The sequence below is a fragment of the Phocoena phocoena genome, chromosome 20 (assembly GCF_963924675.1).
Source record: "Phocoena phocoena chromosome 20, mPhoPho1.1, whole genome shotgun sequence".
Classification (NCBI taxonomy): Eukaryota; Metazoa; Chordata; class Mammalia; order Artiodactyla; family Phocoenidae; genus Phocoena; species Phocoena phocoena.
The window spans coordinates 40,168,353-40,427,436 of NC_089238.1; the positions used below are offsets into that span (position 1 = coordinate 40,168,353).

Sequence of the window (259,084 nt, forward strand, 5' to 3'; positions counted from 1 at the left end):
TTTGACTGCCTCTGTAGGATAAATTAGAAGAAGTAGAATTAGTGGGTCAAAGATCTGTCCATTGGGCAGCCTCAAATTACACTCCCACCTGCCAAGATAGCAATGCCCACTCACCAACATTAGGTATTAATCATGTTTTAATGTTTGTCAGGTTGACTGAAAAAAATCAGTATCTCATTTTAATTCACATTTGCTTGGTTTTGAGTGAGACAGAGTACTTTTACATATTTTCTTGGAAAATGACAGCTGAGCTGCTGCTTTCCCTTTCTCAGGGCAGAGATAAGTCCTTTTCCTTCATTTTTGTTCTAATAAGACCTTGTGACAAGGAAGCCTTGGGAGACTGGATAGGGTTCTTGGGCTAGCCATCATGTATAGGGAAACTAAGCTGGTTATACCCTTTAAACAAAAGTTCCAGTGCACACAAAATCCTCAAGGGTGCATTTTTACTTTGGAAGTGGTGTGTGTGTGGTAACTTAGAAACTCAGTGGTTTCAGACAGCAGAGTGATGTAATATTCTCAGGAAAGTGTGGTGAGGGCAGCCATCTGTGTGTCCCCTGCAGTTGGCCCAGGGCCTGACATATCGTAGGCACCTATAAGCTGTGCTGCCTCTGTGCTGAAGGACAACCTTCTGTAACCCCAAGTGGACTATCTATACAAAATAATAATAATTGTACCCATTTATTCAGAATCCCTTGGAGTTATTTTTAGTTTAAGTATGAAACAGCCATCTTAATACCCAGGAAGAGAGATATTGCAAATTCTTACTTACTGGTAGAACTTCCGGAAAGGGCCAAGGGTGAGTGGCGGTATGAATATCATATCAGAGGCAAGTCTGACAGGAGCTGTTTTATGGCAGCCATGTCCTTGGATCCAGGTGGGCTGGCCAGGCTCCCCAGGTAAGCCAGTGTGTCTTCCTTCCAGAAGACCACCTTTTCAGGGCTCTAAGTGGCCTTTTCTGGTCGTCTCCTATTTTTCTCTGCCTCCAGGGAAGACTGCACTTGATTTATCAGAGATAATAGGTGAGTTCTAGTAAAGCAATTTCAGCAGGCCATAACTGGAATTCCACAATGGAAGGGACTGAGGAAATATCTGGTGTCCTGGTTCTCAGCCTTTCTCAACGTACCAACCACTAACTATTGTGGTAACCATCAGTGGCCATGCCAATGTAATTGTCAGTTCAAGGCCCAGTGGTTGGTGGGGAGCCAATGAAGTCTTTACAGCAGCAATTTGAGCTGTAGAAGGGTCACCTACCTGATCTGTAGAAGCAGAGCAACTAGGGCTAAGTTGAAGTCACAGGTGGGGAGACCAGATGAGAAGGTTGCAGTGGAGTGGGAGGGTAGCTGGAGGCAAATAGTTGGATTGGAGAGATATTTAGGAGGTGAGATGAACAGGATTAGATAACAGACAGGAGACGGGTGGGGGTGAGGGAAGAGGAGTCAAAATGACTCCCAGGCTTGGGGCTTGGGTCTCTGAGCAGATGATGGGGCCGTTACTGGGTTAGGGGAGGAGAGGAAGAGCAGGTCTGGCGAAAGATGAGTTCCAGACAAGCTATGTTTAAGGTGTACATAGGGCCTCCAGAGGGAGGCGTCCAAGTGGATATAGAAGGGTGTGGCGCCTGGGAGAGGGGTCTGAACTGGTCAGCACAGAAATGGAGAGGAAGCCGTGAGGTATTATTAACAACAGTGAGGAATGGGAGAGGTTGCTCGGTTTGGGGTGCGCAGAACGCGGAGGGGGGGTGTCACGCGGTGGGGGTGCTCAGCCACAAGACAGCCTGGTCCCGAAGCCCGGCGCCGAGCCTACCCAAGGTCAGAGCCTGAGGGGGGTGTGGGTAAAGGTTGGGTAGGATGGGCGGGGGAGGGGGAGGAACCAGATTGGGCCCCTCTGGATCCCGCCCTCTCTCCCTCCTCAGCCATTGGGCAATTACGCTGTCCGTCAGGTGCCCGCCTCCACGGATGAACCAATAAAGGGTGGCGAGAGGATGCTTCCTTCTCTAGCTGGATCAGCACAAGAGGTCCCTTCAGGGAGGTGAGTCCGGGGTGGGGGCAGCTGCGGCACCGTAGGCTGGCGCAGAATTGACTGGCGGACCCGGCGGCTTTGGCGCAAGCGGGTGAGAGGAGGACCAGGGTGCGATGTAGGGAAGGGGGTGAGCGCGGGATGTGAAAACCTCTAACCTCGCCTGGTCCGCTCCGGCCCGCAGCATCGGCTCACGTGATGGGGTGGAGAGTGGAGGTGAGGTGAGGGGGCGGGCCCGCGGCGGACGGGGAAGGGCCTTGGTCACAGCTACGGTCACCCGTCTCGCGCGCACGCGCCACGTGGGTTCGCGGCCTTGCTCAGGGCCTTTGGCTGTGTACCCGGACTTCCGCAGTAGCTGTTTTAGCCCTCGGAGTACCCTCTGTGAGCTCAGCATCTCAACTGAATTCTCCTTTTTTATAGACCCGGAAGCTGGGGCTCAGGGACGTGGCCGCTCCAGGGTTTGAGGGAGATAGGGCTTGTTGGACTTAGGAGGCAGCGCTCTTTCTTATCTGTGAGGCTTGACTTTGGGATCTGTTTTCTTTAGATACGCGAAATTGTCTGGGTCCGGTCTGCGGCAGACCGCCTTGCGTCGGGCATCGCCGCTTGGCTTCTCTGCAAGGCTGGGGGTGGGGTTGGGGGGCGCGGGGAGGCGCCCTCTGCGCGCCCTGCCCGACCGCACCAGTTCGTAGTTCGGCGGGGTGGGCTGGGGAGAGGGGGCGGTCCTCAAGTGTGGGCGCTCTCCACACCCCAACAGACAAACTTGAGGAGGGCAGAATTCATAAACGAAATCTGAAAACACGTGGAAACTCTCCTCCCGGGTCACCAGAGAAAATAGAAAATAGAGCAGCTTTTTTTTTTGTCTAAGGAAAAATACCACCAGAGGCTGTTGAAAGTGCTAGGAAACTGCTTCCTTCATGCCCTTGTGGAGGCAGATGTGAACCATTTGGAACTCGGTTTGGCAATATGAGTCTACACCCTTTGACCTACTGATGCCAGCCTTGGGAAATAAGTAGGTTAAAACCTAAGTAGGGGGGCTTCCCTGGTGGCGCAGTGGTTGAGAGTCCGCCTTCCGATTCAGGGGACGCGGGTTCGTGCCCCGGTCTGGGAAGATCCCACATGCCGCGGAGCGGCTGGGCCCGTGAGCCATGGCCGCTGAGCCTGCGCGTCTGGAGCCTGTGCTCTGCAACGGGAGAGGCCACAACAGTGAGAGGCCCGCGTATCACAAAAGAAAAAAAATAAACAAAAAACAACCCTAAGTAGGGGAAAGGTTGAGGCGTTAGGCGTTGCAGTTTGGTATTTTATAAGTAGAGACACAGTGGAAACAACCTCTAATCCCCAATGATACACCTAATGATAAAAGTAATAATACCTTTTTCGGAGCCGAAGGGTTATATTTCTTTAAACCGTCACAAAACCGTATGAAACTAATATTCCCATTCCACGGATGGACAACTGGAACTCAGGCAAGTGAAGTAGTGTGTCTGCTGCTAGACAGCTAGTATCATACCTAATGTGCTTTTGGGCCTCTGAAATGGCCATGTTTAGCCACTGTTTGAGGCATTCATTTACATACATGTAGAACAAGCTCTGGCCAGTTTTATTAAAGAAACTTTGCATGATTTACTTTTCACCAGTTTCTTCTGGCTTGTTTCTAATCATCACCTGGATCAGTGTACATACTCTGTAGTATTTTCCTCATGCTGTGCCCAATTCAATATTATTGCCGCTGTAGTGACGGGACACCAGTTTTGGCCAACATGGTGTAGTACTCTAGTTCAGATTTCCTCAAGGCTGGGCCGTTGTCGGCGAGGAGGACCAGGTTCACTTTGCCTTGTCTGATCATCTTCAGACATCTTGTACCCCAGCACATACTTTCCACTTACCATAACCAGCTGGAGCCTAGAATTGATCTGTCTCCGGCGACTTTTCCATCTTCTTTGCTGCCACCATCTTCCTGGTTTAGGTGCTGGATGGCGTCCAACAGAAAGCAGCCACCAAGATAGCTGGGGAGCAAGAAAGAGCTTATATTTAAATGAACACTTAAAGCCTACTGGGGAGAGTGAACGTGGGAGCTGAGCACAGGGCCCTGGCAAGGGAAAGGATTTGGGAAGGAGGAAAAGGTGGCCTCTGGGGTAGCCCTCAGTGACTCTTTAAGATCAGAGAGTGTTTAAAAACCCATTTTCTGAAATGTGATTATATATTATAATGGGAGGTGTGGAGACTTGCTTAAGTATTTTGAGATTTAGTGTTTTCAGAAGTCATTATTTTTAAAAAATTAAATTTAAAACTTTCTTAAACTCTCAAATTTTCAGGTTTAAAAAAAACCCTTTTTGCTGAAGGAACACATTCGCTCATACAGTTTCAGAATGTCAAGTACTGTGTCCTACTGGATTTTCAATTCTGCAAGAAACAGCATTGCCACATTACAAGGGGGACAACGTTTATATTCAAGATATGCCTCAAACAGGATTAAATCAAAATGGAGGCTCTTTCCCCAGGGGCCAGTCACCCTAAAAAACAATGCCTCATGTGGTGGCATTGCTCTGCAGAAAGCCTATAGACACACATCAACAGAGGAAGATGATTTCCACTTGCCACTCAGCCCTGAGCAGGTAAATGAAGTGCTGCGAGCCGGTGAGTCGGCCCACAAGATTCTTGACCTTGTCAGTGGAGTCCCAAGTTCGGTGTTGCGGTTTGAGAGCAACCAGCTGGCTGCCAATTTCCCAGTGGAGGACCGGGGAGGTGTAGCCGCCTGCCTGCAGACCAATGGGCTGATGTTTGGTGTCTTCGATGGACATGGGGGCCACGCATGTGCTCAAGCGGTAAGCGAGAGGCTCTTCTACTATGTGGCAGTGTCACTGATGTCCCAGCAGACACTGGAGCAGATGGAGGGGGCGATGGAAAGCATGAAGCCCCTGCTGCCCATTCTGCAGTGGCTCAAGCGCCCAGGGGACAGTATCTACAAGGATGTCACGTCAGTGCACCTTGATCACCTCCGTGTCTACTGGCAGGAGCTGCTGAACCTGCACATGGAAATGGGGCTGAACATTGAGGAAGCATTAATGTACTCCTTCCAGAGGCTGGATTCTGACATCTCGCTAGAGATCCAGGCCGCCCTGGAAGATGAGATGACCAGGAACCTTTCACTCCAGGTTGCTTTCTCAGGGGCAACAGCTTGCATGGCCCATGTCAATGGAGTTCACTTGCATGTGGCAAACGCTGGTGACTGCCGGGCCATCCTTGGTGTCCAGGAGGACAATGGCATGTGGTCTTGTCTGCCCCTCACCCGGGACCACAATGCCTGGAACCCAACCGAGCTGTCACGGCTAAAGAGGGAGCATCCTGAGTCAGAGCACAGGACAATCATCATGGACAACAGGCTGCTGGGTGTCCTCATGCCCTGCAGGGCCTTCGGGGACGTCCAGCTGAAGTGGAGTAAAGAGCTGCAGCGCGGTGTCCTGGAGCGGGGCTTTGACACCGAGGCCCTCAACATTTACCAGTTCACCCCCACACACTACTACACTCCACCTTACCTGACGGCCAGGCCTGAGGTCACATACCACAGGCTGAGGCCCCAGGATAAGTTCCTTGTGCTGGCCTCTGACGGCCTGTGGGATGTGCTGGGCAATGAGGATGTGGTGAGGCTGGTGGTGGAGCACCTGGCTGAAGTGTGTCGGCACAAGCCAGACCTGGCCCAGAGACCCGCCAACCTGGGACTCATGCAGAGCCTGCTGCTGCAGAGGAAAGCCCAGGGGCTCCACGCCACCGACCAAAACGCAGCCACACGTCTGATCAGATACGCCATAGGCAGCAACGAGTACGGGGAGATGGAGCCTGAGCGGCTGTCGGCGATGCTGACATTGCCGGAGGACTTGGCAAGGATGTACAGGGATGATATCTCTGTCACTGTGGTATATTTTAACTCAGACTCGATTGGTGCATCTTACAAGGGGAGTTAAGAGTCTCCCATCCTGTTGCCAAGGTTAACTTAAATGCTTTTCTAAGACATTTTCACTTACTCTTAAACTGGCTATTTAGACCTTGTTGTTAAAGGGCAGGCAGATGTAGCTTGCTTAATAATAGACTAACGTGAGAGAAAAAACAGCCTAGGATTAAAAACAATAGTAGTGATTTTATGTCCCTGCATGTTTTGGTCACCTCTTCTACGCAGAAAGGGTGGAACACAGAGACCGTAGACTTGGCTGGGGCTCGTGTAACCCAAGTCCTTTTATAAATACACTGTTGTTAAACTGTGTCAGCCTGAGCCTGCGAAGTATAAAATTAATCATGATTCTAAGGATATGAAGAAGTTCAGGATCTTATGAGGTCTTGATACGAAAATCTGCAAAGTTGGTAATTCTCAATTCGTAATCATGGCCTTCTAGACTATGAAGGGAGGTTTTGTTTGTTTTTTATTTTGAAGTTCCTAAAGACCTAGGTTTATAAAGCATATCACAGGACACTTTTCTATGCAATATTCTAACTTTTTTGTGTGTATGATTTTACTTGTGAAAACATTTTGTAATGCTGCATTCTAGTTCCGATTTAGTTTATTTTAAAATTGAGTCCTCAAACTTGCAAACAGGCCTGCTCTAAGCGAGCATGCTTGGAATGAGTTTTCTTGGTTTTCAGCTGAGGGTGAAGGTGGCCAGGCCTCTGAACCGGCTGAATTTATTTGTGCAGCTTTCGGACCTTACCACTGAGTCCCACCCCCTGAACCTTTGAGCCATGGTAGGAGGTTACTTCTGTCTGAGCCTTAACTCCTTTCCTGCATTAATAAAATTTCCTCCGGGGTTTAGTAAATCTCTGCAGATTTACTCATAGCACTTAACCTTTCTGATTATACCTCTCAGACATTCTTCTAATTCCACCTAATGTTCCTTCCCCCTCTGCTATGCTGAACTCCCTCACCCTGCTGCTGACTGTGCAATCCTGTCTAGAAAGAATGCTCCCAATTCACATGGTTGAAGGGAAGGAGAAAATTCAAGATTGCATGTGGTAATTGTGACAGACAGTTTAGGCAGGACAGCTTATACAGTGGATTGTAGACTTAAAACTCAGCCTGAATCTGGAGACGTAAAAACATGAAGGACCTGAGAACGGTCACTTAGTCTCCCTAGCTGCATGCATCCCGAGGGGCAGTGGGGAAGAGGGAGGAGTGAGATTTTTCAGATGGGACACTTGCCCATAGATTGTGGGATAAATGGCCATTGCTACTCCTCAGGAACTAGGCCTTATTTAGTATAGGAGTTGGGGCAAAAACAAATGTAACCTGTACTGGCTTCTGTGGGCTGTACAGTCTGTGTTTATTAGAAAATTAAACCATGTGGATCCTTTCTGGGGGGATGAATTTCATGTTCTGAATTGCTGTAGCATTTAAACAGGAAATGTGTCCCTAAGTGGAAACACAAATATAATCCCACAAAAACTGACACTTTTTATGTTCCTGCACTGTCTTCATTGATCGCTCTCCTCACCCCCTTTCGCACTGAAAGGAAAGCAAACAGCTAGGTTTGACTTCCACATTTTTGTCCACATTCAGGACATTCAAGTGTTGAGAAACTTCTAGCCTGCGGCTACTGCCCTGTGCATTTACTGATATGGCTTCATCTAAGAAATTCTCCTTTGAGTGCTTAAGCCTTGGTCCTTTTATTCTGAAACTATTCATCTTCCTTCTGATCTCCTAGATCTTAACTCAGAAATAAAACGTGAAGCCCTGTCATTCAGCTTGCATGACGGTTTGTTACTAGAGCCGAAGACTGCTTGTCTGATACCCTTGTTCTTTATGCGAGCTAAACCCTGGTGCACGCTCTCATTTACCGGGATTACGGGGTCTGAATCCTGTTTTGGAGCCTAGCTTGGGTCATAAATACATCTGATTAAGTAACCTGTGTGACAGTTGAGAGAATACAGACTTCCCACCTGTTCCTTCAAGGGTATCTCTGTTTTTTCTCAGCCTAATAGATTTCCTGCTTTCTAATTGGTATATTGAGAGAGAGGAAAGCCTGGTTTCTTGTCTGCCTTTTGCCATTGTGAACTCTGTCTGCTCTTGCCATGAATGCTCCACGGAGCACCTTCTGGTTAAACCCCAGCATGTCTGATTCCCTGACCACAGTTCTGCTGTCACTGGCCTTCCTGAGGCACGTGGACTACCACTTGAGGGCACTGGGATTTGAGAGGGGGTTGGTGGTACTTTGTCAGGTCTTCGGAAACATTTATCATTCCTTTTATGTAAAGATTCTGATATTGAGACTTCTGAAATGAACTAAAAAAATGAGATTGAATCTTTAATGTTTAGGATGTCACTTTTGAATAAAGTATGCTTTGGTGCTTTAAACAGCATATTTACTGTTTTAGGTAAGAAATGGTAATATTGGCCTGTTTTAGATGTTGTTTTATATGTAAATAATACAGTTGTGCTGATTGGGGATTGGTCAAAATGGATAGAGAAGTTCTAAATTCAAGTTAGCGCGCTAGGTCAAGTTACTTATTCAGTTTGCTGAGACGTTATTTGTGACCTTAAAGCTAATTTATTATAATGAAAGTGTAAACTTTGAGGTATGTTAATATATAAACATATTTTTCCCAGAAGTACGATTGGCCTAAAAGATCGAGTGGGTTAAGACTTAGTTTAGACACAACTGAGCTGACACCTTTTATATGAGGGAAATAGAAACAGCTCAAGCTTGAATTAAAGAATGGAATAATTAATTGTATAGAACACGACAGTGTATTCGGAATGAGTCTAGCTTGACTCTTCCATCCATCAGCCCCTAGTGACCTATTTTTCGTTTGACAATCTTGGGGAAACCTTAACTTCCCAGGTTAAATCAGGATATCCTGGAACTGAGCTATCCTAGTTTCATTGTTAGTGGTTCATTTGTCGCTGAACATGACTCCCATAGCAGAGAATGCCCTGGTGTGGCTTTGAGGCTGGGGAATAAAGGCTGGTGGTACCGCTTTTTCCTGTGAGCTGCCACGTGTGTTACCAAGTGGAAAACACACATGGACTGCAGTGCGACTGTCTACTGAGCAGGCTGAGGCTCTGTTCCCGATGCCTTGGGCACCTGACGTTTAGTTTAACTGGCCTCCTTGAAAATATTTCTTATCAAACATTTACTTGGAAAAATTATTAACCATGTTCTTTAATATTTACTGACATTTGTATTGTAAAGTGTATACCAATGTTTTTTTGACATTGATTTTCTAACCATGAGAGAGATTTAAATGAAATTTGTAAATAAGAGGAAAAATGAGATTTGGTTTCTTTTGTTTTTGAATATTCATATTTTTAAGGTCCTTAGGGTACTAGATTAGGCCAGCCTTTGTCTCACCACCTTTATCTGGTCTATTCAATAGTCCACCCAAAAGAGACATTTTCTTTGCAAATTTTCGATGACTGCTGAGCACACAGGAAGTCCTTGCTTAATGTTAACAGTGTGTGGGAAGCTGAAAAGAATGAAAAGGAAGTGTGAAGGCTTTTGTTGTGAGGGTCTCCACACACTCAGGGCCAAGGCCTGCTGGGATTTCACATTATTTAACTGGCCTTGTAAAACCAGCTTCTTTGTTAATCTTAAATTCAGAGCCAGCTTTGGGGAAGATGTCTAGTTAGCTACCTAGATAGAGTTGAAGACCCCACTCCATCCCACCCCCACTGACTGAGTTTTATCTCATTGCCTCTGAGTGATACAGCTCATAAGGACAGCTCCAATGGGTGCTTCTTAAAATGCAAATACAACTATTAAGTTGTTAAATTTAGTATGGGCTAGGGTGGTTAAACTGGGCCTTGAGGAGGAGCAGATTTGGGGGAGAGAAAGATAGAAAAGGGAATGTCTGAGGTCTGCTAAGGGTGATGGAGGAGCTGTTTCCTTCTTTATAACATGATGAAAACAGGCCCAGAGGCTTGAAAACTTGCCCCTGACACTGTGGTAGGGCAGGAATTTGAACCAAGTCCACCGTGCTGTGCACGTGTCCCAGTACTGGGCTTTCAGAAAGGGATAATAATGCAGGAAAAATCTCATGGCCCACTTTTGGCACAGGGTGGGTGGGTGGAGAAGTAGGGCTTGGTGACAAGAAGCTAGATGAATAACCCATGCATTCCAATATCCCATCATTTGGAACTTGATAAACATAGAGGGAAAACAGGGAGAATTAAATTTTAAACATTGCGCTCTTTAACTAGAGGGGAAAGTCAATTTATACTGTTCTTTTCACCTCTAGAGTTTTTGTTTCCATTTTATTTGATGCTACTAAATGGCCTTAAATAGTTCCCAGGCTAGTGACCCTCTGTATCGTGGGTAGCTGGCACTCCAAGCAACTCCCTCTACTGGACCTCCATGGGCCATAGTGTGTTTGTTCCATTGAGCCCTGACCTTACCTGTTCCTGGCTGGGAGGAGCAAGTGGGGATTAAGGGGGCCAGAGTTCCCCTTCCGACTTTCACTGGCAATGGAATAAGTGAAACCGAACAGGACCCTGTGGGGCCCCCTGGATACAAAAGCTGCCCCCCTCCTCCCGTCTCCTGTTTTTTATTTGTAGAAAAGGCCCTGGTCTCCTAGGCTTTCCCAGAGTTCCAAAGAGCGGCACAAGAGTTACTAATTAGGGAAGTGAGGGAATTCAGAAACAAAGGAAAACCAGTTAAACAACAAAAGTAATGACAATAGCTCATGGATAAAACAGTTCCTCCTCAAGGTGAATACGTAGCAATCTGACACTTAGCTTTGAGTTGTTCTGAAGGAACTAAACCCCACCCCACCACCCCAGGTGGAGGATGGTGACTGCGGGCTCACCACAAGCACTGTGGACCTCAGACTGGTTGGAACCAGAAGGCGGATGATTGAGATTACCAAGACATCACCCTGGAAACCCCTGCCCTTTCCCCAAAATAGTTGGAATAATCCTCCCACTTATTAGCCTATGAAATTACCCAGCCCATAAAAACTAACCACCTAGGGACTTCCCTGGTGGTACAGTGGTTAAGAATCTGCCCGCCAATGCAGGGGACATGAGTTCAAACCCTGGTCCCGGAGGATCCCACATGCCGTGGAGCAACTAAGCCTGTGCGCCACAACTACTGAGCCTGCGCTCTAGAGCCCACGAGCCACGACTACTGAGCTCGCATGCCGCAACTACTGAAGCCCACGCGCCTAGAGCCTGTGCTCCACAACAAGAGAAGCCACCGCAATGAGAAGCCCGCGCACCGCAGTGAAGAGAAGCCCCTGCTCATGGCAACTAGAGGAAGCCGGCGCGCAGCAACGAAGACCCAACGCAGCCAAAAATAAATAATAAATAAAATAAAATTAAAAAAACCCCAAACCAGAAAACTAACCACCCTGTATTTCAGGGCCCCCTCACCTTCTGCCTATGGAAATGTGTATCTCTGCTTTCACTTTACTATGGCTCGCTAGCTCTTGAATTCTCCCCTGCATGAAGCCAGGGACCCTCGCTTGGCAGCCCGTCCCAGGAACTCGACAGAGACCTGGGACGTGACCATCCTCTCAGGCCCCATTTTCCTGCAGCCTCTTTACAAAGGCTATTAATAAATTTACTTCTTACCTGTCACTTTGCCTCTTGCTGAATTACTTCTGTGCCGAGACACAAAGAACCTGAGTTTCATTAAGTCCTGAGACGAGTTGTGGTTTTCAGTTGGAATATTGTGGGTTCGAGTCCCATCTGAGGTGTGTGGCTTCACAGCACCGTCTCCGTGCAGCAGATGAATAGAAGGAATGTCTGCCATGAGCTACTGCTCTGTCCAGTCCACCTGCAAACACCTTGTGTGGCCCCGGGGCCCGGCATGCAGAGCTGTCCAGGGATTGGCTCATGACACTGGGCACAATGGGGATGGGGAAGGGCCAGCCCGGGGGTCTGGGACGGGCTCTGGGGATATTGTGGAAGTAGGGGCAAAAGTTGTAGCGAAGGTTGAGGGGGAGCTGGCCAAAAGTGGCTGAGTGGGCAAGCAGGAGCCCCTCAGGTGATCTCTGGGGATGGGGAAGTGGACAAGGCCACGCAGCGACCTCAGAGAGGACATGGCTTGCTCTTCATCAGCGCAGAGTGGGGTGGGGCAACGCAGAAAGCCTCACCTCAATCCCCCCACTTGCCCTGCGGTGTTGCCACCAGGTGCTGCTGGGCATTTGTCCTTGTTTATCTCCTCCCCACCCTCATCCCTGTCATGTCAGGCTTAGCCCCCTGTCCTACTGATTGTACAATGAATAAGGAGGGATGGGGGGCAGATGGGTGGATGGATGGATGGATGGATGGATGGATGGATGGATGGTTGATCGAGGGAGGAGCAGATAGAGAGGAACCAGCAAAAGAGAGATCAGAGAAGTAGGGGGAAAACTATGAGTGGGTGGCATGGAAGTGAGGAGAGGCGGGTGAGGAGTGTCCAGACCCAGAAAAGACTGTGGGCGTGGATGGATGAAAATGAACAATTAGCTAAAAAGATCACTAAGGAAAGATGAGGGCCATTGGGTATTCTCACGTGGGACTCAGGACACAGGATGGGCCTAGACAGTGAGGTAGAGATGAGAAGTTGGCTTTGTGAGAGCTGAGCTGCTGGGATGACCCTTCCTCTGAAACAAAGCAGAGCAGTGGGTGGGGGGATGGGGGAATGTCGTCAATAAGCCAAGATGCTCCTTGGTTGTGGAAGGGGAGGGTGTCCACAGGCTGACTTGGGGTTCCAGGGGCCCTGCTGACCACACACTGGGCTTTGGCAGGGAAGGGTGGAGGAGCTGGACCTCTTCAGAGCTCTGCCTGGTGGCTTGGTCTCTAAATCTGAGGATGGCATGACAGGAGCACCAACGTGGAGCCCTGGTGGCACAGGCCTTTGCCGTGGGATGCTGTGGTCAAGCAACATGAGGCGGGTGGCTGCCTCTAGATGTCAGCATCGAGCCACGTTGGCGCCCGCTGCAGCAGGAGTGGGAGGAAAGCGTTCCAGAGAAAACGAGGCCCTGAGCCTCACGCCCAGGTGGAGCAGGGTCTCCGGGGACTGCAGCCTGGAACCCCCTTCCGGAAGCCTCACCTGGCCCTGGATGTCCTTGGGGCTTGAACGAGTGGGTGGTAGGAGGGGAAGGACCCTGTCCTGCGGTCACGCAGCCCTGCCTTGTGGGGAAGGGGCTGTTGGGATCCTAAGAGAGGCGAGGGGGTGGCTGTCACCTTTTCTGGTCTCCCCCAGTGTGGGTGTTCCTTTCTGGGGACTGCCCCACATCTCTGAACCCTTCCCACCTCCACACTCTGCTCCCTGCAGCCAGTCCCACAGCCCCCACCAGCAGCTTTGGGGTTCACTGCCTCCTGCCCACCACCTGTCCCAGCCCCAAGAATGGTCCAAACCACCTTTACCCTCCTCCACCCCCAAACAATAGATGCCCTCTCTGGTCAACTCCTCCCAGCATACAGCTATCAGAGCCGTCTTGGTCAGACTCAAATCTGGCCGTGTCACTCCTCTGCTCCAAGGGAAAGCTCAGAATCCTCCTCCCCAGGTGTGCGGGCACAACAGTCACACATAGAGGAAGGAGTGAGAAAAGAGAAAGCGGTCTTTGTCTTACCCCACAAGCTGGAGTCACCTCTTGTAAGGGTCAGGCCAGCGCCCTGTCACCTCTGGGATATAGCCTAGAACCCTCCACCTCTTATTCCTGGTTGTGGTTTAAGGTAAGGGTTTTAAGGTCCACATCTGTGAGGGTGTTTCCAGAACAGATTAGCATTTTAATCAGTAGACTGAGTAAAGAAGTGGGTAGGCATCATCTAATCCATTGAGGGCTGGGATAGAACAAAAAAGTGGAAGGAAGAGGAAAGTTGCTCTCTGTTGAGCTGGGACATCCATCTTCTGACCTCGGATACCTCAGACCTTTGGACTCTGACTGGGACTTATATCCTTGGCTCCTCTGGTTCGTAGGCCTTTGGATTTGGACTGGAACCACACCACTGGCTTTCCTGAGCCTCCAGCTTGCACAGCAGATGGTGGGACTTAACCTCCATAATCACAAGAGCCAATCCCTTGTCCTCGCAACCATATGAAGCAAGTATTATGAACCCATTTTACAGATGATGAAACTGAACCTGGAGGGGTAAAATTATGTGCCCAAGGTCATAAAACTAGTAAATGCAGAGCTGAGTTTCAAACCCTGGTGCTTGTCTCCAAAGCTTCCTTGTAGCTTTCGTGCAATTGCTAAGAGATCATGCAATTCTGTTGAATATCTACTCATCTGATTTTTTAAAAAATGCCCTGTCTGCTCCCCAAAAGCCTGGCAGGATGGAGTAAGCTCTTGGTCCGTGGAAGCATTCTAGCAGAAGCTGCGGGGAATACTTGGCAAGACGAGAACTGGATGGACTGTGGGGTCCTCTTGTGCCTGGGGTGGGACTATGTGAATACAACACAGGACAGACCTCGTATATGGCCTTTCCCTGCGTCCCCAGTCGGTCTGGCCTGTGGAGTTGGGGAGGCAAGAGCAGGTGGAAGCTAGGGGTGGAGGCTGGCCTTGAGCAGCAGGAGGGACCAGCAGACCACAGCCTGCCCTGTTCCCCTGACCCCGTGGCCCTGGATTGGTCTTGGATCCCCTCCCTGCCCTGGGCCTGGCACCTCTGGCTTAGGGGAGGGCTCAGAACTCATCAGTCATACAGTGAAGCCTGTTCTCTCACCCAGCACCTGTTAGAATTTATCCGAAAGAGACAGACAGACAGACAGAGAGGGAGGGAGGGAGGGAGGGAGGGAGGATCAGGCAACGGTACAAAGGGGTTTGAACAAAAATGGTCATAGCACTGGTATTTGTAAGAAAGAGAAACTGGACACTGCTGACATGTCCTTCCTCTACATACTGGACAAATAGATTCTAGCACAACCATCCTGGTGGACTTTAAAAGTGATAGTGAAAAAATAAAGTGATGATGGAAGATCTTTATTATTGGACAGGAAAACTACTAAATGTAAATCCTGTAAATGAGGGGATAGGAAATCGGATTGCAAAACAGAATGTACAGTACAACCCCAAGCTGAAATCCCTCCCCCCAGAACTCCCCCACACACACACTCACACGCACACGCACACGCATGCGTGCACGCGCGCAGGCGCGCGCGGTCCGCCCCTCCACCAGCTCCCTCGTGACTAACTGCATTGGCCAGGGGCTGGTTCATGGGGGAGGGGACTGCGACTATATTGGGAAGGGGATGAGATCACCCAAAGACTGGCTGATTTAGAACTGGGTAACTTTTTCCACCCTTGTGGCTCTCAGCGTCTTTTGTGCTGGATCATAAACCTTGGCGCCAGCCTACAGGGTGGAGGGGGACCGTGTTCCCCGTCCCGAGGGGCAGAGCGGTGGCCGAAGCTGGATACGGCACAGGTGGTGGGCTGAAGTTGCGATAAAATGGCAGAATGGGTCTAGGGGTCCATGAGGCCCAGCTGGGACCCTATAAGAGCTTTGCTCCCAGCAGATCAGAGTGTCCTGTCACTCCACAGGGACCTTTGTGGGCGGAAAGTGCATACTGTGGGTGCAGGAATATCCTAGAGGGTGGAATACCCCTTGTGGTGAGCTGAGCTGCGTCCCCTTAGGCCCAGCTCTAATGCCCTGTTATGTCTTGAGATTCCTACTTGCCAGTCTGGCCTTCCCCTGAGAGGACTCTCTCCGTTTCTCGACAAACCCAGGGAAAACCCTCATGCAGGTAGCTGTGGAGGGGAGAGGCCTGGACTGGGAAGGGGACTGGGGTCCAGTTCCAGCTCAATAAATAAATGAGTTCAGTTCAGCTCCCACCTGGACCTCAATGCCCACCCGACTCCCTCAAACCCGTTCTCCTTCACGGAAACATCCCAGTAAGTCTTAACCCTCTGAGCCTCTGCCCAGGCAGCTGTCCCAAACTAGCTACACTTCCCCACTCCAGCTGCCTGGGTCACCTCCACCCATGAGCTGGGTCAGGTGCCATCTGTCCCCCAGGTCAGTGTCCATCGTATTGGCTTGTCCGTGTTCATCGGGGGTGACCCCGAGGTCAGGGGTTGGCTCCATGGAAAATGCTAAGACATGTTGGATGAAGGAAAGGGAGGACCCCAGGAAGGGGTGGGGGGTCAGGAGAGGACCAGTTGTGTGCCCAGCACTCTTCTGTGTCAGGGCTCCAAGGGGGACCTCAGAACCTCGGGTCCCTCACACTCCAGAGAAAACAGCAAGAGAATACAGTGTGGGACACCCTGATCTGGGCTTTGCAGGCGAGGAGCAGGAAGTGGGCAGAACTGGAATGAGCCAGAGCATCCCCTCCTTAGCCTGAGCCCTGGGCAGCAGGGCCAGAAATGGAATTCTCCACCTAGATGGAGTTGTTCCTGGAAAATCCCCACTGGCCCTTCCAGAAATGTGCTTTTGTGCCTGACTCTGGTTCCTTCGGATTGGCGGGGCAGGGGCGTTTTGGTGGCGGAGCTACACAGGCAAGGCCCTTGTCTTCTCTGGATTCTTTTTTTTTAGCCACGCCACACAGCATGTGGGATCTTAGTTCCCCAACCAGGGATCAAACTCATGCCCCTGCAGTAGAAGTGCAGAGTCCTAACCACCGGACTGCCAGGGAAGTCCCGTCTCTGGATTCTAGGACAGCTGAAGTGGAGATTCATGCATTTGTTGAGCACCATCTGTCAGCTTCACATGGTTCTCTCAACCACCCTGAGAAGCAGGGATCAAGGTCCCCATCGTTTGACAAGGAGGCCGATGCTGGGAGATACCAAGTGGCTTGCCCAAGGTCACATGGCCAAGTCAGAATTCTATCTAAGCCCACCTACTGAGGGTCGGCCTGCTTATGGCTCCAGTCCCCCCACCCCATTCAGGATTCCCAACATGGCAGGGACAGCCTGCAGGTTCAGGATGCGACTTCCAGCTCAGTCCCACTTGACCGAGCCTGGGCTGGCCCTGTGCCTGCCACCCTCAGAATAACCTTGGTGGTTCTGGGCATGGATCACTGACCATCACCTGGGATCTATTTTTGTCCTTCGGGTAACAAGGAAGTCTCACCTTGTACAGTAACCCCTTGGGGTGAGGGTAAAACGTATGACTCCCCAGTCCCAGCTGACCTGCTGGGAACTGACCCCAGTGGGGAAGGCGGAGGCCTGGCTCAGCCACGCTCCCTTTCTTGCCCTGCCCAGCCACGTTCCAGAATCTGGCTCCCTACCCCCATCCCTTCTTCCCGGCAGCCCACACTCTCCCCCAACCCCGACAAAGACTAGGAAACTGACAAATGAATCATTTGTCCTCATGGTCCTTTGCTTAATCTTATGCACCTGAACAGCCAGAAAATTCTTTCTCACATCTATCTGTGGAAGCAAGCCCCATTTCCTTAGGTGGTAGCCAGAGAGTTCTAGAATCCAGGTGCAGGAGCCATCTGGGAAGCCAGCTCCTAAACTCAACTTTCAGATTCTGGAGCCCTGGAATCCTATGGAGCAGTGGTTGATGACATTTGAGGAGATGACAGAAGCTGTGGGCATACCATAGACACTCTGGAAGGTCAAGTACAGTCTTAGGGGTCATGGACCCCAAAGGCTATTTATAGAGGGGTGATCCCTGGGAGTGGGGCCCAGAGATGCAGAGAGAGGTACCCCAGCAGACTTAGGGGCTCCTTTCTGCTGAAATCAAGTGTGTGGAGGGGGGAGGAGTTTTGTGACCTGAACTCAGTGACATAAGATAAATGCACAGAAAAAAAGACTAGAAGGAAACCTGATAAAAATGTTACTGTAACAACTAAACCAAGAATGACTGTAGCTGTGATGACAATAATAATCCTAGCTATTCCCATTTTTTGAGGGCCAATTATGTGTCAGCCCCTGTGCTAAGTTAGGGTTTTGCTTGTGTTATCTCAGTTAATCCCTACAACGTGCTCTTCTCTCGGAGGCCATGGCCAGTGACCTATGGGGTAAGCGCCATAAATGAGGATGGTTTTTGCCAGGTCTGCAGCTTCCCTGGAGGTGGACTACTGAGCCCTCAGGCCCAATACACAGGGGATGCTGTGTTCTCCTTGCCAGCAGCGCTGGGCCTGAGAGGGCATGGCTGGCCCCCTCGGGGATGCCTTCGGGGAGCCAGCCAGACCCACTGAGCTGACCCCAGCCCTCACTTGGCCCTACTCCTTCAGGCGTTGGGGCTCAAAATAGCGGCCGCTCGAGAGCTGACAAAGGGCGGCTAAAAAAAGTCCCCTCAGTCTGGGCTCTGTCGCATACGGCTCGTAGGGACTATTTTGGGGAGAGGGTGCCGACGTGCCAATGGAAAATCCACGGGGCGGGAGTCTCCAAGGTGGGGAACCCACGTGTCTCCCTCTCCCCATCCTGGCCGTGTGCAGAGACACACACGTATTTGCAGCCCTCAGTCCACCTTCCTGACTGTTGGACTTTGTCATTCCTACAACAGCCCCGGAAATGGCAAGGAAACAGAAGTTCAGAGGAAGGGAAGTGACTTACCCAAGGTCACACAGCTAGAAAGCGGGCAGGACAGCGGTCAGCCTGGGCCCCTGTGGCTCACAGGACAGTGCTCTCCCTGTAAATGTGGCCCCTGCCTACAGCCTCGCTGGGGAAGCCAACACCTTACCTTCTCGGGCATTGAAAGCTCAGAGGTGGTCCATTCTGGGGTGGACTGGGTAGGAAGCTAAGGATGACTTGAGGGTGTTAATGACCACATGGGCAGAAATTCCACTGGAAACCCCTGGCCAATTCTGATGGGAGCTTGCCTAGCTGTAGGAGAGACAGCTGAGCTGGCACAGGGCCTTGTTCCGAGTGAGCCCATCCCCCCACCCTGTCCCTGTGACTGCCTCACCCGCCCTGTCCAGGCTCCCAGAGCCTGGCAGCCCCTGCCAAGTTTCCAGGGAACGTGTCCGATAAGGGACTGGTGCTCATGACTCGCTCCCACCTAGCCACTATCTCTGACCCTGCTGCCACCACCAAGTGGGTAAGAATAGCAACAGCCCTGCTGAGTGGGCATGTACACAGGGACAGCACAACGACAGCTTCAGGCAGGCAGCTCTGGCCCTCAGACTGAGGATAAGTCTCCATGTCCCTCTTCCCATCAGACTCATTCGCCACCTCCCACCCATTGTCCTTGAGTCCCACCACACCTTATGATAAAGCACCAAGCCTCATCCTCTTCCCCTGCTGCCTCAGTGGAAGGGACATGGAAGGGAGCACACTGCCCTGTGGATCCTGGCCTGGGGCCTGAGCCCTGCCCTCCACTGACGAGCTGTGTGACCTGGAGCCAGACACTGGGCCGATAAGCAGGGTAAGGTAGCACAGCAGCTCCCTGAAGCATGGAAAATGGCCAGCAAGGCCTCTCCACATGCTAGGGGCCCTTGTGGTCCTGGTACCTGCTGCCTGGCGTCTCCTGAGTGCCCGTGTGAACTCTGACCCTTTGACTTCCCGGTCAGTGGGGATGTGGATGGGGTAAGGGTATGGGAGTCCCTGGGATATGGCACATGTTGTGGCTGAGTCCCCTCTATGAGTCTCCCTGTGACACTCCTGTGTGTGCTCCACTGCGTCACATGGGTGTGCAAGGGTGGCTGCATCACTCTGAGGGAAGAGGCTGTTGTCATGGAACCCAGGATGAGCGTCACCACGCTATCTGAGGCAGGGACATCTAAGGAGGCTTGCATCCAAGTTCCTGAGTCACTGTGACACCTGGGGGTAATTAAGGGAGATGAGGCTGAGTTCTGCAGTCCCCAGATCGGTGGCCCCTGAAGCTCTCACAGCCTGACTCACTGCATGGCTCAGACCTGGACCCAGCTCCTCCCGCAGCCTCCTCACCCCTCGCAGCACGCTTGCTCTCCTCATCTTCCCTGTTCTCTTCTCCTTGACCCTCAAGCCTACCTCCTGCCTGCCCCCCCATGTCCCCCACTGACCCAAGGAGTCCCAGGGGGAAGGGGCCAGGTATGCTAGGGAGGGGGAAGAAGGAAGGGGCTGGGATGGGTTCCTCGCACGCTTACACCATGCAGACTAGAGTTTAACGCACACTTACACACCCATAGACACATGCGTGTGCACACAGGCACACACGCACACCTGATGGAGTGACAGGGCTGCCATGGTGTCTCCAGGCTCAGTCTCTTAGCACTAGCTCTCAGGTAGGCCCCCCAAACCCCTCAACCCCTTGGGTCCTCACATGTCCCTGAGACCCCCTCATTAGAGACACATTACCCCGCAGCAGCAGGACGTCTGGAGGTGAGATCAGAGGAAGAACTCCTGCCCTGAGGCCCAAGCTAGAGTCTTAGGATGGGTATTGGTGGATGTGAGTGGGGTGGGGGGTCTCTGAGGTCCCAAGACTGTTTCTTCCTTTGTGAGCAAGGGCCAGACTGACCTCTGGGCCTCTTGCTTCAAGAGCCCTAATCTCTGGAGCTGGAAAAAGTTTAAAAATATCCTCATGTTTACATTCTTTCCAAGCCCGCCTCCCAATCCTCAGTGCTGGGTCCCTTTGATCTGGCCCTGTGCCTCTGGAAGGAGCCTGGGAGAGGGAGACCATGAGCTCCCCAACGGGGGTAGCCTCCAGACCAGTCTGAACCCCATGAGAACCCTCAGCGTCACCCAGAGAGAGCCTTGGAGCTGGCAAGGAGCCAAGGCTGGAGGCAGATGTCTTTCCAGGGCCGTGTGAGAGCTGGAGTTGGGGCCCCTCTCCACACTCCGCCCCGCAAAAGCCTGGGCCCATGGGGCCCATGGGGAGTTTGTGAGAGTCTGTGGCTATACGCATCTGAGGTAAGTCCTCCCCACACTCCATGGACCAGGGAAAGCCATGTTGATTGAGCTCCTGCTGTGTGCCCGGCACTATGCTACACATTTTGGGGGGATTATCTCGCGTAGTCCTCTCAACAGCTCCATCTGAGCCAGCCCATTTTATCAACAAGTAAACCGAGGCTCAGAGAGGTAATGAGACTCACCTGGGAACACACAGCAGGGATGAGGCAGAGCATGAATCACGTGTTCTTCTGCCCACACTGAGCCACCAGTTATCCCCCACTTGGCCCTCGCAGGGTCCAGGCCCCGCTGCCTGCAGAGTAAGGCCCGCTCACTAGCGCAAATCTGCACAAGCCCACAAACAAGCACCAGCTTCTTGTTTCTCTCCCTCTGAGACCCGGGAGAAGCCACGCCCCTCTATGACCCTCACTTTACTCTATAGAAGGGGCTGAGGATTGCAGGAGAGGCTTATGTCCACAAATGCTCAGGAAAACTGGGGATTGTGGACCCTGTTGTCAGCCCCACAAGCAGAAAGTATTTTGAGGTCTGGAGGCTTAAGAAAGGAACCCTCAAATTGGGGCAGATGCCTTAATATGCCCTGGTATCCTGTCATCCATCCTTTCCTTGGCTGGGGTTCCACCTACCTGCTTACCAACCCATACATCCATCCATTTACCCCCACCACCACCACCTATCCATCCATCTACCCATCTACCCATCCATCATCCACCAACCCACCCATCCATCCATGCATCTACTCACCCACCTATCAGCCTATCTATCTATCCAGAACAAGGACCCAGAAAGCAGGGATTCCAGGGTTCCAGCTCAGGTGCTGCATCCCACTGGCTGGATGAACTTGGGAAGGTCTCCCCACCTCTTTGTGATTTACTTTTCCAACTTGATTAGAAGTTGCTGGCCTCAGTGCTCTCTAAGGCTCTTCTGGGGGATCTCATGGGGGCAGAGCCCAGCTGAAGGCTGTGGACACTGCTGGAGAGGTAAGATAAACCTTGACCAGACAGTCTCACCTTGTGCCCTGCTTCTAAGACTCCCAGCAGCAGCCCTTAATCTCCCTGACCTTCAAGATCCTTCACTGGAAAATGGGGCCGATAAGCCTGCCCTCGTAGGTTGACGGAAAGATTAGATGAGATCTGCTTTCGAAGAACTTTGCACCCTGAAGACTTCTGAGTGGGTACAGGCCAAGCAGAGGATCCTAGGAGAGGGACGGGAAGCTCTGCTTGGACCACAGTAGTCAGCAGAGCCTCCCGTGGAGGATGGGGGTGTGGGTGGGGAGAGGGGACCTGGGCCCAGAGTGGCTGGGATCAGCCTCAGGGTCTCTCCCTGGGCTGGGGATCCAGGCTGAGTTTCCCACGCTCCCCCAGGCCAGCCAGGATGCCTGCCCCATCTCTCTTGGCTGGGCTTGGCCTCCATCCCACAGAATCTGCCAGGAGTGAAGAGATTATCTCCTAAAAATAGGGCCTGGGCCCCAATGAGGTTGTTTTTCTCCCTTCCCCGTGATTTACCATCATCAGCTCAGGGTGCCTGGGACAACAAGTCCCACCCCGGCTCCCCAGAGACCGTTGGGATGAAGGCATGGGGGATCAGCATGTGTCTGGGGTCAGTCAAAGGTCAGGGATTAGAAGTCAGTCTGGAGATGTGGTCAGGGCTTAGCACCAGGGCCGTGGCTTAATCTTCGGCCAGGGGAAGGGGTTCACCTGAGGCAGGGGCAGGGTGAACCACAAGGGTTCCTATTCCACCCCAGTGGTGTCCATCTGAATAATTCCCCCTTCTCTTTTTGCAGACTGGACACGAGTATGCTCACACATGAGTACAGGACATGGACTCACAAGGTGCACCCCCCCAGAGCAAAGATGATATCCAGGCAAACACAGAAATAACACTCTCAGGGACACCCTCCTCAACCGTCACCTGGACAGTTAACCCATGCAGGGCCTGCAGCCAGTGTTCTCCGAATGCCCACAGAAATGACCCACCTTGCTCTAGCCTCAGGATCTCACCAAGAGCCCATATGATGCCCCTGTGTCTTTCCCCGCTGGGGACCCCAGGCTCATCCCTCAAGCCCCCACACCCTTTCTGTGCAGCTGGAGATGGGGAAGGGATGAAAGGGCAGGTGGACATGGATAATGCACACACGCACATGGACACCTGGACATGGGCCCACAGTCCTCTAGGACCCACGCCCAGTTCTCCGAGGCTTTATTATTGGACAAACATGAGCCATATGAAGTGCTCCCATGGGCAGCCCGTTTAGTCCGTGTGCAGGCTCTGCAGATACGTCTGGTGATGTTGCCTCCACCCTAGGGCAGGTGAAGGGGCTTCTGCCCTGTCCTGGCCCTCGTGGATCTGGAGTGCTGGGCCATCTCCCAGTGGATTCAGATGGAGCCAGAGGCCAAGTTCCCATCAGGGGCTGCCTGGACCATTTAAACCGCCGCCTTCAGGGGCACACTGTCTACTGGCTGGTCTAGGTCCTTCTTCCTCGCCAGGGTCAAGTGGGTGAAGACGAGGATGAGGAAGATGCCTGAGGGGCCGGAGAGGGATGGATCAGCCCTCTGAAAGGGCCATAGAACTTGTCTATCACTAGGGACTCCTTGCTGTTGGTATTGATTTAATAAGGCAGCAAAGTTCCCTAGACAGCATCCCCAAGGCTGGGCTGGGTATGACTCTGTGGTTCCGGTGCCTGAAGGAGCCTGACTGCTTGGCCTGCTCAGCCCTCACCAGGGCCAGAACACCCCAGCCTCCAAGACCCCTTTCTCTGGGGAACAGTTTGGGTGGGGATCATCTGGGAGCCAGTGAGTTGTTCCCACGGACCTCTGAGAGAAAGGCACACTGTAGTAATGTGCTAGAACCAGCAAAGAAAACCAGCCAGGAACAAAATTTAAGGGGCTAAAGAAACAAAGGGGATAGAGAGGGAGGCTTGGACTGAGTTAGGCTGGAAAGAGCTGGGCTCTGCCATACCCTGGCTGTGTAACCTCAGACAAATCACTTAACCTCTCTGAGCATCAGTGACCTCATCTGGAAAATGGGGAAATGCCAGCGCCACAGGGTTGTAGGGGGGATTTGACGCAATAATCCTATGCTTGGCATAAGGCCTGATACACAGTTAATGTATAGCAGTAACAGTAAATGCTGTTATCAATGAGGATGATCTTGACTATGATAACAGGAGGCAACAGCATCATGACTAGAAGAGTTGGGGGGCTCCTTCTCCATCCCTGTGGGGACACCATGGGACGGGGGGCACTGTTTATCCAGAGGCTGTGGCTCCAGCCACCATTGCCCTCCCCCACACAGGAACCCAACCTCCATTACCTATTGCTATCAGGGTGCCCACGAGGATGCCCACCGCTGACAGCTTCGTGGGCATGCCCTTCATGCGGCCCACCTTGCGCATGCACTGCCCCTCCACATTGCAGCGACACACGATCACTGGGGAGAGGCAGGGGAGGAAGGTAAGGGCAGTGGAGGCGGGCTCCCCAGCTCCTCAGAGCCCTCAGCCCAGCCCAGCTGGTCAGTATGTGGGTTTTGGTGCATACGCTGTGTTCATGTGTGTGGCAGGGGGATGCAAGCTCCTCTGTGCACGTGCATGTGTGCACTGCAGTCTGTGCGCCCAGCCACACATATGCAGGTGTACTCAGGCATATGCTGTCCTTATGAGCCCGTAGATGTGTTGCCCAGCTCCTCCCCCTGCATCTCAGGGGTTCCCTCAGGAACCACAGGCCCCTGACCTTGGCTGCACCCCAGCCCGGCCTCACCTCGGACCTGGATCTGCCACACCCGGTCATGGTGGCTGACAACTATGGGGACTACGTGTTCGCGTGGCTCCACCCAATGCAGGCCCAGGGTGAGGTAGGCATGGGACCCTGTTGGGACCATAAGCAGCGATCAGAGTCACTAGCCCGCTCCCCGAGGCCCAGCCCCATGGCATCTCACTTCCAAGCGCCATCCACTCCCCACCTTGGCCACAGCCTCCCTGCTTCCCCCACTACACACCATTGAGAGCCCGGAGGCGCCAATCCCGCTGCGCCGTGGGGTTGGGACCAAGGGCAAAGCTGTAGGGACCGTGTCCGCCGGCCAGGTCAGGGTCCCCTCTGGGTCCACCGACAACCACGCCACGGTCCTGGCGGGGTGTGCAGAGGTGTCTGGAGGGCTCAGGAGCCAGAGTCGGGGTTGGGGCAGAAGGGGCCTTCAGGAAGTGGACCACGAGGGTCGCAGAGGTGCTCAGCGTTGGCTCATCTGCAGAGGAGGTCGTGCTGAGCTGGCCTGGGCCCTTCTGGGGGTGGGGTGCATTCAGAGTCCCTGGCCTGGTCCCCTTCCCCACAGCCCATCAGTCTCACCCTGTGAGTCCCCTTCCACGCCCCCTCCCTCCCCTTGACCCCCTCCTCTCCATCCCCTCTCTCTTCCTCACAATGCACTTTACCCCTTCACTATCTAAACAGCTGCCAGGCCTTTCTGTGCCCTTCTGGACGCCAAGCTCGTTCTCACTGTCCCCCCACCCCACCCTGGCCCCTGGTGCCAGGGCCCAACAATGTGGAAATGCCCTGACTATAGATGAGCTCACCCCTGTCACAGGACAGCCCAGCTCAGAGCTGAAACCTGCCTTCCTGACGGACCCACCCTTGGGCCAGCTCTTCAGCCTGTCAAAATGGCATTCAGAGTCCTCCCCACCTGACCTCAGCGTCCCATCCAGGCTCACTTCCTGGCACGCCTGCCCCAGGAGAGCCCCTGGCCCTCCCTCCCCACGCCCCAGTCCCACCCCCTCTGCTCCCAGCCTGTGTCTGAAACTGACACCCTGAGAGGCCCTCCAGGGCTGAGGTTGGGGGGTGGCAGGTGTGTCTGGAGGGAAGGGTGGTCTGAGAGGGGAGGCAGAGGCCAGGCCTTCTCAGAGAAGTATACTGGCCGCAGCCCCTTGCCCATGCCTCCTGCCTGGAGCAGAGCGGGTGCCAGCAAGGGCGCTGGGGAGGAAGCTTCGCCCTGCCTGTCTGTCTTAGGTTTTCTCACCTTCCCAGAGGCCCCAACCACAGCCTGGCCATACCTGCATCCTGGGCCTCCACGAGCACTGTGTACATGTCCCCAGGCTGTGCACCCTGCAGGGCCCGGGCTATGTGCACCTCCCCGGAGACCTCCTCTATGCAGAGCCAGCCCTCTGAGTCATTGACCAGGGAGAACCTGAGGGTCAAAGAAGATGGGGCAGGGAGGCAGGGACCACATATGATGTCTTGCCCAGAGACCTTCTGGGTCATGTGATCTGCCCAAGTTCCACATGCCCTTTGTGACTTGAGGGCAGCAGCAGTGCCCGTGATCTCGCTCCAGCTTAAGGGACTTGTTGGGGGGCAGGGCTTAAACCACAGATACTGTGGCTGAGGGAGGGGACTCTCAGAGCCTGGGGGGCCTGACTCATTTCCACTATTCCCAGGTCAGCCCACAAAGGGGCCAGATAGAGCGAGAGCCTGGGAACAGCACCCGGTGCTGCAGTCTGGGTGGGCGGCTGGAAGAGGGCCTGGTCCAGGACAGTATGGGGAAGCAACATCTGAGCCCTCATGGGGTCCAAACACCCCTCTCCATCCAGCCCTGATCCCCACCAGGAGCCACAACCGTCACATTAACCATGGTTTGAGGAACATTGCAGGCTGTAGATAATGTGAGCTCCCTCTGAGGCCCTGGGATCATCCGAGGAAGCAGGGGTGGTCCAGCCCAGCTAAGGGGCTGGTCTTCTGGCTCACCTGAGGGGATTGCTCATGGGGTCTGAGGGCCGGATGGTCAGCAGGAGGGAGCCAGCAGGGGTGCTGACTGGGACACTGGCCTCGTAGCTCTCCTGGTCCAACTGAGGGGGTGGCACCACCCTTTCCACCAGCACAGTCACGGTGACTGTGGCTCCAGGGCCTGGGTCTGGCCCCACCGGCTCTGCCACGCTCCGCACCACCACCACCAACTTGTGACTTGGAGCTGCCTCATAGCTGAGGTTCTGGAACCAGTGGGGCCCGGGTCACTGTGTGGGCCACGGCGTGGCACCCTGTGCATGAATGTGTGTATGCGTGCGCCACTCCCCCACCCCTAGCCCCTTACCTTGAGGAGTCGCAGCTGGACACGACCAGAGTCTGGCTCCCAATCCAGGCCGAAGGTTCCCTCCACATCCCCTGCCTCAATGGCAAAGTCCATGAGGCGGAAGGCAGGCTCAAGGTCGGCGTCAGTGGCCATGAGTGTGGTCACCAGAGTCCCAGGCTCTGTGTCCTCGGGGAGGCTTAGGGGCTCAATCTGGAGAGATGGGGAGGGGCTGTGAGCCCCCCCGTTAGCACCTTCCCAAGGTGTCCTCCCCTGCTCCTGCTTACCTGGGAAGTGGTGAACTCAGGGGCATGGTCATTGATATCCGCGATCGTGACTGCAATCTCACAGGTGCTGCTGAGGCCTGAGGCAGGGGAGGGCATGTTGGGGAGGCCAGGGTGGGAACAGAGGGGTCAGGGATCCCTGGTCACCTTCAGGGCACTTACCGCCCTCTGCTCCTCCCAGGTCAATGACCAGCACCTGAAGCAAGATGTCCTGGCCAGCTTGGAGGGGGGCATCCCCCAGTGTCACACTGCCCGAGGTGGAGTCCAGCTCGAGAGCCCTCCCCATTGCCCCCTCCTCAGGCTCAGGGCTCAGCAGCCGATACACAATGTGGGAGTTGGGGGAACCAGGGGCATCTGCGTCCTCTACCGAAAGCTTAGCCACCTTGGTGCCTGCGAAGACATCACCCACATGGATGGGACCACAGCCAGGCCTCGAGGCCTTTCCTCACCCACTCTTCTTGTGTGTGTGTGCGTGTGTGTGTATGTGTTGGGGGTGAGACATTGATATAGGGACCTGGGGCTTGTCTCATCCCAGAGGAGAGCAAGATGGGATAGCTCACAGGGACTTCACCCCTCCCCCACCCCCTGACAAGGCTCATAGCCCACCTGGGGGGCTGAGCTCAGGAATGCTGATTGCGGGGCCTCGTGGGGGGCAGACAGGCATGTTGTCATTCTCATCCATCACCACCACAGGCAGCTCCAGAGGTTCGGCCGCGTAGTCCTCGCCACGGGTATTCTGAGCCCGCACCCGGAGCAGGTACTATAGCGGGCAGTGGAGGGCTTCAGATGAAGACCAGGGGCAGCTCCAGCCTGGCCTGGGTCTGGGTTCCCTTCTGGTGGCCAGCTCCAGCTCTTCTGCCTCAGTGCCCGTGGGGGATGTGACACCCCCGGAAGCCCACTGGACGGGGACCAAGCACCCCTCAGCCTGTCCTCCTGGCTTCCCCCTCACCTCACCTCAGCCTGGGCTTCTCGGTCCAGCTCCCTGGTCACGTAGAGTTTCCCCTCCTTGTCCACATCAAAGGGTCCAAGGGGCTGGCTTTCCAGGTGATAATGTACATCCCCCCCACTCCAATGTACCTGGGAGGGGGACACAGAATGAGGGCCCCCAGGACAAGGGGCAGGAATAGCCCATGTCAGCCCTTATATTCCAACTGTTCCTGGGTAGGGAGCCTGGGCCCCAACTGTTTTGTGACCCCAGGCAAGTTGCTGCCCTGTCTGGGGTCCAGGTAGGGTCCTTTTCTTTCAGGGCACTTGTGACAGCTCCACGGTGGCCTTGCCCTGGTCCAAGCCTGGATCTTGCCCAAAGTGCCTGGATGACCAGGCTGTTTTGTTCTCTGCCCTCTCAGGCTGGGCCTGACCCCAGGGCATTCCTCGAGGAGCCTGAGACATTCCTGGCCCGGGTGACAATCCCCATGGCAGCAAGGAGGTGGCAGCTGTTCTGCTGAGGAAGCCTGGGGTCAGCTCAGGAGGTCAGAGCACAGAGCCACGCCCGCCAGAGGATAGCAGGTGAGGAGCAAAGGGCCTGGTCCCAGGGCCTGATACGCTCACTCCATCTTGAGAACTGATGGGGACAGTGGAGGGAGGAGCATAGGTAGGGGAGGAACAGGGGGTCAAGTTGAGCCCCAGACCCACCCCCCCAAATCTCCACGAGACTCAGGCCCAGCTACACCATCCATGGGGTTATTTCAGCTGCTAACACCCACTTACTCACCTGGGCAATGTGGTGTGGGTACGGAACTTGGAGATTCTCTGCCAGGTGGACAGGATCTAGGGGCACCCAGGTGTTTTCTACTACGGAGACATCGACGGTGGCTGTGGCCTGGTGGCCCGAGGCCTGGTCACCCATGTCCTTGACCTGTACCAACAGCTGGTATGGCCCCTCCAGAGCCTGATCTAGGCTGGTGCTCCCTAGAAGGGGCAGGGTGGTCAGCTGAACAGGGGGCCAGTGCATCCTGGTACCAAACACAAAGCCAAGCATATGTCAGGTGTTCAGGATACTCTCTTGGCCAATGGATGAGAGGGACCCTTAGCACCATTGTGAGCATCTGACCAGGACTTGACGGTTTGCAAAATCACTTCTACATCTGTCCACACAATGAATGGTTGATAGACTGGGTAGGTGGATGACCAGGATGGGGGGTGGTAAACGGGTGGATAGGTAGATGAGTGAATGACCGGTTGGATAAATGGACAGTTGACTAGGTGGATGGATGGGGGTTTGAGAGGGTAGAAAGATGGGGATTTGGGCATGTGGATGGACGGTTGGATAGATGGACTGTATGTACGTTTGCGTGGTAGATGGATGAATGGGTGGCTGGCTGAGTGGGTGTGTGACTGGCTTTTCTTTCCTTCCCCGACCTGTGCCTCTGGTCTGAACTCCCAGGTCCAGGTCTCTCCTGCCATCACTCCCAAGGTCTCCCAGCAGTGTCCTGGGCCATAACCCCTCAGGTCTCTCATATCCTTGTCTCTTAGGCCCAAGTCTGCAGAATGTAGGGTTGAGGCACTTCCATCCACACCATTCCTTAACTCTCCATGCATCGTCCTGCCTCCCCCCATGTTTTTGCCTTGCTGCTCTCTCCAGCTGGAATACTTTTCCCGCCTGCTTTATCTCTCAAGCTCCAACCCATCCTGCAGCTCACATGCAACCTTCCCCAGCTCTTCCCAACCCTCCCGCCTCTTCACACCCAGCTCAGGCTCACCCTCGGGGCTGAGAGCCAGAGCCCCCAGCTGAGGCTCCAGCTGGAACATATCTGCAGAAGGCTGGGATGGGGCCTGGTTCAGGATGTGGAATCGAAGATCCGAGTTGGCTGTGCCTGGTGCATCCCCGTCCGAAGCCTCAAGGAAGAAGAAGGGGACACCTGGTATGTGTGGAGAGGGTTCACCATTAGGGGTGAAGGGGTGGGGAGAGTCTCCCAAGCTTCCTTTATCTCTCCCTGGGTCTTCCTTCTGTATTCATCATCATATCAGGATCCTGAAGGTGAGCCATGGCTCTTCACCCCACTTCATAGATGAGCAAACTGAGGCCAAGAGTAGATGGAACTCACCTGTGGACCCTCAGTGCGGTAGGGAGGGTGCAGGATGGGACAGAAATGGGAGGGGGCGACTTGGACCCTGACTGCCTTGTCCCTATGCCAATTCTATGGCCATCTCTTTACTCTCTGTTCTCCCATCAGTGGCCACCTGACCTTGCTGTGAGCTGGCTGCTTTGGGCACTCACCAGGCCTGGTGCCCTGGCTCAGCTGAACTTTGTAGATGGCCTGGGAGAAATGGGGCACCTGGTCATTCTCATCCTTCACGCGCACAAGTACATGTTGCGGGCCCCACAAGACGCGTCCATCCTCCGTCTCCAGGGTGACCTGGCAGGGAAGGGTAGTCAGTGCCCCACCTTGCCTTGCTGGCTTTCTCCTACCCCTGGCCCAGTCACACCTGTAGCTGGTACTCTGCCTGTTCCTCCCGGTCCAGGGCCCTGGTCACCAGCAGGAAGCCAGACTGTGGATCCACAGCAAAGGGGCCGTCAGCTGCCACGCCTGAGTCTCCTGACAGAACAATCTGACCCTCAGTCTCCTTACGGGGCAGTGGTAGCTGGCGAGGAGAGAACAGAGGTAAAGAGAGTGGGGGCCGGGCCTGGAGGATGCCCGCTCCATCTTATGGCCCCATTTTATATGTGGGGAGACTGAGGCTTAGAGAGCGTTGGCACTTGCCTGAGGTCACAAAGCCAGTAAGGAACAGGGCGGAAATTCAAAGCCAGGGCTCCTTCCTCTGTGCCTGATGCTCTCTATACTCTGTGACCTACTTTCTAAAGCTTGAAACCCCCCCTCCGTCACTTCATCCTTAAACTTAAAGCTCTACTTTCTTCTGGGATTAAAATCTTATTAGTCATTCACGCTATACCACATACTGTCTCGAAAGCAGGGTAGAAAGAAAGCCAGAGCAAGAAAGAGAAAGGAGTGCTGGAGGTAGGGGAAGCAGGACTTGGGGGGAGGGCAGCCCACGCATATCTCAGGCTCACCTTGGTCAAGTACAAAGGGAAATTTCCACCGTAGTTTTCCGGGACGTCCACATACACCTCTGCAGGCTGGGCCCCAGGAAAAGCCTGTGGGAGGATTCTCACCACGTCAGCAAGCTGTACCTTCCTGCCGTGGGGGCCGGGACCTGACAGGGAAGGGGAATTCTGCCCCTTCCCTGGGCCTGGCCATACCTTAGCCCATCCACCCCCTGGCCTTTGACCTCCTGACCCCACAACAGGCCTGTAGCCAGCCCTCATCACCATCCCCCAAACACTACCATCCATAGTCAGTGCAACTGGTCCAGGTAGAGTAGCGGGCGAGGGTACCAACCAAAGCTAGGATCTGAGGGTGAGGAGCAGGGCCCAGCTCACCTGGGGGATGAAGAGGCAAAGCAGACACAGCCAGGCAGGAACCATGGTCAGGATGGGCCTGAGGGACATGGCAGTAAGGATCCAGCCCAGATCGGTGGGCAAGATGGTTCCTCTCTCTAGGAAGTCTTCCTCCCCTCATCCCCCCTCAGCCCCGGGGCCATGGCTTCCCCAGGCCCCATGGGGTACAACGGTCCCTCCTTTTTCAGCTGGACCAGCAACTCTCAGAGCTGCCCCTCCCCCTCCCACCCACTTGGACACTGCCCCCACCCTTGTCCCCTGCCTGAGCCCACTGCATACACATAGCCAGAGGGCCCTCAGGACAGACTGGCCTCCTCTTCCTCCCCTTTTAAGGGCCTGCCACTCCCCATTGCCTGCAGGGTAGTGTCCAGCTCCTTGGCCAGGCCCATCAAGACCCCCAGGCCCAGCTGCCCTGCATTTCTTCATTCTTGTGCCCACAAGGGTCTCCATGGGAGTTTCACCTCCAGACCTTTGTCTCCTTCCCCCCATGGCCTCCCCAGCTCGTAGATCCCAAAGTGGTCATTTCCCAGAAGCACCCCAAGTCACAAAAGTTTGAAGCTCGAAAGACCCTGACGACTCTGAGGGCCACTTCCTGTGGTCTCCTCACGTTGCCGGCAAGGCCTGAAGGGCAGAGCCTGACCAAGGTCACGGAAGACTTGACCACAGGAGAACTCCTCCTGGAACAGAGGACTCAGGGTTCAGGGTCTACAGGACTGTTCTACCGCCCACTGCCATCCTTCAGCCATGGGGGAGTCCCCGCGGGGCAGGAGCCCTGCCTTCGTCTCAGCATTTTCCAGCACTTAGCGCGGAGCTGGGCGCACAGAGCACAGACAGCTCCGCCAACCAGTCCCGGGAACTCTTCCCTGGACGACAGGGCAGTGTTTCTCCTTCCCCCACCACCAACACCAGCCTCAGCCCTGCCCACCCTCCACTCCCAGACCCTCACCCGCCGGTGCCTGAGGTTGGCTTCCTTGGTCCAGCCTCCAGGTGAGAGAACTCTTTCTACGGGGAGTGCTGGCCAGGCCGGACCGGGTGGAACAGGGCAGGGCGGACACTTGAGCAGGTAGGCGGGCCAGCCATGCTCGCTCAGGAGTGGAAAACACCACTGGGCCCACAGCAGCAGGCCTGGCCCTGCCCAGCCCCCCAAGTTATTCATTGACTTTGGAAAGCTGGGGGCTGCTCAGCATCCATGACCGCCGGCCCCAGGGGGTGGGGAGATCATCGACCTGGCGCTTGTCCCACCCCTACACGGCCCAGTGGATACTTCTCAGCCCTCTGGGTTTGGACCTATTGTTTCCGTGACTCCAGACTCGCTCCCCCTTCTCCCCGCTGCGTACCAGCATGTGCAGCTGTGCCTTGGCCCACTCTGTTCCTTTTGTCTGGAATGCCCTTCCCACCCCTTCATCTGTCTGCTAAGCACTTGCTCCGGCTTCAGTACTCAGCTCAAATATTCCCCTCTCCCGGGAACTCTTCCCTGGACTCCCAAGCTTGTTCAGAGTTCTCCTGTGGGAATATCTGGCCCCCACCCACGCCCCCATGACAAGTGCTATCTCTATCAACACAGAGAGGACACCAGGTTGTCATTGGCTGTCTCTTCCATCAGACTGGGAAGCCCTCCAGAGCAAAAATCAGGGACCCAGTAATGATCTGGCCCTTGCCCGGCCCTGGCAGCTCCCAGGTGGCTTGTGGAACTAAGATAAGGAGCTAGAGGTGGCACGTGCAGGATAGGGGAGCAGTGCATTACCTGAACTGGATACTTAGGGCTCCACACCACCCACCAGTGGGACCAGGGGGTGGGGTGGGGGGACAGCAGCCTGTGAGATCCCCTGAGCCTCCCTAAGTGCTCACACTAGCCCCTGGACACCGACCGGGCTGGGAAAATGTAGTCTTGTGCCTCTGAGAAGGAGAGAAAAGACTGAGCCAGCTCAGGTGACCTTGAGGGAATTGCAGGGCTGACCAGGGGCCCTGCCCCCAATGAGGGGGCAAATGGGACCCAATGAAACTTATAAGCTTTTGCAAAGCAAAGGAAACTATAAATGAGATGAAAAGACAACCCTCAGAATGGGAGAAAATATTTGCAAGCGAATAAACAAAGGATTACTCTCCAAAATATATAAACAGCTCATGCAGCTCAATATTAAAAAAACAAACAACCCAATCAAAAAACGGGCAGAAGACCTAAATAGACAGTTGTCCAAAGAAGACATACAGATGGCCAAGAGGCACATGAAAAGATGCTCAATATCACTAATCATTAGAGAAATGCAAATCAAAACTACAATGAGGTATCACCTCACATACGTTAGAATGGGCATCATCAAAAAATCTACAAACAGCAAATGCTGGAGAGGCTGTGGAGAAAAGGAACCCTCTTGCACTGTTGGTGGGAATGTAGATTGATACAGCCACTATGGAGAACAGTATGGAGGTTCCTTAGAAAACTAAAAATAGAATTACCGTATGACCCAGCAATCCCACTACTGGGCATATACCCAGAGGAAACCATAATTCAAAAAGACACATGTACCCCAATGTTCATTACAGCACTATTTACAATAGCCAGGTCATGGAAACAACCTAAATGCCCATCGACAGATGAACGGATAAAGAAGATGTGGTACATAGATACAATGGAATATTACTCAGCCATAAAAAGGAACGAAACTGGGTCATTTGTAGAGATGTGGATGGATCTAGAGACTGTCATACAGAGTGAAGTAAGTCAGAAAGAGAAAAACAAATATCATATATTAACGCATATATATGGAATCTAGAAAAATGGTACAGATGAACCCGTTTGCAAGGCAGAAATAGAGACCCAGATGTAGAGAACAAATGTATGGACACCAATGGGGGAAGCAGGGGTGGGGAAGGTGTTGGGATGAGTTGGGAGATTGGGATTGACATATATACACTAATATGTATAAAAATAGATAGCTAATAAGAAACTGCTGTATTAAAATAAATTTTTAAAAAAATGTATGGACCCTGGCCTGGAACCTTCTCAGAAACTGTCCCCAGCCTTGCCCCAGGCTGCTTCTGGTCTCCCAAGGTGGGTAGACATATACCAGTCCCCACTCAGCCACTTCTGCCCGTGTGGCCTCGGGCAAGTGCTTCTGTCCCCTGTCTGCCATTGCTGAATGGGGATGCTCCCTCCTGAAATGATGCGGGCAAACTCCTAGCAGGCACCAATGCCCAGAAGGCTCCTCTTCCCAGGTGTGGGTGGTGGGGAGATGCACACCTCCATTATGCGCAAATGCAAGGACTCTCCTTCCAGGAAAGGAGGGCTCCAGGGACCTGCTCCCACATTAGCCAATGCGGAGCATGGGATGCTCTGGCCTGGCCACTCACAGCGGAGAGAACAGTGAACCCTCCCTGTCCTCCGCCCCCAACTCCCTTCCTAGTAGGCCAGCCTCAGCCGGGAGGTGGGGAGACATGTGGACTCAAGTCTGCCTGAGTGCGCCTTCCTCATCCCAGCCTTAACAAACCAGCGGCCTCCTTCTCCAGCCAGGGAGTCTCAGAAGTCTTCCACAGCCACTCCACCTCAGCAGATTTCCAGTCCCTCAGTGGGGAGCAGGGCAGAGACACCCGCCCAGGAGCCGGACCCAGGGTTCTTGTTTGGCTATGACACCTGGGGCAGGACATGGTCCCTTGGGCAGCCTCCATTTCCCTTACATATAGTGGGGTAACTGAGCCTTTTATCAGCTAGGCAATGCCAGGCTCCAGCTCAGAAGAATCTGGATAACGGGCTGGCTGGGATTCATGTCTCTTCCTGCTGCTTAGACTCCCCAGCCAGGTCCCCACCCACACCTGCCCCTCTGACCCAGCTGGCTATATCTGGGCCCAAACATTAGAATAGTCAAGGCCACACACTAGGGTGGGGCGGCTTCAGGAACCAGCCTCGTATGTTCCTCAACTTCAGGAAACCTTCCTGCTCCTGCAGCCCCCAATCAAAGGAAACACAGAGTCAACAGCCCTGACCTATCAGGAAATAGTCTTTATTACAAAAATCTGCATGTAAACAAATAGCCACGGCACTGAACAGCCTCCCTCCAGGGCATGCACACCACGGGTGCAGAGAAAGGCAGAGTCCTCTCCCCACTCATAGGCCTGCTCCACAGGCTGGGCTCAGGCTGCTGCGTGGATGCACAGGGGCCTGCACAGGCATCTCTGTGGGCCCAGCCCTTGACGGCCACTGGGAGCCACCTCCTTGGGCAGCACTGTCTCTCTGTCCATGACCATGAGGTGGGGGATACCCAGAGTCTGAGCCAGCCCTGGGGCACCTCGGGCAGTTGGCTGGGCCAGCCCACCAGTCTGCCCATCTGTCTGCACAACACGGTGAGTGCCCCAGGACCTAGAGCACGGAGAGGTCGTGGCAGGACTTGGACTTGGCACGCAAGGCCATATTGCGGCTGTTTCGAGCGACGATGCGGCCCAGGAAGCGCTTCGCCTTCTTGCCAAGGCTCTCTCGCCGCCGAGTACCCGCTTGCCGACGTGCGTTGGCCTCTTTGCTGTCCCTGCGCAGGCGTATCTGGCGCACGACACCCTCAAACAGCGCCTGGACATTGTGGTGCAGCGCAGCCGACGTCTCAATAAACTTGCAGTCGAAGACCACGGCACAGGCCCGGCCCTCTGGCGTGGGCGCGGACAGGCACAAGTCAATAAACAAAGGGTGGGGCGGGGGTGAGCAGCCCACTCAAACCCTGGCCACCCCATGGCAGCTACCACATCCCTGGGTCTTCCCCAGAAACACAAAGACACCAGCTCCTGTACAGAGGGGCCCAGGCATCACTGGGTCACCCAACTGGCAGAGCGTGCCCACGTTTAAGGAGCTCACAGAGGCCCACAAAAGGAGACTCATTTATTGAAATAATTTGAAGTTTGATATTTAAATGGAAGTGCTGTAGTAGTCAACAACAGCTTAGTGTTTTATGGCTTGATGTTATATCATGATGAATGATGGGGAGAATAGGGGGGACATCACCAAGTCACGGTTGGTTCCTCTGCGGGGCTCAGGTCTGGGGGCCACAGAGGATGATGCGGAGTCCAAGAGGGGGCTGCTCCCCAAGGGCAAGACTACGCTGAGACTGGCCCTGGCCTGGAATCCAGGCTCTGAACTCCTGGCCTGATTCCCTGCACTCTCCTCACCCCTCATATGCCAGGCCAGGGACAAAGAAGACAGAAAAGGAGGGCTCTGAGGTGGCCCAGCCCAGCGTCCAGCAGCCTTCACCTCCCCTAGCTCATTTGGTCCTTTCCCCAGCACTCAGGTCTTTGGGAGTCCTGTGGGAGGGCAGAAGCTCTCCCCCATCTCCCTGAGTTTTCTTCCTAAACATTTTTAGCCACTGATGATCCCCAGGGACTCGAGCTGAGTCAAGACTGAGTGGACCACAGCCCAGCCAGGATCTCCCTCCCTTTCTGACCCACTCCCTGCTCACCATCCAAGGAGACCTCACGAGAGCGCACCAGGTCGCTCTTGTTGCCCACTAGGATGATGGGCACGTCGTCTGTCTGCCGCGCCCTCCGCAGCTGGACCCGAAGCTCTGAGGCCTTCTCAAAGCTGTCCTTGTCCGTCACTGAATACACAATGACATATGCATCTCCCATGGCCATGCAGTGGCCAGGTAGCCAGCGGCCCCCATCCTAGGGAACACAGACACATATTTACCCAATAGTCCTCACGCCCCAGCTACAAGGCTGTCACTCCCAGCAGGTCCCTACCCCCAGCTCACCCCTCCCACCCTGTCCTGGTCTCAGCCTGCATCTTACCTGCTCCCAAATGTCATAGACCATGAGCGCTGCCTCTTCTCCATCCACCATGATGGAGCGATCATACGTGTGCCCTAGGCAGGAGACCAGTAGTCAGGTTACCTGCTGGCTGCCAAGAGCCACCCTCCTCCAATACACCAGGTTTCCTGTTCTGGCCACACCCTTCAACTCCTCCCCAGAGCCCTCCTAACCTTCTCCTCCACTGATGGCTGCTATGTAGCAACAGAAGTGACAGGGCTGAGAAATGGGGGGTTGGAGGGCACGGTGTGCCTGGCCTCCACCTAGGCACCCCTTCCCCAAGCTAGCAATGTCCTGGGTAGCCACTCCTGTGCTCCCTGCCCTCCTGTAGCCTGAGACCCAGGGTGGTTCTGACCACAGTGGCCTAAGTTAGAACAGACATCCCCTGGGGACCTTGGTTACCTGGGACTCCTCTCCTAGAAACTCCCTCTGGCTGGGTTCTTGCCCATCCTGGCAGGGAGGGATATCCTGTCCCCAGACTACAGAGTAATTAATCGTATGCCCTTCTACTACTCTAAGCACTTCTTTCCCTACTAAGGGCTGGGGTACCTTCTCCCTTAGTTTCCCCATCTGTGAAAGGGGTAGGTAGAGGCAGATTCTCAAAGTGTCTTCAGAATCCCGTTGTTATCTGCTGCTTTTAATCCTGGTCCCCAGTCCTGTAGCTCCCAGTCCTAACCCTGTGCTCGCCCCTCCCTTGAACAGTCCCTCCCAGCCCCTCACCTGCGGCCTCTGCTTCAGGCCCGTCCTCTATACCGCCGAAGATGCGCGCCAGAGCACTCTTGCCGACGCCAGGCGCCCCCAGCAGCAGCACCTTGTAAATGCTCTCGTCTGAATCGCTGCCTCCTGAGCTGAGCGAGTCGGAGGAGCCCTCGGGCCAGTCCAGCCTCGGACCCTGGGCCCCAGTCCCAGCCTCAGCCGTTGTCAGAGCTCCCGGAGCCAGCGCCGCCTGCAGGTCGCGCTCGTCCACAGGCATGCTCCGGCGGTGCAGCGGGGGCGCCGGACCCCAGGGTGTGCTGCCCCGACGGCGCTCGCGCTCGCGGCCCCCACCGCGGCTCCCGCCCGCTCCGCTGCCGCCGCCGTTCAGAGTCATCGCGTCGGACGCCGTCTGGGGAACGGGAATCCAGATGGCCGCGTGAGCCGCGGTGGAGATGGAGTGGGAAGCTGGACCCGGGACGCGCCTGCCCGACCACGGGTCAAGAAAGATGCTCGGGGCCCAGGACATGCCGCAGAAGGTCCTTGCACCCTGACTTGTGACCCATCGTCCTGACTCGTTCATCCTAGACGGTGAGACCACCCCCACCCCGCTCTGCCAGGACACTTACCCAGTCACACACGGACGCGGTCAGGACTAGTTAGGTCCCGGGCTCGGATACAGTCCACTCGCAGACCCAGGCTCGGACACTCGACGCTGTCGCAGCCGCTGCCTTCTCGGTCCGCACTGGGTCCGGGCTCCAGAGCCGCCTATTTAAGCCTCTGCCCGCCCCCGCCGCCACCCCCGCGCTCGCCCAGGGCTGCGCTGTCCGGGGGCTGACGTGTCCGTCCCCCTCTCCCGAGGGGAATTCCCCGCCCTCCTCCTAGAACCTCACACCCACCCAGCCCCCGCCTCACCCGCCAGGGCGGGGCAGGGGCAGACAACAGCCCGGTCTGAGTGTGTGTGTGTGTGTGTGTGTGTGTGTGTGTGTGTGTGTGTGGCGGGGGGGGGGGGCGAGCGGGGGAGGGGGGCAGGTAAGGAGGGAAAAGGGAGCACGTGAATGGTGCGGAGGAGGGCGATGGAGGTGGAGGGTGCCACCACGGGTGGGGGCCAGGGGGAAAGCCCCGACCAGCCGAGTGCGCCAAGTCCCCACTAGGGAAGAATTGAGGTCTGGCCCTTTAAAAGTGATTTCTCCTTTCCCTCTCTCCCAGTCCTGGCCTGTCACCCAAGCAAGCAGACCAGTTACAGGTCGGACAGACTTCACCCTTCACTGCCCATGTCACCCATTCCCCACCCGCTGGTATCTGAGCTAGAATTTAGGGGCCCTAAATCCAGGCTTCTAGCCTCAGCACCAGGTCCTTCCCCACTCTCATCCCTGCCCTTGGCAGTTGAAGATTCCACCTGATGAGCCTGCCCTTCAGGATGAGGGTTAGTGACACCTGAGCCCCTGGGGGCCCTTGGAGAGCTGTTTGGGGGAGGGGGCAAGGAAGGGAGGCCCGCTGGCAGTGTGGTGCAGGTAGAGGGGCAGCTTGAACCTTGGGGAGGGAATACAGGCCCAGAGAAGGAAAAGGATGAAGTCAGCACCACCTCCCCCTCAGCGCCCTCCAGGCAGCTGCCTGTAACTCTGCTAAAAATACCTGGCCCTGGTCATTCTGCTCCTGGCCTGGAGGTTGCCCAAAGTTGGGGAAATCCTGGCAGACAGGTGTCAGATGCCAGCAGGAGCGGATAGGGGTGAGACTAGACCAGGGTCAGGTCCAGCTCCAGCCACTCTAAGAGTCTGCAATGTCTCCTTCCTTCCCTTTAGTCTCAGACTGCGCCTGCAGTTCAGGGCACACACAGGGCCTGGAGGTTCAGACTCCCATTCAGAAGGGGCATAGTTGTAGAGTAGGGATGGGGTCAGCGGGGTAGGGGTTTAGCCACCACTTGGTGCTACCACTACCCAGAGATCAGCCCCTCCTCAACCCAGGGAGGGTGCTGGGGCACAGAGGGGAGGAGATGTAATGGGGAGGCTTGGGCTCTAGTCCTGAATCTGCCTCCAGGCTCCTGGGTCTTGCCTCCCTCCCAGCCTCAGGGTGGCCAGCTATAAACTGCCTTACTCATGTTTGGGGTGTGTGGAGACTGGGAACAGGCACGCTGTGAGGTACTTTGTGACAGGGACTCGCTATTAGAGTGACGTATGATTGTGATGAGTGTGGTGGGGGTGGGGGCACCCATTCAGGGCTCAGGTGACATCACGGAGGGATGGATCCTAGTGGGCTGCTGTAGGTTGTCATGGAGACCAGGGTCAGGTCTGTCTGACGGCTGCATCAGTTTCCTTGGCAACATCTGAGAGGGCCTTGGAATGAGGAGGGCCTGCTTAAGAGGGTTCATGCAGGCCCGTCTGGTACTTGAGGTCCTCAAAGTTAGACAAGGCCTGGACTGAGGCCTATCTATTTGTGTTCTTCACATGGCCTGGGGGGTCTTGGAGGCCTGGGCAATCCCATGTTGGCTCTAGCTTCCTGGATGAGATCCAGAGGGAAGAGGGAGTCATGGGTTAAGTCTTCTGTGAAAGAACGAAAGTCTTGGGACTTCCCTGGCAGTCCAGTGGTTAAGACCTTGCGCTTCCTGTGCAGGGGGCATGGGTTCGATCCCCAACTGGGGAACTAAGATCCCACATGCCGTGTGGCATGGCCAAAAAATTAAAAAACAACAAAGCAAAACAAAAGGAACAAAAGTCTTAAGAGCCAGCAAACTACTTCCCATCAGGAACGCTGCTGGGCTGCTTATGGCCCCTCCTAACCACCTTACACATGACCTTGCTGCTGACAAGAGCCCCTGGATGTCCAACAGAGGGTGGGTGTGGGGGGTAGCTGTGGTCCTTCCAAGCAGGGAGCCATGCAAGGAATTAGGGCTGGGTTTCCCCTCTGATAATCTAAGCTCTTGACCTCAGCAATGTTTCCTCATTGCCAAGGGAACTGCATCCACATTGGGCCACTCAGGGCCCAAGCATTCTGCAACAGGCCAGACCCATCACAAGTATTGGTATGGCCAGGGGCCCGGGGAACCATGCCAGGACATGACCTTGAAACACCCCCATTCCCACCTCCTGGTCCTCTCAGTTCTCTGGGCTGAGCTTGGCTGCCCAGAAGGAGCAAACTGAGGCTTGAATACCCCTAGGATAGCCCAGCCTTCAAATCCCAGCTCTGCACCTTACTAGCTGTTTCACCTCTGCCCATTTAGCTTGGGTGAGCCTCAGTTCCCGCTTGTGTAGAACAGGGATAATGTCTTCATGGGGTTTGTTATAAGATATAAATAACACAATATGCAGAGGTAAGGTGGTTGGCACATGTCTGGCCTATAGTAATATCTTGATATGAACACTTTTATTATCACCCTTAGTTGGACAGGACAGGTTGAGTGAATCCCTGGGCCCTCTCCTGCTTCTTCTTTCCTGCTTCTGCTCCATTCTCTCCAGAATGGTGGTCTGCCCAGGAGAGGGGCAGATGCAGATACCTCTCCCCTCTCCCCCATACCCACCTTTTCTCTGTGGGACCCCATGCCCTTCCCCTTCCCTTGGGTAGCAAAATGCTGCAAAGGCAACTTGGCTGATTTCAGTATTCCCGGCCCTCCTTACACCACAGCTCCCACACCCCAGTTCTTCCGTTCTAAGTCTCAATTCATTCATTCCACTGACCTGTACTAAGTACCTACTACTGTGTGCCAGGCCCTTGTGCTTTGGGAATGATGATGAGCAAAAATGGACATAGCTGGGCCTGTTCGTACATGTCATCTAATCTCTGGGTCCGTCTCACTCAGCTATGATTTGTTGTTCCCATTTTGTAGACATGGTAACCGAGGCTTGAGAAGTCACAGGCCAGAAACAGCACAGCCACACACCCCTGGTGGAGGGCTTCAGGGACCTAAAACTTCCTTACTCATGTTTGGGGTGTGTGGAGACTGGGAACCCCCATGTTCTCAGACAGCAGCTGGGATTCCAGAAAGTTCCCTGGGCACTAGCCCAGGATTCACAAATGGTGTCCCTGCAGGCAGCCGTGGGCCACGCACAGATGAGTCAAGACTGACAAGGGGACAATCTGATATGCCAGCTGGATACGAGCAGCTTGATGATCCTCGTCCACCGTGGCCTGGCTGCCAGGAGAGCCAGCTGAATGACTCAGTGACACCTGCCTCCCCGTGACCTCCCACTCCCAGGTGAACACAGACACCACAGACACCTAGACACAGCGGGCTGTCAGTGCAGAAGTACACACGTCATAAAGCCTACAGCTGGGTATTGGTGGTTGGGGAGGCTCCCTGGGGCCTGCGGGGCCCTGGGTGGCCTCCTGCCTCTCTGGAGCACTGAGTGGGAGGTACTCTGCCTGGAAGATCACCTGAAATGGTCCCAGATCCATTTTAAATCTCCTGAGCAGTCCTAAGCTATTGTGTCTCCCCACATGACACATGAAGAAACTGGGTGACGTGGGTCGATGGCTTAACCCCTCTGAGCAGCCAGATCTTGGTCACTAGGTGGCGAAGCTACTCCCGCCTGCAAGTGGGGGTTGGAGGTGGGCGTAGGCCCCTCTAGCTAGGCAACAGCACCCCCTGCCAGCTGAGCAGTACCTGAGGTTACAGACCAGCTGAGGTTCCTCTACTCCCTAACTCGAGGTCTTGGGGAGTCAGTTACTTATTCTAGATTCTTCTTTCCTCATCTGCAAAACAGAGATGATAAAGAACAGCAACTGCCACACAGGGCTGGCTTGAGGACTGACTGACTGGATAGTATATATAAAACCTTCGGCCAATGCCCACTCTCAGGACAGGTCCAATGTTGTCAGGAGGCCCCCAAGAACAGATTTGCCAAGCGGCCAGGGTCCCTGCTGAGGCCTCTGCCCACCAGGTGGGCAAGTCTTCTTAATATCCGCATTTTTCCTCAGAGAAGGAAATGCAGGCAGGGGATTGTGACATTAGGACTCCTGACTGGCTGATCCGAAGTCTAAGCCCCACGGTCTATCCTGGTGACCAACTGTGCTCAGCGAGGCAGAGGCCCCATACCTGAGCACCTGGGGTGCCACACGTTTCCCAGGCTGCTGGTGGAGACAGTGCTTCAGATGGCTTTCAGCAGAGAGATCTGCTGGCACTGCCCTGACCAGGGGACCAAACTGATCATCACCAACAGTGGGGACAAGCTGGTATCACACAGCTACTGATGGATGCTAAGGATACATACAACACTCCTGGGCAAGGTTCTCACTAGTCAACTCAAACCTGAACTCAACCAACTTCTAGTTTATAGGAAACACAGCAGACAAAACAACAAATCAGACTGTGGGACTTCTCCAGGACAACTCACCTGGGCTTTTCAAAATAGTCAGTGTCAAGAAAGATTAAAAGGTAGGGAGGCAGGGAGGCAGTTCTAGAAGAGGCTAAAGAGAGATGACAACCAAATGCAATACACGAAACTTGACTGGAGCCTGACTTAAAAAACAACTATGAATGACATTTTGGGAGAAATTCATACATGCCTGGATATTAGATATTAGTGTCAGAGAATTGTTCATTTAGGGGCCAAATAACAGTACTGTGGTTACAGGCTTATTCTTAGGAGACACAGGATGAAGTACCGAGAAGTGAAGGGTCATGTGTCTGCAGCTTACTTTCAAGTATATTTATATTCTACACACACATAAATAGAACCAAAGCTGCAACATGTTAACAACTGTTAAATCTAGGTGGTGGGTATACAAAAGTGTTCACTACAATATTCTTTCAATTTTTTGGCATACTTGCAACTTTTCCCAATCAAACCATTGGCAGAAATTTAAAAAATGAACCAAACCTCATTGACCCAGCCTGTATAGGCACTCACTACCAACCCTACCCCAAACCCGGAGTGACCCCCACTGAGATGAAAGACTCTCAGGCATGCTGGGAAATGAATATAAATTAAGGGTTTATTACAAAATGCAAAATGTTAGTTTCTTATTGTCAGTGGTTCAAGAAAACAAGGCCATGAGCCCTGCGTGGGGCTGGGAGCAAAAATTCAGGCTCAGGAGCGGGCTGATAGGCACTGGTTCACAACCTCCAGCAGGTGGGTGTTCTCTAGGGCGGCTGCCACCCGCTCTTTATCCGCAAGCTGCTTGTTCACTGGGTGGAAAGAAGAGAGTGGTGAAATATATTTATACCCCCACCAACAAAGCCCTCCTGTCGCCGCCTTCCCAGGATCCCAAACCTTGGTCAGGCTACCCCAACCACCTGAGCCCACACCTACCCCACCTTCTTGTGACCCCTTCCCACCTGGCCACTCATGTCTGCTTCCTATACTATAAAGCCTGACAACCCTGGTCCTGTGTACTTAGGAGAGGGAGAGGGCAGGAGTGGGAGAACATGGTAAACACAGGACACTCAAGTCAGGCCAGCTTAGGTCTAGGCTGCCACCTCCACTGGGGAGTCACCCACCTAGTGCCAAACCCCCAACCATCCCCCTAATCTTGCCCTACAGACCACCATGGCAAGCGGGGAGACTCCGGGCTAATGCCTCAACACCAGCCCATACTTACCTGCATGCTCCGAGGCATGGGTCCCTGGTGTAATGTGCACGTCCAGCTGGGAGGGAGATAGGTGGGGCCTGAGCACTCACACACCTGGCTACCCCCTTTTCCCCTCTCCCCACTCACCACCTCCATTTGATCCTTCTTCCTAATCATGCCTCTGGACTCCGGCCCTTCCATTACACCCCAAACCCACTCACAGCCATTCCATCTCTACCCAAAGGACTGGCCAACTGCTACTGACTTAAAGGCCCACCTGCGCCCCATCCCTGCTCCAAACTTACCTACAGCTCCCTACTGCCCTTCCTGCCACACTCCTCACTACTTTTCTGCACTTTCCAGCTTGGGTCTTTATTCTTGTCCCATCCAACTGGAAAGCCTCCTCCCAGTTTCATCTCTGCTAGCTGGGATCCTTCCAGATCTCACTCTGATGTTCAAGTTCATGCTCTCCATGTCCTCCTCAGTAGCAGACACTCATGCCTGCCCCACCCCCAGGGCTCAGTTCCACCTTACCTTGAAACGCTGGGGAAGGGATCGCAGAAGCTTGACTTTGATGGACAGGCCAATAAGTGTGGCCATACTGCAGTGCGGAATGGTGGGTGTGAAGGCCACGGCCACTGTGCTTTCGGGGTCGCTCACCTGGTTGGAGAGGTGGGATGTTAGGAGGTGGGATGTTAGGAATCATGGCCTGTCCAGCCCATTGACCCTCTTCTTAGTTTGTTGCTTCAGGGAAGTCATCTAATCAGTATGCGTCTCAGTCTCTTCATCCATAAAATGGGCACACACACACACACACACACACACACACACACACACACACCATTCCAAAGATCCCCTGAGGAGTCCGTGAGCTGAGAGAACGCCAGGCCCCTGGTGCACAGCTGAGCCCTTCTGACTCTCCCGAACAAGTCGCTCCCCTGGACGCTGCGAGTGACTCACCTGAACCCGGACTTGCTCTACTACGTTCAATTCTTCCAGCGTCAGTGGATGCTCCGGGTCATTGATGGAGCGAATCAGATGTGGCAAGTGAAGGAAAGGGGACTCTGCGCCTCTGCCCACTCAGAACCACCCCCCCCCGGGATTGCCCGGCCCTACTACAGCTCCACCGACTACTGGACATCACTTCATCCCACCACCTCCCAGGCCCCCGCGAACCCGCCCGCGCCCGGCAGCGGCGGATATCGAAGATCTCGCGCGCGTCGATGCTGTCTGGAACCTGCTCGTCCTCCTCGCCCGCGGTCACTGGCCGCTCCCCAGAGCGCTCGTAGATGAGGGGGTTAGCGTTCTCGAGGAGGCCGCCCCCCATCCCGCCGCCGCCCACCATCGCGGAACTGCTGCCGGCAACTGCAGGCGGGCGCTTCCGCTCCTATGGTGCATTTCCGGGGAACGGGAAGGGGGCGTGGCGTGGCGTGGCGACGGGGTAACGCGAGGGACACCCGGCCCTGCTGGTATGCCGCCTGCGGTCTGGGTGGGGCGGCTGCCTCCGCGCGCTCTCTACGCGGATCCGAGAAAATGCCGAGCGCTCCAACAAAGACACAGAAAAGGGACCACGGTGTGCGAACCGGGAGGGTTCCTGGCGGCGCAGGCCAAGGCTGGGGCACTAAAGACCCGTCTTGAGATTGAGCCAGGCGTACCGTCAGGCATCACTTCCTCCGAGAGGCCTGCCCCTTAGGCTGGGCGGGCGCCCAGAGTTGCCTCTGTCCTGGCACGGTTCACTGCGTTTCGGAACTTCCCAGTGACGCACCTGCAGCCCCCGCTGCACCTTGGGCCTGGGAGTGCTCTCCCGGTTCCCAGCGTGCGGCCCTGAAGACGTTCTTCAAATGTTTGTCCAATGGATAAAGGACCGTGACCTCGATTTTGACGGGAGGTGGGGACAGGGAAAGACACGGGGTGGGGTTGAGGGTGTCCTTAAGATGAGTGCCACAATCAGGTGTGCATTTCAGAAGGCCGGCCTTTGCCGAGTAGGGAGGAGGGGCCACAGAGACCCTCAGACCAGGGACAATAGGGGGATGAAGGCGGACCCAGGAAATCGATCCCCGAAAGCAAGGAGGAGTTTTTGGAATGAAGGGCCGTCAGACTTCCCTGCCTTTACTTGGGCAGTTCCTTTCACTCTGAACGAAGGTCGTTTTTATTCATCTGTCTATGGGAATCCTGATCGTGCACCTCGTCAAGGAAGCTCTCCTCGTTTCCCCAATCACAGATTATTGCTCCCTCTCTCTCCCCCTCGGAACACACTTGTCGGGCCTGTGACTATAAGGACACTGAACACAGGTTTGTGGAGAGGGTTCTTGGTATTGCGGAGGGGCTGCAGAAGCCTCAAGGTCCCTGCGGAGGAGGCCCAAGAGGACAGAGGGGAAGTGGCTGTGCTAGCCCCTACCTGCCACTGGCCTTTACCCGTTCTGTCCTGCTTTCCTGCCAAACCCGTCTTTCCCCGCCTACTCCCTTCCCAGTACAAAGTCCAGGCCTGGGCGAGACACTCAATCGTCGACGGCTGGATGCGTCCCTGCGCAGCCTCTTGGTGAAAAGCAGCATGTCCGTCGATAGTGCAGAAAAGACCTGTGAGCCCACGATGCAGCTGGACCGACTTCGCAAGCGGCTGAGATCCGTGGCCTTCGGGGTCCTGCTTCTCCTTGTCCCGGGCCAGGGTGAGGCTCCGACGCGGGGCGGCAGGTACCGGGGTAGGATTTGCCAAATTCTGCAGAGGCAGGACCTGAGGCTGCGGGAGGAAAGGCGTCCGGGAGGTGGGAGCCGGTGGAGAGTTCCAGCACCAGAACCGTGTGAGGGATACGACGCCATCTCTGCGCCCCCTGAGGCGCAGAGAGAGTTTGGGCTGCCCCAAGTCGCACTACCCCAAGGCGCAAGCAGGCCCTAGGGGCTCTGAGCATCGCCGGGGCTGGGGAGTTATTTGGGACATTTCCCTGCGACTGTTTGTGGTGGAGCTGGTGCTGACGGGGGTAATAACAGCAATAATTATACCTTCCCGCCGCCATTTGGCTCGGCCCTTGGCCAGAGGGGTGTCCTGACACCCACTGATCCCCTCTCCACAGGAGCCCTGGGCAAGGTTACTGGCTAAGCTTACAGAAGCCCCCATCCCCAGCCACCACATCCTACTATCAGACTTCCACGTGCTTCTCTTCACCCCATGCACCCACCCCGAATGAGGGCAGGTCTTGACCTCCAGGGCAAAGGTGATCTCTCTTTGTGCCAGCCCTTACTGGTAGCCTTTATAGGTTACACTATGTGGGCACGGCACCTGGGCACAGCTCCAGCTCCTGTGCCCCCTCTTTTAAAAAAATTTTTTTTTATTTATTTGGCTGCGCCAGGTCTTAGTTGCAGCACGCTGGATCTTCATTGCCGCGTGCAGGATCTTCCTTGCAGCATGCGGGATCTTTAGTTGCAGCACGTGGGATCTTTTAGTTGCAGCATGTGGGATCTAGTTCCCTGACCAGGGATCGAACCCACACCCCCCGCCTTGGGAGTGTGGAGTCTTAACCACTGGGCCACTAGGGAAGTCCCCTGCGCTCCTCTTGAAGGGCGTGATCCTCTAATCCAAACGGGCTCTGCCTGTGGGACCTGATTATCCTCTCCCTTCCCAGTCGAATCTGCCTGGGTAGCGTCCACACTCAGGACTACCCCGAGGCCCAACCCATCGTGCTTCTGCCCTTACCCCTTGCTCACCAGGCTCTAAGAGGTCACTGGAACCTTCCAGCATCACGATCTGCGAGGCCTCGCTGATGCCTCTTTCTAAAAATGTTGCTATGTTGGATGGGACCCACTTTCAGAAAAGAAGAACTGGCAAGCACAGATGATGGGTCTGACCCTCTCCTTTCCCACCCAGTCCTGGCTTATAGGCAGGGACCATCTAGGTCCCCAGGGCCTTCCACACACTAACCAGGAGTTTACCCAAGAATGGATGTGTGCATGCATCCTTGGTTTTCACCCAAATGGTCACACATTGTCTCCCTTTTTGGTCCCTGGCTTTTCCACTTCCTGACACAGGGAGTGACCTCTCCACATGCCCACATGGTAGAACTTATTCTTACTGTTTAATGAAAGGGCTTCTCTTCAAGGAGGAAGCATCCTTGATGTAACTAGCCTCTGCTCAGGAACATTTTAGCAGGTTTTGTCTTTTGCTACAACAAACATCAAGCATTAAAGGTCGGTGGAGGCAGTGAATTACATGGGCAGACGTTACATCCCACAAAGGACTTATGTAGACAGCGTGTTCCTCGGGAGAAGGATGAATCTTCTGACTTGGAAAGGCATTGTTCAGTTGCCCTCTGTGGAGCATGTGAATAGCTGCTAACTTCGGCCTCACCCACACCAGGTGTCGTCAGGTGCATTCATCCACGTCAATCTAATGGGTGTAGGGTAATATAGTTCCATAAGGATGTTTTTTTTTTTTTCTTTCTTTTTTTTTTACTTTTTATTATGAAACCAGGCTCAAATCTGCCAAATTCTGCAGAAGCAGAGCCTGAGCCTGCAGGAGGAAAGGCGCCAGGGAGGTGGGAGCCAGTGGAGATAACACCAGGGGAATTGGGAGCCTGACTGGATACCTCCCTGTGCCCTGAGGCACAGAGAGGGTCAGGACTGCCCGAGGTCACACAGCACCTCAGGGCTCCTCATCTGAGGTAGCGAGAATAATATAACAAACTCAGTGTACCATGATCTACCTTTAACGTTATCAAGACCCGGGCAACTTAGTTTTGTCTGGATTATCACCTCTCCTTTGCACCATTATTTGAAGCAAATCCCAGACATCATATCACCTGTAATTTTTTTTTTTTTTTTTGCGGTATGCGGGCCTCTCACTGTTGTGGCCTCTCCCGTTGCAGAGCACAGGCTCCGGACCACAGGCTCAGCGGCCATGGCTCACGGGCCCAGCCGCTCCGCGGCATGTGGGATCTTCCCGGACCGGGGCACGAACCTGTGTCCCCTGCATCGGCAGGCGGACTCTCAACCACTGTGCCACCAGGGAAGCCCCTCACCTGTAATTTTTTTTATCATGTCCTACTAAAAGAAGAAATATATGTCTCATAATTTCTTAATGTAATCAAACATCTAGTCAAATATTCTTATTTCATATTATCTCATGATATTTATGACTTTTTTAAAACCATGATTTAAACAAAGTTCTTTAAACATTAGTAGATGTGCTTTTTTTAATAACAGATTTGAGATATAATTCACATGGCATAACTTTTACCCATTTAAAGTGGTTTTTAGTATAGTCACAGAGTTTACCACATCAATTCCTCTTTCCCCAACATTTCTGTCTCTATGAATACACCAATTCTGGAAGTATAAATGAAATAATCCAATATGTGGCCCTTTGTGACTGGCTTTTTTCACCTAGCGTATTTTCAAGTTTCATCCGTATTGTAGCATGTTTGGTACTTCTTTTTATTGCTGAATAATATTCCATTGTATAGATATGGTACATCTTATCAATCCATTTATCAGTTGATGGACATTTGGATTGTTTCCACTTTTTGGCTATTATAAATAATCCTGCTATGAACACTCATACACAAGTTTTTTTGTGGACATATGTTTTCAATTCTCTTGGGTTTATACCTAGGAGTGGGATTGCTGGGTCCTGTGGTAACTCTATATTTAACCTTTTTAAAAAATAATTAATTAATTAATTTTTGGCTGTGTTGGGTCTTCGTTGCTGTGCGCAAGCTTTGTCTAGTTGTGGCGAACAGGGGCTACTCTTTGTTGCGGTGCAGTGGCTTCTCTTGTTGCGGAGCACGGGCTCTAGGTGCGCGGGCTTCAGTAGTTGTGGCATACGGGCTTAGTAGTTGTGGTGCACGGGCTTAGTTGCTCTGTGGCATGTGGGATCTTCCCGGACCAGGGCTCGAACCCGTGTCCCCTGCGTTGGGAGGCAGATTCTTAACCACTGCGCCACCAGGGAAGTCCTATGTTTAACCTTTTGAAAAACTGCCAGGGTGTTTTCCAAAGCACCTGCACCATTCTCCCTTCCCACCGGCAATATACAAAGGTTCCAGTTTTTCCACGTCCTTTCCAATATTTATTATTATCTATCTTTTTGAAGTATTTCATGAGTCTCTTTCAATCTTCAGATTCCTCCTCTGCCTCTCTTTTATTTTTCTTGTAATTTTGTTGCTGTGTTGAAGAAACCAGTTTGTTCTGGAGAGTATCCCAGAGTTTGAGGGTTTTTGTGTTTTTGTTTTTCCTGAAGTATAGTTGATTTATAATGTTGTGTTAGTTTCAGGCGTACAGTAAAGTGGTTCAGTTATATATATTATATATTCAGAATGTTTTCCCTTATAGATTATTACAAGATATTGAGTATAACTCCCTGTGCTATACAATAGGTCCTTGTTGGTTATTTTATATATAGTACTGTGTTTGTGTTAATCCCCAAATCCTAATTTATCCCTCCCCGCTTTGTCGCTTTGGTAACCATAAGTTTGTTTTCTATGTCTGTGAGTCACTGTTTTGTAAATAAGTTCATCTGTATCATTTTTTTAGATTACACATATAACAGAGTTTGGGTCTTGCTGATTACATCCCTAGGGTGTCTTTTAACTGTTTCTCTGTCCCCTGTATGCCTGTAAACTTGTATTTATGTTCCAGAGGCTTGATCAGATTCAGATTTTAGGTTTTGCTTTGTTTTGTTTGGGGACAAGACTACTTCATATGTGGTGCAGTGGACTTCCAACAGAAAACATAGAATGTCTGATTGTCTTGCTTTCTGTGACAAAATAAGTTGTTGACATCACAGTCAGATTTCAATGTGCATTTCTCTTAGCATGAGTGAGATGAACATCTCCTCATTGTGTAAGAGCCATTTACTGATATTCCTTATTCTGTCTGAAAATATTCTTTCACCAAATATGCGTGGCTGGCATATTTCTTATTCATTTATAGAAATTCTTTATCTATTAAGAATATCAGCTCTGGGCTTCCCTGGTGGCGCAGTGGTTAAGAATCCACCTGGCAGTGCAGGGGACACGGGTTCGACCCCTGGTCCGGGAAGATCCCACATGCCATAGAGCAAGTAAGCCCGTGTGCCACAACTACTGAGCCTGCACTCTAGAGCCCGCGAGCCACAACTACTGAAGCCCGTGCACCCAGAGCCCGTGCTCTGCAACAAGAGAAGCCACCGCAATGAGAAGCCTGTGCACCGCAATGAAGAGTAGCCCCCGCTCGCCGCAACTAGAGAAAGCCCGCGCACAACAGCAAAGACTCAACACAGCAAAAAATAAATAAATAAATTTAAAAAACAAAAATAATAATATCAGCTTTTTCTCTGTTAGGGGACTTTCAATCTCTTTCTGCCTCCCTGATCCCCATAGCAGGGCGGGCTGTGCTTTTTATGTTCTAGACACAGCTGCCCTTCTCTTTGTAGTTCTCCTCATACTATCACTCTTTGTTTGGAGGATACTTTCTTTATGTCATTCTTGCCACCTAGAGTGTGAGATCCTTAAGGACAGGAATCTTGTCTGTCCGATTCCCACAGTTCTCCTACTGCCTCCTAGGACCTGGCACACAGTGAGTAGAAAGGACACTCTCACTCCATCAAGCTCATTTGTGACTATTTGTTTGAGGCTAAACTATGGGGCTAAACCATGGTGCCGAGCCCCAAGGAGCCTCAGTGAGCATGGTGGAAAAGGCTGGGGCAGTGAAGGCAGTTGGGGGTGGGGGGCGCAGAGTTACAGGCAGGAAATCTGTAAAGCAAGTGTTGGTAGATCAGTGTCCCTTGAGCTGAGCTGAGGACAGGAAGGAGGTGGCGACATCAGCAGTCTGGGAGGGCGGCTAAATGGGGAGACCCAACCCTGATGTCCATCTCTCTGCCCACAGGCCAGGACTCTTCCAGCCCCGTGCGGACCACGCACATGGGCCAGGTGCGGGGGAGCCTCGTCCATGTGAAGAACACTGATGTGGGGATCCACACCTTCTTGGGAATTCCCTTCGCCAAGCCACCTCTAGGGCTGTTGCGGTTTGCGCCCCCGGAGCCCCCGGAATCTTGGAGTGGTGTAAAGGATGGGACCTCCCACCCAGCCAAGTAAGCAGGGGGTCCAGGGAACTCTAAGCCCTGGGATAGAGGGTACTCTGAGCTCTGGGCCAGGCTGCAGTTGTCATTTCATGTCATTTCAAAACAGCCAGTTTTCCCTCTGAGTTTGGTGGATTTTCACATGCATTTTTCTGATAAGCATGCAGGGGCTTGAAAGGGTGAAGTAACTTTCCCAGACTGAGGGCTTAGCACTCAAAGAGCATTAGCTCCACAAGCTGAAGGGACAAGCAGAGACACACAACTCCCTAGGTTCTAGTTGTGACAGGTGATCTCTGCCACCAGAGGAGGTATCTCTGGGAGAGGTTTGAACCTCGTAGGAGCTCCTGACTCTAGCAGCAGACACTAGATCCCTGAGGAGCAGAAGACCCCGCTCTGCACAGTCACTGTGCCAACCGACAGGGCCAGATGCCGTTGACCAAGGGGTGTGTATATGTTCTTGAAACTGGAAACTGTGAGAGTGATGAGGTTCCCTGAGAGTCTGACTTGGGATGAGGGATGTCCCACTGCCCTTCTCATGAGAAATTAATCCATTCCTTTTGGCAGCACATGTATACAGGCTACTCCCCTGTTCCAGGTCTGCCTGAGTACAGTGATATGGTGGTGAATGTCAACACATGCAACCAATCGTTCTCATAGAGACCCTCCAGAGTCAAGATTTCTCAACCTCAGGAGGATTGATATCCAAGGCCCTCATAAGCTTGAGGCCTCCTGGAAGACTAGGCTCCATCCCAGCTTCCCCAGAGTCTGTGGCCTGTAGCTTGGTGCAAAGGGGCTTTAGGGAGGGATCACATGTGCGTGAGGTATCAGAGGAAGTGGGACTAAGGGTAGTTGGGGGCATATCTGGGCCCAGGATCTGGTTATGGCCACTGCATGGCCCCAGGACTGACTGCCTGCCACGGTCACCAGGTGTCTGCAGGACTTCGCTAGCATGAAAGGACTGACTCTGAAACTACTGAATGTGACCCTGCCTTCTACCTCCATGTCTGAAGACTGCCTGTACCTCAACATCTACACACCTGCCCATTCCCATGAGGGCTCTAAGCTGCCTGTGAGTGCCAGGCCACAGCTGGCTAAGGGGTGGGAGGACATTTCTTCCGCAGAAGATTGAAAAGAACAAGATCAGCCTGGGCCCCACTGCAGTGTGGACCCTGTTAAGAAGCTTCTTCCTATCAGATCCAAGAGAGTATTTCTTACCCAGCATGGGTGGCTGATACCTGGGCACAGGGTCACAGAACCCTGGCTGCTCCCAGACGTCAGAAACTGTGGCCCTGGTAGGGACCCAGGACCTATACCCAACCAACTCATACCCAGGACCCACTCAGGTGCTGAGGGATGCACTTTGCGGTGGCCGGAGACCCCAGCCATGGATTATCTGTTGGGCCAATGAGAATAGAGCACACTTGTAATTAATGTGCGTGCATGTGGGGTGATCAGAGAGACATCCCTTTTCTTTCCATGTCAGAGAGGGTTCTGGGAGAAATGGAGCCGGGCTTCGGTATGTGGGACGGGCCCCAAAGTGTGGGAGGCCCGGTTTTCCTGATAGAACTTGGGTTGCCTTCAGCCTAGGTCGTGAAGACACCACTTTGTCTTGCTGGAGTTCTGTCCGTGTGGCTAGGAGGACAGAGCCAAAGTGGTTACTTTAGGTAGCAGCACTGATGGGGTTTGGGCTTGGTGGGAGCCATATGGTGTCTGTGCCTTGGATTCGCCAGGTGATGGTGTGGATCCACGGTGGTGGGTTTGTCATGGGCATGGCTTCCACGTATGACGGCTCTGCTCTGGCGGCCTTCGAGGACGTGGTGGTGGTCGTTATCCAGTACCGCCTGGGTTTGCTGGGCTTCTTCAGGTGAGACTGGGGCTGGGCTCGGCAACACAGGCTGATGGAGCCAGGACAGTCCCATGACCCTCATCCCTGCCACCTCTCAGCACTGGAGACAAACACGCAACTGGCAACTGGGGCTACCTGGATCAAGTGGCCGCACTACGCTGGGTCCAGCAGAATATCATCTACTTTGGAGGCGACCCTGACCATGTCACCATTTTTGGCGCGTCTGCGGGTGGCATGAGCGTGTCTTTGCATGTTGTGTCCCCCATGTCCAAAGGACTCTTCCACTGTGCCATCATGGAGAGTGGCGTGGCCCTGCTGCCCAGCTTCACCGCCAACTCATCTGACGTGGTCTCCACAGTGAGTGCCCCCAACCGTGGGAAGCCCAGACCTGCTGCCCCATCTCTTACCTCTCAGCCTCCATTACTCTGTCTGTTAAATGGGGATAACAAGGACTCCCCTGCCATCAGAGGACCTTGGAAACAGCCACCTATGTGGGGATTGTTCAAGGGTCAGAATTCACAGACCTCTGTCAGTGCAGAGGCTGAGTACATTCTGTGGCCCACAAGACTGCTGCACTGGGAGCCCCCATCATAGGCAGGACCATATAGGCAGGTGGGATGGCCCCCCTGGCAGAGTCCTCTGAGCATCAGGGAAGTTGGAACAATTTCAAAACTGTAGGAATCCATTCACAATACTCTGTGAGATTTGGGGTACACCTGCCTCCAGTTGGGGCACTGGGCAAACCTCTCTCCCCTACCTGGAAGCATGAGCCAGCCGCTGCCTGGTCTCTTTACAGGTGGTGGCCAACCTGTCTGCCTGTGGCCAGGTTGACTCAGAGGCCCTGGTGGACTGCCTGCGGCACAAGAGTGAAGAGGAGATTCTGGCCATCAACAAGGTTTGACTGATGGACATGGCTGTGGAGGGAAGGGTCCAGTAGGTGTGGGGCAGGCAAGCCTGGGTGCCCTTCATCCTCCCTGGGCAAGTTACTGTAGTTCCTCACCTTGGTGTCCTCACAGCCCTGGATGGGAAATCGAGGCCAGGCCATGCTGAGGCAGGTATAGGACCTGCTGGGGTGGGTGTGAGCATTCTGGGACGAGCCAAGAAGGGGTGGAAGATGTCTGCGGCATCAGAGATTGTCTGCAACCTGACCTTGAGTGTCCCTTAGCCCTTCAGCATCATCCCTGGCCTGGTGGACGGGATCTTCCTGCCCAAGCACCCCCAGGAGCTGCTGGCCTCTGCCGACTTGCACCCTGTCCCCAGCATCATTGGTGTAAACAACGATGAATACAGTTGGATCATCCCCTCGGTGAGGCCCACTCCCAAGCCTCCAGGTGCGGGGGAGCCCATCCAGTGGGAAGGCCTCAGGGCTTCGTAGCTCCAGGCCCATCGTATCTCCAACTCGATACTCCCCCACCACCCAGTTCATGAACAATTCTGACGCCCAGAAGGAAATGGACAGAGAGACCATAAAGGATGGCTTGCAGAAAATATCAAAAATGATGGTGAGGTTCCTGGGGACCTGCCCACATGGGGAGGGGGCTCCTTTCCTCTCCCAAGGCACGGGAAACCCAGCCCCCAGATATCCTGTGCATGCAGCACCCCTCGCCCAGAGCTTGGCCCCTTTCCCCGATTCCCTATCCCATCCCAGGATCCGTCTCCCGGTCCTGCCTCTGCTGCGTCCCGGCCCTGCCAGCCTGCCTAACCTGCCTCTTCCTGATCCCGTGGCGCAGATGATGCCGCCTGAGTTTGGTGACCTGTTGATGGAGGAGTACATAGGGGACAGTGAGGACCCCCAGACCCTCCGAATCCAGTTCCATGAGATCCTGGGGGACTGCATCTTCGTGATCCCTGCACTCCAAGTAGCAAAGTTGCAGTGTGAGTACATCTGCACTAAGGGCAGACTGGCTAGGGGGCCACTCAGAGCTGCAGGTGCCAGATGAGGTCTACTGGTATCCAAATAGACCATGTCTGTTTATTGGTGCCTGGCACTTGATATCCTTCATCGTGGTAAATCCTCATGGCTAGTCTAAGAGACAGACATTTACCCCATTTTACGGAGGAGGAAACAGGTTCAGTGACCTTCAGTGACTTGTCTAAAACCATAGCCTAGGAAGTTCCAAGACCACAATTTGAACCCAGGCCCTTCCCACTGCCCTTGCTCCAGCCTGGGGCTCCTCCACCCCATTGTCCAGATTCCAACCAGCTTTGGACTTAGCTATGTCATCACCATGGGTGATGCAAGAAAGCCCCAGGTGAGGGGCCGCCAGGTCACGGCCCGTCTTCCGCACCTCCCCAGGTTCCTACGCCCCTGTCTACTTCTACGAGTTCCAGCATCAGCCGAGCTTCTTCAGGGATTTCAGGCCGAGCTATGTGAGGGCAGACCATGGAGATGAGGTTCACTTCATCTTCAGAAGTCCTTTGGGGAGCAGCCACAGTGAGTCTTCCTAGGTGGGGGTCTCTCTGAGACTCCTCATTCCCAGGATGTGGGATGGGACATTGGCTAAGACCCTGAGTGAGGGTGATTGCCCTCACTGTACAGACGAGGAAACTGAGGCTCAGCGGGAGGAGGGGATCAGGTGTCCAAGATGTGACAGCTAGAAAGATTGAGCTTGAATTGGAGTGTAATATTCTTCAGACTGGAACCCGTGCTCCCTCCACCTCTCCCCACCCTGACCTTGGGTTTCTGGCATGGGTGCAGAGGGGGTGTTTGAAAGGCCTTTCTTTCTTCCTTCCTTCCTTCCTTCCTTCCTTCCTTCCTTCCTTCCTTCCTTCCTTCCTTCCTCCCTCCCTCCCTCCCTCTCTCTCTCTTTCTCTTTCTTTCTTCCTTTTTTTCTTTCTTTTCTTTCCTCCCTCCCTCCTTTCTTTCTTTCTTCCTTCCTTTCTCTCTCTCTTTCTTTCCCTCCCTTCCTTCATTCCTTGCTTTCTTTCTTTTTCATATTTCTTTCTTTCTTTCTTTCTTTCTTTTTTTGCGGTACGCGGGCCTCTCACTGTTGTGGCCTCTCCTGTTGCGGAGCACAGGCTCCAGACGCACAGGCTCAGCAGCCATGGCTCACGGGCCCAGCCGCTCCGCGACATGTGGGATCTTCCCGGACCGGGGCACGAACCGGTGTCCCCTGCATCGGCAGGCGGACTCTCAACCACTGCGCCACCAGGGAAGCCCCATATTTATTTCTTAAATGGCCTTCTGCTGTCAGAAGATGGGAGCCTTCTGGGTCAGGGATGAGCCCAGTGTTGGGTCAGCCAGAGGCCGGGATGAATATATGGGGTTTGGGCAAGGAGAGGGCCTGGGGAGCGGGCAGAGAGCCAGGCCTTGGGATGGCAGGGAGGAGCCTGGGATGGGGTGAGGGGGAATGACCCACATGCCGGACGGAGTTGCCCTGACCTGGACGCTTGTCCTCTTGCTCTGTAGTCCAACTCACTGAGGAGGAGGAGCTGCTGAGCAGGAAGATGATGAAGTATTGGGCCAACTTTGCTCGAAATGGGTGAGATGTCACACTCCTACTTTAACCTCCACGGTGGGGAGGGCAGGGCTTGAGCCCATCCTGGGCTCCCCTTGTCTGTGGTGACTTCATTAGCGGATGTGTCCTTAATTGCATGGCAGCCCCCTCCCCAGCTCCAGGACCCTCCTGGACAGAAAGGGGCCTTATGGGTGCTGGACACTCATTCCATCTTGGGGTGACCTGGATGGGGGGTGACAGTGCTGTTATCTGCAGAGCCTCCCTCTATCAGGAAGGGACAGAGGCCGCCCTGTCCCCTGCGGAGCTGACGCTCTGGTGGGAGGTAGTTTCTTTCCTCCTTCTGGAACCCCACCCCCATTCCCCAAGCTTGTTTGGCTGCCTTGCCTGATTCCAGTCACGGTGCTCTGTCTGGGCTGGGTAGGGCCCACAGTGACCTTTACACTGCCCCACGGGAGGGCATGTCTACAGGAACCCCAACGGCGAGGGTCTGCCCCACTGGCCTGTGTTCAACCAGGAGGAGCAGTACATGCAGCTGAACACGCAGCCTGCAGTGGGCCGAGCCCTGAAGGCCCACAGGCTGCAGTTCTGGACGAAGACCCTACCCCAGAAGATACGGGAGCTAATGGAGGCCAAGGAGAAGCACACAGAACTGTAACTGCCTGCGTCTGGGGGGAGGGGGGTGGAGGGGTGGGCTTGAGTGTAGGTGGGGGTCTGCTGGATGTGCCCACACACACCCAGTGAGGAGCCAGTAGTTTTTTCCTTCATTCACATAGCCATTCATTCATTCATTCATTCATTCGTCTACCCATCCATCCATCCAGCAAACATTGAAGAACCTACTGCATGTTAGCTCCCAAGCCTGCCATGGGTCGTCTCTTGTTAGACACAATCCATAAACCCTCCCAGGAAGCTGGATGAGCAAACCCCAATGGAAGTTTACCTTCCTCAACACCCCACTGGGCCCTGGGCCCCATCCTCCCTTCCTCACCTCCACTCCCGCCCCACCCTCTTTCTCCTCTCCCTCTGAAGGAAGGTGCTTTGGGGCATGTCGCCCACACTTGGCTCTCAGCAAGGCCCCCATGCTTTCCATCTGTAAATGGCCAATAGGAAGCCTGGATACCAGGAGCCTGGGAGCTCTGAGATCTCAGCCCCACTGAGGCTCCCAACTACGAAGAATATAAGTGTCCCTGTCCCCACTCATTGTCCCCTAGATTGAGTGTTGTCTATCATTGACATTTAAACAACCTACTCATTCACTTATCAGTGTCCCACGGAGGTAACTGACCCCATTTTTTGTAGGAACTCAGAGTGGGCTTGTCCATGGGTCCCTGGAGCCTGGACCAGCTGCCCACTGGCCAGGAGAAGCAGGCAGGTTCCTCAGTCACTGCCTCCGGAAGTTTGTCTTCATTCTCAGTGGTTCTGCAGACACTGTAGGGCCCAAGCTTTACATGACTGTAGCACATCCATGAAGATGTTTATCTGTGGGATGTTTCCTGGAAGTAGGATTGAGGGGTCAGAAGATCCAGGCATATCTAGGGGAAGAGACTCCTGTCGGCTGGCTCCCAAGGGCCTCTTCATCCAGGGAGGTCTCCTCTTGCCTTTTAGAATTCCCCTTGCTACCCTGCCCCCCTCCCCCACCCCCTCTGCTGAGCATTGCCCAACTCACCAATTCAATGTGGGTATCCACGTGATTAGTTTTCCTACTTATCTCATTGTTTTCCCCAAACTTTTATTCCCCCTGCACCATCTCCAGCCCACAAAAAAACCCTATCTTACATTTTATCTCAACATGCAGAGGTACCAATTATGTTCACTCTGCCTGTTTGTGCAACCAAAGCACTTTCTCTCTATTATTAAGAAGCTGTATCCCTCTTCTCATAGATCCAGGACTCCCTATCTCTGACCCTCTGGGCACCAGGTTTCCCAGGAGGAAGGTCCCCCTTCTTTCTGCCCCACCATAGAGCCTCCTGAAGTTGGGCTTGAAGGCTGGAGATTCCTGCATTGCCAACTATGGCCACCAGATGGCAGACAAGCATAACCTTAAGCTTGAGATGACCAACTCTGGAGCCGGAAGGAGCTTTCCTTCTAAAGAACTCTGCCTGGTGCTAATGCTTCCGCCACCCCCGCATCCTCAAAGCATTTGTTGAGCACCTATGGCATGCATGCCTCTGTTTTTCAGTCCTGCATATGCACAGTATACTTCCCAAAAGTGGATTCCCAGAACTAGTTTTTAGGACTAGTTTTAGTTAATCTTTTTTTTTTAACAGCTTTATTGTGGAATAATTTACATACAATCAAATTCACCCATTTTAGGTGTACAGTTTGATAAATTGGGATAAATGTATAAGACATACAACCACCATCACATCAAGTTTTAGGATGCATCCACTGCTCAGAAAAGTTCCTTTAGGGACTTCCCTAGTGGTCCAGTTGTTAGGACTTCACCTTCTAATGCGAGGGGTGTGGGTTTGATCCCTGGTCGGGGAGCTGGGATCCCACATGCTTCGTGGCCAAAAAGCCAAAGCATAAAATAGAGGCAATATTGTAACAAATTCAATAAAGACTTTAAAAATGATCCACATCAAAAAAAAATCTTAAAAAAAAAAAAAAGTTCCTTTACGCCACTTTGCACTGCCCTGACCCTGGTCCCTCACAACCACTAAATCGCTTTCTGTTGCTATAGTTTGCCTTTTCTAAAATGTCATAGAAGTGAAATCATTCTTTTACCAGCTTCTGTCTCTTAGCATAATGTTTTTGAGATTCAACTAGTAGTTCTCTTTTCTTGCTGAATAGTATTCCATATATGACATGCCACCTTTTATCCGTTCATCCATTGATGGACATCTGAGTGATTTCTATTTTTCGGCTATTTTCAGTAAAGTTGCTATGAACGTTTTCAGATAAGTCCTTGTGTGGACGTATGCTTTCATTTTGTAAGTAGTGAATAGCTAAGGGTGGAATTGCAGGGTCATGTGGAGAGTGTGTGCTTAACTTTTAAAGAAGGTGCCCAACTGCCTTCCAATTGACTGCCCCATTTCTGCATGCCCACCGGCCCTATAGGTGGGGTCCGATTGTTCCAGACCCTTGCCAACACTTGGTCTTATCAGTCTTTTACATTTGATTAATTTAATGGGTATGTAGTGGCATCTCATTGTGGTTGGTTACCTGCCTCTCTTTCTCAGTCTCTCTCTTTCTCATGAGGCCCTGAATGTACCTATGTGTCAAGGTTATGGGAGAGGGAACAGCCCCACCAGGGAGCCTTCCAACCAAAGAGGATTCAGGAAGCTGCACTGGTTATTTCTGGCAGAAGTTTGATCCTCCGGCTCTCCAACTCGAGGTGCCAGCTGGAACCCCAGGAGAGGATCTGGCACCTAGTCCAGGCATGACCCTCACCCTGTCCCTCATTGAATCAGCACATCCAACCGTTTGAATCAGCAAGTATTTGCCAGTGCCTCATACTCTCCACCCATCCCCCCACCTCCCACTCCCAGCCAGCCATGTTCCTGACACTGAGGCCCAGAGGTAAGTCCTGCCCCGCCTTGGAGTGGGAGTCTCCCAAGCCAGCAGAGAGACAGACACCCTGAGAGACCCTGTCCTGACACAAGAACAGGCTCCCATTGGCTCTGGTTTCTCACCTCGTGTTTTCACAATGTAACCTCACTTTAACCCTATGAGGTTGGTTCCTGTTATCATCACTGTTTTATAGATGACAAAACTAGGCCCAGAGCTGTGAAGTAACTTGTATTAGGTCACACAGCTGCCACTTGGGAGAGCCAGGATTTGAGTGCAGGAGGTCTGGCTCTTAAGTCACATCTTCCCTACATTTGGAATGGGATTCGAGTTGTTAATAGCAGTCTTCCTGCCCCCTTTCCTCCATCATCCCTACCCCGGGTCTCAGGGCCACTGGAGGGTAGTGCCCTGCTTCTGCCCTGTCATTTGAGGGTCCTCCAAGAGAGCAGGCCTACCTGAGAGTCACCCCCAACATACACCCTGGGTATCCTCAGTCCTCGGGCCCCTTGGCAGAGCTGCTCAGGCCCAAGGTGCTGAGGCTCTATAACGGCATCATCCAACCACTGTGGAAAAGAGCTTGTTTGTTTTTCAGAACATTAAACACAGAATTACCATATGACCAGCAATTCCATTCCTAGCTATACAGCCAAGAGAAATGAAAGCATAGGACCACAGAGAAATGTATAAATAAATGTTTATAGCAGTATTATTCATAATAGTCAAAAGGTAGAAACAACCCAAATGCCCTTCAATGAATGAATGGATAAAAAAATTGTGGTACAGCCACAGTGAAATATTATTCGGCCATGAAAAAGGAATGAAGTACTGATACGTGCTGCAACTTAGATGAACCTCAAAAACATGGTGCTAAGTGAAAGAAGCCAGACACAAAAGGTCACATATCGTATGATTGCTTTTATGTGATACATCCAGGATAGGTAAATCCATAGAGGCAGAGAGCAGATTAATGGTTATCAGGTCATCAGGGGATGGGGGTATTGTTGTGTGAGGTGAGGGGGGTAGGGGTGGGAATGGAGAGTGACTACTTAATGGGTACAGGGTGTATTGCTGGGGAAGTGAAAGAGTTTTGTAACTAGAGAAATACAGTAGTTACACAAAATTGCAAGCACACTAAATGCCACTGAATTGTATACTTTATAATGGTTTATTGTATGTTATGTGAATTTCCATAAACTGTACATTTTTCAGCCAACTAGCTGTTTACTAAATATCCATGGTGAAAGCTTTAGCCATGGAAAGTAACTCATATACCTTATGGAGACCTCTCCATTTCTTACATGTCATCATTGGCGTAACACTTTCTGAAACTGCTCTGCCGATTTAAACTGCCACCAGCAAAGTCTACAGGTGTCTTGCTTTGATCCTGCACGGCTTGCAGGATCTTAGTTCCCCAGCCGGGGATCAAACCGATGCCCCTTGCAGTGGAAGCGTGGAGTCCTAACCACTGGACCGCCAGGGAAGTCCCTGGAGTCTACAAGTTTCTTTGCAACTTTACCAGCATTTGCAGACCACAATTTTTAAATGTCAACTTTTTAAAAAAATATAAATTTATTTATTTTTGGCTGCGTTGGGTCTTCGTGGCTGTGTGCGGGCTTTCTCTAGCTGCGGCGAGCAGGGGCCACTCTTAGTTGCGGTGCGCAGGCCTCTCAATGCAGTGGCCTCTCTTGTTGCGGAGCACGGGCTCCAGGCGTGGGGGGCTTCAGCACCCGCGGCTCGCAGACTCCAGAGCGCAGGCTCAGCAGTTGTGGCGCACGGGCCCAGTTGCTCCGCGGCATGTGGGATCGTCCCGGACCAGGGATCGAACCCGTGTCCCCTGCATTGGCAGGCAGACTCTTAACCACTGCACCACCAGGGAAGCCCAAATCTCAACTTTTTTTTAAAATGTAATTTACATACCATAACATTTACCCCTTTAAAGTGTACAGTTCAGTGGTTTTTAGTATATTCACAAAGTTGTGCCACCATCACCACTATCTTAGTCCAGAACGTTTGCATCAGCATCACCCAAAAACAAGCCGGTGCCCATTAGCAGTCACTTCCCACCCCTCCCCGCACCACCACCCCCAGCCCCTGACAATCACGCATCTCCTTTCTGTCAAATCGATGGATTTGCCTATTCTGGACATTTCATAGAATAGAATCATACAATATATGGGTTTTGGGGTTTTTTTTGGGGGGGTCGTTTGGTTTTTAAATATTGTTTATTTATTTTGGCTGTGCCAGGTCTTAGTTGCGGCATGCGGGATCTTTTAGTTGTGGCATGCAAACTCTTAGTTGTGGCACGCATGTAGAATCTAGTTCCCCAAGCAGGGATGGAACTGGGGACCCCTGCATTGGGGGCTCGGAGTCTCACCCACTGGACCACCAGGGAAATCCCAGTATATGGTTTTTTGTGTATGACTTCTTTCATCTAATATAATGTTTTCAAGGTTCATGTATATTGTAACAGATATCAGTACTTCATTCCTTTCTGTGGCTGAATAGTCTACTGTATGGATATACCACATTTTGTTTATTCATCCATCACTTGATAGACAGTTGGGTTGTTTCCACATTTTTGGCTCTTATGGATTCCCCTACTAAGAACATTTATGTACCAGTTTTTGTGCAAACATATGACTTAATTTCTCTTGGTTATATACTTAGGAATGGAAACTCTGGGTCATATAGCAACTCTTTGTTTCATCATTTCAGGAACTGCTGAACTGTTTTCCAAAGTAGCTGCACCATTTTACGTTCCCACCAGCAGTGTGTGAGGATTTCAATCACTCCACATCCTTGCCAATGCTTGTTAATATCTTTTGTTTTGATTGTAGTCATCCCAGTGGGTGTGAAGTGGTACCTCATTGTGGTTTTGAGTTGCACTTCCCTAGTGACTAAAATAGTGAACATCTTTTCATGTGCTTATTGGCCCTTTTTATATCTCCTTTGGAGAAATGTCTTCTGAAATCTTTTGACCATTTGGATTATTTGCCTTTTTATTGTTGAGTGGTAAAGATTTACGTATATTCTAGATACAAGTCTCTTATCCAATATATGATTTGCAACTATTTTTCCCATTCTGTGGATTGTCTTTTCACTTTGCTGACAGTAACCTTTGCAACACAAAAATTCTTTATTTTGATGAGGTTTAATTTATTTTTTCTTTTGTTGCTTGGCCTTTTTGTGTCATATCTAAAAAATGATTGCTTAATCCAAGGTCATAAAGATTTACCTCTATGATTTCTTCTAAGAATTTTATAGTTTTAACTGCTACATGAATGAATTACATTCATCTGAAGTTAATTTTTGTATATGGTATGAATTAGGGATTCTTTTGCATGTGGTTATCCAGCTGTCCCTGCATCGTTTGTTGAAAAAAACCTATTCTTTACTTATTGAACTGTCTTGGTGCCCTTACTGAAAATCAATCGGTCATGAATGAAGGAGCTTGTTTCTGGGCTTTCAGTTCTACTCTGTTAATTTTTATGTCTATCCTTATGCTACTACCACACTATCTTGATTACTGTAGTTTTGTAGTAAGTTTTGAAATTGGGAAGTGTGAATTCCCCAGCTTTGTTCTTCTTTTTCAGGGTTGCTGTATTATTTTGCCAGAGTTGCCATAACAAAGGACCACAGTCTGGGTGACTTAAACAAGAGAAGTTAATTGTCTCACAATCCTAGAGGCTACAAGTCTGAAATCAAGGTGTTAGCAGGGTTGGTTCCTTCTGAGTGCTGTGTGAGAGAATCCATGCCTCTTTCCTAGTTTCTGGTAGCCTCACACATTCCTTGGCTTATAGATGGCATTCTCCCTCTGGCTTCACATTGTCTTCCCTCTGACGCATCTGTCTCTGTGCCCAAATTTCCCCCTTTTACAAGGACACCAGGCATATTAGACTAGGGCCCACCTCTGTAATCATCTTAATTTGACTAACGGCCTTATCTTTAAATAAGGTCACATTCTGAGGTACTGGGGGTTATGACTCCACATATATTTTACGTGGAGACACATATCAATCCATAATAATTGTTTGGCTATTCTGGGTCCCTTGCATTTCCAAGTGAATTATGATCGGCTGGTTCATTTCTGGAAAAAAAAAAAGCAGCTGAGATTCTCATAGGGATCACACTGAATGTATAGATCAGTTTGGGAAGTATTACCATTTTAACAATATTAAGTTTTCTAACCCATGAACATGGAACATATTTCCATTTAGTTAGGTCTTCTTTAATTTCTCTCAATTATGTTTTCTAGTTTTTAATGTACAGTATTGAACTTCCCTTATTAAATTTATTCCTAAGTATTCTATTCTTTTTGATGCTATTGTAAATGGAATGGTTTTCTTAATATCATCTTCAGATTGTTCATTGCTAGTGTATAGAAACACAATTGGTTTTTTTGTTTGTTTGTTTGTTTTGCGGTACGCAGGCATCTCACTGTTGTGGCCTCTCCCGTTGCGGAGCGCAGGCTCCGGACGCGCAGGCTCAAAGACCATGGCTCATGGGCCCAGCCGCTCTGCGGCATGTGGGATCTTCTCGGACTGGGGCACGAACCCATGTCCCCTGCATCGGCAGGCAGACCCTCAACCACTGCGCCACCAGGGAAGCCCTAGACTGCCCCTTAATGAGCACATACTCTCTGCCAGGAACTGTGTTGTGCTGAGCACTGGGACAGGCATTCATCTCCTTTGATCCTCATTACAACCCTGTGAAGTAGGGACTTTCATTATCCTCATTTTACAGATGAGGAAACTGAGGCTCCAGGTCTCATGATGGGTAAAGGGCAGAGGCAGAGCTTGAGTCAGTTGTCTGATCCCAGAGCTTCAGCTATTAAGATTGCATTGTCAGATGTGAAACCAGGTGGACCTGGGGTCAAATCCCAACCCTAGCTACTTGTCCACAGTTATCCTCACCCTTCTGAGCCCATTTCTTCACCTGTAAATGGGGATGATACATCCCACCCATGTGAGCTGTTTAAGAAGGATACTGGATGCTGCATTTGAAGAGTCTACCAAGGAGCTGGTATTCAGGAGGTGCTCAATCTATGTTCATTTCCCTTCTTTGAGACCCCCCAGAGCCCTCCTCATTCACACAACCTCATCACTGCTCTCTGGAGCCATGGGGAGTGCCCATGATTTGTTCTCTCACTAACTTCCTGGTTAACTTCAACTGAGCACGTGCTCCAGGCCAGAATGCTGTACTTCACATAGGCTGCCAAACAACCTTCCAGGGAGGAGCTACCTTTCAGAGAGGCTCAGCAACCTGTCTGAGGTCACACAGCCAAGCAGTGATTGCAGAGCTAGCATTTTACTCCAGATCTGACCTTATCCCTCCCAGACACCATCTAGAACCCCCAAGGACAGCAAGTGGCTAGCTCCTGGCACATGAGCCCTGGGACATGAGACAGGCCAGGCAGGAGGGTGTGGAGCTTCTTGGGAGGGTCTGCTGTGGCTGTGGGACCTGAGCAGGCCTCTTGCCCCAGGATGTGCCCACTGAGGTGATGCCACCATTATAGATGAATACCTACACAGCAGCTCAGATGGACAAGCCAAATGAGAAGCCTTCCAGGAATTGATAAGCAATGTTGTCATGAACATTGAATTTTTCCAGAAACCTCCAAGGTAAGCCTATCCCTGTCTACCTGTCCCACCTTTCCCACCTGGGCCCAGGAGCTGAGTTATCACAAGTGACATGGTGCCACGCTCCACTGCTACCCCCACTCTCCACTTCATCTCAGGGATGCAGTGTCACAGCAATGAGAGGCGACTCTGGCAGGGCACTCTGCAGAGGAGAAAACCAAGGCACAGAGAGGTGCAGTGACTTGCCAAAGGTCACCCAGCAGGACTTATCACCAATTCTCAGGGATTCAATTGACTCATGAGTGATTTCTTCTGCTTTCAGCCCTTCTCCTGGGAGAAAAGTTTTGCTTCCTCCAAACCTCATGGCTAATCTCTAACATAGTCCTAGAACAGCTCCAGGTTCCTGTCTTTGTGACCTCTGGCAGATACCTAACCCTTCTGTGCCTCAGTCTCCTCATTTGTAAAATGGCAATAATAATACATAATGAACTAATCCATAGGTCTTTATGAGGATAAAATGAACAATGACACATAAAGTACATGGAATGGTGCTCAACACCTAGCAAGCACTCAGTAAAGGCTTGCTGTTCATCATTTTGTCATCATCATTATTATTACTTGTATTGGTGTTATGATGAGCCTGGCTTACCAAAGATAGGACCTGATCAGGCTGTGGGTATCTACTTCTCATCCAGCCATCTCTCCACAGATTCTGGGGTCTCCATCTTTTTCTATGAGTTCCAGCATCGACCCAGTTCTTTTGCGAAGATCAAGCCGGCCTGGGTGCGGGCTGATCATGGGGCTGAGAAGACCTTCATCTTCGGGGGTCCTTTCCTCATGGATGAGAGCTCCATGCCGGGTGAGGATGAACGGACACAAGATCCTTAGGCTGCCGGCTCCACCAGGGTAGGGCGGGGCATGCAGGAACAGAGGTCTCAGGTCATCAGAGGGGACCCTTGAGTCTCCTCCAGGACCCACGTGACCTTGATCCAGGTCTGTCCCTCTCATAACCTTTCCAGAAGCCACAGGGGAGGAGCAGGAGCTGAGCCTCACCATGATGGCCCAGTGGACCCACTTCTCCTGGACAGGGTGAGTAAGCAAAGAGGCATGCCTGGCTTTCGGCCTGGACTACTCAGATCTGCCTCCCAGGGAGCAATACAGGAGACCTTTGTCTTCATTCATTCCTCCCAGCCAGGGTTCCCAATGGCAAGGGGCTGCCTCCTTGGCCCCCATTCAACTGTTCAGAGCAATACCTGGAAATCAGCCTGGTGCCACGGGTCAGCCAGAAGCTAAGGAAGGCCCGACAGCAGTTCTGGGCAGAGACACTTCCCACCAAGATCTGGCAGTGGCAGCAGAAGCAGAAGGGCAGGAAGGCCCAGGGGGAGCTCGGAGGCAGGTCCTGGGTCTTCTGGGCTGGGGGCCAACCTGAGGGGTGGCCACGTCCCAACAAGGCAGCCTCCTTCACCCCTGCTAAGAGACTTTAACCCAAACCAGGCTGATGGGTGGTCATGTCCCTTAAAGCATCAGCCCCTCCATGACTCCTTTGACATATCACCTACTGCCCATCTAGCGGGCCTTTGCCCAAACTTCTCCCTCTTCCCACTTGCTTCATGGCGAGTTCCAGCTCATACCTCAAGCTCCCCAGAGGACCCTCCTCCTCTAGGAAGTCTTCCCTGCCTTCTCTGGTCCTGGCCCTATCTGTGTCCATTACAGCATAGCCCACTCTAAGCTAGCATTGTCAGTGTCAGTGTTTCTGTCCTGCTCTGAGAAGCTCTCTGAGTGTGGAAATCAGCCCGACCGCACTCTGCATCTCCCATAGTTGGATCAGTCAGGACTTGGAATCAGAGGATGCTTGGTGAGTGAGTGAAAGACTGAGAAAGTGTGAGAACGGTGACTGCTGGACTTGAACCCAGGCCCTTTAGGCACCACAGCTCCGCTTAGTTCTGCACAGGTGTTGTCCTCCCTGACCAGAAGAGTGGGCGGACTCTGACGGCAGAGACCTGGAGTCAGAGGAGTCCTGAGGCATAAGGGGATCCAGCCAAGAACAGATCTCAGGCCCCAGAGGCCTCTGACTAGGGCTGAGGGAAGTCCCTTTGTCCGTGCTGCCCAGTCTTGGCCCTTGTACAAGGCAGAGCAGAGTCCAGGAGGGCCAGAGCCCTGACCCTTGGACGTGAGATGCAAGCTTCCCAGCGCCAGCACCTCACCCCTTTATGGCCTGCCTGGGCTCTTTCCTCCCGCTCCAGCTAGGGAAGATCACCTTCTGGGCTGCTTGGCACAGGTCGCGGAGCACCCACCGGGACACAGGAGAACAGGTTGGGGGAGGCATCTGGACTAGTGCATCAGTCAGGCTGTTGTCACAAGGTAGACGAGGTCTACCCACTCAGGCTACAACAGGTAAAAAGCAGCCAGAGGTTTTTGAGTAGGGAGGCACACATTTCTTTTTTTGAGGATCAATGCACCGTTCCCTTGAGAAATCTGGATTTTAATACATATCACAATGACTTCCCCTGCCCCCGCTGAATCCCATCCTGCCAACTCTGGTCCCACACATACCCTTCCTCAGTCTGACTAAGTTCCTGGCTGCTGACGGTTACATGAAAAACACTTGCAGGTGAGACCAGTTGTGTCTGGGAAAAGTTTATTTGGGGCAGAAAAGAGAGTCATAAACCAGAGGGGTTCTGAGTCGTGCCATTCCTCTGCTCAAAAGCTCCCTGTCACCCCCGGGGCAAGTTCAAGTTCTTTATACCGGCCTTGAAGGCCTCCTGTTCTTCTCCCCTCTTTCCACCCGGAAACTTGCCCCCACAAGCTGATAAGAGAGCCTGACAGGTTAAACAGGCCCCATTCCCAGTGTGTCACCGGGGACGCAAAGGGGGCTATAGGCGTGAGGAGGCATAGACCGGCTGTGACTTGGGACAGGGGAGGGGGGACATCTAAACTGAGACCTGAAGGACAAGCAGAAGTTGCACTGGCCAGAAGAGTAGCCTCGAGGGATGGGAACAAAGAGGAAGGGTGTTCCTGGTAGAGGGAACGGCAGGAACAAGGGCCTGGAGGTTGAGATGTGCTGAGAAAACACAGTTCTGTACATCTGGAGAGGCCAACAAAGACCAGACTGTGAGGGCCCTTGTGGGCTGGACTGGTAACCCGGGGATGACATGAACAGGTTGGAGGTTGTGGGTGAGAGCGCGGACAGGGAGAGCAGGGAGGGGGTCAGTGGGGGCTTCTGGGTAGGTGGAAGGCACTGGTGGGCTCTAGATTTAGAAGCAACAGGCAGACCTGGTATCCAGGGGGACACAAAGGTGGGAGAAGGAAGACTTCCCGGGGCTGCATGGAGGCGGGCAGGACTGGGCTGGGAATCAAGCACTCGGTTTTGACCATGCTGGATGTACAAACAGGCCTCTTCCTGCGGGCTTGAGGGTGCAGCACACCTGGCAGCCACGGGGAGGCAGGGGTTGTTGGGCGGGGGACGTCACCAGCTTTGGTGTGACCATTGCCAAAGGGCTCTGAGGGGTTGGGCAAGCCTGCCGGTGAGGCCTCAGACCCTGTCTCACTGCCAACTTTCCCTGCCTCTCCTCCTCCTCCCCCCAGCTTCTAGGATTTTCTCCTCACGGGGAGGGAGGGGAATGGCCTGGCACGGCCCCAGTGGCTTGGAGGAGTGCTCAGACAAGGGGTGCTCCTGGGATTCCAGTCTTCTTGCCTCTTTATTCTCCTTTCCCTGGGCCACTACTCACGGAACTCCCCTCCCCTGCCGGCCAGGGCATCCTCCATCCACCGATGGCCCTGCCCCAGGACCCAGAGCCACAGAGCTGAGGGGAGCAAGCCAGGGGCACCCACAAACTCAGACGGAACAGGCCCTGCAGGGCAGGCACTGGTAGACCCAGGGAGCCTCTCCGTGGCAGGGTGACAGGAAGGGTCCTGCGAGCACTGTGAGTGTGTGAGCACCAGGGCGTACGGCAGGATCAGACGTGCACACCTGGACCCAGCCACCAGGCAAGGGACTGGTAGATGCTCCCAGTAGACACAGGCAAGCATGTACATACCCAGCGCCAGACATAGATACTCACACACAGAGGGACAGGCCAACAGCTCAACCTCTTCTGGGGGCAGCAGGGCAGGGACGTTTAGACGTCTGGGAGGATGGGTGGTAGAGAGCTGGGAGTGTGGACATTTATATTTACATTTTTATTAAATGTATCTTATAATTTACATAATTTTATATGTTTATAATTTATGATTGTATATTTATATTCTTTATAAAATTAATATTATATAAAATTCGTATTATATTAGTATATATATATTAGTGTATGTGTGTGTGTAAAACCGTCATGTAACCACCAACCAGATCAAGATCTAGAACATTTCCAGCACCTGACATGCCCCTTCCCAGTCAATACCCTCAAAGTAACCACTGTTCTGACCTCTATCATAAATAAGTTTTGCCCATATTAATGCATTTTAAAAAATGGCCACGTCACGCAGCATGCATGATCTTAGTTCCCCGACCAGGGATCGAACCTGTGCCCCCTGCAGTGGAACCGGAGTTTTAACTGCTGAACCACCAGGGAAGTCCCTGCATTAAAAAATTTTTTAACTTGAGAGAAACTTCGCTAAAACCGCTTTTAGCATTTTGGCACATTTTCTCTCAGTTTTTTTATTGCATATTTGTATATAGCTGTGATATTAGCATGCATACAATTTTATACTCTGCTTTTATTCACTTAAAATCATACCATAAACAGTTTATAACTTAAGTTTATAGTTATATTTATGTTGCCTGGTCCCCAGATACAAATAATTCTTCCCGTACTCACGATAGCATATATGACTATGGTTCATAAAAGTCTTTCTTTTAATGCATTTCTGACTATTTTCATAAGGGTGGGACCCCTTATGAAAATAGTCAGAAAACTATGTGAACATTTTATGGCTCTTATACATTTGCCAAATTATTTTCCTGCGGTGGTGTATCAATTTATCCTACACTAACAGTATATGTGAATGTCCTTTTCATTGTATCTTTACCACAATTGGGTGCCATCATTTGTAATTTATTAGGTGGAAATTGTGACTCCTGGTTTTAATTAACATTTTATGACTACTAAAAATGTGGAATATTGTTTTCATAAGTGCTTACATATTGCCTCTGGATAGCAGAGCTGGGATGGAAACCACTCCACCTCAGCTCCTGTTCAGGGGTGTAGAGCACTCTGTCACGTGCTTAGGTGCCCCCAGTGGCTGGGGTGAGGACAGTAAAACACTACTGTTGGGCTTCCCTGGTGGCGCAGTGGTTGAGAGTCCGCCTGCCGATGCAGGGGACGCGGGTTCGTGCCCCCGTCCGGGAAGATCCCACATGCCGCGGAGCGGCTGGGCCCGTGAGCCATGGCCACTGAGCCTGTGCGTCCGGAGCCTGTGCTCCGCAACGGGAGAGGCCACAAGAGTAAGAGGCCCACGTACCACAAAAACAAAAAATACTACTCTTTAGAGCAGAACTCTGATGTGAGCCATTCTGTGTCACTTTGGGCAAGTTATATAACCCTTTGAACTTCCATCCACGTTTGTGTAGTGGGAACATAGTAACAGTTACCTTATACATGTTTTAGGAGGATGAGGTAAAATGGCACATAAGTGTTTGGCACAGCACCAAGCTATAATCAAGGCCCAGTCAATCACAGTCGTCGGCTATTCAATAAGTGGACCCAGAATTCAGGGCAAATCTGGGTAATATGATAGACCTTGGCCTCCTGGCTCTGTCCTATGAGACCTCAGGCTGGTCACTGATCATCTCTGGGCCTCCAAGCCTCACCCCACTCCTCCCAGGGCAAATGAGAAGCCTATGTGAGAGGACCATGTGAAAGGGCTTTGTAAATTGCAAAGGGCTACATACACAGAGGAGATTTGAGATGGCCCCTTGCTGCCACTGACCTGCCTCCATGCCTGAAGGGCCACCACTACAGCCAGTTCTTTGGGCCTGGATGTTGCTTATGTAAGACCAGGAGAGACCTGGGGATGTGGGCAGAGAGGTATTTTTGGCCACCTGCAGCTGGGGTGTGAGGGCGTGTTCTTACCACACCAATACCAAATGATGTTCCAAAAAGCAGTTGCATCAAAGTCTCCTAGAGAGGGTTGTAAATCTAATTTCCTGATGCAACCTGAGATTCCCTTTCAGAGGGTGTAGGGGGTACCTAAGAGTCTGAATTTCCCAATGATTCCCCCAGGTGATTCTCATGCACAATCAAGTTCAATAAAATTTGGATCAGATTTGCCTTCTGTCACTTTGCAGAGTGAGCCTCCAGGGGACCAGGGCACAGAAAAATTCAGGTGTTTTTTTTTTTTTTTTTTTTTTTGCCATGTGGCTTGTGAGATCTTAGTTCCCTGACCAGGGATTGAACCCGGGCCCTCAGCAGTGAGAGTGCAGAGTCCTAACCACTGGACCACCAGCGAATTCCCAAAAAATTCAGTTTTGATAAATGGGGAGGAGGAGAAAGAAAGGACAGGGGTGCTTCAGGAAGGGGCAACAAATGTGAGGTCTCAGCGACCCTCAGCAACAGGAGCGAGGCAGGGTGAGGGCGTAGAACAAGAGGTGTCCATTGGCAGAGTCTAAATTCAACTTGGTGTAGTTTGTATCCATTGCAAGAGATAGCTATGGTGTAGGTATGCTTGTAGTGTACAGATGTGAATGTATGCTACATATGGATACATTGTAACCTATATATAACTATACTTATATGCATGTGGGCACACATTTTTTAAAGATTAATAATTAATTTTTAACTTTATTTTTGGCTGTGTTGGGCCTTCGTTGCTGCGCGTGGGCTTTCTCTAGTTGCGGTGAGTGGGGGCTACCCTTCGTTGAGGTGTGCAGGCTTCCCATTGTCGTGACTTCTCTTGTTGTGGAGCATGGGCTCTAGGCGCTCGGGCTTCAGTGGTTGTGGAGCCAGGCATGCTCCACGGCATGTGGGATCTTCCCGGGCCAGGGCTCGAACCCATGTCTCTTGCATTGGCAGATGGATTCTTAACACTGCACCACCAGGGAAGCCCTGGGCATGCATTTAACTCTTGTGTTTCCCCATGTTTTTTTTTTTTGTAAATGAGCTGTGCTCATATATACCCATGTGTGTATAAATTTGCGTGTACATGTAAATATTAATGTGAGTGTGGATATATGTGTGAGAATGCATATATGTGTGTGACTTCTTCCCAGAAAAATGCCAGGCAGATGTTAGCAACAAGAAAGATATATAGTCATACCAATATCAGACAAACAGAAATCAAAATAAATGACACATTTATTGACATTAAATGATACATTAAATGACCAACAGAAAAGTATTCATATAACAGACATGAACTTTTACGCATCTACCAACATAACTTTGAAATCTTAAATCAAATAACGATAGAGAAAAATACTAAGAGGAACACAGAAAAAGAAGACAAATACACAATTGTGAAAAGCTTCAAGCTGGTGCTGGTGCCCGTGGCAGATGGGCCAAGGTGTTTTCGGTGTCCAGGGTGACCCTTCTTCTCTCTTCCTAGGTGCCTTGCATACCAAGGAGCCTCTAGTGGTTACCAAATATGGGACCCTCCAAGAAAGCAGGTACACGTGGGGAAGACACCCATCAATGCCTTCCTAGGAGTTCCCTTCTACAGACCTCCTGTGGGTGCCTGCAGGTTCACTGCCCCAGAACCCCCAGAGTCCTGGGAAGGACTCAGAGATGCTACCACCTATGCCCCAATGTAAGAGCCAGAGGACTGTCAGCTGGGAGGTGGGCAGACCCTGAGGAAGGCGGTGAACCTATGCCTGCCTCTGGGCCGGGGTTTGTACAACCCACTGAAAAGGGTGCTCTGTGTGGCCACAGGCAGTCCTGGCAACCATTCTGGGCCTCAGTTTCCAAACCTATATAATGAAGTGGCTGGTCCAGATGGTGTTTAAGGCACTGTTAATGCTGTTCTTGATTCTCTCATGCGAGAGCTCCAGGCAAGGAGGAGGTGCATACTGACTGTGCCCCCAGGACCTGCTGGGGAGCTGAGTTTCCCTAAATGTGTGTGAGGAGCAGTACGCGCACACACACACACACACACACACACACACACACAGAGTGAACCCTGAGCTCTTCCCTCTTCCTTGGTGCTTGAACCTAAGAACAAGCCCACGTGGCACCACCAGCCCTTCCCTGCAGAAGGAGGCCAAAATGGGGAGGGCATGGGCTCAGTTTCAGTTTTAATGTCCCAGGGTCTCAGTGCAACCTCTAGCTGGGCTCAAGCCCTGAATCACATGAGCATGTTGGGACAATGGCTGCCCTTTGACGCACTGGGCTTGGCAGTTTACCAAGAACAAGTGTATTTACTGTTTACATAGACCATTGAGTAACCCACTGTCCAGAACATTCTGTGGTGAGCATTAACAGTGTTCAGCATCAGTTGGATAAAGTATTGGCTTTAGAAAAATGTCTACTGTGAGAACCTGGGTGTCAGGTGATATAGAAAACTACAACCACCACACTGGATGTCTAGTTGTTAAAAACACGGTGTCCACTGTTATTTTTTTATTATTTTTTTTTATTTTTGCGGTACGTGGGCCTCTCACTGTTGTGGCCTCTCCCGTTGCGGAGCACAGGCTCCAGACGCGCAGGCTCAGCGGCCATGGCTCACGGGCCCAGCCGCTCCGCGGCATGTGGGATCTTCCCGGACCGGGGCACGAACCCCCGTCCCCTGCATCGGCAGGGGGACTCTCAACCACTGCGCCACCAGGGAAGCCCAAAAACACGGTGTCCACTGTTAGAACATGATTGACTGTTACTAGAACACTGGCATGTTGGTTGTTAAAACACTGGCCATCACTAAGAGAAACCAAGGTATTCTGAACATTGTGTGACTGTTATTTGGAACTCCACGGATCAGGTAACAGAACATGGAATAACCATTGTTAGAACCCTGAGGATCAGGGGTTTAGAGATTGGGGTGTCCCTTGCATAGGAGTCTGGGTGTCAGTTGTTGGAACATTGGCCATGAGCTGTCAGACACTGGCTGTTTGGAACACAGAGTGTTAGGTGTAAGAATGTGTGGATGGCTTAGAACAGACTGTGGGGTGGCAATTAAGTGGGGAACAGGGAGAGAGGAAGCTGTTACAGAGATGGTGGCTTCCACCAGAGTAGTTACAGTGGAGGTGGTGGGAGTGGTCAGGCTCCAGATTTATTTTGAAGGTAAAATTGACAGGATTTGCTAGAGAATTGGATGTGAGCCACGAGGGAAGAATAATCATCAAGGATAATAACTGGTTTCAGGGCAGAGCAGCAAGGGGAATAGAGGTACAATTTACTGAAATGGAGAAGACTAGATCAAGAGCAGTTTTGGGCAAAACAAGAGTTCATTTGGGGGCATGTTAAGTTTGACATACCTAACAGTTATCCATGTAGAGATGTGGGGTAGGTAGTCTGGATAAATGGGGCTGGAAGGAGACTGGGCATCAGCAGGTTAACAGTGTGGAGCCCTAGGCCTGAAGGACAGCAGCTCAGGAAAGAATAATCAGCATGAAAAGAGAAATGAGGGTTGAGGCCTGGGGCGCTCTCCAGCTTAGGCCAGGAAGAAGAGGAGGTGTGAGGTGGCAGAAAAATCAGGAGAGTGGGATTACAGAAGCCCAGAGAAGGGAAGCTGTTCAAGAAGGAGAGTGTGGTCAACCATATAGAGGGGCTACCAGGGCAAGTAAGATGATGAGAGAGATTCAGCAAGATGGAAGTCACTGGTGACCTGGACGAAAATGTCTTTGGTGGCGGGTTGGGGACAGATGCCTCAAATGCTTATAACCCCTGTTCTAGGCTGTAAGAGACCTGGCTTTCCTGCTGGGATGCTGCATGTGATTTATCGGACAACATCCTAACGACACTAGCTGCTGCCAAGAGGTCAAGCAAGGAAGGCCGAAGACAATCTGTAGAGACAGAGACAAGCTGCCTGCTGGTGACCTTGGAGCGGCTGGTGGGGGCGGAGGGAAGGACAACTTGTTGAAACATTTGGCCTTGAGGGGAAGAGAGAGATAGCATAGTTGTTGGAGAAGGTGGCTGGTAGAGGATAGGTTTGGACCAAGGTATGTTGAAGTGCTGTTGGGAAGACTGAAAGGGAGCAGGTGATGCTCTAGGGTTAGGGAGGTGAGAGTGGATTACACCTACGTTCACACACACATACACACACTGAAGACAGGCTGGGACAAGAGAAAGGAACAGAGGAATAGGTAGACACGGATTCCTGCATTCAGTCAAATGGGCCCAGCCCCAGCTGTTATAAGAATAGCCACCCTCAGGGCTGGGCCAGCAGGGAGAAAAGGCAAGGTGGACCAATAGCCTAAGCTCCATAAGTATACCAGATGTCCACACAGTGCAAGGCACAGGGCCAAGTGCCAGGAATCAGATGAATACACCTACATCCCTGCCCTTTGGGAGTAAAAACAACCAATCAAAATAACTCCAACCCAGTATTGTAGTCAATGGTGGATAGAGCTTTGGGAAGCACAGAGGGGAAAGTGCCCAGCAGAGGGGGCACCACTTAAGCTGGACCTTAAATGTGAGTAGGAGTTTGCTGGGCAGAGGAGAAGGCATTTGGTAGACAGAACAGAAGTACAAGGGCTTGCAGGTGAGAGGCAAGGGGTCATGTGTATTTGGAACAAAGAATGGCTGGGAAGGAGATGACTAGATGGCAAGGAGGGCCTAGGTCAGTGTGGGTGCATGAGGGCAGGAGGAGCCAGGGAAGGTAATGAGGAGGGGAATGACGTGGTCAGATTTGTGTTGTCTATCAATCTCTCTGGCCAGCATGTGGAGGATGAGTTGCAGGGGAGATGAAGAGGCAGGGGCAGAGTCCTGGCCAGAGTGGTGGTGGCCTTCACAGGGCAGCAGCCCTGAGATGGACAGAGGGGGCCTATTCAAAGGTTGTTTGTGAGGCAGAACAGAGACTGAGCGGAGGACAGGGCATGAAGGAAAGGAGGTGCCCAGGGCACCCAGGTTTATGGCTTGACAGCACCAATGTGTCTCCAGCAGGAGCAGGGAACCGCTCCCCAGGCAGACCCATAAGGCAAGGCACAGGCAGGGGGTGCCAACCTGCCTCCCATCCCTGGACCTAACGTTAGTGAAGGCTGCTAGGACACGGATACACACACGCACACACATACACACATATTGCCTGGATTTTGCTTTGGGTTCTGGCCCCTCACTGCAGAACCTGGGTTGAAACCACTCTCCCCACTATTCTCGCAGCGCTGGGCCCCAACTCACATCGTGCCCACAGGTGCCTTCAGGAGTCCTGGGGGCAGATCACCTCCATGTACTTCAACACACACAAAAAATACAAGTGGCTGCATTTCAGTGAGGACTGTCTGTACCTGAATGTGTGCGCGCCAGTAGGAGCGCTCGGGGACCCTCTGCTGCCTGTGAGTACTCAGCCTTCAACCACGCACCATCCCACTCAAGCACCCCACTGTCCCGCTCAGGCCTCAGCCCTTCTCGCCCAGGTGATGGTCTGGTTCCCAGGACACGCCTTCCTCGTGGGCTCCGCTTCCACGTATGATGGCTCCAAACTGGCGGCCCGGGAGAAAGTGGTGCTAGTGCTTCTGCACCACAGCCTCGGTGTCCTGGGCTTCCTTAGGTGGGCGGGGCCGGGAACCCGAGGCGGGGACCAGGGGCGGGGCCTCCTCTGGACTTGGGCTCAGGGAGGGGGGAAGAGAGGATTGGGCGGAAGGAAAGGGGCACGCCCTATGGGGCGTGTCCGCGTGAGGGGCGTGACAGGGGCATGGTCTAATGCTTGTTGGAGCAGACAGGTGCTTGCTACCGCCTCAATGGGGCGGTGCCCAATTATAAGGAAGGAGATGCGGTGGTAAGACCCAGTCTCTGAGGGACACAGGGGGCGAGGCGGGGGCCCCCAGTACCCAAGCGTCGGGGCTCCGGACCCTGATCGTGAGCCCCGCGCGCTCAGCACAGGCGATAGCCAGGCCCGCGGGAACTGGGCGCCGCGGGACCAGGTTGCAGCTCTGCGCTGGGTGCCGAAGAACATCGCAGCCTTTCGGCGGAGACCCAGGTTGGGTGACCTTGTTTGGCCTGTCATCAGGGGCCATGTGCATCTCGGGACTGGTGAGTGCAGTACTCAGATAGACCAAAGCAGGGACGCAGGCCCGCATGGCCTACGGTTTCTGCACAGATACGTGTGAAGATTTGCATGTGCAAGAACATTCCGGTCCACAGACCTGCCCTCACCCCTGCCATGGGTACGCCCCGCACAGCCAAGGATGTCCATTACATTCAGGGAGCACTGATGAGAAAACCAAGCCAGCCCAGGAAGGGCAATGCTAACACTATGGATGTGGTGGGCCATGAAGATCACCCAGCACCTCCTGCCCCTCCACGTTCCCCCAGAGCTCTATGCCTGAAACAGAGCCCCCCATCTGCCCTCTGGGCAGGGTTGGGGCCACCGACCAGGCCTGGGAGTCAGGCCTGGGTTAGAGACTGGGCTTTGCCCCTGACTCCTGGGGTACCACTGACCTGGAGTGTTCCTGTACTGTGGGTGTAAGGTCAGGTGCCCTGTGAGGGACATGTGGCTGGGCAGTGAGCAGGGACCACATCACACAAGGCCTTGTGGGCCACAATAACAATGCTCAAACACTGGAGCACATTCCATGTGCCGGTCACTCTTCTAAGCACCTTAGGTGTATTCATTTGTTAATAAGCTCAACAATCCAAAAAGAAGAGTATTCCCTTTCTTCCCTCTGCAAAAAGAGAAGTCTTCTCCACTCTACAGATGAAGAAAGTGAGGCCCAGAGAACTTAAGCAACTTTATTGAAAATGCACTAGAGAGCAGGGAAAGATTTTTTTTTAAAGGTCAGGTCTTTATTTATTTTTGGCTGCATTGGGTCTTTGTTGCTGCGTGTGGGGGCTACTCTTCATTTCAGTGCGTGGGCTTCTCATTGTGGTGGCTTCTCTTTCTGTGGAGCACGGGCTCTAGGTGCGCAGGCTTCAGTAGCTGTGGCACGCGGGTTCTAGAGCGCAGGCTCAGTAGTTTTGGCGCACGGGCTTAGTTGCTCCGCGGCATGTGGGATCTTCCCAGACCAGGGCTCGAACCCGTGTCCCCTGCATTGGCAGGCGGATTCTTAATCACTGCGCCACCAGGGAAGTCCCAAGCACGGGGAGATTTTAAGCAGGGGAGTGACACAATCAGATGTGCATTTAGAGTTGGCTCAGTCTGCTGGAACTGGGTTAAAAAGAAGCACAAGCAGAGGCTTGGAGACCAGCTTGGGGTGGGGGGTGGCATATCTAATGGGGGCTGTTTCTGAAATAGAGGTAGAAAGGATGGACAGTAGAGGATGGCTGCAGAGTGATGCAGGAGGCCAAGTGGACAGGACAGGGGCAGCTGCAGCATACGGATGACCAGAGGATAGAGGGAAGGCCCCTGGGGCTAGGTGGATGCTATGGGTAAGGGACAACACCCAGATAGGGTGTGGCTGGAGGAAGTTTTGGGCACATGAAGTCTGAGGTGCCCAAGGGACAGGATGGGGGTCTCAGATATGGTTGTTCCCCCCAACTTGGGCAGCAGAGAAAGGCTAAGAGCTATCAGTGCAGATAATTGGGGCCCTGGGAAGCATATGGCCCCCTCTCCCACACTGCTAGCCCAGCAGCAGAGGGAGGCCCTTTCTGGTTGTTACACCAGCAGAACCACTATAACAACACTAGATCCCCTCTGGGACCCCTGGGGCCCGTTGAACAGACCAGGACAAGGATGCCCAGAGACAGGACGGCACTGGCTCTAGGTCTAGGACTCCAGCCCAGAATTCCTGACTCCCTCCCAGCTTCTGCCCTCTCTGAGTGCCTTCAGGCTGCCCAGCCATGGCCAGTGGTCCCCACTTTTGCATCTCATGGGTGCAATTCTCCCCACCCCTGCAGGTGACATCACCCCTAGCCTGGGGTCTCTTCCATCAGGCCATTTCCCAGAGTAGCACCGCAGTGCTCAGAGTCTTCATCATTTCATCACCTGGCTGAGGTTTAGCTGGGCTTGATTCACCCCAGTGCCTACAGGGGACATTCTGCCCTGAGGATGCAGGCTGGTCCAGACCTGCTTCTGAGGGTCCCTCAGTTCTCCCCTCCTCAGGCTTTCTCACACAGGTCTGGGGAAGGGAGTTTCTCCAAACAGCCACCCAGAAGCTATTCTTCCCCAAATTAGAGGGAGAGCAGCTGAGCGGAAGCCAGTCAGGCTGCAGCAGCTGCGAGGATCATAAAGGACTTTGGGAAACTCTAGGACCTTCTCTAGGAATTCAAGCAAGAACTCCGGTAGGCAGCCTGGATGGTGAGCTGGGCCCCTGCCTCCCATCGTCCCTGCCTCATACCCTCCCCATCCGCCCCGGAGGGTACCTCTCTTCCTGTCTGCTCCTCGCGGATGGCACTCCTGGATGAAGGGGTTGGAGAGGGCTACCCACTGCCCTGTCTCCACCCTGTCTTCATGCCTTCGCTGGGATCCCCCGATGGCCACCCAGAGTCCTTCCTAAATCCCCTGCCAGACCCTACCAGGCAGGGAGCGGTTCTCAGAAATGATTAGATCTTGGTGAAGACCCCAGGACAATTCTGTGGCTTTTCTCCAAGTTTACCTCGGCTCGCCCGGGCCACTCTGAGCACGGAGGCGCACCGCTGCAAAGCTGGCCTAGGAACCGGGCGCGCACACGCGTCTCCTGCGGGCCTCTGCGGCTCAGCTCTCCCCTTCCGCTCAGCTCTCCCCTTCCTCTCCTCCAACACCCCGAGATCCCCACCCACTGAAGCAGCAATTACCGGCCGTGGCGCCTGGGGAAGGGCCAATTAGTGCGGGAGACGCAGCCCCTCGGCTGTGCCCGCGCTGACCGCAGCCCCGCAGCGCCGCCGCCTTCCCTGCCCGGCAGACAGCGCCAGCCGCCTGGGAGCCCCGGGGGACGCGCCGTCCGGCCTCCAGCCAACTGCAGTGATGGATCCAGGCGCCTGGCGTGGGGCCAGAGCCCGGGCGGACGCGAGGGCGCCGGGAGCTGCAACTCGCCACCGCTGGGTGGTGGGGGTGAGCGGAACGGGGCCTCCCTCCCTGTGAGGGCTCCTGCACCCCCGACGGCCTGCGCCCCAGCGCCTGCCTTCTTCAATAGCCAGGCAGGCGGGCTGCAGCGGCGCAGCGACGGGCGGGTGGGGGTGGGGGAGGGTGGGGGAGGCCCTCTTACAGCCTCAAGGTCCTTTGACTTCGGGACCTCCGAAGCTCTGGCCTAGGCTGGCTGAGCCCAGAGCAGTTCCCTTTTGGAAGCCTTAGCAGGACCTGGCTTTAGTAAGCCTCGGCTTGTGCTTGATTAACGCTCCCGTGCAAGAGGAGGTGGACAGAAGGGTGGGTGGGCAGTGCCGGGCCACAGGTCTCTTTCACCGTTGCATGAATGCATGGACTTCCTCCGCTGGGTCCCTGCCCTGCACAACCTGCCTCACCCACCTGTAGGCTTTGGGAGACCCAAGAGGCATCAGTCTTGCCCTCCAGGAGCCCTCAGGCTGTGGGCAGAAGCTCCAGGGGCTTGGCTGGGATCCCAAGCTAATGGAAACTCTGCGGTCCAGGGAGACTTCAGGTGAAGGAAAGGGGCAGGCACTACCACTTCAGGGCTTCCCCTTCCCCCAACTGACTCCTTTTCGGCCCAAGCTGGACACACTTGAGCCCTGTACTGAGGGACAAGGTGGGCCTAAGCCCAGGACACACTCTGGATGAGGCTGAGGAAGGGAAGAAGCAGTGGGGAAGGGTTTGGCAGGAAGGTTCACAAATGGGGTTCACCAAAGAGATCTACTGCAGGATACTTCTGTTTCCCCCACCTGTGCCACAAGGGGCTGGGTTAGAGGTGCTGAGTCCCTTGACCAGTCCTGGATGCAGTAGTGTGGGGTTCAGGGTGGCTTTTTCCCTGTGACCCCCCCCGCCCCACTCAGGTCTGGCCTTGGTAGGGAAGGGCTGGGGGCCTGCCTTGTGCCCTAGAACCTCACTCAGGCCCTGGTGGGCCAGACTTGCTGTGAGGGAGAAGGGATCACTTCTAAGGGAGTGAGAATTCCCCTTTCTCCGTACCAAGCTCATTAGCTGTGTGTGTGGCAGGGGGGAAAACTGAGAAATTGGGGCATGGGGACTGAGTGAGGAAGGGAGACAATGACACAGATAGCACCTTGGGTCCTTTGTGGAATGAGATGACAGCGCATTGAATTAAAGCATGAGAAAAGGTACGGAGACAGGTGAAAGAGGCTGTGGAACGATCTGCCGAGAAAGCCAGGGAGTGGAGGAAAGAAACAGAAGCAGGTGGGCACACGCCCAGACAAGCAAATGGACAGAGAGCCAGGGCAGTGCCGGGGGCTGTCCAGGCTGGAGAAGGGCAGTACCTGGGCACTCAGAAGGGGGCAGTGGGCCCTGTTTCTCATCTCAGTTGTCTGACTGCCAAGGCCCTTGGGGGCATGATAGAAAGGGTCATCTGGAAAGGCTGTGGGAGCACAGGGATGACCTATCTTGGGTTGGGTTGGGGTGTCAGGAGGGCTTCCAGGAGGAGCACCTGAAAGGACCAGTAGGAAAGACTGGAGGGGATGGAGGTGGAGAGGGAGGGGGAGCTGCATCAGAGGCACAGCAGAAAGACAGGCCTGGAGGCAGGAATTAGCCTGTTCCATCCCAACAGTTCTGCGTCATTTTGGCCCACACAGGACGGCTAAAAGAGGAACCAGGCCCAGAGCTGGAGGACCAGTCCTGTAAGCCTGGGAGAGAGCACGGCCTCTACCCTGAGGTACTGGGGAGCCATGGGAAGGACATGTCCTGGTCAGGCTTATCTTCCAGGAGGTTACAGAGTACAGAGCAACTGGAGGAGGAGAGGGAAGAAGTGGGGAGGCCGGGGGAGGGTGGTGCAGAACTGGACAGTGAGTTCTGGACATGGAACAGAGCAAACAATTTCATAAAGCAGATGAGCGAGGTCAACTCTGAACACCCCCTCTCCCCCATCCACAGGTGGGCCCCTGGCTCAGAGCTCTCCCACCCAGCCCAGCCTGGGAACTCATGTGAACCCTCCGCAGGGCCTGGGGTATCTCTGCCCCAACCAAGTGGGACTAGGAAAAGCCCCAAGAGGGAGTCCAGTCCAAGGTGAGGGCACAGGCAGGGCCAGGTGTTGCTGAGGAAGCTCCCCCCTCCACGCCCCCTCCCCCTGCATAAGCTAATCAAGATAGTACTACAGCCTCCTGCCACTGACCCTCTATCATTGCAGCAATAGCTCCATGGCCACAGGGGGTTGAGTCTGGGCCTATTTGTCTGTGGAGCAAATCAGAAGGGGAGGAAGGTCCACGTGAGCCCTGAAAGAACTCAGAGGCTGAGAGCAGGTGGCCTCACGGAGCAGAGGTCAACATATCTCTTTTAGGCAGAGTTTGGGAGCTGTGTGTTCCTGTCTAGGCTTGTTCCTCTGTGTGTGTCCTCAAGCGAGCCACTTGCCTATCGAGGTCTGGTTTCCACTCTTCAGTGCACTGGGAGCAATCTCTGGGGTAGGACACTGCTCCAGCCCCGGGCCCTTCCAGCTATGGTCCAGGACTCCTGTCTACTCCCAGCCTGTGCAGCCGTACGTGCTATGGAGAAGCATGCCTGTGGCTTCACCAAGGAGTCACTGGGTGACCATTACGTATCTTCTACCGTGAAGGAGCCAGGACCATTTTGAAGGGGAGCCTGAAGGTGGAAGAAAAGGCTTTCAGGAAATTAGCACTAGTGGCGGGAAAATTCATCAAAAGCTGACAGAGGCTCCTGGTGCTGATACATGTCTCTTGCCTAAGGAGCAGCTCTTCTGGCCTGAGGGAAGGACTAGTAGCTTCCAGGGCCTTCCAAAGACCCCAGACCCAAGACTCCAAAACGCTGGCCCTGTTGCTGGGGCTCTCATTATCTGGTGGGGACACCACCATGAGTTTTTTGCTCCTGAATCATGGGATTCTACAGTGCTAGGAAAGGCTGCTGATGGACAGGGGACTTGGGATTGAATACAACTGTTCCTTCTGCTCTGTGATCTCAGACACTCGGTGGGCCTCTCTGATCCTCTCTGCCAGGAGGAATTCTGACCTTGGCTGCCTTCTAGGTGACCAATACATCTATAATACTCAGCATATCTGGGAAAAGAATAACTTTTCAAAGAGGGAGGATGGAACCATATCCAAACAACTCTTGGTAGTGGGACCAAGGCAACAGGGAAACAGGCTGGATGTGGACCTCATTCTGGTGGCACAGACCTCCCTCCCACTTCCAGGTATTATGGAAGCCAGAAGAGCTGTTGCAAGACACACCTCCAGGGAGCATCATTTACCTGGTTTACAGTATGAATGAGCCCCAGGATGTTACCTAAGCTCCATGCCCTACCTCCTCTGAACTTGCCACCTACACGCACAAGTACAATACCCATGCCTCAGAGAAGGCTCTGATGGGATCTCTTGGTTACCACCTAACGCAAAGCATCCACACTGGACAGTCTTTGCAGCTCCGTCCTCCCCTCCAGCCTGTCCATGTTTACCTTCAGCTCCCAGAACTGGTCCAGCCACCAGGCCAGCCAGATTATGTGAAGCAGAATCCTTTGAAGGGGCTATGGATGTAGCAGACCCCAGAGCCACAGGGAATCCCTTCCAGGGCCATTCTGACCCTGGCACTGCCACTGTCTCTGGCTCAGCTACAAAAGGAGGCACACCACAGGCAGCTATCCTCTGCTGTAGGAGATCATTAACTCCCCAGCCTTGTTAGGCCAGCTTCCTTTTTCAGGCCCTTCTTAGTTCATTTTATGGTTTTTTTTTTTTTTGAGGGGGTTTCTTTTGGCCACAGTGTGAGGCATGTGGGATCTTAGCTCCCTGACCCGGGATCGAACCGACGCCCCCTGCAGTGGAAGCATGGAGTCTTAACCACTGCATGGCCAAGGAAGCCGCCTCATTTTATGATATTTTGACTGGACCTTGTATGGACTCAAGTTGTTATCCAGTTCTTCCCTTGATGGCCAACATTTACAGCTGGATTTTTATCAAAGTATGAAGTTGTACAAATCCTAGAATTTCATAGCTAGAAAGGACCTTAAAGATTGTCATAGCCACCATGCTTTGAGAGTTTATAACTTTGTGTCAGACACTTTGTACAGATGTTTTTGGCTGCCCAGTATATCCTTTCCTTTTCCTATGACATCACCCTGTCCACAGAGATTCACAGTGTCCACACTTCAGGGATGAGCACGTAACCCAAATTTGGCCTATTAAAGTCAATCCCAAGATTTTTGTGGGAATATCAGGAAAGAGTAGTCCTTACCTCTTGAAGGTGAGTCAGCATGTGAATGAAGCTAAAACATAACAAAGAGACCGAGAGAAAGAGAGACAGACAGACAGACAGAGACAGAAAGAGAGACAGAGACAGATTTCTGGTTTCAGTGCTTGAACACCTGGATCTAGCCATGCCTGAACCAAGAATTTTCAATTAAATGAACTGATACATTCCCTTTTTTTTGTGGAAGTTAGTTTTAATTGGGTTTTTGTCACTTGAAGCCAAAACAGCCTTGACAAGTATGAGTAGATGTCTCTGTCCTCAATTTTTTTATTAGAAATCTGAGGAACCAGCTAGCTCTGGGTTCTCAGGCAAGTCACTAAAGATCTCTGACATCAGGTTGCTCTGACAAAGATTGAAAGGACTGAATTTCTTCAACTTCAGGACTCCTTTGCTCTCCTGGGATCTCTGGAGCTACCTGGCCACATGCCCTTAAAAGAATCAATCACTTGTTGTGAGTCTCAATTTTCTGAGCTACAAAATAGGACAGTCATTCCTTCCCTCCTTACCTTGGGAGAGTCCAGTGAGAAAGTGTTTGGAAAATTGCTTGTACTAAAGCAAATGTTATGTAGTGTGCATATTATACAAAGGAGGAATCTCAGCTCGTACCAGACAACCATTGTCCCAAAATGGCTCATATCTCTTCCAAAACAGTTTTTTAACACTTTTAAAAATAAAACCTAAGACATTAAAACATATTTATAAAGAAGGCTTACCCACAGCATCTCATTGGGCAGGATCTAGCTCAGGACAGGCCCAGGTAAAGTAAGGGATATGGCACTGAGTGAAGCTTGCTTGGGAATCACTCTTTGTCACTGCTGAGCTCTCTAGGAAGCTTTACCTTCAGGCTGTTTTTTGTTTTGTTTTGTTTTAATAAATTTATTTATTTTTTGAGGCTGCGTTGGGTCTTCGTTGCTGCACGTGGGCTTTTCCTAGTGGTAAGTGGGGGCTACTCTTCGTTGTGGTGCGTGGGCTTCTCATTGTGGTGGCTTCTCTTGTGGCGGAGCACGGGCTCTAGGCATGCAGGCTTCAGTAGTTGTGGCACACGGGCTCAGTAGTTGTGGCTCGTGGGCTCTAGAGTGCAATAGTTGTGGCACACAGGCTTAGTTGCTCTGCGGCACATGGGATCCTCCCGGACCAGGGCTCAAACCTGTGTCCCCTGCATTGGAAGGCAGATTCTTAACCACTGCGCCACGAGGGAAGTGCCACAGGCTGTTTTTTAAGGAGTGCCCTTGGGATCAGAACCTGTTGATGGGAGAGGAAGGAAGCAGAACTGGGTGGAGGGAGAAGCCAAGCTCCACTGCAGGCCCAACAACAGCTTCAGCTGACTCCACGGGGAGCTTTAGAGCTATTATGACCCATCAGCATTGCCCTGCTGGGCCTTTACAATCCCATCTTGATCAGTCATTGGATGTGAGCTGCCCAGGAAGCAAGAGTGACCTGCAGGTAGCTCTCTGCAGCTCAGGAAATCCCTGAGGGGGATAAGAGCATCCCAGCTGCTGGGGTAACAAGTCATTCACTGAAGAGGGATCTGGGTAGTGCATCTCTGTGTCCATGTTAATCACCAACACTACTCAAGCTGCAAGGCATGCTGGGAGCTCCCCTTGGGCAGGAGGGAGCAAGATGAAGTTAGCATAAGGTGGGGCTGGGGAAGCTACCAAGACTGTGAGGTGTCCTTGAGGAGGTTGCATTTAGCCTCCAGGGCAGGCATTGGTGAGGGGATGCTATGGGGCAGTCATTCTGCCCAGCAAAGTTGAGAAAGATTTCTCAGAGGCCTCTGAACCCACATTTAATGAAAGAGTATGAATTTGCTTGGCTGAGAAGGGGAAAGAAGCAAGCTAAACAGAGGAAGTTAGGCAGGGCTGGAACAGTCTGAAGCTGAACTCCTTGACCATTCACTCAGAAGTGTCATCTAGAGGAAGAGGGCTATTGTCTGCTTTATTAATTATTCCTCACGTTCCTAGAGGGAAAGCAGGCCGGTGAGGTGGACGTTGGCTAGTAATTCTGTCTGCCAATTTATAAGGCAATGTTACAGCATGATGGGAAGCCCTGCCTGCAAGGATGGTTTAGAGCTTGTCAAATTTGGGAAAGAATCCAAGAACAGAGCAAGGTGTCAAGGTATCAGCAGAGAGACAAAAGGAGAGGTGGTAAAAGAGGATGCATTTGGACTCAAGAGTTGATGAATGAGCCAGAACTGGGTGTTGAATTATTCAACCTGCCTTATTGATCCATTGATCTCTCTCTGCAGGTCTTGGTTTATTCTTGGTTGGCATTTCCTGTGCCTGAGACAGTGAGAAGAGAAATGGAGGGAGGAGGGAACAGATTTTTAAGACTCAAGAAGAGAGAAGAGGCAGTGCCAAAGAGAAATTTGGCTACAGGTATCAGGAAGCTTAAAATGCCTGTGTCTTTTGACATAGTGGATCTATTTCTGGAAACTGACCCTAAAAACACTATCCAAAACTTTTAAGAAAAAGCCTTAAGCACCACGATGTTCACAGAAGCCTTACTTTATAACAGTGAATAATGGGAAACAACCTAAATAGTTGTCCGACAACAGGGGATCAGCTAAGATGCCATTAGGAGTTTTATATGATTACGTGGGAAAATACTTATGCCATAGGGTTAGGTCATAATGGAACATTCAAAACTGTACATATAGAATGTCATAGCTGGGTGAAGAAATGTGGATAGAAAGAGGCCAAAGAAAATATACTGAAATGTTAGCAGTGATTGTTTTGAAGTGGTGGACTCTCTTCTTTTCCTATATTTCCTAAATTTTCTACAATAAATACACACAAGTTTTAAATAATTAAAACGAAATGTAAGGGTGGAGTGAGAGACACTCACATGAAGCCTGCACAGAAGTAAAATAAACACAAATTAGTGGGGAGCCAACTCCTTCCAGAACCGGGGGTACTGCTGTGTCCTAGGTGTGCTGACCATCTCCCTGGCATATTGAATGGACACAACGGAGAGAATGAGGTGACACTGTGGTGCAGTCACTCTGCAGAGGACAATCAAAGGCCCCTGAACTCATATTTAAAGAAAAAGTATGAGTTTTCCTAGCAGAGAAGAGGGAGGAAGTCATGCTCGGTAGAGGGAACAGTTAGAGCAAAGGCACTGAGGCATGTGGGAAACGCAGGCAGGCCAGTGTGGCTGGATTACAGGGTGCCATGGGGAGAAATGATGGGAGATGGGATTAGGAAGGAAAGTCATGACTGTCAGGGGATCACGAATGCTGGGCTGAGGGACTTTGCCTCTCAGCCATAGGCAGACCGGAGACTTGGGGGAGGGGTTTAAGCAGGAGGGCGCTGTGGTTAGAGCACCGCATTCTCCACTTCCCTAGTGTAGTCTTGTTTCCCATCACCCTCCAGAAACTTGGAGAGTAGGGGAGGGGAAGGGGAGCAGTCCAGCAGCCCTCACAGATGGTCAGCCAGGCCTCCTGACACCAGCCTGGCCCTCTTCCCACCACACCAGGTTCAGTCCCCAACCCCAGCCATCCAGACAAACTCCTCCACCTCCCATGACAAAGAGGCTCATTTGGAGCCTGGGCAAGATTTGCAAACGTCAAACTTGTAATTACAAGGATGAAATCATCTGGTTCCTTTTAAGCAAACGGGTTTATTGATCCCAACACTGAAGAAATGCTCTTCTGGGGAAACTTGCTCCTCTCTGCTTTCCTCTCCCTCTGGGATGGCTGAGCTGATGGAGGGAGTGTGGCAGGGCAGTTAAGAAGCGGGAAAACCTCCTGGAGGGGAAATTCTTAAGGGCCTAAGGGTGAATTGTATGGTATGTAAATTATATCTCCAAAAAATTATTTAGGGCTCAGGAAACTGCCTCATTTAGGCAGATGATAGCCTCATCCTGGACTTAAGCTCATCTCCATCCAAAAACTAGAAGCTGGGGAGAGCCAGGCTTTAGTGGCTCTGTGCCAGCCCCTAATTCTCCTTCTCTCCCACCCCCCTCAACATTCATTTGTGGCTCCAGATCCTATTTCAGCTTCAAGATGGTACACTATTTCCTCACTAACTGACGGGAAACTTTCTTCAGGAAATAGTGCACCAGTGGCTCAGGGACCTGGAAGGACTTCACCCTCACTTTGAGGAGAGGCAGGTGTGGGTGGCAGCTAACACCAGATCTGTATAAAGCCATCCTTTCTGCTGGACCTGGGAGGCAGGACGTCTAGGCCTTGACCTTCCAAGCCAAGGAGGGACAAACAGCTGGGCTCAGTGGGCAGGAATGTGCAACCATCAAGGGCAAGAGCCACGTCCTGCCTCAAGGCCCACAGTAGGACCCCCTTCATTCAACCCGTTGGGGCCCCTTTGGGAGCATGGTAGGGTGCTTCAGGAGGAATGACCCCAGCCACAGCTCTCCACAAGCTCGCAGTTCAGTTAAGGAGACAAGCAGGACTTTTGGCATCTCTACCAGTACAGGCCTTGGAATGGAATGGTTAAGGGCACCAGCCCCTCTGAACCCCAGTTTTCTCATCTGTAGAACAGGGTCAATAACGACAAACTTGCAGGCTTATGCTGAGGAGTGGACAAAGAGGATACACCCCAAAGGCTTAGCCATTTCATTACCTCTCATGGATCAGGGTCTTGTCCATATCCTGTGGTCACTTATTTACCTTTTCAGAGCCTCTATTTCCTTATCTGTCAGACAGGGACAAGGAGGACTGTCTTAGAAGGTGGTTGTGGGAATTAACTGACATAAGGGGCATAAAAGCACCCAGTTCAGAGCTTCACAGTTGGGCCAGACAATTAAGGGTTCCCTCAATACCCTACTCAGGGGTATCGTGCTTTCTCTGCCCACCATCCAAGATCAGTGGGAGCAGCTGCCCACTGGGAAAGCAGGAGAGAGGAGACCCTGGGCTGACGGAATCCTTAGGAGAGGAAGGCTCCGAGCAGCAGGGCTTCAGAGAATTCAGCCAGGTTTGTGGGGTTGGGAGGGTGTTTCTAGGCAATGGACAGACACCCTCAGGCTTCGATCTGTGGGCCCTGCTAGAGCTGGCTCTTAGCAAACTCCTTCACTGGGTGGTGCCTGGACCAATCCATACTCATCTGGACAGAAGCACAAAGCTAAATATACCTGATGTAGGTGAAATTTTCCTTTATTAATTTCCTTTAATCCAGTTTTTAAAATAAGTGAAAAAAATTTAACAACAACCAAAAAAGGCATACAGAGGTCAGTCGAGGAGATGGCCTCCTTCAGCCTGCGGCTCGTTTCCCGGTCATCCTGGCCGGTTGGACGCCAGACAATGGCGAGTGTGGGTTACCCTGTGGCCTGGAGTTGCCAAAGGCTGTCTGTGGTGCTGCTGTTCTGGGTCCGCCTGGCAGACTTTCCCATCCCTTTCCTTCAGGCCGTCATCCCCCCCAACCCCCACCCTCATGAGGCTGACTCTTAGAGTGCTCTGTCCTGCTCTGAACTCCCACTGCTCCGAGTCCTGCCCCCTTAAGCCTAGAAGGGATTTGTCTTGACCATGACCTTTTCCTTGTCAAAAAAGTTCATGGGGGCTTTCTGGCTCTGCTGCTGCCAAGGCCCCTGTGAAAAAGCTTGTGGTGAAGGGGGGCAAAAAAAGAAGCTAGTACTGAAGTTTACCCTTGACTGCATCCACCCTGCAAAAGATGGAATCATGGATGCTGCCAATTTTGAGCAGTTTCTTTAGGAGAGAATCAAAGTGAACGGAAAAGCTGGGAATCTTGGTGGAGAGGTTGTAACAATCAAGAGAAGCAAGAGCAGGATGACTGCAATGTCTGCGGTGCCTTCTCCCAAAAGGTATTTGAAATATCTCACCAAAAAATATTTGAAGAAGAATAATCTACATGATTGGTTATGCGTAGTTGCTAACAGCAAAGAGAGTTACGAATTGCATTTCTTCCAGATTAATCAAGATGAAGAAGTGGGGGAAGATGAGGATTAAAATTCAACTATCTGGAATATTTTGTATGAGTTCTTGAATAAAACTTGGGAACAACAACAAGAAGTTCATGTCTGTCTGAGCATCTAGGCCACTCCAGTGAGATTTCAACTTTTATTTATTCCACATTTCCCAGGGCAGAAACGATTATTGCTAGAATCCAAACACCAAGGTCAGCTGCAGGTCCGTGAGCCCTACCTAGACCCACTGTGGAGTAAGAGTGCTTCCCTGTGAATCATCTTTTGGAGACAGAAATGAAAGGTTTTACACAAATGTCTGCCTGAACAGAAAGTGGTGGTGTTGCATGGTATCACATGGGATATCCTTTTTCCCTGCTATTGAAGTCAACAGCAGAAACTCTGTTCCCCAGACCACAGTCCATATTGACTGAGAGCAAACTCATCATCTTCCTCTCATTTAAACAATGGCTGTGTTGTCCTAGTGTCCAAAGGTCTTCTTAGTTGAACTGGAAAGACTTAAGGGAGAAGCAGCAGATGGATGAAAACTTCTATTCCTTGTGAGTGACTTAGTTCTGCCTTGGTAACTTAGGGTAGAGGCTGCCTCACTTACCTTCCAACATAAAGTGCAGATGTTTTAAGGCTGGTTGTATCCACGCTTTGTGCTGATGTGGTTTCCCCCTTCAGTTTCACCAGAATCTTTAGGCAGTGAAACTAAAATGGCACCTTTTGCCAGATGTAGCTGATACAAACTGTTCAGTGGGCCCACCATGTACTACTCTGACTCCCTCCTTTTGGGAAAACTGCTATTCCCTTCTTTGAACCATCAGCTTCTCTCTGAAGCTGCCAATCTCAGGCCCCCAATCTGCAATGGGAGAGCATGTGACTTAAGATGGCCAGTGTCATCACATCTGCCTGGAAATGGTGATTTTGGCAGAGGGGAGAGTATGTGACCCAGACTGGGCCAATCTGGGAGATGGAGACTTTGGAGATGGAGAAGTGGCTGCTCCCATCCTTTGTCAGGAAATGAATGCCATAGAAGAGATGCTGAGAGAATTAGCAGTGAGAAGCAATGGAGAAACGAAGAGTCCCTCTCTGTGATTTGTTTACTTAAAGCAAAACTGACAACTTTTTAGCTTTAAGTTTTTTTGAATTGGTTTTCAGTCACTTGCAATTGAAAGACACCTGAGGGAAAGATTCTGGGATAGCTGGAGGCCCAACAACAGTGGTTGGTGACATCCGTAACTATGTATACCCTTTCTGTTTGTGTACAGACATACATTCACACTGGCTAGGTGTAGGCCAGGGAGCATGCCCTTAGAAGGAGTTGATTCTATGTTTGCTATTCAGAAAGAGTGTGTTTGTTAAAACTACCAGCCTACAGGTTTGCTTTTGCTGAAAACTCTCTCCCTGACCTCGGGCAATCAGTCACTAACTGGACCTCAGGGTGAACAACCAATCCAGTTTGCCAGGGACTGAGTGGTTTCCTGGGACATGGGACTTTCACTGCTAAAACCAGGATACTCCATCATCCTAGCTGAGTTCCATATCCGTAAAAAACGAGATTGGATTGGACTAGAAAGGGGTGGGAAAGTCTGCCAAATCCTGCATTCAGGCAGACATTGCCAACTGCCCTTGGCACTAATTCCTGTGAACTTAAGTGTATCCTCAAAATCCTTTACAATAAGGCCAGCTACTGTCAATCAGAGTTGGCACCTATTTGCCATACTTGGACTGAGTTTTTGACAAGCTGAGATTTTAAGGATCAGAAGTTATTGAAGACCAACTTTGAGTCAAGCTCTGCCATAAATCCCATATCAGGCTCTCTCCAGCTTGGGCTAAATGACTTCCCTAGAACTTGTGGATCATGTTGCACATTTGTGTAAATATATGAACTGGTATTGGGTTATATAAGTCAGCTTGTTCTTTAGAAACTTAAATTTATTGAGTGCTCATCATGTGCTAGAATTACGTAAAGGCTCTCATGCTAACACTGCGAGCTTGTGACAGCCTTCATTTTGGAAAAAAGCAAACTGAGGCTTAGCGCGGTCCAGTGCCTATCTAAGGGCCTCAGCCAGCAGGCAGGGGAGTTGAGTAAGATCCCACTTGAGGCCCTTCTGACTCCAACAGCTCCGACCTTTCCACCATTATGCGGATTCAGATGGATTCTTTGGTCTCTTTCCACCTTTAGTCTTTGATATGCACAGCCTACACCCCTCCCGGTCGGTTCTCGGACGCAAAGTCTCCAAGGACTTAAGTTTCCTCGCGTTCACGTGACATTTTGGGGTTACTCCGCGCTGCTGTGGAGCCCAAAAGTTCCAGTGGAAAGGAAGAACCCGCATGGGCCGCTCCCTGTCTCCAAGAACCGGGCAGATCCCCACCGGACGATTCCACACCAAGTGGCCCGCGGGCGGTCCAGAGGAACAGGGCCACGCCGCGGGAGGAGCTCCGCTTCGCTGCAGCCCAGGGCGGACGGGCAGCGCATGCGCGGCGCGGAGTTGTGAATGGTGCGTTTTGTTTGCTGGAGTTTGGGGCGGGCGGGCGCGCGAGGAGGAGGGGTGGGGCCGACGGGGGCGGGGCGGGCGGGCTAGCGAGGTGGGCGGTGAGAGGAAGTGGCGGCGGCGGCGGCGGCGGCGGCGGCCGGAGGCGGCGAGTGCTGGGTCCGCGCGGGCGGTAGGCAACTGCTGAGGCGGCGGCGGCGGCGGCGGCGGCGTGGGCTGGGCTCGAGCGGGCGGCGGCACCTCAGACTCCCGGCGCGGGAGCCCACGCGGGCGGGCGCCTGAAACAAAGAGAAGCGAGAGTCAGGGCGCCGCGGGTGCGCGGTCAGTCGGTCAGCGCAGAGCCGGCCAGCGGGTGCCCGCGGAAGCCCGGAGCCCGGCCGGCCGGCGCAGCCTCAGGGCGGGAAGATGCCGCGCGTCGTGCCCGACCAGAGAAGCAAGTTCGAGAACGAGGAGTTCTTCAGGAAGCTGAGCCGCGAATGTGAGGTGAGGCAGGCGGGCGGCGGGGAGGCCGCGGCGCGCCCCGAGCGGGCCCGGGCGGAGAAAAGTTTGGGCGGCGCGGCTCCCGGGAACCCCGCGCCGGCGCGCCTGCGGAGGGGCAGTCTCGGCCGGGCAGCCATCTGCCCGCAGACTCTGGTTGCCCTTATCGGTGCCGCGCGGGGCGGGCGGCATCGCGGATTTGGCTTCTGAATTCGGGCCGTCTCTGCCTTGCAGATTAAGTACACGGGCTTCAGGGACCGGCCCCACGAGGAGCGCCAGGCGCGCTTCCAGAACGCCTGCCGTGACGGCCGCTCGGAAATCGTAAGTCGGCGGGGCCGGGGGCACAGGGGAGGAAGCCGCGCGCGGGTCACTTGTTGCGCGGGGGCCGCCGCGGCCCAGGCCGGTTCCGGACGGCGCCGCGGACGCCGCGGCTCCCGGAACTGAGCGGGCGCCGTCTCACTTCCTACTCGGGATTCAAAATGCGAAACCAGACACTGGCGGGCCGCGTCCTCGCGGGGAGACTCTTCCCAGTGGTTCTCGGCGGGTGGATTATGTTTCCCAGACACGACTCGGCAAACACTTCGCCGCGAGTGGAACTCAAACCGGAGCCCAACTAAACAAGGAAAGGTCGTTGTATAGGCTGTGACACTGATTAAAGAAAGGGTCGGTTATTAGTAGGAAGAAAACACCCTTACGGAAAAAATAGGGCTTCGTTCAAGGTTCTGATTCTTGGGCGATAGTTTGTGTCTTAGACGCTAGATTTTTCGTAAACCTATATGTGAAACTGTCTTATTTTCAGTATAGCTGAGAATAAATCTGAGAGTAAATCCAGTTATCTGTTGTCCTAATAGAGGGGGGGGGGAAGCCCTCAAGAACGTGCCATCTTCTTTTCTTAGAATGTTAAGCTTAAGGAGAATCAGAAAGAAACCATTTGGTGTTTTTTTGTTTTTGTTTTTTCCCCAAACCTAAAAAACATATCCCGTTTAGGCCTGAAGTTACTAAAGAATTGCATGGATCTGCAAAACCCACTGTTGATCCCAGGCCCTGTTTTAGGTGGTGGATTTGGTGCCTTACCTCCATGAAACCTAATGTTGAAAAAACTTCAAGTGTCCTAGTTCCCCTCATCTCCTTTTGGTTTGTCCTACTGGAGGTGCTAATGAAGAGAGAATGATGAAGCCAAAAAGTGCATAGGAAAAAACTAAAGAGAAGAGGTTGATTATTAATTTTTAAAAAAGTTGTAGCACTGTATAATGGAATCTGATTATCTGCTCCATGACTTGGACCATTGCATCTGCACACACTTGAAGGTATGGAAGCAGTTTGAATTTAGGTTAACAATAGGAAGACATATTGAAACATTTGCTTCTCCCATTCCTTGTACAGTAGAGAATCTATTTATTGGTATTGAGACATAATTCACATATCATAAAATTCTGCCTTTTCATCACTGAAATCGTTTATTTTTTTAAAATATTTTGATGCTTAAAATGAAGGCTTTTTAGAATTGTATTACAGATCATGAGAAGATACTGGCCAAATTTATTAGGAACTCTAGAATATTTGGTCATTATTGCACATTATAAAAGAAAGTGTCTAGATTTTAGCCCACTTTTTTGAGTGTTTGTAATAGTTATATGTTTCAAATGTATAGGACAAATACTTTCTGGTTTTGGCACTGAGTGGTAGAAGAATTATTCATTACTTGGCTCAGTGATTATATCATCCTTTGTCTGAATTTCCTTTTGGAATAGGTGGATGGTATACCCAACCCATGGATGTTTTGGAAGTAACTTTATTTTTGGAAGGAATTTCACATTTCCCTCTCTTTCTAGTTTCCCCCCCTTTAATTCAATGTTAGCCATATTTAAATTGAGAGATTTTTAGCTTCTAGAGGATGGAGACCACATTAATTCCGTATATGCCCCCTCTGTATGGGTTTTGCACAGTGTCTTTTGCATCATAAGTACTTGATTATTTGAATTTAGAGGTTACTTCGCTTAATGCCCAAAATATATCTTATGACTTATAAACAGGCTGTGGTTTTTACTTACTTGGTGGTGGAAAATAGGTGTGGAAAAGGCATTTTTTTGCTTCTATTTTGACAGCAGCCATGTATGATAAAAATATGCATAGTTCCCAAAACTATATCCAACACTTTCTCCCCTCTCTTTTATTCTTTTTATTATGAACATCTCCTTAACTTTATCAGTGAGGTTAATGAAGGGTTTATTTTGTATTTAGATGCGAAACAGTGTAAGGCTGTGATGCTCATCTCTTCTTAGTCATAAAACTTATCCAGACTCCATATCATAGCATGAAATAAAAGTGATTATGGGTGAGGGGTAGAATTTATTTGGTAAAACCTGATTTATTCCTTATATAAGCTCTTGTAGTAGGAGCGTTAGAGATATCTTCAACACTAATGATTAATAAAAGAAAAAAATACTTATGAGAGGTATGGTGACTACTGTGAAAGCAGTAAAAACTATGTATTTTTAATCCTGAAGATGGAAGAATAAAAGGTATGTTGGACTGGCACAGGTGTGCTATTTTACAGTTTAATGAAACCTGTAAAGTATAGTCAGGACATTCTAGAAATCCTCCATACAGACACTTTTACCAGTGTGACATCTTTGTGTTTTCAAACAGAATTTTCCCAACTCCTAGGTATATGTAGGTGTTCCAGTAAAATAAAATAAAATAAAGAGTTCTGTGGTCAGATAAATTTGGGAAATGGTATTTTAGAGTGATCTGTTTTTACCACTTCTGTCTCAGAGAGGGATGTTGTTGAGATAATGGACATGAAGTGATGAAGCAGGAAATCTCTTCTGAGGTTGGCCTTCAGGCAGGAGGTGAGGTAATAAGAGCTGCAGAATGTCTTCACCTAACACAGAGCTGATTTGGGGTACACTGGTGGCAGAAGGATTTGTAACTAGGTGAATACTGAAGAAACATGGCTGTGGGATTTTGACGGAGGGTATTCATTCATGGGCAGAATCTCTTATCTGCCCTGAGAATTTCATTATCTGAGACTGACAAGGTTGGCTGTCTTCTTCAGCTCAAAATTACTTCTCATTGTATTTAGCAAATACATGTAGCATTTACTTGGTACTGTTCTAAGCACTTTACAAATACTGGAAACTGAGGTTCAGAGTTAGGTAATTTGCCTCAGGTCACACAGCCTAGGCAGTTTGCCACCTAGTGTCTGTTTTCATTTGAACTATTATTAGTTCATTTCAGTTCGATAGTTGTTTTTTAAACTTATGCTAATAGTGGGCAATTTTTTTTTAAGATTAATATTGTAATATTGATGTTTGTTCAGCCTCTGTTCATATAAAACATTTACCACAAGAAAAGGTATCCCAGTGATTAGGGAAATGCCATTAAAGATGTCTGTAGAGGTTTAGCAGTTAGGTTGACAGTTGTACCTACGAGTACCAATCATAGGAAGTACTGTAATTTTTATCTCTAAAGAATCTAAGCCCTTAATCATCAGGGGAACTAGTGGATAGCTGAATCAACTAATGCTTTAAACAAATTGCCCAAAAATGTGAACCCCTTGCTTTCAGATGAAGACTATGCTTGGAAACAAATTATGCTTAAGAACTTTAGTTAGTAAAATAAAACAAACAAAAAGTTCTCTGATTTCAACAAAGAAGAGTTAACATTTAGATGATGAAAAAAAATTTTTTTCAAATGTTTTTTACTTATTTCTTTCATATTTTCCCTGGGGAAGAGGGACATGGCTATTTCCATTTTTTACTTGGGGGAAATATAGAGTAAATTGCTCAGGGGCTACACAGAATGAGACTGTATTGAAATGGTTTTAGATTGTTCTGTCTATTGAGCTGTGCCATCCAAATCTTTTATAAATATTAGATGAATACTCTTTTGTTATTGTCAGAATCAGTTCTCCTAAAGTTGGGTTTTAGAAAATGCATATTTTTTTAATCATCCAAGGTTTTAGAGAGATGAGAAGTAGTTACATCACATGCTAGCGTATGGTTTATCAGAGGAGAGACAGTCCCAGGTGCATTTTTTTTTTCAGTAGGAAGGTATTAACATTTATTTGTATTCACTGTGCAAGTGACTGGAATTTGGGAAACTGGATAAAATAGACACCTACGGGGATGAAAAGGTCTGTATTTTTTAAGCTGAGCCTTTCCTGAAACTAGAATTTTTGTCTCTGAGAGAGAATTCTGCTAAAAACCATAATGGAGGATATTGTCTTCATCTTATAAATTTTGGTTATTAAAAAGCACTTGAAGTGATATTTGGTTAGTTTATTCATGATAATGAGCTCCTCCCAATGTGATATATTGTGGAGATATTTTCACTTCCAGTCATCTCCAAGTGCATTTTTAACATGGGTTTTGGAGCATAGTGTTTCTTTGAGCAAGAGAAATCAGGAAAAATTAAAATGTCTCATTTGTACAACTTTAAATTGTGGTATGCTTTAAAATTCAAAATATTCAGCTCTTCAGTGATTTTCACATTTAAAAATACAGGTTTTTAAATACAGTGATGGTGGCTTCTGGTTAGCCATTAGCAGTGCACTATACTAACGTCAGCAAAAAATGACCTGAAAGAAAGTATTGATTCCATGTCTGATTTTATATTTAAGCAGCCAATGGCAAATGTCCTCAAAATGGAATCAGATGTTTGTAACTTAATACTTAAGAAAAATGATGAGTGCATGTTTTTTTACTTTTAAGTAATCTTGGTGCTGCCTGGCTTAAGACAAGAAACTGATGTAAAAATAAATGACTGCCTGCATAATTTATGTAATGTCCTGCTCCTGATCCTGTTTGTATTGATTTTTCTAAAAGGCTTTTGTGGCCACAGGAACCAATCTGTCTCTCCAGTTTTTTCCGGCCAGCTGGCAGGGAGAACAGCGACAAACACCTAGCCGAGAGTATGTCGACTTAGAAAGAGAAGCAGGCAAGGTAGGAAACATTTCTTTGCAATTTGAAATACTGTGGATGGTTTTATTACTAGAGATTATCTGATGATTTACATTTTAATAAATAGATCACAGGTTTGATTATTCAGGCATATGATCAGATTTGTTTTCATTCCGTATTATAAAGATATAATACAATTTTTAAAAATCAAATTTTTATATAATTTTATTGCTAATTTCATGTTTATATCATTTGCCATAGAAAGTTCTAGCCCTTAAGAGTAGTGTGCTTTCTTACATGTAACATTTGAAACTTAATTCCTTTGAAGTGTTGACAAGAAATTTTTTGTTCTACTAAAATGTGTGTGACTATAGTGTTGTAAAAAAAAATGAAATTTAGAGAAAAATGGGAAAAGCCTCTGTAGGCTTAAAATTTAATAATATTTGGAAATAGTTTATGGTTAGCTTTCTACTTCTGTTAATATAGCAAATTTAATTTTGAGAAAAACAATGTGAAGTTGTTAACTTGGAAATAATTTTTTTGTTTTGAGGAAAAGCTTCTGGGAAACATAAATGTCTTAAAATTATTATGTTGGAAGTTTAGGTTGAATATATGGAAAATGTAGTTGGAAATGTTTAAGCTGAGAGCCATATTAAAATCTAAGTTAAATGTGTTTATGATTTTGATGAAATGTTAATGAATAATATCTTGGATTGGTTCATCTTTTAATGTGGAAATTGACTTCTTGAAATAAAATATTTAAAGAAAATTTTTTGACCTCATTTGGTACTCAGTATTTCTCCTGTTTCCTTTGCAGTGTATTTCTATACCTATTTTTATTAACTTGCTAAATTACTTTTCTACGTGTCATCGTGAATAGTATAACCTATCACTTTATTTGCAAAACGTAAGAAACATCTAAATAGTCCTTTGAGGAACTTAAAAGATTTTTGTATTGGACTGTATTAGGAAAAGGATTTTCTTTTTATTTATTGATTGAATTTTTGAATTTTATTTTTTATACAGCAGGTTCTTTTTGTTATCTATTTTATACATATTAGTGTATATATGTCAATCCCAATCTCCCAATTCATCCCACCACCACCACCCCTCCGAAAAGGATTTTCTTATTTTGTATATATACAACGAAGAAGGGTTTTTTGTTTTCTTTAATTTTATTTATTTATTATTTTTAAAAATAAATTTTATTGATTGATTTTGGCTGTGTTGGGTCTTCGTTGCTGCACATGGGCTTTCTCTAGTTGTGGCGAGCGGGAGCTACTCTTTGTTGCGGTGCGCAGGCTTCTCTTGTTGTGGAGCATGGGCTCTAGGCACACGGGCTTCAGTAGCTGTGGCACGTGAGCTCAGTAGTTGTGGCACATGGGCCCTAGAGCATAGGCTCAGTAGTTGTGGCACACGAGCTTAGTTGCTCTGCGGCATGTGGGATCTTCCCGGACCAGGGCTTCAACCTGTGTCCCCTGCATTGGCAGGAGGATTCTTAACCACTGCGCCACCAAGGAAGTACAAGACCACATTATCTTTGGACTTAAGCCATTGAGATGTTTTCAGTTATATGATCAACAAGAACAAAAACGTTAGATGGCTTATTCTAGAATTTAGAGGTTTTGTTTTCAAATATATCAGGAAGAGTGCTAGAACTGATGTAAGAAACTTATATTTTAATACTTGTTTTATAATTTTTTTTCTGTAAAGGGCCAGAGAGAAAATATTTTCAGTTTTGCAGGCGTATGTTCTCTGTTGCAACTACTCAGGTTCGCTGTTACAGTGTGAAAGGAGCCATAGACAATACGTAAACAAATGAACGTGGCTGTGTTCCAAGGATGGTAACGCTGGCAGAAATCTGTATCTTTCCCTCAGATTTAAATCTGTAAATGTTTGTGCATAGATGATATATTTCTCAAATATAATTTTACCAACACTTGTACTACGCCAGTAGAATCTAGGGGAAAAATTTTAATGAAAAAAAACCCTGCTAGTATATCACTCTATACCACTGGGATAAATAAGTACTCCAGTGAATTTAAAGAAAAGATAACCCGTGTTTTCTCATCCATAGAGCTCAGGCTACAGGGTCTCTTATTTCTCGTCCTCCTTTTTTATGATGTCTTTCTGATAACCATTAACGTTTATTTCTGTGCCCATAGGACTAGAAGCAAAGCAAATTGAAGGAATTTCCCTAAATGTTAATTATTTGCCTCTGCTCCTTATATTGGATCCAAAATCAGTGTCTCTTCTTCCACATACTCTTGACCTTGTTACATCCTAAGGCAGCTTAGTTCTCTTCCCATTCAAACCCAGCTTTGAGAAGATGAGTGGTTAAGCCTTTCAAGTTAGGTATAATTAAGTCCTGGCTTCATACACTACTTCATTTATTACTCTATAACTTTGGACTAGTTACTTTATCTTTATGGTCCTCAATTATAACGTGAGTTTAATACATAGCTCCCAGGGTGGCCGTAGTGATTAAATGAAATAGTGTATATAAAGTGCTTAGCTCAGTACCTGACACAGTTACTCAAAAATTCATTCAGAAGTTCTTTGTTGAACACCTGTTATGTATGCTGAGTGAACACTGTCCTGGGCACTTGAGATGCATCAGTGAACAAAACAAAGATCCTGTCCTGGAGGTTGTTTTATGGAAGGAATGGAGTAGTAGGCAATATGCATAGTACATAAGGTATGTAATATGTTACAGAGTGGTAAGTGCTCTGGAAAAAAAGGAAAATTAGAGTAAAATAAGGGTTATCAATGAACAGGAATGTCTGTAATTTTAAATAGGAGAGTCTGGGTAGAGAAGGTCATATTTGAGCAGAGGCCCGAAGGAGGTTAGGGAATGATGAGCCATGCAGATATCTGAAGGAAAGATGTTCCAGACAGAGGACACAGCCTTGTAAAGGCCCTAGAGTGGGAGCTTGCACAGTGTGTTTATTAAACAACAAGCGGGCCGGTATGGCTGGAGTAGACTGAGTGAGGAGGAGAGGAGTAGAAGAGATGAGGGAGATGTCAAGGAGCCGGTTTATGTGACTGTGGGAGACCATGCAACAACGTGGACTTTATTCTGAGTGGAGTGGGGAGTAGTTTCTGCTTTTTGAGCACATGAGTGATATGATCTGCCTTAAGTTTTGAAAGGATCACTCTAGCTGCTGGGTTAATAGGTTTAGGGGGCAAGAGTGAAGCAGGGGGACCAGTTGGGCTATTGCTTTAGTCTCGGTGAGAGACTAGGCTGGTAGCAATGGAAGTGGTGAGAAGTAGTCATAGTCTGGATATATTTTGAGGTACAGCCAACAGGATTTGCTTATGGATTGGATGTAAGGTGTGAGAGTCAAGAATGACTCCAGGGGCTTCCCTGGTGGCGCAGTGGTTAAGAATCCGCCTGCTAATGTGGGAGACACGGGTTTGAGCCCTGGTCCAGGAAGATCCCACGTGGCATAGAGCAGCTAAGCCTGTGTGCCACAACTACTGAGCCTGTGCTCTAGAGCCTACAAGCCACAACTACTGAGCTCACGAGCCACAACTACTGAAGCCCGTGCTCCTAGAGCCCATGCTCCGCAACAAGAGAAGCCATTGCAATGAGAATCCCGTGCACCACGACGAAGAGTAGCCCCTACTTGCCACAACTAGAGAAAGCCCACGGGCAGCAACGAAGACCCAGCTCAGCCAAAAATAAAATAAATAAATAAATAATTAAAAAAAAAAAATCTTTAAAAAAACGAATGACTCTGGGCTTTCCTGGTGGCACAGTGGTTAAGAATCCGCCTGCCGGGCTTCCCTGGTGGCGCAGTGGTTGAGAGTCCACCTGCCGATACAGGGGACACGGGTTCGTGCCCCGGTCCGGGAAGATCCCACATGCCACGGAGCGGCTGGGCCCGTGAGCCATGGCCGCTGAGCCTGCACGTCCGGAGCCTGTGCTCTGCAACAGGAGAGGCCACAAGAGTGAAAGGCCCACATACCGCAAAAAAAAAAAAAAAAAAAAAAAAGAATCCGCCTGCCAATGCAGGGGACGCGGGTTTGAGCCCTGGTCTGGGAAGATCCCACATGCCACGTAGCAGCTAAGCTCGTGTGCCATAACTACTGAGCCTGCGTGCTGCAACTACTGAAGCCCACGAACCTAGAGCCTGTGCTCCACAACAAGAGAAGCCACCGCAATGAGAAGCCTGGGCACTGCAACAAAGAGTAGCCCCTGCTTGCCGCAACCAGAGAAAGCCTGCGCGCAGCAGCAAAGACCCAACACAGCCAAAAATAAATAAATTAAAAAAAAAAAGAATGACTCTTAACTTTCTGGTTAGAGCAGCTGGGAGTATGGGATTACTGTCATCTGAGATGAGAAAAGCTGTGGGTGGAGCAGTTTTGAGGAGCAGTTTAGTATATGTGAGTTTGTGGTGGTAGCTTGTTGCAGCTTCTGTTTTCTCACCACCCACCCTTAACTTCTTAAGTTATGGCAACTGCTTTTTCATAAGTGACCCTTTGCTTATCTCAAGAGTTCAGTGGCTTTTTTTTAAATCAACTTTATTGAAGTATAGTTTACTTACCAAAAAATGCACCCACTTTAAGTGTATAATTTGAGTTTTAACAAATGTACACACCCATGTAAACACCACCCACAATCCAGATAATGTTTCAGTCTCCTCCTGCCCTTTTACAGGAATCTGGGAGTGGCTTGGCTGGGTGGTTCTGGCTTAGGGTCTCCTAGGAGATTGCAGTCAAGCTCTTGGGGCTGCGCAGTCTCTGAGGGCTTGGCTGGAGCTAAAGGATCCCCTTCCAAGCTCACTCATCACTTTTGGTCAGTGGCTTCAGTTCCTAGTCACATGTTCCTCTCCATAGAGAGAAAAAGAATGAGGTCACCCTGCTTTTTATGACCTATTCTCTGATCACTTGTGTCTTCTGTTCATTAGAAGTGAGTCACTAAGTCTAGCCCACACTCAACAGGAAGGGGGGTGGTTTATTCACAAACATGAGAGGAGGCTGGGGTCATTGGGGCCATCTTGGAGGCTGGCTACCACAATGTTCACTTAAATTTGATGAATTCAGAAAAAAATTAGAATGCTAATAGGAAACAGAAGCTCCATAGTCTCTTTGATTTGAAATATGGCTTTATGATCTAAGAAAGTGGTCATAGCAAAACCAGTCCTTTTATTCATTCTTTCTACCTTTGTGTTTGTAGGAATATTTTCAAACCAAGGGTCTTCAGTAAGGAAGGTCTGTTAATGGATAACTGACCATCAAGTCAGAGCACACAATTTTATAGTCTGTCTTTCAAATATATTTGACTTTTGCACCCAGGTATCTAGTGAGTTGTCTACATTGACTCTTAATAAGGGTCTTTGTTAGAAGAGGTTTAAAATAATACAGTGTAGTGGAAAGAGCTCTGGATATAAGTCAAAAGACAATCATAACTGGTTTCCTTACCTGTAATTGGGAATCAGAATGTCTTCCCTATGTGAGGATTAAATGATGTACCAGAATATGTGAAAATGCCTTTTAAATTGTAAAGCCCTATCCAAAGTTAGGCTATTTGATGGGTTTGTAGGGTGAGATTATAGATAATCAAGGAGTTTTAGTGCTGTAGAGTGCCTTAGGTCAGCTTCACTTCAGGTAGCTCGACTATGTTGGGAGGCTGCATCTTTCCCAAGTGGTCCATCCTGGTATTTTATAAACCTAAACAGCCAAAATGTTTATAATTCTTCCTTAACTTAAACTGCTTTCCTCTAATTTAGCTGTCAGAAGACAAGGGATGCAACAGATAGAATTGAAATCATTCTTATGTTAAATTTTTGTAGACCAAGCAACACCCAATTCATTTGATCTTTCCTCTTAGAATCTATTTCCAATTGATTTTTATTTCAAACAAATGCAGATAATTATGGTTGACCATAAGTTATTAGTCTTGAGTGGTCAGAGTAATGGTTTTTGCATGCATTGTGTTTTTGAAAGCCTCCTTAGGTTTTTAAATTAATGATTGTTTATGCTTACTACATGATCCTAGTTTGTGAGCATGAAGGGTATGAAAACACTTTATAAACTGAACAAATGAACTTTATAGTGCTATTTACCATTTTTTCTATGGAAATTGAATATACTATCTAGTTTTATCTAGATATATCTAGAATACTATCTGGTCCCAGAAAAAGCAGTTAAACTTTATATGGTTGTTGCATTGCTATTTATACCTTATGATTTTAATTGATAGTCAGGTAATGTTAATAGCAGACATTGGGAGTAATTATAATGTGTATGGTGTTAGAGTAGGTACTTTTAAACATTTTTGATAAGTTATGTGTTTTACTTTTTTTGTCCTTTCTGAACATTTATACTTAAAATGAAAATCTTTTATCATTCATTTTCATCAGCATAAAATAACAAAGCAATATTTAACAGCATTTGATTTAATGCATGAGGACAAACTCTTGTTTTAAATGTCTTCAAAGGTCTGTGACGGCTGCTTCTGGAGTGTTTTGCTTACTTACTTGCAGGATCTTTGTCCCAAAATAAATATTGTGTCTGTTTATATACCATCCACAATTTGGCAGAGTTTAGAGGACTCCTTAATGTTAGCTTTGAGAAATCCGTATTCAGGCTCAGCAGCAAGTTCCCTCTCCTCCTTATACAGCCCAGTCACTCCAAATAAAAGATATCTGTGGTAACGCTTCGGAATGTGGTTTCCCCAAGAGAAATTGAGGCAACTTTACAACTAACTTGTCAGATCAAGACTTTAAGTATTTCAATTCAACTAAAACATGAAGTATATTTTCCAGCACTTAGTTATCAACAGTTCAGTGCATTGAAATAAGTAATCTGGGCTTTTAGAAAAGTTTTATTTCAATAATTTTTAAAAATAAATTTATTTTATTTATTTTTGGCTGCATTGGGTCTTCGTTGCTGTGCATGGGCTTTCTCTAGTTGTGGAGAGGGGGCTACTCTTTGTAGCGGTGCACGGGCTTCTCATTGCAGTGGCTTCTCTTGTTGTGGAGCACGGGCTCTAGATGCGTGGGCTTCAGTAGTTGTGGCACACGGGCTCAGTAGTTGTGGCACACGGGCTCAGTAGTTGTGGCACACGGGCTCAGTAGTTGTGGCTTGCGGGCTCTAGAGCGCAGGCTCTGTAGTTGTGGCACACGGGCTTAGTTTCTCCGCGGCATGTGGGATCTTCCCGGACCAGGGCTCAAACCCGTGTCCCCTGCATTGGCAGGCGGATTCTTAACACTGAGCCACCAGGGAAGCCCTATTTCAACAACTTTTAAATCCAAGAAGAGTTGACTGACTTCATGAAGAAATAATAATGTTTAAAAATGAGAATATCATAGTACCTTCCAGTTAGAGTTACATTAATTTTCATATATGATAAATGTACCTCTGAAGTATTTGAAGATGATGTACTCTTTTTTTTTTTCCTCTCTTTTTTCTCCCAGGTTTTTTGAGATATAATTGATATACAGCACTGATCTTTTCCCCTTTTCTTGAATTGCATTATTTGCCTAGATTTACCTTTTAATGTAAAGATAACATTTTAGTCTTGGCCATATCTCAATTATATATTTCAAGTTAGAGATGTCAGAAAATATGTCTGAGAGAAACATCCTTAATTCTTTCCCTTTTTGCTTCTGTTTCCTACCCCAGTATTTTTGAATGATTAATTCAGACACTTCAAGGATAAAGACTATTGAAATGTTCAACTAAAGAAATCAGTTTTTGAGAAGGGCTGCTATATCCCAGCTTTACTGCTTCCCATTTTCTTTTGTAATTTTTTTTCAATTGTCATTATTGAGATATAATTTATATACAACAGAATTCACCTATTTAAGGTATATAATTCAGTGACAAATGTGTACAGTCGTTGGTGTGATTACTACCACAATAAAGATACAGAATATTTCCATAACCTCAGAAAGTTCCCTCATGCCCCTTTGCAGGCAGTGTCATTTCAGGTAACCACTATCTCCTTTCTATTACATACTATTTTGTCTTTTCTGGAATTTCATATAAATGGAATCATACAGTATGTAGTCTTTTGTACTTAGCAACTTGCTCTTGAAATTCATCTTTATTGTGTGTATAGTAGTCCATTCCTTTTTATTACTGAGTAGTATTCCACTGTTTGGACTTGTAACACTTTCTTTATCCATTTACCAGTTGATGGCCATTTGAGTTATTTCCCCTTGTTTTGGCTACTCTGCTGCTTTGAACATTTATATACAAGTCTTTTATGTAGACATTTGTTTTCATTTCTCTTAGGTAGATATATAGGACTGAAATTACTGGGTTGTTTCATGAGTATAACTTTTAAGGAACTGTCAAACTGCTCTCCAAAGTGGCTGTACAGTTTCACATTCCAACTAGCCATGTACGAAAGTTTCAGTTACTTCACGTCTTTACTAACACTTTGTGCTGTCGGTCTTTTTAATTTTAGATATTTTAGTGAGTTTGTAGTGGTATCTCATTTTGGTTTTAATTTGCATCTCCCTAGTGACTAATGATGTTGAGCATGTTTTATGTGCTCGTGTGCCATTTGTGTATCTTTGGCAGTGTCTGTTCAAAACTTTTGCCCATTTTTTGATATCAAGTTATTATTGAGATGTAAGCATTTTTTATGTATTAAATACAAGTTCTTTATCGATATTTTTGCAATTGAAGTTTTATTATAAGTCTGTTTTAAAGTAGAGATAGCCTTGACTGCATATAAAACATTGTATTGGGGACTTCGATGGTGGTCCAGTGGTTAAGACTCTGTGCTCCCAATGCAGTGGGCCCCGGTTTGATCCCTGACCAGGGAACTAGATCCCGCATGCTGCAACTAAGACCCGGCACAGCCAAATAAATAAATATTTTTTAAAATAAAAAATAAAATATTTATTTTAAAAAACATTGTATTAGGAAATATAAATACAGATTCTGTCAAAACTGCTATAATGTAAGTGTAATTTTGGCTTCTGTTGTGCCTCTCTTAACTTTCTCTGATTTGTAAACTTTAATGCTGCCTGGCTCATAATGTTGATAATCTTGAAATTAATGGTAGTTCCTTCAAGAGCTTGATGTATTTTTTTTTAAGTCTTTATTGATTGATTGATTGCCGCGTTGCGTGGCACGTAGGCTCTTAGTTCCCCAGCCAGGGATCGAACCCATGCCTTCTGCATTGGAAGCAGAGTCTTAACCACTGGACCTCCATGTTTGGGTTTGTTTGTTTGGTTGGTTGGTTTTTTTGAGCTTGTGTTTTTATTTTGTTTATTATGGTAAAATATACATCACAAAAAATTTACCATTTTAACGGTTTTTAACTGTACAGTTCAGTATCGTTAAGTATATTAAAACTGTTGTGTAACTGTCACCACCATCCATCTCCAGAGCTTTTGTCATCTTCTTCAAACTGAAACTCTGTACCCATTAACCATAATTCTCCGTTCTCCTTTCCCATGCCCCCAGCCCCTGGCAACTGCCATTCTACTTCTGTCTTTGTGAATTTGATTCCTTTAGGTACCTCTTATAAGTGGAATCATATGGTATTTGTCCTGTTGTGACTGACTTATTCCCCTCAGCATAATGTCTTTAAGGTTCATCTGTGTTGTTTCAATGTAGTGAGGGTTTTTTTATATATATAAATTTATTTATTTTATTTTTGGCTGTGTTGGGTCTTTGTTGCTGCGCGCGGGCTTTCTCTAGTTGCGGCAAGCAAGGGCTACTCTTTATTGTGGTGCGCCGGCTTCTCTTTGCGGTGGCTTCTCTTGTTGTGGAGCACCGGCTCTAGGTGCGCGGGCTTCGGTAGTTGTGGCACGTGGGCTCAGTAGTTGTGGTTCATGGGCTTAGTTGCTCCGCGGCATGTGGGATCTTCCCGGACCAGGGATAGAACCCGTGTCCCCTGCATTGGCATTCTTAACCACTGCACCACCAGGGAAGTCCCTCAATGTAGTGTTTTAAAATAACCTTTTTCCTGACAAAAGAAATAAGAAAAATTTGGAAAATACACTTTTAGAAAAGATATAAAAATCATCCATAACCTACCTCTTAGAAAACCATTGTTAATGTTTTGTTATATTGCTGTTCTTATTTTTTTCTGTGTATATTTAAATTTTAAAGTAAAAATTATTCTATTTGATATAGCATTTACTTTTTATCTTTGAATTTTCTGCACATCTTATTAATTGTAGGATACTTTTTTATCTGACATTAAAATATCCATATCTTTCTGATCTTACTGTTATTAACTATCAAAGAATAGAAAAATCAGAAATAGATACCTTTGTATAAGAAAGAAGCAACAAAATGATTATCAGTGTTAATTTTTAGAATAAAAAGATGAGAAATATGGACATCAATGTACCTAACGAGCACACATGAGTCTTCATCCATCTAGGAAATCTTTGCAAATGTAGGAAACAGTAGTCAGTCAATACTGTACACATGGCAATCATATGAAAAATCTTTTTCTCTCCTACAGAAAATTTTGGGCATTCTAGTAAAGGTGTTTTGGTGGGCAGAAAACATTTATTAACTACGTCTGAATATATGGGACTCCCTTTGCTCCTGTGTACTCTAATTTCCTCATTTAAGAATTAGAATAATAATAGCAAACAGTTCTGTAGCACTGGCTATGTGCCAGGTGCTGTTTTAATTGCTACATAGATAACATAGATTGATACTTTTATGATCTCCTTTTTACTGAGAAGAAAGCATTTGTAAATTTTAATGCTATTTAGCTTGAGCAGACTTAGAGACTTTATTTATTTGATATCACTTCTTTGATACTTAGTTTTCTACAGAATATTAGAAGCCACAGACTAGCTAACTGTGTTCTTCATGTTATAGACAGTGATTTGGTGGGGAGTTTAATTACTGTTACCTTCTTTTATGAAAGTATACAATGTAAATAGTTGGAAACTATTATCTACTATGAGCTTTTCAATTTAGACTGGGCCTTCTCAAATTGATGTGTATTTAGGAACCAAGAATTTAAAATAACACTTAAAATGTGCCTTTTGGCAGTGTAACTGTGCTTTTAGGACTCTGATACTTTGCTGTGCTGTACTGTGTGTCCTCAGCAGGAAAGGGTCAAGTCTGGGAATGGTTGGCAGGTTGTTTTTACAGGGGAAAACCTTTCTTCCATGTATACAGTCAATACTAAGCCCTTCTGTGTTTTAAAACTTTAGATATGAAGGCAGATTAATCTTCAGATTAAAACAAAAGGGTAGGGCTTCCCTGGTGGCGCAGTGGTTGAGAGTCCGCCTGCCGATGCAGGGGACGCGGGTTCATGCCTCGGTCCGGGAGGATCCCACATGCTGCAGAGCAGCTGGGCCAGTGAGCCATGGCCGCTGAGCCTGTGCGTCCAGAGCCTGTGCTCTGCAACGGGAGAGGCCACAGCAGTGAGAGGCCCGCGTACTTCAAAAAAAAAAAAAAGGTAGGGCTTCCCTGGTGGCGCAGTGGTTAAGAATCCGCCTGCCAATGCTGGGGACACGGGTTTGAGCCCTGGTCTGGGAAGATCCCACATGCCACGGAGCAGCTACGCCTGTGCGCCACAACTACTGAGCCTGCCCTCTAGAGCCCGTGTGCCACAGCTAATGAGCCCGCAGGCCACATCTCCTGAAGCCCACGCACCTAGAGCCCGTGCTCTGCAACAAGAGAAGCCACTGCAATGGGAAGCCCTCGCACCGCAAGGAAGAGCAGCCCCAGCTCACCACAGCTAGGAAGAGCCTGTGCGCAGCAATGAAGACCCAACACAGCCCCAAAAAAACAAAAACAAAAAAAACAAAAGGGTAGCCTAGGAACATGTGACTGCAGCGTTTCCATTAGGAGAATTTAGATGTTTTCAAATAAATAAAATATTATGCCCATATTAAATGATATATATATATATATTTTTTTTTTTTTTTTTTTTTGCGGTACGCGGGCCTCTCACTGTTGTGGCCTCTCCCGTTGCAGAGCACAGGCTCCGGATGCGCAGGCTTAGCGGCCATGGCTCACGGGCCCAGCCGCTCCACAGCCTGTGGGATCTTCCTGGACCAGGGCACGAACCCGTGTCCCCTGCATCGGCAGGTGGACTCTCAACCACTGCACCACCAGGGAAGCCCAAATGATAATTTTTAATAAGTGTCTGGCCTCACTTGCAGAGTATTGTTTTAAATAATGGCCCTTTGGGAAAACCCTTCTAAATTTTTTGAGGGTGTTGCTTATTCCAGCTTTTCAGTCCTGGCTTGCCATCCCTTTGCTATCCAGAACATTGCTGCTGGGCCATTTTTTCTTTTTTTAATTGCAGTAAAATTCATGTAACATAGAATTTACCATCTCATCCATCTGTACAATTCAGTGGTTTTTAATATATTCACAATGTGCATCACCACTATCAAATTCAGAACGTTTTCAGAACTCGACCATTTAAAATACATTTTGACAATCTACAAACTAGCTTTTATGGTGATCACCACCACTAGTACTAGATGATATATACATTCCTACTTCTCTTAATCCTGCGCTATAGTGAAGTCTTTTATTTGATATTGGAACACATTTAATGATAACTTGACTTTACAGCTGAGGAAACTGGGGCCTAGAGAGGCTAAATAAATCTTTAGTAGTCATGTAATCTGTTTCCTAGGTAGAGCCAGGATCGAGACCCAGGTCTTTTACCCAAGAGTCTGTGTTGTTTGCAGTTTACCACACTGCTGCTAATAATCATTAGGTAAGTTGCTAGAAACTCCACGTACCACTTTCCAAAGTTATTGAATATTTTGGCCCACCAAGTTATTCTTTCTTTTAAAGTGAATATTTTAATATGGTCATTTTTGACCTCATTTGATGACTTCAGAACAACCTTTAACTTCCATCTTTTTCCTTTCAACCTTTAACTTTTCTTGAATTGTTTTTCTAACAGAGTGCAAATGATATTTGTGATGATAAGCTGCTGGAAAACTACACATAATCAATTTTTTGTGTTAATAATTTGGTAAAGTCAGCTGTAATACTTTTAGAAATAATTCTTAACAGAGTTGTCTCAGAATGGATTACAATAAATAGCATCTGCCTCTTTTATTTCATTACCTTTTTTTGGTCTTAGTTAAGGAACAAAGAATTTTATAACTTAATTTTGTATGTTTTTCACTTGAAATTGTACCTCTTGGGTCAGAACATTTTAGGACTCTCTTAAAAATGCCTTCCAATGCAGGGGACGTGGGTTCAATCCCTGGTCAGGGACCTAAGATCCCACATGCTGGGGCAACTAAGCCTGCACGCTCTAGAGCCTGCACGCTCTAGAGCCCGTGCACCACAACTAGAGAACCTGTGTGCCACAACTAAGACCCAGTGCAGCCAAGTAAATAAATAAACGTATTTTTTAAAACGCATTGTTTACTTTGAATCACAGAATGAAGATGGCAGAACTAGTAAACTGTCTATTTTGGGTTGGGGGTGGGATATTCATATAATATATTCTGAAGTCATGTGAAGAGTTCATGTCATTTATTGTTCTAGATGGTTAAGGATTTAACCATGAAATTGACTGTCCAGTCTCTATTTATTTTTAGGGAAATAGTCTATTTTTACGTGTACTGAAATACTTAGGAAACATTAATAATGCAGTCCATTAATGCACCTGTGGTTTGGGTGAATGTATAGAGTTATGAGTTTTGGGTGTTAGCTTGTACCACTTACTGGCTCTGTGACCTTCTGCAAGTGAATTATTTAATCTCTGTTTTAATTTCTTCTTTTAAACTTTTTCTTCTTATTGGATGGTTGTAAACGTCAGATAGGACTTGGAAAAGTTTTGAGAGCTGTAAAGAATTTATATAAACCTAAAGTGGTAATGCTTGTTAAACCTGAGTGAAAAAGTACCGATAAGAGAGAGTTAAGAAATGAAGGGAGCTGGGCTTCCCTGGTGGCGCAGTGGTTGAGAGTCCGCCTGCCGCTGCAGGGGACGTGGGTTCGTGCCCCGGTCCGGGAAGATTCCACATGCCACGGAGTGGCTGGGCCCGTGAGCCATGGCCGCTGAGCCTACGCGTCCAGAACCTGTGCTCCACAATGGGAGAGGCCACAACAATGAGAGGCCCGCGTACTGCAAAAAAAAAAAAAAAGAAAGAAAGAAATGAAGGGAGCTATATGGAGCTGTTTTGGGGTGGGATAGGGACTTCTTTAAGCAAAGTGAGTTCCAAGTAGAGGCTTGGAGTTGCAGAGAGTCCAGAAATAGCATTCAGGGCCTCACAGTGTTAAAGTTGATGGTGGTTTGTGATGCTTATGCTAACATTACTTTTGTATACAGTGAGAAAGCCAGCAGGAATTTTTGTTGTTGTTGTTATTATTTATTTATTTATTTTGGCTGCACCAAGTCTTAGTTGCAGTGGCCCTAGTTGCGGCATGTGGGAACTTCATTGTGGCATGCGAGATTTTTAGTTGTGGCATGCGGACTTCTTAGTTGTGACCTGCAGACTCTTAGTTGCGGCATTCGGACTTCTTAGCTGTGGCGTGCAGACTCCCAGTCGTGGCATGTGGAGCTTTCAGTTGCGGCATGCAGACTCCTAGTTGCGCATGCATGTGGGATCTAGCTCCCCGACCAGGGATTGAACCCAGGCCCCCTGCATTTGGAACACAGAGCCCTACCCACTGGACCACCAGGGAATTCCCAGGAATTTTAAATATACCTCTGTGAAGGACAGTTTTGTGTAAGAATATAAATCATATTACAGATTACCAAAGTTTAGACTAGACTAAAAATGTAAGGTTTTTTCTACTTAACAAAGCCATGTATATCTCAGAGTATGAATGTTGTTGGTGCGTGAACATCTTCTCAGATGGCTCACAGAAGGAATGGCTCTTCCAGACGATGGACCATCAATGTGTCTAGGTGGAGCATTCTTCTGAAAAATGATGTTTAGTGAAAATTTGCAACACGTGACATTAACTCTGTGGGACTGTACAATAAAACCAGTATAATATTTCAGCATACTTTTTGTGTTGTAAAATTTAATACAGTGATTTTTATTGTCACTTAAAATACCTTATAAAATGTCCCAAATTAGGTGGGCTATTTCTGCATATTTTACTTTTTAAATGTTTGTTATTTAACGCATTTTCCCCTTAAAAGCTAGTCATGTTTTCATTTGTTAAGTGATCTTATGAAAGAGTAGATAAAAACGTATGTATGGGGACTTCCCTGGTGGAGCAGTGGTTGAGAATCCACCTGCCAGTGCAGGGGACATGAGTTTGAGCCCTAGTCTGGGAAGATCCCACATGCCGTGGAGCAACTAAACCCGTGCGCCACAACTACTGAGCCTGTGCTCTAGAGCCCGTAAGCCACAACTACTGAGCCCGCATGCCACAACTACTGAAGCCCGCACGCCTAGATCCCGTGCTCCGCAACAAGAGAAGCTACCGCAGTGAGAAGCCCGCACACCGCAATGATGAGTAGCCCGCGCGCAGTAAGGAAGACCCAGTGCAGCCAAAAATAAATTAATTAATTAATTTTTTAAAAACATATGTATGGTTTTAGGAATAATAATAAAAGGAACATCCATGTGATGTGTAGTAGGTAGCCACTAGCCACATGTGGCTTTTTTTTAAGCAATATTATTTATTTTTTTAAACATTTATTTATTTGGTTGCACCAAGTCTTAGTTTGCAGCAGGTGGGCTCCTTAGTTGCAGCTCACTGATTCCTTAGTTGTAGCACATGGGCTCTTTTAGTTGTGGCAGGTGGACTCCTTAGTTTTGGCATGAATGTGGGATCTAGTTCCCTGGCCAGGGATCAAACTCGGGGCCCCTGCATTGGGAGCGCGGAGTATTAACCACTCCACCACCAGGGAAGTCCCCACATGTGACTATTGAGCACTTAAAACGTGGCTAGTCTAGTTGACACGTGCTGTATGTGGAAAAGTACACAGTGAATTTTGAAAACTTGGTACAAAAAAAAGAAGCATGTAAGATATCTCAATAATTTTTATATTGATTACACGTTGAAATAATATTTTAGATATATTTGATTAAGTAATATTACTGGGATTAATTTTACCTGTTTCTTTTTAGTGTTTTAAACATGGCTGCTAGAAAATTTACATTTATATATGTGAGTTGCATTTATGGTTCCCGTTATATTTATGTTGGATAGTGATGCCTTAAAAAACTTCACAGTCCTTATTCCCCCCTCCACAAAAACTTCTCACTACCTTGATTAATATATTTATTTCCTTGCTTTTCTTTATCATCTTGTTCCTGTGGATGTATTTCTAAACAGTGATTTGTTTAATTTTGAAAAACTGAATATAGCAAGCACAAACTTCATGGCAATGTAAATAAAGGACTATAATGTCAGTTCAACATGAAAGTTGCTAGGAGATAAGCTGAACAAAATCTCAGTGTTACTTCTGGATTCAGCTTCCTGGCGAATTTTAAAAGCCTCTAGGGAAGTTTGTGAGCCGAGTCATGAGTAGGTTATGGAAAACCTAGGGCTCATTCTGGATTTGGGGCATCTGGCACAATGTGAGCCATTGTTCACAGTATGCTGGAGGTCTGGAGGAAATAATGATCAGAGGAAGTGGGCTGCTCTATATTTTCTGATTCTAGGTTCACCATGAACTGCTTCCTTTTTACATGAGTTTTCCCATAACTCTTTATTTTATAAAACAAACTCTATACCCATTAAACAGTAACTCCCCATTCCTCGACTCCCCCTTCCCCTTTGTCCCTGGCAGCCACCATTCTTCTTTCTCTGTGATTTTGACTACTCTAAGTACCTCTTATAAGTGGAATCATACAGTATTTGTCTTTTTATGACTGTCATATTTCATTTAGTATAATGTCTGGAAGATTCATCCATATTGTAGCATATTGCAGAACTTCCTTCTTTAAAAGGCTGAGGGCTTCCCTGGTGGCGCAGTGGTTGGGAGTCCGCCTGCTGATGCAGGGGACACGGGTTCATGCCCCAGTCCGGGAGGATCCCACATGCCGCGGAGTGGCTGGGTCCGTGAGCCATGGCTGCTGAGCCTGCGCATCCGGAGCCTGTGCTCCGCAACGGGAGAGGCCACAACAGTGAGAGGCCCGCGTACCACAAAAAAAAAAAAAAAAAACGAAAAACAAAGGCTGAATAATAATATTCTATTGTATATATAGACCACATTTTGCTTATCTATTCATTCATCAGTGGACATGTGGGTTGTTTCCATGTTTTAGCTATTGTAAATACTGCTGTTACGGACATGGGTGTGCAAATATGTCTTAGAGACCCTGCTTTCAGTTCTTTTAGGTATATACCCAGAAGTGGAATTGCTGGATCATATGGTAATTCTGTTCTTAATTTTTTGAGGAATTGCCACATGTTGTCCCCAGAAGCTATATTCTTTTTTTTTTTCTTTTAAGTCTTATATCATGTAACTTTTCTTTTTTTTTTTAGAATTTTATTTTTTTATACAACAGGTTCTTATTAGTTATCCATTTTATACACATTAGTGTATATATGTCAATTCCAATCTCCCAATTCATTACACCACCACCACCACCCCACCACCACTTTCCCCCCTTGGTGTCCATACATTTGTTCTCTACATCTATGTCTCTATTTCTGCCCTGCAAACCAGTTCATCTGTACCATTTTTCTAGGTTCCACATATATACGTTAACATATGATATTTGTTTTTCTCTTTCTGACTTACTTCACTCTGTATGACAGTGTCTAGGTCCATCCACGTCTCTACAAATGACCCAATTTCGTTCCTTTTTATGGCTGAGTAATATTCCATTGTATATATGTACCACATCTTCTTTATCCATTCATCTGTCGATGGACATTTAGGTTGCTTCCATGACCTAGCTATTGTAAATAGTACTGCAGTGAACATTGGGGTGCATGTGTCCTTTTTTAAAAAAATTGTATGTATGTATGTATTTATTTATTTATGGCTGCGTTGGGTCTTTGTTGCCGTGTGCGGGCTTTCTCTAGTTGCGGTGAGCAGGGTCTACTCTTCATTGTGGCGTGTGCGCTTCTCATTGTGGTGGCTTCTCTTGTTGCAGAGCATGGGCTCTAAGTGCCCGGGCTTCAGGAGTTGTGGCTTGCGGGATCTGGAGTGCAGGCTCAGTAGTTGTGGTGCACGGGCTTAGCTGCTCCGCGGCATGTGGGATCTTCCCAGACCAGGGCTCAAACACATGTCCCCCGTTCCCCAGGGAAGCCCCGATAGTGTCTTTTGATGTACAAATTTTTTAAATTTTAATAAAGTCCAGTTTGTCTATTTTTGTTGTTGTTACCTGTTTCTTTGGTGTCATCCCCAAGAAATCATTGTTAAATCCAGTGTCATGAAGATTTTATCATTGCTTCTAAGAGTTTTATAGTTTTAGGTCTTACATTAAGGTCTTTGGTACATTTTGAAGTAATTTTTGTAGATAGTGTTAGGTAAGGGTTCAACTTTATTCTTCCCCATTGAAGAGAAATGCAAATCAAAACTACAATCAGGGCTTCCCTGGTGGCACAGTGGTTGAGAGTCCGCCTGCCGATGCAGGGGACACGGGTTCGTGCCGCGGTCCGAGAAAATCCCACATGCTGCAGAGCGGCTGGGCCCATGAGCCATGGCTGCTGAGCCTGCGTGTCCGGAGCTTGTGCTCCGCAACGGGAGAGGCCACAACAGTGAGAGGCCCGCGTACAGCAAAAAAAAAAAAAAAAAAAAACTACAATCAGATATCGCCTCACACCATTGAATGTCCTTTCCCCATTGAATGGTCTGGGCACCCTTGTCAAAAATCATTTGACCACCTATGTGAGGATTTATTTCTGGGTGTTTTACTCTAGTCCATTGGTCTATATGTCTTTATGCCAATACTATGCTGTTTTTTTTTATACTGTTTGGATTAATGAATCTTTACAGTAAGTTTTGAAATTGGGAAGTGTGAATCCTCCAGTTTTGTTCTTTTAAGATTGTTTTGGCTATTCAGGTCCCTATGCCTTTTTTTTTTCTTTACTTTTACATATTTTAATTCATTTTCCATATGCCTTTTAGGATGGGTTTGGTTAACACATCCATTTATTGAGTGTGCGTCTGTCTGCATGTGTGCATGCACGCGCCTGCACACGTTTGCTTGCTTAATCTTTTAAGTTCCAGGCACATACTGTGTTAATCCATGTTACGATTTCTGCAAGAAGTACTGTTTTCTGTTTTGAACTGTAAGAAGTAGATTGGTAAATTACATTAAATCACTATAGAAGAAGCTATTTTTTACACTTAACATGCAACCCAGTTATGATTCAGAGGCAAGTGAGATTGAATGACTGTCTGTAATGATTATCCAACAGGCAAGCAGCTGACTATGCATTTCTAAATGAGGAGGAACATGTGACTAAAGGAGAATGAGTCAGAACCAAGTATCTTCTAAAGGAATCTGTTAAATAGACTACAGAAATGATTACAACTAAAAGGCAGGGTGCATACTTCCTTTGTGGAATATCTTGTTTTCCTGGGTGCCTGTGGCCATCCCAGTATTATTGCTTATCTGCTGATTCATTGGTGTGATCAACTGTTCATTGTCTCAAAAAAAATGGCTTCTTTCCCTTGGAGAGAAATCACTGTGTAAAACTTTGGTGGAAGTATTGTGTGTAAGCATTCAGTTTCTATGGTGCTCTGTATGTTTCATAAGTGTATGTACATTGGCTTAACTAATTTTTACTATCAGCTATGAAAGAGGTGTTATTTAGCCTTGATTTTACATGTGAGGAATCTGAGGCTTATTAGCAATCTTAAACGATTTGTCTCAAATACACTGTTAGAACCAGGATTTAAATCCAGGTTTTATCTGATTCTAAAGTACATTTAGTTTTTACTCTTCCCATGCTGTCTTGGGGTTAAGCATAGTGATAATATTCCTTTCCTTTAAAAAATAATTATGGTTGATTCTCCTAATTTATGGTAGTTATCTTCTATAAAGTCCCTGCAGATGTGGAATTAATGAACACCGAACAACTTCTTCCACGGAAAATACAGAGTTAGGTTCCTGCAAGCCTCTGGTCACAACATCCTCCTCAGCCAGTTAATACATAATCTTTTTTATGTATGTTTCTGTTTAAAGACACCTTGTTTAATACAGATTATTGATTCAACATTAAACAACAAGATGTTGAGCATCTAGGTTATTTGTAACCTTTTGCCGTTATTAAAAAACCCTTAAGAGTGAACAGCCTTGTAATCAAATACTCTGTGTACATCTTTGATTAAATTTTAGGATACGTTCATAGGCATGACATTGCTGGGTCAAAGGAAATTTCACACTTTAAAAAACTTCTTTATTTTTATATTGGAGCATAGTTGATTAACAATGTTGTGTTAGTTTCAGGTGTACAGCAAAGTGATTCAGTTTTACATATACGTGTATCTATTCTTTTTCAAATTCTTTTCCTGTTTAGGTTATTACAGAATATTGAGCAGAGTTCCCTGTGCTATATACTAGGTCCTTGCTGGTTATCTGTAGTAGATATAGTAGTGTGTACATGTCAATCCCAAACTCCCAATCTATCCCTCCCCACCATGCTTCTCCCCTGGTAACCATAAGTTTGTTCTCTAAAGCTGTGAGCCTGTTTTGCAAATAAGTTCATTTGTATCACTTTTTTTTTAGATTGTGCATATATAAGTGATATCATATGATATTTGTCTTTCTCTGACTTCACTTAGTATGATAATCTCCAGGTCCATCCATGTTGCTGCAAATGGCATTATTTCATTCTTTTCAATGGCTGAGTAATATTACATTGTATATATTGTACCACGTCTTCTTTATCCATTCATCCGTTGATGGACCTTTAGGTTGTTTCCATGTCTTGGCTATTGTAAACAGTGCTACAATGAACATTGGGGTGCATGTATCCTTTTGAACCCTGTTTTTCTCCAGATATATGTCCAGGAGTGGGATATGCTGGATCATATGGTAGTTTTTTAAGGAACCTCCATACTGTTCTCCATAGTGCCTGTACCAATGTACCCTTTTCTCCACACCCTCTCCAGCATTTATTGTTTGTAGACACTTTTTAATGATGGCCATTCTGACTGGTGTGAGGCGATATCTGATTGTAATTTTGATTTGCATTTCTCTAATAATAAGCAATGTTGAGCATCTTTTCATGTGTCTCTTGGCCATCTGTATGTCTTCTGCCCATTTTTTTATTGGGTTGTTTGTTGTTTTTGATATCAAGCCCCACGAGCTGTTTGTAAGAGGAAAATTCACACTGTTGCCAAAAAATGCCTTCCCGGAATTGTTAGCCAGTTCACGCTCCCTCTGACAATGTGGTAGAACCTGGTATCTCTTCTCATACACATTATTAAGATTTTTAATTTAAAATTTTTTTTTAAAAATATTTATGTATGTACGTTACGCCGGGTCTTAGTTGCGGCACATGGGAGCTTCGTCGCGGCATGCGGACGCTTAGTTGCCACAAGCACGCAGGATCTAGTTTCCTGACCAGGGATCAAACTTGGGCCCCCTGCATTGGGAGCGCAGAGTCTTACCCAGTCAACCACCAGGGAAGTTCCTAATTTTTAAAATGTTTACCTTTAGTTTAGAAATAGTTACCTTGTTTTATTTTAATACTTTAGCCATTTTATTTTTTTTCAAACTTTTTTTTTTTAATGGTAGTCAGTTTTCCCATCTCCACTGGTTAAGTAAAATACCCTTTTACCATTGATTTGAAATGTTACCCTTTTCATTTATTAAGTACTTGTATATGTGGTTTTGTTTTTTAATTTTTTTGTTTATTCCATCAAGTTGTTTCTGGCTGCCACAGCACTACTGCATATGTACTGCTTGCGTTGTCACAGGTCTTAATAGCTGAAAGAGCAGAAAAATACTTTCTTTTATTCTCTTGGATAGTCTGATTCTTTTGTATAAATTATAGACTGACTTTGTAAATTCCAGAAAACGTTATTTTGAGATTTTACTGGAATTTCGTTAAAATAAGGATTACTTTGGGATAAATTGGCATTTGTAGTCTTACCATTAGAGAACATAACATCTCACTAGTTTTTCAAGTCTCTTTCTGTGTTTCAAAAATTAGGTATTTTCTTCTTATTAGAGCCTACCTGTTTCGTATTAAATTTATTCTTAGTAGATACTTTTAATGCTATTTTTTAAAATATAAATTTATTTATTTATTTATTTTTGGCTGCGTTGGGTCTTGCTGCATGCAGTTTTTCTCTAGTTGCGGCGAGCAGGGGCTACTCTTCATTACGATGTGCGGGCTTCTCATCGTGGTGGCTTCTCTTGTTGCGGAGCACGGGCTCTAGGTGCGCGGGCTTCAGTAGCTGTGGCACACAGGCCCAGTAGTTGTGGCTTGCGGGCTCTAGAGCGTAGGCTCAGTAGTTGTGACGCACAGGCTTAGTTGCTCCGCGGCATGTGGGATCTTCCTGGACCAGGGCTCGAACCCGTGTCCCCTGCATTAGCAGGCGGATTCTTTTTTTTTTTTTTAAATAATTAATTTATTTATTTTTGACTGCATTGGGTCTTCATCTCTACACGAGGGCTTTCTCTAGTTGTGGCTAGCGGGGGCTACTCTTCGTTGCGGTGCGAGGGTTTCTCACTGCGGTGGCTTCTCTTGTTGCAGAGCACGGGCTCTAGGTGTGCGAGCTTCAGTAGTTGTGGCACGCGGGCTCAGTTGCTCCGCGGCATGTGGGATCTTCCCAGACCAGGGCTTGAACCCATATCCCCTGCATTGGCAGGTGGACTCCCAACCACTGTGCCACTAGGGAAGCCCCGCAGGCGGATTCTTAACCACTGCGCCACCAGGGAAATCCCAATGCTATTTTAAAATAAGGTTTGTTTTTTTAATTTTTCATTTTATTTTCTAAGTAGTTACTGTTGTAATACAGGAAAGTTGTTGGTTTTTTTTTTTTTATAACCAGCCACTTTATTTTTTTTTTTTTTTAATTATTTATTTGGTTGCTCCAGGTCTTAGTTGCAGCAGGCGGGCATTGCGGCATGCGAACTCTTAGTTGCTGCATGTGGGATCTAGTTTCCTGACCAGGGATGGAACCCAAGCCCCCTGCATTGGGAGCACAGAGTCTTATCCACTGCGCCATCAGGGAAGTCCCACCAGCCACTTTATTGAACTCATTAATTCACTTGGTTTTTCAGTTGAATATTTTAGATTTTTCAGGTAGATAATCTTCAGATATTATATCCTGGTCATGTTTATATGCAACTTTGTTAGAACTGTGGTCTTTAAAAAGAGGTTGCAAAGCTGCTGGATCCAGCTCCTTACAATTTTTATTACTGTCAATGGAACATTCCATTAACCTTAGGAGTTAAGTGAGTCCTACTTAAATGTAACGGGTGAATTCAGTTTTAATTCTTACAGTTCTTTTTGTATGCATTCCGCTCTTATTAAAGACTTTAATTGGTGTTGGAATCTTTTTTGGGGTGGTGGGATACAATTTTTTTTAAAATCATCATGTATTCCCCTCTGCCCTTATGATAATACCACGTACAAAATGACAGGTAATATACATTTGTTGAGTAGGTGAATCCTTTCAAATTGAAATTATAGGAAAGCTACAAGAAAAACATTTCTAAATTCCAGGTGTATTTCTGTTCTTCTATTAATCATTATTCAGGTATGTCCTGAGGGCCTAAGGGGTACTGATCATTTCCTCTACTGTTTTCCCTAATATCTAAGTTTATTGGCTAGAGTCACAATTATTTGAGCTCTGATAGTTTACTATAAGGAAATGAAATATTCTTTCCAATTGAAATGGGTTTTTTGAGGGTGAGATATCTGCTTCTTGCTTTTATCAATAGCTTTGACACTTGGTTTCTGTGTATCTTGATGTTATGGCTCAGTACCAGTGTGCATGGGAGTCTTTGCAAATTTACAATTATTCTGTTTTAATTATCTTGAAATTATCTTCTTCAGAACCACTCAATAAAGGGAACTCTTGCTGCTATCCCTTTGTACGCTCAATTTCTATTCTCAGTCCAGCTACCTAGGAGCTAGAAACACTGAACATCCATTATAGTATTGTAGAAGAAAGGGCAATTGAAAATGCCACTGTTTATTCCAAATTTATATCCTCTCAGAATAAGAGACTCCAGACTCAGAGATAGAACTCTTTTGTACAGGTTGATAAATAGGAAACTAACTAAGTTCTCTCTTATCCTTCCTCTGGCACATTTCAAAACCCAGGGTAACTAATGTTTAGCTGCTTAAACAGTTTGGTCCCTTTACTAAATGAAGGGTATTTATCATCTCTCAAGCTTGGTGATACAAAGACCTTGGTGTCTATGAGGGGAAAGGGAAGAATTGCATTTTTACTGTCATAGTTGAATCCTTTTCCCCTTGTACACCCTTTTGAGAATTTGGTGAAAGCATTGGACTTGCTTAGAAAAATGCACATGGACACGAACATACATTTTTACACAGAATTTTGGGAGGTTTCTGGTCTTCTTGAAACTTATCCATAAACCCAAACTCATGTGGGTTTTCTGAACTCCAGACTAAGAACTCCTGCCTTATATAAGAACATTGCTAAAAGTTATGAGTGACCTAAGATACTGTAACGTAATACTTCAAAATCTTATGCAGCCAACAAAGGGGAAATTTTTACTTGGGGGCCTTTTAACTTAACCTTTAGCCACTAGGCTCTTTGCATGTTTTCCTGTTTCTTCACTGGCAGTTCATAGGCTGCTCTGCTGGATTATTCTCTTCTGAGAGAATACATCTGAAAGTTGAATTTCCTTAGGGTTCTTCATGGGTCCCCCTCTTTTCTCCTTCTACTTACTGCTTGAGTAATCTCTTCCTTTCCCCTGGATTTAAATAAATACCACTGTGTTGTTGATGGCTGCCAGATTTATATCATCGCCCATATCTCTTCACAGAGTGCTAGAATCCTATATGCAACTGCCTGCTCAAAAATCTCCATATACATATCTTATAGATGTCACCTATGTAACAGATAAAACTTATTGCAAATATTTTTTATAATAGCTCTATTGAGATAAAATTCATAGACCATAAAATTCATCCTTCACTAAATTAACTAAAAATCCAGGGATTTTTAGTATATTCACAGAATTGTGCAGCTGTCACCACTCTGTCATTCCAAAACATTTTCATCACCCTAAAAAGAAATCCTGTACTTATTAACAGTCACTCCTCATTCCCCCCTCCCCTCAGCCCCTGGGAACCACTGATATCCTTTCTGTCTCTATATTTACCTATTCTGGATGTTTCATATAAATGGAATCATATAGTATGTGGACTTTTTCTGCTTTCTTTCACTTAGCATAATGTTTTCAAGGTTCATCCATGTTGTAGCGTGTATCACTACTTTATTCCTTTTTATGGCTGAATGGTATCCCATTATATGGATAATGCCACAGTTGGTGCGTACGTGTTTTTGCTGAAGCTCTGCTGCTACAGTGATGTGGAATTTAAAGCTACAAATGTGAAAGAAAAGTGATTGTGTAATTTGGATTGAAATAACATCACAAATGCTGATACTTAGAGATTGAGCTGATTAAAAAATTGTGCGATACTTTTACCTTATTTCCAAAAGAACACAAAATGTAAGGCTGCAGTCACTTTTAACTTTCTGTGAAGTCTTAAACACATCCTCTGATATTTTACTTTTGGAAAGATAAGCAAGCTATTTTGTTATTTTTGTGTGTGATTAGCTGAATATTTACCCATTTTAAAGGCTTTATAGAATTCATTTTATATAAAACATTTAATTGTTCTAGGACAGTGGGTTTAAACCCTAGGTCATATTCTAATACATTTTCTTTTCACAGTATGAAATAAACCATCATTATTTTCAGTGAAAAATGTCTGAATGTTTAAATGACATTATTAAATTACATTACAAAATGCCAAAGTAAGAGAGTTTTTCTTTGTACTTCAAGGTTTGGTATTCATGAATGTACGAAAGTGCCAAGCATTTACTTTGAAGGTCTACACATAAAACTCTATTTATTTAAATGTGAACAATCTAAATAAATCACAGGATCATCTAAATATTTTAAATTACAGTTCCAGGCACTAGCCTTGATTATGAACTGTAGCCATTTTCTGAACCCATTTAGGAATTTTCCAAAGCAGATCAGTGGTTTTCTTAGTCATGAGAAAACTTTTATAAAGAAGTGATAAATCAGCTGTTTACGAGCTTGGTAGTTTCGTAAGGAAAATATTTTTTGACTATGGAAGGTAATATGAATAAGCTAGATTATGGAATCTTTGAATCTAAAAGATGTAAGTCATTGATGAAGAATATAGAATCTGATCATGAAGTTGACCTTTCTCTGCTATTAGATGAGGATTATCTCTTTGTTTAGTGTGAGAATTTAAAATAATGAGATAGATTGATAAGTGAGATGCTGTGCTCCTGATTGTGTAGCACCCACTCCTCTGTTGGAAAGAGTAAGTGGGAATCTTGATTGGTAGATGTGGTAAGTCAAGTTATATTAGTAGGCAATTCAGAGGGTTATTTTAGGTTTAGTGAGGTATCGAATATGAGGTCGTCACAGTTACTTGTTCAACTTAGGTGCATACCAGTGGAGTTTTAAATTCACAGTGTGGAAAGGAATGAGCACTTATCAGAACAGAAGGAAATGTGTGGTTAAACGGTTTCAGCTATAACTGTAGACTGTTTCCCTTGGTCCAAATGGGAGGAGAAATGGAACCTTATGTTTTTGGCTTTTTTTCCAATATCAGTAGAAATTGATTCAGCATGGTTTATTGGGACCCTTAACAGGAAAAACAGTTGTGTTTACTAGTGGAGGGGAATGGCTTAAATATGCACTAAGAAGGCATAAGTCCTCTAGGCTTTTGTTTTTTGTTTTTTGTTTTTGGTACGCGGGCCTCTCACTGTCGTGGCCTCTCCTGTTGCGGAGCACAGGCTCCGGACGCGCAGGCTTAGCGGCCATGGCTCACGGGCCCAGCCGCTCTGCGGCGTGTGGGATCTTCCCGGACCGGGGCACGAACCTGTGTCCCCTGCATTGGCAGGCGGACTCTCAACCACTGCTCCACCAAGGAAGCCCAGTCCTCTAGGTTTTATTTTACAGGTGTCTCAGTAGTCATTTTTGTTGCATATTTTTAATTACTGACATAATTAATAATTTAATAAGTTATTTTTATTAAACCTCTGTACAACAAGAATGCCTTATGATTTTTTTTGTTGAAGAAACTGCTGAATTGAGTAAAGAAAAAGTTGATGCTTCCAGCTTTTTCCTCAAAATGAGAAACTGCCTTACTGACTATATAATTATAGGTAATAAATAATGCTAATTTTAGCTCACAAAAGCACTGAGATTATCCGAAGAAAATATATTTGATGTAAGCAGATGAAGAACCTTATTTATAAAGATATATTGGATAACTTGGAATTTTTAAAACTCATTGAAGTCCTGCATCCTCTGCATTTAAAAGATCTTGTTAAGGCAGTAAATGATAAAAAAAAAAAAATCTATGCTGATTTTTATTCAGAAGCCTGTGTTAAATGAGGTAGAGAAGACCTAAAATAACAATGTTGGGTTTTTTTTTTTGAAGTACTTATTAGAATAAAATGTTGTTATGATGAGGGAGATTGTAAGAACTAACAAATTTCTCTTTTCTTCTCTTTTATATTTTCTTACTATATCACAGTAAAATACTCACCTCAAGATGATAGCATTAGCACCTTTCCTTTCTTGATGGATCCTTAATTGCTCTTGAGAACAAATATGTTTACAGGCAATATGAAAATTAATTTGGTGATCAAAAATGAAAGTGATTTAAATTTGGAAATCATACCTAAAGTGACTTTTGCTCGAGGGTTATATACTTGAAACAGAAGAACTCTCTTATGTTTAGTATGCATAAATAAATGTTGTATCAGTTAAGGTTCTTTGGCTAAAAGTGGTAGAAATCAACTCTGGCTAACTTAAGTAAAAAAAGAAAAAGAAAGAAAAACAGCATTACTTACCAGGAATCTATGATGTAGCTTATAAAACGGAAAGGAAATATGAAGAACCTGACCTTGGGTGGCTCCAGGTATCCAAACAGGGAGAAACAGTGCGTGCTCTCTTCAGGGCCTAGTGAATTCCAGTTGATTTACATCTTTATGTCTTCCTACTCAAGATTCAAAAATTAAAGCAAAGTACCTGATTGTCCTAGCTTCAGCTGCAAAAGAAACAATGTCACTTTAAGTATCACCTTACTACAGTTTTTACAAAATCTGTAAAACTTCCTTTTAAAAATAATCTGGGGCTTCCCTGATGGCGCAGTGGTTGAGAGTCCGCCTGCCGATGCAGGGGACGCGGGTTTGTGCCCCGGTCCGGAAAGATCCCACACGCCGCGGAGCGGCTGGGCCCGTGAGCCATGACCGCTGAGCCTGCGCGTCCGGAGCCTGTGCTCCGCAACGGGAGAGGCCACGACAGTGAGAGGCCCACGTACTACAAAAAAAAAATAAAAATAAAAAAATAATCTGGAGGGACTTCCCCAGTGATGCAGTGGATAAGAATCCTCCTGCCAGTGTAGGGGACACGGGTTCGAGCCCTGGTCCAGGGAGATCCCACATGCCGCGGAGCAACTAAGCCCATGCACCACAACTACTGAGCCTGTGCTCTAGAGCCCACGAGCCACAACTACCAGAGCCCGCGTGCCACAACTACTAAAGCCCACACACCTAGAGCCTGTGCTCAACAACAAGAGAAGCCACCACAACGAGAAGCCCAACTGGGCAAAGCCCACGCGCAGCAATGAAGACCCAACACAGCGAAAAATGAAAATAAAATTAAATCTTTAAAAAAATAAATAATCTGGAAAAATTGTGACTAGAAATAAAATCCTGGTAAACCAGATTAACTTAATTTATAGAATATGGTCAGAGGCTATGCTTTGTATACTTTCCTACAATTCTTAATTTTATAATTTATTTTTTCCCCCCCAAAAAAAACAGTTTTCATAAGTAAGTTTATCCTTTGCTTTTTATGTGTCTGATGGCTTATCATTGGTTTTCATCCTTCTCTCTGTGTCTTAGGTATATTTGAAGGCTCCCATGATTCTGAATGGAGTCTGTGTTATCTGGAAAGGTTGGATTGATCTCCAGAGACTGGATGGTATGGGCTGCCTGGAGTTTGATGAGGAGCGAGCCCAGGTAGGGTGGCTTCAGGCTTTACTGACTGTGGTCCCTTTATTTACCCCTAATCTTGCCTTTGTCTGGAGATCTATTTTACCCAGTCTTTAAGAGTAAGTATACAGTGCTGCCCTGGGAGTCTCAGCTGGTCCCGGCCTTGCAGCTTGCGGGGGAGGCTGCCCGGAGGAGGCGGCGACAGTGGTGGCGGTGGTGTGTCCCTGGGCCCCTGGACCGCAGCTTCTTTACTGCCAAGTCTATCCATCTGTTCATCCATCCGTGGGGGTCCACAATGGCCACCTTCAGCCGCCAGGAATTTTTCCAGCAGCTCCTACAGGGCTGTCTCCTGCCTACTGCCCAGCAGGGCCTTGACCAGATCTGGCTGCTCCTTGCCATCTGCCTCGCCTGCCGCCTCCTCGGGAGGCTTGGGTTGCCATCCTACCTGAAGCATGCAAGCACCGTGGCAGGTGGGTTCTTCAGCCTCTACCACTTCTTCCAGCTGCACATGGTTTGGGTCATGCTGCTCTGCCTTCTGTGCTACCTCGTGCTGTTCCTCTGCCGACATTCCTCCCATCGTGGCGTCTTCCTCTCCGTCACCATCCTCATCTACCTACTCATGGGTGAGATGCACATGGTGGACACTGTGACATGGCACAAGATGCGAGGGGCCCAGATGATTGTGGCCATGAAGGCAGTGTCTCTGGGCTTCGATCTGGACCGGGGCGAGGTGGGTGTGGTGCCCTCACCCGTGGAGTTCATGGGCTACCTCTACTTTGTGGGCACCATCGTCTTTGGGCCCTGGATATCCTTCCACAGCTACCTACAGGCTGTCCAAGGCCTCCCGCTGAGCCGCCAGTGGCTGCAGAAGGTGGCCCAGAGCCTGGTGCTGGCCCTGCTGTGCCTTGTGCTGTCCACCTGTGTGGGCCCCTACCTCTTCCCCTACTTCATTCCCCTTGATGGTGACCACCTCCTTCACAAGTGGCTGCGAGCCTACGAGAGTGCTGTCTCCTTCCACTTCAGCAACTATTTTGTGGGCTTTCTATCTGAGGCCACAGCCACATTGGCGGGGGCTGGCTTCACCGAGGAGAAGGGTCACCTGGAATGGGACCTGACGGTCTCTAAGCCACTGAATGTGGAGCTGCCCCGGTCCATGGTGGAAGTTGTCACAAGCTGGAACCTGCCCATGTCTTGTTGGCTAAATAACTATGTTTTCAAGAATGCTCTCCACCTCGGGACCTTTTCAGCCGTGCTGGTCACCTATGCAACCAGTGCCCTCCTGCACGGCTTTAGCTTCCACCTGGCTGCGGTGCTGCTGTCCCTGGCATTTATCACTTATGTGGAGCACATCCTCCGAAAGCGTCTGGCTCGGATCCTCAGTGCCTGTGTCTTGTCGAAAAGGTGCCCACCAGACTGTTCACACCAGCATCGTTTGGGCTTGGGGGTGCGAGCCTTAAATCTGCTCTTTGGGGCCCTGGCCATCTTCCATCTGACCTACCTGGGCTCCCTGTTTGACGTTGATGTGGACGATACCACAGAGGAGCAGGGCTACAGCATGGCATACACTGTCCACAAGTGGTCAGAGCTCAGCTGGGCCAGTCACTGGGTCACTTTTGGATGCTGGATCTTCTACCATCTCATAGGCTGAGGCACGTCTGTGGACCCTCACAGCTCCCTCAAGAACCCTCCCCTGGGTGCCAGCTCTGATGGGGGATGAGGGAAGGCCCTTTCTCTAATTTTTTTTTTTTCCCCTGCGGTATGCAGGCCTCTCACTGTTGTGGCCTCTCCCGTTGCGGAGCACAGGCTCCAGACGCGCAGGCTCAGCGGCCATGGCTCACGGGCCCAGCCGCTCTGCGGCATGTGGGATCTTCCCGGACCGGGGCACGAACCCGTGTCCCCTGCATCGGTAGGCGGACTCTCAACCAGTGCGCCACCAGGGAAGCCCTAATTTTTGACCCTCTTTTTTGACCCTCTCTCCATTCTTGACCCCCCCGCCCAGTACACACACACACACACACACACACACACACACACACACACTTCCATCCATGGGCCTCCCCGCCTTCCTTGTCTCTTTTTATATACAGTTTGTTGTTATCAACCACAGTTAGGAAGTATTTTTTAAAAAGAGTAAGTAAAGAAAGTCTCATGTTCTCATAATATTGATGAATTCTGAAGAGATTGAGACCCAAATATTGGTCCTGGTTTGGGGAAGGTTTTTCCTTCAGTGGTTCTAAATTGCACTGGATTACCACTGTGCGCTTAGTGGGGCACTTCGAAGTGTAGTAGATGGTTCTGTTTAATATTTGTTCTGGATCCATAGCACATTATGGTGGGGGGACCCAGTTTAAAATAAAATGTAGGAGCAGCACTTTTGAAATGGCTGAGTGAGGAGCTTGGCAGATTCTCTCTCCAAAAAGCAGTGATTAAACTTAACAAAATTGTAAACAAACAGACAAAAACCCATTTAAGGTCTCTGGAAATTAACCAAAGGACATATATTGAGAGGCATTTATTCAAACAAAGCTAGTGAATTTCAGTAAGAACAGTGAGAGTCTGGCATTTTTGTCGGGAGCTGCTCCCATCTCCCTTAGCTCTGTGGTTCCTCAAGTCCTACCCTGGGCAGGATAGAGCCATGAGGACTGGCAGCTCTGCTGTCCTCTCAGAGGGAGCTGACTTTATTTAGAGTAGCACTTGGAAAAATACATATCCAGGGCTGTTATTGAAAACAATAGCAGTCTCTGTGGCAAACAACTGGAGAAAACTAATGTTTCAGGAAGCAACAAAATGGCAGACTAGCCAGAAATTTATCAGGGAAATCTAGGGAAAGAGATAGCTAAAGTAAGCCTTATTGAGATCACACTTAACCTCTCATGGTCCAAAAGGCTATGTACATGTGCAAGGCTACACCTGTTCAAGAGAGGACAGAGAGAGCCCTTGAAAGCTGCTAGTCCCTGGCTGAATACAGGGTAGACTGATAAACTACCTGCACTTTGAAAGTAAGCCACACACAGATCCCATGGCAAAGGATTAGAAGCCTTCTGACTCAAGGTGTTTAAGCACAACCTCTGACCAATCATTGGCTGACCCCTAGGTTATGCTGACCCAGGGGCAACCCCCTAGAAAGCAAGGCTTAAAAAGAAAAAAAACTAAGCAGTGACATCAGAGACTGCACACTGCTGGGGAAACAGACTCCACACAACTAGGCAAGTCACTAAGTAGACAAACAGAAAACAGCAACAACAGGCTGGAGGCAGGGGTCAGAATTCAGAGTTGCTACAGTATATTATCTAAAATACCCAGTTTTTAACAGGAAATTATAAGACATGCAAATAAGCACAAAAGTGTGACTGATACTCAGGGGAAAAAGCAGGCAGTAGATACTCTGCCTCAAATGATGGTTCTTAGTGACAAAAGACTTAAAAGCAGTTCTTTTTCAGTGTGTTCAAAGAGCTAAAGGAAAATTTCTTCCTTTAAAGAATTGAAGGACAATTATGACAGTGACTCATGAAAGACAGAATATTAATAAAGAGATCTAAATTTTTAAAAAGAATCAAGTAGAAATTCTAGAATTGAAAACTACAATAACTGAAATGAAAAATTCACAGACTCAACAGATTTAAGCTGGCAGAAGAATTAGTGAACTTGAACATAGATTAATAGAGATTTTCCAGTCTCAAGAACAGAAAGAACAAAGAAAAATGAACAGTATCAGAGATTGTAGGACACCAGCACACAGACCAACATATATGTAATGAAAGTCCCAGGCGATAAGGAGAGAAAGAAAGGGGCAGAAAATATGTTTTAAGAAATAATGGCTGAAAACTTCTAAATTTGATGAAAAATATTCATCTCCATGTCCAAGAAGTTTAATGAACTCCAAGTAGGGTAAGCAGAAATAAATCCACAACTAGGTACATCATAGCCAAACTGTTGAAAAACAAAGAGAATCTTAAAAGCAGCAAGAAATAGGCCTCATTACATACAAGGGAGCCACAATAAGATTAAGAGCTGACTTGTCTTTTGAAATTATGCAGGCCAGAAGATAGTGTGATGACATATTCAAAATGCTGAAAGAACATGTCAGAGTATCTGATTATTAGCGGGTGTTAATTTTTTCAGTTGTTTAATATTAATCCTCTTAATAAAGTTAAAATAATGGCAAGAATAAAAAGGAGCTCTCTTTTTGTTATTTCTGTTATTCCCATTTTGCTCACCATATATAGAAATGTAGGAATTTTCTTCTTAAGAGATCAAAAAACTAAACCTTCCTAGTAAAAAATTCAGGTTCAAAGTTAAAATTCTTAAGAAAGAATCTCTGCTACCTTGATTTCCACAGGGATAAGGAATACCTAATTCCTTCAGAAAAATAGTAAATAATTGGCAGTTTAGAAGGCTGTTTCTGTAAGGAGTGATACAGCAGATTGAATTTATGTAAGGGTGAATTTCAGATTGAGTTGACTTCTAAAACTGAAATATTTTATTAAAGTGATAGGTAAAAATTTAAAGTTTAGCCCACAGTATTTTCCATACTGAAAATTTCCCTGCTTTGTTGCCCTGGTCCACAAATAGGGCTTTATCACTTACTTATCAAAGTAAGTACTTTGATAAGTACCATCTGTTGTCATAGTAAACTAATATAATAATAGGTCTTACATAATATAAAAATTTTAAAGCAGGGGATACCAACCATTCAGTCAACAGTCAGCACTTCTCTGGAGCTTTCCCCATCCCCCAGTCTTCTGGAAGATAGTAAATGTAAAGAGGCAATGAAGTATAGAAGTTAGGAGTAGGTGCTTCATGGTCATGTAATTGTGATTCCTGGCCCCACCACTTACCAGCTATTGTGGACGGCATGTTTGTGTTCCCCCAAAATTCATATTTTGAACTCCCAACTTCCAATATGACTGTATTTGGAGATAGGACCTTTATGGGGTCTGTTAAGGTTAAATGAGTCCTAAGAGTGGGGCCCTGATATGATAGGATTAGTGTCCTGATAAGACATGCACAAGGGAGCTAAGCTTGCTCAATCTCTCTCTCTGCCATGTGAGAACAAAACTCTCCAATAGATGCTCAGGTACCTGGTAGGCTAAGAGATAAACAGAGGGTAGTCACAATTACATTTTTAAAAATTAAATTGTATAAGTATTTCAACTGAAATATTTTCACAGGTATTGTCTTTTTGCCTTTGTTCAGAGTACCTTTGACAAACGTTGGCAAGGATGCGGAACAACAGTTGGTGTGGTGTTTGATTACATAAAGTTGACACAATATTTGGCAATAAATACTAAAACTGCACATGTGTATACCTATGATCCAGCAGTTCTGTCCTGAGGCATGGTATGCAATGGGAATGAATACATATATTCATCAAAAGATAGGTACTAGGACATTGTAGAGGCATTATTGGTTAATAGCCAGAAACTATAAACTGCCCAAATGCCCACTAACAGTCAAATGGATAAATTGCATGTTCATACAGAGAAATACAATGAAAATGAAAAACTACAACTAGCATACCAATATGGGTGAATTTCACAAATACATTGAGTGTATTAGAAAAGCACATGCTATATGAATACATTTATATAAAAGTACAAAAATAGGTAAAACTAATAATACATGTTGTTAAAAGGAAGGATAGTGGTTTATCCTTGGGAGAGGAGGGTAGTTCCTGGAATGGAGGAGAAGACAACCTCTGAGATGCTGGTGCTGTTCTGTCTCTTCATATGGCTTTTAGTTACATGGAAAGTTCAGTTTCTGAAGATTCATCAAGGTATCTTTTAGGACAGTGCTGTCCAGTAGAATTCAAATGTGAGCCACATTATGTAAATTAAAATTTTTTAAAAGCCACATTTAAAAAGGTTTGAAAATTATTGATTTTTATATTTTATTTATCCCAGTATATCCAAAATATTATCATTTGAACATAAAATCAATATAAATATTTATTGGGATATTTACCTGTTTTGGTAACAAGTATTTGAAATCCAGTGTGTATTTTCCACTTACAGACTCAAATTAGCAACATTTCAAGTATGCAGTAGTCACACGTGGCTAGTGGCTACAGTATTGGACAACACAGCCTTAAGATATGTGTACTTTTTTGTATGTGTAAATAGTTCAATAAAATGTTTTAAAAGTTTCCCACAAATGAAGATATTTCTGAGTATAATTGTATAAACTCAAAATTGAATCATGTTTGCTGATATACTTTCATTTCTTTATTTTCTGTAATTTGTAGGATAAATTTCAGTGTTGTCTTTATGTTTGATTTTCAATAATTGCAATTCTCTAAAAGCTTGGAAAACTGAAAAATTTGATGCTTCACCATTGAATACTTTAATCAGAGATTTCCAACTAATTTTGAACAAATATAACTGAGGACTCATTTACAAAAAAAAAAGAGATCAATGCCATTTTAGGAACTAGGTTGATTTCATAGAAGTTTTTCAAAGGCTCAAATTTCTAAAATCCAAAGTGCCTGTATAATGTCATGTGAATTTATTTGTATTCAGCATCAGCTTTGTCACAGAAATTTTATAGTTCAGTGACTTTAACTATGGATACATAAATATATTTGTAATTTATGCAACTCTAATGTCTAAATGATTGGTAGAATACCTCAGTACTTTGGATAAGAATTGTTTGGATAACAATTATGAATTTCATGTGTACCACAACTAATTACTAGTAAATTTCTATTTCATAGTTTTAAAAATTCACTGAGAATGTTATTTCTTATACGGTGTGTAAATGTTTGCTCCACCAACATTTGTATTTGTATTATCAGTTTAAGAACCAATAACTCTATCTTCATTTTTGTACTTTTTAAATTAGCAGTCACAAAAATATGTTTCACCTTCAATATAATGACCTTCCAAATAATATGATGAGAAAAATTGAACCGTATTGGGTTGAACAGATTTTCTATTTGAAGTACCTAATGACACTGATGTAAAACTGGTATCCTTTAGCTTTTTGCAGGGTTTTTCTGTCAGCAAAGCCAACATATGAACAGCTTTGCTTTTTGTATGTTGATGAGAATGTGAGTGAAAATTTAGAAGAGTCGTTTGATGTAAATAAAAAGTTATGTTTTACAGAATGGTGTTAAATGTACCGTTTGCAGCTGCACATGTTAAATTGTCGCCTTTGAAGTATATGTTGATGCTTCTTCAGCAGATTTATTTCTTTTGGTTTTCATGTGATCAGTGATATCATTCTGGTCCCCACAGAGAATAGGAAATGTCGTTATTTTGTACAAATTATGCATTCATCATCAGCTTTCTTGGAAACGAATTTGATTCTTAATTTTTCATTAAATATATACTTCTATTTTTTAAATTCATTGCACAGAAAGGTAAGTATTACCAAACTGTAAAATAAATATAATTGTAGATTTAGCAATACAATAAAGACAAAATCAGTGTAGCAAGAATGGTTAAGAATGGTGTATATATATGCTCTATGAGAGCACTGCTAGGTCTTTATTTACCACGTGGGTTTCACAAACACCCAGCCACCTTTTATGATGACCCCACCTGACTACTTTGTGCAGACTGTGGTATAGACCGTGGAGTAACAGGCTAGTATAACAAGTAGCTGGTGGGGACTGGAGTGCTGAAAGCCTCCCACCACCTGAGTCTGGATAGGGTTATTTGTCCCTATCCATTTGAGCACACTTTATGGGTGAGTGTATAGTTTTATCAGTAAGTACCCTTTATGCTGTCCTTGAAAGGGAGGTGTTACTTAAGTTCGCAACAGGAAAGGATCAGGATAACACTGGATCACTGATCATCTTTCAGATTTAACCATTTAAAGTGCAGACTCTGTTCATTGCACATACATTTCACATCTTACTAGAAAAGACCAAGATAGAAGCTGGAATTAGAGAATAGAGAGCTACCAAATCTCTCTTAGCTTATTTTACTTCAAATATTAGTAATAATACTTTTTTTAATTTTAATAAGGTAAAAATCTATGATCATTGCTAGATACACATGAGTGGCTAATAACTTCCTTAGGGAGTTAGATTACATCTCGTGTTATATGCTCTCATTTCATCTTGTAATCCTTTACTAAGTCACACTGATAATTATATATTGATTTTTGTAATTATTTGTTCATTGTCCACCTGCCCTTCTAGACCAGAAACTATAAGGAAAAGCACCATTTGCTCCCACACATTGTATGCATGGCACCCAGCACAGTGACTTGGGCATAATAAAGACTCACGGAATATTTGTGGAATAAATGAAAAAGTGAATGAATGCACAGGACAGAAGGGATATCCTGTTAACAGCAGACCTGTCCTGGTTGATATCTAATCAAATAAGAGAAAGTCCTTGGCATTTGGGAACAGTGTTCTTTTGCAGGTGCCTCTGGCTTATGTAGTACATTCTGAGAATACAGTTGCTATTTATAGTAATGTTTAGTCACGTGTAAATTTTACATGTTCACAAATGCTTATAAAATAATAGCATTTATTGAATGTTGTCAGGTAGTGTACTTAAGCATTTTTATATGTTATCTCATTTAATCTTGAGACATAAGTATTACTACTACGTGCATTTTACATGTGAGTTTACTGAGGCTTAGAAAATGAAATACCTTGCCCTGGGTCACAGAGCTAGTAAATGCAACATAAGAATGGAGACTTGATCACACCTTTCACTTTTGTTTAAGTTATAGACCTTGTGTCAGTGAAAATTGCAAGTATCAAACAACCCTACTAACAGAGCCAAATAAAGGATTTATCACACAGAATAAGATATCAACAGTATGCAGTTCAGGCAATTATATTATCAGAGGCTGTGGCTCTTTTCATTTTCCTGCTGTACTATGCTCAGTGTGTGGCAACATCCTCAGTATTATGTTTGCAAGATGGTTGCTGTATCGCTGGTCATTGCATCGGTTCCCAGGAAGAAGGAAAGGTGACATGTCTCTTAAATGACTTTCTCAGAAGGCCCATTCATTGACTTACACTTCTATATCATTGGCTAGAACATAGTTATCTGGCCACCCCTTGCTGTAATGAAACTAGGACAGTGAATATTGAAGACTTTTTTGGCATTGTTTTTGATATTTTAGTTTCTTCAAGTGTGCCATTGAAAATCCTAGTGTTGAGAAGTACGTGACTGCAAATCACACACTTGAGCATCCTGTGCTGTAGACAACGAGGGAGCTTTAAGTTGGGGAGTATTGTGGTCCGATTGTCCTTTAGAAGGCACGCTCTGATGGCTGTGTTTTGGATTGGGGGATGACAGAATGGAAACAGGAAGAGACTTTGCAGTAATTTGGGTGAAAGATCTTAGGATCCTGAACCAGGAAAATGTAGGAATGAAAAGGAGCCTAAAGATTCAAAAAATAGGAGGTCAGATGGATAGGATTTGGTGGTTGATTGGCTCTATGGAGATGGGGAGAGTGAAGTGTCAAAGGCAGCTCCAGTTCTTGACCAAAATGAGTGAGTAGTGCCACCATCCAGACTAAAGAAGTGTAAAGGGAAAGTTTAAATTGGTTACCTTTTAGACACAAGAAGTTTGAAGTATCTGGGTTTCCTTCAGATCTTTATCCATTAGTTGGGAAAGGATTAGGATAGATTTGTTATATGTTACAAATAAATTTTTGTTGATAATATCCCTTGGAATTTTCTTTTTGTTGTCTAGAAGTTTCTAACATTTGTACAGTCGATTATGTTAATATCTTTTTTATATTTCTGGCTTTAGTGTCATTCTTAGAGCGCCTGGCCTGTCTTATCCCCACACTGTAGAAGTATTTAATAATTTCTTTTTCCTTATACTTCTATGTTTTAAATATTGACTTGATCAGGATTTTACTTTGGTGAAGAGGATGAGGTGAGGACAGAAAGGGAAGAGCATTTTCAGTTGTTAGAATATGACTGAACACGATTACTATTTCCAAGGTGTTATAATAGAACATGAAAATACTGAAGTTTTCTTTTAGAAGTTGCTCTGACTTTTTTTATGGCTTTGATGTTTTGAGAAATACTCTGCTGTTCATTTCTTTCAAAAAATAAGACACCCCCCAATTTTTTTTATTATAAATCAAAATTAAAATATCTATTTCATATATTCTTATGACAGCAGGAGGATGCATTAGCACAACAGGCCTTTGAAGAGGCCCGGAGAAGGACACGTGAATTTGAAGATAGAGACAGGTCTCATCGGGAGGAAATGGAGGTGAGAGTTTCACAGCTGCTGGCAGTAACTGGTTAGTACTTTCCCCAAAACTCTCAGGCTCTATTTGTGATGTTTGTGCATAATGATTTTAAATAGTTTAGTAGTTCAATGTCTTTAATTTTTTAAAAGTTGTACTCTGTGACTTTGTTTATTAAATGTAATTGCTATAAAGAAAGTTAGTCTTAATTTTAAGGTTGTACATGAATTCCTCATTTATTGGTCCTCAAAAAAATATTTACTATGATAAGGTATATTTTCTATTAATTGATTGATCCAAATATCTTACCTCTTTTTTCTTAATTATCTTTCACATTATATGTAAAAATTACCTTACATTATCATAGGATACATATTTTTAGAACATTATTAAACTCTCTGGGAGTAACATTATTTCCCACTTTTCTATAAATATTTGTCTTGATTTTGTAACATAATTTTCAGTCATTTGTATAGTCTCTTCACTAGAGGAAAATTTATTTTCAAACTACTCAAAGAATGGAATTAACCTAGACTATTTTTCTTTTAACCTTTTTATGGTAAAGTACACACCAAATCTACATCAAAATATATGTAGCTTAGTTATTAGAAGGCTAATAACACCCTTATAACCATCCAGGTAAAAAAAAAAATAAAAATGTGACAGTTAACCCAGTAGCCCCCTCCATGTGTACATCTAATTATGACCTTTTCCCTCCCTTCAAAAATAATAATTTTCTCAGTTTTTATAGTAATCACTTCCTTGTGTCTTTTTATAGTTTTATTATCCATGTCTACCTCAGTCTTAAACACTCAAATTTAGTCTTGTCCAGTGTTTAAATTTGATATGACTATCAACGAAATAGAATAATTTCCAGGCATTAAAAAGAGTTCTGGAGATAGGTTGCACAACAGTGTGAATGTGCTTACTTAACACTACTGAACTGTACACTTAAAGGTGGTTAAGATGGTAATTTTTATGTTGGTAGTTTTTCCACGTTAAAAAATGTTTTTAAGTCATTGTTACATAGTAGAGAAAATGTTGTTTTTTCATTCACTAAATTATACATACACTATTTAAATTAATATAAAAGTGTGTGTATGTGTGTGTGTGTGTGTGTGTGTGCGCACGCACGCAAAGACAGTGGTTAAGAGCCCAGACTCTAGAGCCAGATGGCAAGATCTGAATCTGGCTCTGGCACTTTATCACCTCTGACAAATGATTTCACCTTTCCGTGCCTGAGTTTCCTCATCTATAAAATAGGGCTAAGTGTGCCTATCTCATAGGGTCATTGTAAGGATTAAATGAGTAAATACATGTGAAAGCACTTTTAGAGAATGTGGCACTGACTAGGTGTCAGCTGATATTATTTCATATATATTTATATATATATATATATATATATATATATATATATATATATTTTTTTTTTTTTTTTTTTTTTTTTTTTTTTTCCCCGGTGTGCTGGCCTCTCACTGTTGTGGCCTCTCCCATTGCGGAGCACAGGCTCCGGACACGCAGGCTCAGCAGCCGTGTCTCACTGGCCCAGCCGCTCTGCGGCATGTGGGATCTTCCCGGACTGGGGCACAAACCCATGTCCCCTGCATCGGCAGGCGGACTCCCAACCACTGTGCCACCAGGGAAGCCCTCCAATCTTCTTAATCATAATTAGCCCTTCTACTTTGTCGTTTCCAGAGCACTTCTCATTTCTATCATTGTTCTTATTGAACAGGATGTTAGAACAATTATAAAGTTGTCTGTACTCTACCGTAGTGTGATCACCAGTGAAGTGGGGCCCCTGATTTTTTGACCTCCACATTACCCACCACAGTGTTTTGTACATTGCATTTAGTTGTCAAATGGAGAGCTTCAAAAAAAGCTCCTACTCTGCCTGTCTGAAAACTAGAGCCTGTACGTTAAAGTAGAATAATACATGTTAATGGTCTCTGGAAAGATTTTTAAATGTTTACAATTTGTTGGTTTATATTAGCTAGGTAATTCATTAAGTAATGAACTCCAACTGTGTTGTGCTAGATTCTGCATTAGGGACTGGGAAATATATAGATGAAAATGCATGGTTTCTGTCCTTGAACATCTATCAGTCTTGAGGGAAAATAGATGTATAAACAGATAATTGCAGTCTGCTTTAGCAGCACCTGTACTTAAAGGGGAACAGCGGCAGTGCAGAGGAAGGAGCACTTACATCTGCCTCTGCCTGGGGGATTCACAGGAGAATATACTTGCAGGGATTTGAAGGAAGAATGTGAGTTTGCCAGCTACACAAGCTGGGGAAAGCATTCTGGACAGAAGGAACAGTGTATGCAAAGGAGTGAAGGAAAAAGATCTTGTCATGTCAGAGAACATGATTGGTCAATCTTTCTAGAGCAAGCTAACATGGCTTTAAATGAATATAAGAATTGTTTTATAAAAAGTGCTGTTCAGCTACATTATATTTGAAGAATAACTATTTGACAATTAATGGAACAATTAGGAGTTTTTTAATATGATTTGCTTTAAATAAAATTATAGATTAGTCGAGGCTAAGAATTGTCTTCTCTAAAATGTTAATTTGATTATTATAAATAATGTTACTTGAAGAAAAACATTTTGGTGTGTGAGTTTATATGTGCATATGTTTGTATTTGTGTATGAACAAAAATATAGTCTGTTGACAGAGGTGTCAGATAATTTGTTGCTCAGATAGATTGTTTCTAGTGAGTTTTATGTCAGTGATTGAGCACATGGGCTTTGTAGTCAGGCGTAGTTGAGATTCCTGGTGCATTAATTGCTAACCTCTCTTAAGTGCGTTTTCTCATAGAAATTGTGAGAATTAAATGGGAAAGTGCTTATAAGGCACTTAGTATGGTGCTTGATATGTGTATGCCTTCAGTAAAAAATAGCTCTAAAGTACTTTAACACTAAAAGCTCTACCACAGTGCTGGTTCAAGTTAATTGAATTATCTGGCTAACAAGAACATTGTTTTAGTTCTCTAAAGTGTATCAGGGCACTTTTCCTGCATTATGACCTAGAGCATAGAGAAAATGGTTAGATTTTCATCAATGATTTAAGATCCATAGTCCCTTATGGCAGTAATTTTAAAAGTTCTCATAGAGAGCTGTTATCTGGAAAATTGGGCTGGAATCTGACCCCAGAGCTTGCACTGGCAGTCTCTTAGGGGAGTTTTGGGTATGCATGTCTTTTGGCACTTTGTGCATGTGTATTTTGCTTCTCTTTAAAAAAAAAAAATCATGACAGATTCCTAATGTCAGCTTATTTCTTGTAGTTTACCTCCTTTTTCCTAAAAGGAGAACATTGGGGGAAAATGTTGCATTTTTTCCCCTGTAATCCAAACATCTATAAGGGGGTCTTACAAAATATAATTGAACATTGTTTTTATTTGTTTGTTTTTAAAAAAGTAACAATTTTATAAAAAATGGTTTTCTTACACTCAACTGGGTAAAATTCTTATTACATTTGAAGAAACTGAGACTCTGAGAAAATTAATTGACTTGCTCTCTTTTCAAATAGTTGGTTAATGAAAGGGAGGGTGAAGACTTAAACCATCTTCCTAAGCAGAAGTTCTCCACAAATACAGTCCAGCACTGGGAAAAGAATTTCCACATCACCCATAAAGATGATTAAGTTGAAAAATAAAATATGCCAGAACCAGAAGAAGTTAGTAACCATTTTGCCTGGAAAAGAAAAAACTGAGGAAGAAAAGAATAATAATGGTTCTACTGGGTGGTCCTGATGACTGACTAAAGACAAGGGCCAAGGAGCAGTGGTAACTCTTGGGTGGCAGTAACCCAGTAAGTGGTCCTTGGAGGCTTAAGATCCTGGCAGCACAGAGGCTTACGGATGTCCTACCCCTGTTTGGATAAACTCTGAGGCCTCTAGCCCTGACATGCTAAACTTGTAACAGTGGTGCTCATGAACATTTAATATGTGTATCTGATTAAGGTTACTCACGGTGGGAAGCAGAACTCCAAGTGGTTTTGGTTTTCCCCAGTGTCTTTTAACCTGAAATCAGTTCTAAAACTCCTTGAGTGATTACTTTTCATTGTTTATCTTTTATACCTTTTGAATTTTGTATCATGTGCATCTGTTACCTATCAAGAAGAGAAAAATTGTTGCTAGTGTTAACACAGAATGATGAAAACAGAAGATTCTAGAACTTGCTATCTGTTTTCTCTGACATATAGGCAGTTTTTAAAAATGTGAAATCCTGTCTTCGTTTGAAATTTATACAGAACCTTAATGTATAAAATAGCTTAAAGGGGCGCTGCTCTGGGTGAAGCAGGGGTAGGGATTATTCTGGTCCCCCTCTAGAGTCCCTGGAATGTGTTCAGGGAACCCAGTAACTGGCAGAATGTAACTTGAGAACCTTTGAGGTAGTAGATGAGGATGAGGCTTCTAATAAATTGCCCTGGTTTTGAGTCCTAGCTCTACTTGTTGCCATGTGACATTGGGAAAGTTGCTTATCCTCTTGACCCTCATCTGTAAAATGGAGCTAACACCCTACCTCCCAGGGTGCTGCCTGACTCAGTATCTGACATTTAAAATGGAACTCATTGGAAGCTAGTTCCTTCATCCTCTCTTTCTATGCACCTTGGCTCAGAGTGGCAATAAAGGCAGGCATATCCTAACTGTAGACTCTGAAAGTCAAAGATATGTTGCCAAGCTATTTTATATCCCGGTGTTTGTTTCTTTCTTTCTTTGTTTTTTAACAATAGAAAAGGATCTTGAACTTTTCTGGCTTCTCTTGGGCTTGGGTAGTGACAAGGAGGGGGTACAAAGAGGGAACTTCCCACATTTGGTGATATTATATTTCTTGATCTGGAGGCTAGTTACATGGGTGTGTTCACTTCCTGAAAATTCATCACTCATATATATGATTTGTACACTCTTCTGTACTTTAATAAAAAGTAGACTTTAAAAAAAATAATAATCACAGACATTTCTTCTGTAACGTGCCTACCTGCCCATTGATATCTGTTGCCACATAGAAGTGGCCCAGTGCCTTTTTACCTGAGAATCTTACCATTATTTAATACTGTTGACTTGTTATCCATGGCAGTCCTTCAGGTTACACATCTCTATAACTGTAATTCCAGTACCTTACTTTGGGATTTTGTGAAGGAAGATTGAGGCTAATAAGGTACAGACTGAGTGCTTTTGTCATAAATAAGTTGGAAAGATACCTCTGTCATCTGTTGTATAGCAGCTCATACACACTCTTGGTGTGTCTAGGGACTGCCTTCAGCTTCATTGGCCTCTTAACCTAAAACTGTGGTACAGTACTGTTGGCTCTTAATTCAGCTGCAAGGTGACAGGGTGCTGAAAGAGATTTTCTCTCTGTCATTACCTAGAAAATGCTTTCATTTGGTTGGGTTATAAAAGCGTTAGCAAATAAATTGTTATGTTTAATGTCAGAGAATGGGTAAATAATTATTGCTTATTCTGCTATAGGCAGTTTTAAAAGTAAAGTTCAGTAAATCATATGAGAATTTTATGTGGAGACTATTTGGAAATAAAAACAAGCAAAAGACTGTGGTTTATATATTTGTGTTTTGTATGTTTTTGGAGCCTTCGATTCTGTGTGGTCCAAGAAAAAGAATCACAGCCTCTATTTATTTTAAATTCCCACAGACTTCAGTTTTCATATCACTTAACTCTACCAACACTTATTTTTATGTAAGGACAAATGAACATAAATGTCTGTCTCTTCTGGGCCTTCCTGAGGTGTGTTTTAGGTATAGGCAGTAGATGAAAGTGAACCGAGAATATGAACTCAGACTAAGAATGAGAATCGAAAAAAAAAAAAAGAATGAGAGGGCTTCCCTGGTGGTGCAGTGGTTAAGAATCCGCCTGCCAATGCAGGGGACACGGGTTCGAGCCCTGGTCCGGGAAGATCCCACATGCCGCGGAGCAGCTAAGCCCATGTGCTACAACTCTTGAGCCCACATGCCACAACTACTGAAGCCTGTGCACCTAGAGCCCTTGCTCTGCAACAAGAGAAGCCACCACAATGAGAAGCCCGCACACCCCAACGAAGAGTCGCCCCTGCTCTCCACAACTAGAGAAAGCCCATGCGGAGCAATGAAGACCCAACTCAGCTATAAATAAATAAATAAATAAATTTATAAAAAAGAAAATCCTATTAAAATATAAAATTAAAACAAAACAAAACAAAAAAGAATGAGAATCAGAAGAGGATTAACGAGGACAAGGATTCTAGCTCTGCTGCTCCCACACTAAGAGAAAAACAGGGTCTTGGTTTGGTCTCTATCATAAGAGATGTAGGTTTTATTAAACTTTATTTTGTTTTAACTTTATTTTAGCCTGTAAAAGTTACTCTTATCCGCAGGATGCAGATTTTTTTAACATTTGAGAAGTTCATACAGATAAATTGGGAAGTTAGGAGCAGCTTTGTTGTGATAGCAACAGCATGAATGCTTACTATGTGCCAGGCAGTCTATGCTGCAATATTTGTTTTACGCTTGATTCTTTTTTTTTTTTTTTTTTTTTGCCATACGTGGGCCCCTCAACGCCGTGGCCTTTCCCGTCCCGGAGCGCAGGCCCAGCGGCCATGGCTCACGGGCCCTGCCGCTCCACGGCACGTGGGATCCTCCCAGACCGGGGCACGAACCCGCGTCCCCTGCATCGGCAGGCGGACTCCCAACCACTGCACCACCAGGGAAGCCCTTACGCTTGATTCTTAAATGCTCTTATAAGATGTATCTCAGTTTTGAGGAACTGAGGCTGAAAGAGGATAAGAGGCTTGTATAAGCTCACATTGCTAACTTGGTAGAGCCACCCTAATCCAAGCCTGGAAATGTCAAGTTATTTCCACTATCTCTTTTATTTTAAAATGCCACCTTATATTTAAAGTTTTCCTGAAGTTGTATACTTTGTAAGAACTGTATTTTTTTTTTTTTTTCCTGCGGTACGCGGGCCTCTCCCGCTGCGGAGCATAGTCTCTGGACGTGCAGGCCCAGCGGCCATGGCCCATGGGCCCAGCCGCTCCGCAGCACGTGGGATTCTCCGGACCGGGGCACAAACCTGCGTCCCCTGCATCGGCAGGCGGACTCCCAACCACTGCGCCACCAGGGAAGCCCCCGAACTGTATTTTTTGATGTGCCTGTTAGACCAGCTCTTGCAGTCTACTTATCTGACAGGTGTTTATGATTGTCTGCTCACCTTTTTACATTTTTAATGAGTTTGGAGAAATTGCATTCCTTTCTCTCATATTAGGACTTAAAATTTCTACTTTGTGTCTCTTCCAGCCTTAGTAGTCAGGAGAAATATCAATGACTTAGGAGGCTGACATTAATGCTAATTGGAAGTTAAAGGTTCGTCTTTTTAGAGTTGTGAGTTTGTGTTCTCACTGCCACCACCTAACTCTGAAACCTTGGAGGAATCATTTAACATTCTTGGTCTCGGGCCTATCATCTGTAATGTGAGAGTTGAACTAGATCTCTATAAAGTACTGTGCTGCTCTAAAATTCTGTCATGCCATGTTCTGACTTTTAGCCAAGTGTCAAACATAAAGTGATTTGCACATTATCTGGATATAGTATACACTCAATAAATTGGATCTATTTTTAGTTATTAGGGCATTTTCTCATGAAGAGTTTTCTGCAGTTTGATGATCTTGATAATAAAAGAATGGAAATCAACCAGGTTTTATTCATTTTCATTTGGGTAGCCCTGCTCTTGGCTACTTCTACACAGCCCAGACCAGTAGGGAAAGCTCCAGTATTCGGTGAATATTCTTTGTCTCTTCATTTCGAACACATCCTATGACTGCCATCTAGAAACTGGATTTGCCATGTTTCTGGGTGATGGTATACTGAAAGAAAGAAAACAGGAGTGACTGGTAGTGAGGGGTCTGTAGTAAAATTAATAGTTTTTTGTTTGTTTGTTTGTTTTTCTAGTTCGCGGGCCTCTCACCGCTGTGGCCTCTCCTGCTGCGGAGCACAGGCTCCGGACGCGCAGGCCCAGTGGCCATGGCCCACGGACCCAGCCGCTCTGCGGCATGTGGGATCCTCCCAGACCAGGGCACGAACCCGTGCCCCCTGCACCGGCAGGCAGACTCCCAACCACTGTGCCACCAGGGAAGCCCAAATTTCTAGATTTTAATACTTATAAATATTAAAAACAGATTTGTATTCTGAACAGGCTCATGGGTGTCTGCTTTATATTAAAACCCTATTCTGAAATAACTGTTAATAAAAAGTTAAAATCAAGGACCTATGTGGATTGACTGGGGAGAAAGAAACTAGAAATTATGGACTTTATGTTTTTAGAATAACCAAGTTCAGAGAGTTTCTTTGCCATCATCTAGTCTAGTTTGTGACTCATAGAATTCATTCTAAAACATCCAACCTCCATTAGAAAACTGCTACAGTAGAAAGCACTGCTTCCCAAGGCAGCGCATCCAGTTGTTGAATTCCAGTCCTGTGGAAGCTATTTCATTAACCTAAATGTTTCTGTATTTGTCTCCTTCATATGACAGCCCATACATCTTCCTCTCCAGCATTAAATTTCCTCCCAGTCTCCCAGCACTCTCATTCTTCCCTCTTCTGCTCTCATTCATACTCTTTCAGACTTCCCTTTTTTTCATCTTTGATTCTCCTTCATAGTGTCTTCATTTACATCTTCCTCATTCCTTCTTTACAGTGTAAATAGAAATGAAAAACACAAGTAAATAGCAAAACAACTTTTCTTGCCATGCTTTTACCAAAAATATATTTTAAACAAATAAACCCATGGCAACCTCTGCACAGCCCTGACCAGTAGGGAGAACTCCAGCTGCTGATGACTGTTTTTTGTCACTTATTTGGAGTCATCCCATTATTAAAATAATTTGAAAATTACTCTTATCCCAAGACAAAAGCTGAAATATTCTTTTCACAAAGTATTACTGGTAGGTTAGTAGTAATTTATAAATGTATAATTAGGATTGATTTTTCTCAGTGTTTCTTCGTTGCTCAGCCCCTTTCTAACCTTCATTGACTGAAACCAGATGCTTATATCACCATCTCTAATTTTGCAGAATTGATCAGTCCTTACATTACATTTAACATTGATTCTGTATGGAACATAAATTGTTTTCCTAATGCATATGCATTCCATAGCTCTTTCAGTCTGTACCCACGCAGCATAACATTAACCTGACTAGTTAAATGAAAGGAATGTGCTAAAATTTAGTCAGCATGCAGTCTGCTAATAAATAGTTAAGATTTGCTAGAGAAATATATCACAGTTTATAAGAAAGACCACGGAAGTTAGTGTTGGGTTTTATATAATTTGTTTGAAAGTTAATAAAGCTGTGTCATTTCTGTCTAAACATTAACCGTCTTGAGAAATGATGATATAACTGGAGCTTCTGACTAAACATGATTTTACAGTACAGGTGTGACTTGTTAAGCTGTTTCTTTGAAGGTCAAGGATGCTCTTTCTCTAATTGTTTTAGATCTTAACCATTGAAATCAGAACATTTCTATTTTTGGTTAAATTTGTTTCCAAAAACTGACAGATAATGGACAGTCAATTGGTGATAATAATACATAATTCCATTTAGCTAAGGATTGCACAGGTAATTGCAGTTAGTCCCAGTTGCTGGCATATAACAGAGGTGGCTAAAACAAGATCCACATGAAAGATGATGGTGGCTTGGACTAGGGTAAGAGTGGTAGAGTCAGTCAGAAGTGGTCAGATTCAGGACATATTTAAATGTAGAGATGTCAGAATTTGCTGTTGGGTGTGAGAGATGTTAAGGGGTTTTTGCCCTAAATAATAACTGGTAAAATGGAGTAGCCTTTATCTAACATAGGAAAACTGTTGCTGAGGGAACTAGGTTCTGTATACAAACAGATGTTTGTGCTTGACTGACGTTTGTAGTCACTAGAAAACACTTATAGAAGAAAGATGCATTGGAATTTGTGAAAGAGACTGAAAGTAAATATTATGTGTGGATCAAAGGGGGGCACTATGTTCTTTTAAAACTTTATATTAGTAGAGAGTGTCATGCACAGTGTGTTAGTTCTTAGATGTTCTCTATTAAGTAATTTGCCATCGTTTAAACAGAAATGTTTATTCTACAGTGAAACTTGAAATCCTCAATGTTTATGATTGTCAAGCCTCTTAGTTGTTAAGTATTGTTGTAAAGATACTTCCGAATATATAAGTGCACCAAAGATTCTAATATACTTCCGTTTTTGCTTTTGAGACAATACTTTATCCATAGTAATTCTGAATTTTATTTCTTGAGATAGAGATTCCTAGTTAAAATCCAGTTGGCAGAGATGGAATTCATTGAGACACGAAATTCAGTATTACATTTTTCAGTCACATAATTTATAGGCCATATACTTCTGTGTGACTCAGTTTCTTTATCTGTAAAATGGATAAACAATAGCACCTATGTTATAGGTAGTTGGCAGGGATTAAATTGGTTCGTCCATGGAAATTGCTTAGAACAGTGCCCAGCATATAGTTGGTGCACAATAAATGTCAGCTATTTTTTTTAATTTTTATTTATTCATTTATATATATTTTATTGAAGTATAGTTGATTTTTTTGCTATTATTGGTGTTAAATTTATTTTTTAAATGTCTTAATATAAAATACAACTTGTTTATTGGAAAAAATAACATTTGGTAACTATCAGTTTCCTAATCTGGTATTGGAATTCCTTTGTTAACTTTTTTTTTCTGGTTGTCTCACAATAATCTTTTTTTATTGGAGTATAATTGCTTTACAATGTTGCGTTAATTTCTGCTGCACAGCAAAGTGAATCAACCATGTGCATACACACATCCCCTCCCTCCTGTACCTCCTTTCCCCCCACCATGCCACCCAACTAGGCCATCACAGAGCACCAAGCTGAGCTCCCTGTGCTATACAGCAGGTTCCCAGCAGCTATCTGTTTTACACCTGGTAGTGTATTTATGTCAAACCTAATCTCCCAATTCATCCCACCCTCCCCTTCCCACCCTGTGTCCACACGTCCGTTCTCTACATCTGCCTCTCTATTCCTGCCCTGCAAATAGGTTCATCTGTACCATTTTTCTAGATTCCACATATATGCATTAATATATGATATTTGTTTTTCTCTTTCTGTCTTGCTTCACTCTGTGTGACAGACCCTAGGTCCATCCACATCTCTACAAATGACCCAATTTCATTTCTTTTTATGGCTGAGTAATATTCCATTGTATATATGTACCACATCTTCTTTATCCATTCATCTTTTGGTGGACATTTAGTTTGTTTCCGTGTCCTGGCTATTACAAATAGTGCTGCAATGAACATCGGGGTATATGTGTCTTTTTTTTTTTTTTTTTTTTTTTTTTGGCTGTGTTGGGTCTTGGTTGCTCACGCGGGCTTTCTCTAGTGTGGTGAGCAAGGGCTACTCTTTGTTGCGGTGTGCGGGCTTCTCATTGCCGTGGCTTCTCTTGTTGCAGAGCACAGGCTCTAGGCGTGCGGGCTTCAGTAGTTGTGGCCCGCAAGCTCAGTAGTTGTGGCCCGCGGGCTCTAGAGCACAGGCTCAGTAGTTGTGGCGCATGGGCTTAGTTGCTACACAGCATGTGGGATCTTCCCAGACCAGGGCTCGAACCCATGTCCCCTGCATGGGCAGGCAGATTCTTAACCACTGCGCCACCAGGGAAGCCCTATATGTGTCTTTTTGAATTATGGTTTTCTCTGGGTATATGCCCAGTAGTGGGATTGCTGGGTCATATGGTAATTCTATTTTTAGCTTTTTAAGGAACCAACATACTGTTCTCCACAGTGGCTGTATCAATTTACATTCCCACCAACAGTGCAAGAGGGCTCCCTTTTCTCTGCAACCTCTCTAGCATTTATTGTTTGTAGATTTTCTGATGATGGCCATTCTGACTGGTGTGAGGTGATACCTCATTGTAGTTTTGATTTGCATTTCTCTAATAATTAGTGCTGGTGAGCATCTTTTCATTGTTTCTTGGCCATCTGTATGTCTTCTTTGCTGAAATGTCTGTTTAGGTCTTCTGCCCATTTTTTGATTGGGTTGTTTGTTTTTTTGATATTGAGATATATGAGCTGTTTATATATTTTGGAGATTAATCCTTTGTTCATTGATTCGTTTGCAAATATTTTCTCCCATTCTGTGGATTGTCTTTTGTCTTGTTTATGGTTTCCTTTGCTCTTCAAAAGTTTTTAAGTTTAATTAGGTCCCATTCACTTATTTTTGTTTTTATTTTCATTACACTAGGCAGTGGGTCATAAAAGATCTTGCTGTGATTTATGTCAAAGGGTGTTTTTTCCTATGTTTTCCTCTAAGAGTTTTAGTGTCTGGCCTTACATTTAGGACTTTAATCCATTTTGAGTTTATTTTTGTGTATGGTGTTAGGGAGTGTTCTAATTTCCTCAAAATACTAGCAAACAGAATCCAACAACACATTAAAAAGATCACACAACATGATCAAGTGGGATTTATCCCAGGGATGCAAGGATTCTTCAGTATACACAAAACAATCAATGTGATACACCATATTAACAAATTAAAGAATAAAAACCATATGATCATCTCAATAGATGCAGAAAAAGCTTTTGACAAAATTCAACACCTATTTATGATAAAAACTCTCCAGAAAGTGGGCATAGAGGGAACGTACCTCAACATAATACAGGCCATAGATGACAAACCCACAGCAAACATCATTCTCAATGGTGAAAAACTGAAAGCTTTTCCTCTAAAATCAGGAACAAGACAAGGATATCCACTCTCACCACTATTATTCAACGTAGTATTGGAAGTCCTAGCCACAGCAGTCAAAGAAAAAGAAGTAAAAGGAATACAAATTGGAAAAGAGGAAATAAAACTGTCACTGTTTGCTAATGACATGATACTGTACATAGAAAATCCTAAAGATGCCACCAGAAAACTACTAGAACTAATCAATGAATTTGGTAAGGTTGCAGGATACAAAATTAATGCACAGAAATCTCTGGCATTCCTATACACTAATAACAAAAGATCAGAAAGAGAAATTAAGGAAACAATCCCATTTACCATCACAACGAAAGGAATAAAATACCTAGGAATAAACCTACCTGAGGAGGCAAAAGACCTGTACTCAGAAAACTATAAAATACTGATGAAAGAAATCAAAGATGACATTAACAGGTGGAGAAATATACCATGCTCCTGGATTGGAAGAATCAATATTGTGAAAATGACTATACTACCCAAAGCAATCTACAGGTTCAGTGCAATCCCTATCAAATTACCAATGGCATTTTCCACAGAATTAAAACAAAAAAATTATACAATTTATATGGTAACACAAAAGACCCCAAATAGCCAAAGCAATCTTGAGAAAGAAAAATGGAGCTGGAGGAATCAGGCTCCCCGGCTTCAGACTATACCACAAAGCTGCAGTAATCAAGACAATATATGGTACTGGCACAAAAACAGAAATATAGATCAATGGTACAGCTAAGAAAGCCCAGAGGTAAACCCACACACCTGTGGTCACCTATCTATGACAGAGGAGGCAAGAATATACAATGGAGACAAGACAGCCTCTTCAATAAATGGTGCTGGGAAAACTGGACAAGTACTGCAGAAGTATAGTTGATTTACAATGTTGTGTTAATTTCAGGTGTGCAGCACAGTGATTCAGATATATAGATAGATAGATAGACAGATATGTATACTTTTCCCTTATAGGTTATTACAAAATACTGAGTATAGTTCCCTGTGCTATACAGTAGGTTCTTGTTTGTTATCTATTTTATATATAGTAGTGTGTAAAATGTCAGCTAGTATTAAAAGGGAAAATGGGAAAGTTTGCTTCTAAGGTGATTGGATCATGTGTTCAAGTTAAACCCTTTATTCCCAAAGCTATAAATGTAGGTTTGTTGCTCTTTTATCCACAGTACATATTTTGATAATGCTCTTTTGAATATAATGAGATTTTTTATTCTTGGATTTTAAGGAAACTTTAACACAATATTTCATACATAATCTAAATTGTTCTTTTTCTTCTTACATGTGGAGATACTGGCTGAAAATTTTTTTAGTTGCAAACTTTTCTTATGTGCTACTGTAACATTTATTTATTAGTACTTTGATTTTCAAAACACGTTTTAACCCTAAATTATGATTTTGTCATTGCAGGCAAGAAGACAACAAGACCCTAGTCCTGGATCCAGTTTAGGTGGTGGTGATGACCTCAAACTTCGCTAATTAGTGGCACAAAAGATGTGCCCCCCCCATCTTTACATATTCATTTCTAGTCGGCAGAAATAATTGACCAGAAACTGTGATAACTGGAGGTACTACGGTCTATTTCTCAACCTTAGGCAGTAACAAGACATCACAACCGCCATGGTTTTGCACTATGTTATAATACCTGCATTTCTAATTTTGTATGCATGTAGCCAGTAATTATTTGAAATTTTCTTCTATGCAAGCTTACCTTGTTGACATTATTTTAGTGAGTTGAAACTACCCACTTGTAAAGCTCTTTTTTTCCACCATTTTAATTTAAAAGTTCATGTCATTTTAGAACAGGTCAAGAAATTAAAATTTTTATCAGAGGGTTTTTTTCCCCTAATCAGTTGCTCTATTTTTTTTATTTTTATTTTAGATGTGTTGGTTATACAGCTTCATTTTAGATAAATGTTCTTGGTTTTTTTGTTTTGTTTCCCCTGTTTCCTTCTGTGTTTTTATAGTCTATGGCATTTTAAAACTGCTGATGGTTTGCATTATTTACAAGCTAAAAACCTAGTAGCATAGAGCTGTCTGCCACACCTTCTAACACAAAGTTTACAGTTGTTAAAAGTTGCAGTATCCTTTTAAATGTTGATAATCAGCTCCTTTTCTTTCCTTTTTAAACATAAATTTTAATTGGTATTAACTCTGGTCTGCCCCAGATCTGTTTTAGATTCTGTTCTGTATTCATGAGTTTGTGTGGAGATATTCTCCATATATGATAATATTCTACTGAAATGCCTAAAGAAGTCACAGGCTGGCTTCTGTTTTATTCAGGGATTTTTTTTTTTTTAAAGTCAATCAGAAAAGGGATACTGGAGCTTCTTCATGTATGTAACAGCATATTAAACTGGAGACAGTGATGAATCAGCTACAAAGGTAATGTTGTATTAAAATCATGTTTAAGATAGCTGCTTTTATGTGTATTTTATAATGCATGCTTTTGTAAAAACAATTCTAGGTGATGAAAGATTAGTCTTAGAGAGAAAATGTACATCTGTGCAGAGGATACATTTTCTTCCATTAATTATTCTGGAAAAAAACTCACAGGTTATATATATGGTATTTTCCAAAAGGACTATTAATAGAACCTTTTGAGATGAATTAGTATAAGAATATTTTTAAAATAGGCTCACTATCAAGTTGATTGCAACTTTTTTTTTTTTAATACAAGACTGGAAAAAAGTGCTAAGTCATTTGGTACCTCCTTACAAATATTTTTCATGGTCATTTTTGGTCATAATTAAATGTTACTACATTTCTGAATTTTTGCAAAAATGTATTTTATCAAAATAGAATGGCATTATTTTAAAGAGTTTGAAAAACTGACATGGTCAATTCAGAAAATGAACTGAAGTCTGAATAAGGTCATTGCATTTAAAACATATATGTATACTTGACTGATAAGGGAGGTGTGACTTTCATTGTATATAGGTCTTATAATTCATAAACATATCCTGTATCTCAGAATAAAAATATTTGTTATATATTTGAAGTCATGCATGGTAAAGGAGTGTGTTTAAATTGTTATAAACAATAATGCATCATAAAAGACCATGCTGATCTTGTGTAACTAAGTACTATGAATGAATTTGGTTGGTATTTGGTGTTGTGCAGCTCACATGTTTACACACTCAGTGCCCTAATTTTCCCTGAGGGAATCACCTTTTAAGTGGTCCTTACAGTGCTGTTTTAAGGTTACTTTATCACAGAGCTCCTTGGTTTTTGACTTCTACACTTAAATTTTTTCTTTTCTAATAACATGATGATGGCACATTTTTCTCTATTGTTTCTAGCTAAGGGCTTTCAGTCCACCAGTAACTAAGATCAAATGTTACTAAATGTTCATGTTGCCATCCTTCTGTACATACTGTCATTTAGCATTGTGCTGCTTCCATCTGTCTTAATGCTGGCATTAAGATCATGAGCCCTTTTTCTCCAAAAGTGCAGGCTTTGAAAACTGCTTTTTTTTAAGTTATTGGTACAATTTGATATTTTTCCATAATCTATATTTAAACAAAATTACATCATTGCATCATCTTTTCTAAATTCATCCTCATTAAAACTTGCCTTAAGCTACCAGATTGCTTTTGCCACCATTAGCCATATTGTGTGTTTGTATGTTTAATTTACTTTCACAATAAACTTCTGTGTAGTGAACTTCTGGGTTTTGGCTCTTTATTAACATAATCCAACAATTTCTGTTCTGGTGTTCATTATGACATAAAAATTGATTTTGTTTCTGAGCTGTTCTTGCATTCTGCTTTTTAACCTTAAAATAAAAACCACCACCAACAGCAGTGGCATCTAGTGGTCATTTCTGTTAATTCCAAAGAAAATCTTTAATGTATATAACACAAAGAATACTAATTTCCCAGTGTGTATTATAGTTTTCAAAAAATCTGCCTTGATTTACCCATCCTATGAGGTATGACTATAGAGTAGTGACCTTGGAGGGAAGGAAGAATTCCAAAAATTACACATCCAAATAACTACCATCTTTCAAACTATTCATTTTAGGAATATACACTCAATTTGATTGTGCTGGTGTCATTTCAGACATTCTTAGGACTTTGCTTGGCATTTTCCTACATCAGAAAATTAAGCCTTTTACTCTAGAAGTATGTCCTAAGCTTGATCCATAAGGAAAAATTTACTTACTACCAGACTTATTACAAATAACAAATACCTTTAAATGCTGAATTGGTACCATGAAGCAAAATTCCAAAGAATAAGATTCATACTCTGAGGGTTAATTTCAAAAATTATTTGAGCAGTAGCATCATGGTTCAATAAGTATATCACCTCTAGAAACAGGTATTTGGATATGTTAGTTTGGGGCTACCTGGAAAAAGAAATCTCTTACTTGATGTATGCCTCATTTGGCACTGGGGAGCTTTTTCAAGCTATAAGCCATTGTGTGGATTATCCATTGCTACATAACACATTGCCCCCAAATTTAGCAGCTTAAAACAGTAAACATCATCCCACAGTTTCTGTGGGTCAGAAATCTGGAAGAAGCTAAGCCCAGTGGTCTGATCCAGGGTCTCTCCTGAACTTAGAGTCAGATTGTCAACCTGAGCTATCGTCATCTCAAGGCTTACTTGTGGCTGAAGGATCCCCTTCCAAGCCCACTCATGTGGCCATTGACTGGCCTCAGTTTCTCACAGGCCATTGGGTGTAAGCCCTTGATTCCTAGGTGCTGGGGATGAAGAAGTCCTTCCTTGGCACGTGGGTGTCTCCATAGGGCAGCTCATGACTTGGCAGCTGGCTTTCCCAGAGCAAGTGATCCAAGGAAGAGTGCATGCCTAAGATGAAAGCCACATCTTTTTTTTTTTTTTTTTTTTTTTTTTGGCTGCGTTGGGTCTTTGTTGCTGCATGCGGACTTCCTCTAGTTGTGACGAGCAGGGCTTCTCCGTTGTGGTGCACAGGCTTCTCATTGCAGTAGCTTCTCTTGTTTCGGAACTCGGGCTCTAGGCGCACGGGCTTCAGTAGTTGCGGCACGTGGACTCAGTAGTTGTGGCTCGCAGGCTCTAGAGTGCAGGCTCAGTAGTCGTGGCACACAGGCTTAGTTGCTCCGTGGCATGTGGGATCTTCCTGGACCAGGGCTCTAACCCGTGTCCCCTGCATTGGCAGGCGGATTCCTAACCACTGTGCCACCAGGGAAGTCCAAAGCCACATCTTAATAACCTAATCTTGGGCTGCCATATTTCATTATGTTAGAAGTGAGTTGCTGGGTTAGGCCCACAGTGAAAGGGAGGAGTTATTAAGCTTCATCTTGAAGGGGGGAGGTGTCAAAGAGTTTATGGACATATTTTTAAAACCACCACAGCCATTTTGCCATTTTTATATATGTAACTGAGTACTTATAAGACAACACTGGGGGACTTCCCTGGCAGTGCATTTGTTAGGACTCAGTGCTTCCAATGCAGGGGGTGCGGGTTCGATCCCTGATCAGGGATCTAAGATCCCACAGGCTGCATGGCACAGCCAAAAAAAAAAAAAAACAACATTGGCGTTTTGATCTCCCAAACATTCTTTAAAGGTAAGATTTCAGTCATTTGCAGGCATATTTCAAGGCATGATTCTCCTGGTAGCATCAGTTCCCTTTCCTGCATCACCACCATATATACGGATATGGCATTTCAAAGATGTTCCGAGTCTAGAAAATTACAATTTGTAGAGTAGAATCATGGGTGGAAATGGCAGTTTAGTTCATTTAAATACAAGATAACTCTAAAAGTCACTGTATTAGTCAATTCTCAGCTTTTGGCCAGAATAAGCAACTTAAAGTCATTATTGGCCTTTTTCAGGTTTCAGAAACATTTGAAAATGTGAGAAGATAAGATACAGGGAGAAATTTTTTGTTAGAGAAATCATGTATATCCATGTATGGTAGGTACTAGCCATGTGTGGCTGTCGAGCACATGAAATGTGGCTAGTAAAACCAAGAAACTGAATTTATGTTTTAATTTAAAAACTGAGGCAGTGTTAAATATTTTTCTGTTAAAACTTTGTTTTGGGAGGACTACATTCCATGTTAGCCTTTGAAAATTTTGTGTCCAGGTTGAGATGCACTGTTAGTGTAAAATACTAAATATCAAAATCTAATACGAAAGAAAAAAAATTTAATTTTTAATTTTGCTTACATGTTAAAATATTTTTATATACTGGGTTATATTGGGTTAAATAAAATACATTAAAATTAACTACCTTTTTCCTTTTTAATGTGGCTAGTAGAAAATTTTAAATTGCATGTATTGGCTTGCATCGATATTAGGATTGTAAGTGGGCAAAGGACAGATCATACAACTAAAAGGAAAAATGTTAAAAAAATATATTGAGGCTTACTATCACTGTTTAAAAAAAGAGATTAAAACAAAGTATTATTATTTTACCTCCTAGGATCATTTAGGGGAAAAAATGTGTATATCCAGTGCCCTAAAGAGACACTGTCTCTGCCCTCATGGAACCTACAATCTGGCTCAAAACCTAAACAAAAGCAATATTGTTTAAAGTTGTACTGGAAGTTGTGGCTGTTACGGGGCACATCTAACTTGGTCTGGGTACTCAAGAAAAGCCTTCCTTGAGACATCTGAGCTGACATCTGAAAGATGGCAGACATTATTACAGCATTGAGAAGATGACGAAAGTATTACAGGTAACATGGCAAGTTTGAGAAACTAGGCGCAGTTGAGTACGACTGGACCATGGAGTGGAGGGGGCGCTGCCGCAGTGAGACACATCTGAAAGGGTCAGCAGGGGCCTGGGTGAGGGTCACAAGCAGTGCTGGATGGGCTTTTCCAGCCATGTTAAAGTGACTGGACAATTCCCTAGGGCAAGCAGGAAGCCACTGAGGGGTTGGGAGTTTGAGGGAATGGGTGGTTGATAAAGCTCATTTCGGTTGATAGAACAAGACTAGAAGCAGCAAGTCAGTCCCACTGATCATATGGTGACCCAGTAGGGAGATTAAGGGTAGTTTAGTGGGCATGGAAACACTTCAAGCTGGAGAAAAAAGTACAGGAGACATAACTGGCAATTTTCCCCCGTTTCTCTCATCTGGATAGGCTGGTTGTGTTGCCTAAAGCCTCCCAAATTTTATTGGCTTAAAGACTTATCTCTTATTTGTTAAATACCCATCAGTGATTGACCTAGGCTGACAGAGCCATCACTGGAACATTGCCAGCCATGTGACAGAGCCAAGAAAATAGTGTAATGAAAGGGGCACTGACTTTTAAAACTGTCACCTGAAATTGACACATGAGACTTCTGTTTACATTTCATTGGACCTAGCAAGTCACAAGGCCATGCCCAGCTGCATCTGGGCAGAAAACCACAATCCTACCTTTTGCCCGGGAAAGAGAATATTTGTGAATAGCTCCAATGACTATCACAGGCCACCCTTTGAATTATTAAATATTTAATTTTACTCTCTTGCCCTCAACAAAATATATCTACCATGGGAGACAACCTAAAAGTCCCAGCTGATCAGGTATTGAACTAAAATTCTGTGATATGTGGTTATCTGCCCACACAGCCGATATACAGTGGTGATATAGGGACAGGAAAACTGCAGGAAACACTTCCATTCAGAAAGGGAAGAATCAAGTCATTGGTCTTTTATGAAATGACAGTTATGAAATGTCATTAGGGAGAACATTTGAAGGCCCCCTACTCTGAGAGGGGAGTGTTCTTTGTAAGACTGATTGGGAGAGACTCCCCAATTCATCGCTTTCCATGACCCATGGCCCCATCCCTGGTTTTTTGTTTTTTGTTTTTTACCTTGATAAATACAAGCAATTAGTAACTGCTCTTCAGCTAGGGCTTCAAACTTGGTACATTTCCTGCCTCCTAAATTACCACATGTGACAGTTTTAACAAAAGGATTAGCATCCTTCCAGCCTCCAGTGTCAGTTCCCCAGCTACTTTCCTATCTTGACACCACCATCCATCCAGCTATTCAAAGCTGGAAACTTGTGGGGGTTTTTTGTTGTTTTTTTTTTTGCGGTATGCGGGCCTCTCACCGCTGCGGCCTCCCCCCTCGCGGAGCACAGGCGGAGCACAGGCTCCGGACGCGCAGGCCCAGCGGCTATGGCCCACGAGCCCAGCCGCTCTGCGGCATGTGGGATCCTCCCGGACCAGGGCACGAACCCGCGCCCCCTGCATCGGCAGGCGGACCCCCAAACACTGCGCCACCAGGGAAGCCCTGGAAACCTGTGTTTTTATCCCTCTTTTTCTCTGTCATCGTCTACATCCAATCTGTAGATCCTGCCAGTGGATTCCATCAGTTCTCTGTCAGTACTAGATTTTTTTTTTTTAATTAACAGCTCTGTAGGTTTTTTAAAAAACAATTCATTTAAAAAATTTTTTATTATTTATTTCTTTTTTTGGCCATGCTGCACGGCATGCAGGATCTTAGTTCCCCAACCAGGGATGAAACCCGTGCCCCTGGCAGTGGAAGTGTGGAGTCTTAACCACTGGACCACCAGGGAAGGCCTACTACTAGATTTTTTTTTTTAATTTTTAGTTACACACAAAGCTTTTACCATAACTCAGACACTCTTATAATTGCAGTCCTCCTAACAAATCTGTGAAGTTATGGTCATTTTACAAATGAGGAAAACTAAGGCATGGAGAAATTAAGTAACTTGCCCAAGGCATAAAACTCTTAAAGGACAGAACTGGGATTCAAATTCCCAGTCCATGTACTTAATCACTCACTATACCCTGACCTGAGGCTGTCCATGCATATCTGACTTGGACCACCTCGATGACTACCTGTGCTCCCCTGAAGGTCTTAGCAGTTCACCAACATCCAGTTCAATATCTCTGAACATCTGCATCCTCAGTTCGGGGGAACAGCAGTTGCTGACATTCTCCCAAGTGGTCCTACTCCCCTGAGACACCTCCTGCTTCTGCTCTGTGTATCAGGCTCTGGACTCTGGCCTCCTCCCAGACTACCATCCCAAAGCTGTCACTCCTACCCCTGACAAAGACCTGGATGGATCACACTTATGTCAATGGCTTGGGATAGCACAATGAGCTAATATAACCATTTGTTGTTGACTGACATTGTGCACAGAAACCTGTCTATTATCCCAGTAAGGAGATTCTTAGAGGCATCCCCAACCTTGTTCTTCCTCTTTCTTGGGTTTTCCAAACTAAAACTCCTTTTCACTGTTGATGAAAAAATTAATCAGTCGATTCAAGAAAGAAATAGAAAATTTTATTCAAGCCAAATTGAGGATTATAACGTGGGAACTGCCTCTCAGAAAGCCCTGAGAACTCTTCCACCCGTTAGAGGTCAAAGCACAGTTATATAAGTTTTTGAAACAGAGGGCTGTACAATAAATGACATACTATTGACAGTTTACACAATCCAGATCATGCATACCAGGTGAGTAGTGGGTCATGGGTCATCATGGCCCCTTACAAGATTAAGAAGAAAGGTTATCTCAAGGAGTTGTGACCCTTGATGAGATTAAGAAGGAATGTTATCTCCTAAGGAGGTCTGGTTAATGCAGGTGCATAACACACACTAAAGGGGAGGGAGGAGGCCCAAATTTTATGTTTAACGTTTTCTTGTCTTGCCATAAAATACGGATTTTATTTCATCATCACGTTGTTATCCATAGTGTGTGGCTTTCCCTTTCTCCTTCCTCTCTTATACCCTTCTTTGTCCACCGGAAATAAGTCCCTCCAAGTGTTTTTTAAATAGAAGAACCATTCCTAGTCTAGTTGGATTTGAGTTAAATTCAGACATTCCAAATTGACTAAGATTACTCCCCACCAACCTTATGTTTTTCTCCAGGCCAGCTGCCCAACAACACATCTTTAATGCTTGCCACGCATTGTAAGAAGTAAATGTCCCCCTGATCACTGGCCTCTGCCTCTTTCCCTGTATTCGGTATTATTGATAATTTTTTGTTTATCTTTCAAGAAATGTTCTCCCTTTTACGGTATGGCCAATGTTCTATTTTATTTATTTATTTTTTTGGCCGCACCATGCGCACAGCATACAGAATCTTAGTTCCCCGACCAGGGATGGAACCCGTGCCCCCTGCAATGGAAGCATGGAGGAGTCTTAACCACTGGACTGCCAGGGAAGCCCTAAGGCCAATGTTTCTTTTATTTCTGATTTTACAGGAAAAAAATGGGTCATACTATACAATTTTGCACCTGGCTTTTTTCTCTTGGAGCTCCTTCCACATCAGCATATAGAGATATACTTCATTTTAAAAAATGGATCCTATTATACATATATATCAGAGTTTAGTTAGCCACTTTCCTACTGGTGGACATCTCAGTGACTTAGTTCTATTATTTTGGCATAGGATTCTGCAAATGGACATCCTTCTCCGTATTTGTCTTTCAATATTTATTTATTTTGGCTGCACTGGGTCTTAGTTGTGGCATATGGGCTCTTAGTTGTGGCATGCAGACTTCTTAGTTGCCACATGCATGTGGGATCTAGTTCCCCAACCAGGGATCGAACCTGGGCCCCCTCCATCAGGAGCACAAAGTCTTACCCACTGGACCACCAGGTAAGTCCCTCCATGTTTGTCTATTTTTTAAACTTATTCATTTATTTATTTATTTATTTATTTATTTTTGCCTGTGCTGGGCCTTCTTTGCTGTGCGCTGGCTTTCTCTAGTTGCGGCGAGCGGGGCTACTCTTCATTGCGGTGCGTGGACTTCTCATTGCAGTGGCTTCTCGTCATGGAGCACCAGCTCTAGGTGCGAGGGCTTCAGTAGTTGTGGCTCGTGGGCTCAGTAGTTGTGGCACGTGGGCTCAGTAGTTGTGGCTCACAAGCTCTAGAGCACAGGCTCAGTAGTTGTGGCACACCAGCTTAGTTGCTCCGGGGCATGTGGGATCTTCCTGGACCAGGGATCAAACCCGTGTCCCCTGCATTGGCAGGCAGATTCTTAACCACTGCCAGTAGCAGTGGCCAAGTTTTGATAGAGCCTTCCATGTTACACTCCTATCAAGCCAGTTTAAGAATTTAGCATGTCACTCTCTCCCCTGCTAAAAACCTTTCTCCCGGGGCAATGCAATGCAAAGAATTTGAGTTCTACTGCCTAGGTCCACAAGGCCTTTAGCCAATCTGGGCCTCATTTTTTTTCCTGCCTGTAAAGTGAGATTATAACCAATCTTGTATCTCAGGGTGGTTGTGAGAATCCGGAGGCTGCATTCACCAAGGGTCAGCTCCAGAAGAAGCCTGGTTGTCTTTCAGTTTTAGAGTGTCCCAGGGCACGGGCCAATAGCTCAGGCTGAACAGGCTAAAAGACCCCCTACTCTCGACTTGTAAATGAGGCAACTGAGGCACAAAGAGTACAAGCGGTTTGGTCAAAACCACACAGCGTTGGCGGTAAAGCCGGCTCTGGCGGAGTCTGAGCTGCTGCCCTGGGGGCTGCGCACAGCTGAAGGTACTCAGCCAGGAGGTCGGGCTTAGCTCCTCCCCTCTACCCTAGTCCTCTCCCTCAACTGCCCCCCGCCCCGCCCCTACGCACAAGCTCGAGCCCACTCCTCGCTTGCTTTGAGTTCGACCCGAGCCCCAGGGGCCGCAGCGAGAAGGAATCATTCCTGAACAACTAGAGGCAGCTGCGGCCGCTGTCAGTCTCGGCACCAACCGGGAGTGCCAGGGCGCTGGCGCGTCTTGGGCTTTGAGACTCCGTGTCCTCCCTCCCCGCTGGACCTCAGGTGGTGCGCCCTCGGAACTCGCCTTTTGCGCCCAGTGACTGTGAGTGGGCCGTACATGCAGAGACGGCAGACAGGTGCGGTACAGCCATGTCACATGCATGTATTGCGTGGTTCAGACATCCTTGTGTGAAACGTGTGCGGTGTGGTGTGCAGATGTAGAGGTTCACAGAGTACGGGGCTCCTCGTTCCAAGAGCGCCAGCACTTCCGGAGGGTACTCTGAGGCCTCTCTCTGCCTTCGCCCGGACTGTCGCAGCCGCCTATCCGGAGTTTGCGCCTGAGTGACTCCGCCTTAGCTCCTCCCCCGCGATTGAAATCCCGCCTTCGCCCCGCCCCTGCCACACTTTACGGCCCTGCACGCCACTTTTGCCGCAGACGCTCCTGCTGCCGCCGCTGCTGAAGGCTTCTGCCGGTGAGGTCAGGTGAGGTCAGGTGAGGTGTGGTGTTGGGCCGGTAGCGCTGGCGACCGGGTAGAGGTGGAGAACAGGGCTGCCGCGGGTCGGCGGGGGCGGTGGGTCACCTGCTGCTTTGTTTCTTCAGCTCCGGTCCCGTCCGCACTGCCGCAGGGAGGCCGCCCCGGCGAGCCGAACCAATGCTGGATCTGGAGGTAGTGCCCGAGCGCTCTCTGGGAAATGAGCAATGGGAATTCGCTCTGGGTGAGTATGGGGTCCTCCCTCACGACCCTACTCGCTGATCCTTCCTTCCTTCCTTTCTGGCCCTTCCCACCTCTGGGCTCTGCTCCTTACTCCCCTGCGCCCGCGGCTCCTCGGCTCTTTGGAGCTCCAGCCACTAGATGCCCGCTCCGACCGCCCCGGTTCGGCAGCGTGCCGCTCTGCCAGGCCCTGACGCCCTTGCATCAGGCCTCGGCGGGGCCCCTCCTGGGGCAGTGCTTCAGTAATAATAACAATAACAATGGCTGACACGCCCCAAACATTGATTCAGGTCCAGGCCCTATTCTCCTCTGCATAATTATCTCAAGTATGCCGCCGGGGTCGCTACTCTTGTTATTTCTATCCCCATTTTACAGACCAAATAACTAAGAAGTGACTGACACCCTTAAACACCGCCACAGTGGTCTGTCTCCCTTTGCTTTTCTGGGCTGTGGGTAGCCTCTAGGAGAAACCCAGGCACTGTTCTCATTGTCAGATGTCGGGGATCTGGCCAAGGGAGTTAAGGAGGGTTTGTGTGTGTTAAAGGAACTTATGACTAGCTTCCTTCTCGTTTTTAATGTGGTTGATGTGTGGTGTAATCTAAACCCAGACCTTAGCCGAGAGAGTTAAAGGTTGAATGAAATAGGAGTGCGGGGAAAGTAACATTTAGCTTGTAGAAAATGCAGGTTAGCCATCTTGTGAGTTTTGGCCCATTTTTTCCCTTTCCTCAACGTCACTACCTTTATGTGTACAATCATTTGCATTCGGTAACCCCAGAGGGTGTTTACTTTTATGTTCCAGCACTAGGAAGAGGGGGTGGGGGTGTCTGTGCTGTTTGTTTGTGCAGGGCTGAACTTTTGTCACACTAATTTGGGCTACTGGACTGAGGCAGCTGCTCCATTGGGCTATAGCTTATCCTTGAATCTGGAAGACTCATGTCTATGGAGATAGGGTAGTTGAGAAACTGCAGAACAGATTTGCTGGTAGGACTCTGCTGGTGCTCAGTGTCTCCGTGAACTGAACACAACAATCCTCCTCTGGGTTGTAGGAGCCAGTTTTATTGAGAATTTTCAGTCACCTTCTCTCGTGACATTGCAGCTTCTTGTGAAGCACCAAGAACTTGATTGAGAGGCTAATAATAATATCTTTGCCGCCAGGCCCATTTGTCATGCTGATGCTGTTCGGCTTCTAGTTAGGAAAGAACCTCCCCTAACCACAGCTTATGCTCATACCAGGACTTCACAGGGTGGAGTGAAAACTGTAACTATAGCTTCAAACTGTGCTTAATGGTGTGACCAGGTTGTGGATCTCTGTAGTGCAGTCTCTGGGTCAAAAGTAGTGATTAGGATATCATTTGAGATTTCCAAAAAATTGGGTGGGAGAGTAAGGTTTCTTCTGTCAACTGTTGCTTTGATACCTTAACCCCTACTCCTAACTTTGCCAGTTTCTAGGAATTAAGGATTTGGGTAGTTCTTTTAGGCTGTCTAAGTAGCAACCACAAACAGTGAAAAGAGCATTTTTGTACATTGGGCCCAGAATTGAACTTTGAGTGAAAGCTTAGTTCCTCGGGGAACTAAGATCCCACAAGCCGAGCAGCATGACCAAAAAAAAAAATTTATATTTTTGAATTGTGTCTGCCTGAGAGATGGTGGTCATTTAACTTCCCCAAGCTTTTTATAAAAAAGTAATTTTTCCCTCTTTCTCAATCTTCTTCCCAGCCCTCAACACATTTAAACTGCACTTGAGGCTGATAGGTAGGGATAGGTCTAGTAAGTGGATCTGTGCTTTAGAATTACATTCTTAGGCTAGACTAAAGTCACCACAACCCTGTAAGGTAACCTCCATTTGCCAGATGAAGAACAGGCTCGGAAAGGCAGAGAGGAGAAAAAGAAGCCTAACAGGGATTTTCTGCTTCTCACTGCTCTGTCCTTCTGAGTATGGGCTCAGCTTTCCAGGTCTCCAGGTTTCTTTTTGGAATCTGTGCAAATGCAGATATATCTAGCCCTTGCCATCATCCACCTGGCACAGTGAGGAGCTGCATCCAGCTTTTTGGCTGCCTTCCTGGCCTTTGTGTACTCTTGGCAGATTAGGGAAATGCCAACAACACAGAGACAGGAAAGCCTAGGCAGAGAGGAATCTCTGAGAGTGCCACCCATGGGTTGACCAATGGTGGAATAAAGGCAGTGCAAACTTGAAATGTTTTCAATGAGACTTGCAAGATGTATTGGTATGGAGACATATCTCTAAATTTGTTTTTAAATTAATCTTGAAAAAAATTGATAACTAACAAGGACCTACTGTATAGCACAGGGAACTCTTCTCAGTACTCTGTAATGACCTATATGGGAAAAGAATCTAAAAAAGAGTGGACATATGTATATGTATAACTGATTCACTTTGCTGTACAGCAGAAACTAACACAACATTTTATATCAACTATATTCCAATAAAAATTTTTTTAAAAATTAATCTTGAAAATGCCCAAGCAAGGTAGATTTAAAGGGTCACTGGAGAATGGTCTTCTCTGAGATTACCTTGTTCCAGAGAGACTGGGGACTTACTCTATTGAAGGGTCATTATGTGGACTCTGCTTATAATCATTGAAAATTGAGTAAGAAGTGGTCATAAGCCCTGAAAAGCTTAGTCTAGTGGGAGGGAAGGAGTACAGAAATAGTTCATTTTATTATAATGACGTAGAGGTTGTATAGGGTGCTGTGGAAGGGGAGAAGAGACTTGACCTGACCTGGGAGTTCAGAGAAGGCTTCTTATTAATCTGTAGGAACCAATACCATTCCTGGAGCCAGTGAGCACCAGGAAGGCCCTATCAGAAGTCTACTGCCAGATTTTTCAACTACACTTCCATAGACATAAATCTTCCAGTCAGGTTTTAAAAAAAAAAAAAAAAAAAAGTGGGAAAGATAGACGGTGTGGGGAGCTGCAAGCAACTTGGTATTTTAATTAGAGCGTGATGTACTAGTGGAAGAAGATCAGATCCCCAGATTCCCTATTTGTAGTTAGCTGCCTGGGACACTATCAAAGAGTCTCTGTTCAGTGGAAAAAAGGATGTCTATTAGTAAAGTGTTGTGGGCATGGGTTTAGGAAGAAAGTTTGGAGACTAGATTTGGAGATATGGGTAAGGAAGAGGAATCTAGAGGTTTCTGGCTTGAGTGACTGTGTTAGAGATGAGATCCAGAATACAGAGGAGAGGCCAGATTGAAGAGAAGATTAAAAAGTCACTTTTAATCTGTCAACTCTTTATTTGCCTTTTTTTAAAGGTTTATTTATTTATTTAAAATATTTATTTATTTATTTGGCTGCACCAGGTCTTAGTTGTGCCACGTGGGATCTTTAGTTGCGGCATGCGGGATCTAGTTCCCTGGCCAGGGATCAGACCTGGGCCCCCTGCATTGGGAGTGTGGAATCTTAACCACTGGACCACCAGGGAAGTCCCTATTTGCCTTTTGATATATACAGAAAACAGATTGAGATGTAAGTCAGAAACTAGTTGTTTGGGTGAATGAGGGATGGGCAGAAGGAAATACTGCCCATCATAGAGACTTGGGAAAGTTGGAGGAACAGCAGGAAAGAGTGGTATTGATGGAGACAGGATGAGACTTCTCAGAGGGAGAGGGTGGTCCTAAGGGCCTACAGGATCTATGTATTGTACCTAATTGCTTTATTTCACTCATTCAGAGCTCGACAGGTACATAGAACCACTTACTGTTGTGTGGTGGGCGTGGTGATTGAGTGCTGAGGATACAGTCATAAGACAGACATTGTCTCTGTCCTCAAGGAGGCATGTAGGGGAGACTCTTACAGATAAATAAATGGAATGGGAGGCTTCATTAGATAAGGCAGTCAGGGAAGTGAAGTGTGAGCCAAGACCTGAAGAGTGAGAAGAGCCAGCTATGGGAAGAACATTTCAGCAGAGTTGAGTTAGTGCAAAAGCCTAAGGTGGCCAAGAGCTTGATGTGTGCTAGGAACAAAGGGAGGCTTGGTGAGCAGTGGAAAGAGTAGAGGAGGTGGCCAAGGTCCAGAATATTCAGGGCAGTTAGGTGATGGCATGTTGTTTGGGTTTTATCCCCCCGGATTGTGAAACCACTGGAGGGTTATAAGCAGGCAAATAATGAGTAAGGTGTAGGATGTGTAGACTGACCATATACTCCACACCCTTTGGGGGGTTAGGTGACTCTTAGAGCTAGAATGGTGCTCGGGTTTCTTTGCCATATACATGGTTGGTTCCCTTTAGAGACCTTTTGTAGCCTTTCTTTACCAGCAGCTGTGTGACAACTGGTCGTTGGTGGCTGCTTTGTCTCCTCCAGGTGGGTTACTCCCTGGAAGCCTCAGGACCCAGAGATTCCAAGGCCAGGAATTTGATGTGGTTAGGTGCAAAAGAACCGTCCCTCAAGAAACTGGTTTGTGCCATGTGGCCTTCTCTTTCTCAGCACCTGAGGTTATCTGTCTTGCCTACATGGATGTTTGCCCATTCCCTATGGGAGAGACAGCATAGATGCTCCTCCATTTCAGGAATGGCAAAGCTGAATGGTGCATCAACTTGTTCATATTCTCAACAAACATTTAAGTCTCTACTATGTGCCAGGCTCTATGCTATAGAAGGCTGGGAAGTACCTTAAGGTGTGGTTCCCTCCAACTTTCTTCAAACCGTAGAATGGACCATTGAATGAAGGCAGGATTAGATCATTGTTTAAATGTAGATGGGTCACACATTTTTTAACTTTCTAATTCATTGTGTGTGAGCTCTTTTCTGCACATCTCTCCTGGAATCAGAGGTAAACTGATCTTGAATGTGAGCCTCTGTGCTGCCCCAAGGTCATATGGTGGTCCTTCTTCCTTTCTCTTATTACCTAGCCCATAATCCTTCAGTCCCACTAAATAAATGTTTATTCAATAGCCACTGTATGGGTCCCCAGTGCTGGGGATCCAGAGAGTGGTGAATAACACAGACACTATCCTTGCACTCATGAAGCTTTGTTTTTGGATTGTCTCTGTGAGTTTCTTGTTTGAAATATAATGCACTCTGTGAGAACATACTTTTTGCTGTTCCCCATGAGTCCCTGGAATCTTTGAGATGTCATTGGGATCTGGATTTCTTAAACTGGGGGCATATGTAAATTTGTTTAAAATGGCCCACAAGTTAAAAAATCAAGTGTTAAGATTTAGAGGATGTTTGTGGGTTGATAAGTGAGAATCCATTGAAATCCTTCATAAAATAAGTTGATTCTGGTAAATGTGTGATTTTTTTCACTTTTTAAATGAGCCCTTACAAATCATGTGCTCCTGCAGACTAAAAGAGGAGACAGATATCAGAAAGGAAGAGAGGAAGGACCTGCCTAGGTTATATGTAATCATGGCAGAGTGAGAATCAGAACCTTGGCCTCCAGAGTCATGCAGTCAGTGCATTTCTTACTCTATTCTTTGGTTCCTGCTGACTTGCTTTCTCTAAGCCCTTTGCCTGCTTGGGATCAACATGGAAGTCCCCATTTCCAGGAAGTCTTTTATATTTACTCCCTCCCCTTATACAATCCACTTATTCCCTTAGTGCTTGCCGTTAACTTTATTCTCTAGCTCTTACTGCTTATTGAACTTTTATTTACTCAATATGTCCATAGACTTTAGTGGCCTCTGCTCCCACCCCAGGCTTTACTACAGGGACTAATGCCAAGTACAGTGATAGATGCCAGTAAATGGATAGCCCAAGTAACAACACAGGTGTCCTTGCTTTATTTCAGGAATGCCTCTGGCTCAGGCAGTAGCCATTCTTCAGAAGCACTGTCGCATCATAAAAAATGTCCAGGTTCTCTACAGTGAACAGGTGAGTGGTGGCTGATTTGTTTACTGAAATAGCATCCCTACTTAGTGAATCACTTCTGGAGGCTGATGCTCTGGGAGATAATGACTGGCAGGAATTCCTAGGTCAATGCATTTGAATGGGAGAGTCTTCAGCACTAGTCAGTTACCAAGTACATTTTCTTTGATTCTGAAACTTGTGGTTTTGATAATCTAGTGCTGCCAAGCTTAGATGAGCCGTAATAACCAAACTTGGTTTTTTTAATTATGTTTGACTTACCTACTGGCTCTTAAAAGGGACTTTTTCAGTGGGAGGTCACCTCAAGGACTGTCTGCTCTTCTAGGGTGCTTGCCTTCCACTTTCATGTTTAGTCTTTTCTGCTTTGTTGATTGCTTTGGTTTGTGTTCGGGATTGTTGCAGTACAGGTTTCTAGCTAGCACACCATCCCAGACTTGAAAAAAAGCAGGTATAGCTCACCCCTTTACTGAGAATGATCTGATATATGGAAATTACAAAACATTGGCTCCAAGTTAATGGACATGTTTTACTTTTTTTTTTGGTCTGATTTATGGTAGTCTCTATTAATGTTGTGCCCAGAATTAACCCCTATAGTATAATGTTATATGTACCTACAAGGACCTTTTCAGTTTCCAGAAAGAGTATACTATATTTTAGGTTGGCACTGGAGCAGAACTTTTTGAACATCAGGATTTCTTTTATTAGGTTTTATAAGTAAAGTTAGAAACATTTTTATAGACGTTTAGAAATAAGATTCTTCTTATCTCTAAAAATGCAGTCTCCCTTCTGTTGAACTCACTGGAATCCGTAGTTCTTCTGGACACAGACACTGTGGAGCAACCTTTGTGGTGCCCTATGTGTCATAAACCTCAGGGAATAGTCTTGATCCTACACAGGCTATAAGATGTTCTCAATGCCTTTTCTGAGACCCTTTTAAGTACCAAAATGATGATTTTATTTCCATTTGTTTCAATTAGTTTCTGATCCTAAAGCAATTGACAGCTTATTTTTGACATGAAGAATGTTGTGGGTTAGAGGTGGGTGAGATTTCTGTGAGGCTTCCCAGTTTGGCTTATTGTCAGAGTTGAGCCTGTTACCTATACCCAAACATTATATTTCATAGTACTGTACCCCTCTGCCAGCCTAGTGAGGCCCATGTGAGGGGTCCTTCTGAGACAGGGAATGCTTAATCTCCAAGCAAGTGCTTGGATATTCTTGTGCCTACCACAAAACACAGGACTTGGGCAGAGGTTCGTGGAGCCACAATGCCAAAATGGTTTCTCATTTATTAAGTGAAGGATGGTGACTTCCTCTTTTTTGCACTCAGATCATCCCTAACCTTATTTGACTTTCAGTGTTAGACCATGAGGGACTTACTCAGGACAGGTAGCAGCCATCAAAACAGGGATAATAGGCTTACTTCTTGAGCTTATAGCCACCAGTACATTTAGTTAAATCAGATTTAAGCACCCAAGATTAGATACATTAGAAAGTAGGCTTTAAACTTTCTTAACCAATTATTTTAAATGAAGTATATTTCATATATCACTACCTTGTTGTCTGTCATTCCAGTCTTTGGGTACAAATAGTAGTTTTAACATTAATTAAGCTAATTTCCCCCAGTGTCTTCTAAGCATCTGGAATCATAGGGTTTTGGGGTTTTTTTCGTTTGTTCTATTTATTTATTTGTTTATTTATTTATTTACTTTTGGCTGCATTGGGTCTTTGTTGCTGCATGCGGGGCTTTTCTCTAGTTGCAGCGAGCAGGGACTACTCTTCATTGCGGTGGCTTCTCTTGTTGCGGAGCACAGGCTCTAGGTGCACGGGCTTCAGTAGTTGTGGCACACAGCCTCACTAGTTGTGGCTCACGGGCTTAATTGTTCCGCGGCATGTGGGATCTTCCCGGGCCAGGGCTCAAAACTGTGTCTCCTGTATTGGCAGGTGGATTCCCAACCACTGCGCCACCAGGGAAGCCCCCGGAATCATAGGTTTTTAAATCCAAACCTTGGTTCAGATCTATGCTTTTCCCCATTTCTTGGTTGTCCGACTGTAGCAAGTTAATAACCCGACTGGTTCTCCTTCTGTAAAGTGGATATGGTTTCCTTATAATAGAATAATCTTTTGATGAGGATCAAGAGGAAATAGGCTCTCAGAGCTCTCATATGTTGCTTCTTAAATGTGGGTCCTATCCTCTTCTGCCCTCCTTCCCTTCCTTTCCCATTTGTGTCTTTGCTTCCCATCATGTGCAGAAAATCATTTGGCCCCATTAAACATTTCAGAAATATCCTGTCTCTAGCAAATCACACCTTGGAAATTAAATGTGCATATCAAGTAGGTCCCATCTTTCTTACAGGGAAGAGATGTTAACAACTAGCAGAGACAGCTTTACTGAACTGGAAAGTACCTGCTTAAGCACCACATAGTACATATGTATTTTGGTTCTGTAGATATAAAGTACTAATAAAACATTAATTGTGAGGATGATTTGCTTGCTTTTGAAAATTGCTTGCTTTTGAAAATTGCTTAGTTATGTCCTGAATTGTAACAATGGCAGGGAAAAAATGATCAGATGTTGGGAGCGTGTAAGAAAATTCAGATACTCCAAGCAAGGATCTTGAAAGATGCTAAAATCTTGCTTCATCCTGCTTACCACCATGGACTAGCCCTCTCAGAAATAGAACTGTGTATTCTGGGTTGAGAATAAGTGACCTAAGGTCAGGGTTCATTATTCCATTATCATGCTTGACACCTAATGGTTTTAGACATTCATACAGACCTACTGGAAAATTACAACATTCTTTCTTCTAGTGTTTGCCAGGCATAATGGTGCCACCTGGGCCTGCTGTCCTGTGAAGCTCAGTGAGGTGGAGGGGAGCAGACAATCTGAGCTAATCTCAGAAAGGTCCTTCTAGAGAATTTTTCCAGTAAGGCCCACACCAGCAGTGGCACCTGGCCTTCCAGCCCATATCTCTGTCTCTCACAGGCATACTTTCATTTACTGGGCCTACCTTGAGAAGCTCTATAAAGAAACTTGTCTAAACCCTTTTGACAACTGTGTGCCAGTTTCAAGAAGGGGCAGGGGTTTGGATGGTGGTGGTTTTTTTCTACTTCTGGGCAGCCTGGTTCAGGCATATGGAGAGTCTTCAGACTTTGAATTGATTGCATTGGCACAGAAGCAGGCAGGTGGGGCAGACTTTAGGAAAGAGTACTGTATGCTGAGTGCTGAGCTTGGTGCTTTCTGATCTACTATCTATGTCCTCATAACAACCCTGGAGGGGAAGGGATGATGGTATTCCCATGAAGAAACTAGAGCTCAGAGAAGTTTAGAGAGTCACTTAAGGTCACCAGCTCACCAAGACTCAAGGCCAGCTCTGCCCACTGATTTGCTGCTGCTCCCCTCCCCCCAGGACTCAGAAGGGGCAAATGTAGAAATATGACTCCTTAGGTATTAGACTTGGGCTTTTCACTTTCTGATAGGGGATGGTGCGGGGAGGGAGGGAGGAGTAAGAGTGTCATCTCATACATAATCAGATCACAAGGTACTTCTTTGTCCTGGAATCTGGCATAAAACAGTCAAAGAATAAAATGTGTTTTCCTGTGGGTGGTACAGACAGCCTGGGAGTGAACGGACATAGGTTGAGCTAACATGCATTGACCATTACTTGCTGAGTTTGGATCCTGGCGAGGCCTTTTACAAGGCTTTTATTCCTCATCAACTACTCTGTAGGTTTGACAGCAGTAAACCCGTGCTACAAATGTGGACCCGGGACCCTTGAAAGAAAATGGCCTGTATACTCCATAATTTTGGCCTTTTCCCCCAGGTAATAACTCAAAAGGCTGGAAGTAGAGGACACTGCATTCACAAACCAGTTTCTGGCTTCCAAACCTGTCAGCTGTCTACACTTAGATATTCCCTGTACACTGCATTTATGTTATAAGGTTTCAGTGGGTGCTGGTGAGAATACTACATATTCAGAGTGTGTATTTATTTATTATTTTGGTTTTTTGTAGTCTCCTCTAAGCCATGACCTCATCCTTAACCTGACTCAGGACGGGATCAAACTACTGTTTGATGCTTTCAATCAGAGACTTAAGGTAACTATAAATGACGAGTAAAGTTTCACATCAGGCTGATTAACGTGTGACGTTGTGGGATGTTTCTGAAACTCATAAGTGGGAGTAGACTTTTGTGTTTTAGAGACAACCACAATATAGGGAACTGAAGCTGTGCCTGTTCCCCTAAAAAGAGAGAAGCTGGAGGTGGATTGGGATGGTTGGAAAGAGGCTGGGAAGGACTCCAGCCCCAGGCTCCAGAGGTGAAGGGGAAAGAGTGTTGAAGATTTGGGAACATGCTGTGGGGAGGGGGCTTTTATGTTGAATAGGAAAATGAGAGGAGCTAAGTATTTGGCATTTATTTTATTTATTTATTTTTGGCTGCGTTGGGTCTTCATTGCTGCGCGGGGGCTTTCTCTAGTTGCGGTGAGTGGGGACTTTTCTTCCTTGTGGTGCGTAGACTTCTCATTGCGGTGGCTTCTCTTGTTGCGGAGCACAGGCTCTAGGCACGTGGGCTCAGTAGTTGTGGCGCACGGGCTTAGTTGCTCCGTGGCATGTGGGATCTTCCCGGACCAGGGCATGAACCCGTGTCCCCTGCATCGGCAGGCAGACTCTCAACCACTGCGCCACCAGGGAAGCCCTAGTAAGGTTTTTATATCTTGTTGTTTTGCTTCATTCTTGGGTCAAACAATAAGACTGGGAATATGAAAAATGGAAACTGTTCTTCCTAAAATGCTGAAGCTTGGACCTTAACACCACCAGCACTGAGTTGATTCTTGAGCCCCTTTAAAAGGGGCTTCCCTGGTGGCGCGGTGGTTGGGGGTCCGCCTGCCAGTGTAGGGGGCGCGGGTTCGTGCCCTGGTCCGGGAGGATCCCACGTGCCGCGGAGCAGCTGGGCCCATGAGCCATGGTCGCTGGGCCTGTGCGTCTGGAGCCTGTGCTCCGCAACGGGAGAGGCCGTAGCAGTGAAAGGCCCGCATACCGCAAAAAAAAAAACGAAATGTAAACAAACAACTTGCTGGTATGTAGGGTTGTCTTAATTGGCAGTCAAGTGCAGTTTACTAACACCTGTTTCAGTCTACGATGTTTTTAATACACTATTTACAAATGCCTGGACATGAAAGGTTAGTCATGTGACATCAGACTCATGCCTCCGAGTCATAAGGTTGAATGTGGCTCAGGGCAGTGGCATGCCAGAGCCATCGTCCTGGTTAGGTTATATATAGAGTTGCCTTTCCAAAAGGCTTGGAAGACAACATGGAAAAATGATCTGTACGTGGAATAAGAATTCCTCATTTATGATGGTTTTCCAAAAGGAAAGTTTGATGTGAACATTCTTATCCCCACAACACCCTTGCCTCCTCTTGTAGGCTCAGTCATCCTGTCTTTACTGACCAGAAGTTCCACACTGGCAAAGGGTAGAAGGTGGTCTTCAGTGTGGCTTCATCACAAATTAGGGGAAATTAATCTGGAAACACCTTTACAAAGAGTCATTTGTTTTTAACTTGGTAAATCCACTTTAGGAAACATAACCCAAAAAGATTATGGGGAGGGTAGTAATGCCAGATATTTACAGCAGGGCTTTTCATAGTAATGAAAAGCCAGAAGCAACCTAAATAGACAACAGTGGGGGATAGATAGGCAGTCTACCATAGAGTTACAGCATGGTGAGGACAATATTATATATTTAGTGAGCACTTAGTACATGTTAGGCACATGGCTGAGTGTTTCCCATGCATTTCCTAATTTAATCTTAACAAGCCTGTAAGTGGTACTTCTTACCAATGAAATAACAGAGGGACAGAGGATAAGTGGTCTAGCTGACACCAAGCTTTTAACCCTATGTTACCAGAGTGCAGTAACTGGCCACTGGGAATAGAAATGGCTGAGGTTTGTTGATGAGTATGGGAAATAGATGTGATAAAAGCTGAAGAAAATAGTGTAAGCATGCTATGCAGAAAAGTGAGGAATGGGAAAAGAGATAGAATAGAACCTTCTCTCTGCCTTCTGTGGGGTCCCTATGAAGAAAGAGGGGCTGGGGCCCTGCCTGAGCCTCTGGAAACTGAGGAAGTAATCCCTCAGGTGCCTTGGTTGGTACCAAGTCTGACCTCACCCATCTGCCTGCCCCTCCATCCAAGGGCTTCAGAAGCTGCTTCTCCCCGATGCTATGTCCTGCAGTTTCCCCATCCTCTCACTCCCTATCTATGAGAGAGCATTATGGAATGAGGCTTCACAAGTCACAATCTTTACAGCCACGTGTCTTCCTTTCCTATCTTGGGTGCTGCCATGTCTTCTCTTCTAGGGAAATCAAGGTCCTTTCCAGCCCAGAGGGTGGAAAACCATGGACTTCAGATTTCCCCAGCTACTTGTCCCTATGGCCCAGCAAGCTCCTTAGGTCAAAATCTGCTTGTTGATTCTGGCAAGGGACCCAGAGTGCTGACTGTCTTAGAGTCCTTCGTGTCACAGGTGCCACACCATAAGTGTTGGTGTGGGCTGTTGGCAGGTGAATGATAGTGTCACAGCAAGAATACCCTGGAGGCCCACAGGGTGAGCGATGGGCAGCCCTTGGGGGATCGTTAGCCAGCCATAGTAGTAGCACTCGAAGAGGCAGAGTGCTTGCCTCTGCTATACAAGCAGGGATTCTGGCTGAGGGTTGAGGCCTCTGCCAGCATGGGACCCCGGCCTCAGTAAAATGGCATACCAGTTTGGCATAATACACTGCCATGCCCAGGCTTTCTGAAGATAGTGTCATGAATCTCAGCTATTCCCCTGCCCTTGCATGACCTCTCTTGGCACCACTTTTCATATTTTTGAGCTTCATATTGCCCTTAGCTATCTTCATACCCAGCTGACTCCCTGACATGTGTTGTATACCTCCTCTGTACAAACTAATCAGCCAGACCTCAAGGGGCTTAACTCAGTGGTACCAGTGAACAGCATATGCTAATAGCGGTACCAGTGAGCAGCATATACTAATAGTGTAGGAAAGGGTAGATTGAAGTGCTACAACAGCCCAGCAGAGGGAGTGATTCTTAGCAGCAGGTAGGATCAGAATAGCTGCACCTTATAGTGAAGAGGTGCCCAATTTGTGGTTCAGTTATGATTCTCAAACAAAGTTAGAGACAAGTCTGACCAAGAATGAACTGCCTGTTATGTCTCTGTTCCTGTGACAATGCCAGATGCTCCTGTACCCAGTGTCCCACAGCCCTTCCCAGGATGAAGCCCTGATTGTCAGGGCAAACAGACATTGAACCAGCTCTGCTTGTGCTTCTTCAATGGGGGCCAAACTTCCCAGCTATAGGATACCAAATGGTGCTCTAGGCCTCAGCCAGCTATGCTACTGCCTGCCTAGCCCTTGACGCCATTGTCATAAAATACTTCACAACGCTCATTACTTGGCATCGCTAGTGGCTGAGAGTTCGATACCTTTTCCTTTGTCTCATTCCTGAGTTCTTGACATTTCATCTGAGGCTGAACCTTTTGAAACTTCACAAGGGTCCTGAGGTTCTCCAGGTTTGACCAGATGCTCTTCGTTAGGGATATAGCTGAATATTGTCACACTTGACCTAAGCTAAGGTAATATGACTTGTTTTCTAGTAGGATAGACCTCTCCCTCCATCTTTTTTTGTTTTTGTAAACCACAGTATTTTGAAGCTGTTTTTGAAAGGGACTTGATTTGGGTTTTTATAATGCAACAAAGTATATAATAAAAGGAAGGGGGCTCAGTATCCCCCTTACAGGTTACAGCCTTCACAAACAGCATGAATTTGTTTCTGTGGAGGGTTTTACTGTCCTGTAGCATGGTATGTACAATCTTTTATGTGACCCAGCACTAGATGATATCTAAAAACCTGATGCAGAACGTCCATGGACATCTGTTGAACAATCCACTAGAAAGAGGGGTAGGGTGAGTTTATGCTGTGTGTGTGGTATGGGTTTTTCTTCCAGAGTTAAAAATAAGAACAGGGGCTTCCCTGGTGGGGCAGTGGTTAAGAATCCGCCTGCCAATGCAGGGGACACGGGTTCGAGCCCTGCTCTGAGAAGATCCCACATGCCGCGGAGCAGCTAAGCCTGTGCGCCACAACTACTGAGCCTGCACTCTAGAGCCCATGAGCCACAACTACTGAAGCCCGCGCACCTAGACCCCGTGCTCCACAACAACAGAAGCACTGCAATGGGAAGCCCATGTGCCGCAACGAAGAGTAGCCCCCGCTTGCTGCAACTAGAGAAAGCCTGTGTGCAACAACAAAGACCCAACACAGCCATAAACAAACAAACAAATAAATAAATTTAATTAAAAAAAACAGTGGGCGGCCTGGCCAGAGAGGGTGGGGCTTATTAAAGTGCGCGTCAGAGACAAAAAAAAAAAACAAACAAAAAGAATCCGCCTGCCAATGCAGGAGACACGGGTTCGAGCCCTGGTCCGGGAAGATCCCACATGCCGCAGAGCAACTAAGCCCATGCACCACAACTACTGAGCCTGCGCTCTAGAGCCCGCAAGCCACAACTCCTGAGCCCATGTGCCACAACAACTGAAGCCCGCGTGCCTAGAGCCCATGCTCCCAACAAGAGAAGCCACCACAATGAGAAGGCTGTGCGCCACAACCAGAGAAGAGCCCGCATGCAGCAACGAAGACCCAACACAGTCAAAAATAAAATAAATAAATTTATTAAAAAAAAAAAAACGTAATGTGCAGTGCTTCAGGAGAATTTCAACTAGTGATAATTTTTTTTTTCTTCACTACTCTATAAATGTCTTTCTAATTAATCTTTTTCAACTGCAGAGCACTAACAGCTCTTAAATTTTTGTTTTTAGGTGATTGAAGTATATGACTTGACTAAAGTGAAGTTAAAATATTGGTAAGTTTTCTCCTGGTATGTGTCATAGGCTTGGTACACAGGGGCTTTATCTACTACCCATAGTAAGTTGGTAAAGGATTCCCATCTGCAGCAGTTCTGGGATTACAGCCTGGTGCCATGATTTCCTCCTGCAGCCTCCAAGTCTATTCAGTTTCCTGAGGAAGAGAAGGAAACCTCATTAAGAACACACTGTGTGTAAAACACTTCACATATGTGACAACTTATTTAATCCCACAACAAAGCAGGACCTCAGCTCAGAGGTCTGTGACTTTCCCCTGGGTCATAGCTACCCTTCCCTGCACGGCCTCGTTTGGCACCTCTTTATGTGTTCATTACCAGCAGAGGTGGGACAAACCAGATACATCTGACTTCAAGGCCTATGCTAAAGAGAATGCCAAAAGGATTACTATTTGGGGGGCCAAAATCTGCTTTTTAGAATGAAAATGGGATGTGTTTGTGCCTGTATGATGCACAAATATTTGAACCTCCATTATGGTAAGGCGCTGTGCTGGCATCTAGAATATTCCGTTCAGTAAGCTTCCTTAACAGGCTTACCTTCTCGAGGGTGTGTAAGGAATCAGTTCCTGGGCTGACTCAAGCAGTGTTTGCCAGCAGAGAAGTGGATAAAGCAAATGCATAATAGCACTGACCCCTGCAGATTCTGATTATCTTTTAGTCTTGTTGGGGCCTTCTGTACCTCAGGGTCTGCACTTGAGACCTGCCCTCTTAAGAGACAGTGGTGGGTAAGAGTGAGGGTTCTAGAGTCAGGCTTCCCTGGGTTTGGGTTATGATGACTTCATTTTATTGCTCTGTGAAATTGGGCAAGTCACTTAACCTCTTTGAGTTTGTTTTCTCATCAGAGAAATGAAACCAATAATCAGGTTGCTGGGTTAGGAAGATGACATGAGATAATACTGGTAAAGCATATAGCACAGTGCCTGGTTAAAAACAGCGGTTCCAGATGCAAGCTGTTATATATAGGATAGACAACAAGGTCCTACTGTATAGCATGGGAAACTATTTTCAGCATCCTGTAATAAACCATAATGGAAAGACTATGAAAAAGAATGTATATATAATTGAATCACTTTGCTGTACAGCAGAAATTAACAGAACATTGTAAATCAACTATACTTCAATAAAATAAATATTTTAAAAAGCAGAGGTTTTCCATAAGTGATAATTTTTTTAAAGTATTCTTAACCTTAAACATTTTCCTTAAAATTGTAAATGATTTATCTTCATGCTCATTATCTGAAATCTTTCGCCTCTCTTTGCTCCCAAGCCCACCCCCCCTCCCAGGTATTTTTCCTTTGCTTGGGATGCATTCCTCCCCATCCACATACCCGTTCACCCAATCCATGAGTGCTGGTTCTTCTGCTTGTTAGGAAAACAAGCTGCCTCGCTTGGCTGTACACTTTTAAGACATTCATCCCTTTTTAAGAAAGCTCCTTTTCAAGCCAAACTACTAGTATGCATCCTGGGAAAACACATTAACAGTGTCTATTTCTGAGTACTCTTTATCCAAGTCCAAATGCCATGGGGCTGAGGCCAGATTGATTTCCTTCTGAACTGGCCTGGTGGCCACAAATGTCTTGGGAGGTCCTAGAGGACTAATTCTCTGTATCAACCTCAGGAGAATTGACTATTTATGACCTCATTTATTGTCTCTTATTTAAAAGTTCTATAGTTAAACTTTTATTTTGATACAATAGTAGACTCACTCACCTGTGTTTTAAGAGTAACTCTTCCAGCCACCATCTCTAATGATCTGTGAGCCCATCTTGCAAAGCCTGGTATTAAAAAGTATCTCTGTTTTTCAGTGGTGTGCATTTCAATTCTCAAGCCATAGCTCCCACCATTGAGCAGATTGACCAGTCTTTTGGTGCGACCCATCCTGGAGGTAAGCCAAGTCCATTTGATTCCTCTGGTCATCTGTAGCCATGTTCCTGTCGGATTTGGGGATTGGTACTTGGGTGTGAAGGAAAGCTCTTTCCTCTTGTTTTCAGTCTAGTAGGTCAGTTCAGAAATGAGACACAAGGAAGGTGTTGCCAGCCATTACTCCCTGCCAGGCTGGTTTGTGTTCACAACTTCTGATGCCATTCAACCATGCCATTTCTTCTCCCCACTCCCACAGTGTACAACTCCGCTGAGCAGCTCTTCCACCTCAACTTCAGAGGACTGTCTTTCTCTTTTCAGCTAGATTCATGGACTGAGGCTCCCAAGTACGAGGTTAGCCTTTCTCTTTCCCTGATATTTATTGCCCGGTGCCCAGGTGATACGGGTCAGCAGAGTACCATTGGAGGAGGCTGGATAGGTGCTCTTTCTTTGGTTTCCTGATCTCTGAGGTCTTCGGAGGCCAATGGGGGGTACAGTGGGGGAAGCTGATAGAACAAAGCCCAGGCTGGCATTCCCAGGAAGAGGGCGCTTTCAACTGAAGAGTGAGGTCGAGCTCACTTTGCAGAGGTAAATCCACGTCGTGTGCTTTAAAACTCCAAATCACCACAGTTTTTCTTAATGGCCTGGAATTTGAGAGAATTCATCCTTAGGCAACAGCATCCTTAGTGTTATGAAATGATAGCTTTTTGTAAGTTTTACATTTTATTAAAGGAGGCATTTCTACATTTTCTCCCTGATGAAGGAATGAAAAGCTAAGTAAAATTAAAGATGAACTTGCATGATTAGGTGAATTTATTGACCTGGAGACAGGTTGGACTGTGTGCTTTGACCTGGCCAGTTTTTTTTTTAATATCAAGAGTTTTAATAATCTTGATAAATAAAACAAGCAAACTTCAAAGTTTCTCAGGAAACCACAGTCCCATCTTTCTACACTGTAGGTAACCATACCCATTTTTATAGATGAGGAAATAGATACAGAAAATTTGTACCGGGTAAGGCAGTACCAGTAGCAGAGTTCTATCTGAAACTGAGATATTCCTATTCTAAATTCCTTACTTTCGTGACCTGGCCAGTTCTTGAAGACCATATGAGTGTCAGGAAAGTGCCAGAGCCTGAGTCACATGGCCCACAGTGTGCTTTTATTAAAATATTTGTCTTGTGTTTGCAGCCCAATTTTGCCCATGGTCTGGCTTCTCTCCAGATACCACACGGAGCAACTGTGAAACGAATGTACATCTACAGTGGAAACAGTCTACAGGATACCAAGTACGTGTAGGGGAGCACAAGCTTCATGCTAAGGCCATGGGCTCCCTGGGAGGGAGGGCAAAGCCTCTGCTCACTGTGCCTTCCCCCAGGGCTCCCGCGATGCCCCTGAGCTGTTTCTTGGGCAATGTGTACGCTGAGAGTGTAGATGTTCTTCGAGATGGAACTGGACCCTCAGGTTTACGACTTCGCCTACTTGCCGCAGGTCAGTTACTGGCTTTGGGGTGGTGGATTCTCCATTATATCCTTGTTGTGATAGTCTAAAATCCCACGTCCTTAGGATAGTTGGTAGAAGACAAATGGTGCTGATGTTTATGGTTAAAAGTTTTCATTTAAATTTGTGAAGGGACAAGACAGTCTTATTTTGAGCAAATCTTAATAAATGGCAGCAAAACTTCTTCCCTCGGCAGGTACGTCAGCCTCTGTGTACTTATGTAGCTTTGCAGTGGTTCCTGCGTCCTGGAGATATATCTTATGGGCTCAGTGTTGTATGTTGTCTCGTTTTCCACCCTTTGTGCTAATTTCTCAGAGTAGACTGGCAAGAGGAGTTTGTTGAATTGTGGTATAGCCATACCCTGCTCAGTTTTGTTGACTGTGAACAAAAAGAGTTGCTGCCTTCAGTAGCTGGTCTCTCCAGGATTCACGCCTTATCTTGTATTTTCTTGTGTGGACAATCTCAACTCCTTCGGACCTTTGGATTATACTTAGTGGTACCGAGATCCTCCTGTGTGTAGTTTGCCTCCATAAAGACGGCCTGGGGACTTTGAGCTCCATGATGGGGCTGTGCCTTAATGGAGTTCACATTCTAGCCAGTGTTTGTAAGCTGGGGTCTTGCATCAGTCTCTGGGGCATCCGTTCTCAACCGTTTATAGAGTCTGGTATATAAACTGTGAACTCACTCCCCTGAACAATTAGTTCACAGCCTCCAGGTTAGAAATTTCTTTTCTTTTTTTTAATAATTAATTATATATATAATTTTTTTTTAATTAATTTATTTATTTTTTTAGCTGCGTTGGGTTTTCATTACTGGACACAGCCTTTCTCTAGTTGTGGTGATCGGGGTCTATTCTTGCGGTGCATGGGCCTCTCATTGCAGTGTCTTCTCTTGTTGTGGAGCACGGGCTCTAGGCGCACGGGCTTCAGTAGTTGTGGCTCGTGGGCTCTAGAGTGCAGGCTCAGTAGTTGTGGAGCACGGCTTAGTTGCTCCGCGGCATGTGGGATCTTCCCGGACCGGGGCACGAACCCGTGTCCCCTGCATCGGCAGGCAGACTCTCAACCACTGCACCACCAGGGAAGCCCCTACAGTGATGCTTTTAACATGGAAGGTCCATTCAATTGTCTTGATCCCCACAATAATTTATAGGATGACTCATTCCAGGGAATCAGAAACTAAAATAGTATCCTAAAAAGAACTAAGGGTAATTTACCTGAGGAGGCTTCAGGTAGAGTGAGACAAGAGAGGAGGCTCACCTGTAAAGGGTGTCTCCCCTGTAGCCCTACCTGGACATTCACAAGTATCTGGTACTTGGAGACATGGGCACACAGTCCACCTTGACAGGACTTTTGGTGGGTTCCATAGGTCACCCAGGCTTGCCTAAGTGCAGGATTTATAGACAGAGGTTAATGTAGACCGTGGTTTTTCCCAAGACCTAGTTAATTTACACACAGCTGTGTGTGTGTATGTGTCAGGAGTGGGATTTGAAACAGCTCTTACTTTGCCACTCAGTTTATATGTGCTGTGACTTAAGACTCTTGGGTTAGTTGGAGAACTCAGTACCTCTTTGTTTCAGAGTTTGGATCCCTGAAGTCTTCCGTATATAACAAATGGATTGTTATACAAGAAAGAGCTTTGTCAGCTATAAAGCCCTGTGTAGAGTAAGGTGATGGTGGTGGTTATCATGGTACCAGGAATTGCAGTCCTTGGTTTCTTGGCTTCCTTTTATAATTTTGAGCAAAACACTTTGTCTTCTCATCCACAGAATGGGGGAAATTTTACTCTTGGTGTGTCTGTTGCTATTCCACAACCACTTCTGTGTATGTGTGTGTTTAACTAGAACCATTTCTGAAATGTATTAGGCAAAGTCAGGGTTGAAAGATTCTTCCCAACGAAGAAACTTCTGGCAAATCAGGTTTTTTTCTTTCTCCCACTTGCCTGGTTTGTCTCTTTTGAGTGTTAGTGGGTCTGGTGTTTGTAGAATTAGGGAGTTAAAAGTTAGTGTGTGCTTTGCTCTTGGCTCTTTTATAGAGTGATCTTCAGGTCCAGTCTCAGGTTGGGGGTTACCATTGAGAAGTACTTTTTTTTTTTTAATATATTTTATTTTTATTTATTATTTTTGGTTGTGTTGGGTCTTCATTGCTTCATGCAGGCTTCCTCTAGTTGCAGTGTACATGCTTCTCATTGCGGTGGCTTCTCGTTGTGGAGCACAGGCTCTAGAGCGCGGGCTTCAGTAGATGCAGCACGTGGGCTTAGTAGTTGTGGCTTGTGGGCTCTAGAGCACAGGCTCAGTAGTTGTGGCGCACGGCCTTAGTTGCTCCGTGGCATGTGGGATTTTCCCGGATCAGGGCTTGAACCCATGTCCCCTGCATTGGCAGGCAGATTCTTAACCACTGCTCCACAAGAGAAGCCCCAAGAAGTACTTCTTTTTTGGGGGGGCGGTACGCGGGCCTCTCACTGCTGTGGCCTCTCCCGTTGCAGAGCACAGGCCCCAGACGCGCAGGCTCAGCGGCCACGGCTCATGGGCCCAGCCGCTCTGCGGCATGTGGGATCCTCCCGGACCGGGGCACAAACCTGCGTCCCCTGCATCGGCAGGCAGACTCTCAACCACTGCGCCACCAGGGAAGCCCCCCTGAGAAGTACTTCTTAACGTAAATCCTTGTATCTTGTCAGGACCTGGAAAGTGACAAGCGATAATAGCACCCATTTATATATTTCCGTAGCACCTGTGCTGCTGTTTATTGCACCACAGTTGTGATGGTCTGATTGGAATCTTCATGCCATAAGCTCCAGTGTGGGCAGAGACTGCGCCTATTTTGCTCACCATTGTTTCCTCAGCATCTAGCAAAGTGTCCTAGCCCATGGTGTCAATGACTGAGTACTTGCTGAGTCAGTGAATGACTTTTCTAGAGCTCTGTATCACTTTTGTGGGATTGAGTGAATCTCTCGCATTATTTTGAGTAGATAGTGATCTCTTCTAGCATCTCAAGTCCTGGTGACTTGGTACTTCAGCTTACATGCAGTCTTTCCCCTCAGCCAAACCTGATAATGCAGCGTGCAGCCACTGGCCTCTCTAGGGCTCCCGGGACCCTGGGCTGCAGGGTCACAGGCGCTGACTGGGAACCTGACCACCTGTACCTTGTTCTCTCCAGGTTGTGGACCCGGCTTATTAGCAGATGCCAAGATGCGGGTATTTGAACGCTCAGTGTATTTTGGCGATTCCTGCCAAGATGTTCTTAGCATGCTTGGCTCTCCACACAAGGTCTTCTACAAGTCAGAAGACAAGGTAGGGAAAATGTGTTTATAAAGTGAATAGGTGGTGTCTCTCTCTCTTTTTTTTTTAATCAACTTTAACTTAATACTGAGTAAATGTAAACTGCTGTTTTCCCATAGGACCTGCTGTATTAAAGCTGATGGAAAAGTAAATTGAAAGCTCTTTTCCGACCCCTGTTGGTCAGATTGTTGTGCCTTTCCTTGGAGACGAAGGCACAGTCTATAGTCAACCAAAGCTGGCTGGGTTATTCGGCACGAGCATGTGGGACTCCCACACTCTTGCTTCCCCAACAGATTAACGTTATACAAGAAACACAATTTGTAGACTCATTTAATCCAAGAATTAAATGTATTAAGGGGTTGGATTTTAATTCATTGTTATTTTTTCCCCAACAGATGAAGATTCATTCTCCTTCTCCTCATAAGCAAGTTCCATCGAAGTGCAATGACTACTTTTTTAACTACTTCACTCTCGGAGTGGTAAGTTGTGATTCCTTAGAGAAGCGTTCCATTTCTGTGGGAGTGTGCAGTGCCCCTGGGCATACCTGTGTGCATACATGCAGCTTTCACCATGCCTGGCTGCAGGAAACCTCGCCCTAGCTGGCTTTACCAGGGTTGTCTTGCATTGGCATTGGTACCCCCAAAGTAGACCTTTCCTGTCACCACCATTGCTGAGAAACACTGGGTTCTCTGGTATGTCTTCATTTCTTTTCTGAGAGAAGCATGCTCCACAAGTAGAGGCTGCAGGAGTCATTCAGGTTAAGATATTTTGGGAACTGCTGTTTTGTAGAGCATAGGACCCTCTTCTGGAGCCAAAAAACAGGTAGACAAAAAAGGCTTAAAGTCTGGGAGTGTGCTCGTGTATTTTTAGGGGATTTCCCCAGAGGCATTGCTGCGGCCCTGTGCTCTGGACGTACGGTGCTGAATGGAGCTGTGGCCATCAGTGCTGACAGTCCAGCTGGTAGATGTGTGTGTGAGAGAAATGATAGTGTAAAGAAAACTGCACCAGCGGGCTAGAGCTCAGAGGGCAGGGCTAGCCTGGATATTGGGTTTTCTAACCTTTCAGCTTTCTAGGGCCTGGGACCCAGAAGCAGCAAAGAAATGGTACACTCCAGAGAGGGAGAAAGGAGGAGGACTGGGTCTGCCAGTGTGGAAAAGACCAAAGAGGAGCCGGGAGTAGCAGGGGAGAGGCAATGGGATCATAAACTCTTGCGGGTAGGATGGTGGCAGGAGGGAATGGCACTGTTGTAAGCTGAACCTCTTTTTTTTTTTTTTTTTTAATGTTTATTTTATTTATTTATTTGGTTGCACTGGGTCTTAGCTGCAGCAGGCAGACTCCTTAGTTGCATTTCGCCAGCTCCTTTAGTTGCAGCACGTGTGCTTCTTAGTTGGGGCTTACCGCCTCCTTAGTTGTGGCAGGTGGGCTCCTTAGTTGCAGCATGCATGTGAGAGCTAGTTCCCTGACCAGGGATCGAACCCGGGCCCCCTGAATTGGGAGCGTGGAGTCTTAACCACTGCGCCACCAGGGAAGTCCCAAGCTGAACCTCTTTTTGAGTTCAAGGGCCAGTGATGATAGGTGTCAGGGAAGATGGAACGAATGGACCAGCCCTGATGGGACATGGTGTGGCTATTGGTGGAGGGCTGGAGTCAGGGGTAACCCTGGGGTCTCAGGCAGAACAGCTGACAGGATGTGAACCTGAGAAGGGTGTGGCAGGGTACGAAGAGGTGTTTGATAGGCAGTGTCAAATCCAGATCTGAGTCCTGGCTAGAGGCTAGCCTTTACTTCAGTTCCAAGGGTTGCTGACTCCCACAGAGAGGGTCTGGAAGCCAGAAGGGTCTGGCAGGTCATGGCATTCAGAATAGCCAGGTGCCTTGAGTCCCTTGAGAGTCAGGTGGCCCCTGAATCTTCTTGTTAGCCTGTAAGCCAAAATCTGCTCGGTTACTTTTTTTTTTTTGCGGTACACGGGCCTCTCACTGTTGTGGCCTCTCCCGTTGTGGAGCGCAGGCTCAGCGGCCATGGCTCACGGGCCCAGCCGCTCCGCGGCATGTGGGATCTTCCCGGACTGGGTCATGAACCCGTGTCCCCTGCATTGGCAGGCGGACTCTCAACCACTGCACCACCAGGGAAGCCCTTTTTAACATCTTTTAAAAAATATGGAGCACTTCACAAATTTGCATGTCATCCTTGTGCAGGGGCCATGCTAATCTTCTCTGTATCATTCCAACTTTAGTATACGTGCTGCTGAAGCAAGCACTCGGTTACATTTTTTATCAGGTGTTTTTGGTCAGGAAAGATGTCCCTGACCGTGTTTGAGTTCCCAAGCAGTGGGAGCTGTAGTCCCTTGTGCCTTTTGGGCCTACTGGTACAAGGTTTGGAATGACGAGGCCTGTAGATGGTTCGGTGTATGTCGTCATCCCTTCGCACTCAGCCTCAGCTGTCCCCTTGATTGTTATTTGGGAGAAAGCTGTTCCCCAAGGGCATCCCCATTGTGGAGTGGGTGTCTCTAAGTTGGACATGCCCTCGAAAGCCCCCTGCCCTGCCTCAGTAACTTTCCCCACTTGGGCATCCTTGTTTTTTATCCCAGGACATCCTCTTTGATGCGAATACACACAAAGTGAAGAAATTTGTCCTACACACCAATTACCCTGGACATTATAATTTTAATATGTGAGTATACCTGTACCTGCCCCTCCAGGAAAGAGAGCTTGTGGCTTTGGATGTTTGCTATTTCATGGAAAGCAAACATTTCCTGAGTGTTGGGCTCTGTTCCTGGTATAGTACCCATTTCCTTATATCTCTCCATTTATACCCATTTTACAAATAGGGAAATAGATTCAGAAAGCTTGGCCTCTTATCTGAGGTGATAGGGTCTTCAGAGCCCCCAAGCTGTGCCCTTTTTGGTTTGACTCCAGTGCCCAGATCTGGCCTCTCCCAGGGAACACTGTGTCAGGCCCAGAGCCAGGGCTTTGGGCAAGTGTGCTTGATCCTGTTTTTCCTGGGGTGCAGAGTTGAGATGTGGGGGTGGTCAAGGCCTCCCAAGGGGTTCAGCCTTTACCCATCTGCCTTCTTTCTCTAGTTATCACCGCTGTGAGTTCAAGATCCCACTAACCGTAAAGAGAGGTGAGTAGTCAGTGTCCTCAGGGTAAGGAAAGGATTTTAGAATCAATCTCTCATGATGAGAAGAGATTGATCCATGCAGGGAGGGTGGCAGTGGTTGGGTTTGTGGCGTCTTTGCCCACCTGCTCCTGCCCATAGCCTCAGCTCCTCTGGGTTGGGCTCTGTGTTCTGGGGCCCACAGTGTTCTTGGTCTGTAGTCTCCTGGAGGCCCTCAAGGTCTTATCCTGTGACCATGGGATTGCTGGTTTCCAAACTTCAATCCTAGTGCATAGGGTGGCTAGGGCTGGGGTCACAGGTGGGCTGAGACATCTACCTGAGCGGGTGTGGAACTGAATCTGGGCCAGGCCAGATACCAACCACCCTGTGTTGTCTTTTCAGAAAACACAGATGGTCAGACAGAAACATGCACGACCTACAGCAAGGTAAGCTCCTATTTTCCCACCTGATGCAGTCTGAAAATGAGGTAGGCATGAGTCTGCCAGCAGTCTGGGTTCCCATGTCCTTTGGGCCAGCCATTTGTCACGGGTAGGGTCGGGTCCCTGCTAATCCCCTGTCACCCGCATCCCTCTTACAGTGGGACAACATCCAGGACCTCCTGGGCCACCCTGTGGAGAAACCTGTTGTCCTGCACAGGTGAGCGGGAGGTTGCTGCCTCTGATCACCCCATCTGGGTCCTCACAGCCCAGAAGGCCCAGGGAGCCCTAGCAGTGGGTATGGCTTAATGACAGAAACGACAAACTTCTGATGTTGCCACAAACGTGCTTCCTGCTGCAACCCTGCGTGTTAGGACTAGGCCAGCTGTTCTGCATGTTTACTCACACCAGAGAGGCTGCCCCTTGGGTTAGCTCCCCCTTCTCCCACCTACCTCCAGGTATGGGGACCTTTTTGCCTCTAGTTATTCAGAAAGGGAGGCAGTTTTGACTAGCTGTCCTGGGCCCCCTTTTCCCTATCAAAGCTGCAATCTGCTTTAGTTCACAGCCCAATACCTGGTTGCATCCTGCCTGACGCTCCCTCTCCCTCCTGACTTTGCACCACTCCAGTCCAACTGCATGTTAACTTTCTGTGCCAGCTGGACTATGTAGGATTTGGTGCTTGAATGAGGCCCATCACTATGCCTAGGATCTCAAGGGCCTGTGTGGGAAACACTCACAGCTATGAGGGACCACTGGCTAATAGCCCCCATCCCAAAAGGAACCGGATGCCCTGCCTGGCCTTGGCCTCTGTCTGCCCCTCTAACTGTGGCTTCCCCGGCCTCAGGTCCTCCTCCCCAAACAACACCAACCCATTTGGCTCCACGTTCTGCTTTGGTCTTCAGCGGATGATCTTTGAGGTAAGCCCTGGGGGTTGAGTGGCCGGTGGTCATGGCGAGGACAGGCAAGTGATTGAGAGGGAGATTGGGGAGGGCCTGAGGGCCCTGCTGGGCAGGTTAATCCAACAAGATGAGAGGAAATGGGGATCCCACATTTATATTTGAAAATGTGAGTACAATAGGAAAGGTAACCACAGAGCAAGTGGGGCTCAGTCCGGGGGTGTTGGGGGCCTTTAAATACCATGTGAATGAACGTGCTGTGGGGTGAGTGGCTATAGAGGCCCCACTGGCTTGGGAGAAGAATGGGCTGCCCCTGTTTGCCCATCTGGATGCCATACCTTCAGCAGACCTCTAGCAGTTCCAGAAGGACTGGACAAATGGGTTTGGTGAAGTTTATATATCCCAGAGAAACAGGCAGACACAGGAGCAGAGATGACCCCCTTAGCATGAGTTGGGGGGTGTTGAGGGGTCAGTCCAGCCCCGTGTGCAGGTGGGTTGCACACACAACCTCCAGCCCCTGTGCACAGGAGCTGCCTCAAGTCCCTTCTCTTCAGTCACAGCACAGGACTGACGCCACTGCCGGTTTTTGTGGGTCTGATTGCCTGCTCTGCTTACATGCCTTCAACTCCTCCCCCTTGATTCGCTGTCCTCTTCTCATAACAGGTCATGCAGAACAACCACATTGCCTCGGTGACCCTTTATGGCCCCCCCAGGCCTGGTGCCCACCTGAGAACCGCGGAACTCCCCTAGGAACATCACCACCCATGCCCCTCTGCCCCATGGAACTGTGTATCGCATCCTGTTCAGCAGGCCACCCTGTGGGTTTTCTTGGACACCTTGCCAGTGTGGAAGGGCTGTTGTGGTATTTTGAGGTGGGGCTCAGGCTGGGTGCTCTGCCATGGGGTGAGAGGCCCAAATATTCTTCTGTGCGATCTCAGCCTGCTGGTGCCAACAGGGGACACAGACTGCAAAGAGAAGCACAAACTCTGAGCCTTGATACCTGGACCCAGGAGCTCTCGACTAACATGTAAGGAGACAGGGTTCTGTCTCCCCTGTCCCCAACACATTGGGAAAACTTGGGGCTTTTTCTCTGGCTGAGGACACAGGCACCCAGACAAGGACAGGGTCCTGCCTTTGGCCCAACATTGCCACATGACCCTTAAGGCAAGCAGGTAGCATGTCCGTAGTACTTGGTTGCAACTTTTGCACTACATCCACTTTAGTTACTTGATGAGCTGGCTGTGGCCAAGGTGGCCCACTTGCCCTTCCCTGTTTCTTTCTTGCACGTGCTCCCTGCCAGGCCCAGTAGGCACACCGAACTGGTTGAAACACAACTTTCTACTATCAAGGTACGTGCCCAGGCCTGGTTCCCACCCCTCTTGGAGCCAGCCTTCAAGGCCGCCTGTTCCCCTACTCTGCCCCAACCTGGCTGGCAGGGCTGCATGTTTCCATCCTGTTTGCCTCTTTGTTTTAATGCCAAAGTTTTAGCCAAAGACATCTTCCTTCTTTTTTTGTGTTTCAGCATTCTGTTCTGCACCGTGGGCTTGCCCCCCCTGCCTCAGCTCTGGGCAGTGTCCCCTGGCCGGGCCCATTCATGGCTCAAGGCCTCTGGGGCTCATGGAGGGCTGGGCTGCTCAGTCTCTTCGTGGGACTTGCTAAGGAAAGTAGCATATGTGCTTTAAAAATATTAATCCTTTTGAAAAGAATTGAGAAGAGAAATGTATAATTTTATCCCATTTTTAATATTTTGGTCTAGCAACTTGTGATACATAGATGACAATTTTGTGAGTTTTTCAAATGTGTGTACAGATTTTTGTAAATATGACTCTTTTGTAATTAACTCATGTACAGCCTCATCCTGTATAGTTTAACAATGAATGTGCAGGGGACCTGCCCTGGGCGCCTGTGTGGTGCCTGGGCCTACAGCCAGGCTTGTGTGGCGTTCCCATGACTTTGTGACTGGTGTCTTCCCGTGTGGACTGTGGCCTGGCCAGAGACCCTCACACATCCCACTGTGGGACAGCCAGGACTGTTCCCATCCTCCTAGCATGGGGGAACCTTCCTCATGCCCTGCCCATACCCCTCCTCCAATAAAGACCTATGCCCTCCACGACAGCTCCCCATGTGCTGTTGCTGGGATGTTTATACTAAAATGAGCGTGGAGGCGTTGATTTTTTTGAGAAAGGGGGTGGTTGAAGAATATGGGGAAACTTACAGCTGGAGGAGTCATCTTAGAAAAAGGTTCCTTGGCTCCTCTGAAGGGGGTAGCACAGGCTCCAGTGGGAGAATGGCACAGTTGTGTGGGTGTAGGTGGGTAGCTGGATATGGAGGAAGACTAGGTAGGACAAGGCGCTCAGTCCCTGTGTGTCTCCATCCCTAATGTTCCAGCTAGCCCAGGGCTCAGGAGGGCTTGGCCCCAGGAAAGCAGATCTAAAGACCTAGACGTGGCTAAGAATGCAGTCTGAAGGGGCAAATAGGAAGCAAAACACCTACTTTCAGATTTAGTTGTGGCAGAATGGCTGCCGGTTCCATGAAGACTGAGGCCAGGCCCCTACCCATCCCTGTGGGGTCCAGCCTTAAGAAAGATCTGCATTTGTTGGCCTCACTCTAGGGGTTCCAAACTAAGAAGTATGGTCAGATTCCATGAACCTCTGCCACCCCCACCCCCACCCACCTCCCTACTAGGAGGGCCAAGCACGTTCACCTGCTTGGCAAAGAGCCTGGTTCTCCACCACCTCAGCCCTGGCTGTCTCAAAGGGCCACCATTAGATTGGTTCCAGATCACCTCCCAATAGGGTGTGTCAGCAGGAACCAACCTCAATCTTCACTCCCTGGGACCTTCTGGAGGAAGACACCTGGATGCCCCTTTCTGGGGAAGAATCACATACACAGCACTAATCCGCCTGGGAAACCTACCCTTCAAGCTACCTCCCACTTACCTCCTGGGTCTGAATGAGGGGGACTTAGAGCTGTGACAGGTGGCTAGGGGCCCCACTGGAAGGGACCCGCAGCGACAGGCCATGGACGCGCACAGGCTGGCCCGTGTGGCCGGTGCAGCAAGTGCCACATAAGCCATATGTCAGCAGCCGAGAGCCCGTGCACTACAACCAGCTCGCGGTAAAAGCAGGGGTCGAAGGTGCGGAGGTGCGGAGCGGCTGAAGGTCGAGGGATGCCAAAGGTGCGGAAAGCAGGGTGAGGCTCAGGCGTGAGACGCAGGCGCTGTAGACACATGCCCAAAAAGACGTCGTCAATGGGGAAAAGCTCAACCTGCGCGCAGGCACCGGCCAGGCGGCGCAGCGTGGCCCCCGAGAGAACGAAGCCGCCGCCGCCTGCGTAGGCCGGGTAGGCGGGCAGGCCGTACACAGCCTCAGGGATGTAGTACTTGCTGGCCCGCACGCGGATTGGCCGCGCCTGCACTATCACGTCACCTGCAAGCAGGTCCTGCTCCGGGTCCCTTGGCGCCAGGAACTCCAGCAGGTTTCCCACGTGCACAAACACGTCGGCGTCGCCCTTAAAGACGAAGCGCACGTCGGGGCAGTAGGCGGAGGCCCAGGCCAGAAAATGGATCTCCTTGAGCGTTAGGTTGAAGAAAGTGTCGTCGAAGGCCCAGAGCAGGATGTCCGCGTACGCACGGCTCTCAGCACGCAGCAGGGCGCTCCAGTGCGTTCGAGTGCCCGCCCCCTCCGCGTCTGCCCCGTCTGTGCCCGCGCCCCGGGGCACGCCCAGCAAAAACACCCGGCGCACTAGCGCCCCCTGCACGCGACCCTCAGCACCCCACGTCTGGCGCACTGCTTGGCGCCGCTCGAAGTCCGCAGCCACCGACTTGACGGCGATGAGCAGGTCGGGTCCGCCGGGGGGTGCGCCATTTCCTCGGCACTTGTGCGGCTGGTTAATGAGGAGAGGGAAGCGCCGCTGGTCCTTGGCTCGAAGATAGCGGCCAAAGTCAAAAGGTCCCGTGGGCGTGGGCGGCTCTGGCGTATCCTCTTCGTAGGCCGGCGGGGCTGCGCCCGCGTCCGGCGCCTGAAATACACGGAGCCCCGGGGTGGGCCCCGGCGCCGCCCTCCCTTGAGCTCGCGGCGCGTTCGTCGTCGGGGCCGCGCCATCGCGCTGCGCATAGAGCAGGAGGCCGAGGGCGGCGCCGAGGAGCAGCGTGAGCGACGCTTCTCCGCGTAGGCGCAGCCTCCGCCTCATGTCCGCCTGGCAGGCGCCCGCGGCCCCTGCGGAGAGACTCAGTCAGGGGCTCAAGACAAGGAAGCCAGCAGCCGGCAGGGGCTCCGGCCCCGCCCTCCCCGGGGGTAGGGCGCGGGAGGCCACACGCCTGGGGTCTCCAGCTGCCGGCTGTTCATCCCCCTCCGTTGTCCTCCTACTTTGGGCCCTGACCCCCCACCGGGATGGGCACCCTGAAGGGTCAAGAAGTTCCTCCTAATAGCCGACTCCCACCCTCTCAGCTCCGGCCTAGCACGGTGCCCCAGAGCCAGAACAGGGAGACGCGGAGCCTCGGCCCCACCCTCTTCCCGCGTTGAGGCTGAATCCCTTCTACCCATCCCTACCCACCACGGCGGTCCTTGGGATCCTGATACACGTTCGGCCCTTGGGAGCGGCGTGGCCCCGGATGCCGGGGCCTCCGGGGCTCAGCGCGGGGTCCCAAGGGCGGCCATGGACGGGGCCTGGGCCAAATGCAACGTTGGCAGGAAGGGGGGCCGGGGCCGCTGCCACGTGACCCTACAGCTGTGTGCGCCCGGACATCTGGAGCTCAGTCAGCTCCGCCCTGGCGCTGCCGGAGCGCTGTCTCCTAGTGGAGACTAATCTCTGAGAGGGATCCTCACGGTCAGCTCTCTCTGGGAAGCTCAAAGAGGTGAGTTCTGGTCTCCGTGCAGGCTCAAACTTCCCAATTCTGCTTTTCCGGGGGACGGGAAGAAGCACTAACCTTTCTGGTTAGTTCCCCACCCCTGCCTCTCCGGAGCAGAAAGGGCCTGGGCTGGGCAGGAGCCCCAGCGCAGGAGGGCTTGGCATCGACCCCTCCCAGGCCATCCTTGGAAGTGCCTCTCCTCAGCTTTCCAGGAGCCCTGGTTCCGCAAGACAGGGTCCAAAAAGTGCCCCGGATACATGGCTGCCTCCTCTCTCCTGGCTCTGCCATGCCCGCCAGCAGACACACCACGCACACAAGGACCAACAAAACTGCGTGCGCAATTCTCACAACCCTGGCAGCAGCTGTCATTGATCATGCCCAGATGGGGGACGCTGCACCTCAGGGAGTTAAGTGACTTGCCCAGGATCGTACAGGCAGAAGGTAAGAGCACTGTCCCAGATCTTCTGGAATTCAGTCCAAGACTCTTTCCTCTGTCCTCCCTTGCCCCTCTCCCTATCCATCCACTTGGATGCAGGAGAGGGGGGCCAAACCTGTCTGCTTTAACTTCACAGGTGAGCACTTCAGTCTGTCTCTCCAGAAGCAGTTCTGAGTTCTTTAGTCCCTAGTGCCCCAGGCCATCATCACCTCCTGCAGGAAGAAATAACCAAGCCTGGGCCCACTGCAGGCCAGGTAGGGCTGGCAGGGATTGGTTTAGCTTGGGGGACTCCTGAAGTAGACCAGTGAGCAAAGGTTTTGATGTGGACACAGGCGGGCAGAGAGGCGCTCTGGAGATTGGGGCCCAGGCCTTGCCCAGCTCTGGCTGCCACCTCTCTCTTCTTGGAACTCAGAGCCTCCAGGTCCCAGCCATGCAGTGGGGCCTGGAGTAGACAACACCCACCCCACCCCGCCCCACCCCACCCCACCCAAGAGTTTCTGAGGGCAGACTGTGAGAACCAGCACTGCTACCCAGTGCCATCCTCTTTCCAGTGGCTGTGACTGGGCCTTCTGACTTCTTCCCACCAATATTCTCCCTTACAAAATAAACCCTCTGACCCGAGCCTCCCTCTCCCGGTCACAGACTTCTCAGGAGTCCTCTACTCCGGCTGTCTCTGCTGCCTCACCTCCCATCCCTCCTGTGGTCTGGTTTCAGGCTGTCCACACCATGTCCCAGAAACAGCCCCCACCTAGTAACCTTTTCCCTGACTCCAGTGGACACTCCGCAGCTTTGACAGATTCGCAGCCTCCTCACAGCAGGTGGGTATTCCCCTGGCTTCCAAATCTGGTTTTCCTCCTTCCAATTTGGGTTGCTCTTTTTTCTGGTTGGTGACCTTCAGGACCTCCCCCTGGGCCACCCCACCCACTCCCACCTGTACATTTCTGAATCCTGGGCCTCAACACTCTCCTGAACTGAAAACTATAGATCCAGCTATCCTTGGACTCTCTCCCTGGATGTTCTACAGGAACATCATGCCCAACTTGTCCCAAACAGAGCAAGCACTTCACCTCCCCCAGGGCCCCTATCTCAGCAGGCAGCTCCACCTTCCCTCCAACTGGCAAAGGCAGAAACTCTGGAGTCCTCTCCCACCTCCCTCATTCAGTGTCACCAGGCCTGTTGTCCTTTGTCCTAACTCAATGTTCATCCCTTCCCTCCATCTCTGCTGCTACTGCCCCAGCCTGGGGCGCTGTCTTTTCTCTCTCTCTGCATCCTCACCAGCCTCCCAGCCTTAACTGCCAAAACCCTTTAAAGGCCTCTCACTAGCCTCCAGATAAAATCCAAACTCTGTAAATTGGCTTACCTGACCCCATGCTCTCTGCCTCCCCCACTCACCAATGGGTCTCTGCAAATCCACCCACCCCTAGATCCAGCCACTCTAAACCTTCTGTTCTAAATCCCTTCCTCTCACCTCCCTCAAGACCTCACCTGAGGCTGACCATGCCCAGAATATTGCCCTTCTCTCAGTCCACCACCCACAACATTCACACTCATTTCTCTCCCAGGAAGCCTAACCCCTAACCTGGGTTAGGCCCCTGCTCAGTTGCTCCCATAACTCCTTGTATTTTTCACATCAAAAAACTGGTAGTATTTTATTACTGTTTCTTAATATTCAGAGTCTCAGACTGAGTGTGAACTGGGGACAGGCAGGATTCGTGTGTTTTGTTCACCACAGTATTTGCAGCACCCAGGACGATGCCTAGAATACAGCAGGTCCTTAATGAATTATATTGAATTAATGAATAGTAATGAATTGTTCTGTGAATGAAGAGGTAAGGTCTGGCTGAAAGCCCCTCTTCTGCGGTGGGAAAAGGTGAGGTCGACCTCTTGCAGCAGGTCACCCATACGCTCTGTCTCTATCCTAGTATCTAGAACAGAACCTCCAGTGGCACCCCAGCAGACACTGTGGGTGCTTGTCTGACTCCTGGAGAGGGCAGCCATATTTGGTTGTAAGTATGGCGTCAGAGTCCCGTGGGTGGACAGGAGGTCAGCAGTAGCATTAGAAGGGACCCTACAGTCACCCAGGTGCTCCAAACCCTGGCTGGGCAACTGGCCGACTGCCCCTTTCTCTGGTACCCAGGCTAGGCCAGGCCGCCATGGGGATTTGCGAGGCCCAGCAAGTCCTCTGCCAAGCTGGTGAGTTCGTTCTCCTCGAGCGCCTCCACCAGGCGCTGCAGCGTGGCACGGCGGCCCTCGGCCTGCACGAAGCGCCGCAGCAGCTGGAAGGCCTGCTCATACAGCCCTTCACGCTCGTATTCATAGGCCAGTGAGTCAAGCGCCGGGTCCCGCAATGCACGACAGCCGCGCTGCAAGGAGCGCCCCACCTTGCGCCACTTGAGGCCCACTGAGCGCGCGAACGTCTGTTGGTCCTGCAGGCTCAGCGGCCGGTTCACTGCAGGGGGAGTGGGAAGCGGAGTGAGCTCGGGACACCCTTCCATTTCCGCCCCGCGACTATCCCGCGCAGACCTCGCCCCTCCCCAAACTCCATCCTCCCGAGGATCCTGCCTCTGCTTCTCTCCGGGAGTCTCACCTACGGGCTGACCATGGAACAGAAAAGTCTGGCCAGACGGCGGCGGCGGCGGCGGCGGCGGCTTCTCCTCCGACGGAGAGGGTGCCAGAGACTGCGAGGGGGCCGGAGCGCCCTCCACGTCGCCCCCTTGGCCCCCCGAGCCGCACGTCAGATTCCTGAGCGCATCCTCCAACTCTGTTAGTTCCTCATCCCGGAGCCGGTCGGGCTAGGGAGGGGAGTGCGGCGTCGGTGGGGGTCTTAGCCGCGAATCCCCACCCCACCCTGGCCCCAGCCCGGCCGCACCTTCTGGGCGAAGATGCAATTCAAACAGCGCTCCTCGTCGGTCAGCAAGGCATCTAGCTGCTCCGCGCCGGCGCGCAGCTCCAGTTGCAGCGGCACGGAGTGCAGGGTCAGCTCCGCCGCCAAGCACCCTTGCAGCGCGGCGCGCAGTGCCCCCTCGCGGTAGGTGCGGAGGAAGCGGCCGCAGGCCTGGCGCCCGCTGAAACGCAACTGCACGATCAGCTGCGGATCGCTGCGGTGGATCTTGAGCATCTGCAGCACGTCGGGACTCCCGCCACTCTCTGCGGAGGCAGGCAGTCAGGTGGCATGCGGTCCCCCTGCGGGGCCATTCTCCAAGAGGCCGGAGGACGGATGAAGCCCCAGGTAAGACGCCCTCCCCATCCCCAGACCTAGGGGCGCGGCTATACGCCAGAGCTCCCAGCTGGGAAGCAAATTGGGATGCAAACAGCAACAACCCAGAATAAAGGCCAGGACCTATCACAGGGAGCACCCTAGGATGGAGTGTGTGCTACTCTATCCCCAATCCTGAAGCCCCAAATGAGGGTGGGCAAAAAGGACATGCAAGAGACTTTGCAGGGTAGAAAGGGGCGTTTGCCCTGGGCAGCCAAGCCCTCTGGGTAGGTGGCTGGCGGGACAGGGGGCGAGAGGTCTCAGGTTTTTGGCCTCCTAGTGTGGCTCCCCCCGCCCTGGAAGGAGAGGGTCTCTCGTCGCTCTGAGGCCGGAGCCAGATCCCCCTATTGGCTTCAACCTCCAGTGGCCTCTGCCCTGAGATGGGAAAAGGGGACCCAAAAGGTAGGTACTGGGGAGGGGGTCTGGGGCAAGGAGTGCTGCAGTGAGAGAGGAAAAGAAGAGAGAGGCGTGATTAGTAGACAGCAGTGAGCGGGCTGATCCGGGGAGTGGGGGGCATGGAGCAGGGGGACATTAGTGCGCACATAGATCATACAGAGACACAAGTCTACACCCAAGGGCACACATGCATACACAGAGAAGACAGACCCTACACAACCAGGCGTCCTCCTCCTCCCTTCCCTAACGAATCTTTTCCTTAAAGTGGTGGTTAAGCACAGGCCCACAGAGTTGAAGAGGTGAGGTCTCAGTCCCTGGCCCCGCCCACAAAAGGCCCCAGGCCGGCCTTTCCTCTCCAAGTGCCCGCCCACTCACGCACCTGCCAGGGCAGTCCGCAGAGCCCTGTACACCGCCACTTTCTGCTGCGGGTGAGCGTAGGCATCCGACAAGACCACCTTGTCCAGCGAGGACTCCACAAATAGGTAGGCACTGCCCACCCACTCCTCGAGCCCATTTGGCCCAGCTGCCATCTTGCCTCCTGGGGACAGAGATAGGCATTCAGATCACCCAGCTCTGGAGACAATTGTCCAGTCCCACGTGGCCGAGCTGTCCCCTCAGCTGACATCCAGCCATCCCCACCCAGCTGGCATACTTATGAGGGTAAGTTCATCATCCCACAGGCAGCCCCTTGTGCTTCTGGCTCTGCACAGCCCAGCCCAAACCAGCCCAGCCCAGCCAAGGTTTTCAGTGAGGACTGTCTCTCCACTGTCTTCTCAGAGAAAGAGCCCAGGGTCACAGGGATGGAAGAGGAGAGGGACAATGTTGCAGTAGAAACAACAAGTTCTGCTCCCTCCTCAGGCCAGGGTGTCTCTCTCTTTTTTTTTTTTTGCGGTATGCGGGCCTCTCACTGTTGTGGCCCCTCCCCTCGCGGAGCACAGGCTCCGGACGCGCAGGCCCAGCAGCCATGGCCCACGGGCCCAGCCGCTCTGCGGCACGCGGGATCCTCCCGGACCGGGGCACGAGCCCGCGTCCCCTGCATTGGCAGGCGGGCCCCCAACCACTGCGCCACCAGGGAAGCCCGAGTGTCTCTCTTTTCAAAGCTGACTGGAGACATCCTTATCCTGGATGGTGCCCATGCCCCACAGCACAACGAGACCCATGTGCTGGTATGGTATGCCCTCAGCTTAAATTTGAGCCCCCAGGATCCCTGTGGGACCACAGCCCCCACTTTGGTTTTCTAACCTGAATTCCTACTATATCTCCAGGCTTCACTTCAAAGGACACCTGTAGTTTGCGCCTGCCCAGATTCCCTCCCGCAATCCTGACTGACCTCTGGGGCCTTCCCCCTTCCCTTGTCTCAATCCACATGCCTGTTGGAGGGGCGAACTCCACTCCCTAGCTCCAGGCCTGGGCAAGTGAAACAGGCCTAGCCAATCTGCATATTCCATTCGCCTTCCTGAAATGATTTGTTCAGAGTTGGGCACAGGATTCAAGTTGGACCAATCAAAATCAACCTGCAAATTTGGCTGGATCAATAGGAAAGAGGCATAAGTTTCCCTTCCTATCTTGAAGCTGAGCTAGAAGGAAGGGTAGTTCTCCTCTGCCACTGCTTGGGAACAGCCTGACTGAGAATGAAACTGGCACAGGAGGCTACAGAGCCAAGAGATGAAGTGCACTCCTAACCACACTGTGTCCCATCTTGGACTTTTCCATTATGTGAGCTAAATCATTTCTGTTTATTCTGTGTTTCAGATCTGCCCCCAAACCCTAACGTGAGAGCCAAATCTGGGACAGTACCTAGGAAGGAGCGCTCCAGCATCACCCAGACCTGGCAAGAAAAATGATACTTGATAACCCTACCCTGCGTCTGAGCACAGGGATGTACCTTTTGAGCACTGCCCCCCCCATAATCTTTTGGTAGAAGACATATTAATACTTGTGTGTTTACCCAAAACCATAGTCTGGAAATTAACAGGAAGTTACCATTGTTTACCTCTGTTGGGGAAGGGGGAGACTTGGCGTGATTTTTATTTTCACTGTATTTAGCGATATTCTACTTTATGTAAACCCCGTAGATGCAGTCCCGCCCCAAGGGGTGGATAAGTAAGGGTGGTAGTCTCCCCAGCAGGCCTACCTGCGGGACATTGAAAACCTGGAGGAGGGGGGAAGCTCCCTCACACTCACTACGACTGGACAAATGGGAGAAGTCAAACAGAAGTCAAACAGGCCTGCCAGGCTAGAGGTCGAGAAGGACAGATAACCTTTGAGAAGCGGCCGGGGCCCTTGGCTCGTTTCGCGCCTTTGGGAACTCCTTTCTACGTGTCCTTCCAAAGAAGCCCCTCCTCGGGAAGCCCCGCGCCCCACCCACCCAGAGTCCGCCTCTCTGCGGGCGGGGCCGGGCTGGGTTCTAGGAACTCTTAGCTGGATACCGACTCAAGAAAATATGCCCCTATGACCGGGAGCCAGCCGGTGCAGCGTTCTATTAACACGGCCTAACAGTCCCTGGGTAGCCCCACCTCTGGCCGGGTGGACGGTGACGGCCTGCTGGCGGGCGTGGCCCCTCAAGGACTGACAGGCTGAGAGTCCCAGCATCCTACTCAGCTGGGCCGCTCCCGAGCTCTCGAGGGGAGCTCCCCTGCCTCCCTCGTTCTGGAGTTCTGCTCTTGCTACTGGCCGGGGAGGGCAAAGGGTTTCTGCTCAAATATCTGTTCAGAAACAGCCCCACCCCGTCCTCTCACCCACAGGGTCCTGCCGCCCCTTGAAATCCCCTAACTGAGACAAGGAACTTTCGGGGACTAAGGTCCGTACCCTCTCTCCCGCCTCCCACGGAAACAGCCCAATAGGCCACCACCACCACCTGACCCGAGCAGCCGCGGATGACAACCGCGCCGCGCCCATGCTTCTGAGCCAGGATCCACCTCGGCTCTTGCCGGCACTGGGAAGCCCACCCACCCTCTGCACTAACCTGGCCGCCTCGGCTCGTCCCGGATTCCCACGCCCGCCCGGCTCCGCTGGATTCGCGCTGCTTCCGGGTGTGCGCGGAGCGCAGGGGCGGCGCCCCAGTCCGAGCCGCCCCTTCTGTCCCGGCGTCCCGCCCCTCGGGCTCCCCGCGGTTCCTTCCCACCACTGTCCATCGCCGCCAGTCCCCAGTCTCTGGGCAAAACCCACCTGGTCCGCTGAGCAGGTAAGAAACTGGCGCCTGAGGTTGGACAGCAGGGAGAACAGCCCGCGGCAAGGGACTTCGAGGACTTGTGGTTCTTACGAGGCCGGAGGGCCCCAGGGTGAGAGTTGCTCCTCTTCCTCCAGCGGGCAACGGATGGATCAACAAGGAGGCGCCCCTTGAGGACCAGACGTTTCTGGTGCCTTCTGTGTGGTAGAGCTCGAAGATCTCTGATCTCTGATACTCCCTGACACTCTGAACGGGGTGCCGGTGGGTCCCAAGTTCAGGCCTGGTGGAGGGTATCAGAAGCCCCAGGATACGCGAGGCGCAAATTCCAGCAGGGACCGTTAGCCTAGAAAATAGAAAACTGGCCAGTGGCGTGAAACGTTGGGTACGAAAACCTTTAAGGACCTTAAACTAAAATTGGCAACTTCAAAGAGGACGCACATTTTCCAACAAAGACCGCGCTCTCTCTGAGGTGGGTCTGCCGAATTCCAGCTGAACCTAAGCCGCCCAACGGGAGCCTGGGCTGCGTGGGGTTCAGGATCGGAACTTGAACCCAGGGTTCCTCAGGCCCCAGAAACCCAAGACTTTCTCCGCCCCGCCGGCCTTCTCTTGGAATCACTCGGGACACCTCCCCCTGCGAGGTGGACGAAAGAGCCTCCCTTCTCTGGGCGGATTCGGTTGTGCCCCACACGCGTCCCTGCTTTCTGATTGGCTTGTGGTCTCTGCCAATTAAAAGTTTTCCCTAATGCTCCCGCCCTATTAACCCTATCGTTACTCTCTAGTGATTGGCGGGGGTAGGACCGGGTTTCTCAAGTTGGGACCTGTAGAATCCACCGGCGCTTGTTGAAATTCAGTTTCCTGGGCCCTACTCTTTTCGGAGAGCCTAACTTAGTAGGTGGGGCCGTGGAATCTGTAGTGTGAACAAGTGTCCAAGTGATTCTGCTGCCCCGCGCCCTTTGAGAATGCCTCATTTCAATGGTCCTCGGTGCTTGGGCTTAGTCCTCCCCTAGTACTCAGGGTCGAAATTGGGAGGAAAGCAGTTCAGTGACCCCTGTGAGACTAGTCTGGGACATCTGGAGGCTGTAAGCGTGTAGTATAGGGAGGCAGGGGGAGGCAAGAGGGGCCCTCTGAGCTGGGGGGAGGACGTGGTTGTCTGGAGTCAGAGCCTGTGCATCCGCCTTCCAACTTGCTCAGAGAAAACTTTGGTAACTAGAAGAAAGATCCCATAGCATCATCCCAAATCCGGTATTCGGCTTTATCAACGTGGTGCACCGGTCGTGGTTGAGTTCCTTCTAATATAGCATAAAACGTGGATTTGCTCAACAAGTGAGAACGTAGTTTAAAGGAGAATCAGAGATCCTCGGCATCCAGGGCAGACTTCATGGGTCTGAGACCTGTGCACTGCACAGGGCCCCAGGCTTGGTTTAATAACTTGGTTAAATGCTCTGCTGTCACTGTCTTGAAACCCTTAATAATGTTTTGAACAAAGAGACCCACATTTTCATTTTGCGCTGGGCTCTGCAAATTACATGGCAGCTCCTGGGCTACAAGCATTTCTACACGTAGGCTCCAGGTGTTTCCCTCAACACTTTGGCCTTCCTGCAGCGGAACCCCCACCCTGCGCCCGGCCATGGCGGAGCCTGGAGAACAACTGCCGGAGGAGGTGCTGGCACTCATTTTCCGTCACCTGCCCCTGCGGGACCGCGCCGCTGCCGCGAGGGTTTGCAGAGCTTGGGCTGCCGCTGCCACCTGCAGCACTGTGTGGCTCAACACGAACATCAGGTGAGCAGGCTCCTCCCCCTCCCGCCTTCTCCCTGGCTCGGTGGAGTCAGGGCTTGGGGAGATACAGTGGCTCTCCCCATATTAAAAAGCGTAATCAGGACTTCTGGCGGTCCAGTGGTTGACTGGGCATTTCCAATTCAGGGGGAGTGAGTTCGATCCCTGGTCAGGGAACTAAGATTCCACATGCATGGACCACCCCCCCCCCAAAGTGTAATAATTTCTAACATTTATTGGCCACCAACTGTGTACCAACCATTGTTCTAAGTGCCTTACACATATTAATTTATTTAATCCTCACTAAAACTTTATGTTAGATGGTAGATATGGTAGATAGGTGGTATTATTATCTCCGTTGCACAGATAGAAAATTGAGGCAGAGAGATTTAATCACTTCCTTAACTCAGCTGAGAAGTAGCAGAGGCAAATGTGAACCTGGCAATCCAGAGGCTACGCCCCGCCTCCTTAAAGACCGCTGAGAAAGCCCTGTTCTTAAAATATCATTGGCTCTCCGTGGCAAGGTTTCAACCAGCGGCAGATGCATCTGAAGTCTTCTAAATGGATAGGATGGGAGTTCCCTTCTAGCATCCCCTTGGAGCGACCAGGCATGGTCGGGACAGGGAGGTTATGTGGGGAGGGGGCAGGAAGTGGGGATGGTAGCTAGAACCCAAGCTGAGGGGTGGGTTAGAGGCCTCTCTCCAGGTCGCGGGGACTCGGCCGGCTGATGCCTTTTCTCCACCACTCTACCCCCAAGTTGCGACTGTGAGCTAGAAGGCATGCAGCCGCAGTACCTGTCCGCTTGCCTGGACCACGTTCAGAATCTACGTCTGGAATTTGTGCCGTCCAGGGAGCCGAGCCGCCTGGCGGCCATAGAGTTGCTGACCGCACTGGCTGGCCGTAACCCCGAGCTGCGAGGCCTGTGCCTGGAGTGCCGCGGAGAAAAGCGGCTCTTCGACTCGGGTCGCGACGTTCTGGACGCCGTGCACGCCCTCTGTAGGGCCGCCCGCGCGCTGCGCCACCTCGACCTAAGGCGCTTGCCCTTCACACTGGACGACGCGCTGGTGCTGCAGGTGGCACACGGCTGCCCGGAGCTCTGCAGCCTTTTCCTGGATAACAGTACGCTGGTGGGCAGCGTGGGGCCAGGCTCCGTGCTGGAGCTACTAGAGGCCTGCCCCTGCCTGCGCGCCCTCGGCCTGCACCTGGCCAGCCTGTCGCGCACCGCGCTCGAGGCACTGGCGGCGCCAGACCGCGCACCTTTTGAGCTCCTGGCCCTGCGGTGCGCATGTCCCGAAGACGCACGCGCGTCGCCCCTGCCTAACGAAGCCTGGGCCGAGCTGAGCCGCCGCCACCCTGGACTGGCCGTAGAGCTGGAGCTGGAGCCGGCTCTGCCTGCCGAGAGCGTGACACGCGTCCTGCAGCCTGCTGTGCCCGTGGCTGCGCTGCGCCTCAGCCTCTCTGGGGACACCGTAGGCCCGGTGCGCTTCGCAGCGCGCCACTACGCCGCAACCTTGCGCGCGCTCGAGGTGCGCGCTGCCGCCTCTGCCGAGCTGGACGCCGCGCTGGAGGAGCTGGCAGAGCGCTGCGTGGGCCTGCGCGAAGTGCACTGCTTCTGCGTGGTGCGACCCTCCGTGCTGCATGCCTTCCGCACGCACTGCCCGCGCCTGCGCAGCTACACGCTCAAGCTGACGCGGGAGCCGCATCCCTGGCGGCCCACGCTTGTGGCGTGAGGCGACAAACCCTCTTTCCCCTCCCTGCGGACGTGTGGCCTCTGAGATGCTGCGTGGGTTTGCGCCGGGGCGCGTGAGCTGCTAGTCCGCTCCTTTAGGACTCTGTTGTCTCTTGTCCCTCTCGAGAATTGGGGGCTGTGGGATGGCGTCAGTACCAGCCCGGAGCAACCTGAGTCCACTCGTTGCTGTCAACATCTGCAGACACCCACTGTCCCCGCCATACGGGGATCACCCTCCTCCAACCCCAGTCCTCTGCAAACGTTGCTCGGCGGCCCCGGCGTGGGAGGAGGGAGGGCACTGGTTCAAAGCATGCCTCAGGGTTGAGTGTGAAATAAATCAAGCAGTATCTCTACGTCCTGTGAAAGGCCGGGTCCGCTCTGAAGGGGGAGGGAGGAGAACCAGCAGATGCCGGAGGAGGGGCAGGGGTGGGAGAGTTCGAGACCTCACGGTTTACTTCCACTGGTGCGGCTGCGGGGGTCAGGGTCGGGGCACTCGCATCTTCGGAATGACAACGCCCCAGGGTTCGGCGGGAGGGGGCCAGCTTCTCCTTCCCCCACCCTCCCGCTCTCAAGCTCGCTCCTATCTGCCCCTCTACCCGAGGCTTCACTATGCCCACGCCATCGCTTTATAGGACTTTCCCAGCCCACACCACGCTGTGTACGCTGGATTCTCCCGAAGAACAAAGGAGGAAACAGCGGGCCTGAGAGAGGGGTGGGACTCGAACGCAGGTCTACTTCCCTACCGCACCCCGCCCCCACGCACATACTGCCCTTTCTGTCTGCCAGTGCTGAGGCCGCGGTCAGAGCCCCGCCCCGCTGGTTCGCACGTGGCCCCCACCTGACCCGGCGCCGGGAGGCGGAGTAGGGCGGAGCGGGAGGCAAACGCAGCACTTTCCGCGGCTTTGACAAGCCTGCGGCGGCCGGGCCCAAGCGTTAAACGGGGCCGGGACTGCGCCATGCAGGAAGCGCCAGTCGCGCTGCCCACGGAGCCGGGCCCTAGTCCCGTGCCAGCCTTCCTTGGCAAGCTGTGGGCGCTGGTGGGCGACCCGGGCACCGACCACCTGATCCGCTGGAGCCCGGTGAGGGCTGGGGCCTTTCGACTTCCTCAGTGGTCCCCGGGATTCCTCCACGTCAGTGAACGTCCACGCTCACCCAGTCCCTGCCTGGGACGGGGCTGAGGGTCCCTTGATTCAGCCGTCCAGGGTATGCGACGGCTTGGAGGGGGTATTCGAGATGGAGGTGAGGCGACTTCCTCCGGGCAGAGGAAAGGGTAGGAGCCTTCTGGAGGAGACCTAGAACCCGAAGGATCTTCCAGGTCATTTAGTTCCCACCCTGCCCATCAGACAGATTGGAACACAGAGAGGCCAGGAGAAGGGAAGGGCTGGGCCTGGTTCTAGCTCAGAGTCACATCGCGGGTCTGGGAGCCGTCCGGGGCTGGAACCCAGGTTTGCCCACTGCTCTTACTTTCAGAGAACCGAGTACGGAGTCTGGGTGGGCTGGGATAGAGATTGTGGTCGCCCCAGACTAGGCCAGAGCTGGTTCTGGCCTGGCCTCGTCCCACGTCCCCACGAATGGCAGCCTCGGTCCCCAGAGTGAGTGCGAGTGTGTATGCGCGCGCGCCAGAGCGCTGGCTTCGCCGTAGGCGGGCACCGCTCACGATGTCGTCTGGTCTCCGCCCGCACGGTGGGTGGGCGGGCGGCGTTCTCCACAGAGCGGGACTAGTTTCCTCGTCAGCGACCAGAGCCGCTTTGCCAAGGAAGTGCTGCCCCAGTACTTCAAGCACAGCAACATGGCGAGCTTTGTGCGGCAACTCAACATGTGTGAGTCCCTAGGGCCGGTAGGGACGCGGGCGTGGGTGACTTGGTGCAGGGGGTGCGGGGCAATTTACGCCCCCACGCCCTACTCCCTAGACGGTTTTCGGAAGGTGGTGAGCATCGAGCAGGGTGGCCTGCTGAGGCCGGAACGGGACCACGTCGAGTTCCAGCACCCGAGCTTCGTGCGCGGCCGAGAGCAATTACTGGAACGCGTGCGGCGTAAGGTGGGGGCGGCCTGCAGGAACCAGCAAACCGGGGTGGAGGTGGGACAGCTGTTTCCTGCGACTCTGACTTGAGGGTGCCTCCCACCTGCAGGTGCCTGCGCTGCGCGGCGACGACGGCCGCTGGCGCCCTGAGGACCTGGGCCGTCTTCTGGGCGAGGTGCAGGCTTTTCGGGGAGTGCAGGAGAGCACCGAGGCGCGGCTGCGGGAGCTCAGGCAGTGCGGGGGAGGGGGCGGAGGAGGATGGGGAGGCGGAAGGGAGGTTCTGGGCGAGGGGGCACTGGCTTCCAAGCGTTTCTAGGCAGCTCCTTCCTCTCTCATGCCTTGGCGCCTCCATCAAGACCAATGGGCCGAGCTGAGGAAGTCTGTTGTCTATGGACGGGTGATCATCCGAGTGGGCGCGGGTTCAGGCCTGCCGTTCTGTGGGGGGTGGTGACCGGGCGAACTCTCAGATGCCTCAGCACCCTCCCACGCCTTTCCCCCAGGCAGAACGAGATCTTGTGGAGGGAGGTGGTGACGCTGCGGCAGAGCCACGGTCAGCAGCACCGGGTCATTGGCAAGGTGTTCCTCTCCCCCCTACCCCACTTCTCTCTCTCACTCCTGAGCGTACCACCCGCCCCCCAGTCCTGGAAGCCACCTGGAGTGCCTCGTTAGGGTGGGGGGCAAGGTCCAAAGTATGAGTTAACCCTTTGCTTTCTCTTCAGCTGATCCAGTGCCTCTTTGGGCCACTTCAGGCGGGGTCCAGCAGCGCAGGAACTAAGAGAAAGCTGTGAGTGAGAAACCCAGGGACACCCCCACCCCTTCCAGGACCCTCACAGAAACCCAGGCAGGACTCCTTCTCCTCCAGAAGCCCCTTCACCTGGAATCCTCATTCTTTTCCCCTGCATTACAGTCTTCCTCACCCAATGGCCATCCCCCCAAGGGCCCCCTTCCAGGGCTTTCCCCCTCTACCCCCAACTCTACCACCAAAACCCCCACTCTCAGACCCCTCAGTTCCAGGACCTTAACCCCATATTTCCACCCCATCATCCCCTTAGCCCTCACCCCAAAGCATCCCAACAGCAGAGGGTCTGGGTCTCAAACCACACTCCCTCCCTCCCCTCTCTACCCCCAAAGGGCCCCCATCTCTGGGGGGAGCCCCTTCTGCCTCTAGCATGTGACTGATGCCCTGGCAACAGGCCTCAGCTCTGCTGACTTGGCTGCTGGGGCCTGTGGGAGGGAGGTGGTGCAGGCTGAGGGGCATGGGAGATGAACCTACCCAGCCCCCTGCCTGTGCCCTGGCCACCCTGCACAGGTCCCTGATGCTGGATGAGGGGTGCCCAACACCAGCCAAATTCAACGCCTGCCCCCTACCTGGTGCCCTCCTGCAGGACCCCTACTTTATCCAATCGGTAGGTTTTTGCTTCTCTCTTCCCTAGAGCACAGCTCGGTTTATGGAGAGCCTGTTCCCTTTCCACATTCCCCAAAAAGAAGAGAAGATGGAGGCCAGCTTTCCCTCCCACCAGACCCAGGTTCCCCAGCATGGGCCCAGCTTCCTCCCTCAAACCTTCCCCCTTAGATCTAGCCCATGTGGTACTGGTTGGGTTCTGGCTTACCCTGTGGCTTGAGGTGAAGGGCTGGGCCTCATCTTCTACTTAACAGCCTCTCCCAGAGACCACCCTGGGCCTCAGCAGCCCTCACAGGGCCAGGGGCCCCATCATCTCTGACATTCCGGAAGACTCTCCATCCCCTGAAGGAACCAGGCTTTCTCCCTCCAGTGGTGGCAGGAGGTAAGAGGGACAGAGGCTGCCCTCTGGGGAGCCTGTGGCTGAGGGCCTGGCAGCCCAGATGGCTGTGGGGATGGGGGAGAGGTCAGTGCCAGGGTCTGGCTGAAGCTTTTCTCTGGTGCAGGGAGAAGGGCCTGGCACTGCTCAAAGAAGAGCCAGCCAGCCCAGGGGGGGAAGGCGAGGCCGGGCTGGCCCTGGCCCCAAACGAGTGTGACTTCTGCGTGACAGCACCCCCACCGCTGCCTGTGGCTGTGGTGCAGGCCATCCTGGAAGGGAAAGGGAGCCTTAGCCCTGAGGGGCCCAGGAGTGCCCAGCAGCCTGAACCAAGAGGCCCCAGGGAGGTTCCTGACAGGTGAGCAGAGAGACCATTTTTGACTGTAAGCCCCGTGGGCCACTTCTGCAGCTAGATCAGCACTAACTAGCCCCCAGACTTCCCAGCCTTCTCTGCCCCTTGGTGGCTGGCTGGTTGGTTGGGCACCACGGCCTCACCTGATTTCTCAGAGCTGCTCTAAGGAGTACCAGCTTCAGAGGCCCCTAGAAAGTGGAAACATGTCAGTGGTAGGGCTCAGGAATCTGCATTTTAAATGCAACCACTGGGGTGCTTGTAAAGTACGCAACAGTTTAAGAACCACTGATATTGATAATTGCATAGGGAGGGGACATAACCCAAACCTCAGGCCAAAAGTAGGAAGCAGAGGCACTCTCTGTGTGCCCCTCTATGTGTGTGGGGGGGATCGTCTTCCAGCATTTTCTGTATGTTGTCAGATTTAGATCCTGATGTATTCAGGTTCCTTGGGAACCTAATGGGGGATGGGGTTGGGCACTGCAGGCCAACGGCAGTTTTCCATGCGCAGGGGGCCTCTGGACCTGGAGAGAGGAGCCCGGAGCCCGGAGAGTCTGTTGCCTCCAATGCTGCTTCGGGCCCCCCCTGAAAGTGTGGAGCCTGCAGGGCCCCTAGATGTGAGTACACCTTCAGCAGGGCAGAGGCATGGGGCTTGATGGGGTCCAGCTGTTTGTGCAGCCTGGGGAGGACACCACTGACCCAGAGCTCCCCCTAGGTGCTGGGCACCAGCCTCCAAGGGCGGGAGTGGACTCTCATGGACTTAGACATGGAGCTGTCCCTGGTAAGACGGGGGTGGGGAGGGCAGGGGGTTCAGGGTTGTTCAGCCAAGCCCTTTAGTCCACAGCTGTTCTCCCTCAGCCAAAGCCCCAGCTCCCCTCCCCAGCTGCTTCCTGGGGTTCTCTTATGCAGTTGCAGCCCTTGGTTCCAGAGAAGGGTGAGACTGAGCTGGCGGTCAAGGGGTTAAATTCTCCAGGGCCAGGTAATAATTGTGGTGACTCAGGACCTGGGGGAGGCCCATAGGGGCCTGAGCTACCACGATTGCGTGGGCGGGGCAGTTGGTGTTTTGGAGGGAAATCCCCGGAGGCAGGCTGCTCTGCAGAGTACTGCTTAAGCTGCTTGAGCCACTGGAAGAGAGTGGGGGGGTTGAGAGTGGATGTTTCATCCTAACTGACCGGAGGGCAAGGCGAGTAAAGCTCTCCTTCCCTGAAGAAAGGAGGCGACCATTTCTCCCCGCTGAGCACAGCCCCACTCCTCCTAGGAAAGGACTCCATGCTGGGGGCACCACTCCTGCTGGATGTCCAAGCCGCTTTGGGAGGCCCAGCCCTCAGCCTGCCGGGAGCTTTAACCATTTACAGCGCCCCTGAGAGCCGCGCCTCCTACCTGAGCCCAGGGGCCAACCCCTCCCCCTGAGAGCCCTCTCCTCTCTGAAACCAGCCTGGCTGAGGGGCGGGCTGGCCGCCAGCACGCCCGGCTCGGCTTCCTTGAGCCCCTGCTGGAGGCTGAGTGAAGCCCCTCCTACTTTGGCAGCCCCTCTCCAATACCGAGCCCTGCATAAAACTGCGTTTTTTTCTGTGTTTCTGGTCTCTTTTCTCTACCGACCATGGAGCACAGAAGTCATGGGTGGGGGGCGACTTGGCATTCGTAGCAGCGTCCAGATCCTAGGGCTTTAATCGAGGAACCCTTGAAGGGTGGAGGTGCTTGGGGAGCCTGCCCCTAGTTCTCCTGCTTAGGCCCCATCCTCCGGGTCCGAATCCAGGGCTGGCGCGTGGCCACTGCGACCTCCGGGAAGCGGGGACTTTTGGGGTCACACCCAGCACCGCAGTGCATCCGTTCTGTGAGCCTGGGTAAGCTGGTCTCCTCTGAGCCTTGTCTGTGACAGGCAAAGATGGGTGTAAAACGCCTGGGAATTGCCGGGGTACTTGGGGGCCGCGGGCTTAACTGTCCCCTCCCTGACTCATCCGGCGCGCCCGGGGTGAAGAGGGAAAGCAGACTACGTGTACGAGCCCAGGCGGTACGCGGCTTCCGCAGCCTGCCTCCCCTTGTCCCGGGAAGAATGGCCCCCTTTCCCCACCCCCTCCGGGTTCCCGGCAGCCCTGGCCGGCCCGCCCCCGCCGCAGCTGCTGCTTCCATCTCTACCCCGCCCGGCCCTTTCTGCCTCGTCATCTCCTCCCCAGCCAAGGCTTGACCAGTGAGTCGGGCCGCCGGGAGCGCACGGACCGGGAGCTCCCCGGACCCCCCGGCTGCGGTGGGGAAGAGAAACTGAGTTTGGGCAAAATCCGCGCCCCACCAAAACCAGCCGCACCCGAAGGAGGTCTGTGAGCCCCGCCCCTCGGCAGGACTCTAGCTCTGGGGCTGGGTGGAGGGGAGTTAAGGGTTCGCACGTGCTCAAAGGCTCCCGCAGTTTTCCACCACCTTCGCTCCCTAGCAAAAGGACGCGCGGGGAGCGAGGTGGGGAGGGCGGCAGAGACCCCGTCCACGCCTCGTAACTGGAGCTGCCTGGTGCTCCGGGAAGGATCTGGGCTGTGAGCACTGAAGGAGATAACTTCGGTATTCACTTCTGAGCATTGAGTTTCAGGGTGAGGACCCGTACCAGCTGGTGTCTCTGCACCCCAGACAGGACAGAGGACAGGACTCGGGGTAACGGAAGGAGGAGGCTAACATGAAAAGAACTTGGGGAGGCGTGAGAGAGAAGGAGGGGCCAGTCTAATCTTCCTCCTCCCTCTCTGCACCTGTACAGAGTGGGTTCTGTCCTCCCTCCCTTCCTGCACTCGATTTGGGGGACAGGCTTTGGAAGCCTCAAGTGAAGAGGGCAGAGGATCCACAGTACACAGTGCAGTGATGTCAGCCTAGTGGTGAGGGTGTATGTTGTTCACGGGGGTACGGAGGAGAAGGAACCAGTCTGCTTGTGGGACACTCAGGCATTGGGGTGGATGAGGGGACATTTGAGTCTTGGAGGATGGATCCACAGCATGGAGGGAGGAAAGGGCATTCCAGGCCTAGGCAACAGCACCTGTGAAGTCTGGGAAGTGCCAGTACTGAGTGGTGGAGGGAAGTGGGGGAAGGCCTGGCTGGCCAGGGGGTGGGAAGTGAACAGATAGTCTGGATTCTCTCTGATAAGCTGTGGGGGTGTGGGGGACAGGTAGTTACGGCTGACATTTTGCTTGGCAGGAGACCTTGTAGTTCAGGCTGGAGCAAGTCAGATTCCACTTCTGCCACTTGATCTCTCTGAGCCTGTCCCCTTATCTGTAAAATGGGGACAAAAGCCCTACCCCAGAGAGTTGTCAAAGTCACTATTCTGTGGGGGTGATGGGATAGGAGTGAGCGGTACTCAGAGAGACTGTTATAGGAGATGAGGTGACCACAGAGGGGTTGAGGAAGATGCTGATAACTCACTGAGAAGTGGAGGAGCAGCATTTGTCCCTGATGGGACATGAAGGGAGAGAGAGGGGTAAAGGGTAGTCCTGGTCTCTGCTCATGGCCTGGGGGAAGGGCTGACACTTCAGTGTGGCTAGGAGGGGTGAAATGACCAGGGAGGCATAGCATGACACCAACTAGTGAGACCTGGGAAGCAGGATGGGGGCTAGGACCAAATCCTAGACCTAGAACCAGGTAAGGAGGTAAAGGAGGGACCCCAAAGGGAGGACGAGATCCAGGAGGGTGTTTTGTGGACAAAGCCAAGGCCAGGGGAGATGGGCTGAGAGGGGGAGTGGTCCAGGGCCTGACCTAATTGCCCTTAATGCCAGGGGCTTTGCTGCCTGGGTCAGGCCACCCAAGAGGAGATGGGCCATTGTCCTTGGTTGTCAATAAATGAACAAAGCAGATTAATTTCTGCCTAACACCTGCTGTTTGGAAGAGACAGCCTCTCAAAATGGGAGGATCTATGGAGGAAAACAGTGAAAATTCAACGTTTGCTGGTAGCTTTTGTGAGTTGGGCCCTGGGTACTTAAAGATGATGGCTGTAAATCATTCCCAGGGCAGCAGGGAGACAGTTTGGTCTCAGGTGATGTCAGGAGATCTTGGTCAGAGCTAAGACTCAAGAGAATTCAGGTATCCCTGCTCAGGTATTAGAACCAGGAGAGACCATGAGACCACTTTGGGGTTACAACATGGTGGTGGCATTGGTGAGGTGGTGCAGGGGCAGGGCCTGTCCTGGAAGGATGGACCTCAGGATAAGGGGTCTGGACTTCCTCCGGTGGGTGAGAGGAGCAGCGGAGGCTCCTAGCACTTCAGGATCTGGGAGTGGGGGGATTCGGGGCTCTGCAGGGTCTAGGATGGAAGTGAAAAGCTAGACTAAGTAAGTGGTGAGGTTGACAGAAATATTGGACAGGCTGGGAAGAACTTGACTGCAAGCTGGGTGTGGGGGTATCAGGATCAGTTGTAGGTCTTTCTGCCTGTTAAGTTGGGGAAGCAGGTTGGGAAAGAGAAGTTAGTTTGGATAAACTGGGTCTGAATGGATCACAGGATCTGCAGGTGGCAGGGGCTCAGGAGGGAGGACATGCTTGGGGAGAGCCGTCAGAGTAGAGACCCCAGTCACGGGTGTTCACTGGGGCCCTGGGAGAGAGGTCAAGGTCAGGGGAGCTCCGGCCCCCACCACCTCTCTCCCCACCACCTCCCATGCAGCCCCCACCATGGGCAACACGCAGGAGAGGCCATCAGAGACGATCGATCGCGAGCGGAAACGCCTGGTAGAGACGCTGCAGTCGGACTCGGGGCTGCTGCTGGATGCGCTGCTGGCACGGGGCGTGCTCACCGGGCCCGAATACGAGGCATTGGACGCGCTGCCTGATGCCGAGCGCAGGGTACGCCGCCTGCTGCTGCTGGTGCAAAGCAAGGGCGAAGCCGCCTGCCGGGAGCTGCTGAGCTGCGCCCAGCGAACCGTGCGCGCGCCCGACCCCGCCTGGGACTGGCAGCACGTGGGCACGGGTGAGAGCTCGCGCGGGGGCGGGGCCTAGGTCAGAGGAGGGGGCGTGGCGTGGGAGCAAGGAGTTGAGGTCTTCCCCAAAGACCCGCACGTGTGCAGGGGAAACCTCAGAGGGGTAAAATGAATCTGAGACACTCCCACCTCCGCCGTAGGCTACCGAGAACGAAGCTACGACCCTCCATGCCCAGGCCACTGGACTCCTGAGGCAGCTGGCTCAGGGACCGCATGCCCCTGGCTGCCCAGAGCTTCAGATTGCGATGAGGCCCGGGGTCCTGAGGACTCCGAGGCAGCGCAATCCGGAACCCTCGAGGAAACTGAGCCAGAGCTGGAAGCTGAGACCCCTGAAGGGGCTGAGCCGGAGTTGGAACCCCAAATGGATCCTGAACCAGAGCCAGGGACAGAACCAGAGCCAGAACTGGAGCCGGAGCCCGACCTAGAGGCTGGGGACGAATCTGAAGGTGTGAGGCCGACCAAACCTGGTGGGAGGGCGTGGCCTGGGGGGCGGAGGGGGGGGGGCCCACCTGACTGACCACATCCCTTCCGTCATCTCTAGATTCCTGAAAGCCTTAAAGCTGACAGGCCGCTCCTCGCCCTAGCAGGATGGGATCTAGGATCCTGCCCTGCCGGGGTCAGATGCCACGAAGGCTCCCTCTGTCCCAGTACCACTGAAAGTGAATAAACTCTGGAGGGTCAGCTTGGACTCTGTGATTCTGGCTCTTTGCCCAGGAACTAGGGTGTGGATTTGTACCTCTAAGTCTCAATGACCTGGGCAGCCCTGTGCCTACGGCCCAGTCCTCAACCCCTTTCCATCCTCAATAGCCCAAGCTGTACCCCTGGAGAGTCCCCAGTGGGACAAGGGCCAGACCCTTGGGCCCTGCTCCACAGCCCTTTTATCCTCGTGAACCATTTGGGGACATGTGTAGTCACCAGCCCCACCTCATGAAAGCCCCTAGGCCTGGCACAAAGAGCCAGGAAAAGGGTACTTCTTTCCACTTAGAGAAGGCTAGAGCTCACCACCTTGGGAAGTGAGACTAGAAAGAGAAAGGGATCTCAAGTAGGCAGAGCCCACACAGTTCATTGTAATTGTTTTAATTGGCTTCTCTCGGGACTGGGAGCTCAGTGAGGGTTGTGACCAGTTAACTGGCACACAGAAGGCGCTCTATACATATTCACTGACTAAATGAATAAGGACTTTGCAGTTGTGTTTCCAGGTTTTCAGATGGGAAAACTAAGGCCAAGGGAGGGAGTAGGACAGGGTCAACCTCACACAGCTGAGTCTGAGATGAAACTGGAAGCAACAATTATCTTGGCACCTCTCCTGGTCTAGGAGGGGCTCAGAACTAGGAACGAGGGGCCTGCCCCTCAGGCTTGATTTAGGCTGCTGCCAGGCTATGCCAACCTCTTCCAGAGACCAGCTGTGAGGGTGTGGGCAAAGACAGGGACAGTAGAGGCCAGTGCAGGGGATGAAGGCAGGGCCAGGTGAGCTCTTAGCTTGATTCACAAGGCGTGTGTGTGTGTGTGTGTGTGTGTGTGAGAGAGTGTGAGAGTGAGTGAGTGAGTGAGTGGAGCTAGGAACAGTCGGTGCCTTCCAGAGGAGCCCTGTTCCCTCCATCGAACCTTCAGAAACTGCTGCGTCCCAGCCCCAGTAAGTAGAGCACATAAATAAGGAATAAATACATGACAGTGGGAGAGGCAAAATGCTGGAAAGCACACCCCAGCCCAGCTGGGTCTCTACTACCAGGATCCCTGCTCCTTGAGTCTGTGTGAAAGCCAGGACCTCAGGCTCAGGCAATCACCCCAGAAGGGAGATCCCCACCAGGACCCAGTGAGAGGTAGACAGCATGAAAGCTGAAGGAGCACCAAGGGGCCAGGTGGGGGAGGAAAAGACTGGAGTATGCAGACACCCAAAGCCATCTCGTGCAAGAACAAGTTTCTACTCCCAAGCCACCCCCTCATCCCCATCCAGCTTCCCTCCTGCCCCCAGGCTTTTCCTCTGCTCAAAAGGCAGCTGGAGACAGGAGGGCAGATTTAGTTTGCCTGACATGCTGCTGTTGGCCTTCAGGGTCCAGGGAGGCTAGCAAGGGACACAAACTCTCTGCTGTTGCCTCTCCTCCCTCCTGAAATGCTTCTGCCCTCCCCATTCCCCAAGAAACACGCAGGCTGTGGAAGCACAGAGCAGCCAGCTTCATGTTCTGGGGGCTGATCTGGAGCCCTCTTTCCAGGGCCCCTGCCTGTAGCCCTCAACCAGTATCAGTCATCAGGCAGCAGGCGGCCCAGCTCTGCCTCATCCAGCCGGTTGGTGGTCATGATGTGCTCCAGCTGCTGCCGGTAGCGTGCTAAGTCCTGCATGAAGTGGGGCACCCGGGTGTTGTCCAGCACCCCGTGGGGCCGAAGGTGATCTACATCCTCATAGGACACCTGCAGGAAGAAAGCTGGGCCTCAGGAGTAGGCAGCGTGCCCTGGCTTTCAGGCAGCTGGTCCCAGCTCTCTTGCAATGGCCCATAGCCCTTTGCTCCTGGAACTCCTCCCTCTCCCCTCCTGATCCACTCCCAATGTTATGTACCCCGAGGCTCAGTCCTGGGTGTTTGCTCTTTCTCTCAACACCTTCTTTTATCATCTATGTCCTACAACCTCACTCCTGTCTCCAGTCCAGCTTCCCCCCTCACCTCCAAACCTGGGTATCCAAATGCCTTCTGAACGCCTTCCCCGGCATATCCTTCAGGCACCTCAGACTCCCCATATCCAGCATTACTGGGTGCCAGCCTATGCCATCCCCACCCTCCTCACAGTCCCCTAGGTCACATTCCAGGTGGGGGCGTAGAATCTGTCACCCTCCCACTCAGAGTGGCCACTGAGTTAAAAAGATCCACTCTCTGAAGATCTCTCCAGCTTGCTGCTTCCCCTCCAACTGCATGGCCACTGCTGGGTTATGCCAGACCACCATCAAGTCTGCAAAAGTGATTGGAAAGGCCTCCTCCTTTTCCCCCTGCACTCCCTTCCCTAGGCCTCTCCTCCCATATGACAGAGGGAGCCTTCTAAAGCAAACCATCTGTGCCACTCTTCTGCTCAAAGCTCCTAGGATTCCCCATTGCTTTGGATGAAATTTGACTTCCTCAGCCTGGCACAAATACCCAGCGCCAAGGACTTGTTCCCTGGCCATTTCTCCAGCCTCCTTCCCCAGGCCTTCCTGATTGCTCCCTTGGCCTGGAATGCTCTCACCTCCTTTGAAGTGCAGTGTCTACACACACACCTGTGGGCTGGCTCAAGCACCTATATTGGCTGCCAGACCGTCATTTCACCTCCTGTGCTCACCTCCACCCACGCTCCCCCCATCAGAGAGGCCTGGCACCCAGTCCTCAGTTGAGTTCCAATCAGAGGCTCAGGGAACACTGCAGTGATGGGGAGAGCTGGCTGGGCCCTCCGAAGGCGCGTGGTCCCTCACCTTGCCCAGCGAGGTCAGCAGCGGGAAGTCGATGGTCTGGCGATGCCGCAGAATGCGCACGATGCCGTCCAGGTACACCTGATCCTTGCTGAAGCAGCCTGTGGACACGGGAGGGCCGTGAGCCCTAGGCCCAAAGCCCCACCTGAACCCCCCCCCCGCACCCCTGCCACAGATCAGGACACTCCCCACTGCACAGGCGCTCACCGGGCAGCGAGGTGTCAGTCTGGCCGCGCTTGGCGCGCACGCAGTACTCCCAGCGCACGTCGGCGTCCTGCACGTAGCGCGCCAGGTCCTGGAACAGCTGGCGGAAGGACATGTGCGCGGCGCGGTGGATGGTGTAGTAGAGCAGCGCGGCGCGCCACAGGAAGGGCTGCTTGCGGAACAGGACACTGTGCAGGCTGGCCAGGCCCTCCTCGGTGGGGTTCGCTGGCCGCAGCCCATACTGCAGCCGGCCCTCGGCGCTGTGCCACGGCTGCCGCGCGTTGTTCACGCCCCGCAGGTAGTGAGTACCTGTGGGGTGGGCGAGGGAGAGGCTGCGCTGGGCCGCGCATCCAAGGGACCCTCCTGCCCAGCCTGGGTCCTGGTCTGCCCAGCTGGACCTCTAGCCAGCGACTCACATATCCTTATGCCTCTAAAGTCAGGCTCTTACACAAGTCCCCTCCACCCCAAACTCATACTCACCCAACCCCAGGCAGCATGAAGACTCTCCTCAGGTGAACTCACGCCCAAGGATCCAGAGTCTCACATACATGAACCCTCCCTCACCCATCCAGGGCTACACACACCCACACAAACTCTCCCAAACTCACACTGCCCCCCAAGCCCCCAGAGACGTGCAGGAACTCTCACACTACCCCAGCCCCACATCCTGCATACCCATATCATGCTGATGTCCCCAGCAAAAACCATCTTTTGCCCAGAGCAACAGGATTCTTGATGAGGAGGGACAGACAGAAAAGACTAGTAATGAGTGTCCCATGCTCGCTTTTCCAGGCTGGCCCGAACCCCTCCTAAACCCAGCTCTGTGTGTTTTCAGCTAATTCCATTCCCAGGATCTGAACTTCCACCCACCAGGGAGGGCTTGCATGTTGGCTGGCCTTGTGGGACCCTTAGGGCTCTCCCTCTGGCCTGTCTGAACCTCAGCAGTCTTGCCCCACTGTCAAGGGAAATCATAGAGGAAGTAGAGGGAGGAAAAGATACCCGGAAGGAATAAGAAATGAGGGTGAGCCCAGAGAGTGGGCTGGCACGTTCTGGCCTATGTCTGTGAGCCAGAGGAAGGAGGTAGCTGCTCCTGAAGGGAAGGGGCCCATCCTCCGGAGGGAAGGGGAAGAAAGAGAGGGGGTGGGGTTACTGGAGACCCTCACTGCCCCCCCCTTGTCCCAGCCCCCTCTCACCCCTACCCGCCCACCCGCCTACCCACACCCTGACCTATCTCGTGCCGCAGCATGCCCTCCAACCAATACTGGCGGGCTCCGGTCAGGTTGATGGCCAGTGTTGGTCGGCTGTTCTCCACCATCATCACTGCCTGGGACAGCAGGTCCTCACTCAGCTGCACCACAACCTGCGGGCGGCAGAGCCCTGAGCCACGGCCACCAGCCCAGGGGCCAGTGTGCCGATGGGCCCGCTGATGCCACAAGGCAGCCAGGCTGGACACTTGGCCACAACACCTACCCTTCCCCACCACTGCTTGGAGCCAGCTCCCACCTTACCGGGGCAGGGGCAGGGCTTGCCCGAGGTCACAAGCTCCATCAGTGTAGAGCTGGGCCTGGCACTGCCCACTCAGCAGCCTGGTTTGGAGCATGTGGAAAGGGGGCCTCGCAGGCAGGGCGCACTCACCTCCCCAGCGCAGCCCTCCTTCTGCATGTATTTGCGCACAATGGACCAGATCTGGCACTTGGTCAGCAGCTGGCCCCCAGTCGCAGCCTCAAAGTGCTCATAGGTACCAAACTTCTCCAGGACAGCCTCGATGATGCCAACCGCCTGCACAAAGGGCCACAGCGGCAGGTCAGGCCAGGCCTCTCAGGTGGAAGGGCCAGAGTGAGGTGGGCAGTCTGGACTGACCTGATGGAGGAACTGTCCAGAGGCCTCACTGTGCTTCTCCAGCACAGCCGTAGGCATGGGCTCCTGGTACTCGAACTGTGGGTTGTAGGTGTAACGGGACTGGAAGAACTTGTCCCGCTCACGGTCCATGTTGGTTGGCCGCAAAGCCACCAACATGCAGGGGCTCTTGCTGGCACCACGGCCTGCATCCTTTCGAGTCTTAGCGATGTGAGGCAGGGAGGCCGCAGGCCGCAGGGTGCCCCCACCTGGGTCCCGTCCCTGTCCAGGTGGCGCCCGACCCTGGGTGCTGCCCCCCCGCCGGCCAATACTGTTTACGGTGTAGGTGCTCTCACTGCGACGCATGTGGCCACGGTGGCCCAAGTGCAGCTCTGAGAAGGGCTGCGGCTCAGGTCGGGGCCGCAGGGCTGAGCGGACTGAGAGAGCCGGGGGCAAGGCCAGGGACCGAGGCCAGGGGTACAGTGCTGTCCCATCTCGGTCTGAGGGCCTCAGCCTATGGCCCAAGGATGAGGGACTGGATGGTGGGCTGGGGGGTGCCTGCTCATACACCTGAGCCCCTGAGTCCAGCACCATTCTGTCCTGGTGGTCACATCCAGCTGGGTCACTGCAACTCCCCACACGGTCGACTTCTGGAGACACAGAAAGGCATGTGGAGACCAGCATGAGTGGGTGTGGCCTGAGGACCAGCAGGCCTCGTGCTCCATCCACACTGCCCTCGCTGGGCCTTTGGTGGGCCCAGGACCTGACGCCAGGTTCTAACCTGACCCCTCACCTCCACCCTAGTGTCCATCCCCTCCAGCAGGCTCACCCAAGCAAGCTGGACTGGGGGAAAGCAGGAGGAAGAGTCTCATACACCCAGCTAGATGGTGGTTACTCAAATCCCCTTAGACTGTGAGCTTCTGAGAGCAAGGCCTAAGCCCCCATTCGTGATTCTTCCAATCCCTGTGCTCAGCGCCCACCCAGACTGGGAGTTTGGTACAGTGTAGCCTCAGCTGCCAGGATGACAGGTGAGGGGGTCTCACTACCTTCTACCTGCCTTCTACCTATGGCATTTTCTCAGTCTCACCCCGCCCCTCCCTCCTGGCTCCATCCACTTCCTCCAGCCCATTGGGATTGGGCCTCAGTCAGTTTGAATGCCTGCAGGCCCCTTGCTTATGCTAGTCCCTCCACCCGGAATGCTCTCTCTCCCTGGGCCATCTGCTCAAATCCAAATTAGAATCAGCTTTTGGTGAGCAGAGGGAAACTTCAGCAAATCCAAGCCAATCCCTGGTCTGTCCCCTAGAGTCATCTTTCTAGTGGTCATCCAAGGCCAGTGTCAGGACACTCACCCCTGACTCTGTACCAGGGCTCAGTCCAACCCAGTCTCTCCCCAGAGACTGACTGAAGGCTCCAGCCTCCAAACTCTCCTGCCTGCTCAGGGACATAATTCCAGCATTCCTCTCCTTTCCTACATCTCCTGCGCCATCAATCTCTTCCTCTCTACTGGATTCTTCCCATCAGTATAAACACATGTTGTTATTTCTCCATCTTAAAAAACAAAACAAAACCCTCACTTGACCCCACACGCTTCCAGCTCCACTGCATCTCCCTCCAGCGGTTTCCTAAGGCAACACAACACCTCAAGTCGTCTATACTCAGTCTCCAATCCCTTCTTTCCTGTTCTCTCTTCAATTTCGCTTCAAGTGGGGGCTTTTGTCCCCCACTCTCTATCAAAACTGATCTGACCAAGGTCACCAATGATCTTCATATTGATCAGCAGAATTTGACAAAGTTAATGACTTCATCTTGGCTTGGCCATGTTTTCTACTTGGTTCCCAAATACACTGGAACATGGTTCTCCCACCTCACTGGCTGTTTGTTCTTGGTCTTACTTGCTGGTAATCCCTATCTTTCTGACCTCTTGACACTATAATGTCCAGAACTTGGAAAATTCTCTCCTCTTCTCCGTTTATGCTCACTTCCTAGGTGATCTCATCCACTCTCATGGTTTTAAATATGTCAGCCCAAACTTCTTCCATGAACTTCAGACTAGTGTTGCCAGTTCTCCGTTCAACATCTTTACTTGAACGTCTAACAGGTATCTCAAACTGAACATGTCCCCCGTCTGGAGTGCTTTCCCCTCATATAACTGCAGGGGTCACTCTCACTTTCCTCAGATTTCTGTACAAATATCTTTTTAGAAAAGCCTCCCTAACACACCCTCTATAAAATAAACCTACCCTAGACACTCTCCACCACAACCTCCCCTTCTCCACAATATTGTCCTATGATGCAGTTATCACCATCTGAAGTACAGTACAAGTGAGCTTATCTGTTTTCTCCTTTTAAGTGTTCACAGCTGTGTCCCCAGAACAGTTGCTTAATAAAGGAATGAAACCAAGAGCCCTTGTCCTTCTCAGAACTGGAATCATACCTTCCCTGCACTTTGCTTCCCCATCTAGTTCTGATCCCCTCCCCCTCCTCCCGGCACTCTGCCTAGTGACAAGCTGCTGGAAAAGATTTCAGGCCTCAGGCTTCCCTCCCCTGAACTAACTATACACTTTTCTGGATTCCTCACTGGTCTCCGGGCCTCTGCTTGTACTAATCCCCTTCATCTCCACTTCTTTCATTTGACCTACCTCTTTGCAATTACCAGAATATGCCTGTTTCTTTCATGTCTCAGGTCCTTCTGCCAAGAATGCCCTCCCAATGTCTCCCCGTGGCAAACTCCTTAACCATTCTTCAGGACTTGGTTTAGGCCTCACTTCCTCCGGGAAGCCTTGCCAGCGTCTTAGAGGTTCCCAGTGCCCAGGCGGCTTCTTTACCATCCTAGGCTGTCACTGTTGGAGCCTAGGTCCGTGTCCCCCCATCATCCCCTGAACTCCCTGAGGGCAGGGACGGGTCTGATTCACCCCCATGACCAAAGTAGCCAGCTCCAGACGCAGACTGAACGAAAGATGGTTGTGGGAGGAGCCCAGGCTGAAGGCGGAGTCTGGTGATAATGAGAGGGTGTGGCCTGAGCCAATAAGAAACTCCAGGAGAGGATAACGTGGAAGAGGAGCCAATGGGGACTGGGAGATCGAGGAGGGGCGTGACCTCCAGCCAATAAGAGGCGGGGGATGGGGCAAAGGGAGTGCCCAATGGAGGGTGGGGCCGGAGGACAATGGAGCGGGGTTCCCTGGTGGATGAGGAGGGGTCGCGTCGAACGCCTTCTCGGCCTCTCGGGGGTGGGGGGATTCCGTCCGCGTGCCGCGCCCCCACCTGTTCAATCCTCTTCTCGCCGCCGCCGTTCCCACTCCGCAACCCCGGCCGCCGGCTGCCCAGCCCTCGGGAGCCGACACTGGTGACGCACGCACTCGGGCGCGCGCACGCTCAGACGAAGGCGCGCGGATTCACGTCAATCTCCGCGGCCTCAAGCGCCCGAGGACATGGCTGGGGGTGGGGCCAGGTAGAGCCGGAGGGGGTCTACCATCGGGTCACGCCCCTGGGTGGGGTGTTGTCTTAAGCCCGCCCCCTCCACCTCCGTAGTTGGACTCAGCAGTCGCGCGGGAGACGCGAGCTCGCTGCCGGCGCACGGACACGTGGGGATGTAGTTCGCATACAGCAGCGGAAGCCCGGGTGCTTGGGAAAGCAGCCCATATACAGGTCTGATGCCGGGATAGGTGGGGCGCAGACGTATTTCAGAACTAGAGACAGGATACCTTAGGTATGTCACTGCACTTGGAACCCCTGACCTTCGCGGGGACTTTTATTTCTATCCCCCCTTCTCCAACGCACACAATTCAGGCGTACTGGGGCCGTGGCTTTATTCTGGGGGCAGCCGAGGGTCAGGCACAGGACCCCGAGGGGAGGCAGGAGGACAGCGGGGGTGCAGGTGCTGGCACGAGGCTGAAGAGTGCGCGTCCACCTGCTGGGGGCGAGGGCTGCGGGCCGGCCTGCAGAGAGCTGAGTGCGGCCAGGCGCTGCTCTCGGGACACGTCCCCGCGCAGGTCCAAGAGGGCGGAGACGTGATCCTCGCTATGGAGTACAGGTGCGTAAGCCCCGCCCAGCCCCCCCCCGGGTCCCTCCTCCCTTCCCGGCCGGTCTTCGCACCTCACGTCGGGAAATTGTTGACGCAAGCCTGCCACCTCTAGACCAAGCAGCGTGGGGTCGCGGAGGTTCAGCAGCTCCCTCAAGGCGAGCAGCACTGGCGCGCACTGAACGCTCTCCTCCAGGCCCTGAACACGTCGGGGTTGGTCTCTCTCCAGCCCTCGGCCCCTACCCAACCACTGAGACTCCCGCCCATCTGCTCACCCAGATTCTCACCAAACCGAGGAAAAGCTCCCGAAGCTGGGCGGCATCGTGCCGCAGGCGCTCGGCCGCCTGGGTCCGCTCGTCAGCACCGCGGCACACTAGGCGGCCTTGCATCAGCGCACGTAGGTACTGCAGCACCACGGTACGCTCCGCCTCAGCCAGCAGCAGCTGCGGGGAGCACGATCAAATGGTTCCAGGACGCTTTTCCCATGGGCGCTTTCCCCCCTCCCCAGCCTTTACCCGCAAACGCACCTGGACCGCAGGATCCCGCACGTGTCGGAAGTCCTGGCAGAAGCTCGCGGTCCGCTCGCACACGTCATCCAGCAGCTCTGGGCTCGACAGCCACCGGCGAGAGGGCAGAGCAGCGAATAGGGGCTGGAGCGGAGGTCAGAGACGCGGCTGGAGGGACGATTCAGATCCGGCATTCCCCGCAGAGACCCCCCATGCATCCGCTGTATCTCCTTCTCCCACCCCCATCTCCACCTGAAGCCTCACCTGTAGCTCCGCCAGCAGCGCCTCCAACACCAGGCGGCAGATCCTCCTCTGCAACTCGTCCAGCGCTGCCTCCACCGGAGCCAAGGCCCCTGGAGCCACCCAGTCGGGCTGCAGGACGGACACGGAGGAGCTGGACCGACCAAAAGTACGGCTTCAGGACCAAGGCCAAGGCCCGAGAGGCCCTCCGTTGTCTAGCCACTCGAGCGCCACCTAGTGCCGCAAGTGTGTTCCGTGAGGGGGCAAGAAGGGCGGCTCCCTGCACTTCTGAAAGTCTGGGCCACGGAGTGAGGATGGGAGTGGTGGGCTCAGCGAACTAGAAGGGACACAGGCCAGCTGCACCTGCCTCTAATTCGCGGTGTGACCTTGGGCAAGTCATGTCTTTCAGTTTCTGTTTCGGTAAGGGGAGAGAGTTAATCCCAGTCAGGAGGGAGTCAAAATCATCGTTAATTTGTTTGTCCTCTCTGCCCCCACCCCAAAGAACATGAGACCCAAGAGGAAGGGAATGTTTTTGTTTTGTTCACAGCTGTAATGCCAGACATAACCTGGCACAGAGTAGGGCCTTGATAAATATTTGTTGAATGAATGAATAATTGACACTATGTGCCAGGTACTGTGATAGGTACATTTTATGTTATCTCATGTGATTCTCAGAATGTCCATTATTACCCATATACTACTGATGACAAAAGCAAGATTCAGAAAGATTAGGTAACTGGCCCAAGGTCACACAGCTAGTAATTAGTAGAACTAGGATAGGAACCCCAGGGCTATGTGAATCCAAAATTCCGAAAGGCCTAGTGTGAGCTGGGTCCATACCTAATAGGTGTTCAGTCAGGGGTTACTGAAGGTGGGGTTCGGCGGGGGCCTCCTGGTACCTGAGTGCTGATTGGTGGTTGAGGGTGGCCAGTAGGTAGGGCACGTAATGAGGGGCCGTTGCTTCCCCCCTGAGGTGGTCTCGGGAGAATCGGATCAGAGCATCACTGAAGCTGCAAAGGGCAGAGGCGGCTCCTGTATCTGCTGTCACTGTGTGCAACCCCAGTCCTTGGTACTCTGGCCCCACCTCCAAGATACCCAAGGCCCTGTTTTGAAGGAGCCCTTTCCCACAGGTGTGTCTTATCACTCAGAGCCCCTTAGCGCTGCCCCAGGATCAGGGCCAGGGGTTGGGAGTGGGTCAGTGCCTTGGCAGACCTCCTTAGGAATGCGCTCAGTTCTGACAGTGCCACGCCATGCACCCGCCGCTGCAGTGACTCACTGACCATTCTGGTCACGCGAATGTTCTCTTCCAGGATCTACAGGCAGGGATGGGCAGCCATCAGCAGAGTCCTAGTCCTGCCCTCTTTCCCTTTCCCTATGAGAGCTGCCCCCCTGCCTTGCCACTTTTCACCCACCTGCAGCACGATGGCTGGCATTGGTGAGTGGTAGAAGCCAGATGGGTCTGTGTCAGGCTCCTGCTCTCGGCCCCACTCAGCTACATCCCCGTCCAGTGCCTTCTGCAGCCACTGGGCCACACTTGCCTGGGGAAAGGGGCAAGGTGCAGCAGTATGTAGCAGGGCACTGACACTGCTAGAGACAGGTGGACATGCGACTCCACAGATACAGGCCCACAGCTGGTGGCAGAGCTGCTCTGAACCCAGGCCCCAACTACTCACCTGGACTTTGGCCACAAATATTGCCTCCAACTGCTCGATGTTCTCCAGGGTCAGGAGGGGCTCCAGATCAGACACATCAGCCTCGGGCCCTAATTCCAGGCTCCCCATCATTTCTGGCCTAGACATGGGTAGCCCAGTGTTACGTTGAGCCTCCAGCCTTTGATGAACCCACTTCCCATTGCCCCAGGGACACTGACCCCAGGTATACATGCAGTGCCCAATGCAGCAAGGTGAAGGCATCGGCAGCTTCCAGCTGAGGCCCTTCCAGGAGTTGCTGCAGGCAGCGGCGCAGGCCGCTGTGCAGGGTGTGGGCCCACAGCCGGACCACGTTGTAGTGTGGTGGGCAGCAGGGTGCTACCAGTGCCTCAGCCGCGGCCAACTCTGCTGGTAGAGCCACCCGCAGAGCCTCCAGCCACTCTGCTAGTGCCCCTGGCCCAGGCTGCAGAGGTGTCCCAAAGTGGATCTGCTCCAAGCCCTCCTGTAGTGCCCGCAGACAGCGCTGCCGCCAGTCCCGGGCAGCCTGCTCCAGGGAGGTTGTGCGCCCAGCGTCCACTTCGGCCACACGCATAGCAGCCACCAGAAGGGCTGGATCCTCCCGTGCCAGCTGCCCTGCAGCCCCTGCAGCCGCCTCCACAGCCTGGCCCAAAGCCTCAGCCAGAGGGCCCAGCCCCTCGAACACTGGCAACTCCAGGCCCCCGAGAGGTGCCCACGTCTCCTCTTGTAGCTGCTCCAGTTCCCGAAGGCTCACATATGCCTCCAAGAGTCGCTGGGCATCAATCAGGGTCTGTGTGTGGGCCAATGCAGCAGGCACTAAGCGGGGAGAAGAGGTAGCCCTGGGTCTCAGCTTTCCCACCTGTGCAGTGGGTATAGCAGTAGATGCTGAGGCCCTGGGGCTGGGGTGATGTGTAAAATATTTAATTATCAGTACAGTAGAGCATTGGTCAATCTGAAAGGACCCAGGGAAGGGCCTACATGGTGGGCCAGGGGTAAACCCTTGAGCTGATGGAACATGTGGAAGTCAGGGATCTTGGAGGGAAGGCAGGGAGGAACTCGGGGGAACATGCCAGTGGCTATTCATCCACGCTGTTAGGGAAATAGTTTAGTAAATTAACAGCCAGGTTGGCCAGAGCCACTTGGTGTCAGTCCTGCTCAGACATCCCATGCTCGGGAACCCCAGAATGAACTAATATGCACCCTTGCTTCATATGCCATTTGAAGCCTGAGTTACTCTCTGGGAGGTCGCCCACGTGTCCGCCCATGCAATCTCCCACTGGCGCCCCAGGCCCTTGATCAGTGATGGTGTTTGTCGACTACCTGTCGGAGGACTGCGGCCTAGGGCCCTACACACTCACCAGCTCGCAGCCGGGGCAGCAGCTGAGACATGGCCTGCAGTTGCTTGTGTTGCACAACCTGCTCCCGCAGGGGTTCTAGGGTCTGTGCAGCCTCAGCCATACCCCAGAGCAACCCATGAGCCTGGCCCAGGGCTTCGCGGGCTCCCTGCACGGCCTCAAGGGCCCAGGCCAGCTGCCGCACACCGGTCTTCACACCCTCCAGGTATGACTGCACCACCGACTGTGGGAGGGAGGCAGCCAGTGAGGCCTGGCCAGTCCTGCAGCCCGCCCTCAGCACTCCTGCCTCCTGCCCGATGCCCACCTTGATACGTGCTTCCAGGGAACAGGTACGCTGCACCTCGCGGCTACGGTACTGGCCGAGCCTGGCCAGCTGCTCTGGCCGGTAGAAGATGCCCGAGGCCCACTTGAGTGCTGCACCCCGGGCCAGCTGCTCCGCCCTCTCCTGCTCCGGCCACTCAGGCCCTGGGCAGGAAGAGCCTGGGCAGCCGCGTCAGTTGGGCAGGGCCTGCAGGAAGTGGCTGCCAAATCTGCTCCCCTTCCTACGCCTCGGCCTGCCCCCCAGGGCAGTCCACTCCTCTCCCTGCCCTCCCTATAGAGCTCCAGCCAGACCTGGCAGGGAGGACCAACCCCGCCATCCCCAACTTTCTTGCCACCATCCCCCCCTCAGCCCACCCAGAAGGGCTCATACCAGGGGGAAGAGCGGGCTGCATTTTGTCCCTGGCTGCTGAGTCCATGGCTGGTGGAGCCGGAGCGGAGGTAGGAATAGGGGCGAAGGTCCAGGTTAGAGCAAGTAGAGTGGGAGCGCCTCTGAGTTGCAGCTTCCGTCTAGGCCCCACTGAGAAGGAGGAAGGTTCTTGCCCAGCCCCCTCAGGAAATGAGAGGGAGGTGGGTGTGATGAGAAGGAACCTGAGACACCTTTGCCTGCCGGGTTTCTCAGTTTTGCCCCTCAGATGCAAGTGAAACAGGGTAGGCATGGGCCTCCACTGGACACCGCTCCTGCTCTGAGTTGCAGAGGACAGTTTGATATGGAACTCACCAGGCTTGGCCAGGCGTCCAGTTCTCCCTCCTCCACAGATAGCCTTGGCCTTGAGGATGGCCCTCCCCCCTGGTCTTCTTGGCAGAGCTGGGTACTCCCACCACTGGCTCATGAGACCCACACCTCAGCATGCAGCAAGAGACTTCCTCTCCCCAAGGAAGCCTCTGTCCCACCTCTCTGCCCAGGAGCTCCCTCCTCCCTCCAAGGTCCCGCCCTCTCCAAGGCCACATGCAGAAAGGAAGGAAGCTGAGTCTCTGGGACTTTATTCCCAACAGGAAAGAGCATCTGCACTGTGGGACAGAGTGGGGAGGGCTGGGCGCCACTTCCTCGCGGGGAGGGGGGGTGTACTCCCTGTGATCATTGAGGCTTGAGCAGGCTATGCAGGATCTGTTGTGCTCAGGACACAGACATGGACTAGATGGCCCCAACCTGGGTGGAGAGCGAGGTGTGCAAATATGGGTGTAGGCAACATCACAGTGTGACAACTGTGTTGACGGGCCCTTCAGAGGTAGGTGTGCCTCTGCACAGGAGCAAGAGACGACAGGCTGTTGTGAAGACAGTGTGTGGTAGGTGATGGCAGAGACGGGTGGAAGGGCTATGAAAGCTATGTTTGTCTTGCGAGTTAAAGGGAGCCATGGAAGGGACTACTAGGTAGTAATAATGTAGTGGACACTGGCTACTACCCGAATCCACCCTTCAGGACAAAGATACTTGTTCCCCCAGCTGCCAGAAATGTAGGCTGCTGAGGTCTCACAGCTGAGTCTCTCAGTCAATGTTAGGGTATAAAGGCCAGGTACCCTTGCCTTGGAAGGCCTTGGAAGAGTCACCCCAGTTTCAGAGCTCCGAGTAGGATGGGCCAAGTTCTCTGTTTTGAAGATTTTTTTAAAAAATAAATTTGCTTATTTTATTTATTTATTTTTGCGGTACGCGGGCCTCTTACTGTTGTGGCCTCTCCCGTTCCAGAGCACAGGCTCCGGATGCGCAGGCTCAGCGGCCATGGCTCACGGGCCCAGGCGCTCCGCGGCATGTGGGATCTTCCCGGACTGGGGCATGAACCCATGTCCCCTGCATCGGCAGGCGGACTCTAAACCACTGCGCCACCAGGGAAGCCCAAGAGTTTTTTGATGTGGACCATTTTTAAAGTCTCTATTGAATTTGTTACAATATTGCTTCTGTTTTACGTTTTGCTATTTTGGCCGTGAGGCATGTGGGATCTTAGCTCCCTGACCAGGGATCGAACCCACACCCCCTGCATTGGAAGGCGAAGTCTTAACCACTGGACGGCCAGGGAAGTCTCTGAGGCCTCTATTTTAACTGCACAGCAGTTTAATTCTCCTCTCTGCCCGATTCTGCCTGTCTTACTCCCTTACAAGTGTGGCTTCTCAGTAAACTTCTTGCAGGCACATCCCTGTTTCCCAAACAACTTGACCTAAAGTAAACAATAATAAATAATGACAATGTTAAAAATAACGAAATGATACTAGCAAACACACAGTCCTCCCACATGCCAGGAACAGCTCTAAGCGCTTTACATGTATTTACACATAGGTAAACATGTTTGCACTGGTTGAAAAGTGGTTATAATCCCATGGCCTCTGAGCGCTGCAGTGTGGAGATAAGAGAAAGATGAGGCTGGGGTCAGGGAAAGAGAGTGGGGATGGAGACAAGTGGACAAGCTAGATGTAGTTAGTGCTTGCTGTTTGGCAGGAAGTGAAGGACAGGAATAGGATGGGTGATCCCAAGACAGTGGGGCAGCCTTTAGGAGCAGGTTTGGGGAAACACATTGGGTTCATCAGGCAGCACAGTCTCCTCTCCTGAGGTGAGGGTTGGGGTAGAGTTAGTGGAGTTGGGGCAGGTTGGCCAGCCCGTAAGGTTCCAGTGGCTCCTCCTTCCCTGCTGCCGAGGCTGCCCAAAGACTTCCTCCACATCCTTCCTTAACAACGCTGGTCTCCGGGGATCCTGGGGTTATTTTCGTCCTCTTCGGCGGTTGGACAATTGTTGATGGTCCCCGAAGTTTTTCGGCTGTGTTCGCAGAGATGAATTGTGCTGGATTCCCTGGGAGGGCGCGGAGCGGAAGCGGAAGCAGCGATGCTGGCGCCGGCGGCCTGGAGGCCAGGAACGGAAGCGGAAGTGGCGGCGGCGCCGGCCTGGCCTGGCCTGGCTGAGGGGAGGTGGCGGGAGGGCGCTATGGCGGAGGCCGGGCCACAGGCGCCGCCGCCCCCGGGCACCCCAAGCCGGCACGAGAAGAGTTTGGGACTTCTCACTACCAAGTTCGTGTCGCTTCTGCAGGAGGCAAAGGACGGCGTGCTTGACCTCAAGCTGGTGAGGCCCGGGCTAAGGGGCGACAGGGGGGATGGTGGACCAGGCCTGGGCCGGTAGCGGGAACCCCCGGGGCGGCCCAGCTGAGCCCTCAGAGCAGGCCGCCATCCATGTGCTTTCTCACAGGAGGGAGGCCGGGAGCTGTTTCATTCATTCGGCCGAGGCCATTGGGCGTCAGCTATGTGCCAGGCTTGGGGCTGCAGGTGTTGGTCCTCGTGGCCCTCCCCGGCAGGTGTGGGGAGAAGAGCATCAGAACATCAGCTCAGGCGGCGCCAGGCCTCTTCCCGCCCCACAGTCCCGAGCTGCTGTAGTGCCTGGGAGGAGGGTTGGAATCAAGGACACCCCCTTTAGAGACTACTCCAGACTAAGTCTCACCTGAGAGTGGGGCTGAGCATTCCCCACTCTCTTCTGCCTGCCAGGCAGCTGACACCCTAGCTGTTCGCCAGAAGCGGCGGATTTATGACATTACTAACGTGCTGGAAGGTATCGGGCTGATCGAGAAAAAATCCAAGAATAGCATCCAGTGGAAGTGAGTGGGGGTACCAGGGAGGGCAACGGGATCTCCTACCCAGAAGCGTCAGGGGTGTGGGGTGGAGGGTGCAAGAGAGAGCAGGGGCCGTGGGACCCCGAGTTCCTGGCAGCCCCTCTCAGCTCCACTCCCCGGGCTCAGGGGCGTGGGGCCTGGCTGCAATACCCGGGAGATCGCGGACAAGCTGATTGAGCTCAAGGCAGAGATCGAGGAGCTGCAGCAGCGAGAGCAAGAACTAGACCAGCACAAGGTGTGGGTGCAGCAGAGCATCCGGAACGTCACAGAGGACGTGCAGAACAGCTGATATCCTCCTGGCAGTCCTTGCTCCAGGGGAGCGGGCGAGGGGCCCTCTAGTCCAGCTGGGTTTGCTTGTGGTCCACTAGTCCCTATGCCTCTTGGGAGGGTGGTCCTACAGCTCCTGGCCAGGTTCCAGCCTCAGGCTCCCTCCTCAGAGCCTCTCGCCCACCAGTCTTGGACTGTGATCCCTCCCTATGTAGACCCCAGGGCTCAGGACTTTCTTTGAGAGCATGTATGTCAGACCTCTGCTGGAGAGCTGGGTCTTCTCTGTGGTCAGCCATCTGTCGCCACGGGCAGGGCATCAGCCGTTCTCCTTAACCCCCACACCTTGGCCTACGTGACTCATGAGGACATCTGCAGATGCTTTGCTGGTGAGCAGAGCCTGGGTAGGGGGAGATGGGGGTGGGGATGGGTTGAGCCACAGCTCTGAGCAGTGGACTCAGTGCCCAAGAGATTTCTGTCTCTTAAGAGGGTTCCTGGGGCCTGCCCAAAGAAGAACCAGACAGGGTAAGTCCTGGGTTTGAGGGTCACTGGGACCCTATGGAGGCTAACCATACTGAGAGGGTACAAGAATTCTGGGCTGGGTCCCTGGGTCAACCCCTACCTGCATCGTCCCCTAGGTTTGGCTTCTCACGTGTGACAGAAGCATACAAGGCAGAACGTGTGTTTGCATGTTCATGTATGCTTGTATGCAGGGGGCAATGGTGCCCACTTCCAATCTACAGTTAGTTTAGTTGCCTTGTAGGTACAGGAATTGTTTCTTGTTCATCTTGCATCTCCCAGTCTGGTTCAGGGGAAGGGATGTTGGCCTTGGCTAGAACATCTACGCTTGGGGAGCAGCCCCGTCAATCAAGTGAGGTGCCCATGGCCAGCAATCTTTTGCTGTGTGTCTGAACCCAGATTTTCTGGTTACTGACCCCTGGGCTCTTAGGAGGAGAAAAGCTTTAGTTCTCTACCCCAGCCTACTGTCCAGCCTCTCAGAGACCATGATCTCCTTCCTTACTCTAAGGGATAGGCACTCCATTCTCAGTTCAGATTGAGCCCGTGGGCCTTGATCCATCCTCCTTGTCATCCTAGGAGACACCCTCCTTGCCATCCGGGCCCCATCGGGCACCAGCCTGGAGGTGCCCATCCCAGAGGTGGGTGCTCAGCCCAGCCATGCGGGGTGAGGGCGGGTGCTGGCTGTGGAGCCCGATAAGTCCCGGGTGGGGCAGGTAGGGGGAGGCCTGGGGTTTGAGGTTATCTAGGAGAACGGGCAGCCTAGGGTGGGAGAGGACACTGGCCCTTGCCCAGGGTCAGGCAGGAGCCGGGCCTGCTTCCAATTCCACCTGTCCTCCACCCCACACCCTCACCGGTAGGGCCTCAATGGGCAGAAGAAGTACCAGATTCACCTGAAGAGCATAAGTGGCCCCATCGAGGTGCTGCTGGTGAACAAGGAGGCATGGAGCTCACCACCTGTGGCGGTGCCTGTGCCGCCACCCGAAGATCTGCTCCAGAGCCCACCTGCTGTCTCTACCCCTCCACCTCTGCCCAAGCCTGCTCTGGTCCCGCCCCAGGATGCCTCACGCCCAAGCAGTCCCCAGGTGACCACCCCCAACCCTGTTCCCGGCAGCACCGAAGCCCAGGGGGTGGCCGGTCCAGCCGCTGAGCTCACAGGTGAGGCACAATGGCCGTGTGGTGATGGGGTGATTTCTGGGGCCCAAGAGGCAATACCTCTGTGTGATGGAATGCCGTACTCAGAGTGGAAGGGACCCTGTGCCGTTCTTTCTCCTGCTCCCCCATCTCGCAGGCCTCTCCTTGCTAGTGCAGCAAATGGCCCTTGTTAACAGGGAAGTTCTGACTGTGTGAAGCGGCATTAGTAGTGGTAGTTTTCCCCCAGATCTGCCAGTGTCACAGTTGCCCTGGCAGCCCCTCTTGAAGTGTGGTCACAGGGGCCATGTCCGTGAGTCTCCCTCCTGCAGGCTTCATGCTCTTGTCTCCTTCAGTGACTAATTTTCACGTTACCTTTTTGGGAGTGATGGGCAGTGCCTAACTTTCCTTGGGCCTAGGAACTAGGGTGCTAATCATCCTGGCTGTGGCTTCTAGCACGGCCAGCTTCAATACCCTGCTTCCTGTCCCCAAGTGACTGGGTTTGGGGGATGTGGTTGCAGTGAGTGCTATCCCTGGAACCGATAACAAGGACGGTGGTGAGCTCAGCTCCCTCCCGCTAGGCCTGACGGCACTGGACACCCGGCCGCTGCAGTCCTCTGCCCTGTTGGACAGCAGCAGCAGCAGCAGCAGCAATAGCAGTTCATCTGGACCCAACCCTTCTACCTCCTTTGAGCCCATCAAGGCAGACCCCACAGGTGGTGAGTACTTGTCCCCTTGGCAGCAGTGAGAACCCAGCCTCAGACAGTCCTAGGTCAGAAACAGAGTTGGGCTTGGAACCCAGCTCTCCTATCTCCTCAGCCAAAGCTGGTCAGCCCCCTGCCATCAACCAGAGCTCTGCCAGCCAAGGTGAGGAGCCTGGCCTCTGGCTTGGTGCTGGTGCCCCTTTGCCCCCTTCCTGGGCTGACACAGACCTCCCTGGCCCTCCCTCAAGCCCTGCCTGCCACCCCTTGGACCCTGGTCTCAGGAAGGTGTGAATGCTCTCCTGGGGAACGGGCTGTGGTATGGCCCTCAGGCTCCAAAGGTGGGCAGTATGTTCTTAGGAGAGGTGGTGTCATCTGCCTGGTATCTCCTCTCCATCTTGTGACTTGAGCGTTTGCTTTTTCCAGGACTCATTCTCCTCGGCCCTCAAGCACTGCTAAGTCTCTCCTCGTTAAATGCCACTTCATCGCCTGTGTCTCTCTCTCTCTTCTTCCCTATATCCTCTGTGTTTGGACTCCTTGATAAAGTCATCTCCATTCTACTCCATACCCTGGTCTCCTAGTCAGCCTTCAGGTTGCGGCAGTCAGGACCCCAAACCCCCACCCCATGCTACACCAGTGCTACTCTTGATAAGTTGCCCAGCTTTGACAGCCAGCTCCAGCAGGTTTCTGGCCAATTTGCTCTGGTGCTCTCTTGCTCTGTGTTGATGCTCTTTTTTCTCCTTTGGCATTAATGATGTCAGCTCTTGGCTCTTCTCCCTTAATTGGCTTCTTCTTCTGACCTCTCCCTGGCATTCCTTTAAATCTGGTTTCCCAGATCTCTGGCTCATTCCACACCTGTGGAGGGCCCCAGTTCTGGGTAGATGAATCCCAGCCTCCATCTTGCCTAGGCCTTTTGCCTGAACTTAACTTCTTGTGTCCACGTGCCTTCCTCTGCACATCCAGTGGGCACTTCATTCCCATGTGTCCTCAACTGAAACTTGGATTTCCACCTTTGTGCATACCCGACCACTGGCCCTAGTCACCCAGGCCTGACACCTGGGGTCAACTCCAGCTCTACCTCCTTCTCCCTCCTTCTCCTGCTCCCCACCCCACATCAGCTTAGTGAGTTCTCTTGCAGACATCCCCCATGGATGGCCTCATGTATCCTAACACTCAGGATCACTGCCAGCCACCTCTATCCTAAGTTCTTCAGCATCTTCTTCACCCCGACTGACAAGAATCTGTTTGAAACACAGCCTGACTGGCATTTCTCTGTCTACAAAATTACCTTTAACAGCTCCCAAAGGTCTGCTGGATAAAACCAGAGCCCCTAAACCTGGCATATGAAATCCCTCGTGATCCAGCTCCAGCACTCCTTTCCTCTGTTTCCCATGTGTGTCCTCCTGGTTAGACCTTTGTAGCAGTGTCATCACCCTGTAGCACTATCCCCTATTTAAGAGTGCCTCCTCCTCTGCCAGGTGACTGGCCTGGGCTGTGGTCTCTGAGCCTGGCACCAAGTAGGTGCTTAGCAAGGGCAGGGATGGACAGGACATCCTCTGTCAGACAGGGCATCCTGCATCAGACAGAGTATCCTCCATCAGACAGGGTATGTACTCTGAGCTTAGAAATGGAGAGGGTGTGCTGCCCTTCTGCCAAACCACTGAGTTAGAAGGGCTGTACTGATTACCTACAGTGGTCCTTTGGCACCGAGGAATTCAGGTCTGGTAGGGGAGACTTGCAGACAGTGCCGGCTTGGTCTGGTGCAGGACCTACATCTCAGCTGTACGGAGCCCCTGGGTGGGTGATAAAGGATCTGGGGAAGTGGGGGCTAGAGTGGGACCAGGCTGGATCTCTGTGCCCTTGAGCATGGCTTTCTTGTCTTTCAGTTCTGGAGCTCCCCAAAGAGCTGTCAGAAATCTTTGATCCCACTCGAGGTAGGGCTGTGTTCTTCCCTGGGGTTGGGGTGAGGGGCACAGCTCATTGGGTGTTAGGGCCGTTTTCTTGCCCTTCTGAGGACCTTATGGTTGTGCCCGGTACCTGGGCAAAGGGTAAAGTTCCTGATGGTGGCTGGGTGGTCCCCTTCATGGGCTTTGGTGGGTGGAGAGGCAGGAGCCAGAATGTAACTGAGCTCTCCCTCCATCCCCAGAGTGCATGAGCTCAGAGCTCTTGGAGGAGCTGATGTCCTCAGAAGGTAGGTGGCCCAGGCAGGTGGGGGGTGAGTGTGTGTGGGCAGGGTTTGGGTGGCTGCTTGGGTGGGGTCTTGGCCCTGGGGCCTCAGCCTGTTGCTCTCTGCAGTGTTTGCACCCCTCCTCCGCCTTTCTCCACCCCCTGGAGACCACGATTACATCTACAACCTGGATGAGAGTGAAGGTGTCTGTGACCTCTTTGATGTGCCTGTTCTCAACCTCTGACTGACAGGGGCATGCCCTTTGTGGCTGGGACACAGACTGTCTAACCTGGGGGCTGCCTGGGGACCTCCCCCCACCCCACCCCTACACAGCTTGAGAGCCATAGACTCCTGGCTTCCCCAGCCTTCCCTCACTGCACAGTTCTGGCCACAAGTCCCACTCCTGCACCAACACCTGTTCTGTGCTGGGGGAGCAGGGGAAGGGGGCTTAGCCCTCTCCACTGTGGAGCCAAAGTGTTTGCCACTCCTTTTTGGGGGCCTTCCCCTACCTGGTAGCCTCCCCCGGCCCTCCCAGAGTTCAGTTTCAGCTGCCACCCAGTGGCACAGATCCAAGGACCCTCCATCACCCTCCTTAGGGCAGCGCATCCAGCCCCACTGCCCTGTACCTGCCAGCCCCTCCCTCTCCAGGAGGAAGCATGGGGTGGGGCTGGGCACTTGCCAGCACCTAGCCTAGCCTCCTTCACTTCTCCCCACGTGGATCACACAGCTCCTTCTGTACCGCTCGTGTGCTCCCTTTCTGCTGGCCCTGAGAACCTGTTGGGGCGGGCAGGTTGCCAACAGGAGGAATGGAGATCTCTAGCTAGGAATCTGGTCGGGAGAGTCCCTGAGGATTGGCCCGGCCTCCCTCTGCCCCACAGTCCCCCTCTTGTTTATTCATTTATCCTCATTTAGAGCCATTTGCAGAGATTTAGAAAGATTTGCAGTAACGAATGGATTCCTATATAAAGATTATTTTTATACTTTTTGCAACAAAAGGAAATTGTAATATTTGTACAGTGTCCAAATGAATAAAGACCATGCCTAAGGCTGTCTTTGATCTGGTTCTTTCAGGGATCCTCCCTGGGACTGTGCTGGATTGGTGGTGGGAACGGGCGGGTCAACTTTCTGGAAAAGGTGTGGCGGTGCTGACAGCCCGCCCTCCCCCCCCCCCCACCTGCCGCACCTTGGGGCGGGGCGGGGCCGCCTCTGCGGGGCGGGGCGGGGCGGGGAGGCACCCTCCTACCCTCCTACCCCCGGGGACTCCAACCCGGAACTAGCCTCCGCTCTGGCTCCCTTGGGAAGGCCGCGGTGCCTTGTTGGGAGTGGGAGCCTGGGCTGTGAGTGCGGGCCACGGGAACCAAGTCTCGGGCAGAGGAACACCTTCGTCCTCAGGGGCCTCAGACCAGGTGTGCCCTCGGCGGGAAGCTGCACATCTGGAAAGTACAGAGGCCCCCACCTCGGGTAGACTATGGTGCCCCCGCGGAATGTAGTGAAGATCGCCGTCCAGATGCGCGACGCCATCCCGCAGCTCATCCAGCTGGACCAGGTCACCCGGACTGTGTGGCCTCCGTCCACCCCACCACCTACCTCCGGGTCGCCCCTTTCCCCTCGAATAGCCCAGCCTCCCCTCCCCCAGGCTCCTCCCCAGCTCCCAATCCCATCCGGTGAGTGACTGTTCCACTTGTAGGCAAAACCCCTGGCCGCTGTGCTGAAGGAGGTGTGCGACGCGTGAGTGCGGGTCTGCCGGGGCACGCCGGGTGGCTGGTGGGAGGGCAGGTGGGAGGGCAGGAGGGAGAGGGCGCCCCCTACCCGCCTCGCTGAGCCTCTGCTGCCCGCAGGTGGAGCTTGCCTCACTCTGAGCGCTATGCCCTACAGTTTGCTGATGGGCACAGGAGATACATCACTGAGAACGTGAGTCCCATCCCCGCCCCACATTCCACTCTATGACCCCTTGACCCCTTTAACCCACCTGGCTCTGACTCAGAGTCATCATCCCACTCTCTGGAACCTGATCTTTCTTTCACTGACTCCCAAATCCTCCCTTATTGACAACCCCAATTAATGAATCCTCAGAGCCCTTCTTGACTTCTCTTCATTTTCTGCCATCTTTTCCAGAACCGCACGGAGATCAAGAATGGCAGCATCCTGTGCCTCAGTACTGCCCCAGTAATGTCCCTCCTGACCATGCCCTCATTCTGTGCCCCTCCTCTGCCCGCCACTGGCACCTGGGCCCTAGGTCTGGAGGCCCCAGCCCTAGCCCCAGCTCCAGCCCAGTAGTGCCCCACCTAGTGGACACCCAAGTCCCCACATCCCCAGTTCCCACTCCTTACCTCCTCACCTCTGTTCTTGCTCCCACCCCTGGCAGGACCTTGAGGCTGAGCGGTTGTTGCGTGGGCTGCAGAGCGAGAGTTGTGAAGGGCGCCGGGAAGCCCTTCAGCACCTCGTTCTGCTGGCCCCAGACATGACCTTCACCCGGGAAGTCATCAGCCGTGATGGGCTTCAGAGACTAGGCTCCATCATTGAGGATGGGGACGAGTGAGCACAGGGCTGTGGTGGGTGGTGGACGTGGTGGGGCTGGGCGTCCTGGTGTGGTCCTCTCAGCCCCACATGTCTCCCCAGCCTAGGAGAGGTGCTGGCCCTCGCACTGAAGGCCTTCTTGGAGCTCATGGAGCATGGCGTGGTGTCCTGGGAGACGCTCAGCATCCCCTTTGTTAGGAAGGTGGGTGGGCTTTTCTAGAGGTAACAGGTGGGGGCAGTGGAGTGGTGTCAGGGTCTGGCCTTCCATGGTGCTGAGGTGGTGACAACCCCTGCTCCTCTAAAGGTGGTGTGCTATGTGAACATGAACCTCATGGATGCATCTGTGCAGCCCCTGGCCCTGGGGTTGCTGGAGAGTGTGACCTTGAGCAGCCCTGCCCTGGGCCAGCTGGTCAAGAGTGAGGTGCCACTGGATAGGCTGCTGGTGCACCTACAGGTGTAAGTGTCTGGAGGTGGGGTACAGATGAGTGGAGCGGGGCTGGACCCTGGATGGCCGGCTGAGCCCTCTTCCTGTCTCAGGATGAACCAGCAGCTGCAAACCAAGGCCATGGCACTGCTGACAGCTTTGCTGCAGGGGGCCAGCGCTGCTGAACGTAAGGTGGGTGTCAAACCAGTGGTCGGGTTGGTTGGGGGAGGAGCTGGTGGGCAGTGTGCTCCACAGTGGGCCTTCAGGATGGGTGCTCATGGTGGGGCTAAATCACCTGAGTCCCCTTCCCACCCACCTCAGCACATGCTTGACTACCTGTGGCAGAGAAACCTTCGCCAGTTCATCTACAAGGTAGGAAGGACCAGGCCAGGCAGACCCTTCCCCACTCCTCTCCTCGCGGCCCACACTCACACCCGTGAACTGGCTGTTCTCCAGAACATCATCCATAGTGCAGCGCCACTGGGCGACGAGATGGCTCACCACTTGTATGTACTGCAGGCCCTTACGCTGGGGCTGCTGGAGCCACGCATGCGGACGCCACTGGACCCCTACAGCCAGGTAGGTGCCTTTGGGGCACACGAGGCTGGGGACGGCTGGAGCTTGGCCTTGAATCTTCAGTCTTAACACCACTCCAACAATGACCCCAGGAGCAGCGGGAGCAGCTGCAGGCCCTGCGTCAGGCTGCCTTTGAACCAGAGGGGGAGTCCCTGGGCACGGGGCTGAGTGCTGACCGTCGCCGTTCCCTCTGTGCCCGCGAGTTCCGCAAACTGGGCTTCTCTGTGAGTGACCCCTATCCAGCTCCCTGCCCTTGCCTCAACCCAGGGCTGCTGTTGTTCCAGAGGGCTGGGCCCTTCCTCAGCTGCCTTTCCCCCTTCCCCCAGAACAGCAACCCTGCGCAGGACCTGGAGCGCGTGCCCCCTGGCCTGCTGGCCCTGGACAACATGCTCTACTTCTCCAGACACGCGCCCAGCGCCTACAGCCGGGTCAGTGACAGGGTGGGGTGGGATACGGCAGGTTGCCTCCTAGGCGGGGGGTCTCCACAGCCTCAGTCGTGACTCCCCACCCCATCCTGTGCTCCCACCACCCCAGTTTGTGTTGGAGAACAGCAGCCGTGAGGACAAGCATGAGTGTCCCTTTGCACGGAGCAGCATCCAGCTGACTGTGCTGCTGTGTGAACTGCTCCATGTCGGGGAGCCCTGTGAGTGGTACTGGGCACAGCGTGTCCAGGAACGGGGGACGGAAGGGCAGAGAGGGCCAGGGGCTGCACACACTTTCTCCCTGAGCCCCTCCTGCCCCCCCGCTCCAGGCTCCGAAACTGCCCAGGACTTTTCGCCCATGTTCTTTGGCCAAGACCAGAGCTTCCATGAGCTCTTCTGTGTGAGCATCCAGCTGCTGAATAAGACCTGGAAGGAGATGCGGGCCACTCAGGAAGACTTTGACAAGGTGCGTAGGGCGGGAACAGGGAAACCTGGGCCAGGGCAGGGGATTGTTGTGGGTCGGGGCCCAGAACTCAGGCCCTGAGCTAAGCTTGGGGTGGCCCCAGGTCACGCAAGTGGTGCGGGAGCAGCTGGCCCGCACGCTGGCCCTGAAGCCCAGCTCCCTGGAGCTCTTCCGAACCAAGGTGAACGCGCTCACCTACGGGGAGGTCCTGCGCCTGCGGCAGACAGAGCGGCTGCATCAGGAAGGCACACTGGCTCCTCCCATTCTGTGAGTTGGTGGGGATGGGTCCCAGTCCTAGCCCCCACCTTCCCTGCTGCCCCCTGGGCCTCGCTCAGGCCCAGGTCGTCCTGTTCAGCGAGCCCCCTCCCCCACTTCCCCAGGGAGCTGCGGGAGAAGCTGAAGCCAGAGCTCATGGGCCTGATCCGCCAGCAGCGTTTGCTCCGCCTCTGCGAGGGGACACTCTTCCGCAAGATCAGCAGCCGACGGCGCCAGGGTCGTTGCTTGGGCAGTGGGGCTGGAGAGTGGCTGGGCTGGGGTCAGGGCGTGTCCCTCTCATCACTCCTTCCCTCTTACCCTTTCTGCCCACAGACAAGCTGTGGTTCTGCTGCCTGTCTCCCAACCACAAGGTGCTGCAGTATGGGGATGTGGAGGAGGGCGTCGGCCCGCCCGCCCCCGAGAGCCTGCCTGAGCAGCGTAAGGAGGGCAGGGTGGGGGTCAGACACCTGCTCTTCCCAGACCGCCGCCCCACCCCGGGACCGCCTGGGGTCCCAGTGGTCAGCCCTACCTTCTTCCTGCAGTCCCTGTGGCCGACATCAGGGCACTGCTGACAGGCAAGGACTGCCCCCACGTCCGGGAGAAGGGCTCGGGAAAGCAGAACAAGGTGAGTGCAGTGGGGACCAGGGGCTCCTTCCTGCCCGCTCCTGCCGTGCCCCCTGCTTAGTGCTCCTGGCTCCCTTGCTTCCCCAGGACGTCTGTGAGTTAGCTTTCTCAGTCAGCTATGACCACGGGGAGGAGGAGGCATACCTCAACTTCGTTGCCCCATCCAAACGGGAGGTGAGTGTCCGGGCAGGCTGAGCAGAGTCGGGCAGACGGGCAGGGGAGGAGACGGGAAGGCCCTCATGGAGATGGCCCCATCCCCAGTTCCACCTGTGGACAGATGGGCTGAGCGCCCTGCTGGGCAGTCCCATGGGCAGTGAGCAGACACGGCTGGACCTGGAGCAGCTGCTGACCATGGAAACCAAGCTGCGGTTGCTGGAGCTGGAAAATGTGCCCATCCCTGAGCAGCCACCCCCCGTTCCCCCGCCCCCCACCAACTTCAACTTCTGCTACGACTGCAGCATCACTGAACCTTGACAGTGAGGTTGGCCAAGGGCCACAGCTGCTGCCACTGTGGTGGCCACAAAGGGTGGAGGGGGGGAGAAGCACAGGCACCCTGACCAGCAGAGGCTGCAGCAGAAATAAAGTCTGCTTGGCTCTTAGACATGTGTTGAGCGAGCTCTGAACCCTGCAGGCTAAGCCTGCCTTCAAGCTTAGCTGGCAGATAAGATGAGGGCGTCAGGCCAGGGCCACAGCTTGGGGCCACAAACCTGGGCAGCTACAGTTGAGGGGCTGGTGTTCTGAAGGACGGTGGGGACCGGCTGGCCCTGTTACCCTTCTCCAATGTGAGTCCTCAGCCTCCCTCAGTGCTAGGCCTGCAAAGAAGGTTGGCCTGTAGTCTGGGGGCACCAGCTGAGAGAGGTCTGGGGCTGCCAGCCAGCTGAGGGTGAGGTGGTAGGGCAGGAGGCATTTCCCCAAGTGGATGCCTTTCTGGGCGCCATTAACAGGGGCCTAGTCTGGGAGCCATGTTTCCAGAAGAAGACTCCTGACAGTCTGAGCTCAGTCCTCAACCCTGCTTGGCCCTTCCCCTGCGTCATTTGTGGGTCGTGACGGCCTCCTGTTGAGAGGCGTGAAGGGAGAGATGTGAAGTTGGGTATGCTTTGTGCTGAAGGGCAAACTCAAGGTTCCAAAAGATGTTCCCCAGGCCAGTGGGAGGATGTAGGCTGATTCTGACAAGAGGGAATTTAGTGCAGCAAGCCTGCATTCTGATTAAAACCCAACTGCAGCAGCATGGGTGGGGTGGGGGCCACAGACAGGCCAGCTGGAGGTGAAGCTCGGAGGCTATGGTCATAGACGCCAAGCCTCTGAGGCAAAGAGGAGCACACCCACCCACAGGACCCACGGGCAGGCTGGAAGCTGCCAGCCATCACCCTCTGACCTCCTCCATGCCTCTCACTACCTCTCTTTCCCAGTGCCTCCTCAAAATATCTTTTTTAAGTGTTAACCATCATCATGTTACCTAAAACCTGATGATACAACACCTCCTTTGAAGAATGTTCTGGGGGAGTACTTGTTCCCCCTCTCTAGCTATGCTTCTGACTTGGGCATTCAGGGCCCCACATGCCCACTCCTGCATTCAGACTTCCCACCGCACTTAGAATAGTCCCTGTTGAGTTCAAGGTGCAAATGGGGAGCCCAAGTGCAGTTAAGTCTCCTAATACCATCAATTCTTCCTTCTCAGTGTCTCCAGTCCCTTGTTACAGGCCACTATCATCTTGGCAGGAACCTCCTGACTTCCTGCCTCCTGTCTCGCCCTTCCAATCTTCTCAATACCAACTACCACACTGCTTTCTCAAACAGGAAGCCGATCTAATTACACACTCACACACACACTGTCTCCCCTGTATTCTTCGGTGTCTCCCTATTGACCGTGGATAATGGTCACGGTACCATGATTGAACAGAATTGAGATGGGCTGCAGACGTGTTGTGGTTTAGCCCTTTCAACAGAGTGCTTGTGGCTTACAGAGTCACAAGCATGTGGACCAAGGATGCTCGGTCCAAGCTGGCATCCTCCCTGCCTGCCATGGGACTGGGACTACCCCTACACCCAGCACCAGCTCTGGCCTGCCCATGTGCACCTCCCTGGTCCCTTCTGCCTAATTGTCTCCTTCCCTCCCTCCTCTTTTTTCACTGACTTGAGTCTTTCCTTGACCTCCCAGGCTAAGCTTATAGCTTCTGTCTCTGTTTAGGAGGTTGGACTAGACCTCTAATGACCCTTCCTACCCAGAGATGCTATCCTCTTCAGTGTCTTTTGTGTGTGTGTGTGTGTGTGTGTGTGTGTGTGTGCTGAAAACAGCCTCACCGACTCAGGCAGCCTTAATCACTGCTCCTGGGATCTGGCTGGGATGAGGGTACACAGACATGCCTTTGCTGCAGGACATGTCCTGGGGCTTGTGCTGGGGAGAGGCCTCTGGAGTCTCCTACCATGTGGGGAAGAAGCTAGGACCTGCTGGGGGCACCTGTAGGGCTTTGGGCCAGGTGTGAGGAAGAAACTGTCCCTCTGGTGTTTCCTACACATTGTCCCTGGGCTGGGCTGCTTCATCTGAGGTGGGGAGGGAAGGGGCCCTTTGGTCTGAGAACTTCGGACAAGGAGGTGAGATCTGGAATTTTTAATCTTGTGTATACAACAAAGACTGTGGCTTGGCTGCTAAAGCTCAGTGCTGGTAGGGGGCTGGGAGAGCTGTGGGGAACAGTACAGACCTTAGTGTGAGAAGGGGCAGGGCCAGAGGCACAGGGTCTGTTCCTCCCAGCACCAGACCCAGCCCACCTGTGGGCCTGGCCTCTGGACCCAGGCCTGGACAGGAGAGCAGGAGCTGGCATTTCCAGGGGCCTGTGGCAGCGACATGTAGCTGGAAAAGGTTCCTGCTGGGCTGTGGGGCAGACTGGGGCAGGAAGCCCCTTGGGTTGCCCTGATATAGTCCCACCCTTAGTCCTAGAAAAGGGGTTTTTAGCTTGGGGAAGGGGCTCTGGGGCATGTAGCAGAGGGAGGTGGGAGGCACTGAGTCAAACTCCTGGTCAAGAGGCCAGGCCTGGAGCCTCTGGAGGTGACAGAGGCTGAGCCACAGGGCTGGTTACTGACCTGGCCTCAGAGTGTTAGGGTCAGGTCAGCCCCTCCCACGAAGTGGGACTGGACGCAGGTCACCTCAGGCAGTTGGGCTTGGAAGCGCCTGACGGAAGCCATGCTGATGCCAGGACACATGGCCACATCTGCCACCCGGAGCTGCTTGCACGCCTGCCCAGTGGAACCCAGCGTTCCGCAGGGAGGCCACTGGGCGAGCGCTTGACCCGGCACGGGGCCCCAGCCCAGCCCCTACACTGTGCAGCACCGGACACACTCACTGCTCCGAGCGCTGACTGCACCTGGACAGGTTGAGGTGCTGCAGCCTTGGCCGGGAGCCGGCTGCCTGGACCCAGCCCTCGTCGCTGAGGCGGCTGCAGTGACTCAGCACCAAGCGCTCCACGCTGGGGCAGCCTCTGGCCACAGCCAGCAAGCCCTTGTCTGTGAGTGCTGGCAACAGGCTCAGTGACAGCCGCCTCAGCTGGGGGACCTGGAGCACCTGTGAGGATGGCGGGGGGCGGGTGGTGTGGCGCTGGAGCCCTTCCAGCTTCCCCTACCCCCAGCCAGAGGAATGGCTATGGGCAGCAGAAGCCAATGAGAAATGACTTTTTCCAGGCAAAAAGTGGGTTGGCCCCGACCGCTGGCTTCAGCCGCAGGGCCCTCAGCCTATCCACATCCCCAGCCCCACACCTTGGTCAAACTGGCATCAGTCAGCTTGCTGCAGGCTGTGAGGTCCAAGTCCCGTAGGGCCTGCAGTGTGAGTAGGGCGGGCCCTGTGGCCAGGGAGAAGGGTCCTTTTGCAGCTGGAGGCCCGATGCCCAGCTCTCGGGGTGGCTGTGAGAGGAAACCCCTGCTTCCCAGATTCCTCCTGAGTTTGGCCTTCAGCTGTTCCCAGAGACAGGCGCAGGAGGGGCAGGAGGGGCAGGAGGGCAGCTGAGCCCAGGGACCGCCCCACCCGCCATGACTTCGAGGGTCCCACACCTGCGGCCCCTGCAGAGTCTCCTCACTTGGTTGCCCCAAGCCCAGAAGCCCCCGGTCACAGAGCTCCTTGCACCAGGCCAGGCGCGGGACTGACAGGTGGGTGAGGTAGGTGCAGATGGCCTGCGCGGTCCGGTTGGTGAGGGGCCACGCAGGAGGATAAGTCTAGCACCCTGAGGCTTGGGCCCAGCGCTGGCATCAGGGAGAGCACTGAGGCGTCCTAGGAGGGAAGTGGAAGAGGGAGAGGGCAATGGAGTGGTGGCTTGTGCCTGTGTCACCGGGCTTGGCGGGGGTCACTAGGAAGGTTCTGCCCAAGGTTCCAGCCCCACAGGCAACAGGAAGCTGCCACAGGGTCCACGGAAGGAAGCAACAATATTCCTGTGCTGGTGAGTGTCAGAGTGGACCTGGTGGGCTGCAGTGGTGGGACACCAGGAGAAAAGCAAATGCCTAGGTTGGCTGGGGCAGGAAGGATGCAGGTGAAAGTTTCTAAGGTGTTCACCCTGCCTGTGCTCCCAGAACCAGTGGTGGACATCTGATTCTCGCTGAGCCAGTCAAATATGCTCCCTCTAGGACTGTGAGGTCACAGAGCGGGTAGGGCTGCCACCACCAGGAGCAGGACTAAGGGCAGAACAGAGGAAGCTGCTTTGTAGAGGGATGCAGAGACACGGGAAGGCGGGGCCCCAGAGAGAGCAGCTGAGAGACGCACAGTGGTGAAGCCGTGAGGATGGAGTAGGGCAGGGGAAGAGGGGCACTTGGAGGAAAAGGCTGAGATGCTTTTCAGGCGGGCAATGCTCTGGGCACAGTGCTAGACTGAAGTAATAATTTGCTAAAGAGGAAGAGACTGACACTGCAGGAAGACAGGGACGCCACCCAGAGGGACAGGGCTGAGCCCTATTGAAGGAACTGGCTTCAGTCAAGAAATGACCCTTCTGCTCCCACGTCACGTTACCTCCCTTGGACCCTGCCTGAACCATGACTGCTGTGTAACCTCGGTACCCCTTCCCCGCAGGGCTCGGTTCTGTCACCCCTTTCATCAGCCTTCCTGGCCCCCAGAACACCCACCCTCACTCCCCTCCTCAGACTGCAGTGGTCACCAATCACTTGGCTCGTGAGGTATGTGCCACCTTGTGGGCTGGGCCCCCTGGTCTCCTGGACCTCCCTCTACCTGGACCCACTGTGGGGCTGCGGGGAGGAGTGCTGGCAGCAGACCTGTCTGTCTAGGCTCCTTTCCTTTTCCCGACTGTGTCCCCAGTTCAGCTCTAACTACTCCTTGGACACAAACACTGGGCGCCTCCCTGGTGCCACGCTCCCAGTTCCCCCAATCCCTGGTCCTGGTGAGGAAGGAAGGAAGGAAGGAAGGGGATGGGACGCTCACCTTGAGTGAGGAGCAGTAGGCCAGGCTGAGGGAGGCCAGTGGGTGTGGAGCTCCGCACACCAAGCCCAGGGCCTGGGCCGATTCCCGCCCTCTCACCAGGCAGCACTCGGCCATGTCGAGGCTCTGCAGCTCCCGCAGGCCCCCTAGGGCTGAGCACCTCGCATCCGTCAGCCGCTGCAGCTTCCTCAGGCTCAGGTGCCACAGGCGCCGCAGGCCCCGGCTCACAGCCAAGAGTGCCCCGTCAGCCAGTTCTGAGCAGCCGCTGAGGTCCAGGAAGGTAAGGCCTGGTTGCTGGTGGCAAAGGGTGTCCACAGCCTCTGTGGAGAGGTCCCGGCAGCTGTGCAGGCTCAGCTCCTGCAGTTGCAGCCCGGCCACCTGGCCCAGGGCCTGCAGGGCCTCGGGTGGCAAGCCAGTGCCACTCAGGCCCAGGGCGTGCAGCCTACCAGCCTGCTCCACGAATTGCAGCAGGTTGTGGAAGGAGAGTTGGGAAGGGGAGGAATCCTGGGGGCCGATGGAGCCCTGGGCTGGGCCTGGCTCGAAGGTGAGGTGGCAGCAGGCCAAGGAGAGGCGCTCCAGCCTGAGGACACAACTGCTGAGCCGGTTGAAGCTGAGATCAGTCAGGTCCCCGCAGGCTAGCCAGACTGAGCTCACGGAGGCCGCTCAGTGCCTGCTGGACCCGCTGTGCTGTCTTGGGCTGAGCTAGCAGCATGCCTGACGTGAAAAGGCTGTTGCAGCCACTGAGGTCAAGGAAACGCAGGGCCGGGCAGCCCAGGATCAGGGCCATGAAGGAGGCCTCTGTGGGGCTGCCCCCACCAAGGCACAAGCTCTGCAAGTGCAGGCCCAGGTGGTAGGCAACAGACTGCAGCACCTGGTGTGAAGCCGGCGAGCCATCCAGGTTGGTCAGGCTGATGGCAGCAGATGCCCCTGAGACCCAGGCTCTTGACGGTCGGAAGGGAGGCAGAGAACACGGGGATGTTGTACCTTACGTTGGCCTATGGGACAGCAGCGGGCCCGGGGTTAACCCTCTGGTCTCAAGAGTGTGCTGGCCGTCGGGTCTGGGGGCAATTCGCTGGCCAGAATTAGGGCAGGTCAGGGAAGGGGTTTTCTACAATGGGGACCCACTGTCGTGTGTGGTGTCATGTGTGCTTGAGGGGGTGCTGTTGGGAAGTGGAAGCTGGGAGGATGGGTCCCACTGGGAGTTCAAGGGGATGACTACGAGGGGAGGACAGGAAGGTTAGTGACGGACAGGACTGAATGCCTATGGAGGGCCTGGGCCAGAGTGGGGACTTAGCGTGCTGAGTACAGGAGGGCTGGGGGGGAACTGGAGGAGAGCCAGAGAAGCCCCCCAGCAGCAGGAGGACAAAGTATGCTGGACCCCAACTTTTGGGACTTTCAGAAGGTGGCCCTGAGACCCATGGACTCGGCTCCAAATCCAGGGCCTCAGCTTGGCCTTAGCTAAGCAGTCAGCTTCCCCCACTTTCGCGAGAGCATATAAATAGCCCTCGGAACAGCTGAGGGCGGGAAGAAGGTACGCAGGTGTTGCTCAGCACAATCCCCCGTGGCCCAGATGCCAGAGATCTGGGACAGGCAGTGAGGCCGAGGTCCCCTGGTGGCCACACACATTCAGTGTCTCAGCCACATGAATGTTTGCAAAAATGGGTTTTGTGTGTGAGTGAAAACGTGCTCACGCACTGAGTGTGGTGTGCGCATGCGTGGGGGCGTGGGCGTGCTCACAAGTGTAGGCCCTTCAGGCTCGAGAGTTCAAGACGTGCTTGTGAGCCCTGGGGCTCATCTTTAGAGGGTCTGTCTTATCTGTCCAGGTAAGGAGGGAGAAGCGTCCCATTTCTGTGGGCAGGAGTTCATAGGATGAATTTCAGAGGCAGGGAGGAAGCTGAGTTGGCCCTGCCGTACAGGAAAGGGAGCGAGCGCGGGGAGCACACAGTCGGAGTTGGGTGGGGCCGGGAGGCAAGCTCAGGGCTAAGTTGTTGTGGGAAAAAGCTGGCTTGTTTACCAGTTTGGGGAGCCCCCAGTGAGGGAGACGTTTTTGTGGAACCTTCCCTGATCTTGTGCCAGAAGGAGCCAAAGGACAGTAGCTACAGGAATGTGTGGAACTGGTCTGTGGGGGGAGGGAGAAGAGGACTTGGCTTCTAAAATCCTAGCCCCATTTCTCTACCCCTGACCAATGCCCAGGTTGCAGGCAAGTGGTACTCAAAGGCTCTTGTTTTCACAAGCAAGCTCCCCCAAAAACCTGTCCTGTGAGTAACGGCAAGAACAAGCTGACATTCCCTGCTTGTTCTCCACAGAACATCATCAAAAGGGAACCAGAAAGGTAGAAATGACGCCTAATACGCACTCCCCGCAAGATACTTATCAACAGGATTCTCCCAGGAAGACGCGTGGAACTCATTCCCAGGTGTGGAGAATCAGCCTGGCTTCTGCCCCAGAGAGAAGCAGCTGACTATGGCTGTCCTCACGGGAAGGAGGAGCGTACGGTAAGGGAGACCAGCGCCGGGCGAATTTCACGGGAATCAGGGTGTCAAACCAGGTTCCCATTTCAGACCCTGTGGTCAGTATGGATGAGATGAGCTCTCCCCACAGATTCCCCGCGTGGACACTGGGAGACAGTGGGGTAGTGGGGACTCCCGAGGACCTGGGTCCCTCTCTCAGATTTAAGGAGAGCTGGGGAAGATCTCAGTTTGTGAGGTTCGGGAGGGTACCGAAAAGATCAGGGAGAAAAGGTTCTAGAAAGGAAAGGTAAAGCGTGCCTCCAGCCCTTTCAAAGCCCTGCAGTGACGACAGATGAGCCAATCTGATGATGAGTAGAATGAACTCTGGCTGGGGGAGTGCAGAGCGGTGCTGGTTGCCAGGCAGCACCTGCCCCCAATAGTCACATGCCACCCCCGCAGGCCCCAGCTCCAGCAGCCTCCAGTCTTCCTTTTTTCCCTGTCTTCCTGAGTGCTGGCTGCCAGGAAAGTTCTTCCCTCTCCCAACTGCCTTCCTGTGAACAAGGTAGATGAACAGCCCAGCGTCCAAGTACAGGGCTGGCAGGTGGCAGCAAAAGCTACCCAATAATGGGGCAGGGCCTGGCTTAAAGGACTTCGAGCTATGGGGCCAGGGTGAGATTTTAGACTGCCTCCTTGCTCCCCACTGTTTTTCTTGGTGGGGAGGAGGAAGCCTGTAAGCCATCACCGAGGTGGTCTACCTGGGACTCAAATACAGGAGCCCAGGAGCAGCCTGTTAGGGATATTTATCATCTGCGGGGGCAGAGCAGCAGGCTTCTGGGTTCTGGTCCTTGGCCCCAGTGTAGGAAAGTCCCCCTTCCCAGGCCCTAGGAAGATGCTTCTAAAGGCCTAAGGGAGGACTACACAGGTACCTGCTCCAGCTTCAGCCGCCCCATCACAGAGGGGCTGACTAGCCCCCGGGCTCCTCCCTTCCCAATGCCAGCATCTTAAGAGTAAATGCGAAATCATTTGGAAAATGCCCTAAACTTGCTAAAAGCAATACATGTCCCTTGACTGTGAGAGGCCAGGACTCTGTCATAACTACTGAAGTCCTGAGCTGAGATGGCAGGACTGTGTGCAGACTTGAAAAGCCATCTGACAGAGACGTGGCCCTCCTGTCTGCTGGCACAGGAATCCAAAGTTAACACGCCTGTTTTCCAGAAGCCCTTTGAGAAAATATATGCCCTGGCGCCCAGAGGCTTTGGTCTCCAGAGAGGAGTCAGACCTTGGGGGTCATTTCCAGAGGCGTTATAGACGCCTTGGGCAGGAGAAGGCCGCAGGGGGTGGGAGCCGTCCTGAGTTCTTCAGTGACCAGCCCAGTGGCAGGCAAATAGCACCCCCGCCCTGGTACGGACAGAGCCTGGGTGTATTGTTGGGGTGCTGCCTTTGTCTACCTTCTTATTTGAGAAAAAATGGAATTAAGTGGGGGCAGGTCAGGGAGAATAAGAAGTCACGAAGTCTAGTATCCTAGCCTGGCCTGGAGCCATATAGGCCCCAGCTTGGCCTTGGTCAGCCAGAGTCTTCTGTAGCACCTACTAGCTGGGGCTCCACCTCCTTATCAAGCTGCTGAGCCCTGGGAGATGGTTCCTGCCAACAGGGTTCTGCAGATTGGTCTCTGGGACATGGTGCCGGCAGGGCCCTAGATGCTCAGGTATCTGTGGCCTGGCTTCCCAGCACTCCCAGCCCTGGGGGTGGAGTGGGGGACTGAGTTTTGCAGAGGCACCAAACGGGTCTTTGTCAATGTTCTATCTGGAGTTCAAGAGTTAGCTGGAGAAGCCCCAGTGCTAAAATGGTAGACTCTACGATCCCAAACTCTGACCCTGGTCTCCTCCTTTTCCTCCCTCCCTTACTCCCATACCAATCTCACCTTTATCCCCGGGGCCTGACTGCCCACTTGGCTTCTTCTATGCTCTCCTTCTTTGCTGGACTCCAAGAGGCCTCCCCCGGATTACCTCTCCTCTGGGTCCTTGTGGCCCTGCCCATCATGCTGCTGTCTGTGCCCATTCTCCTTGCCCCCTGCCTGGCCAGGGATGATGAGACCGCTGCCTCCTCTGGGTGTGTGCTGGGGATACAGAATTGTGCCCGAGGAAGCTGTGGCCTCCCCTCGTGCCTGCACTGTCAGCACTGGCCTGCCCACTCCCACCTCCTCACTGCCTCCCCCTCTCTTCTCACTCCCCTCAGACTTCTCTCCAAGCCCACTATCTTCTCCAGCCCCTGACGCTACTGTAGCTCCCTCCCCTCACTCCAGCCTTCTTACAGATGATCTGACCATTTCAAAAAGAAACCAAAGCCCCTCAGGTGGGAAGGCCCTCCCTTTTCCCTGTTCACATCCACCAGCCCACCCCTGGCAGGACCCATCCTAACCTCCTTCCCTCTCCTGCTCTTTGGTTCAGGGTGACCCCCTTCTCCCGGCCTACTGAGCCTGTCCCCCACCCTCTCCTCTGAGAACCCTGCCTTTCCACTGCCCGTTCCCCAGAGTCCACAAACACCCCGGAGTCTTAGCAAAGGCCTCCCTTGATCCTGCATCCCCTCTTCTCACCTTTCACCCCCTCCCCTCCACTGTCAAGCTGCTTGGAAGCACATGGGCGCCCACACCCACTGTGGCCACCTCTTTACCATGGCTTTGCCCACTTACCCCTCCACCACTGTCCCCACAGAATCACTCATTCCCAGCAACAGCTCCTCTCTGGCAAGGTCACCAGCATCTGGGGGCTCCCCTGAAGACTTCCCACAAGTGTCCTCTCTGCCATGCCATGCTGCCTGCTATGGATGGCCAGTCTCCCCTGATGCTCTCTCCCACTGGGGGTTCCGAGACTCTGCCCTCTTGGCTCTCCTACCTTCTAGCCTGCTTTCCATTCAGGGTCACCAAAGAAGAGAAGGACCCAGTCCATAGACCAGTGGGTTATCCATGGGTTGTTCCATTCTAACGCGCACACACACACACACACACACACACACACACACACACACACACACACAGTTTCCCTCCACATGCACCCAGCAGACTTCATCCCATTCCAACTACTTTGTTTTCCACACCTTCTTCCTGAGCACCAGATACTGGGAGCCATGATCTGATGGACCTCTCTCCGGATTCAAGGATGCAATATGCCCAAACCTGAGTTTACTGTCTTATTGCTGGTCTCTGGCCCTTCTCCTAAACTCTCAGTGCCCTCTACCACATCACCTAAGTCAGAAATTTGGGTCATCCTAGACCACTCCCTCACATCCACAATGATGGAAGTCCTTTCCATTCCATCCCTTTGATACATTGTAATATGTCCCTCTGCTCCCCCCTCATTGCTCTGCCTTAGTTCAGGTGTCCTTATTGTCTGTCAGAAATATATTAAGCAGTTTCCTCCTGATCAGGGTCCGGGCCTCCATTCTCCCTGGCTCCAGTCTATCCTTGGTATTGTCACCACGGTGATCCTTACAAAAGGCAATTGACGACACTCTTCAGGCCCTTTGATGGTTCGCCACTGCACAGCATGGAGACTGAGCTTCCTGACTGGCACTCAAGCCCTTCTATTGTCTCATGCTCCCCTGGCTGGGTTCAGCTGTTTTCTGTTTATTTTTGGCAGGGGTGGGTGGGGTGGGTGGGTCTGACCCCTCACCTACTCCTACTTGTCTATTTAGCAAGCATTTATTGCTCTCTGGAGATTTAGCCCAAGCATCCCCTTCTCCACGAAGTCTTCTGTGAATCTTCTCTCTGCATCCTTGGTGAGCCTCATACGATTTTGAGTGTAGCACCCTACCCCCTCCTTTTGGCTTGTGCTGTCTCCCTCTCACTATCAACTCTGGGTGCTGTGTCAGCCCCAACCCTGCACTCCTAGGGCTCAGCAGAGTGCTGGGCACAGAGAGGCAGTAGCACCACCTGAGTGAGGGAGGCCCCTCCCTGTGTCTCTGGTAACTTCCCATCTTCCTCCTGCTGTGTGAATATTCCAAACCTCTGCTGAGGCCCTGGCCTCTGCCTCCTACTTACTCCCCTAAGACAACCTGGCCTCCACGGTCACCACACAAAGAACCCACCAGGCTTTAAGGAACTGCCTCAGCAAACAGCTTCACATTGCCACCCCCACCCCTTCACTTCCTCAGGAGAGGTGACATCCTCTCCATCCTACCCAAGACCAAGCCTTGTTTACTGAAGCCTGTCTGGCTGCCACCTCAGGTGGTGGCTGCCATTCCTGACCTCTCTCCTCCCTACACTCACTAGTGACTCCTTCAGCACATAAACACATTAGAGATTTCTCCCAGTTAAAATCCTTTGTTTAGCCCACCTCAACTTCTCTTTACAATTCTATTTATTTTCTTCTTTTCATGGGGAAATTTCTTGCAAGTGAGGTCATCCTCTACATATCCTTTCTTCTCTCATTCACTCTTCAACCTACCCAGCCTTTTTCCCCAGATGCCAAATGTTACTGAAGCCATTGGTGACCGCCCTGTATGTCAAACATCACGGACACTATCTGTTCTTTATTTTCTGGACTCTTTGTGGGATTTGACACTGTTACTCATCCACTCAACACTTGAAATGCTCTTCACCTTTGACTTGTGTGTCCTCCTCTCGCTGGGATCTCCTCAGCCCCCTCTGTAGGCCCCTCCTCCTCTCCGTGCCTTTGGACTGGTGTCCGCTCGGGGGCATTCTCTGTGGCCTGCTCTTCAGGGCTCCTCGGGCTCTCCCTAGGGGAAGGGACTCAGATCCATGGCTTAAACGCCCACCTGTTCTTTAATGACACCCACATATATATTTATTACCTAGACCCTTCTCTTGAATTCCTCTCTCAGAAACCCAACTGCCAACTGGATCTCACCATTTAGATGTCTTATACTTCAAATTTTCAACAAGTTCAAATCAGATTCCTTTAGACACTAAGCTCAATGACACTGGAGAGAGAACTCAACAACAGACCCTACTTAAACACACACATTTAATATATGACAGAGGAGGCTTCCAACTCATTATACATAAATGGTATTTGGGCTATTTGAAAACTAATCAGTTTAGCTCCTTACCTTAGAGCAGAAATAATAATAAATTACACCAATAAAAAATATAATTAATATAAAAATTCAAACCATAAAACACAAGAAACAATTTTGCTGTGAGCCTAAAACTGATCTAAAAAGTAAATTCTAATTAAAAAGAAAGACACAAAATATAAGTATATATTTATCAGATCTCTGAAGAGAGGCAAAGGATCTCTAAAGCAATGGAAGAAATAAGAAAGAAAAGAAGTTCAGAATCAACAACCTAGATATTTAACCTCATAACAGACACGTATCTACAAATAAAATTAAAAGGCAAATATATTAGGAATGTATTTCAATAAATATGTAAAAGGTTAATCTCTTTAATTATAAAAAGTTCATACAAATGGATAAGAAAAATACTAAGACCCCAATAGTTAAATGGACAAGGAACACAAATACACAAAAGAGGGAAAGGTAAATGGTCAGCTCATGAGAATACTGTTCAACCTCAGTGATAATCAAAGAAGTCAAAATTGAAACAAAGAGCTATCATTGCTGCCCTTCAAACGAGCACAGATGCCTGCATTCACCTCCTAGTGGGCTGTCTCCCTGCACTCCGACTCGCCCTCTCAGTCCACTCTGCACTGCAGATGTCTAAGACACAAATCACCACATGTCACTCCCCTGCCTCATATTTCTTTAAAGGCCCCACGATGATAACCAGGAGAAAGTCCCAGCAATGCCACCTGGCACCTCTCGCTGTCTGACCCCTCTCTAGCCTCATCTCCCACCACTTCTCACACACACACCTAAGTTCCAGTCATAGGGAACCTGTGTGGTCGTTTCCAGACCTATTTCACATTTTGGTGCCTTCACCTGTGCTGATATGAGTTCTGGAAGACCAACCTTCATCCTCATCCTATTCCTTCAGGAAGCCTTCCCTGATGCTGCCAGTCTCCTTCGATGTCCTTCTTCATGTCCCCATGGCACCCCTCATTCCAGTGTCACAGCACCGAGCACACGACATCATGATCACTCACATATTTGTGTTTCTCCTTCACTGGACTAGGAGCTTCTCAGGGGAGTTTTATTCATCTGTAGAGCCCCAGCACTGTACCCAGAGCCAAGCATGTATGAATAAGTATGCAGGAATGAGTGGATGAATGATGCATGAGCAGGGCCAGGAGCAAGCTGAAGTGAGAATGGGCCAGGTGAGGGCGGGTACCTTACCTCCCGAAGGGCATTCTGGGCTGCACAGCACCAAGCCCGACTCACGAGGGAGGCCTCTTTCTGATCTGACAGAGGCAGGAAGCTCAGAATATATGTGAGCATCTGAGGGAAAAAGAATGGGCATTGGGGGCTGTTAGTGCTGGTGGGGGCCTTTGGAACCTTCTCCAGCTGATAGCACAGTAAGTCAGAGGGGACTAGAGCACTGGCTTCTAGTTCATCTTGGATCCTAAGCTTCATGGAGTCTTCACTTCCCCTCTCCAGCCGCCAGGTATCTTTACTGGGAATAAACCTCTCCTGAGCACCACCTGGATGCAGGTTTGCTCTGACTGATAAAAATCAAACTTCCTGCTCAAGTTGGTAAAAAGAACCTGGGCATTGGGACCAGATAAACCTAGTTTAGATCCTTATTCTCTCAAGTGACCTCTCTGAGCCTTACTTTCCTTATCTATAAAAAGACAATTGTAGTGAGATTTAAATGGGTTGTTGTGACAATTAAATAACATGGTAAAGTGTCTTGCATAGGATCTAGAACACAGCAAGTCAGGTGTTCCTTCTCTGATCTTCAGGAAGTTACACTGGGACCGCACTCTTTTCCCATCTTCTCCACTGCCAACTAGGCTACTCAGCTGACTGTTAAGATTCTCAGCAAGAAAATCTTAACAGCCTGGTAGGCTTAGACTCTCACTCCACTTACGCTCTGTGAGGCTGGGGGTGCGTGGGAGTGGAGGCCCTATTAGGGACTGGGGAAGGGAGTTGCCTGTGAGACCAGGAATTATCTGATATTAACTCTTCTTTTCTTCTGGAATCTTCCCTCCTTGACTTCTGTGACGCTGTGTTTTCTAGGGCTCCACTCACCACTCCAACTGCCCTGTTTCTGGATTCTTCTGTGGCTCCCAGGGTTCAGACCTGGGCCTTTCAGTCTGTTACTTTCTAGGATAATAAATTCATTTGCATGGCTTTAACAGTTACCTCTATAGGAATAACCAGCAATTCAATATGGACATATTGTTTTATCATTCATGTGCTAGTTTAGTATTGCCAACTCTCCACAGGATTCTTCATCCAAATGTTTTACCATCACCTTCATCTCAACCTCAGTCCAAAGCAGCCCCTCCTCCCAACTTTCCAGCCCCTGAGCTTCAATGCCAACAGTGCATCTCACCTGATGATCCTGATAATACTGTGTACTCTTCATGCTCTTCTGTCCCTTGCTCTCAGATATAGGTGTAAAGCACAGGCTTTAGGCCAGGCTAACTTAGACTCATTCAAATCCCAGCTCCACAGATTCCTAGCTGTGTGACCTCAGGCAAGGTACTTGAACTCTCTGAGCCTCAGTTTCCACACCTGTAAAATGGGGATATTAAAAATCTAGATCATAGTCTTATGATGGGGATTAAATTATATATACATAATATAATTTATATATATATATATATATTTAATAGATATAATATGCTTCACATCTAGTAGGTTGTCCATAAATGGTTCCTGGATTGCTGTTACTAACATTTCTGCCTTTGAAAACTTACCACCTTAGTAGCCCAGATCTTCATCACCCCTGCCTTCATTCCTTCCACAATTTCCCACCTGATCTCCCTGCATCCAGGCTCATCCTTGCTAATCATTCCTCACAATGCAACAAGGTTAATTTTCCTAAAACACAGCTTTCAGTCTCAGTGCACTCCTGATGAAAACCTTCAGGGTTTCCCAGTCCCCTCAAGACAAAATCTCTTCTCCTGGGTCAGCATTGCCAGGCCTCCATGCCTGACTGGACCCATGATTCCAGAGCTTCCACAATCCAGTCTCCTCACTGTCCTACAAACACAGCATGTCTATTTCCTTATTTCCTTTTGCCTATGTGGACCTTTTCCCCAGTCCACTCTGATCTCCTTTCCTTCTCTGATCCCTAGTACACAGAAGGTACTCAGTCAATACTTACTGGATTGCATTAAGTAAGGATGGACAGTCTTTTACCTCTATTTTCACCAAAGGTTTGCTCAAGGAAGGGGTGGGAAGATAAAGCAGATCACTACTGAGAGGAGAATGACTGGGGAGAACAGCCTCTGGACCAGGGAGGCTAGGCATGGGCAAGAGAACACCGATGGGGACTGGGACTGATCACGCTCCTATCCCCAAGGGGAGGCAGGAAAATCTGACTGAGCCGAGGTAAGATAGTGGCCATCCTGTCTTCTGGGGCTCAGCAGTCAATCCAAGGAGCAAAGGGAGGGCAACAAACCTGTCCTCCCTGAGGGGAGGAAGCATGATTCTTTGAGCTGAGAAGTGGGGAGGCCTTTCTAGAGGGACCAGAAGAAGCAGTGATAAGGGTGGAGTGGCCACCCAACGAACCCCATCCCAAGGAGCTACTAGAGATAAGACTGGTCATCTCTGAGATCTATGGGGATGGAACAGATATCCTCCGGGGCCAAAGCGGGAAAGGATGCCATCGCAGGGGGCTCACTGGGGTTGGAGCGGTCCTGTATTTGCTAAGGGAAAGGAGCACCATTCCAAGGGCTGATGGGGAAAGGGTGGCCTGTCTCCCTTGGCTGAGGGAGGGGGTTGCCAGCTCTCAGGGGAAAAGGGATGAAGAGACCATCCCAAGAGGCCACTGGGGACAAAACTTATCATCTCTCTCTGGATAACAGCGGCAGAGTGGTCTTGCTCCAGGCTAAGAAGAGGGAGCAAACATCCCATGGGGTGAAGGAAGCAGGGATGGCCATCACTAGGGGCCGAGGGAGCGGGGAGCAGGCCTGTCCCCGGTGAGGGAACTCAGAGACCATGCCCGAAGTTGATGGGAGGGAGCATTCTGTTTTCCACCGCCAGGGGAAGGGGCAGCCGTCTCTCGGGGAGGAGGGAATAAAGCGACCATTCCAAGGGGCCAATGGGGATAAGATCGGTTTAACCTTCGGGGATGATGGGATGGAGCGGACATCTTCCAGAGCTGAGGGGGAGGGGCGGCCATCTCAAGAGATGCAGGGTAGGCAGAGGCCCTGTCCTCGCTGAGGTGACAGAGCGGCCATCTCTTGGGGCCGATGGG

The 259,084-nt window shown here is 49.7% G+C and overlaps 19 protein-coding genes, 1 non-coding gene and 3 pseudogenes across 36 annotated transcripts; 13 read left to right on the plus strand and 10 right to left on the minus strand.

The window, feature by feature from the left end:
* Window positions 1-3,633: 3,633 nt before the first annotated feature.
* LOC136141368 (large ribosomal subunit protein eL30 pseudogene) lies at window positions 3,634-3,963 on the minus strand (annotated as a pseudogene).
* A 416-nt stretch (window positions 3,964-4,379) lies between these two features.
* Window positions 4,380-5,972, plus strand: PDP2 (pyruvate dehydrogenase phosphatase catalytic subunit 2). Its single transcript, XM_065898375.1, has one exon. It carries the CDS (start codon window positions 4,380-4,382, stop codon window positions 5,970-5,972), a length of 1,593 nt encoding a protein of 530 aa, XP_065754447.1.
* A 16,864-nt stretch (window positions 5,973-22,836) lies between these two features.
* CDH16 (cadherin 16) lies at window positions 22,837-32,435 on the minus strand. Of its 6 annotated transcripts, none has more exons than XM_065898526.1 (18): window positions 32,361-32,423; window positions 31,393-31,450; window positions 31,024-31,107; window positions 30,441-30,596; window positions 30,232-30,370; window positions 29,714-29,872; window positions 28,726-28,922; window positions 27,969-28,091; window positions 27,621-27,774; window positions 27,177-27,404; window positions 27,018-27,094; window positions 26,755-26,943; window positions 26,412-26,653; window positions 25,724-25,857; window positions 24,682-24,924; window positions 24,444-24,551; window positions 24,001-24,117; window positions 22,837-23,209 (listed from the first exon to the last, which is right to left on the minus strand). In XM_065898526.1, the coding sequence occupies exons 2-18, from the start codon at window positions 31,435-31,437 to the stop codon at window positions 23,112-23,114; spliced, it is 2,493 nt and encodes an 830-aa protein (XP_065754598.1). In that variant the 5' UTR covers window positions 31,438-31,450; window positions 32,361-32,423; the 3' UTR covers window positions 22,837-23,111. The 6 variants fall into 6 exon arrangements, with proteins under 6 accessions (XP_065754598.1, XP_065754597.1, XP_065754602.1 ...); XM_065898525.1 differs by having other exon boundaries at window positions 32,357-32,410; XM_065898528.1 differs by lacking the exon at window positions 32,361-32,423 and having other exon boundaries at window positions 23,112-23,209; window positions 24,682-24,808; window positions 25,728-25,857; window positions 31,393-31,437.
* Window positions 32,436-35,392: 2,957 nt separating this feature from the next.
* On the minus strand, window positions 35,393-38,634 carry RRAD (RRAD, Ras related glycolysis inhibitor and calcium channel regulator). 4 transcript variants are annotated; one of them, XM_065898672.1, is made up of 5 exons: window positions 38,517-38,634; window positions 37,915-38,299; window positions 37,177-37,250; window positions 36,846-37,050; window positions 35,393-36,042 (listed from the first exon to the last, which is right to left on the minus strand). In XM_065898672.1, exons 2-5 carry the CDS (start codon window positions 38,282-38,284, stop codon window positions 35,765-35,767), a joined length of 927 nt encoding a protein of 308 aa, XP_065754744.1. In that variant the 5' UTR covers window positions 38,285-38,299; window positions 38,517-38,634; the 3' UTR covers window positions 35,393-35,764. The 4 variants fall into 4 exon arrangements, with proteins under 4 accessions (XP_065754744.1, XP_065754745.1, XP_065754746.1 ...); XM_065898673.1 differs by having other exon boundaries at window positions 38,525-38,633; XM_065898674.1 differs by having other exon boundaries at window positions 38,579-38,627.
* A 5,156-nt stretch (window positions 38,635-43,790) lies between these two features.
* Window positions 43,791-45,756, minus strand: CIAO2B (cytosolic iron-sulfur assembly component 2B). The gene is made up of 5 exons (XM_065899265.1): window positions 45,595-45,756; window positions 45,352-45,431; window positions 44,926-45,051; window positions 44,422-44,467; window positions 43,791-44,008 (listed from the first exon to the last, which is right to left on the minus strand). The coding sequence occupies exons 1-5, from the start codon at window positions 45,734-45,736 to the stop codon at window positions 43,911-43,913; spliced, it is 492 nt and encodes a 163-aa protein (XP_065755337.1). The 5' UTR covers window positions 45,737-45,756; the 3' UTR covers window positions 43,791-43,910.
* Window positions 45,757-46,926: 1,170 nt separating this feature from the next.
* On the plus strand, window positions 46,927-58,394 carry CES2 (carboxylesterase 2). Of its 2 annotated transcripts, none has more exons than XM_065898483.1 (12): window positions 46,927-47,057; window positions 52,243-52,447; window positions 53,363-53,504; window positions 54,166-54,299; window positions 54,380-54,638; window positions 55,078-55,176; window positions 55,447-55,587; window positions 55,703-55,783; window positions 56,012-56,156; window positions 56,578-56,715; window positions 57,691-57,763; window positions 58,208-58,394. In XM_065898483.1, exons 1-12 carry the CDS (start codon window positions 46,943-46,945, stop codon window positions 58,392-58,394), a joined length of 1,719 nt encoding a protein of 572 aa, XP_065754555.1. In that variant the 5' UTR covers window positions 46,927-46,942. The 2 variants fall into 2 exon arrangements, with proteins under 2 accessions (XP_065754555.1, XP_065754556.1); XM_065898484.1 differs by having other exon boundaries at window positions 56,578-56,666; window positions 57,690-57,763.
* Window positions 58,395-59,059: 665 nt separating this feature from the next.
* CES3 (carboxylesterase 3) lies at window positions 59,060-68,312 on the plus strand. The gene is given in 7 exon segments (XM_065898376.1): window positions 59,060-59,107; window positions 66,732-66,753; window positions 66,756-66,846; window positions 66,848-66,870; window positions 67,538-67,687; window positions 67,848-67,917; window positions 68,024-68,312. Coding segments are annotated over 7 exon segments (693 nt in total).
* A 364-nt stretch (window positions 68,313-68,676) lies between these two features.
* On the plus strand, window positions 68,677-80,837 carry CES4A (carboxylesterase 4A). The gene is given in 8 exon segments (XM_065898377.1): window positions 68,677-68,683; window positions 74,365-74,415; window positions 74,418-74,565; window positions 78,100-78,241; window positions 78,323-78,456; window positions 78,784-78,868; window positions 78,870-78,938; window positions 80,742-80,837. Coding segments are annotated over 8 exon segments (732 nt in total).
* Window positions 80,838-91,324: 10,487 nt separating this feature from the next.
* Window positions 91,325-92,047, plus strand: LOC136140308 (large ribosomal subunit protein eL22 pseudogene; annotated as a pseudogene).
* Window positions 92,048-94,736: 2,689 nt separating this feature from the next.
* On the plus strand, window positions 94,737-153,724 carry CBFB (core-binding factor subunit beta). Of its 4 annotated transcripts, none has more exons than XM_065898988.1 (6): window positions 94,737-94,985; window positions 95,214-95,300; window positions 99,809-99,925; window positions 128,844-128,960; window positions 139,037-139,163; window positions 153,278-153,724. In XM_065898988.1, exons 1-6 carry the CDS (start codon window positions 94,908-94,910, stop codon window positions 153,298-153,300), a joined length of 549 nt encoding a protein of 182 aa, XP_065755060.1. In that variant the 5' UTR covers window positions 94,737-94,907; the 3' UTR covers window positions 153,301-153,724. The 4 variants fall into 4 exon arrangements, with proteins under 4 accessions (XP_065755060.1, XP_065755059.1, XP_065755062.1 ...); XM_065898987.1 differs by having other exon boundaries at window positions 94,908-94,985; window positions 139,037-139,132; window positions 153,278-153,346; XM_065898990.1 differs by lacking the exon at window positions 128,844-128,960 and having other exon boundaries at window positions 94,908-94,985; window positions 139,037-139,132; window positions 153,278-153,346.
* LOC136141025 (protein-serine O-palmitoleoyltransferase porcupine pseudogene) lies at window positions 129,229-130,581 on the plus strand (annotated as a pseudogene).
* Window positions 153,725-164,164: 10,440 nt separating the features above from the next.
* Window positions 164,165-190,788, plus strand: PHAF1 (phagosome assembly factor 1). 2 transcript variants are annotated; one of them, XM_065899227.1, is made up of 16 exons: window positions 164,165-164,228; window positions 169,973-170,055; window positions 174,061-174,144; window positions 178,919-178,962; window positions 180,786-180,865; window positions 181,100-181,194; window positions 182,030-182,127; window positions 182,217-182,329; window positions 185,491-185,624; window positions 186,008-186,091; window positions 188,197-188,279; window positions 188,689-188,732; window positions 189,108-189,151; window positions 189,304-189,362; window positions 189,987-190,059; window positions 190,702-190,788. In XM_065899227.1, the coding sequence occupies exons 1-16, from the start codon at window positions 164,165-164,167 to the stop codon at window positions 190,786-190,788; spliced, it is 1,269 nt and encodes a 422-aa protein (XP_065755299.1). The 2 variants fall into 2 exon arrangements, with proteins under 2 accessions (XP_065755299.1, XP_065755300.1); XM_065899228.1 differs by lacking the exon at window positions 174,061-174,144.
* LOC136141580 (U6 spliceosomal RNA) lies at window positions 187,760-187,866 on the minus strand. Its single transcript, XR_010657754.1, has one exon. It is a non-coding gene; the product is annotated as a U6 spliceosomal RNA (small nuclear RNA).
* A 2,232-nt stretch (window positions 190,789-193,020) lies between the features above and the next one.
* On the minus strand, window positions 193,021-194,716 carry B3GNT9 (UDP-GlcNAc:betaGal beta-1,3-N-acetylglucosaminyltransferase 9). The gene is made up of 2 exons (XM_065899595.1): window positions 194,593-194,716; window positions 193,021-194,255 (listed from the first exon to the last, which is right to left on the minus strand). The coding sequence occupies exon 2, from the start codon at window positions 194,227-194,229 to the stop codon at window positions 193,021-193,023; it is 1,209 nt and encodes a 402-aa protein (XP_065755667.1). The 5' UTR covers window positions 194,230-194,255; window positions 194,593-194,716.
* A 2,745-nt stretch (window positions 194,717-197,461) lies between these two features.
* Window positions 197,462-201,971, minus strand: TRADD (TNFRSF1A associated via death domain). The gene is made up of 5 exons (XM_065899195.1): window positions 201,941-201,971; window positions 199,355-199,513; window positions 198,193-198,470; window positions 197,911-198,115; window positions 197,462-197,772 (listed from the first exon to the last, which is right to left on the minus strand). The coding sequence occupies exons 2-5, from the start codon at window positions 199,503-199,505 to the stop codon at window positions 197,462-197,464; spliced, it is 945 nt and encodes a 314-aa protein (XP_065755267.1). The 5' UTR covers window positions 199,506-199,513; window positions 201,941-201,971.
* On the plus strand, window positions 201,853-205,998 carry FBXL8 (F-box and leucine rich repeat protein 8). Its single transcript, XM_065899194.1, has 3 exons — window positions 201,853-202,159; window positions 203,747-203,923; window positions 204,675-205,998. The coding sequence occupies exons 2-3, from the start codon at window positions 203,772-203,774 to the stop codon at window positions 205,645-205,647; spliced, it is 1,125 nt and encodes a 374-aa protein (XP_065755266.1). The 5' UTR covers window positions 201,853-202,159; window positions 203,747-203,771; the 3' UTR covers window positions 205,648-205,998.
* A 538-nt stretch (window positions 205,999-206,536) lies between these two features.
* On the plus strand, window positions 206,537-211,364 carry HSF4 (heat shock transcription factor 4). The gene is made up of 13 exons (XM_065898752.1): window positions 206,537-206,725; window positions 207,358-207,466; window positions 207,557-207,684; window positions 207,776-207,900; window positions 208,167-208,242; window positions 208,386-208,450; window positions 208,976-209,072; window positions 209,323-209,450; window positions 209,572-209,799; window positions 210,302-210,407; window positions 210,506-210,571; window positions 210,700-210,769; window positions 211,049-211,364. The coding sequence occupies exons 1-13, from the start codon at window positions 206,603-206,605 to the stop codon at window positions 211,198-211,200; spliced, it is 1,473 nt and encodes a 490-aa protein (XP_065754824.1). The 5' UTR covers window positions 206,537-206,602; the 3' UTR covers window positions 211,201-211,364.
* A 3,054-nt stretch (window positions 211,365-214,418) lies between these two features.
* On the plus strand, window positions 214,419-215,148 carry NOL3 (nucleolar protein 3). 2 transcript variants are annotated; one of them, XM_065899547.1, is made up of 2 exons: window positions 214,419-214,703; window positions 214,864-215,148. In XM_065899547.1, the coding sequence occupies exons 1-2, from the start codon at window positions 214,419-214,421 to the stop codon at window positions 215,146-215,148; spliced, it is 570 nt and encodes a 189-aa protein (XP_065755619.1). The 2 variants fall into 2 exon arrangements, with proteins under 2 accessions (XP_065755619.1, XP_065755620.1); XM_065899548.1 differs by having other exon boundaries at window positions 214,419-214,589.
* Window positions 215,149-218,167: 3,019 nt separating this feature from the next.
* MATCAP1 (microtubule associated tyrosine carboxypeptidase 1) lies at window positions 218,168-220,784 on the minus strand. Its single transcript, XM_065898938.1, has 5 exons — window positions 220,215-220,784; window positions 219,990-220,133; window positions 219,582-219,714; window positions 218,358-218,663; window positions 218,168-218,241 (listed from the first exon to the last, which is right to left on the minus strand). The coding sequence occupies exons 1-5, from the start codon at window positions 220,782-220,784 to the stop codon at window positions 218,168-218,170; spliced, it is 1,227 nt and encodes a 408-aa protein (XP_065755010.1).
* Window positions 220,785-223,905: 3,121 nt separating this feature from the next.
* Window positions 223,906-228,829, minus strand: EXOC3L1 (exocyst complex component 3 like 1). Of its 2 annotated transcripts, none has more exons than XM_065899176.1 (13): window positions 228,668-228,829; window positions 228,281-228,484; window positions 227,980-228,199; window positions 226,825-227,437; window positions 226,628-226,745; window positions 226,367-226,492; window positions 226,167-226,267; window positions 225,854-225,964; window positions 224,979-225,108; window positions 224,736-224,858; window positions 224,496-224,651; window positions 224,283-224,407; window positions 223,906-224,207 (listed from the first exon to the last, which is right to left on the minus strand). In XM_065899176.1, the coding sequence occupies exons 3-13, from the start codon at window positions 228,077-228,079 to the stop codon at window positions 224,018-224,020; spliced, it is 1,893 nt and encodes a 630-aa protein (XP_065755248.1). In that variant the 5' UTR covers window positions 228,080-228,199; window positions 228,281-228,484; window positions 228,668-228,829; the 3' UTR covers window positions 223,906-224,017. The 2 variants fall into 2 exon arrangements, with proteins under 2 accessions (XP_065755248.1, XP_065755247.1); XM_065899175.1 differs by having other exon boundaries at window positions 224,018-224,207; window positions 228,281-228,441; window positions 228,668-228,713.
* A 2,365-nt stretch (window positions 228,830-231,194) lies between these two features.
* On the plus strand, window positions 231,195-237,706 carry E2F4 (E2F transcription factor 4). Its single transcript, XM_065898845.1, has 10 exons — window positions 231,195-231,337; window positions 231,754-231,863; window positions 232,005-232,166; window positions 232,488-232,531; window positions 233,238-233,299; window positions 233,519-233,816; window positions 234,311-234,508; window positions 236,377-236,424; window positions 236,637-236,681; window positions 236,786-237,706. The coding sequence occupies exons 1-10, from the start codon at window positions 231,203-231,205 to the stop codon at window positions 236,899-236,901; spliced, it is 1,218 nt and encodes a 405-aa protein (XP_065754917.1). The 5' UTR covers window positions 231,195-231,202; the 3' UTR covers window positions 236,902-237,706.
* Window positions 237,707-237,947: 241 nt separating this feature from the next.
* On the plus strand, window positions 237,948-242,537 carry ELMO3 (engulfment and cell motility 3). 2 transcript variants are annotated; one of them, XM_065898501.1, is made up of 20 exons: window positions 237,948-238,203; window positions 238,345-238,385; window positions 238,496-238,568; window positions 238,773-238,823; window positions 239,023-239,192; window positions 239,277-239,376; window positions 239,479-239,630; window positions 239,712-239,790; window positions 239,920-239,970; window positions 240,055-240,177; window positions 240,267-240,398; window positions 240,501-240,602; window positions 240,709-240,817; window positions 240,926-241,062; window positions 241,163-241,326; window positions 241,440-241,552; window positions 241,648-241,752; window positions 241,857-241,939; window positions 242,026-242,112; window positions 242,200-242,537. In XM_065898501.1, exons 1-20 carry the CDS (start codon window positions 238,126-238,128, stop codon window positions 242,410-242,412), a joined length of 2,163 nt encoding a protein of 720 aa, XP_065754573.1. In that variant the 5' UTR covers window positions 237,948-238,125; the 3' UTR covers window positions 242,413-242,537. The 2 variants fall into 2 exon arrangements, with proteins under 2 accessions (XP_065754573.1, XP_065754574.1); XM_065898502.1 differs by having other exon boundaries at window positions 237,950-238,203; window positions 242,216-242,537.
* Window positions 242,538-245,022: 2,485 nt separating this feature from the next.
* LOC136140309 (leucine-rich repeat-containing protein 29-like) lies at window positions 245,023-257,245 on the minus strand. Its single transcript, XM_065898379.1, is given in 7 exon segments — window positions 245,023-245,205; window positions 245,273-245,494; window positions 245,686-245,880; window positions 245,977-246,096; window positions 247,349-247,639; window positions 256,051-256,152; window positions 257,213-257,245. Coding segments are annotated over 7 exon segments (1,146 nt in total).
* Between the last annotated feature and the right edge of the window lie 1,839 nt (window positions 257,246-259,084).

What these genes read in the sequence shown, in the direction of transcription:
- PDP2 (XM_065898375.1), top strand. Translation starts at nt 4,380, where the DNA reads ATGTCAAGTACTGTGTCCTACTGGATTTTCAATTCTGCAAGAAACAGC.
- CDH16 (XM_065898526.1), bottom strand. Translation starts at nt 31,437, where the DNA reads ATGGTTCCTGCCTGGCTGTGTCTGCTTTGCCTCTTCATCCCCCAG. An exon ending in CTGAGTTCACCACTTCCCAG is followed by an intron (nt 26,944 to 27,017) that starts GTAAGCAGGAGC and finishes CCATCTCTCCAG; the next exon opens with ATTGAGCCCCTAAGCCTCCC. An exon ending in CCCATGAGCAATCCCCTCAG is followed by an intron (nt 25,858 to 26,411) that starts GTGAGCCAGAAG and finishes TTTGACCCTCAG; the next exon opens with GTTCTCCCTGGTCAATGACT.
- RRAD (XM_065898672.1), bottom strand. Translation starts at nt 38,284, where the DNA reads ATGACTCTGAACGGCGGCGGCAGCGGAGCGGGCGGGAGCCGCGGTGGG. An exon ending in GCCTGAAGCAGAGGCCGCAG is followed by an intron (nt 37,251 to 37,914) that starts GTGAGGGGCTGG and finishes TCTCCTGCCTAG; the next exon opens with GGCACACGTATGATCGCTCC. An exon ending in TCTATGACATTTGGGAGCAG is followed by an intron (nt 37,051 to 37,176) that starts GTAAGATGCAGG and finishes TGTGTTCCCTAG; the next exon opens with GATGGGGGCCGCTGGCTACC.
- CIAO2B (XM_065899265.1), bottom strand. Translation starts at nt 45,736, where the DNA reads ATGGTGGGCGGCGGCGGGATGGGGGGCGGCCTCCTCGAGAACGCTAAC. An exon ending in CGACGCGCGCGAGATCTTCG is followed by an intron (nt 45,432 to 45,594) that starts ATATCCGCCGCT and finishes TTCACTTGCCAC; the next exon opens with ATCTGATTCGCTCCATCAAT. An exon ending in CCATGCCTCGGAGCATGCAG is followed by an intron (nt 44,009 to 44,421) that starts GTAAGTATGGGC and finishes CTTTCCACCCAG; the next exon opens with TGAACAAGCAGCTTGCGGAT.
- CES2 (XM_065898483.1), top strand. Translation starts at nt 46,943, where the DNA reads ATGTCCGTCGATAGTGCAGAAAAGACCTGTGAGCCCACGATGCAGCTG. An exon ending in GGGACCTCCCACCCAGCCAA is followed by an intron (nt 52,448 to 53,362) that starts GTAAGCAGGGGG and finishes CACGGTCACCAG; the next exon opens with GTGTCTGCAGGACTTCGCTA. An exon ending in AGATTCTGGCCATCAACAAG is followed by an intron (nt 55,177 to 55,446) that starts GTTTGACTGATG and finishes AGTGTCCCTTAG; the next exon opens with CCCTTCAGCATCATCCCTGG.
- CBFB (XM_065898987.1), top strand. Translation starts at nt 94,908, where the DNA reads ATGCCGCGCGTCGTGCCCGACCAGAGAAGCAAGTTCGAGAACGAGGAG. An exon ending in AGCTGAGCCGCGAATGTGAG is followed by an intron (nt 94,986 to 95,213) that starts GTGAGGCAGGCG and finishes TCTGCCTTGCAG; the next exon opens with ATTAAGTACACGGGCTTCAG. An exon ending in TTGATGAGGAGCGAGCCCAG is followed by an intron (nt 128,961 to 139,036) that starts GTAGGGTGGCTT and finishes TTCTTATGACAG; the next exon opens with CAGGAGGATGCATTAGCACA.
- PHAF1 (XM_065899227.1), top strand. Translation starts at nt 164,165, where the DNA reads ATGCTGGATCTGGAGGTAGTGCCCGAGCGCTCTCTGGGAAATGAGCAA. An exon ending in GCAATGGGAATTCGCTCTGG is followed by an intron (nt 164,229 to 169,972) that starts GTGAGTATGGGG and finishes GCTTTATTTCAG; the next exon opens with GAATGCCTCTGGCTCAGGCA. An exon ending in ACTACTTCACTCTCGGAGTG is followed by an intron (nt 186,092 to 188,196) that starts GTAAGTTGTGAT and finishes TTTTTATCCCAG; the next exon opens with GACATCCTCTTTGATGCGAA.
- B3GNT9 (XM_065899595.1), bottom strand. Translation starts at nt 194,229, where the DNA reads ATGAGGCGGAGGCTGCGCCTACGCGGAGAAGCGTCGCTCACGCTGCTC.
- TRADD (XM_065899195.1), bottom strand. Translation starts at nt 199,505, where the DNA reads ATGGCAGCTGGGCCAAATGGGCTCGAGGAGTGGGTGGGCAGTGCCTAC. An exon ending in TCTGCGGACTGCCCTGGCAG is followed by an intron (nt 198,471 to 199,354) that starts GTGCGTGAGTGG and finishes CTGCCTCCGCAG; the next exon opens with AGAGTGGCGGGAGTCCCGAC. An exon ending in ATTGCATCTTCGCCCAGAAG is followed by an intron (nt 198,116 to 198,192) that starts GTGCGGCCGGGC and finishes TCCCCTCCCTAG; the next exon opens with CCCGACCGGCTCCGGGATGA.
- FBXL8 (XM_065899194.1), top strand. Translation starts at nt 203,772, where the DNA reads ATGGCGGAGCCTGGAGAACAACTGCCGGAGGAGGTGCTGGCACTCATT. An exon ending in TGGCTCAACACGAACATCAG is followed by an intron (nt 203,924 to 204,674) that starts GTGAGCAGGCTC and finishes TCTACCCCCAAG; the next exon opens with TTGCGACTGTGAGCTAGAAG.
- HSF4 (XM_065898752.1), top strand. Translation starts at nt 206,603, where the DNA reads ATGCAGGAAGCGCCAGTCGCGCTGCCCACGGAGCCGGGCCCTAGTCCC. An exon ending in TGTGCGGCAACTCAACATGT is followed by an intron (nt 207,467 to 207,556) that starts GTGAGTCCCTAG and finishes CCTACTCCCTAG; the next exon opens with ACGGTTTTCGGAAGGTGGTG. An exon ending in CCCTCCAGTGGTGGCAGGAG is followed by an intron (nt 209,451 to 209,571) that starts GTAAGAGGGACA and finishes TCTCTGGTGCAG; the next exon opens with GGAGAAGGGCCTGGCACTGC.
- NOL3 (XM_065899547.1), top strand. Translation starts at nt 214,419, where the DNA reads ATGGGCAACACGCAGGAGAGGCCATCAGAGACGATCGATCGCGAGCGG. An exon ending in CCGCCTGGGACTGGCAGCAC is followed by an intron (nt 214,704 to 214,863) that starts GTGGGCACGGGT and finishes CCTCCGCCGTAG; the next exon opens with GCTACCGAGAACGAAGCTAC.
- MATCAP1 (XM_065898938.1), bottom strand. Translation starts at nt 220,784, where the DNA reads ATGGTGCTGGACTCAGGGGCTCAGGTGTATGAGCAGGCACCCCCCAGC. An exon ending in CTGGACAGTTCCTCCATCAG is followed by an intron (nt 220,134 to 220,214) that starts GTCAGTCCAGAC and finishes CCCTTTGTGCAG; the next exon opens with GCGGTTGGCATCATCGAGGC. An exon ending in AGGAGGGCTGCGCTGGGGAG is followed by an intron (nt 219,715 to 219,989) that starts GTGAGTGCGCCC and finishes TGCCGCCCGCAG; the next exon opens with GTTGTGGTGCAGCTGAGTGA.
- EXOC3L1 (XM_065899175.1), bottom strand. Translation starts at nt 228,713, where the DNA reads ATGGACTCAGCAGCCAGGGACAAAATGCAGCCCGCTCTTCCCCCTG. An exon ending in CCCTGGAAGCACGTATCAAG is followed by an intron (nt 228,200 to 228,280) that starts GTGGGCATCGGG and finishes TCCCTCCCACAG; the next exon opens with TCGGTGGTGCAGTCATACCT. An exon ending in AACCACCAATCAGCACTCAG is followed by an intron (nt 225,109 to 225,853) that starts GTACCAGGAGGC and finishes TGGTCGGTCCAG; the next exon opens with CTCCTCCGTGTCCGTCCTGC.
- E2F4 (XM_065898845.1), top strand. Translation starts at nt 231,203, where the DNA reads ATGGCGGAGGCCGGGCCACAGGCGCCGCCGCCCCCGGGCACCCCAAGC. An exon ending in AAGAATAGCATCCAGTGGAA is followed by an intron (nt 231,864 to 232,004) that starts GTGAGTGGGGGT and finishes CCCCGGGCTCAG; the next exon opens with GGGCGTGGGGCCTGGCTGCA. An exon ending in CATCTGCAGATGCTTTGCTG is followed by an intron (nt 232,532 to 233,237) that starts GTGAGCAGAGCC and finishes TTGTCATCCTAG; the next exon opens with GAGACACCCTCCTTGCCATC.
- ELMO3 (XM_065898501.1), top strand. Translation starts at nt 238,126, where the DNA reads ATGGTGCCCCCGCGGAATGTAGTGAAGATCGCCGTCCAGATGCGCGAC. An exon ending in CTGCTGGTGCACCTACAGGT is followed by an intron (nt 239,631 to 239,711) that starts GTAAGTGTCTGG and finishes TTCCTGTCTCAG; the next exon opens with GATGAACCAGCAGCTGCAAA. An exon ending in TTGCCCCATCCAAACGGGAG is followed by an intron (nt 242,113 to 242,199) that starts GTGAGTGTCCGG and finishes CCCCATCCCCAG; the next exon opens with TTCCACCTGTGGACAGATGG.